Source organism: Neopsephotus bourkii, unplaced genomic scaffold (assembly GCF_033783945.1).
Source record: "Neopsephotus bourkii isolate Nb327-2 ecotype Australia unplaced genomic scaffold, CSIRO-AGI_Nbou_v1 NB_1820, whole genome shotgun sequence".
NCBI lineage: Eukaryota > Metazoa > Chordata > Aves > Psittaciformes > Psittacidae > Neopsephotus > Neopsephotus bourkii.
In genome coordinates this window covers 7,530,356-7,790,721 of record NW_026902293.1, presented here as the reverse complement: position 1 = coordinate 7,790,721, position 260,366 = coordinate 7,530,356, and the positions used below count along the sequence as shown (strand labels likewise).

The window sequence follows — 260,366 nt, the reverse complement described above, 5'->3', positions numbered from 1 at the left end:
TGCAAAACCTCAGATTACATCTACAGGCTGTGTTCAGTTCTGTAAGCAACTACATGGTGCTGTGCCAGATGCTGACTTCTTTGCTTAATCCTTGGGGAAGGGGAAAGTACCCAAAACCTGATCTGTTTCCACCAATTTTTGATGCTTTCAAAACAAAGTTACTGTTAGAGGAGCTTATAAAATTGCTTCCTGAATTGAAATGTCAGCTCTTATCTGCCAGTAAGAGACCCTTATTTTGTGGGAGTGTTTCTTATGGGCATCTCCCTTTAGCTGCTGCAGAGTGAAAACTTGCCCTGCAGTTGTTAAAACAGCTTCTCAGAAGATATAAGTTGAATTTTCCAGCTTATATATTTTGCCTTTAATCATGAGGAAATACCATGTTCCGTTAGGATATGCCCCTTTTTATATAGAAGGAAGTTTTTGGGTGGCACTGGGAAACACTATGGGATACACTAATCTTTGTGGTTGTCCTTGGGGTAATTTTACCCTAATCTGCCCAGAAAATAAAACATTGTGCACTGGCTTTAGCTGTTCCGGGCCCCGATAGGCTTGTTTTTGCTTGTCGGAAAGCGTTGCAGTGCAGGGTGATCTAGCTCTGGAAGAATAATAAGAAATATGGCTCTCCTTCAGGAATGTCCTGGGACTTCGGTGGAGTCTGGGCAAAATTTTCCTGAACATCTGGATTTGGGTAGTCCTGGTAAGAGATGGCGAACTGGCTGAATCATGTTATGAGCTGTGTGTGCCTTGATTCGTAATGCATTAAATTGCCAGTGACAGGTTTGAGTGTCTGGCTGTCCTGAGCACCAGCTCAGTATTGCTGCACTTACCTCTGAGACACGGGGTGTACAAAAAGTCCATTTGTGTGGCTCTACATCTGTGGAAGTGCATTTGAGAACAGGTCTCAAGACTTGGAGTGCTGACACACAGAAGGTACAATGTCGAGCACTCTTGGTCTGGCTATTGCTTTGGAGACAAGACGGCTGCACTCAGACCTGTAGGGATGCCACAGGAGCCAGGAGCTGCGGTTGTGCTGGAAGCAGTTGATTCCCTCAGGACTTGAATATGTACTCCCATTTCCCCACCACCAAAGCCTGCCCTGCTTCAAGAACTGAGGAGATTTGAAATGGAAACCTTTTAATTTATAGCGATAAATGCAGCTCAGCAGCATGGGGGATATTAGGAGCCTCGAACTAAATAAGAGTATGCCCCACCCTGGAGAGAATGATGTAAATCGTTCTAATTCTTGGCAGTGGTATTTAAGTTTTGTTCATAGTGTGCCATAAAAAAAACCCTTTCAGACATTGTAAACTGTCTGTGCTGTCAAGAAAACTCTCAGAAGCTTTCTAGAGGAAAATTTTTAGAAGGTGAAGGAAATGTTGGTGTAGTTTCTAGATGCAGCATGAATGGTGCCATAGTTCTCTTGACCCTCTCCGTTCCTCCTCTCTTTCTCTCTCCCCTCTTCCTGTTCTCTGCCCCACAAGTCAGCAAAGTCATGAGAACGAGCCCAGTGGAGGCTGAGAGAAACCATAGTTAACCCTGGGGGTTCCTCTTACAGAGGAGCCTGTCAGACTTCTCGTCTCCACAGCTCCTCTGCAAGAGCTGCCACCCTGGGCAAACCCAGAAGACCACGAGCTCCAGTGTCCTACCTTCATGGCACTGTACGGAAAGGACGCGCAACGGAGGGAAGTGTCATCCTGTGTCATCCACCCAGTTTCTGGCAGTCATCAGCTAAGGGACTTCTGAAGCATCTGCTTGCATCAAAACTTTTATTGCTTTTTTTATAGCCACCAATAGAAGTATTCTACATGCATTTGTGTAATCCCTCTTGAACCCATTTAAATACTTGGCATCCACAACACTCAATAAGTTACACAATTTAACTATGCCTTGTTTGGGAAAAGTATTTCCTTTGGCTTGTATTTTAAACCTGATGACTTCCTTGTGTGAGTCTCAAGTAGTGAATAATCATTCCCTCTTCATCTCTTTCATACTACACATGATTTTATAGGTTTCTTTGTTTCAAGCCTGGGGGTTCCCAGTCTATTTAGTATTTTCTTGTGCAGAAATTGTGCTGTACATCTGATTAACTGTGCTATCTTTTGTGTGCCTTTTCTACTTCACCTAAATGCTTAGGCTTACATGTTATCTTTAGTTTATTGAGAAGTAGCTCCCATCAGTTCACTGACTTCTAGACCTGACTTTTTTATCTTAAACCACATTTTTCTGATACACATTTTGCATCGTCTTAGCTGATCTTGCTGCATGCTTTTGTGTGTTGATTGAGTTGCATAGCTATATTCCTAGAACAGTGAAATGTCGACATGCTCTTTTTAGGACATTGATTGGTGATGCAGTATTTCTGCATAAGGAAAATAAACAGTAACTTGCCAACAGGGGAGCAAAAGGCTTTATCTAGAACACAGCCTGGTCTTCCTTGGCCATGCTCACTCTCCAGTGGCCTGTTGGGTTGGTTCATAGCGTAGTACCCATGCAGTGGTTCCCTTTTGTTGTTCTTGCTGATGCTATTAAAACATCTTTTAAATGATTCAGGAAAATGCTTTTCAATGGTAGTGTCTGTATGCAGATGCCTAAATGAGCCATAATGCATCAGTTCTGCAATATTTCAATAGCAGACACTGGCTGTTTCAAAGGTCTGGGATCATGAGGTCCTAAAAAAAGGCAGCGTAACAAATTAACCCCTTTTGGCAGGAATGTTGCTGGTCTGCCCTCATTGCTGGGAATAGCTTGGATTTCCTTCACTGGAGATCAGCTAGTTCTTAAAGGGTCATAACTGATCACAAGACATAACTTTTAGGAACAAATATCTCCAAGGTATAGCTATTCCATGAGTTGTTATGCCGTTTTTTTGGGGGTTTTTTTGACCTTTCCCATTTTATTAGTTACTTATCCTTGCTCATGGTAATTTCACAACATATGAAGTTGATCTCTTCCAGTGAGGAACCGTCTTTTGCAGTTCAAAGCAATATGGCTTGATCACCCGACATCAGCCTTCTAATACTTCCAAAGGCAGACTTATATGTGATAGCAAATTCAGTTGCTGCATAGTATGGTTAAGACATTAGCTTGAAAACCACCAGTTAAATTCTGTTTCTGAATCTATATTAGTCTTTTTGTGAACCTTGGACTGATCATTTTAAGCTTTCTACATGTTCCTCTCTAAATAGTGGATCATATTTAGCTCACATTGATACTAGGACACTGACTTAAAAATCCATGACCTAGAAATGTGTTTTATCTGCTGTGCCTTGCAGTTGCTGCTTTGAAGAAAAATGGTAACTCCTTGGGTTCTGTGTGGCCAGGAGGTTCAACTTCATGGGAAAGGTTGTCAGAAATCACCAGTAACTTCAAAAGCAGATTTTCCTGTGCTGAAAACAAGATGCTGTGCTGTAGTACTTTGGATTTTCCATACTTTCAACTCAAGAGTCCTTTGACCTGGATATCTGACTGACACAGAGTTAAAATAGCATGTCTGCTCTAGGATAGCTAACAGCACCAGGACTTGCATTTAAATGTGAGAAAACATGATCCATGTATCAGACAAGGAGAACTGGAGAAGCATTATGTCCTCACCTTACAGCAGAAGTTGATGAGCTGGAACTGAGAGGAACTGGAGCTGATGGTTCAAAAGCTTCTATGGTACTCTGGGGTTGAATTACAGTTCAGCCACTGGATGTGTGCACTGGAAATGTTGCTTTAGATGTGTTTTTAAAATTCACTTGAAGCCAGAAAATATGATGATATTTAAAACCAAAAAAAAGAAACTTAAAAAAAAAAAAAAGGAATGAAGAAGGGTTTGAGAGCTCTACAGACTGTGGAGAGCCAGCATTTAGATAAGCTTGCAAGTGCCTACAACAAAAAGAAGAACTTTGTTTGGGAGTCACATGCCTATGAGGTTGCTGCTGACTTCAACACTGGGGTCTGAGGTACAGTGCAGCCATTTATACTGTGTCCCCAGAGGTTTGAAAACTTCTCAGGGTTTTCCCCCCCCACACTCTGGCACTCAGTCTCTTTTCCATGCCTGCAGCTATGAGCAGCGTTCATATCTGGGCCTGTAATTTGGTGCGGTTTGGGACTTCCAAGTTCTACAGTGCCCCTATGGTTTTTGGCAGCAGCGGAGTCGCTAAGCGGCTGAACCTTCTGATCTGTGTTCAGTCTGCAGATGAACATTTCATCTAACACCTCCGTACCTGTGTTCCTCAGAACAATCAGACTCTTGATTGCCTCCTCCCTCCTTCCTCCCTGCCTCCCTCCCTCCCAACCTGGAGTACAGCGGGGTAGCTCCACAATGGATGACTGTAATTCCAGCAGCTTCTGGAGGACTATAAATAGCCTTAAATAAATGTGCTAAGGATCCAGCATATTGTCTGAATGATCTAAAATTAGATTCCTCTAATGTTTGTGCATCAGTCTTCCTTTGCTGCAGGAAAATGAATTTCTCTCCGAGGTATTTAAGCTTGAATTATGGTTCCTTAATGATGGGGGAGTGTGGGGAGGCTGTTTGAGGGGAAACTCCTGTATGGTTGGGTCTAGCTTTCTTAAAAGACCGAGATCAGCTGCAGCCACTACTGAGGAGAAAAAGCAGCTGCAAGTTCCTGGAAAGCATGGGCATACATAGCTCAGTTTGCTTCTAAAGCACCACCTTCATGCTTTCTTTATTTTTCTCTTTCAAGGACATTTGCACCATGAATGCAACAAACGTTCTGAAAGACATTTGCAGAAGGTGGGGTGGAAAAACCCCAGAAAGCACATTTGCCTTTTTGTATGGGATTAAATGACATTGTGTACCTTCTGTTCAAGGTGTTTTAGTGCTTGGTCTCCAACCATTCTTTGCAACAAATAACAGTAGCTATGTATTTTAGATAAATTTGAATGTTGCCTGATATCAGCTGGAATTACCCGAGTTAGCTGTTACTCTTGTGAATAAGCATATTACTCACACTCTATAATGAAATAATGCTTTCTTGTTCAAATAACTTGCTATTGAGATGAAAGAGAACGCAACTTTCAGTAATTCCATAGTCTTCAGTTCCTATCTTCACACTGCAGTGGTTCTGGGGAGGAATTTATTGTATAATAATATTTCATATAAAAATTCTAATGTACTCAGCTTTTTAAACAAATTGTGATTTGTTAGCAATGAAAGCATAGAAAATAATTCATTGCTCTGTTGATTAAATATCAAAGTGACTAGAAGTGGTAGTATTTTATTTTTGGGGGGACCTGTTTCTTCCAGTTTATTATGGAAGTCTGCTCAAAGAAGGTTCCACTGCATTGAGAGGAACCCTCTGTTTTGCTGTCAAGTTGGGAACCAGGGCAAGGGAAAGAGCTTCAAGCCATTAGAGTGCGTTGGTACAGCTCTATTAAACAGCATTTAATAACCCATATCGTATATTCTTACACATGGTAAGGGACTGTGTCGTTACACTGCATGTTGGACCTAGAATGGCCATTCAGGTGAATTAAAAACTGAGTTGTTGAGGTCTCTGAACCCACTGAAGTCTTGAAATGCTCACAGAAAATCTTGTCGAGGAGTCTGCACACCCTGAGAACAGATTTAAGGGGGTGTTTTAATCCTGTGAAGGAATGGATCGAGTAGTTTCACGTCTTTAATTTCCAAGCTAGTCTGTGAGTGTAACTCTTCATTATCTAGGGGGCAACAGTTCAGGCAGTGTTTGTGTATGAAAACCTTGACCGCTTACAGCCTCTTTTGCATGGAGTTGTAGATTTCTGCTCATCAGATCCCTGGTAAATTTTGTTTGGGGTTCTTTTTTTCTTTTTTTCTTTTTTTTTTCTCTGGTTTTATCATCCTTTTGCTGGAGATAAATTCTTTTTGGTAGCCTTTTAACACATAGATAGTAGGCAAAACTGCGTACCCAATATGAACTCTGTGCATGGTGTATTATTATACTCATACTTTTGCATGTGTGAACATGTATGTGCTTGTGCACAGAGATGCAAATTTAGGAGAATAATCCTTCAACGAATTTTCAAGGAAAAATTCGAGCAATAGTTAGTTTTAGCCACAAGAGGGAGCAATTTTTACCTTCACTGGAAGCACTCGTCACTAGAAAGGCTCAGCACTTATTTCCAAGGTTAAAAGTCTTTATTTTCCATTCTTACCACTGCTCTGTCTTCGTTTTTCAATGTCTCTTGGCAAAGTGCTTGCTAAAGAGAACATTAAGTAGAAAGAGAATGATAAGTAAAAAGGATAAAACACGATATATTTGGTTATGAACATCCAACCGCATCAACTTTCCCCTGTATATTGAAAAGTGGCTTTCAGCAGTGTGTGTCCCCTGTACCCTGGTTAATTAGTGTCAAACTACAGCCTGGATGAGATTTTGCTTATGTCAGAGGATTTCTCTAGCAGGGTTGAAGACTGTAGCTGCATCTCCTCATTCTCCAGAGCTGTGTTTTTCTCTCCAATTCTCTTCTGCTCCCTTGGAGGCAGCAATTGGAAATATAATTCTATTTCATCATTTACTCGGCAGCAAATGAGTTCAGAAAGCAAATGACTGTCTAGTGCTGCTGCAAGCTGCTGGTACATTTTTTCCATGGTTTCTTTTTTACCCCTAAAATATTCTAGTTAACCTATTGAAAAGTTTAAGTCCTGGACACTGGATACAAACACCTGTAGGTGGGAAGCCAACAGGGCAAAGAAAGGGGTCTGGTTATCTCCACCAACCTCAGACTAATGAACATAGACCCAGTTGTGCAATAGCAGTCATAAAGCAAAATGGGAGCAGCAGGTAGAAAGCAGCTGGTTGTTGTGGGGACATTTTTGGTGTTACAAAGCTTGAAAGAGAAAAAGCAGAGCAGTGTGGAAAGGAGGGGTGAGGAGCAAGGAGGGTCCAGCAGCTGGTCAGGGAGCTGCTAGTATGGGAAGAAGTCTGCTGCTGCTCAGCTCAAGGTCCCATAGTGAGAACCTGGCAGGGAGGGCTGGTGTCCTCACCTGCTGCAGAGAAGGAAGTGGCTCTCTGGAAGAGAAGAGGTGTAAGGGCTGATCGTCCTGAGCCTGGGAAGTGGCCTCTAGTGGGTCCTGAAAACCCTCAGATCTTGTAGGTAAGACCAAATGGCTGCTGCATGTATCCACGTGGTGGATAAGGTGTGGGTTAGGTGACCTACTGCCTCCTTATCTAGCCCCTTAATAGAAAAAATCTCAGTCATATGGCAGCAGATAGTGACACACTTTAGCAGAATACTCTCACTGTTATTATGTGCTTACCTCATCTCCACCAATAGGGTTTATGTGTGCTTCCTTGCTTTACTGAATGAATAAAGCTTAAACAAACTTTAAAGGTGGTGTTACAAATGAAAGATACCGTCATTCTTGTGTTTCATTTTCTTTGCATGCCATTTTGCATTTTGCTTTCATGTGATGGCTCTTGCATGTTTTGTTTTGGGCATTTTTACATATCTTCCTGTTGATTGCAGGCTAGAGAGCTGGTCTATAATACTTAGACATTGCTCTCTTAATAGCAGCCTTGTCACTGTCCGTGGGTTGTCCTCTGGCAAAAATGAGAAATGACATGTATTTGCAGCAGCATAGCTGCAGCAGCCCCTGCTAGCCTGGTGCAGCCACTAGGCACCCAGTAGCATCCTCTTCCTCCAGAGGAGTTTGTGTCTTCTTTGGGTGGATAAGGGAAGGGCCACAGGCACCTTGGTCTGGGGGTTGTTTTCTGGGTTCTTACAAATGCACTCAGTAGTGCTCCATGTTCTTGACAAGATTTCACAGGTGCTGTCTGACAAAACCGTGACGGTCTGTTTGTTTAAAACTGAGTATCCAGACAATAAAATAGCATATCTGAATTTGTTGCTTGTGAGCTTGTGTTGTTAAGGCAGTTCTTTTTGTTAAGGCAGTTATTTTCCTGCTATAAGATGAACACAATAACTGAGTTTTACACTTTGGCCATGCCTAGAATATTAAATGATGAGGAACAAATGCACCGTTGGCAATGTTCTTGGGGTAAACAAGGCTGTAGAGGGCCGATTAGGTTAGGGGATTCAGTAGAAATATAAGTATCTGCATATGATAGAACTGGCGGCTGTTGGAGTGTTTTATTGCAGGGTTTCATCTAAGCTATAATAAGAACCTGAGCCTGGAAACAGAAAATGGTCCGTCTGATGAACAAAGCTCTATGTGCGTACTTGACAGCCAACATGACCAAAAATGTTGGAACTTCCCAATGGGTGTATCCTGAAGAAGCTTTTTTTGTAATACAACCAGAAATATGGTTTACATCAGAAGGACTGGGAAGTTTTCATCTGCTTTTCTTGATGTAGTAGAGAAATGGCCTCAGTCAGAAAATCCTTTGTATGAAAGCTATTTTTTGTATCTCTTTTCAGCTGGTTTGCTGATTAAGTACTTTTCCCTCTCTCATTTATCATAGAAGCTTGGTTGCTGAAGAGATCTGTGTTTGTTTCAGTAATAATACATGGTCAGTTCAGTTGCCATTCTCTCTTTTACAAACCATTTGTAGGAAGCTAAATTGTCATGGTAGTTTGTATGCCTCAGAGTTTCTTCTGAAAACACAGATCCCCTCCAGCACCACTGGATCAGGGGAGCTGTGTCCTCAGTCACTTTAGTATTGTTGAAGGCATCATAGGGTGGTTTTCATTCTCATAGCAAAAGCAGTGGTGAGAAGGAGAAAAAGAGAATAGGAGCACATCTGTTACAGTCATGTTTCTTGTATGAATATGCTAGCTTCTAAAAAGATAGAGGCAAGCTAGACCTTTACTGTTTTTCTCTATAAAATACTAGCTTTGATCCACAAACACACCACTAGAAAGTTCATGACAGCATTATGTGAGAATCTGGAAAGGAGCAATGCTGGTTTAGGATTGTTTTTAGTGGTTTAGGAAATGTTATGGAGGGCAAACGCTTTCTAGCAGATTAGTCAAAAGAGACAGGAGAAACCAGTTCTGAGGTACACGTACTAGTGACCAGAAGCTTGAATTTTCTTTGGAAAATAAAACATTATAGGTGCAAGATTTGGTCCCTCTCGAAAACAAACAAATTTCTTACAATTAAAACAAACCAGTGGGTGACAAATGAGAGAATGAGTTTCAGTACTCAAAGGAAATCCTGGTTCACTTGTAGGGATGCTGAAGAAACATTAGCATGATCAGAGCAGTGCTTCCGTGGGGGGAGGAGGGATCTTTCAAGTTCAGCTTTGCCAGTCCCATGACTTCAAGTGCTTCTGTTGTGCTCGCACATCCTCTTTTGTCTCGTTCTAGTGAGGTGACATGATGAAGGAATAAAACCATATTTCATAATATTGCTCAAGCAGTGAAGTGCACAACCTTTTTCCTGTTTGTAGTGAAAGACTTCCAGTAGTGTGTGGTCAGTTGTCACTAATGAGACATCACAAGCATAAAGATAGTAACAAACATTCTCCAAAAGCTTAGCAAAACAAATTCTTTGTGTTTATAATTGCTCAGGGAGTTCTAGTATCAGGAGGGTTATTTCACCAATGACTGAATCACAGCCACTTCTGCTTGAAAGAGCAGTATCAGTCTGACAACTCAGAGCTTTATTGCTCAACAGCTTTGAGCAGGAAGAGGAGCCAATAGTCCTCTCCAAGGAGGCTGAAGACAGCTTCCAAAGCTGGAACCTGGCCAGGAGTCTGAGCTAGGCTGTCTTGCTGAGATGCCTGTGCCAAAGCTTCACCCAAAGTCATCCAGCACTTCACATTTTGGTCTTGTTTTGTAAATCCAGACTGTTTGTTAAGAAGCACTCTTCTTGAAAACCTTCTTAAAGTACCAGTGATCTAAAAATATGACTTGCAATGCAAAAGCGGGGAATTTTTTCTTTCCTCCAGCCACAGTACTTCTGGATATACTTGTTTTAGATATGTTGCTCAAGTGCCAGCTGGATGCGCTGCCCACTTCATTATTTATCTGCTTTAATACTGTGACTGTCCCAGCTGATCTCCAGTTGCTCTTCAGAAGCACACTGAACAGAGGTGACCTCTGCTCTAGTCCTAGGTGAGCAAAAACTTCTAGAAATTGTATGAATGTTAGATAGTTTTGTCTGTTCTTTTCTTGTTCCAATTTTCCATGTTTCCAAATATATAACTTTGGGCATTTACACTAATGGAACAAACAGCTGCTGTTAAGCTTCATAATGTTCTCATCACACCTCTTCCAAACAGAAAGTACCTCAAAATGCAACTTGTCCAGCGAAGATCTGGGAATGTAACAAAAGACCTTTGTTTTATCGCTACATCAAACTTCCTTCTTTCCCTTGTTTTTCCTTTTACCTTTCTTTGCTTCCCTCTTGGGTCCCAATTTGGGTCCTCATAAAAGATTTTAGGTTTGGTGGGATGTATTACATAGGATTCTGAGTGAATCAGCATAGCTATACTGCTTCAAATGGTTTGAGGTTTGGTTTGGGGTTGGGGTGTATTTTCTCTTTGTTTGGGTTTTGGTTTGTTTTGGGGTTTGGTTTTATTAGTATTCCAGTTTTCTAAGGTTTCCCAGGTCTTCTAGTGCTCTAACTGCTGAACAGATGATTCCATACAGGGTAAAAAAAATAGTAGCTAAAAGCCCTTAATGTGAAGCTAGAAGAATGTTTCTAAATTCCTATATGTGTTATGTTGCTCTATGCTTTCCAAGAACCAGATATGACTCTTTAACTCTCCACTGCTTTGCTGCAGCCTTGATCTCTGCAGAGACACCCTACTTAGGTAACTTTCCACTTACAGTGAAACAGCCGATTCCTGTGCAGTGCATCAGCCACACTCAAGAGGTGATGTTAATAAAACATTTTTATAATGGTAAAGCACTATTCTCCATCTCTATTTTATTTCAGAGCTCTTTTAAATTGCGTATCAATTTATGTTGTAGATTATTTTAAGAATATTCATTAAAGTAGACTGATACGACCTTTCAAACTGTAGTAAAACAGAAAAAAATCCCAAGAGTTCAGTTTTGTCACACAAGGAAATTCTGTGCTAAGGGGTGTTTTCACTTTTGGTAGCAGGAGAAAGAGTGCTTTGCATCTGTTGAGGGCCTAGACATAAGCATCAGCTGCACTGCAACTGACTTAAAGAATGACCTAGAGATAAAATCATTTAGCTTCGTGTTCATACACCTGGCAAAGCAGTGGCTGTTATCAGTGATGCCTATTGCTCCCAACTGCAGTTGTATATCTCTGATGCAGAATGATAACATGCCATGTCTTAAAGATGCAGGAAACAGGACTCACAGGCCACAGAGTTCTGGAACTCACTGAGGACTTTCGAATGCTTTCATTTTTTGTCTCTCTTCTTGACACCTTTGGGATGCCTGTCTGTTGCACTAACTGCCAGGCCAACCTCTTAAATGCTCCTTTTAGGATTTCAGCTTTGGTTCATAGAAAAATACACTCAAAACCAGTAATGATTTTTTAAAATGTCTGAATCTTTGGAAAGCATTTGGAGCTCATTAGCAGAAAAGCATTAGAAGCAACTGTGAAAGTATTAGGAAACAATATCTCATAATACAAAGCATTTGGCTAGCACAGAAGCTCTAGCTGTGCCATTCACTTGGTATATGCTGTCAGTCACTTTTCTTTGTTGCCTGATGTACAAAACAGATTTGCCCACCTTCAAGGTGTAAGAATTGTAGTTTATTTCATATTTAAAACCAGTAACAGGATCACCCAAAGGACTTTAGACAACTTGGTTGGACCTCCACATTCTTGACCACAGTCCAGGGGCATCTAAGGCCCCATGTGTTTAAATGGTACATAAACCATGCATGAGTGGATTAGGTTGTCTTTATCATGACAAAGATGAAGATTCACACTGTTCACAGGGAGTATGGTGTCACATTTGTTGCAACTGGACAGATCCATTTAATAACACAGTGCTATTGCAGATCATGGGGGCTTTCCAAATTGGTGCTGAGGCTCTAGAGTCCACCAAGCCCTCTCATTAAGACAGCACCACTTAGCTAAAAAAACTCAATAGCCATGTGAGGGCTATTTCAAAATAGGAATTTTCTATGACCCTTACCTTAGGTTACAGAGAAGAGCCATAGTTCTTCTACAGTCTTTTGTTCTGCTCCATTTGTAAAATGTAAAAGATTTTAGGTTTGGCTTATATATAGAAATATTTAAAAAAAAAGTGCCACATAACAAATGTAAAGCAAAAAAAAAAAACAAAAACAAAAACAAAAACATGACAAAATCATAGAATGATAGAATGGTTTGGGTTGGAAGGGACCTTAGAGATCACTTAGTTCCAATCCCCTTACCTGCTCTCAGGCTGCTCAAAGCCCCATCCAGCCTAGCCTTGAACACTGCCAGGGATGGGGCAGCTGCAGCTTCTCTGGGCAACCTGTGCCAGTGCTTCACCATCCTCCCAGTGAATAATTTCTTTCTTATATCTAATCTAAATCTATCCTCTTTCTGTTTAAATCCCTTTCCCCCATCGTACCCCTATATGTCCTTGCAAAAAGCTCCTCTCCAGATTTCCTATAGTCCCTCTTTAAGTACTGGAAGGCTGATATAAGGTCTCTTCAGAGCATTCTCTTCTTCAAGCTGAACAAGCCCAACCCTCTCAGCCTGTCTCTGTAGAAGAGGTGCTCCAGCTCTCCAATCATCTTCGTGGCCCTCCTCTGAGCTTGCTTGAGCAGGTCCATGTCCCTCTTTCACTGGGGGCCCCAGAGCTGGATGCAGCACTGCAGGTGGTGTCTCACAAGAGTAGAGGGGCAGGATCACCTCCTTCGACCCACTGGTCACTCTTATTTTGATGCAGCCCAGGATACAGTTGGCTTTCCGGGCTGCGAGCGCACACAAACAGGCTCGTGTCCAGTTTCTCATCAGCCAACACCCCCAAGTCTTTCTCTGCAGGGCTGTTCTCAATCCATTCCCCACCCAGCCTGCATTTGTGCTTGGAGAAAACGTAGGACAAAAGCCCATCAAAAGACTCTCTGTGTGTATATATGTGTAGGTATATATGTATATACACATACGCATAACGGCTTTCTGTGCTTAGATGGTTTGTTTCTTTATGGTGCTTTTGCATTGTATATGAATAATGCTGTTTAAAATAGATAGCTGCTATGAATCAGGAAAGAATTTTCTCAGAATACACTGAGAATTTCTTGGAAATCTGTCTCAATTTTGTATGAAGCACTTACTTAGGTTTGGTTTCTTTTTGAAAATCTCCTGTCAGCACAAAAGCAGCAATTTTATGTCAATAATTGTTTATATCAGAGTTTGTGTACTGTAGGCTTACTGTCTTTCTCTTAATAGAAATTTTCTCATAAGCACCAACTATATATATAGATGTTTAGGTACAGATTTAGGTAAAAAAAATATTTCCATTTTGTTTTTCTTTTAACAAAACAGTACCATATTTCATGAGGTTAGGGATCACTGTTGCCAAGGGACTGGTTTTTGACACTTGTAAAAGTTATTACCCTGTTGGCTTTAGTCAAGATGGCCAAGCGCAACACGCAGAACTGCTGTTTTGTGGAAATGTGTTTATTTTTCCAAGAGGTGATTGTGGCTCCCAAAATAGCTGCTGTATGACTGTGTAGTAAATTTTAGATTTGCCAGTCTTGGCACTGTCCATTCAAACAATTTATTTGCTTCTCCGTATTACTTCAATGGTATCTTTAATGAGTATATGTCTCAAGCGGTCACAAAAGCAATTTGAGCCCATCTTGTTTCCTGGTAAACATCCAGTCTTCAGTGAAATAGGCTCTTCTGCATTTTAAGTTGTGTGCAAACTTTCACTTGTATTATTAGCACTTCCTTGGATTGGTCAATGGGTATTACAGCAGCAAGTGAAAAAAATGACACTTATTTTCTCCAGTTCTTGGGGGAGAAAGGTAGCAGGAAATAAAAGCATAACATGTATTTTTACTTCTCTTTTAGTATTAATATTGCTAAAGCAAGTAGTGCAAATCAAGCTTGATTGCTTTTATTCTAATAAGACCATTGAATGTTTGTTGTGGTTTAACCCCAGGCAGCCACTAAGCCCCACACAGCTGCTCACTAACTTCCCCCATGTTCAGATGACAGAGAGAACTGAAGAGTAAAAGTGAGAAAAGTCATGGGTTGAAATAGAGGCAGTTTAATAAGTAAAGCAAAAGCTGCATGCACAAGCAAAGTAGAATAAGGACGTAATTTACCACTTCCCATCACATTCAGCATCCCCAGGAAAGCAGGGCTCCATGATGCATAATAGTTACTTGGGAAGACAAGCGACATCACTCTGAACATCCCTCACTTCCACCTTCTTCCCCCAGTTGTATATGCTGAGCACAACATCATCTGGTATGGAATATCCCTGTGATTAGTTGGGGTCAGCTGTCCCAGCTGTGTCCCTTCCAAATTCTTTGTGTACCCCCTACCCTGCTTTCTGGTAGGATGGTGTGAGGAGCAGAAAAGGCTTTGGCTCTATGTAAGCACTGCTCAGTAAGAGTTGAAATATTCCTGAATTATTAGCAGTTTTCAGCACAAACACAGCCCCACACCAGCTACTATGAAGAAAATTAACTCTACCTCTGCCAAAACCAGCAGAGAGTTTTCATCCAAAAAAACACTGACTGGTATAGAAAATTGGTAGTTTTGTCTAAAAATGAGGGAGAAATCTCAAAGCACCCATCAGTAACTGGGAGAAAAATAATTGTATGACAGGGATGTTGCATGTGAACATTGTGCATCAGAAATGCAGAGGAGGCAGAAGACAGGCTAATGAAACACAGGAAGTTCTACCTGAGGCACACCAGCAATTAGAGGGCTGCTCCTCCTTTCAGTTTGATTAAGATTGTGAATCCTGACTAAGTCACACTTTTTATTAAAGACACATTGTAAAGTATTTTCCCTTCCTGTGGAGAAGTCTCATTAAGCACTTCCCTCTATGGGACTCTTGTGTGAGCTTTCTCATGTCAAGATGCTAATCTTCCACAAGTTACCGCATCCTTTGTGCCTCACAGGACAGAAGCCAAGGTGCCCTCTGAAGAGGATGTATCCCTTGTCCTGCCAGGGGATGGAAAAGGACAGTGGAAAATAGATTAAAACCAGCAGTGACTGCCTTTGGAAGGGCGGCTTGTGGCCTGGGACCTGCTGAGAGCAATGGGAGGTGTCAGCAATCTGGAGAGGGGACATTCCTCAGTGGGGTCCAATCCAGAGCTTTCTTTATCAGGGCTTTGCCAAGGGCAAGTGTTTGGGGCTGAAGGGCAAAGGGCTGCAGAGCAGGAGGAACTTTGTGCACCCAGCACATGTCACCTCTGTATGGAAGATCTGATCTGCTCGCATATAATCGCTCGGGATGGGGCAAGTGTGATTTCAAGCAGCGTCTTCTGCGAGGTCTTGCTTTAGAAACAAACTATCTCACACTCTGTTCCCCTCAGAAATAAAGTAACAGGTTACTTGAGTTAAAATTTTGTTTACTTTTTTCGTTTGATTCTGTTACTAACAGAATAACTGCTATTATTTTCCAAAAATTGCTTCTGGTCCCAAAGGATTGTTTTCTTCATTTTGGGAAAGAGATTTATAGTGAAATACCACAAAAACTGAGTCGCTGCTTTACAGAGAAGTTGCTGTTTACATTTATTTGTGGACTGCCTTCATAACACCACTTAAAGACAGATAGCGAAGTCTTCTAGTCTACATAAACCCAAATGCTTTCCACCTTTCTGTCTTTCTTTTCAGCTTTAGTGCCAGATTTACGGTAATGAGTAAGAGAAATCCTTTCTGAAAAATACTGAAAGCCTGACTTATTTTTATATCAATAAAGCTTCTGTAATGTCTTGGCTGTCTTGTAGCTTCAGAGAAAATCAGAGCAGCAGCAGCAGAGTAAGTGTAGTGTGGGAGGGGTTCAGCTGAAGCATAAATTAGCTGTATTTCATTTCCCCTTAATAAAGAATTTCAGTTTTTCTACAGCTAACTGTATAATCAATTTGCTCCCCTGCTGGCTTGCTAACTTGCTGTTGGCTTTGCTTCAATAATATCAAGCCTGTAATGAGGGAAATGGGAGGCTCTAATCACACAGAGGAGAAATCAGCAGCTGCAATTGAACGTGTAGTTTAGCTGTGCAGAATTTTGCTACAGCTTTTATCTCTGAAGAGCTCAAATACATTTCCCCTCTTGCCCGCCTTGCTTTGGAGACCAAAAAGCAGTGTACTCTTCCAGACTCATTAATCATATTTCACTGATTGGGTGACACTAAATACTTAAATCCCATTCGGTTTTCAGCAGCATTGAGCTTACTCTTTCTCTGTAAAGTTTTAACTGGTGCTCGCATAGCCAGGGTGCATCACAGCTCTGCTTCTCTGTATTAGTAAGGTGACATCATTCCCTTTCATTCTGCTGTGAAATTGTTAGTCAAAGTATACTTTAATTGTAACATTATTGCACCACAGTCTGGGAGAGATTATAAAGAGAAAAAAAACAGCAGTATAGTAACTGCCAAGTTTGTTTTTCCTGCCTTCGCCATGCCTAGAAATTATACCCTGTGTTATGGGTTTGTTCAGTTACTCACTTGTAATTCCACATTTTTTTCCAACACTTTGGATATACAAGACACAAGTTAAACATACAAGATAAACAAAGATTATCTTTAGTCACAGTATCGCCAGACAAAAGGCTCTTCTGAGCTAGCAGTCCCCGCCCCTACATTTCTATTTCTGCTCTTCATTCTAAATGCTCTACTTCTAGTTGCAGATAATCTGCCTGGCAGGACTCTGCAAAAAGAAAAGCCTTTGTGTTGAATTAAACGTACTTTTTGCATGGTTGGTTTTTGTTTGGCTTCAGCGTTGGTGGGGGAATGACTTCTGCTTCATATTTAGTTTTTTTTCTTTTTTTTTTTTTTTTTTTTATACCAGTGCAAGGGGGGGAATAACTGGGGGGGGCGGAGGAGGTGGGGGTAGAGTTCAATTTTAGTTTTCTATATCATTTGGTCTCATTTTGACTTGTGACCGTAGGATCAGGCAGCATTCAGTGCAAGAAGAGGAAGAGTGGGGGGAAGCTGAGCCAGTGTCAGAAAAGCTTAGAAGTAAAGGTCATTAATTTAAAAACTGATTTCATTTACTTTTCTGCCTTTTTTTCTGATTATGAATATGTAATTATAGTTCATAAATAATTTCTTGTTTCTTTCTGTGGTGCTTTGGAATTTCCTATGTTCAGAGTGCTGATGAGAAAAAGCTTTTTCTTAATTGGGCAGCAGCAACAAAACTCAATATTGCTGCAAAGATACATGCCCATTTTCTATGGCATCAGGGAGTCCTTGATGTCATTCCAGAATATGTGCCCTGTTTGTGATTAAAACTTAAAAAACAAAGTAATGTAAATGCAATTAGAAAAAACAATCTTGTTTTGATTTATAAGCACGAAGAAGCTTACCATTGATTCTATCAATGTAGTACATAAAACAGTGCACAGAATGGTCCTCTTTTGAGAGACAAGTGGTCAGAACCCATAACAGCCATCAGTCACTTTTTTTTGTGGCTTTGAAGGCCTACCATACTGTGTGTGCACACATGCAGGTGTGTGACAGTGCAGATGCATGCTCAGGTATCAGAAGTCAGTGAGGGTGGTGAGGCACCAGAATGGGTTGCCCAGGGACGTTGTGAATGCTCCATCCCTGGCAGTGTTCAAGGCTGGGCTGGATGGAGTCTTGGGTGATATGGTTTAGTGTGAGGTGTCCCTGCCCATGGCAGGGGGGTTGGAACTTGATGATCATAAGGTCCTTTCCAACCGAAACCATTCTGTGATTCTGAGATTCTAAGTCAACTGAAGGTGGGATGGCTCACTGCTTTTGTGATCTTTCAGACTCAGAGGACCATGCTGTTACCCATGATGCCAGAGATCTGTTTTTCCTCCTGTACCCATTAGATACAGTCCAAAAACAGAGCACAGAAGAAATCCTGTGGGCTACAACCTGGCAAGATGGAGTCTTGGAGCTGCTACTCAGCAGTGAGCAGTAGCTGGAGGTGCCATGCAGGAGGCAGCCTGGTTTGCAAAGAAGGGATGAGCCAAGTACCTGTACTTATTTCAAATATCACAGGCAACAGCCAGAGGAAGAGGCTTTAAGGAGTGGGGGATCCTGGATATGTGATGATGAACCTTCTGTGGTACTTTTTGTGTGCTGACTCGGTTGAGCATGCCAAATCACACTTTTACTTTGTTTTCTAGTTAAATCCTAAGATTTATGGAGCTTACCAGGTTTTCTGTCTTGGCTCAAGACAGAATTGAATCACTTTTTAATTCTTGTTCTTCATCATTTTCAAATCTGAATGCATAAAATTAAGGATGAGAAGCATGTTATTTTGGTTGCAGCACTTCAGAAAGGAAAAAAAGTCAGTTATTAATGAAGTTTTATATCTCTCCCTCTGTGTAAAACAAGAGTGGTTCATATTGCAATTTGACTCCAAATTTCAGGGAATATCAGCAGCAGTGAGGAAAAAGTGCACACAGACCCCACTGGGGCTACAGTAGTTGCTGTTGTATTTATTAGAAATGAGGCCAGAAATTGTCACAGAGTTGTTGTTAGGAACCATTACTGTAAACACTGGTGGAGAGAAAAGAGCTGGAAAGCCTTGAAATATGGACAGAGACAACACATTGAAAGGGGGCTCTGGTGGGATGAGGAAGTACTGAAGTCTAATGGTACTGGTGCTCTCTGCTAAACAGTGAAGGCTGTGGTTTTCCCCTTCAGATGATTTAGTATGATTTCAGTGTCAGCTTTCAGACTGACACATTTGTAAGACATTGGTCAGAATTCTTGTGAGAAATGCAGATAATAAGCCCCAGGTCCTCACAATGATTATTGAAAGCACGTACTTCTGAAAGGAAGCTGCCTGGCTTCTCCTTTTAGACATTGACTCTTTTGTTGTGACTGATGGAGATACCATTTGGCAAGAGGCCTTGGCAAAATGAAGCCCTTCTCCTCAGACTAGTGGAGCGAACCACAACTCATTTCTAATTTGCTACTACTATTCTGCAAGAGACTTTGAATGGTTTCTGGCTGGAATGAATTGACTTAATCAAAAAATATACCCATTTCCAGCCCCCTCCTTCATTTTCTTCCATCATGTTTTATTTAATGTTTCCAAACTTTCCATAACATTTGTGAAGGGAAAAAAATCAAAACCTCTTAATAGTCTAATGTTTTCCTTGCAACCTCTAAGACCTTTTCTCTCTTTCCACCCTTCGTTTCAGTTCATTCCAATCTATGCCAGCGTGCTGCCTATCTCCTGGGAATGAAAGCTGAACCAGATTTAGCTAGCGAGGGTGGCTTTCTCTGCTCTATTAGAAGAGAAACGCCAACGTAGCAGCCTGAATGTGTTGCTTTTTGTGCTACTACATCATGTGAAATCTCCTCCAAATTGCTGTCTAGTGTCACCTGCAGGGCTGCTCTGGCATGCCTGCTTTCAGCATCTCAGCCTTCCTTCCCTTCATAGACTTTGCCTGTGCTATCCCTGTAATAATTTTCAAAGCTTATTATTGTATTTTCTTACAGTGTTTTCATCTGGCTTTTTTCTTTTTGTATTATCTCTATTCTCACTAATGCCATCAGACCCTCTTATTTTAGCATTTTGTGATGTGATTAGCATGTTGTTTGCAATATGCTCTGCCATTTTATTAATGAAGATGCTAAATGAGATGAAACCAATTTATAACCTCCTTAAACTCATAGAGAGCTAAATAAACTCAGATACTCACTGTTTACCTCTCTGGATTTAAAGATGGCTTTAAATGGCTTTCAAGCCATATAAGCCTTCTTGAACCCAGTCTTTATGGAAGATTAACAAGACACATCACTAACCTTCATTCAAACAGGTGAAACAGGCCCTGATAGTTCATTAGGACAACCTAGTTGGGGACTACAGGTGTTACTTCCATTTTTAAAGCACTTTAAGACTGTATCATCGGTTTTGTTTAAGCAATTGACATCTTTTTCAGATATATTAGGCTCCTTGCTGTACTTTACGTGGAACAAGTGTTTTCTCTTCTGATCTGTTGCCTTGCAATAAAAATCAAAACACTCAAGCATTTCTTTTCTGAGGTTATTTGTGACGAGTATTGAAAAGATACACTGAGGGATGAATGTTCTCCAGAATACACTTCAGTAATTACTGACTTCTAATTTAGAAAGTAGGCATCCATGTGATGACAGGTCCAGACTGCAGGCTGCAGAGTCTGCTTCATACAAGGATGAGGGGAAAAAGGAAGGTTTTAACTACACCCAGATATAGGGCTCTATATATTTTTTTGTCTGATCTTAACTTTCTCCAGTACATGCTCAAATACCTTTGAACAATTGCATCTAACTTTGTCTGGACAACAGTCTTGAAATGCATTAGTATTTTTTGTTGTATCAGCATCCTTAAAATTTCTTATTGCGGATATCCAAACACTCAGCTGTGTTAAAACCTTCTTAAAGGCTTACCTACATTTTTCTGTCTCAAAAATTAAAGAACATTGTAAGAGGAGTCATAAAAATATCATATGTAGCACTTGATAGTTTTATAGTGTTCTGCAGAAGTTAAAGCATCACTGCACCCTGTGCTATTACTATTAATTGCACCACCTTATTGTGGTAATGTGGTAATAGAGAACTTCCTCAGCATCACACAGTGGTGAGGTTAGGTCAGACTGAGAGGTATTGGGCATTCCTGGCTTTTAGTCTGGTACTTTCCCAAAACATTTAATACATCTGATACTGCTTTGCTTGTTAGTGGTTATTCTGTCAGCTGATGCACTGGGGAGGTTCTTTCTTCTCCTTCTCACTGGATTTTTTAGCTTCATAACTTTGCCAGATAGGATGATGCATTTTAGTTTCTCTTCTGAGGATGTGTGACTTCTGTGTTGATACTCACTGTTGAACATTCCACTGTATTCTGGTTTTGCCCAGAATATTTACAGGAGTCAGTGAGAATGTTCATCAGACTTTGCTAGGTTATCTGTCTCCTGAAGGTACTTTCAGGCCACAGTGCTAACAAATTGCTAGTTATTCTGTGTGCCCCAGTTTTTGTGGAAACATCAGAGGGGACCTGATTTTCAGGAAGCATTGAGGACAGGAGAACAGGCCATGTTAAAGTTTCAAGTACCCTGAAATTATCAACTGTTAAAATCTTGACCATTACGGCACTCATTTCCCCAGACTGTACTCTGTACGTTGCATATCATCTAGCAGAAAAGCAAGAAGTATTTTGTCTCACTATATATTTGCTGCAAAAAGCATCTAACTTAAGGAATTTCAATGGATGCATAGTTCCTGTGCCTACTGGATTTCTAATCCCAATTCCAACTGTGCTAAAAATGTGTAAATGCCAATTTTAAATCCCTCCTTCCACTGATTTTATCCTGCTTATTTATGACATAATTGAGTATTTGAGTATTTTTAACTTTTTTTTTTTTTTTTATAGTTTGCTTGGTATTCCCATGGAGAAACTGAAGTTATGACGTTCCCACTATGTTTCCCCTTACATTTACTTGTTCATATTAACTTTGTTTTTCTTAGGAAATCAAAGTAATTTCACAAAAGATACCTTGCTGTCCTGTACTGTGCTTGGCTTTCAGCACAGTGACTCTTTGGGGTTTGGTTTTGTTTGTGGGTGTTTTTTTTCTTTTGAAATTTAATGCAGGTATAATTCTTTCTTTGACTTTTATCCTCATCCTCTAATGAAATTAAACATGCATGTCACAAAACTTGTGCTTAGTAAAAAGCAAACATCTGGTTTGTGTCACAAGTTATATTGTTGTATTTCAGTGAAGGGCTTAGAGAACTGTTCTTCATTTCTTAAGGGAGCTGTAAGCAAACCCATGTTACATAGGGTTTTTTTTGCTGTCCATTATTTTGTTCATTTTGAAAGATGATATCTCAGTTTTCCATGTGAGGTTTCTATGTTCGTTCTCCAGCTAACCTAAGAAAAATATGTTGTTTACTTTAAAAGATTTCAAAGTCTGGGCAAGCTAAGATAGGGAGACACAAACCCCTTTGCACGACAATATTATACTACAGGCCTGTATATTCTTTTCTTCGTCAGAAATGGGATTATGGTGCAAGCATACAGGATTTCTTATCCATATAATTTGATGGCAGGAAATATTAAAATAAACTATAAACTCAATTTGCAGCTTGTCTTAGGGAGGAAATTGGGATATTACTGGGTAAAACACAAATTGTAGACTAGCAGCTAAAAAAATGTGGATTTGCAGAAATAGACCGATTACATAAGGTTATCTGTCATTTTCTTTCAGTAACATTGAATATAATTACCTTACCATTTATCTTAGTAAATGTTAGGTTCCAAAGCAAAGTTACACAAACACAAAGTTTTGTATCCCTTAAAAAAAAAAAAGAAGACTTCAACTAACTATATTTTTGGTGAACCTTCTAGGCCTTAATTCATACAATCAAATTAACTAAGGAATTGAAGCCCAGAGGAAAAGGTTACAACTTTATGAGAAATTCACTTCTACAAACAGAATAAACATTTTCTCTTTCTTCTTTTTTTTTTTTTTTTCCCTCAGAACAACGAGGGCCTAAGATTTAAAGGTGCTGAACCTCTTCTAATTAGTTTGTGTGTGAATTAATTGCTTATGGAAGGTATTCTGTGGAGATATAAGGAAATTACAAAATGGGCTTTGCTGCTACGAGCCCCAGACCTGTGCCTCAGGCCTATCAGCATCAAACTTATTTTCCTTATACTCATTTTGGGCCTATTCTCTTTCTCTATGGAAGATCAAAGCAGGGACATGGTGGTACTGACTCTTGGGGCTGCTCTTCCTAGGCACGCTGCCTGGTACCCGAAGCTGTGTGGCTTCTGATGAGATGCACTGCATATTAGAAGCAAGAGGAGGGTGTTGTTCTTTTGTTACGCTCATGTAGGGGGGTTATTTTATTTTGTATTATTTAATTTTATTTTATGTTATTAATTTTTATTTTCCCCACATCTCTCTGATGCCCAAGTTTCAAGAAAAGAAGTTTCACAGAAAGGAAACATCTCAGGTTTGTTTTTTTTTAAAAAGCAGGAAACAAATAAACCTCAGAATTTTTATTATTTTTGTATTGTTTCTTAACCCAAATATTGCTTCAAACTGCCAGTAGTGCAATGATTTGGGCTTTTTTTCTGGTGCCTGTGAGGGTCTGTTGAGGTCAAGCACTCTCTTTGGACTATGGCTGGGGACCATGTTGCATTTGCCAGCACCCAGCAAGGCACAAGCCCCCAGTCCCAGCCACCTCTGGCAGCACAGCCTTCCCCTCCAAAAGCTCTCATTATTCTCCTGAGAAGTCCAAAGTAGTTGATTTACTTCTAAAGGTCAAATGCTTACATTGCTTTTTTCACAATTAAATCCATGCTGGGATTGCTACTTTATGTAAATTTTGTTGGTTTCCACAGTGGTTTTATTCAGAAGTTTTCCAAGTGCATTCTTCTGCACCTAAAGATTTGCTTGAGCATCTCCCGCATCTGGAACCCCCAAACACACAGGGGTATGTATGTGAGGGTAGGGTTTAATTTCAGATGCATAAAACACATTATGCAATCAATTGTGAAATAGTACAGATATACCATGCTTTTTAATAGAGTTTAAAAAATACTATGTTTAGGAAACTTTAGCCTTCAGTTTGGAGCATATACACAGTGAACTATTTGGTTTCTATTGCCCTCCTTGTAGGAGTGTTTTTGTCTAGAGTATTATTTACACTTAAACCAGGCAATAAGGAGCAGTATCGATAGGAAGAGCTTGCAATGTGGAAAGAGGATTGCTACTACCTGGAGAAAAGCACAAGGTATAGCTAGAGAAAGGTTGCCTGTGCTCTGGTTTTAATGCTGTACAACTAATTTAGCTTTCTGGAAGTGATGTCAGTGCTGCAGTTCCATCTCAATGCATGAGGCAAGGTAAGGGTAACGAGCAGCATTCATATAAAAAAGAGCTGACGCAGGGGTTTGATGCAGATTTCTACCTACCTGTGTGTGAACCAGTTACACGAGAACTACAAAGTGCTCTTTTTTTTTTAACTGGCAGTTGCAGGCACTATGACTTAGGTAGGGCGAGGTTCCTTTCTGCTTGTATTTAGAATAAAATGTGCATTTACAGAACACAGAACAGGGTTGAATCTGCACATTGTCTCTCTTGGCAGCCGTTTTTCAACAAAATCATGCTACATTTCACTGTAGCTCCTATCCTTATTGCAATCTGTACAGTATTTTCTCATGATTTTCCTATCTGGATTATAGGTGGGTAAAGGAACATACGACGTTTGGGATTGCTGCAGGTACAAATGCAGAGATATTTCCATAGCTTGACTATTCAGCAACTTAATTTATTTTTTTTCAATCAACCTTTTCACTTGCTCTGAAGTAGCAAATTCAGTCATGATTTGGTTATGGATTATGGGATATCTAATATGTATGTACATTTCCTTGTTTAAGAAACAACTTGGTTTTCAGTTTCACCCTAATTTGCATTTAATATCCAGAATTTCTTACTCCAGTTACTAAACAGGCATTTTGCATGTAAAGAGGAGAAATTATCTCTTGAAAGTATTCTTGTTTATTGGAACTTTACCTGCCCAGAAATAAGCATAGTTTTACCTTTTCCTCTTTTAGCTTCTATTACTTTGTCTCTTTGCTTTGAATAATTACAGCTGGTGATATTAAAGATGCCATTTTATGTCTATAATGTGTATATAGGCATATTTTGAAATGCAATGCATTATATTACAAATTATAAATAAGCATTTTAAAAGCAACATGTTCCAAATGGTGGTGTTAAGATGAAATTCCAAATGTTTAAATACTCTGCTTCAACAGAACAAATAGCATTAATTAGGAATTACTCTTGCATTACTTCTTCATTCCATTGTTTTGGGTTTGCCAGCTCACTTGATTTTCTTGTTTGAGTCATGTGAATTAGGAAGGCTTACTTGATGTAAGCAAGTCTACAGCTTACTCCTTAATCATGCTCTACCTGGTACCAGTGGTTATAATTTACTGTTTCTAGTTTCTGGCAGAATAGTGGGAAAGTACTTGGGAAATAAGCTCATGCAGTGAGTAAATTGCAATTCATTACTACATAGTTGCATAGGTCATCTGATGGTTAAATAGGAATACAATACATGACTTCTTGAAACAGTATATTTTCTTATTCTACCAAAATTTACAAGTACTCACAAACAATGTGTTAGTGAAGAGGATGCTAAGAAACAGTCACTGAGGAATTTAACACACCTTAAAGTAATGAATCTAGTAGAATTCTTGAATAATATCATTAGCAGTTCCTCCAGAGAAAAGGAATATAATTCACTTAATAGTAACATGTAACATTTATTTGGTTCTTATGGATAGATTAGAAACTGAAATGAATTTTGTCATAAAATTGCATGTCAGTATGGAAAACTGAACCATGTGTTTTGTTATACAGCAAAACAAAATATATGGTATTAATGAATATTGACAAATTCAAAATTATACACAAGTTTTACATGATTATACAATGCTTTTCTCGGATAACACTCATTTTACATGTCACAATCCAGGGTTCCTTCTTTATCATTGTCATTAAAAGAAAATGAAAGATTTTATCAAAGCAGTAGGGGATGAAATTTAAGTAATTGCTAAAAAAGCTTTTTTTTTTTTTTTGCTTTCAAACATGCTTTGCCTCAAAACTATGTTTGATGAATACTGAAGTGTCAGATTGATTTGTTTCTTTCATTGATTTAATTTTAATGGGAAAAAGGAACACATGGGTCTATAATAATGAGTATGAAAAAATACCTTTAAGAGAATGCATATGAAGCAAATAAACTCAACTAAAGGCATGTTTCGAAAGTATGTTCTATTGTGCATGATTCCGTCTTGCAAGAACTAGCTAAAACCAGGCCAGCTTCACACAAACAAACACATTTCAATTTCTGACTTCAAATAGCTTAAATAGCCTCCTGATTAGCAAGGTACTCAGGCATGTAAGTAGTCTCAGTGAGTATCCCCAGCAAAGCTAAATATATTTGCCAAATCACTTACCTAAGGGTGTCTCCCGAATTTTTTGAATTGTTGCATTGTTTACCCTGCTCTAGTTTCTACCAAGTGACTCAACAACAGCTAAGCAACCTCTCGAGTAGGACACCTCTCTATCATACCAAGTCCTGCACTTGGCCAGTTTTTTGTTGCTCCTTTTGACTCCAGTCTCTAGTTGCAGGGTGGGGATGGGGGTTGTAGGTTGGGGTTTGGTTTGCTGGGGTTTGTTTCAATCTGCCCAATCCTTATCTGGTGTTTAGCTTGTAAAGTTTGGCCAGGGAAAACCTTTCTGCAATAAACTTGTACAGTCTTTAGCAAACCAGGATCCTGTTTAACAACTAATCACTGCAACAGCAGAAGTGTAGTCCCCTGTTTGAACCTTTACTTGTGTGAACTATTTCAAAAAATACATAGGTATCATTGGAATACCTGAGCAAATGTGACCATCATAGTTTCATAGGCATAAATAGTAACTTTCTCCACCACTGGAGTTTTTTCTTGCAAATCAGACAGTTTGGCTTAGGAGTATAATGAGATATTGTTACCTTTTCTGTAGTTAAAATGGTGCTTCTCTTATAGTCCTGATCCTGATTTGTAGCAATACAATGAAGTACGGAAAACAACATATGTCACATTATCTTTTAAAAGATCAGGCAGATCTACACACAGTTAGTAGCAGCATTCTTTGTTTATTATGCTTTGATTTAGAGTTTTCATTCTGAAAAAAATACATACAAACATGAATGTTCTAAACACTTCTTGGGTTTCTTTCATTAATATACTTTTTTAAACAATGCCTTCAGTTGAAGTTGTCTAAGTCTTTGCATCAATATAACGTCTGTAATAACATATTAAACTGCATTTCTCAGTTTGAGAGTTAGCAGGGTAGATCTGATCTCTGACCAGTAGTAATCAATGCCGTGTTGTTAGGGGTGTGGGGAAGGAGTAAAGTGGTTATTGAGATATGGAAAAGAAACACAGTTTGTGTGGCAAATGAAGTAATGCTTCCAGCATCACTAAGATCCCAAACTAAGCAGTATGCTCAGTATCAAAAATATATCCTTTTCTCTGCACCGCCTGGAGAAAGTCCATAACAGCCTGAATGAGCAGGGACTGGCATAATGTGCCCTAAAACAAGAGCTGAAAGGAACTGTGGTTGCTCAAGTTAGAAAAAGACTAAGAAGAAACCCTGTAGCAGCTCTGCTTAAGGGTGAGAACTGACAAAAAAGGGGAGGATGGGAGGAATCTCCTTTTCTAAAGTAGATTTAGGAAGATAAAGGCCTAAAATACAGCAAAAGAAACCATGTTTGAGCATTAGAAAAACTAATGGTGAAAACTGTAGAGCAATTGAGTAGCCTGGGAGGCTTCATCACAGGTCATTAAGAACAGGTTAGACCAATGCTTTAGGAGTGAGATAGGTGTTGATCATCCCGCATTAAAGGAGGGGTGGACGCAGATGGCCTCCTGACCTCTTTCAGCCTCATGATCTTGTTTCTTTTTTTCTGAATTCAGGGTACATATTTAGCCAACCCAGCTGTATTTAAACTAAGAGGGAATGTGATAGTTTTCTATATACGAATTAAATTCCTCCTTGTATTTTGGCACTCTTTGAAGTAAAAAATGGACACCTTTGTCTCAGCTCAGTTTACCCTTCATAGGACCTTTTGGGTTTTTTTGTTTGGTAACTGTAAAGCTGAGACTGGATAAAGGAGTATCCAAAGGACAATTGGGTTTGGAAGGCTAGCAGAGTATCTGCAACTACCTCATCACTGAATTGTAAAATGCAGGATCTTTCTTAATTGCGAGAGTCAAAATGGGAGGGGGAAGCTTGGGCTGCAACTTGTCTTCTGAGAGGGACAGCACGTAAAGGACTGCAGAGGTTTTGGGGGAGGGATAGCTTTATACCGCTTGCCTCCAAACGTTAGGACTACAGTGTCTCTTGCAAAACACTTGTTGATTTAAACTGTGCAAGCAGAACTATTGACATAGCCCATTCCCTTAGCTGTCAGGCTGGACTGGTCACACAATGGTAAGGTTGAGTTGGTTAAGTTATGTTTAACTACACACATGGTTACAAATTGTGCTTTTCCAAACCATTCAGTGCATTTGCATCATCTTCCAAGCGCCAATTCAAGTATGTGTTATCTTACTGCAAATATAAGCCCTAAACTCTTAGCCACTTCCTCTTTATAATTTTTTGTTTTTATGAAACAGCTTTCCAGGTTATTTTTCTTTTCAAACATTATGATAATTATTAGGAATGTATTTGAAAACTTAAAAGTGGAATGGCTGGAACAGGATGGCATCAGAAAAAAATACCACCATTTAATACAATTGTAGTCTCTTTCTCTTTCAGTCCTGGCTTTGCTATTTCCTGATGAGCCATTTTTAATGGCTGTGTAACAGGCACATGTAGAAAAATCAAAAGCAAAATCTCTGTCTACAAAAACCAGAGATGTGAGAGTATACTATGGTGGGATCACAACTTCAGAAATGTGAACTACCTTTTGCTGATACAGAGCTGTCTCCGTGCGTATGCAAGGACACTGAAGAGTCATTTTGGTGAGGTGCTAATTCTGATGCCCACTGACTCTTTAAAAGCCAACACCATTACCTTTCCTACCTGATACAAGATAAGAGAAAGAAAACCACAAAGTTTCTTGCTGTATTGTGAGCAATGTGTCATCTTGATCCTTCATATAGTTCATATAGTAATAGTAGCTCCTCCTAAAGTCTAAAAGGGGGTGAAGCTAGTTCATGGAGACTACCTGCAAATCCAAGAAGCGATATGGGGAAGGAAAAGACAAACGTCCGAAACTGATCAGGGGAAGTTCTTCCATTCTCCTCGTTGCTCTGCATTCTCTAGCTCAGTCCTCAAGAATGATGGTTCCCATTCCTGTTCCCTTTGTCTGGTGAGTCAGATGAAGATGACGTTAAGGAGCTTTCAGAAGGCATGCCACTAGGGTGAAATAGGTTTGCCATCTCATACATCCAGAAATGGAAAACTTCTGCCTTGCTGCATAGTCCAAAAAGATCAGGGACAATAAATTTTTCTATAACTTGTTAGATTAAAATAATTCCATACAAATATTTGGTTATTCTAGAGCTTAGGGTTAGAAGTCAAACCAGAAACATGAGCTTAAGAAACTTCATTTTCTTAATGAAAATGCAATTGGTTTAATAGCAAAGCTAAATTAAATTAAAAATATAATTGAAAAATACATATAAAAAGTCAGCAAGCAGCTGAATGTCAGAATTTCCAGAACTTGAACTGAAAACTCTCAATTTTATCCTAAAGTGAAGCCATACTCCTTGTATTTCCTTTTCATATTTCCTGAACTTTATTTACTTCAATCAAGCTTGTGTGTTATTTGTAAATCAAAAAGCTATCTGTGACTTCAAGTTTGGAAAGCCATTTAACTGGTTCTGTGACTAAATCACTGTCATACTTCCATCTTGTTTTCATGTCTTTCATAATGGCATTAAGAACTGCAGCAGAGAGGCAGATCTTAAGTCTGCGGCATGAAATGTTCTACTTGTACAGACATGCTGAGTTTTTGACGGTTAAAAACAATGCTTCACCACCACTCTGATTTTTTATATCTTCTGTGCTCTAATTACATGAGCTAGAAGTACATAACTCTAGATTTGCATAGTAAGTGGCCAATGGAGAACATAGATTGGTCATCCTCAAGGTGTGATTAGCTTAACAGTGAATTTGGGAAGTACATTCAACAATGAAGGGTCACATAGACTGAGGGTTGCACAATTATGATTTAGGAGGACAGCATTCTAATGTGGTCAGTGATAAGAAGTAATTATTAAATATGAATTAATAAAGCTGCCTTATAATAATTTTTCAGAGGACATCCCCAAAAGAGCAGCACAAAGATGTGTCTAGAGGGCCTGTAAAAGTGTACATCTCTGTTTGCTAGTGTTGGGCTGGCTTTCAATTCTGCCCTTCCTCAGCAATGCTTTTTATTATCAAAGTCTTATGAAGGTACAAAGATTTGTGTATTCAAGTGCAGGAAATCAAGGGAAGAAGACAGCGTTACACAATTTTAAACAATGGGTAAGTTAACATATTCAACAGTGTAATTACAAAGGGAAGACAACATTACCCTTTAAACAGCAAAACCATAATGAAACACTTCCAGCTCTATTTCTCATATGTAGCTCATTTATACACCTTAATGCTTGAGAGCTGTTTACATTTTTGGTTAAAGTTGGAGTATAGGGGTGAGCTGGGATTTTTTCATCCTCAGTAGGAGGAATGGCAATTCTTTTAAATAGACTGCATGAATACACAGAATATGTCCTAGGACAGCTATTGTTGACTATGTGCTGCAGGATGAGAGTAAGGAAGAGACTGAGAATAAAAGGTTAGCAAAAAAAAAAAAAAAGAAAAAAAAAGAAAAAAAAGAAGGAAAATAAGGACAAAAGGAAAAAAATAGTTAAAGAGAACTATTGGAGACATTGGAAGAGCAGTGTGAAATAAAGCAGAGCAGCAGAAATCTGTTTTACACAAAAAGTATCACAGAGACACAGAATTTCTGAGGCTGGAAGGGACCTCTGGAGGTAATCTTGTCCAGGCCCCTGCTTGAGCAGGATCATGTCCAGCAGGCTGCCCAGGACTGCCCAGCAGGCACTGCTCCTTTCCTCTTGCTTGGAATTTGGTGCCCCCTGCTCAGCAGGCCCATCACAGTGTGTGAGAAGAACTTTAGGGGCAGATATAGGTATAGATAACTGAAGGAAAGTGGCAGAAGCAAGTGGGCTGGGTAAATGAAGGTGCAGGTCCAGCAAGGTGAAAATGCAAAGGCTTTGGTATGATACTACAATGTAAGAAAAATCTATACCCTTTTGGAACTTGTATAGCAGCTGTGCTTTAGTTCTACAGGTATATTTACCTCACCTGAACATTATTTTACCTTAGCATGAACTGCTACCAAAGTAGCATGAGTAAACCAGATCATTTATTCTAGCAGAAAAATATTTGCACAAATATCGATTAAAATTCTAATTCTTACTCTACACATTTATAACTTTCTTCAAAACATTTTGTAAGGTGAAGTTGACTGTGATCGTGTTCCTGTATTTAAAAAGTGTGGAGCACAGAGGTTATCTGATTCAAAGAAAAATGAATGTGAATCAATTTGCTAAATTAATAAAACATCAACATGCCATGAGATGTTTGATTAGCCAGTTTTTAATTTATCAGTTTGTTATTTGAGGTGTAAAAAGCCCATTTTTTGTGTGTTTAAAGTTTGCCCAGGACAAAAAAAGAAAATAAATCTTTAGTTTTAGTGCATAAGCACAGTACTCCTAGGATATTCTCTTCACTGCAAAATCTTAATGAGGCCAGTGTATCACTGTATCAAATAGCAGTAAATCCAAAGCACCAAAGAAGAAGCTGAGCCAGATATTAGAAGATTTAAAAGAACATAGTGCTACCTAAGTCAATCTGTTATTTTGGGTGAGCAGAATATGGTAAAGGCCTAACGGAAGGAGGATAACCAGCAATAGTTTGGAGATATAATGTGAGGTCAGAGGGGCACAGTAAGTGTAATGATAGGATATGTGCACCATGACAGGTGTGTGTGTGTTGTGGGATGGTGGTGGTGGCTGGAAAAAGATAAACGTTCTGTCCATCTTCAAGAAGGGAGATACAGGGAACTCTAGGCCGGCCAGCCTGACCTCAGTCTGTGGGAGGATTGAGTAGCAAATCCTCCTGGATGCCATGTCTAAGTGTTTGAAAGACAAGAAGGTGACTGGAGACAGGCAATAAAGGTTTACAAAGGGACTGCATGACTGCTTTTCATAAGATAACTGAGTCTGTGGAAAAGGGGAGAGCACTGGATGTACTTTGCCTTGACTTCAACAAAGCTTTTGACAAAATCACCCAGGGACCTCCTTTAACCACACCGGAGAGCTATGAGCTGGGTTAAGTAGAAGGTAAGTTAGGTGGGAAATTGGCTGGACCATTGCACTGAAGGGCTGCAGCCAGCAGTAGCAGGTCTGGCTGGTAGCCAGTGTGCTCCAATGGTGGATACTGGGGCTAATACTGTGTAACACCTTTGTCAGTGACTTCAGTGGTGCGATGAAGGGCAGATGACCCCAGACTGGGAAGGAGTGATCAGTGCATTGCAATGGAGGAACATCAGCAGGCTGGAGAAACAGGCTGGCAGGAATCTCATATGAAGTTCCATAAGTGGTGGTGCAGCACCTCACATCTGGAACAGATCAGCCATCCACTTCGTGGCCTGAGGGATAGGAAAGAGCTTTGCAAAAAAGTATCTGGGAGTCCTGGTGAGCAACAATAAGTCAGCAGTGACCTTGCAACAAAGGTCAATAGCATCCTGGGCCACAATAGCAGAAGAATATCCAGCAGGTAAAGTGGTTACTCCCATCCATGGAATACGTGTGAGATTGCATATGGATTACTGTGTGCAGTTTTGAGCTCCCCAGTACATGAAAGACTTGGACATTAAAAAGCAAATCCAGAGGAAGGTCACCAGAGTGGTGAGGGTGCTGGAGCACACGATGTACAAGAAGATGCTAAGGTCAGGACACTAGTCTTGAGAAGGATGGTGTGAATTTTACTGTTCTTGTTAGCCACCCAATGGGCAGGTATAGAGAAGATGGAGCCTTCTTTGAGGACCAAGTGGTTTTCTCACTGTGAGAGGAAACAGGCACAAGCTAGAACAGACCTGTTAGATATCAGGGGAGAAGGAAAATCCACAAACGTGATCAAACACTGAAATGGGTCATCTACAAAGGCTGTGGACTCCTCATCCTTGGAGGTAGTAAAAAGCTGGATATGACACTAGAAGACCTGGTATAACTTGAAAACTGCCCCTACGTGGAGCTGGGGGTTCAACCAGATGACCTTGACAAGTCCCCCCTATGCCAAAGAGGGTGAAGATGGCACAGTAGATTTAAATAGTTTTAAATTTAATTTTGTTTTCTTTGTGGGTTTGAGTTAGGTGCATACTCTGTCAACAAAAACCTGATTGGTTTCATATTGACCATATTTAAATCCACTTGGAAAGGTTACTGGGTAACTGGGGACTCAATTCTCCATAAAGGTGGTCAGGGTGATTCTACAGGGTAAATGCAACTGCTCATGAAAAAGGCTTTGTGCACCAACAGCTGCATTCCATATAGCCCTGGTGTCAGCAGGTGCACATGAACCCTTCTTCCTTATGCATTAATGCTGCAGATAGAGCTTTATGAGACAGCAACCGTACCTGAGCAGCCCACCGACTTCATAAGCATTCAACAATTTGTTCATAACCTTTCACCTTACGGAAAGATAGCTTTAACTTTTTTGAAAATCAGTTAGAAACACACCTGCAAATGCTAGTTTTACTCACAGTACCCTGTGTAGCATTTTTCAAATGAATATGTTATGTAAGAAAAATTAAGTAAGAAGAAAGAACGTTGACAATATACAGCTATACTGATCACGAAAACATGATTGCATTCATATTTTGATTTTTTTCCTGTTGATTTAGGGGAGAAAAAAAAAGTTATTAGAGGAAATTTAAGCAAACTCCATTGACATTCAAATAATTAAACCCTTCTCTCTTGTGTCAAATTTCATACCAGGAAAGATCTGCAGATCGCAGTGAATAATTAAGTGAATGGATAAAGTGATGCTGTGAGCAAAATAGCTAGCAGGAGTATAAATGAGAGGAGGATGAAAATGAGAGGATGATAGAAAATTTACATTACTCTTGTTTAGAACCAAAGAATCTTCTGTTTAAAACCAAGCCCAGCTCTAGTCAGCATAATGCAGCAATGGTGACACTGGAGAAGGTTCAGAGAAGAGCTGTAATGCTGAATAAAATCTGGCACTGAAGTGTGTTTATCAAATCTATTTCCTATCTGGAAAACGGTGCTTTGCCTTTAAAGAATAGGAGTTAGGAATCACATAATTACTGGTCTTTGCACACAGTGATATTTGTAACCAGGGTTTTGGCCTTAGAGGACAAAATGTGTTGGCTCATGAATCAGAAGTTTGTAACAAATTTCAGTGGATCTGAGTCTAGGTATGTAGCTGAACCCCCTCCCTCACCCGGTCTGAGATGACACTCGGCCACATCAGTCAGGGAGTTTTGTCAGTGCTGAGCCCATGTTACATAGGCTATATTTTATGTTGGTACTGCAGAAGTTAAAAGGTCTTCTTTGCCTTCCCTGGTGTATTTACATGCTAGCTTAATAAAGACTGTTGGTTACTTTAAAGGAATGTGCAGTTGGAAAAAAACCCCAAACTTTCATAAATAAATACTGGAATTAAAATTACCTGTGCAATTCTAAACTGGACTGCTTATGGTAGTAAAATTAAAGACACACACACATATATATATGTAGATCTATCTATCTATCTATCTATCTATCTATCTATCTATCTTTTGCCAGCGGGCCACTGTTTCACTTAGTGTAGGAGAGCAAATGAATCACAGCTGTGAGGTAAATGAGATTATTGCCCATATAACTGTTAGTTTATTTGCTACAGAGTTTTGCACAGATATAACAAGTGAGGCTGGAGGAAAAGCTGTCTCTCCACAACTCTGCCTCAGGTTGTTGTTTGGTTTTTTTTTCTTTACATACAAACTACTCTCATTTGCCATCTGATTTCAAAGTAATTCTCTGTGATTTCTCTGCTTTCCAGACAGAATTAACCTTTAATCTCTTTGCTGCCTTCTGGTGTGCAGGCAGGGTGGAAGAGCTTCATGAAGATTAAGCAATTTCTCTGCTGAGTAGGACTGGTGGGGACAACCTCGGAAAGGTTGTCTTTTCCAGCTGCTGCAGCCCAGTGCTGGAACACGCCCACTTATCTCCTGGAGACGATGCCAAAAGTACTCCCCCTAAACCAGTGGCATTTAATGTAGGTAGGATCTCAGGTTACCTTACCAGCAAAGTACTAATTGAGCATATACAAACTACAATCCCTCCACCCCCATTTCCTAACAGAATTGCATGTAAATAGATTTCTGATGGCCATCCCTCCATACCTGAGATCTTTCTCCAGAAGAGGAAAATATTACAAGTTTTCAGTGACTTGGTTGTAAAGAGTTTCTTTTAATATGGGGGAGGAGAGTGGAAAAGACAGTTTTCCTTTAATTTGTTTGGAGAAACAATTGAACTATTTTTGCCCAGTGAAAGAAAAAAGTTAAAAGAATATTTGAGTCAGACACAAGTATGGAAAATTGTATGCTGCACAGCAGGGCAAAATGCAACCATCTGAGAAACAGCGGTTATGATCAAAAAAGTATTGGACAAGCCTAACTGCGAGCAGTTAGCCATACCACCCATAACAATGTATATAATCTGTGGATAGCTGCAGAAAAACTTGGAGCTGCATAACCCTGTGAGAAAACGTCAAAAATAACTATTGTTAGGGCGTGCGGAGCAGAGCTCGCCATTATCGACACGTGTACAAATGTAAAGCTTTTCCTTTGAGACAGGATTTCTGCAGCGTGGACTGCTTCTTGAACTAAAGGGCAATGTTTAACAATCGCCCTACAGCCCTTAATAATTTTTAACTCACGTATTCACTCCTCTAGCCTAGGAAAAGCCTGCATCTTCATCCCCCCGTTCCTGCGAGGGGCATACGGCTGATGCTGTGTATTTGTGACACGATTTTCATCATGTCTATGTTTATTTATTTATTTATATATATTTTTTTTAGGGGCGAAGAAAGGAAATAAGATTGTGTTTTGTCGTGTCCTGTACCCCCCGCCTCCCTGTTTTTGTGAATACGGGCCACTGGAAACCGTACCAGGGCCGATTGCCCCGGTCCCGCTTCACTAAGAGGTTCCTCCGAGGGCGGACCGCAAAGGGCCACATTTAAAGTCTCGCCCTCCGAGGGCGAAGGACTTTTTTTCCTTTCCCTTCCCTTCTCTCCCCCGTTCGGGCGCCGCGGAGGAGGCACCCGGGGGCGCCGCGCAGGGCTGCGAGCAGCGGGGCGGCTGCCATTGTCCCCGCCGGCGGGGAGGGGAGCGGAGGAAAGGGAAAGGAGCTAAGCACCCCACGCTCCGGCCGCCGGCATCAGCGAGGGACGGCGGAGCCCCGGTCCGCCTGCAGCAGCCCGCCCGGTCCGGCCCGGTCTACCCCAGCCCGGGGCCCGGCCACTGCCGCCGTGCCCGGGGGCAGGGGGGAGTGACTTGTGCCTCCCCCCGCCTCCTCCCCGTCCAGCCCTCCTCTGGGTAGAAGGGGAGGAGGAGGAGGGCGAGTGGTGGGAGGGTCTCCATTGAAATAAACAAGCAGGCAGTTATTAAAACGGGAACATGGCGGCCGCAGCCCCAGCTTCAGCTTCATCTTACAAAGCGAAGGTCAGCGCCGGCGGCAGCCGCGGCAGCAGCGGCGGGAGACGGCACTGACCCCGGTAACGGCTCCCGCACGCCCCCTCGGCCTCGGCGCGGCGGGGGGTGTGCCTGAGCCCCCCGCACCTCCCCGGCCGCCTTGTGTAATGCCGGGGGGACGCCCGGGGCCGCGCCGGTGCGCGGAAGGGCGGCGTTGGCGGGCGGCACCGCGGCCGCAGCAAGGAGGCTTCACTGGGGGGGAGTGGGACAGGGGCTGCGGCCCCTCGGAGGGGAGCCGGGGGCAAGTGACCGCGGGGCCGCCCCTTGCCGGGGCATCGTGCTCGTACCCCCGGGCTTAGAGAAGGGGGTTGGGGGGGTGGGATGTGTGCGCGTTTACTTCCCCGGGACGTCCTCCTTTTCGATGGAGCGGGGTATTGGGGGTGGTGTGGTAGGGCACCCCACCCTGCCTAGCCGAGGGGCCGTTTTCCTGTTCTCAGGCCAGGCGGAGGTCGGGTGCCGCCTCTCCGCGTCCCTGGCTGAGGGCGGCGGGGCGAAAGTGCGTGGAGCCGGGGAGGCGCGGGGAACTGCGGCTGGTCCGAGGGCAGGGGCTGCCCTGCCCGCGCTGGGGGAAAGATGGGGCAGCTGGGGTGCGCGGAGGGCAATTTTCAGTGGATTGTTCAGGACGCTTCCTCCTCATTCCCGAACACACACCAACAGGAAAACTTGAGGGAGGGTCTCCCCCGGTGACTGAAGGGGTTACTTGCGGAGCAGGGCGGTGTTCATCCCCTCCTCTCCCCTGGCTGACAACGACCTGGTGCGCAAGTGTGCGGGCAGCTGCGTTGACCCTCCGCGGGGCCGATCCGGTTGCCCCTTTACCGGCGTCAGGCAGGGGCCGCGGTGCCCGGTGCCCTGTCCCCTTCCTTCCCCCTGCGCCGGTGCGCCCGCAGGAGCCGCGCGGGGAAGGAGGGGGCAAAGCGGGCAACTTCTCTAACTTTCTGCGCGGGGGCTGCGCCTGCGTGTGCGCGCAGCTCCGGGCCGCGCCGTGCTGTGCCGTGGGGAGGGGGCAGGCCGCGGCGGCACAGCTGCGTGCGAGCGCAGCCCGGGGCGCCCGGCTGCCGCCTCCCCACGGCCCGGGGAGGGGTGGGGGCCCGGCCGCCGCAGTGCCGTGTGTCTGCGTGTGTGAGCGGGGCGGGGAGCAGCGGCGGGAGGAGGAGGAGGAGGCGGCGGCGAAGGGGGGATCACAGCCGGCTGCGCGCGGGGTCTTTGGGCGGGTGCCTCTCCGCTCGCTCCCGCTCTCCTGCCGCGGGGCTGCGCGCAAAGGCGGCGGCGGCCGCAATGGGGCAGCTCCGCGGGAGCGGGGGAGGGGTGGGTCTGTGTCCACCGCCTCCTCGAAGGGCGGGTGCTGAGCCCCTCCCGCCTCCGCGGGGGGCGGTGTGTGCTCGCTGCCGTCGCCGCTGCGCTCGTCGGTGGCCCCGGGGCGAGGTGTAACCGGAGCCGCCTCGTCCCCTCTTCCCTCGCTGCCCCTCGCTCCTTCGCCTCCGCTCGGGCCTGAGCTTTTCTTCCCAGGCCGGGAATCACATGCCTCTCCTTCCAGAGAGGGGCATTCAGGCCGCGTAGTTTGGGTGCAGGAAACCTGCCCGAGAACCTGGCAAAAAAGGGCTGGGAAGGAGAGGGGAAAAAAAAGGGGGGTGGTGGTGGAAAGGAATAATAAAATAATAATAAAAATAGAAAAGGCAAGGAGGGTTCTGGTAGTTGCTGGGAAATAACGATATCCGAATCTTAAGTTTGTATTAGCCTGAGTTTGTGTTAGTCTGAAGTGAGCGTATGTGGGTGCCCACTGGCTAAATACACTTGTAATTTTGCCAGGAAAGAGTCTCCTTGTAAAAGGAGAACAGCCTGCTCATGCTGTAATAATCAATTATTTTTGTATTTATCCTCATCTTTTCCTCCACCTCTTTTCTTTCAGCGCAGTAGGAAGCAGGTGAATAGGCTTTAGAACTGAACCAATAATATTTTTATGGCATTTAAGTATAGTTTGAGCTAAGCGTATAGTATCTGGGTATGACAGAGCAGAGCTCTATTGCTGCTGTAAATAAGTAAGTAGTTTAAGACTGTCAGTCTTTTTACTTAAAGTATTTTTTTTTTTTGTTGGTAGTGTTCATAGTTTGCTGCCACTGTGGCTGAATGCAGGCATTTGTTTTTTATCCCTTTGGGTTTTATGTACTGAACTATAAAATCAACTCTAGCCAGTTAATTTCCTGGCTCTTTACAACCAGAGCTGCGTTGGGCCACCTGGTGGGCTCCTCTCTTGCAGGAATCCTTTGGGAGTGACCAAAGGGAAAGAGCTGCTGCTGTTCTTGTTGAACGCTCTTGGAGAAATGACAGTGTTGCACAGTGTTGTTAATGTGACACCGAAACTCTCACTCCCCAAAGTAGGGCTCTTGTTTGCTTACATGAGGCTTAAGGCCGCTGTGAATGGAAACAGGTTGTTTCATCCCATTCAGTGTAGGCACTGTACCTCCTTTGTGTTTTTTAGGACATATCCTTATTCATTTCAGTGGTGGTGGCGGCACACATAGGTTATACCAGGCTTGTGCATATCTGCATATACAGACATGCAGGCATGTATGGACACTGACATTTGTGTCTCTTCCTTTTGCATTTATTATATGGCTACTTGAGGATTGGAACATAGAAGTCAGCTCTGCTGTGCCACATGAGGTAAAGAAAGATGTGAATTTTCCCCAAATGGTTAATCCCTAAATTGATGAGAAGTGCTGTGATAAGCTTGATGTTTGTAGCTAGTCTTCATTATCTACAGTCTTAAAAGAAATACTTTGTTAGGGGCTCAACCTTCAGAAAGATTGAAAGCAGCTTTAAGAACAGCTGATCTTTTTAACATGGTGCAAATATTTGAAGAATCATGCAATTTTCAAGACGTTTGTATCTTGGTCTGGTGAGTGCTGTGGACTAAATGCCTGACAAAGGTGCTCGTAATTTTCTATTTATTTATTTATATATATATATATATATATATATATATATTTTAGCTGTCATGGTCTTTTTATTGCACATGAACCCTGAAGATTTCTCAACTTTTCTTGAGCTTTTGGTCTGAAGGCACTTCTTTACTAAACTCATAAATCTCCTCATGTTCCTTGTTTTGTGTCCTGCTGCTGTCAGTGCTAAATTTGAAACTCGAGGCATTTGGGGAAGGAATCCTTTATTACTATCGAGAATTATACTTTTGGAATAAGTCAGTTGTGTTTACATTTTTAAACTGGAACTGTTATGTGAGAGAGTGAAAATAAAGATTATTTCTGGTGGGAAGATTAGAAAATGCAAGGGATTTACTCACGTGTAGTGTATTGCGCTAAACTGAAGCTCTGAATTAAAATTAATTATTTAAGAATGTTTATGGTTTATAGTCCTTTAGGATGTAATTTGCTCATTCTAAGGCTGAAGGGTTCTGTCAGACCAGCCTGTAGTGTTGACATTCCCAGCTTTTCCCTCTGTCCTCAGAAAAGCCAGTAAGAGCTAGCCCATCTGCAGGGAGCCCAGGTTTTGCAGCAGGAAGAACAAAGTCAGCAAGCAAGCCAGCTGCTGCTCCAATGCCCACTGTCTTCTCCTCCTTGCCTTTGTTGCTGATGTCACTGTCTCACTGGCAAAATCTGGGGTTTTTCACTCAGCTGGAGTTTCTCTAGCACCTGACACCAGGATTGCAGGGGTTTATGATCTCTAAGCCTTGAGGATGCTGTCAGTTCATTGAAAAGAAAAAGCTGAACTAAAGACTGGTACCAAATTCAAGTATAAACATAACTCTCTTTGTCTGCCGTGTGCTAATTTGTGCTGGAGAAAGAACACTGAGCTAAAACTGTTCTTGCCACGTTCATTTTTCTGTGTGTTTGCTTGTCCTGTCTAAACAATACAGCCTGTATGCAAGTAGGTATAAAGTATTTAACAAATTCCACACGTTTCTCATGTATTCTTACAGGCATTAAAATGCTCAGTATTCATTTGTTTCTGTGTTTGGCTTTAGAGGTCAGAGGTTAGGTGTGTTGCTACAGTATACACTGTTGTGTGACACATTTTAAACCAAGAACAGTAACATTGATACTTAGTTTGTAGAAGGCGGTATTACAGTGTCCATTCATCCACCCATTTTCTACTCTTGCTTAACTTAGTTACAGATGGCTACTCTGGCAGGATCCCTTATTTTTATTTTTAAATGAGGTGAAGTTCACTGCACTACTTTATTTTTGTTAGTTGTTAAAACATTCTCGTACTCCTGGCAGCAGATAATGACAAATTCTTCAATGTAATGCTGGGAGCAAGGGAGGCGGAGAGGGAGAAACAGGGAGGAAGAAAAAAAGGGGGGGGGGGGGAGGAATACCCTTCTGAGCATATGGAGACATCCAGAAAAAGATGTGCATCGTCAGCTGTGATTCCATTGTGTGCTTGCAGACAGGATCTGAGCTCTTCTTCTCCTGGGAATTCTAAGCCTTATAGAAGTATTCTTTGGCTTTTACCGATCATGATAATTGAGCTGAGATAATGTATATTTCACATACTTATTATAGATTATATTTTGATAATATTTTAAGGTTTCAGGGAATAAATACAGTTGCCAGGACTCCTGCTCTATGTTGGAATGGCATCTTGCACAGGCATACATACTGGTGAAATGGCAACTTTGAATAGTAAGAATAATTTGTAATATTACATCAGTGGTTACATATCACTGAGGCATCTTACCAGTTCTATGGTTAGTAGTTTGTCAGCAGTATTTACATTATGCAAACACTCCCTATTTTTAATGATTTGATGTCTTAGCCTTTTCAAAACATAACAAGTAGAAATGTCACATGAAAAATGACAGCTTGTATAGTCTAATCAATTTGGATGCAAAATTAAAATAACCCAACCAAACAGACCCCTCCTCCTCCCCCCAGACAGGGATTTTTTAAACCCAGATTTTAAATTAAAGCTATTTTGTCAGTGTTGTGGGTATTCATAAATAGTATTTACATGATGAAAAAACTGAGTGGAAGAAATGAATTTTCTTATATTCATCCTGCATTTACTTATTACCTAGAACAGCATTTCCTCTCCTGAGTGTTTGGAATACTTCTGCTGATTCTCTACAATTACTTTGGGTTGATGAATAGTTTGAAAAATATGTCTTGAATGTGGTGGATTTACTGCACTGCATTTTGTTACTGGTTATGATTTTTCAATCTTGCTCTGTGGAAATTGCAGGTTATTCAAGTTAAATAGTCATGGAAATTTTACTGAAGAGCTTTATGGAAATAAAACAGGCACAATTCCTATGGAAAGTGTACGGTCACTGGGGTGCTTGGTATTTTGAAGTTTGAAATTAGTTCATTAATGTACATGTCTGAAGCCATACAACAACATATAACAATGCACACGTTTTGTTCTTCTGCAGCTGCATCATTCTACCATTATAAGTCTTGCATTTCCTTAAATGGCTTCCATAACAATCTCCCATTAATACAGTTACTGGCACATATTATTCTTGCTTTGCTGTCATTTTAGCAGTTATAACTGATAGTAAATCTCTCTCTTTCTGTGTGCTCCCATTACTTAGATGTTTAGAAGCCTCTTTGTAATGTGCATTTGCTTTTTGCAGCTAAGATGCAAGGCTCTCTGTAAAGCCTAATTACATTTTTTCTGTTTGCCTTTAAGCTTCAAGAAGTTACTTTCTGTTTGGAAAGGGTAACTTGTGTTTTGCTAATATAGTCCACATTGTATGGAAGCCATTAATGTATTAATGAAAGGACAGAAAGTATAGGTGACAAATTAATTAAAATATTGAATGAATGTGTTGACTTAACCGTAAATCTTGGGTAGTATGGATCACGTGAGCTTCTGTGTGTGGGGATACTGGGACATAGTGAGAACATATATCTGATGTACTGATGACTAAGGATTGCTATTTTGATGCTATTCTAGTGAGCTATGTAAGACATATTGTTGCTCTTTTGTAGGATTTATAGTGGGCATATCACAATTGGCTGCTTTATTGGCTGCCTCAGTGGAAAAATCTGGGATTGAAGAATGGGCATGGAAAGTGAAATAACATTTTACTTGTTAGGTCAGAATTATTATGGAATTTCACTCTTACTCTGCCCATGCTGTAATTCATCTGTGTGTGAACAGATTTAGTTTTCCATTGCTGTCAGTATTGATCTTTAATGAGCCTTGCCCCATGGATTTTGAAGAAAATCACTCAAAAACAATGCAGTATGTCATCTATTTGTATCTTGCCGATCATGTAAGAGGTACTAAATTGCATTTAGGAAGAAAACTTTTATGAGAATGAAGGAAAGTCTGTCTATGAATAAATTTAATAGTATATACTGACACTTTCATTCCAGGTATTTTCATGAATTTACAAATTCATCATATGCTTGTGTGATGGAATCAAATTTAAAAAATAAACTAACCCAATACCAAGGTCATAAGTTATAATACTTGGGCAACTTTAGAGTTCAGCTATCATTCAGTCTATAGTGGAGACAACTCTTCTTCGTACTTCCTCCACCATGCTTTGAGTTGACAATGCAGCTCTTGAGTCTTTATTCTTTGCTATTTAAAAGTTAATGTCAGGACCTGCTAACCAACCCCTCATGTTATTCTCAGGAATAAATGTGATTATTGTCAACTAATTTCAGTTGTTACCATAACACAAATTTGTACCTTGGTCTCCAGAGACATGAGCAATGTTGCCCTCCTGTTCTGTCAATTTCCTAAAGTAGATTCTTAGTGGAGGAAGATGAGTGTGTATAGATAAATACATGATTCATTTTGGCAGATTTAAATTATATTCTCAAGGAGAAAAGCTTTTCTTCAAATATGTTTTTTTTTTTCCAAAATAGAAATTTACAACTACAAATACGGTATTTTTTTTTCAATGTGTCCAGAATACTTGCTGATTTATCTTAAAAGTTGACCTGTTGATACCTTACTGGCTATAATATGTAGCTTTAATAACACAGTTTAAAGCTTTTTTTAAAATTTTCTTTTTAAATTGCTTGCCAATTTGTTTTGGCATTTGCAGCGCAAACATACTTCTACTTGGTTAGCTTTTTTTTTTTTTTTTTTTTCCCTTAAGAATCACGGCTTGCTTTGATACAAAGATCCGGAATTTTTAATGAGGCCTCAAACTCCTTTCTTGCTGCAGTTCTGTGTGAAGTTAGTGTTAGCTGCACAACCGTGAGATTATTTGTGGCACCTTTTCTTAGTATAAGGGAACCTGAAGACTTCATATAGATGAAAAAATATGGTCACTAAGCTTGCACACTGTAGATGATAATATCTTCCAAGTATGTCTGAAAGTGGTAGTTGGTCACTCCCTTTTAGGTAAATTGTAGTTTGTAAAGTTGTTACTGTGTTTTGTTCAAAACTCACAGTTTTCGTGGGACAAAGAGATAACACATCTTTGGTACCTGGAATACAGATGTCCCTTTGCACTTGAAAGAAATGACTGTGCATGAATGGAAAATAAAGATGTAAGGTGGTCTGAAGTTAGAAGATGGTTGTTACCCTGAGCTATACAATTTGCTTTTAGTTATTATTTGACATTAAAAAAAAATTCCTTTAGTGTTTATGTGATGAAGCATTGAATGGTGGTGCTGGAAAATAGCAAGTGTGTAGAATGATGGTTTTATGCAAAAGTGGCTTCTTTTTAAGTTTTGAGAGGCATCCCAAGAACCTCCTGATTCTTATGGAAGTGGGTGGGAATTTGCATGGCTACCAGAACTGCCTGCTGCTGTAGAGTTGGCTTTCCTTTATTTCAAGTTTCAGAAAGGGCTTGAGAAGGCAAAGAAATAATAGGTCATTTAATTGTCTGTCACTTCATGTTCATCTCTTTTCTCTGACAGTCTATTTCAGTTGGAGGAATGCATCTGGAATATATCAGGTCGTCCATCTATTTGGGTACATAAGCTTGTAACTAGTTGCTGTATAATCCAAGAGTTTTGTTTGGAAAGAAAGATCTCACTAGTAGTATTCCGAAGGCAGTGCTTCTACTCTGAAAACATATGGTCTTTGTTTTCAGACAGTATTAATATTAAGCCTTATGAATAGAACAAATGAGAATCGGCAAAACTTGTCACTTCAGTCATTGCCCCGTGGCACTCTGTGGGCTGCAGCATAATGGTCAGGAGCCATGTTATTTTGTGTGCAGACCCTTAGAGCCACAGTACTGGAGGCCGTGTAGATCAGGAGCTGGGGCCCCCCAAAACAACAGAAGGAAAATAGTGGTGAGCAGCCACACTAGCTGTCAAGAAACAAAATGGTAGTAGTCATTGTTATTGGCATGCAGCGGGGGAAATGCTTCTTTCTCCACAGGCACTCTTACCACCATTGCTCCTCTTGGAAAAGGTCTCCCTAGTATGGACTGGGGCTTCAGCTCGCATCTGGTCAGGCAGCAGCTTCCCTTTGGTGTGTCTCTGAACTGCAGGTGTCTGACAGACACTGTAAATCTTGCTAAATCATCAGAAGTTCTAGTAGTGGTTTACTTTAAATTTTGTTCTTATATGAGATGATGTTTTCTGTCAAGGAGGACCCTTTTGAAATTCCATGTTTATGATCTGTAGGGCTTGTGTGCTTTTTGGGAATTCCAGAGGAAATAATGTAGTTACGTCTGCTCTGTATTTATGTTATATAGGAGTATTTCTTTGTTAATGGCACCTCTGAGTAGCCTGATACTATACTGGTAACCTGCCTGTGACTGAAAGAACTTAAGTAGAGTTTGTTTGAAGAAGGCTTCTGTGAGATGGCAGAGATGACAGAAAGAATGAAATTGTTTCTAAATTCCACTTCTTTTGAGGCATAATCAATGTACTTTTCTGTTGATGACTTTTGTAGTGTATCTTCCGTTTTCTTTATGATCTGCCTTTTTGCTTGTCAGAATAAGCAAGCAGGAAACTCTTTAGTATATTGTTTGGATACATTTGACATAAAATATTGTTTGACCTGCAAACAAAAATGCAGGTGTAATATTTATGTGGGTAATGGCATGCTCCTCTTTCTGAAGAAATTTGTATTCCTGTGCGAAGTATGTGTTCTGCTCTACTGGACTCTTCAGCTCTATACTAATGAAAAGCTTTCTGTTTATTTGTCCTCTGGTACTTGTCACTTGGGTCAGGAGTGTTGTTAAGTGCAGATTCGGAGAAGAAACATGCTTCTGTATGTACAACTTTTAATAATGGTTGAGAGGCATTTTATAAGAGCACCCATTTCTCCTTTTTAGAGATTTGAAACTGATGTGCTATAAAGTCAACCAGCCAAGCAGTCAGCCAAAAAAAGGAACCAGCTGCTTTCACAGAGAGTTCCCACAGATTCTTTTGTGAAAATACAGGCTGTGTACTGTGTAAGTTAATGTAAACATCTTAGTTGCTATCACTGTGAATTTGCAGCAGGCAGCAGGTAGAGAGGAAGTTGTGTGCCTGGAGTGATTGTGCAACTGGAAGGGGGTTGCAGTTATGTCTGGAAAAGCAGATAATGCTCTGCAGAGTTTGTTTCCCTCCTTGTGTTATGCTTAAAAGTGCCATGTGCTAAGTCTTGTATTTTTATTTTTCTGTGTCTTCCTTAAAAAAATGACTAATATATTTCTTTCAATTTTGTTCCTAGCATGCTTGAGATGTATCTGAGCAGTGAGGCCCCCCACATGCACAGCCCCTAGAATTCATTGCCTGCCTTGCTGAGTCTTGGTGAGTAGTCTGTATCCTATTGCATTTAATTGGTTTGTGTTACAGTTTTGTCTTCTTCACTGGGGAATTTGATGAGAGATGTCTTCAATTGATTGTGTGGGTACAGCAGAACAAGCCTTGGTTTTAAGTAACTATATAGCGAGTCGAAATATCAGCATTTTAGAGATTTTAAAAAATAATGCCCAGACTGGTTATGGAAGCAGGGACCTTGCCTTAGTGCCAAACCCAGGAATGGGACTTTCTGCTGAGAAAGGCTGAAGGGATCAACATGCGATGTTCTTTCACCTTAAGTTTGTTTGCTATTTTATACTGTAACTAAGGAATTGACATTTTTCAAAGGTGCTGATTATGGTCTGTCTTACAGCAAAGGTTGAGCATGAAATAATACAAGCTTTTCCATCCAACTATCTGCGCTAATAAATTACTTAAATTGAGGGTTGAAATCGGTATAATGACACTGATGACTTAAACTGCTTGTTGCTCAAGAATTACTGTCTGATGACTCCATCAGGCAGTGCTGTGCCTGTTTAACTCTGCTCACAAGAAGGGATAATACCACTGAGAATTAGAAAAAGGGACCCCTGCGGATTGTTTAAATGCAGACTAATAATAGTTTGGTAGTGCTGTGAAAGAAAGTAGACTATAAATGCCATGGTCTTATTTTAGGTATGTTTAATATATCATCATACTCACTTGGTATAAAGTTTTTACAAATAGGCATTTGAGGTTTTATGTGAGAACCTTTTCAGGGTTTCATGAATAAATGTTGTCTTTTAACACAGAGTGACTTATTAAGGTCAGAAATATGTATTTTTGAGGCTTGCATGCTAAATATAGAGGTGGGAAATGAGCCTGCTGAAAAGGTTTTTAGTTATTTGGGGTATAACTGTTTACAAAATGCCAACCGCTTATGGGAAAAATGATGTATGTCCACATGAAGTATCATTTCCTATTTTGTTAATTATGTTGAGCAGTTTTTGCAGGCTAACAGCGCTTTTCTTTAAACTTAGTGATTTTTCTAGAATCAGTGAATGAAAACAGATTAGGAAGCTTTCTAGTGCTTTTCTGTTTTTTCTGCCTTTTCCCTTGGCTGTTCTGATAAAACACTTCGTAGTTCATTGCGTTCAATGGAGTTTATAATGCTGGTTAATAGTTTGTTTATGTATTATATTAACTTGAAAATGCTCACCCACATAGACGTTATTACTTATTTACACTTATTACACTTATTACTTATTATTTATTTACACTGCTTATCTGGGCTGCATAATGATCATAATGTACATGTGCAGGTCTTCTCCATAATAAGCTGGTTTTGAGATCACTGAAGCAAATTACTTAAAAAAAAAAAAAAGGAAACAGGAGTAACCTGCTTTTTTCTTTTTTAATTATTCTAGTGAATAGGTCTCAAAATGAGCTAGGTATCTGTAATACAGACAGACGCAAATCTAACTGCCAATATCTTCCAAGGAGAACAGGAAATCTTGTTGACAAGGGGACAGCATGTTTGTTTTCAACTCTCAAGTGTAATTTTTCATTAAAAAAAAGAAATGCATTAGGTAAAGATTGAAAAGGTAAATACTCAAATAAAATGCAATGTGCATATAGTTGCCTTCCCCCCCCCCCCCCAATTAATACATATATCTATGTGGGGGCAAAAAGCTCTTTCTTTTCCTTAGTCTTGCCACATTCTGTACCAAAATTATAAATTTCATTGTAACTGTGCCAAAAAGTAATGTAGTGCGTTTATAGCTACTGTCCAAAAAACACAGTTGCTGGTTTGGTAAGTTCAGAATCTTTAATAAGAACAAATAGGAGATGAATATTTGTATATAAAGTCTTTGGTGATGACAGTAAGGAAGAAACCACTGTAACAAATGGATCCCATGAAAGACAAGGGTGACGTAGAGAGGTAGTTCTCCACTCGAAATACCCTTTTGCTCTGAAGTGGGTAGTTAAACATGTGTTCTTGTGCTAGTTCAGGAAAAGTAGGTTGCATAAGACAAGGAATAGTTTAAAATATTGGATCCTTTGAGTTATTGGAAATTCTTCCATTGGTTTCAGAATGTGCAGTAGAGGATGTCAGTCCTGTTGAGTATAAGGAGATAGTCAGATGTTCATCTCCATCACAAGATCAGATGTGTTATCAGATATTTTGACCAGTTCACCCATCTGAAATGATACTTCTGTCTGAAGGCTATATCAGTTGCGAGTTTTATTTAAGAAATCTGGGTCTTGACTTTTGACTGGAGCTGCTTGTGGAATAATAGATGTTGTGTTTGACTGTGTCTTGTGAGACTGCACCATTACTGTGACTGAAATTGTGCATGTTCAGCCTATTTACAACTGTATGGAGTTCTTTGGAGAGTGAAACCACTCCTAATACTTACTGGATCTATTTTTATATGGTGTAACAGATAAGAGCGTGAATCTTGGACTGTTAAATGTTTTTAGGATATGTGTGTATGAACTGATAAGAAATAATAGAAATGACAGAATTTGTGGCTGCTCCCTTGGAATGTTAGTAGTTGACATGGTGGCAAGTAGCTGCTGTATGCTACCAAAAAGCCATGCAATTAGGATGATGAGAAGTTTAGACTTAAAAAAAAAAACAAAACAAACCCCCAAACAGTTAAAAATACTAATTTTAGTTCCTAGTCTGAAGTTTTCAGTCAGAAAACATTTCCCCACTCCCTTTCTCCTTTTTTCATGAAATGGCTTGCTTTGTAAGGAACACGCTGCAGCAAAAAAAGCAGCATAGATTAGAGAAATCTCAGTTTTCTGTCACTCTCGATCTGGAGAGTCTGTTTCAATCTAACTTTGTAGTGATTTCATTGGCGTTTGTGTTGTAGTTAGTGTCAAGTATGATAGATAGAAAATATTTGTGTGTCTCTTTGTTCTGAGTTATAGTGCTCCTTATTGTTGTTTACAGCAGTAGTAGATAAAGAAAATTCTGACAGATGTCTCTTTTTTGACTGTGTCCTCCTCATACATCTGTGTGTAAAAAGAATGCTGTCAGAAAATAAAGTGCAGTACTGAAAACAGAGTGCCTTACTGAAATGAGTTTTAAGAGCCTTCAGTATTAGCTTAAGGATGCAAGCAAGGGACCTATGATAGGTTCTAAATATCAAACCTGAATAAGAGAGAGCTCACTTCTATCAGCATGCAAAGCCAAACTGGGATGGTGCCTATCTAGATCTCTGGAGAGTCACTTCAGAGCACCTTAATTCCCACAGGAGCTGTGTTTCTGAAATAACTGAAATAAAATGCAGGAATTGATCACAGGTATGGATAATCTTTACTGAATCAGGTCATCTCATTTGCAGAGGCATCTGAGAGAGATATTTAATTTATGTTGAAATGGTTTGTGATAAATAAAGGGAATGCTTTCCCATTCCTAGACCTTGAAACTGGGGAGTTGTTTTGCATGAAATATGATGAGATTTTTCTGTTTTCAGTCACTCCAGTAGCGATGCCAGTTAACAAGAATTGCCTATAAAGATGCCTGTAAAAGTGGATGCTTGATTATAGTGAATTTAATGCAATCAGCGTTAAAATGATACTCTTAATCTGAGAGTGGAGTTTTGTGTGGGTGGTACAATGAGAACAGAAGTATTGAGAAATGAGAAGTATTGAGAAATTAAGATTTATACAATCGCACCCCACAGTTGGTGGTTTGGGGTTTTTTAATTTATTTTTATTTTTTCTTTTTTTCTTTTGTGTGTGTGTGTGTGTGTGTGTCCAAAATTGGAAAAAGGAGCTTATGAAAATCTTTGGTTTATAATTGTGAGAAAAGCTGAAATTTACACAAAGGTAATAAGTTGCACTTACTTTAAAATTGATGAAAATTAAGAATATTGTAAAGGGAAATCTCATCATGCTTGCAGCTAGCAGAACTAGATCTGCTAATAATGAAAACAGTTTTAAAGTACTTTAGTTTTGAGGCCACGATGTTCAATTTCATTATAAATGTGGAGTAAACTGTTCTTAAATATGTAAAGCTCATTAATTACTGTGAATTGATTTAAATTGAGAGCTTTGTCAGTGAACTTTTTTACTAAATTGATAGAACCAAACATCATGTGTATCCAGAACTGGTGAAAACACTGTCATTCAATTGATTGAAGCTTGCCTTTTGTATGTAGCTATATTCTGGAAGATTGTTTTTAACATTTTGGTTTCAGTGAGATAAAAAATATTTAGGAAATGAGATTGCTAACTTGATTTTATTCACTTCTTAAATATTGCTTTTGACTTAGTATGGGCTTTCCTAAGATTTTTTCATTTCTTACCTTGATAGGAACCTTTTTTTATATGATCAAAGGTATAGTATATACACATTTGCAGAGAAATAGCTGTCATTATCATTCACGGAAAATCAATATATATTTTAAATATAGATTGATGACATTGTACCATCAGTATTGGAACCTGGGAATTCTAGAGAGGTCAAGAACAGGACAACTGAGCACTTGCATCATCAAAGAAGATGAGATGCATTTACTTGGGCAGATTTTCCTCTGGGCCTGCCTTTAGCCCCTGAATTGGGAAGAGTGAAATATTTACCCAGCTTGGCTGTTGACAGTAAATAGTATTAATTAAATACAGGGCTTGAAAATGACACTGGTATTTCAAATCAAGGCCAGTAAATTTTGCCTTGGCTTTCTGGAAATCGAATTCCCATAGTCTGTTTATTTGACAGTATTATAGTACAATAATTTGAAGTTCATGGATATTTCTGTACATTAAAGTGAGTGAATTTTTATAATGTCACAATGCTGGGATGTTAGGCTCAGAAGACTTATGTGACAAGAATAGTAAGTGAATTTGCAGCTGATTAGTATAAAGTGTGGCACAGTGTGTTTCCATCTGATTAGTTTACCTTTATATTAACTGGGCTGGGAAGAAACTGCAAGTTTTCTTTTTAAAACAAAATTCGGGTGTTAAAAAATTTGCATGAAAGGTCTTGGATAAGTCATGAAAGTTTTAAAATGATTTAGAAATATTGGTGAGTTTTATAGTATCATTGTGAAGAGCTTTAACTATCCAAAATGTTTTACAAAGTCCTTTCTAGTCATCTCACCACAAGCAAAAAAGGGTTCTGACACTCCTACTACATACACAGTATCTGACAGTGTGTAAGTGTGTTGGTAAAACTATTTACAACTCTGGCCGTGATAAATTAAGAATATGCTCTGTTCTCCTGTTCCAGCATCTCTGGTTTTATGGTCTAGGCTCTTCCCTTTTTTCATTACCAGTACTTTTGTTCCTTCAGCAATCCCAGTTCAATAAACTACAGCATTCTGCATACACAAAACTCTATATTTCAAATGACAACAATAGGCAATCTAGGGATATCTGAAATTATAATTGAGAAAAGAATTAGTCTTATAGTAGGTATTGCAAGTCAGTTTATCCTTGAGGGGAAACACCAGTTGTGTCAGAGGGAGTTAAAATGTTTTTCCATTCATATTTTTTAGCATGTTTTCCTTATATTTGGATATTCTCACCTAAACTTTGAATCATCATCCTTGCAAGTAATGTGGAATTGAAGATCCCTTTTTACGTTAGATTCCTTTGTCCTTCGATCTCTAAGAACCTGTTTTACTGCTATAGAAGTGCGATGTCTCTTACATTTCTTCAGGGTTTAAGCTTGAAATTACTGTGTGATGCCACAGTTCAGTAGTATTTTAGAATGGGATAAAAACATCTACATTTCTCTAAAAGTAGGTGGCCAACACATATGAAATTTCACTTGGGTTAATTTTTATGGCCTTTCAGTTTTCAGTTGTGGTTTTTTGCTTGGCTTCTCTTCACAGTTCCTGGTTAACTGTGTTTTTATTGCTCAGTCCTGCTGAACAGACTCATGTAAAACTTCTTCTGTCTGGAGTTACAGTATGTTAAGTTCCAGAATGTATCCTGCAGTGGAATAAGGTTTATGTACAGCCGATGATACGTGAAGCGTGATGTGTGACTACTGATGTTTAGAATATTTCTTGTCCCTGAGTGATTTTAGTCTTCCCTTCCTTGTGAGCTCACTCCTCTGTCATTGTCCAAGTTCTAAGCTGTTAATCAATGCTGAAATATTTTGGGAAATAATACCTGTGAGTCTGTTGTATAGCACTGTGGTTCCAGACTTAAAACATACTCAAGACAAATGTATAGAAGCAAAAAACCCTCAAATCACCTCAAATTGGGCCATTTTATATGAAATGCTATTCTACCACTATCACACCCTGAACACACTACTACCACTACTGTACAGCACAGGCTTTGTGCCACAACCTAGACAGTGAAATGGATTTGTTCTTTTAATTTTCTGCTTTTGTTGGTTAGTCAAATATATCGTGTGTATAGCACATCTGGTACACAATAGTGTGTATTACTGAATGTTGGCATGGAACCGTGCATATGGTGCTCTGGTCCTGTTTTAGGTACTGTGGGCCCTTCTTCAATGAGAGAGAGGGGGAAAAAACCAAAAAAAGTAACAGGCTGCTGCTGCTGAGCTTGATTCCAGTAACAGTTATCAAAGTTGCCTCCTACTTTGTCTTCCTCTTATTTGCTTCATCACTCAATTTCTGAGCTATTTCCTTCCACCCCCAGCTTCCAGGAGAAGTGTTTTGTGTGTTGTGGTCTTCCGATACAATCTGATAAAGCCTTGGGATAGTCCATTCTCCTCCACCTTTGCCATCAGTCAGCCCCCAGGCAGCATATGTAGGAGGGGGGATGTTCTGGGTCAGGACAGTTTGATCCATGGTTGTGGGACTCTTACGAGTTGGACGTATTTGTGCGTTTTTGTTTTGAGGGGGAATTACATACTGAAAATGTACTTTTGATTAGCTTGAAGCTATAAATGAGTTGAATGGCTTGAATTTCGTAAGGAGCTTTGTTGAGGAAGGGGGGGAAATTCCCTAATTAGAAATGCTGTAATAGCTTGCTTAGGAAATTCTGAAATTAAAAGTTTTGGATTTTGAAGCTAGATTTACAGAAACACTCAACAATCATAGGGAAATGGCCTGGCTATTGGTACTGCTCAGAGAGGGTAGATGCGAGTATGCAAGGTGAGGACTCTCACTGGGCAGTTACTATGGTGTAGAGTGACTCCCAAAGTCTCCTACTTCACCTGGGATGACTACAAGGGCCGGGGAGCCCTTTCCTGTACCTACATGGACACCAGCATATGGAAATGGGTATATGCCCATTGTACAGGAGGGCAGATTGCCACACACTGCTGTGATCGCCCTATCTGTTGTGTGTGCCCTACAGTACGGGACAGTAGTTATTCACTTGCCCATTTTTAAGATATGTTGTGGGGTTTTTTTGTCTGCTACCTATACATAAGTTTGTCTTCTCAGACTGCAAAGAAAGCTAAGGTATACATTCACAGATATATTTAGCAATTAAATCCCCTAGTGGATGCTCTTAATGCTTTGAGATAGCTTACCCTACTTTGACGTGAAGTGAGCTATCTGAAACAAGGGCATTTTTCCTGGTGAATTGAGTATTTGCACAACTTGAAACAGTTTAAAGTGCATATGTTTTTTTTCCTGTTCAGTGGCTGAAATGAAAAATCCATTATAGACACAGCTCTGTTCCTTGTATCAGAGGTATCATTGTCCATAATTAAATGGATACATTTGACTACAGAGATACAATACAGATTAAAGTTTCACATGGTTGCCACTGTATATGCCATCTTTTTTTCCCAAATCCTTTGATAATGTCAGTGTGAAGTATTTTGCCATTTAAAACTGATGAATTCTGAAAACCCTGAGAACATGAAATCGAGGCATATTAGCTCTCAGAGCAAATGAGAAGTAAAAATGTGAACTGTATCTAACGTGGCTGGCAAAGGTAGAAATAAACCTTTAAAAATTTAAACCCACTAGTAGGTATTTTCTGCCAGGGTGGGAAAGGCCGTATGCCATGAATTCTTGCTGTTGACATGATCTGGGGACTGTTCTTACTGTTCTGATTGTGTGGAAATACTGTTGTGTGAGCACAGCAGTAACTTTTTCATAATGAGCTGTGCTCTGTTCTGTTACACTTCTGTAAATCATTTTTACTCAAGTTGTGTTGCAGAAGCTGAGAAAGGAAGACTGTGAGCCTGCCCTTAGTATTTCCTCAGGGGAGGAGGGACTTTTTTAGAGCGACAAGATTCTGAGAAGGGAAATAGGAGGGTTTCTTGATGAAAGGTTGAGCTAACTAGCAATACAAGAAAGATAAAAATGTAAAATTCAATATTGGGTCAATCATTTTTCTGCTAGTTAAAAATATTTCTTGCTGGCATTAGCTGAATGTAAAGGCAACACTGTTTTACTGGTTTTTAACTCATTTTGCTTATCACTAGCAGGGAAGGAAGTCAGTAAAAAGGAACTAGTATTCTTTTACACAGGCAATGTCATGAAGAGCTGAATAAATTAATACAACGTGGTTTTCTGGGGGGGTTGCATACAACATAAATTATGTTGCAACAACATATTTTTTTATTTAATATTTTAGTAGTTTAAAATGTGTAGTTTTTTTTTTTTTCTCTGTGTGTATGTTTATTTTTATGTTGTAGTTTGTACTGGTTGTATTGTCAGTTTTTAGTTCTGTCCCTTTGCTTTGCTAACAGTACTGGGTAATATTAGCCACTCTTATGCCATGCCAGTGATGGGCTCTATGGCACTTATTGTGCCAAGCTTCTGCTGTTCTTAAGTGGAACAGGCAGTTGAAACAATTTATTCAGGCTGGCTGAGGTTCAGCTATGAATATCAAACATATTGGACAACTTTTGTTTAATCAACAGATAATTTAGCTGTGGCAGGAAGCATTTGTAGAATTTGGGGACTGACAGTGTTTGCCCCAGCATGTGATAGGAATTTCCCTATAAAGGCCAGGTTGGATGAGGCCTTAGGTAATATGGTTTAGAGCGAGGTGTCCCTGCCCATGGCAGGGGGGTTGGAACTTGATGATCTTAAGGTCCTTTCCAACCCTAACTATTCTATGATTCTATGATTATACTTGCAGGAATGATTTTACATGGGTAATGACATGGATGGAGCTAGTCCTTCTGCTAGAGCATCAGGATCTTACTCTTCAGTGCCAGGTTTACCAGAGGTGTACTAAATGAGTCATTTGAGCTGTATGTCCCTCACTTTCTTAGCTGTAAAATGGGGTGAACCCACGTTACTTTCTCCATGTGCAGAATTTAGATTCACTGGTGTTTGTGGATTACATAGGGAAAATAAATAATAACATACTTATGTATTTGACTTCATCAAATATAAACAAAATGCCTGCTTTTATCTGAGTTGTGAATTAATACTGAAATTGTAGAAAATGCCAGAGAGAACTCGCCTATTAAACTGTTGGAGAAATGGCCTTTTGCTGTTTGATTAAACAAGAATCAACCTAGATTGTTTTGGGTTAGCGGTATTTTTGTCTGCTTATATTATGGGATAAAACATTGAGTATTGACTTAACTTCACATTTCACAGAGGAAGAATTAAAAATTATCTCCGTGAAGGGTGACTGTGGAGTTACTCTTTGAAATTCTAATTTAACACTTCAGTAATGGGTCAAGCCTGCTCTGAATCCTCTGTGGGATTATTTGATTTGCTGTCTGGTTAACCCCAAGGAAAATGGGATGTCTTTAAATTACTAGAGGTGCTACCTATCACCTTATAATGGAAAATTTGTTGTTTTAAATTAGGATTGTCACCTGATGACTAACAGATTATATGAATGGGTCTTATTTTTAGGATCTGCCTTGAGGTTAAAAGTTGCACGGGTTTTTTTTTTCCATCCTTTTATTTACCATCATCTGTATAATTGGAAATTAATATAATAAAGGGATAAGGGGAAAATGTCTCTTTTACCTGAGGGGGCGGGATGGGGTTAAGGTTTTAGTATCTGTTTTGTCTTCGGTGTTATTTATGCATGGAGAAGTTTCTCTTTTGTGTTTATTTTATTTACATAAATGTTTTGTGCCCCAGCAAGAAGAATCTTTGTTTTTGCCCTGGTTAAACCATGGCAATTTTTTGCATAATAGATTATTGAATGACATTCATGTGACTGTGGAACCAAAGGGAGAAATGCTGCTTTTTGTAAGTAGACAAAACAGCAGCTTGAATATTTTGCAAGTTTATGCACGTCAGGTTTATCCTGCCAGTACCTTTAAAATTAATTTGCCATGTATTGAAGTACAAACACTGAAATGTTTTATGCTGCGTCATACATAAAGAGAGTATTTGGCAGTTACTAATTAACTTGAAGAGGGGGTGGTGGTGTAAAGGCAGGATTTCAGTTAATAATGAATTCACTCCAACATGTTACTTTCACTCTATTTTATGTTGGATATTCTGTGCATATTGCTGTTATGATTTTTTCACCTTTAAAAGCCATATAACATACCCAGGCATATTTTAGCAGATTACATATTTCCCTATCTTACAAATTAAATTGACTTTTTAAATATCTATAGTTTATGATGTCATAGGGTATAAATTAGTGCAATGAAAAGCTTAGTATAATACATCATTTTAATGGCACTTAGTGTCTCTCCAGGAGTACTGAATGAAGACAAGCTGTGCAGTGTGCACTGCATATGCTGAGAAATCTCACAAGACTTTTTGACATCAGTTTTGAAATGAGCCGTGGGCCCAGCTCCAGCACTGCTCTGAGCGTAGCCTGTCCTGCAGAACTTTCCACTGCCAGTGTGTCACGTACCACGTGCATGTATTTCACCCAAGATTTCTGATGTGAATAACTGTGGCTGTACATCGTTTGAATTGCATATTTAACAGAATTGACCTACTGTTGCTTCTGAGAATTTTTTTCATTAAGAACACAAATATGTTGATTCTTTTACAGTTCCATGTGTATCAATTTGTAATCAAATCTTAATTTTTGCATATCACTGCATTGTGTCATGGTTTTGAAACTGGTAATAGCTATGGAAATGCAAGTCTTGACCAGGCCTGAGGGCTTGTGATTTTGGGACAAATACCGGGTAAAACAACATAATCACCAGTTTTGTGCACGTGTGGGGGAGGGAATTTTTTTAGGATATGGAAGTTTTCCTGTGCTTTCTAGGAGCTGACAGAGATGTAAATAACATGGTGCAATAAAGATTATAAAGAGAGAAAATATTCAGATTTATTTTACAAGATTGCCGTCAGAGGTTTGTTTGCAAAGGCAAAAAAGCCCTTCTGCCTACTGCATTAAAGTGCATATAACAAAGTGCTGGTTGCAGCAGAAGGAAGCAGGGCTGGGCTCGCAAACCTCTATCTGAAGAATTGCTAGCATGCATGAGTTAGGCTGCTTTGCCACTTCAAGCTGGATAGCTTTCTGGTGATAGGAGAGGTCCTACAGCTACCCGTTTGCTGGTTACTAAAAATAGTAGTGCTGGAGTAAGGGAGAGTACAGCAACATAGCACCAAACAAACCTCCTCAGTCCTCCAAAGGGTAAGATTTTAACAAGTAAGCACTTAAACTAAACACTAAGATTTTAGCAAGTAAACACTTAAGCACACCGTCTCCCCATGTTGGCAGAGTTGGAGGCCAGCTCATCCCCGAGTCCAACTGGGTAGCTTCTGTAGTGTTCCCTGAAGGTCATTTGTTTGAGCTATTTGGAAAGAGGATGTGGAGGTAAAAAAACTTTCATAGGGAATGCTTGATTGCTTCTCCTCTTTTTTCCTAGAGGGGGAATATAAAAGGAGGTGACTTTTCTGATTCCAGCTGCAGTAGTTGGGGGAGTATGGGGTATGGGAGTTTACACAGACAACTTCCAGAGAGAAACCTTAGAGACATAATGTTACTGTGCAAGAGAAATCTTTATATCATGGCTGCTATCAGGTGTGAAGAAGAGTGATTTTATTATTGGTAGGTGAAGCACATGTTGATTTGTCTTTTCCTTAACCCTGAGGTGACCTTTTGGTAGGTTAAAGGTAGCTCAAACTCTTACTAGCCAGGATCTGGAGATTTCCTGAATATAAACTTACCTGTGTTGCCAAATGAGATGGCCAGAAATCATCAGACTTTTTCTAGAATTTTAACTTGGCCTGCACAAAGCTGGGGTTCAAATAAAATAAGAGTATCACTTAAAAACTTAATTTATGCAGGCTATTTCATGGGGCATATCTTTTTTTTTTTTTTTATAGCTACTGTTTTATATATATATTGTAGTAGATTGTTGGTTTGGGCTGTATTCCAAATATATTTTCTGCATTTATGTCCAAGATATCACTAAGAATAAAGGAAGACATACAGATTCTTTTTGTTTGTTTGTTGTGGGGTGGTTTTTTGCCTTTTTTTTTTGTTTGTTTCTGTTTTTGTTTTTGTGGTGTTTCTTGGTTTTGGTTTTTGTTTTTGGTTTTTGCATGAATAGAGAAGTGATAAATATTTTCAAAGTCCTAATGGAAAACTTCTTCAGTATTGTAGGGAATTTTTTCTGAGTTGTGATTTTGAGGGATCATTTGCCATGAAAGAACTTGGCACTAAGCAAGTCCTTCGTACTTCTTCAGTATTGTAGGGAATTTTTTCTGAGTTGTGATTTTGAGGGATCATTTGCCATGAAAGAACTTGGCACTAAGCAAGTCCTTCGTTAGCAGTTTGGGTAGGTAATTCATAAGACGTCTTTGTGACCATGTCATCTTCCCCAATGGCAGCAACAACTGCTTTCATGGGAAACCAGTAGTAAAAGCATGGATTGCTGTATTTTTAGTTTTCTTTAATTCAGTTAAACATCTGGAAGTAAGCAGAGCCATCATCGTATGAGCAGCCAGCTTTCTACAGAATGTCAGGAAATACTCTTGACCGCTTTTTGCAAATGGCTCCTACAATTATCTGGTGACTATTTTTTGTTCAAGATACTCAATTTAGTGGCCTGTACACATTGTTAGGGTCAGCTTGACATCTGGCCAATATTCCTTCCTGCTTACTATTAAGTACTTATTACTGTGCTTGTTGCTGCGTGTGAAATTAAGATATATTTAGCTTCACAATGGTCTTGAAGCAGAGATTGTACAGGAAGTTTCTTTGCAGAAATTAGGGTAAGAACCTTAGCTGTATGTCTTCTAGATATTAATAAGAAAATCATAGGGTGATTGCTAGCTGCAAAAAAAGTAGTTTCATTTGTAAGCATAGATAATAGCTCAGTCAACTGGGTTTCACTGGTTGAAGCATACTGTATTGCAGACTGAGAAGTTGGTAACCATGCAGTATCTGCAAACAAGCTCTATCCTAGTGAACTTTTTGCCTTCAGACCTGTGCAGTTTGTGTTAGCCGGGTCTTTAAATACAGAATAAATGAACAAGAAAAAATAACTCTTTGGCAACAACTAAGGTGAACACTTCATAAGGTGTTTAAGAAAAACAGTCTTGATTTCCCTCTCTCCCCCCCTACTTCTTTGCCTTCACAGTCTCTGCTTTCTGCTCATGTCCGGCTAAGATAATATAGTAAACGTCTGAGGTCTCACAAGTAAGGCTGTCACATTGATGTTTAACTGACTTTGAAGCAGCGCAGCTGTAAAGGGGAAATGAATTCTGTTCTCTGTCAAAGCCTGTAAAAGAGTGTTTGTTTTAGCAGCTACTGAAGATGGAAGTGTTTATTCCACGACTGAGTTGGTTGTCAAAGCTGGACATATTTTCCTGTATTAATAATATTTGGAATTTTTCATTAGTTATAATTTCCTGTTGGTTTTTGAAAGGAGTATTGAGATGCTGATCACTGTCCCAATCTTTTCAGCTCTTTCTGCATTTGAATGGAAATCTTGGAATTCCATGGGGGAGGGAAGGACATGTGTTATTTTGTATTATATAAAACTTTAAAAGCAGTTGCAAACGTCAGATACTTCTTGATACAAAAAGGCAATAGGTTTTTGTGCAAGAGAGAGAGGCAGATCTTCCAGTTTGTCAGGTGATGGAAGACTGAACCTCATATGCATTAAACAACCGATTAGTCATGTTTTATGTTTTTGTATGACTTCTGCCACAGGCTTTTGCTCCTGATATATGTAATTCTTTCTTGATATGAAAAGACTGACTAGGATCTGGATACTTTCTGTTACTGAAATGTATGTTATTCTGTGTAATTTATTTCAAAAGTAGCTTATCACATGCACTTAACCAAATCTCAGCCATTCAACACAAACAAAATCCTCCTGAAGTGTTTCTCATGCATTGTTGCTATAGTGAAGGGGAAAAAAGGGTGAAGTAATGGGGTTTGGAGTATTTTTGGTTTGTTTGGCTGTTTAAGATAGATCATCTAGAGCTGAAACTTAATTAAGTATAAGGGTTTGAAATTGGAAACAATAACCATGCTAAGTAAGCCTGTCATGATCTTGGCATCATTAGAAGAGAACAAGTGGTGAGGAAAGCTGGCTTTGTGCTGGTGTGCTTACAATGGTATGTAACTTACTAATTACCTTTGCTGTAAAATGGTTGGTAAAAAGCCAAAATATTGCTTCCCTAGTTCCCGAGGATCCTTGTTTTGAGAGGATTATACTTCCTGGTGTTTTTACAAGAATTACATGGGTGCCAAAATGTTTCCTGAGCTTCTTTTTGATGGTTGGTACAGCGAAACAGGGAAGGCTGACCAAAAATTACTGAGAAGAGAGTAGGAGAGATAAAAAGGTGTGAGAATAAATTAATCCTATAGCTGTGTATTTATGCATATTCTCTACCCTCCTTGTTTTCAGTCTGGTTTCCAAAGGAAATGAAACTCGTGATCGTGACAGAGACAAAACATTATGATTCTATGTATATTTGTGGGGTAGTGTGTGTGTTTGCTGTTTCCTTCTACTGCCCCAAAGAAACTGCTCTTCTACAGGTTGCAAGAAAATACATGGTCAAGAAGATGACTTCTTTCACTGTTAGTGAAAGAAGGAACTTACCTGTTGACAACCCTGACTTGGCATTGGAGAATCACTGTGGAAGAGTAAAATTATGGATGACTGAGGGCACAAAGTCGGTCAAGTGCAGAGGTGTTGGCGTGTGTGCCTTACTCTTTCTGCTTGTCAGCTGGAGATTGAAACACTGCTTGATGCAGACAAACTGTGAGGCTTCAGTTTTTTATATTAAGAATCATTAGATACATTGTATCAAGACATATGTTCAAAATGTATTGATAGAAGTAATGTACAATATTAGCATAATCCTGAGATATATGAGTAATTAAAATTTAGAACTCCTTTAAAGTGTGAAAAGCCTTACATAGAGAAATTTAGTTGAATACGCAGATTACAGATTCTTTCATTGTGCTAAAGTTATTACTGATAGTTGTAGTCTTATTTTTTCATATATGGGCTAGCCATAATGCCATATCTTAACATCCATTATTTTTTATAAGTCTCTGTTGATTTTCCAAGGTAGAGGCAGTAAGAAAATCTACAGTGTTCTCTGGCAGTGGGGCACTGCAGGCCTTCATTTATGCTTCCTTATATTTAACATAATGTTTTTGCCTGTCAGTGCTGCAAGTTGTTTGTTTCAGCCTCAGATAATCAATCTGATTAAGTATCTTGGCAGTATTTGATATTATACAGAAAGCATTTGAAATGGCAGTGATTTCACTGAGCTACTGCTCATGTGGAAAGCTCCATTTTAATAGTCTTGGTGATAACAAAAACTCACTGAAAAGAGTGAGGTATATATGTATGTATATATCTTTTGGCACGAGTGATTGTAGACATAAACCACTATGAGAACTCTTTCTTATGTGCTTCAATCCTGTTTGGATGAGTGAAAGCAGTGATATTTATGTAGGTAGTCTATTTTAAGTGTTACTTAATAAAAGGGTTGAAGAAAAAGTTCTCTGAATGGTAACACGGTATAGAGAAATGTCACAAACTCATGTTGTTACTGTCCACCTTTGTGTTCATCAGAGATTTCTGTGAGGTAGAAGGTGCTGTTGAATAGGTCCGATGCCTTTGGTGAGACCAGCTGTACTTCAGGAAAACACAATGTCTTCTTACTTGCCCCAGAAGTTCTTCAGCATGATTGTAAGCCAGCTTTAACCTAGGTTTCTTTAGTTCTAAACTCTGTGAGGGTTGGATGGCTTTGCTTCAGTTTATCTTGCAAAAATGACACCTAACAAATTTTTCATACTGGGGTTTCCCCATAAAAGCCCAGCCAGCTACCACCAGGACTCACCAAGTCCCATGGCTGCTGCAGTGTCTCTGCTAGCCAGGAGTCTTAGTTTCATCCCTGTCATTTCATCCGTCTTCTCCTCTCTTTCTCACTGCAGAGTTAGTATAAGAAAGGCTAAAACTTTTCTTCTTCATAACATCAAGGAAGAAATCAACTTTACAAAGGAAGAAACAAAAGGCAACAAACAAATACCAATTGAATGGGAAATAAACTTTCTTTCCAGTGGAAACTTTCTTCATTCACCTTCCTCAGCTTTAAAAGTAAAATGGCACAGTGTGCTTGGTATGTGAATAAATGGGAGCCTGATTTAGTTTCCTGACTACAGCAGAAAAAAATTCAGGCATGCTTTTTAAGGAATGGTTATTTAGAAGAAATGTGTTTTTGTTGTAGCATGATTATATATTTAACAGGAAACTAGGTTGCAGTCTGTATGACTGTTATTACTACTGCTCCCTTGGTTTCCAGGAGATAATGACTATAATGCTATATAAGATCTTCAGGTACATAGCATCATCTCAGACAATTAGCTTCTTTTTTTTTTTTTGTCCCATGGTATTACTGCTCAGTTATTGCTTGGTAAAGAAATGTATTAAATTCAAAACCTGTATCAATATATTGTTTTAGTTTTCCTTCTAAATCCTTCTTGTTGGTCTGGGTGGATCATAGGAGGCCAATAACAGGACCACATCATGAAGTGCTACGGGTTTTGGTGCTTCATATGTACAAGTCCAAAGTGTATCAGGAACTTGTGTTTTACATAGAGAAAAAACACTGGCTTTTTAAATCAGTAGAACATACCAAAATAATGGACTTACTTTAGATGAAATCAAGCATGAAATTATTGGACAAATTTTTTTTCATCTTATGTATATTTTTAAGACTTTGTTTTATTGACAAGAGTAAGCAAATAATGAATAGCATTTCTTGATGCTATGTAACTTGCTCTATTGGAACAGTATTTAGCTACAATAACTCTATAAAGGGTTGAATGTGCAATTGCTCAGAAATCCAGGTAACTTTTCACTATGTGGGAAAGAAATGATTTGGGACCTGTCCTGCACACAATCCCATTTGAGAGTCAGAAGCATTAAGTGTTACTAGTTTTTCTGAAGACCACCAGCCCTGTTCAGTTACTTTGGTAGCAATGCAGATATTTTCTTATAGCTGCATGTATTTTATGATTGTTCTCTAAAATACCAGAATGTTGCTGTCAGTGTGCCTTTTACCATCATGTATTACCATGATTTGACAGCTGACAAAACAAGCATGCAAAAACTGACATTTGTGCCAGATGTCTTTCATTATATATTTTTATAGGCTTAATTTTTCATGTGTGCATTTTATATTGGCAGCTTTAATATTTTTTGCAGATGAAGCTTAATTGTCTTTCTTTTATGCACATTTATATTTCAGTAGATTAAAATTTTACCACAGAATCTACTTGTCATTTAAATTGCTGTGGAGAAAGTAAAAGCTTACCAAAAAGATAACCTAAAAATGTTCAACCAATCTTTAGGCTTTACAGAAAGGAGATGAAAGCATCTTACTCTAATAGAGAAGCTTTTGACCACCTGAGGAGCTTAATGCTGTATTTTTCTTTCATTGACTTATGATGGCTCTTCAGGAACTCTTGTAATGGTGCTTTAAGGAGCAGACAGAGTCCTGTTATCCATAACAAAGTGTATAATTTAAGTTTTTGCACTGACTCAACTAGTTTCTCATGATATATGTTACTTTATGCCAGTCTCTGAATCCTTGACAAACAAGCTGAAGTACTCCTTGAAGCTTGAGTTGTCTCTTGGGTTTGGCCCTTCAGCCACTTGGTTTCCTAATGCTTCTGGGAAGTGTCTCTGAAGGAGGAACTAAAAAACAGTCCGTTGATGGTCCCGTAGCTCCTGCTGTATACTCACACCAGCTGTCAACCCCTATTCACGGGATTATTTTAGGAAATGGGAGTGAAGGGTAAGAAAGATGGTTTAAGACTTTAACAAGTGTCAGAAGTTAAGCAGGGCTAAGCCAGATTTTTCTTTTCCCTTTCTCACAAATCACAAGACATTTGATATATACTTGTTACATGTGAGGATGAGATTATGGTTTCAGAAGTTTTTCACAGGCTGCTTGGAAGAGATTCTGAAATAACAAATAGCCAGTGTTATGCTTTTTTCCTGTGGTGACAGGGACTCCAGTTGTAAAATTGTCAACTTGTCCAATTCAACTTGGGATTTTAAACATCTGTAGTAAGTACTAGGGAGTGTTCAGTGGGCTGTCTTGGGGTGATACTCTCACCCTCACTCAGATTCATCCTGACTGCTCCTCAACAAGACTCTCTTCAAACTGGAATGTTCTTGCAAAGGAAGTGGTTTTGGTAAGTTAGTGGTTTTTGATGAATGCTGTCTTCTTAGAAAATCAGAGTGCTGCTAGTCTAATATTGAGCAGTCTGCAGCGTCAGCGGTGCCCCCTTCTCACTTCCTTGTGGTAACAAGATGCATGGAAAGGAACAGAAACCAGGTGCCATAGCTTTTGCCCTGTCGAGTTTACAGTCTTCTTCCAAATGAGATTTAATTCTGGAGAAAACAAAATGGTTGGAAAAAGACCTGTGGTTACAGCAATAAAATGATGAGGGAATCCACTAAAGTCTGCTTTAGATGATGAAACAATATGTCATGGGTATTTTTAAAACAATAAATGTAATTGTTAACTCATTTATGTGTTTCCTTTTACATAATGTCCTACACCCCACCCGCACTTGTTTTGTTCCACTATACTTTATAAGACTATGTTTGTAATGTCATTGCTGTAATCCTGTCCTTCCCTCTCCCAATTTCTCCCTTAAGAGCTTTCAAATAATAGCTTGAAATGTTAACACTTCTTTCTCACAAATATTTTTCCTCAGCTTTCAAATGAGCATCACTTTGAATTGTACTTGTGATACTTTTCATTTTTCTGCATTAAAGAAACCAAATGGAGCACTTTCATTCTTTGTTTCCCTTTGGTAACAGAAACCATAAAAATGAATAGGATCTAATTTGTGCCAGCATTACAAAACCAGTAATATTATCTGCATACATTTGAACACCATTCAGAATTTTAGTTTTATGAAAAATTTCTCATCTCCCATTTACCAAATGCAGAACTTATGTGCATTTTAATATAACATAATCATGGGGATAAATGCAAAGAAGCAAGTGGATGGGGAAGGGAAATAAAATGAGATATTTGAACTGCAGAAAGCTTTAAAAACTTAAGATACTTGTTTATTCTACTCAAGTGGCCAGTGTTTTTGGCAAAGAAACTGTTATGGCATGTTAGCTCAGTTGTAAATATATTAATTTGTATATTTGACTACAAATACTATGATGGATATTTTTATAACCATCCTTTAAGAACATGTTTTACGTTAACATATTGCAATCTCAAAGTACGTAAATTTGTGTTGCACTGTTTACATCAGTAATCGCCAGGAAAATCTAAATTAACACATACTCTTTATTTTTCATGTGTGAGTATATCCTGAGGTTTCTGATCCCAAATCTCCTAAGTTGAGAGCAAAAATGGTGATTTCAGTAGTCATGAATGTCTGTGTTTGTTTTAGTATGGACATGTATGGCCTTGTTTCAACATAATTATGTGAATTAAGTGTTTATATACATTCCGTATATCTCAGGATTTAGTCAGTAGAAGAAGTTAAAAGTCCAGCCTCTCGTGGTTCAAATAACCAAGTAAATAAAGTGTCAAACTCTGGCAGAAGTGGAAAGATAGGGCTATTGCATCTAGTGCTCTTCTACAAATTAAATGAGTGTTTATCTGTCTCCCAAGTGTAATACACAAATGGATGTTACTAAAATATGCAGTTATTACCATGCAAAAAATAAGAAAATGAGAAATGAGAAAAACCCTTCAGAGTAACAGTTTTACTTTTTACATAAATGTGTTTAATTCCCCTGCTCTACACATTGTTTTCCTGTCCTTTTTCTATCTTATGGTGTTGCATCACTTGCACACTTGGTTTTTAAAGGCTCTTGTGAAAGTATCACTCTATTACTTCCAGCTGAGTAAGTACTCAGTTGCACCTCATAAGCTTTCCAGGTCACGTCTTGCAACAGTGACAACCCTGTTAGGAAAACAACTGAGTTTTTAAAGCCTCGTTTTTGTTCTCATGTACCATGTGAGCAATGCTTGGGGATGATTGTGGACCTATCGATGAATGATGGTGCAGTAATTTCAGTTATTCCATTCAATGGTGATGTAGATGTTGATCGGTTTTCAGATACTAATCCTGTTCCTTAATATAGCAGTTAAACCACATGTGTGAGCTCGTCCCGTTAAGGAATGGCCTTTGGGTAAAATGAGTCCTGAAACATTTGAGCCTGGCATTTATACATTTTCTAGGAACTGGAAAGTAAAGGAGAAGTGGGTGAACGACTTCAAAAGCAGTGACAGAGTACCACTGGCTTATGCCAATGAAAAGCAAATAAAACACCAGCTTTCTATAAGGCAGAGTACAAGACTTCTTTCCTTGATCACATTTTATGAAATCTGTTTTGTACTTAAACTTCTAAACAAAGTTCTTGGGCCATTCAAGTGCTGTCAGTAGTGAAAAAATGTTGGAAGGGTATGCAGGATGGTTTTTATTCTAGAGCCAGTTCTACTATCCAACCTTAATGTCAACAAGTTTTGTCGCTAGGAATGTAATATAACCAACAGCAGAGTAAAATCTCAGCCCAGCTGTCAGGGATGATTCCTCCACTGTTGTAAATTGGTGGGAATTCTTGTGAAAGTAGCATTCCGCATAGGGAATGCTCTGGAGAGTATCTGCCCAGGCTTCAGCTGCCTTTCATTCACCAACCTTAACTGTATATTATGTCCATCTTTGCTCCTGAAACTTGTGTGTAAATAATTACCCGTCATCCTACAAATAGCTGCGATTGCAAAGCCAGCTTTGAATGGCTGTACACAAAAGGACAAGCAGTTTTTCTGTGCATTTGGTTTCATTCAAAATTACTTTTTGTTGGAATTTTTCATTATGCTGTCGCTCTTCAGCTCTGTAATTTCAGAAGACTGCCATATATAAAGTTCAAATCCTCGTGGTAAACTATTAATATTTGTGAGTCCATTTATTTTCTAACATTTTAACTTTTAAGTTATGGATGTTTGGTTTAGTTATCTTGCTTCAGCCAAACATTTGTGTCTGATACTGCCAATTTCATGATCTGTAGGGAAAATATGTTTAATTTAAAATCCAAGGATGCATGTGAAAGGCTTGTGTGTGTGTGTGTGTGTGTGTGTGTGTGTGTGTGTGTTCAAAGATAGAATTAAGAATAAATCCTCTGGGAATTTTCTTTTGACCTTTTTTAAACTACAAAAATGTGTTTTAATGTGTTCCCTCAGTACCATGGTGTGTGGAAGCTTTGTATGGTTTTTGTTCTACCTTGTTCTTAACCTGCTTTTCATTGCATCTTTCTTTTAGTTTGGCTCATATGGAATATGAGAGTCATATTTCTAATGTACAGCGTGTCGGAACAGGTTTTACTGCATTTCCATTCTTTCCGTTTGTGTGTTTGGGTACATGGAGGTTTGAAAGTTATCTACTTTTGCTTTCTGATTAGAACATTTAATTTGTTTGCAGGGTTGAAAAGAAGACCTACTTCTATAAATCAATACAAATTTACCTGTCTTCAGCTTAAGCTATAGTTGCTACATATATTTTTTTTGTACTTTTGATAGATACGGCCAGCTTATTTTAATTAACTCCTGGGCAGAAGTCAACAGTACTGCGAGGGAAAGACCTCAGCCAAACTGGGTATATATTCCAACTGATGGTGTGGTTAACATTTTGTGCTTACAGTCAGAAGTACTTTGGAACTATTTTAACTTGCTTTCACGTTAAAACTTGGTTTAAGGCTGCAGCCTTGGATAGTTGCTGGTTTATTTTTTTTAACTTCTCCTTTTTATTTAATTACTGTTGGTTTTGTATGTTCCTGTAGAAAACCTTAATGAATGAGTCTTCTAGAGTTGAGAGGTCAGGATGGTACTCAGCTTTGCTGCAGAACTGCCTGTTCTAGCAGTTCAATTCTTTCTAGCAGGGAACTAGATGTGAAGAATATTTTCTTTAATTATAAATTCTGGGTGTGATAGTGTTTGTTTCTGATGCCATTTTGAGCACACCTACTGGTACGAGGTTATACTTGAGGGGCTTTTTTAAAGCATAAGTTAGAATTTTTGTGACACTAAGATATTGTACTATGACTAGAAAACAAAAAAATAAACTTGTCAGGCAATTAAGACTTTTTCAATCCTCTTAAAATTAATGAGGAAATCAGAAGAATTAATGAATTCCAAGGGCACCTCCTGTATATATGCAAGACATTTTTAGGCCAGGTATGAAGTTATCTGTGGGGTGGGTTTTTTTTGTGTTCTGAATGATTGCAAGAAGAAATGTTCTTAAAATTTGTTTGTATAGTTCTTCTCTCATGATGTTTGCACCTGGTGTTTCCTAAAATCTGTCATTAGTTGTTGTAAGATAAGCCAGAAGAAAAGCAATCTGGTAATAGTCTGTAACTTAAATTTTGCTTTGTGGAGTTAGCTTTTTAGGGGACTTCAGTATATGTTTTATATTGTTGCTTTATAGAAGGAAAACAAAATCATGCCATCTTTTAAATATGAATGGTATGTTTGACAGTTGGAGCTGTTGCTCTAGTTGTCCATGTTTCTAATGTCATTTTGTGTGAGCTTTTATTTATTTTGGTGTGTTCATTAATGCATTTTTTTTCTTGGAAGGACGTCCCTTTGGAGATGTGTTCTCTCTGCTGAGCTAATTGAAGCAGTAGAGAAATGCTTTCTTTTTTGAAAGAGATACAGGATCCGATTTTATTTTTTTTTTCTTACTCTGCCAAAATTCCTAAAACTGGAGATAGCAATGGTTTGTTACTTGAGAAACTTCCATGTTTTACTGGGACGTATATATTTCGTCAGAGAACTTTGCAACACTTGTAATTATAACTCTGCATCAGTCCTTTTCATTTAAGAAACCATGATGGTACATGTTTGTTTCTGTACCAGCATTTAACTGAAGAGTTGCTGAATTCCATTTCCATGCTTAGTTTCCTAGGTCATGCTGCTTGTGCAAAGGTATTGATCTTTAGGGTGTTAAGCAATCTTTGCCTGTTTCCCCTGTGTACATTGCAGATTTTGTCAGACATGGGATATGTTGCCCTGGAAGAGGGCTCATTTGTCAGGAGGCTGCTTGTTCTCCCATTTGAGGCTTTTCTGAACGCTATGAAGCATAATTTGAGTTTTGCAGGAACGTTCAGCCGGTACTCTGTCATTTTAAGATATGTTGTATTAACTTTTTAATATAGAAGACAAACCTGAATGTTTCCAGCTATTATTTGAAATCCTACTTAACAAGCCGATTTGTTGCATGTGTGTGCCAAGGAGTAGAAATAAATATGCTACCATATATATTTGTTTACTAATAGGATAAATCAATGGAAGCACAATGTTCATGTAGAATAATACTACTTGGAAGAATATTTTTTGGGGAAAAGATTTTCTTTATAATTTTTTATGAAGACTTTTCAGTACTAAAACTGAGGAACTGTTGACATGCTTCTTCACTGTATCACAGAGCAGAGAAACACTGTTCTCTTTTCCATTAAATTCTGTACAAATCCTGTGATTTCTTGACATCCCAGATTATCTTTTAAACCTTCTTGGCTGCATGGAAGGAATGCATTGACTTAGCACATGCTGTGGTTGTAGGAAACCCAGAAGGTGCTTTGCATGGTAAAGTGGAACCTACTGTGTGTTCTGTTAAGAAAATTTAAAAGCACAGACCTGTGACTCTGCAGTTACAGATGATGTTTGTATGGTGCATGTGTTACCTAGAGAAGTTGTGTTGGCAGTGTCAGAGTACACAGAGCACCATTCCACAGAACTTGTGACTTTGTACCCTGAAAGTGTTTAGCAATCTGTAGAGATGATAACAGCAAACATTTTAACCAACTTTAAAAAAGTTGCCATTAAAGGAAAAAAAATATTTTAACTTTGAATAAATAATTTCTGAAACTTGTTAGGAAAAATACAGCTTTATTCCTATTTTGTGGCTTTGGTTCTGGGTAGACTTATCATGTGTGCAAAGGTTGGTGCTTGGTGATATGCAGCAACTTTTTGTATGTCATAAAACTACATAAAAGCCAATCAATCTATAATCAGCAAAAAATGTTAGGTTACAATATATCTGAGTTAAGAAGTAAAATCAGACTTTTTACAGTACAGTGTAAATCTGACTATTTTATAGAAAATGCAGTCTGGAACATACATACCTCCTTGCTGCCAATCTTATATGTGTGTTTTGGCAAAGTGCGTTGGCTTTTTATCAGGTGGACAGAGTAAAAAGTAAACTTAGTAGGTATCATGAAGATGAGAAGCTCAGTTCTGGAGCAGTATTATTGTTGCCAGGATGTAGTTATTATGAGGCCATAGTAAGTTTAATAACAATAATAATAGTGAAATTCTTAGCAATTTGAAGTCCCTTAATCCCATCTGAAGGTGGGTGAGACTGAACAAACAGCATCCTTTCTTCTCCTTACAGCTCTGTATCTTTGTAACAAGCATGCCTTGAGTTCACTTTAGCTATTGATAGGTTCTGCATGTGAAATACTAGTGGTGCATGTTGTATTTGAGGTATTTTTATTTTGCTGTTTCTGAAGATAGACCCTTTAACATGGGTTTATTTAGCCAGCCATGCATAATATTGTGGTCCAATACACACTGGAGTATATATAGATCCATGCCACTTTCAAAAGAGTGTTACGTCAACCAGAAAGGCTGTTGTGTCAGCTTAGTGCAAAAATACATGTTATGGTACAGATTTTGAGTTGAGGTTTCCACAATTTCTGCAGTGGGCAGAAACTGCTCCTGTGCATGGGCTTAGCTCAAGTGAATGATAACTTCCCACTTAATTCCTGCACTTGTGTGTCATATTTGACTTTAGATAGATGAAAGGTGGTCTGTTTCTCACAAATCTTGGTTTATATGCTCACTTTGGTATAGAGTTTAACTCTACTTAAGGAATAAAATGATGCTTCTGATTTGTTTGCCAAGGATAGTAAATACTGCTGTAAAATTCCAGTAAGTCATTGAAACAATAAATGTAAATATTGAATAGAATGGTATTTCCTTACAGTTATTTAAACAAAACATTGTCTGAGTGATGCTTAAAAAACATCTTTTAATTGGCTTATAAGGCTAATTAATGAGAGGGCCTTCAGGTCTTGAAAAACCTGGAGATTTTATATTTGCTTTTCAGGTGTAAAAAAGGGTTATATAATTGATTAGTGTGAGCAGCCTCTGCATTTCACACTATAAATAAGGAACATGGCTCCAAACACACCAATTTGCCAGAATAACTTGAATATGTTTGAAAACACTATTAAATAATTACTAGTTTTGACTTAAGTACTGTTTCTATAGAACCTCTAATGGGTATTAAATAGGTATGAAAGGAAAGGTTAACTGTTTGACTTAAACATACTTTTTTTTAACCTAAACTGAGCTGGGTTTTTTTTCCAGAATTTTTTAGCAGTGGAAAAGCTTTGCTCTGTCAATATATTCAAGACCACCATGCACTTCTAATAGAGACTTACAGGAAAAATACTCTAAATAAGACCATGTGCCGACCAGGGCCTTTTGGACCACCATTTGGGAAACTGCTGCCTTTTTACATTTCTTTGTAGGCCTATAATGTAATTCTTTTGGCCACAACATGAACATGCATTTTAATAGTGTTAGTAAAAATCTTAACACTGACTGTCGTGATTGTCTTCTTAGATAAATCTTCCACTATTACTGCATTTTTTCCCCAGCTTTTTTCATGTTTGACCTGCTGTATTGAAAAACTTCAGTTTTTACACTTGAGTAAGTGTACGTGTGGAATCATTTGAAAATAACAATAAATAAACTTCCACATACGGGCTTTTTGTGGCCTGATTTTGAGAACAGTGATTAAATATATGCTCTTTTTTTTTTTTTTTTTAAGAAAACATTTACGTAACGTTTAACTGAGTTCCTACGCTTTGTTAAATAGGGCTATCTCCTGAGCTGGAAATTAAGGTTGCTTTTTCTTTTTTTTTTTTTCCCCTTGATTTAGTCTTTAAGGAATCTGAGCAAGCCCAGTTTTTGTAACTGATTATTATGGACATACCAACTGGGATATTATCAAAGTACAGTTGCAGAACTGCAAACAGTAACTGAAAAAAGTTATATGGTTAAATTTATGGAATCATAGAATAGTTTGGGTTGGAATGGACCTTAAAGATTATCTAGTTCTAACCTTTCTGTTGAAAAGGGGTTGAAAGAAGTCAGAGTTGCTTTTATACTGACAGCTCTCAGGTTTTGGTTGATAGTTTCTAACATGTGCTTCATCAAGAAGTCTATAAATAGTCTATAAATACATGAAAACAGCAGCAATGAATTAAAGCTGGGATTTTTCAGTGTAACTGTGGTGCTGTTTCTGTGACATTAGCAGACCTCTTGAATCTAGTGGCTTTTGGCTTTGGTTTTTAAAGGCCGTTTCTTGTTATGTAATTATTTCATTGTGTTCTTGTTGAGTTGAAACCTTGCATGCTGGGTGTGTGCCCGGATTGCCCATGGTAGCTGCACATGCAGAATACCAGATGTGTGCAGCTGCCCAGAGTGTGTGTCCTTTGCCTTTCAACAAAGATAACAGCAGATGAAGCAGCATCAGCTGTCCCTGCCACAGCTGTGCTCTCCTTTTTACCTGAAGGGTGTTAGGAGTTACTTTTGCTAGGGAAGTTCTAGCTAAGCTCTGGTTTTTATCAAGATGTGAGGCATTGGGGTTTGTTTTTGTTTCTTGGTACCATCCGTGTTTGATAGCAATCAGTAGGTGCTTAGCCTGAGAATGCCTATATGTACATTTTGCCCCTTAGACTCCCTGTGTCTAGCAACTGCTGTCTCTTGAGCTTCCCAGGCCGTATGTCTTGCTGTGCAAAGAAGTTGTGTGCTTCTGAGGTGCCTGAGGCTGTGTGTGTGCTGGAGGGTGCTCTCTGACTGCACCTGATTTTTGTATCTCATTATCAGCAGACTGAGCAGGTCCTGTCTTGTTGGTGGCCTTGGGGAAACCCTAACAAAGCAGGGTAGTTGAAAACAAAGCATTTGGTCTTTGAAATGCCTTTTGGTGTATCACAGTCATTCAGGGGGCCTGGTTTCTAGCATTCCACTCCCCCCAACTCCCCTTTTCTAAACTCTCAATGGGGATTTTGTGGGAAGTCTGTGTTACCTATCTAAGATGATTCTTAATGGAGAAGTTCATGAGGAGCTGCTGTGACTTGTAGTTACTGTCTCAGTAGCAGACTCCTGCTTTGAAGTTGGCTCTGTCACAAGTTCTGGTTACAAGAACCAGCTCCAGAAGACAGGAGATCTATTGACTGAAAGAAACTTCATGCCATGAAGAAATGCTCTGACCCACTTCATCCATCTGTCTGGGCTGGTGGTTACTCCTCCCTGAAGCAGGAAAGATCAAAGATTCCCAGGTGTGGCCCAACATTATTTGCTTTCACAGAGCTGGCTAAACAGGGGGATAAGAGATTTCACGAGGGTTTCTCTAAGCAGGCACACCTCTTGTGTTAAAGTTACATCAGTTCTGTGAGGTTAAGGCTGGAGGTTTACGTATCTTGGAGTCAGTACTGAATCCTTCATCTTCAAGTGAGTCAAAGTATGACTGTTCCTGCAGTGTTAGTATTGACATACTGGTACTTCTTGGTGAAGACGTTGTTTTCTTCTACCAGGACTGCTTGATGTCTGATGCAGGGCTTAAATCTTCCACCAAGGTTGTTTTTTCTCCATGTGTCTTAAGTCTCTGTCATAATAGAAAAACACTACTTTTTCATCTTGGTAGATTTCTTCCTTCACTTAGGCATCCCTTGAAGAAATATCCTTGTTTAAGTTACTTTGAGAAGTCCTCCTGGTTTCCTTTTTTATTCTTATAAGAAGTTCTGATGGAGCACAGGACTGAATTGGTCTGCCTTGCAAATAATGTCTTTTTCCTTGTCCTCTTGTCAGTTCCATCTGACGCAAAATCAGTTGTCTTTGAGAGGTCTATGAAGATTCCAGCATCTCGTTTGCTAAGGCTATGTCTCATTACTTTAGCCAGGACTTCCTCAAGCTTTCTGGAAGTTCTTGTTGAGATACCATGGATATCGTGCGGGAAGATCTTCATTTTCTTTGATATTCCACAAATGAGCTACTCAAGTCTTGTTCAGCTATTCTTATTAACGTGCATGCTATGAACCATATCAGGTCTATCTACCTTCTAGAACTGCATAAAAGGACAGATAGCAGTTACCAGTTTTTCTTTTAAAAGTGTAAACACTTTGAATGCTTTAATGAAACCATACAGAGCCACTGAGCTCTAACCTGTAGATAGAGTATATGAATATAAGTAGAGTTGGGAAGAAGTCTTGCTTGAAGAGTCTGGTGACTGTGCTCAGGAAAGACAGTTTCTTTCAAGTGGCTTTGACTAATGTATAATTCTAAAGTTGGATGAATCTTTCGTATTCCAAAGTGCAGCAGGGCAGGAATGCCCAAACATGGTGTTTGAATGGGCTCATCATAAATGAAAAACTACATACAATTTGGTTATTGCCCTGAAAGGATGTGGAGTCTTCATCCCTGGAAATATTCAAGACCCACTTGAACATAGTCTTGTGTAGCCCACTCTAGCTGACCTGCTTTGAGCAGGGGTTAGACATAGATGACCTCCAGAGGTCTTTTCCAACCTCAGTCATTCTGTGATTCTTTGGTAGTATTGCAGTGATTGCAGTGTAAATTTCCTCAGTTTGGGGATAAGGGTTAGACAACAGATATAATTCCATGCAACTGGAAGCAACAGTTGCAGGCTATTTGCCCCTTCGAGATTATCTCTCTGGTTTGGGTAGCAGCTGCAGCTCTGAGATTTCCTGAGGTAGGATCAGTTGAAATCTTCAGCTGTGGATGTGGGCTGTGTCTTTTCTTAATTCAAAGTGTGGTGAAGTAATCTATGTCCTTCCTTTTGAGGCAGAAGAATGTAGTTTGTATCCTGGTGGTACTGTCATTTGTGAGCTCTCTTGTAGCATAAACCTTTGTTCTATGCTTCTCTGTTCTGAAGCAGGAGGCCAGGGGGAAAAGGAATTCAGAGTTCAAGGTTCCCCAGAGCAAAGCTGTTTTTTCTCATTAATACCAAAAAGTGTTTGGCGTCTTGAGGAAAAACAACATATTACCAGGAGAAATCTTCCTATGGTAATGAATTGAAAGTTTTTGAATGAGAGTGTTCTTCATCTGGAAGTTGTTACAATGGGAGTGTCCTGGTCTGCTTGTATTTGCTTGCTGTACTCACTTGCCCTTTTCAGACATTTGTATATTGTTTTTCTACATGGTAAAGATGATAATGAAAGAATGGTATTACATGAGTAAAAAAGCTCAATTGGAATGGGTTTGCATGACACTGTAGAATATCCAAAGCAGCACTGATGATTGTCAAGCTACCATTTCCCATGTTTCAAAGTCTTGACTGTGTAACCTGATAACTTGTGCAGGAACATTCCTGGGCTTAATTTTTGGGAAACAATAAGGTTGTAGTTTTGAAAAGCAGCATTGATGTCTTATTCAACTGAACTACATAATTGTCTGACATCAGTCTTTGGTAGGATGGATGGGCAAGAAAAATTCTGGTCATGACTAGACATTAGGTCCTTTGCCTTGTTCAGGACTTAAGGAAATGTTTCTCTTTGTTACCACCTTGTGGAATATTGGCTGCTGTAGCTATGCACTGTACCTGGGTTTTTAGGATCACTGTGTCATGGTTGGAGGTAAGGGATCTTCTGACCTACATAGTGACTTTTGGAAGGCAAATTGAGAAGATGCAGGAGGAAACAGTTTTCTGCTGACCAGCTAAAATGATTCTGGTAATTCCATTGCTGCTTTGGTGGTGAAGTGAGCCCAGCTTTATAACTGCTGGTTATGACTATGGTGTGCTGCCAAAAAATTTGCAGGAATGCAAGAGAGGAGAGAAATTTAGAGTTTAACAGCTTATACATCATCCAAAAGAGAAAGGAATTTCATAGGACAAAATGAAAACAGTTATATAGCCCACGGGGATTTCCTCTGCTGAATATCAAAGGTATACTGTAAACCACTGAGGTGTAAGCACTTCTGCTTGAAAAGGTTTCAAGATCCTTTATGATGAAAGGAGTTAGGCAGTTGAATATAAGTGTACAAGTCCCATTAGAAAGTACATAGCAGTGTTATATGAAATGTCCCATTGACCTCAATAGGTCTTTGTGTTATGTTGTTTTTTCATTGTTGCTGTTTGACATTGAGACTGTGTTGAAAAGATACTATGATTTGATGTTTTTGGGTATGCCTGTCATTTTCATCTCAATGGCCTGGCTCACACTGGGCCAAATTCAACTTTGGCAAACAAATGTCCTGAAGTTGCTAGAAACTTCAGTCTTTTAAAAGCAAGTCTTGAAATTACAGGGTTCAAATATCACAGTTTCTGAAGCTTTTAGGCATAATGCATTTCTTGGTAGTTAGATGTCTTCGTTCTAGTGTGTGTGTATTATGTACTTAACTGCTGGACAAAGAGTTATGGTGAGGTATACTAGAAGTTTATAGTATTTTCCAAACCTACAGAAATTCTAACCAGATTCTTATTACTCTGCAAACAGCAGTCTTGAGAATAATGGGAAAACCCTTCAGGGTGCCATTAACTTTCCTGGCAAACGCTGCAGGAAAGAGGCTGTCACCTTATGTGTGTGCAGCTCACAGAACAGCAAGGCTTTAATTCTAAACAGGATCTTTGAGAACAATTGAGACATGTATTGAAAGATGGAGTTTTAGGATGTCTGAGTTGCCTGCTCCTGGTTTTCATTTTGCAGGTATCTGGTATGACGTTCTCTCTTTTTCAGCTGTGATGGATATGGGCCAGTTGGGTCAAAATTTGCAACTGGCAGGTATGTTGCAGTGTTGCATGTGTTACTTCCCTGGGTATCCATGTTGAAACCCCAAAAGTTTATTAAAATTGTAAAGGCAAATACATTTGATAACTTTGTAATTAAAGTTAATTTGTTTGGTGTGTGTAGATTTAATCAGAGTATGACTGAAACTGTCTTAATTTCCTCTAGTAGACACCTTCAGTGACAAAGCGTAGTTGCTGTTCAGAGACTGAAGAATCAGTTAAGGGGAAAAAAAAAAGCAAGGTAATGAGAAGAGTGCCACTGGAGGCTGAGGAGCTTTCTAGTTTTCATTTAAAAATGCATAAAAAATAAAAATAATCAGGATTTCTGAAAATAATGTTTAAATTATTTTTCAGGTAATTTTCTTTCTATTTCTGTGAAGTTAAACAAGCAGAGATAAATGTTTGTAATCAATCTTGACTACTTAAACAAACGGTTTTAGAAGGTAATTTCCTGAACGTTGCAGATTTTACTGATGCGGCCATTCATATCAACACTGCTGGTAAACAGAATAGAGAAGGAATTGCAGGTAAAGAAAATCAAGTTCTTTGTCAGCAGTACTACCTTCAGTGCTTTTATTTGGCTGAACTGCACTCAGGGCTTCTCAATCATGCAGTGGAATAGCAAGTGGTTTTACTCCACCAGCCTGGCCAATGTAATCAACGTATATGTGAACAAATTATAGATAACTGCAACAGGATTATCTCTATTATTTAACCTGTGATCTCTAGAAACTCAGTTCACATGTGTTGTAAAGAAATCGATGGCAGTACCACAAGCCAGCCTGGGTACGTATGAGAAGTGTTAGTCGTCTGAGCGGTGTTGGAAGTGGAGGTTATGTTCCAGGCAAGTTAACTGTGGGGTTGCTGAAAGACATTTCTTTAATCCCACCACCTATATTGCATCCAGTCAGGTGAAGCAGGAACAATATTCTTCAGCAGCTGTGTTTTTAATTTTCCTATTTTTCTTTTAATACTGTACAATTTTTGTGTGTTTTACATGAGGAGCTTAAGGGACTTTGTTTATATCAGTGTGTTCCTCATCCATGCATGTTGTTCTAGGTATCTACCTTATGAAAAAGGCGATGTAAGGACAAGCTAAGGTAAAAGTGTAAGCAGAAGTATTGTTTTAATACAACATATTAAGATGGCAGAGGATGGAACAAGAAGAGACATAGTCAGAGGGTCTGTATACAGAGCTCTTGGTTCCCATTGCAGCTAGACTGGCTGTGGCATAGCAGAATTACATACAGGAATGTAAGGAATTAAAGGAGATTAGTAAGAGTTGTAAGACTCAACTGACTCTTAAGTATAGAAGAACATTTTAATGCTTTAGTAAAATCAACAGCTAAACACAACTTGCAGAGCAAGATAAGACATACAGAAGTCAAACCCCAACCCAACAGCACAGATTTGTTTGAGTGGCAGTTTATTAGTAAAATGAATTTTGAATCCATGTCTATGTAAAAATCCAGTGGAAGAGTTGTGTAACAAGGAAAACCTCATTTGAGACTTTAGTTTAGCAGCTAAATCATACAAAATTATACATTACTTGATATATGAATCAAATGAAAATAAAAGGAAGTAGAGAATTAAAATAAGCAGACTAAACTGAAGTCAAGAATCTGAATAAGCAGACTAAACTGAACATTTAATACTCGTATTAACTTGAGTTCAGCAAGGGTTCTGTACATATATGACTGTGCTTACTAGTTGAGCTGTCTTGTTTGAAGCTAATGGTTAATAGCTTAAAAGTTGATTAACTTGTCATACCAGTCTCACCATGCTGTTGTTTTTCTCAAACTAGATGAAAGGTTTCTTTAAGTATGGTTACTGTAGTACTGCATTCCTGATGATGCTGGTAGCTAATGACACTCTTTGTTATAGAAATCAGGAAATGTGGGTTGAGCCTCTGGGATCTGTGTGGCTGAATTATGAAAAGATTATGTCTTAAGTGGCACGGCCTTGCTGGAACAACTTGGTATGTAGCATTGCTAATAATACATGGCTGTAGTTTTTGTTTTTCAGATGAATTTATTTGCTTGCTGTAATGCTAATTCACTCATACCCATGTCAAAATATGATTTCTAAAACTAAACCTATCTTTTTGTAATAAGACCTCTCTGTATTTCCTAGGGTGCTTGGTATGGCTTCTGTCACTAATATGGTCTGATAGCATTTTTATTCAAAATCTGTTGGACACATAGGTTCTGGTTGGGTTAAATGGGCTGACATTTAACATGAATTAATTTCATTACACTAATTAAAACAACCCTTGTGGTATGCAGCCTCGTATTTTGATTTGAATTTTTAATTTGAATACAAAGAAATTATTCATAAATGTTTACACAGTAGAGTGCTTGCCATGAAGTACAGTTGATATATGCCAAACTCAGATGCTCTGACTGTGAGCAAGAAGAGGCTGTGAGGCTTTCTTGCCAATTTGGCTCATTTTCCTAAGTTTTCAGTGATATGTGGGGCAAAATTGGCTTTGGGAAGTCAAGAAAGGTTTCTGGATTTGTGATTAAATGAAATACTGGAGTCCTTGTGTGTCTTAGAAATTTCATCTTGACTGTGTTTACTGAAAAGCAAAGTTATTTACTGCAGTGATGTTGACATATCTTCCTAAATCAAATACCTGTGTAGTATGCTAGATTTTTATGGAAGGCCCTAGGTTTACTCTGTTCTCTGTCCAAAGGAAAAGTCTGTGGAAATACAGGCCTTGTGGAAGGATCTCTTTGGGTTGCTGCTTGGGTTGAGAGCATAATTTAGTCTCCTCCTTAACCTCTGGTCTCTCTACCAAGTATCACATACCTTGGAAACTTTATTATGTACTGACCTGTTTTATCTAGCTTTGTTAAGGACCAGCTCCTCAACCATGATCATAGAGGACAAGATGGATAGTTCAGTTCTGCAGAAATGAATTTCATCTGATCCAAGGACACAATAGTTATTTGTATGATAGACGTTGCAATTTAACTCCTGCCTCCCCATGTTGACTCTTAAGTGGTTGTTGTGCACTTCCATGTTCTAAGCCATGTCCTTTGGTTTAAAAATGTAAACAGAAAGGTCAAAACCTGTAGGGTTTCAAGTGTGCCTGAACAGATTGTTGTTATGGTGTGTGTACAGTCACTTCCATGGGGTGCCTCTTGTGTGTTTTCATTTCTTCACACAAAAAGTTGATCTAGTCATAGCAGGATTAACTTATTGAAAAAGCCTCATGATTTTTAGTTTCTGTGAAGACTGAAATAAAAAGAGAATGTACTAAGGAGGAGCAATAAGCAAGGGCATCCCTTTGTAACATGCCTATCGCCCCTGGCCTTCTTCGACATAGTGAATCATCCTGCAAAGAACTGAGAACAGACCAGAAATGTGTACTTGTCTACTTTAGGCATACATGGCAAAATTTGTTTTCTGCAGGTTTACTAGACAACAGTGAGGTTTGAGGAATTATGTAGTGATATAGCGGTTGTAAAATAACCTTTCAAATAAATGTTTAATATAAGAATGACTTTGGAACTTTCGTATCCCCACCTTCCCTGAATGATGCAAAAATCCTAGGATTCATAGCTCTCCCAGTTACATTTACCTATAGAGGGAGTGATGCCCCCAACATCTGAACTCAGATTTTTTCTTCTATAAACTATGTAACAACACTTTGCATATTAAAGAGTACATTAAATAGTTAAGTAGAGTTATTATTTGGGGACAAGGCTACAAATGTTGAAAGGGTGAATTCCTCACAGATAAAAACTAGAGAAGTGGGTGAGTTAGAATACAACATTTGGATTTTTGGATGTAGATTGGAAAAATTAATATTCCTAATTGTTCTGCAGAATGGCAAAATGCCTATCCTTATAGTCTGTAATTGTTTATTCAGGTTTCAAGTCTTGCAGTTATCTTGGATATGATCTCTAGAAAGTGCTCGCTACCATAATTGTGATTCAGTAGAGTAATGCTTTCTTCATTTTATTGCCTTAAAACAGTTTTTTGGCCTTCTATTGAATGCCATGTTGATTTCCCATCTGCTTGAAACTGTTGACTTGTAAAGGTTGCAAACAAAGTTTGGCCATAAAGATACAGCCAAATTAAAAATACAGTGGAATGCTTTTTTGTTTTCAGTTGACTAAAGCATTTTTTAGCCACAACCACAATTTCTGCATATTGAAGAGGAGGAGAGGCTATAAGGGTTGGATGTTTCAGCTGTAGACAGGGATAGAAAATGGTTACTGGTTTAGGATCTTGTTTTGAGTTTGTTTTTTTTTTTATGTGTGTGTGTGTGTGTGAGAGAGAGAGAAAGAGAGGGTGATGTTTCTGGTTTGTGTTTTACTTTGTAGACCGATATATTAAAAACCAAACCGAAATATCAGATCACCTTGCCACTACCCCAGAATCTGCCAGGCTTCAGATTATAATTTAGAGTTACAAACAGGTAACTCTTGCTAATTGAATGACATATCCATAGTTAGCATATTTTTTTTTCTAAAGTGATATTAAATCTGCAAAGATATAACAAGGTGATGAATACAATACCTTTTAAATGTTATTTTCCACTTTTTATCTGTTTTATTTTGCTTCATGAATAGGAATGGTGAGGTTATAGCCGATGTTAGAAAATCTAGCTATTTTCAAATATTATCAGATCAAATCTAGACATTAATGAGATTGGAGCCAAAGTTTCATGACTTGCCAAGGCAAGAAAGATTCAGTAGGAAGAAAAATTGAGTACATTGTCTTCAGGAAAGCATTCAAATCTCTGATAAGACTGGAATTCTGCTGCTGATTACATCATTTGTGAGGCGTTACATCTGTACAATTGGTATCTTGCCTTAACTCACCTAAGAAATGGACAGTTTGTGGAAATACTCTTAAATTTTTGGCTAGAGCACTGTTATGTCTTTTCTGTTTAATGTGAAGCAGATTAAAAAAAAAATAATTATATATCCAACATTTTAGAGCAATCAGTTTAGAACTATAAGAATGTAATTTTACAGCAGTACATTGAAAAAATCTCCTTCTATAAAACCTATATTTGGACTACTTGTTGGCTAAGGGAAGAAATTAAAAAACTATTAAAGTATGCACTTCTTAAGCTCTGTGAAGAGTGGCTATTGCACTTGGTCCTGGGTTCAGACTCTGAAAGGAGGTAGTACTGGTTGAGAGAAACTGAACTTGGGATTTTGCTTTTATATTTTTAATAGTCTTTATTATTTTGCAAAAGTTAAGGAAAGCTAATTTAATAGTTATTCAGTAATTAGGCTTTCAGCATGATATTTTTCATATATAATCAGCGCTTTGGATTGATTCAAACTCGGAAAAATTTGTCCTTATAAGGGAGATAGATGGAAGATGTGTCTAAAATAGGAGTCTTGGCACATGCTTAACATCTTCAGAGGGCTATGAATGTAAGGACTGTTTCCAGCAAGATAGCTCTAGAAAAACCACAGCATTTTAATTTGTCAGTGTTTTTGCAGCAAGATTTCCCAGTTGTGTGATAACCTCAAAACTGCTCAACTTCTAAAAATTGGAGAACTCCTGGTGCAGAAGGTAATCTGGAGTTCTATATTTTTTAAAAAATAGAAATACTAAATTGATAAATCCCTCTTGTAATAATCTCTGAAGTAGTCTGTGCTCTCAATGCTCTTACAAGGTGCTGTTCTGGGATTTTTTCACCTGAAGCTGTAGTAAAAGGAAAACGCAGGTTTTTGCCTGCATGGTCTGCCCCTCCCCAGAGCTACTCACTCACATGCTACTAAAATGTTCAGGAAGTAATGAGCTGCTCTTTCTTCTCAGTTAGAATCTTTAGAGTCTTGTTTAGTCTGGAGTAAGGGAAATTGTGTTCGTGGAGTGCAAGCAAATTTTCCTCAGGTAAACCTCAGATTTCTGATACTCTTAAGCTGTTAAATGTATTCCCCTTTGCCATTATTTTTGTCAAGTGTACAGAATAGATTATCCCTCAGTAAAAATCTAGCTGATCTTGCAACAAATGCACAGTGCTATGGATGTAATTCCATATACCAGGACTGTGTTTGGAATTATCATTGAGTTCAGAAGCCAAACCCAGTACCAGATAATATACCCTGCTGAAGGTGTCATTTAGAGATATTATAGCTAGAGCTTTATCGTTTATGTAACACTGAAAGATGGTAGCCTATGTCCAATTAAAGGAAAAGTGTATGTTGAGTTTAACTGGTATGTATTCACTTAGCCCAAGGTAAAAGTCATCACTTCTTTTTGTTGCAGTAAACCTTTAATCTGTTTATATTCTTGCACCTTACAGGTGTTGATGCTTACAAGCCTAGTGGGATATTTTTCTAGGCAGTTATGTTAATAAGCATGCTAATAAATCTATCCACTCAATATATATGAGGGTTAGGCCTTGTCTAGTCCAGGCTTTAAAGGTGTGATCCTGACTGATTTACCTAGCTCGATCTAATTAACACCTCTAGTTAATGAGTTAAAGCCTAGGGGAAGCTTAAGCATTAACTTGTGAGGTTTAGCACTTTTGGAAGAACAATTGCTTTGTCTTCACTAGAGTTTTAGGAGTTAATTAGGTCAAAATAGGTAACAGTTCCAACAGTTCACTCTTAATTTCCAGGCAAGGCAGAACCTCAACTGGGTGCTTCCAGAATTTCAGGCTTTCTGTGATTCAGTGCAGTTTCCCTGTTCTCATCAGCTTTTGAGAGTTGCAGGTAGTACAACACAAATGTGATGAAAGTTGCCATGCTTTGCCTATGTACCAAGATACTTTTCTTCTAGGAAGGATCTAATAATGACCATATAAAACTCAAGAGTTCAGTGATTAAAGTTGTTTTTCATTAGAAGGAATGGTTACGATTAGGCTCTCTGCCTGTCTTAGGGCTTCATCACTTGTTAGTTTTGAATTATTAGCCCTTTTAATATATATTGGCAAATATCTCGAAGGGAGGAGGAATAAATGTCTCAAAGACATTTATAAAAACAGAAGGTCAAGTAAAAGGAGAGAGGCTTTATTAGTACTTTAACTGAAAAAGAAAAAGTGTGAGACTCAAAGGAGCTGGCGTAAGAGTGATTTCATAAATGTCTTGAGCATGGGAAGAGCTTTACAAGGTTGGTCAGCCTCATGTCACAGACATGTAGGAAAGTGGGATTTGTTAGTCATAGTGTTTGTTGAATGGCTGTTTAGCAAGCACATACTATTTTACAATTAGATTTACCTTCAGCAATCTGCATTAAATAAGGTGGCTGTTTGAAGTCAGCAATTTGTTGTTTTCATGTTGAATTAACTGATAAATTTAGATATCAAAGTTTCATGACATTGTCACTAGTAAAGTCAAAGCCTAGTCTGAGATGATGGGCTAAAGTTACTTCAGAACAAAAGTTAATTCAGAACAGGCTTGCAAATTCATTTATTTGTTAATGTTACTTTATAGTCTCTTTCCAAGGCGTTCTGTAGGTGTGTCTTATTTGGCTGTAATCCTCCATGTAAATGTTCTTATTTTTTTTGTGCTAATAAGACTTTTCAAGTAGCTTGTGTCCAGGTGTCAGAGCAAAGAGGTTTTCTTTCCATATACAATAGTGGGGAAAGAATATTAGGTGCAATTGCAGGGCAAAGATGCTTCAGCTTTCTGGGAAGCATCGGTCTGCCATCACAGTCAGAGTTGGTATATGAAGCTAGGCTCATCTAAATCTTTCGTATCCCTTTTGTTCTGTAGAGTGACATGATGTCTTGATTTTCTCTATCTGGGAAATTGTGTAAGACTTGAGTCTCGATACTAATTAGATCATTGATTGTGTCTCATCACTCCTCACTGTATATGAAAATCAACATGCATATATGTATATAAGGGTTGCATAACAGCATCAGTAGGCTGGTCACTTTTCCAGTGTATGTAGAAGTGCTTAGCAAAGGACATTTTTTAATGAGGAGTTTGTTTGCTTTTTCCCATAGGACTACTGCTTCGTATTTGTAATGTTATCTGTTTGTTTAGATAATTGGGAAGAAATGGAATTTTCTTTGCCTGCGAATGTGTTGTATTTTCTGTTAACTCAGAAACTTGTTTGTTGCATGAGAGATGAAGCCTCTTTGGCAAATCTTAGAACTGTCTGATATCTGTTTCTAACGTTGTCACTGCCTTGGAAAGATTTTCATTTAAAGCATTCCTTACATCAAATTGCAAATGTGATAATCTGATATTTATTGCTTTTAGTTAAAGTTTTGTTAAATTCTCAAAAAAAATGAAAATGTATAAAATGTCTTACAACTTCTATACATCTAAATATCTTTTTTAAATTAGTCTTTTTCTACTTTGAGAGCATAGCTTCATTGTTTCTCCTGTCTCCTTAATGAAAGGCATCAGCCTGGCTTCTGTTGTTTAGATCCCTGTGGACTGATATTATTCTATTGTCCTGCTTTGCTGTTTTATTCACTTTATTAATAAGGAAAATAAAGTTTAATGGTTTTGTGTGGTTTTTTGTTTTTGTTTTTTACAGATTAGGATGCTAATTTAATAACACCTTTTTTGTTGTTTTCTTTTATGCATGGCAGATCTTTAGTACATGAGTAATAATGGAAACAGGCTGGGGTGGGTAAGATACACTGGAGTTGGTGAGCAGGGCTGCAGGGTGCCAACCATTCCAAGCCAAAGCATTTTTGTTCTTAACTGATGCCATCAGCAAATCAAACCATCCACATTTTTATGGAATTATGACCATGTTCCACAGAAGATGCTGACAACATTTAGGGATTCAATGATTCTTTGAAAACAAAGTAAAATTATTTTGGAGGGCTTTAGCGATGCTTGTCTTCAATTTTGAGCAGTGATGGAGTGAGTCCTCATGCCCTGCGTGTTGGTATGCAGATGGTAATTCTGTAATTGCACTAATTTGAGTGCAGCTGTGATTAACTTGTGCAGCAGAAACCCCCCTGAAGTAGTAGTCCTCAGTTTTGCCATTCTCTGCTTCTCATTTGGAGATGATTTTTTTTCTTTTTCCTTTGTGTTGTGGTTGGAATCTTCCTGTTTCCCTTTGGTTCACTTTCCATTCCAATAAAATGAAGGGTGGTGAAGGAAGTGAACTTTCTTCTCCAAAAGGCAGCTAGATGGAAATGAGCCAAGGATCGAGTTAAGGCGTCTCTTGTGAAATCACTGTGGACTTCTTAGAGTTCTGTTTCCAGTGTGGACATCTGATCCAGGTTATAAATATATAGCAAAGAAGGGAGGGAAAATGAACCAACTATGTATACAATCACGGATTAGGTTTTTTTTCCTGTGCTGAAAAAGTGAACAACTTGTATAACACAAAACAATCCAAAGATCAAAAAACAGTTGATGAGATTTAAAAAAAAAACACTTGATGACTGATAGTATGTCAGGTGGGGAAGCTGTGGGAGTTAGTAAAAAAAAATAACAACCGCCCCCCCCCAAAAAATAATCATCAGAGATTTTTGTCCCATTCTTTTCAGTTCCGTGGTGAAAAGAGACTAAAGATTCATCTCTTGCTGTAAGAGAATTGGAAAGTAATGTGCTAAACAGTACTGCAAATTCAGTGAATATTTGCTGTGAAAAATGTAAGTGAAAGCATAATAATATTTTACCCCAAAATCTACTCTGAGGAACATTTGCTTCCATAAGGTAAGCTTCGAAAAACAGACAAAACAACATAAACCCCCCAGACACCATCACCACCACCACCACCACCAGAAAATCCCTCCACCTCACATGTAGATTTATGATCGGAAACCTGAAACAGACCTAAGTGTATTGAGGACATCTGATGTTGTCAGCAATGGTGTTATTAATTATCTGTGATTTTTTCAGATAACCCTCAGGGAAATGATTTTAAATGTTTATGACAGAGTGTAAGATGAAAGTCACACTACAGACGAGAACGATTGACCATCCAAGAGATGAGCAAGAGGAGAGGAGGATATTGTGGGAGATTTCAAGCTGAGGAGTACATACCACATCTCCCTCTGGTTGCACTGTAACTTTGAGTGTTCTAAACACAGAGATGGCAACTTCCTTACAGGAGACATTTTGCATCCTGCTCTGAATAAAAGGCATTACATCCCACTGTGTGAAATACAGAAAAAGATGAAACGCACAACTGAAAGTGCTGCAAGTTTCAAGGCATGATCAAGTCTAAACCAGTTTGGTACCTTTTATTTTTTTCCTCCTCCCTATCTACACAGATTTATGTTTACCTAGCTTTATATTTATGTATTTTACACTGCAGAAAGTGTGAAATACACAAATGATAAGCCATAAGTTTTGAAAAAGAATGGCTTAAAAAAAGCCCACAACAACAAACCAACACCCCACAGAGGAAAGTGATAGTTTAGAAGTTTTAATATTATGGAAAGAATTAAGCCAGTTTGGAAATGGTGTGTAACAAATCAAAGGTGGGGGGAAAAGACAAATCTATAATTGGAAGCTTGTGTTTGTAAGAAAAGAAACAGCAAAGCAACCCACGGAGAAAGTTAACTTAGCAATTAACAATACAGAAAATGAGGAATGTATTTAGCTGCTTTTTTTTCTTTTTAACCAAACAAAACCCCGAAATACCAACTCACTGTGTTTTGATATCCTGAGCTGAAGCTGAACCACTTGCCTTTCCTGGCTCAGAAGGCCATGAAACAGCAGAGCCATTAGGCATGTGGGGTTAGTTTTCCAACTTCTGTCTAAAACTTCATGGTATTTTCTGCCGACTTCTGTTGATTTTTCTGTTATTCCACCACTACCCCCAAACTTGTCACATGTGGAGAATCCAGATATACTTGGAAGAAGTTTGATATTGTCTTGGGCAGGATGAGCTGCTTATTCTAGACTTAACAGCCTGACTCTAAACTTAGATAAAATCTTGAAAAGGCTGACCAAGGACTTGGTTAACCAGGAATTAAAAACAGTGCAATATAATTAATGCTAGAAAATACAGTTTATTTGACATGATCGTCTCTGATTTTATCTGGAGGAGCAATTAGTAGTTTTCATGTAATATGCTAAGATACAGTATGTTCCAGAACAGAGCTCAGATAAACCTTGGGTGACTAAGTCCAGAGGTTGCTGTCCAGCTCCTCCTCCCCAGAAGTAGATGTGCAAAGACAGAACAATCTTCCCTTATCTTTTTCTAGGGTATTTTTTGGTTTTGTTCTTTTAACCCAGAGCCATGAAAAAAAAAAATCAAACCCAAACAGAAACAGACTTGGGAACAAAGGGTGGTAGGAATTAGGACTTTCTTCTCCTTGAAAGAGCTCTCTAACTGTAGTCTAAATAAAAACACATTTGCTGTCACAATTTGTGCATGTTTCTTCCAGTCATTCTGCACAGTGAAATCCATATGCAGAGAGAGCAAATGATGAGGATTTGAGTACTGTGGTATTGAAGGTGTAATTGGAGCCATGACAGTCATTCATTCTGGAAAAGTTTTTAGATGGTCCCATGGACCAAACAGTTGGGGCTTGTTTCGCACAGAATTTAAAAATACATAACAAGGCAAAGCCGGTGATACATACCTGCTATGTTAACACTGGCTAATTAATGCACTCTAAATGGGGAATTACAGTTTCACATAGAACAGTTACTTATTTGGTCATATGCTCTTTGGTGTTTTGTGATATGAAATTGAACTTTGTATGAAAAAAGTCTGCAAATGATACACAAGTGTTTGAAATTATGAAGAGTGAAGAGAATAAGCAAGTACTACAGAGCCATATGGGTCACTTGACAAGTGGTAGCAAGCTAACAAAACGTGCATTTGAATACAGTCAAATATGAAGCCTTAAATCCAGAAACAAAATTGCAAAGGGTGGCTCTTGAATCCAGGAGTTCCCAAGTACTCCTGGCGAAAAGAACTAATACAAATGTGGTTATATAAACAGGAAGCATAGAGCAGAGGAAAGATGTATTGCAGCAGTCAGGATGTTGTATAATTTCTGTATTAAGCTACAGTAATTATTTAGTTTGGCACCCACAAGTTGGGTTCATAAATTGGAACTACTCCAAGTAGATCTTCTGATTAAAAAAAAAAATCAGAGAATAGCTGAGAAAGCTGGGTGTGCTTCTCTTCAAAAAGACAAGGCCAGAGTTGGAAGACATGACCTTCTTCTGCCTCTGTGCTCCTACACAATGAGCAGTTCTGCAATAGCAGGCCCATAGGTTAAGCAAACAAATCCATAAGCAGATCTGGGGGCGGGAAGGTTAGATAAATTCAATTCAAAACTGAAGGTGCAAATTTCTATAGGAAGTATATCAACAGCAGAGCATTACACTACCAAATACAGGAGTTGATTTCACAGCAAATTTCAATCAAGGTCAGGTGTCTTTCTATGGAGAAAAGCACTACTTCAAAGATTAATTAAAAAAAATCATTTAGTTTTATTGCCTGTAGTAAGATGGTTGAATCACAGTAGATCTGGTTTACTAATCTGTGCTCTGTAATGTGATCAGGTATTTGCTTACTACACATCTTAATAGCATGAAGGGAACCCCAAAAGGGGAGGTGGAAAGCATCATCGTATGAAATCCCCAGTTCATAACATCTGGCTTCTCATTTGAGACCTGAATGAGTGTATTATTTTTAGTTCACAGGCATCTTGAATTGGGGATGTTTAATTACATTCCATTTGTATTGAAGCTTGTGCTAGTAATCCATAAATGAGCAGTTCAGGAAGAAACATGGTGCCAAAGAATCAGAGGTTGCCATTGCAGTATATTTTTAATGTATTTCACATTCAGTTGAGAAGTTTTTCATCAAATGCCCATTTTTCAAAAATGGATGCTTTATTCTTTTCCAAAGCATCCAAAATGGATGCTTCATTTACATAAATTATAAAATATTGTCTTCCCTGTTACCCCTCCCCAAAGTCTGATTTATTAATATTTTAATGAAATTTTGGCAAAAGTCTTTTATATTTTTATATATATAACATAAAAAACTATATATAAGATAGATAAACATGTAGAAACATGTACTTATATATGTATAAAAAAATGAATCTGAACGAATAAAAATTATGTCCTGTAAAGCTGACAACCCACATAAAAGGGGAAAGAATGGGAGAAGGTAATATTTTAAGATGAACTGTTAGGGTAACATTTATAATTTATGCCAGCAGATCTCAATGTGAATATGAAATCTGATTTTCATTCTCTTCCATCTTTACCAGGTTTTTGTGGTAGGTGTCTGGTCCTGCATGCTGTGCTTAAGAGGAGGCAGGGGGGCGTATATTTTCAGAAAATAGTCTTATTTAGGAGTGAAAACAAAGAGACTAATTGTCTTTCAGCCCTTCATAGTATCTGTGAAGTGAACCCATATTAGAAGGTGGCTGTCTTGGTTGGTTTTGCTTGCCTTGTGAGCTCAAGGTGCTGCAGATCTGTTCTGGGCCTGCAAAGTGTTTGCTTGCCCTGTCTTCATCATGCATGCATTCATGATGCCAAGTGATGATTTTTTATTGTTGCTGTTGCTTTTTTCAAATCACAATAAATGACATACCAAAAACTCCTGAAGGAATACTTACAGGTGCAAAAGGTATGGTGCAGAATTTAGAAATGCCAATATTCAGGTTATTTGGGCAAGCGTAGTTTGGTTCCCTGGCTGTGTATGCATCATGCCATGGGCTTCAGCTTTGCCACTGCCTACAGTTTTACTACTGGACCCTTGTTTTAATTAACTCATATGATGGATTCTTCATAGAGGTACTGTTAGATTGCTGTCTTGCTGGTAGGAGAAAATGGGTGGTGAGAATGGAACAGGGCAAGGATCGCAGTCAGAAAATAGTTTCCTGACCAAGGCAGCTATAAAGAGCTGAATTCTGCCCTTGGGCTTTACCACCCACTTCCCATGTGATGCTCGCATGTCACTCAGCTTTTTAGGTGGTCGGCATGAAATATGCGTCTTTCTTTCATGTGCTCAGCTCTGGGCTGATTTACAAAGATGCTGAGCACTCAGTCTTCTCAAGGAGAAGCTGTGCTTTGAGTCAGGAGATTATGTGCTTTGAATATTTAAATAAATTCATTTTCTAAGTACTGTGGAAAATAATGGCCTAAGTTTCCATAATAGCCACCTACATTTATATACTGCCTGTTGCTCATGCTGGAAGTAGGCATAATGCTCATCCTAAATGCAAATGACGCTGTAAGTGAAACAGGTCAACTTACTGATGAGCTTAATAGAAAGTTCTCTTGTGAAAGTAATACTCAATACCGAATACTTCTGACTACAGGAATAAATGGTGTGTGCAGTCACGCACTGGGCAGTGAAAATGAGACAAAACATTGAATAGAGTGAATATTGTGCTGAAGCACAGAGGGTAGCACAGTTGGAAAAAGGTATGTATGTGGTTAAATGCATTATAATTCATTCATGTGAGGACAGTTGATGTGATCAGGCAAGTTAAGCTATGTCCTAACTGAAGAGCTTGGTTTTCTATTCTTGTGTACTTTTTGGGGCTAGTATACTAATATGGAAACAAAGGGAATAATCTGATAATCCTTATTATCACATGAAACCTGTTTTTGATGATGCTAAGGGATTTTGTGAGGGTTTTTTCATGCTTTTTCTTCTTGTGGTTTTATAACTGGACTCTGCTGAAAGGTTTTATAGGGCTGGAAAGGAAGCAGTGTCTCTTTCAAGATACAAAGTTAACAGCAGAAAGCTGTAGCCCTAGGATCGCTGACTTCCACTTGCTGTCTGCAGATGGTTTTAATGGCATTAGTCTCCTGCAGATACTCAGTTACACTCATGGCAAATTAACTATTATCTTGTAACTGGTTATAAATACCAAGGGATAAAAGAACTCTGAAGAAACTCATTTATGGTTGGAACCCCAAGTCCTCAACTGTAAATATGAAATGTTTAATTTCATTCCCCTGTCAGTCTCAGTTCATTGCCGTCAGCCTTTTGTCAGCTCTTTTGGGTGATGGAACCCAAAATACATTTGTTGTCTGAGAAGAAGGGTTCTGGGGCACGATGAGGACCTATCAATAGAACTACGTACAGAACTTGTTGATACTAAAAAATGTGGATATAGAGAGGTTTATTCTATCTCTGTAGCTAAGTGCTCACACACATCTCGTGTGAGTGCTCATGCTGGTTTTTGTTATGTTGGTGGTTGTGAATTTCTACATTTTATTTATTTTATTTTATTTATGTAGTTTGAGAAAAATCTTACAAGCTAAGAAAGAAAATTGCTGCTTTGGAACTTAAATGAACAGTTAAGAATGGCCATAGTAGGAAAGATTTGTGCAACACAGTTTGGTTAGAAGTCTATATACCATGTACCTTTTCCTTCCCCCTCTAATAAACCACCAAAATCTTCATTAGCTGCAGTACTTGTGCACACCCAGAAGGGAGTTATCAGATCATCTCAAGTAGATGGTGTGTATGTAGCAGAAAGGAAACCAGTCTAAGATAGCACACAGTTTTTTTGTTGTGCTCTGCCATGTGAAGGGAAGCTCTGCAGTTCTAGAAATCTAGATGTGCTCATAGTAAATTAAAATGTGTCGAATATCCAAAGATTAAAATTGCTAAGTAAGTAAGTATTAACCAGTATCACTTGGGGTTGGCTCTTTCTGGTGTTTTTCTCCTTGAAAAAAAATTATCAGTTTGTTCTGATGATCTAAAAGTCCAAAGGTAGACAGCCAAGACAAGATGAGGGAGTAAGCAATTACAGTGACCATGAAAGATAATGGGCACACTGGAAGAAGTGCTATGCTTTCAATGGCTAATCCTGTCATATACAGAGACCATATAATGTAATTTTAATATTTAAACTTTGCTGTTCCATTGTAAAATTTTACAGTTCCATTGCCAAAACACTCTATTAAAAAGACAATTTTGTTTAATAAATGAACTAATTTTGCTCAGAACAACTTCAGCAAATGGGTAATTAATCAGCATGATGGAAGAACTGAAAATTTTTGCATGCATTATTGATAGCGACAGCAAAAAAAAACCCCAAGTAAACAGTAAGGGACAGCTGATTTGAGATTAATTGATACACAAATACTTTATATACTGAAAGCATGTTTTCAAGCAGCTGCTTGCTTTGCAATTTTACGTAGTGTTATAGCATTTAATTCTAAATATATTAATTGCTGCAGGAAAAGTACAGTTGTTAGATCAGTATTTCCAAAATGTCCCTTTGGTGTGTTTTCATTCAGAGTCTCAGCCTTGTCTCTTGATAATCCTTGATGCTTGTGACCAGGTGTTCTCCGAGCATCCCACTGCCACTTTTGAGATTATTTACCTATAACTAGATGTGTTTATGTCTATATTTTGAAACAGAAATAGATAGACTTACAAGTGACATTTTGGCATTAGTGCAGATGCTTCTTGCAGCGAAAGCAGTATTGAGACAACTCAAGGTCAAACTCCCTGACCTTATTTGTTAATGTTGCTGCTGTTAACTGAACTCTGTACAGCCACATTCTCTTGTGCGCTTACTACTGTTACCATTCCTACTTGAGCTTTCTCTTCTAGCTCTGGGTGACTTTAACACATCTCTGAATGAGGACTCAAACCCAAATTGCTACTTTTCTACGTGAGAGATTTTGAGCAAATTCTTTTTCTCCCTCTTCTGAACTGTTTTAAAGACTGCTTTAGAAACTCCACACTGCTGCATCTCAGTCAGAATATAACCTTTTCTGGGTCTGGGTCCATTGCCAGCTTTAAAATTAAAATGAAAGTGAACATTTCTAGTCAGTTTAAATGTCTTGTGGGTTTTTTAATGTTATATTTAAACATACATGTAATGACTATTTAGTTTTTCCTCCCCTTTTTTCCTATTCCAAGGGAGCTCATATGGTCAGGTATTTAAAAATAACCCTCTGAGAAAAACTCCTAGAGTCATATTTACTCATGCAAAGACCCAGCTGAGATTAGACTAATGTTAAGCCATGGAAAGCATTGGGCTGCTGCTTCCGCCTCTCCGGGCGAGGCCTGCGATGCTGCATTGATGATGCTCTGTTCTCATGCCTGCCCATCATCCAGCCTCTGGCTCATCACGACACCAGACTGTTCCTGCGACAAGCATGACTGGCTGACTCTTGCCTTGTTTATTACACCACAGCTTTCAAATAACTTGTGTTTCCCAGCTGGGCAATAGCTGTGCAGCAGCCTTTCCTTGAGCCCAATAACCTCTCCTGTAGCTTTCCCTATAGCCTTCCCTGCTGGGACACTGTCTGCTTCTTCCCTAAAGAAATATGAATGTAATCTTCTTAAGACTTTGAACACACATGGACTATGTTTCTGACACATTTATTAATAAGGATACTTGTTACGGCTTTAATGATGATATTAGTATCGTTTGTTTTCTCCAGGGCAGTAGCTACTAAAGTTGCTGCTTGTTGCTCTGGAGCGGGGATGAATGGGAGCCATTTCAGGGACCCTTACAGGACAGTATTCAGAGGTACTCAATCAAGCAGGATTCATTCCTGGGTCTAGTTACGTGGTAGGCTTGTATTTGCATACAGATTTCCTTTGTTTTTCCATGAATCTGTTCTGACTAATCCTTTGGCCTGTATTTCATTAAAAGTGTTGACTGCAGAATGATGGTTTTGGTAACAGATGAAACAAAACTTTTCCTTTTTTCCTTTGCATGTGCATGTACAAAATAAAAAGTACAGGATGACCTTTTTATTTGATAATTGTGTATGTGCTTGACTTTGATAGGAAAGCCATAGCCTAAGAATACGATTCACTGGTCTTTTTGTAAATCAATGCCAGTGTGGTGTATCAGTTCTTACTCCCACTTATCCTCTTATTCTCTCCCCTTCCCATCCCCCACTACTCCCTCCCTATTTTTAGAGGCAACACAAAGCTGTTTTGCTTCAAACAAGTGACAAAGATTAGGAGAGTTTGAATGTTTTGCAGCAAATTTCTGAGAGGCAGATGAGCCAGGTTTGTACGTTGTACTCCTAAAATGGTGCTAAAATATTTCTATGTTGTATTCAGAAATGCTGGCTTTGTTTACTTCTAAAATTTTTAATCCTGGCCCTCAAGCTATCTGCAAATTATGATTGAAGTTTGAATTGTGGCAAATCTGTGTGCGAGGAGTACAGATTTGCTCTCCTCCATACAAGAAACAGTGCTGTGTAATGTTCCCTGTGCTTTTGTGCAAATAAAACTAAGTTCAGAGTCTCTGCGCTCGTGTGATCTGCAGACTGCATGGTGAGGAGAGGAGTATTAAAGAGGACTGTTTATGTGGTGGTGATAAAAATCACACCTACTTTCAGGAGACCTAAAGACCCTGCAGATTTTATTAAACTTTGAAGAAAATCATGTGCATGTTTGCATGTTTATCTGAATTGATAAGTATATGTAACTTGCATGGAAGGATGTTGTTAAGACTGCTGATGTTCATGTGTGCGTCAGATGCATTTTTGCAGCATTGCAAACTTAGTACTGAGTGAGGACACTAGACCTTTAGCTTATGTGAAGTGTACTGAATGTTTCATAAGAATGACTTGTAACTAATTATTTACAGCACTTAGTAATGTGGGAAACATATGTGAGTTAGTTTGCAGTTCTTTTTATCGTAAAGAATGCAATAGCATCCATTGGTAAAAAAATGGGACAATTAAAGCAAGTGCTCTCAGTACAGACAGATACAGGGCCATGAGTTTAGCAGGAGTATTTCAGTTGAACAGAATTATTAATTAGTTCTTCCAATTTTAAAGTCTGAAATTAAGAAGTGTTGTGGGTGCTGTTATTCATAACTTCTGCTCTAGAAGATGTAAGAATGTGATGTTGGGTGTGTTTACTGAAAACTGAAGTTTAGTGTTTTTCCCTGGCTGTAATACAGTGTGCACCTGATTTAATGTGCAAAGTACCTTTTTACCAAGGCAGAACATTTTAATAGTTTCATCAAAGCCATCTAGGAATCCACCTTTGTCGCAGTTAAAAGCAAGTCAATCACTTCACCTTGGTAGTCTTTTTTTCCTTCCTGAAAGCCCTATCCTTCTGGAGGAAAAAAAATCGTTCTTCTATGTCAGGTTGCCATCAGCACCCTTTCAGCTTAAGGCCTTGCTCTGTCTGCCCCACGACAAGCTCTGGCTACCCTGCAGTCACGAGTGAGGTGGTGAAACTGGCACTTTAAGTAGCATGGGTGCACAACAGTGAGGCTTGGAGAAGAGTTATTAAAATTTAAATAGTTATCCAGCTTGTTCATCCACCATTGTAAGAGATCTTGCTTTATATCTTTATGCAAAGCTCATCTGGAGGTGGGAAGGGGGGGGGAAAGATATCTTTGATTTTAAGAAGAATTTAATTTGGCACTGCCACTGCTTGGTTGTTCTTTCCCCTGTATTGAACTGTCAGTTCAGGTTTTTGCTCTCTTTTAAAAAGGGTTGAAGTAACACTTATTGGAAGACACCAAAAGTTCACCTCTTGTGAAGTTGATACTGGTAACAGGTTGTAAAGAATTATGGAATCTACACATGGCTGAATGGATCTGGGCTTTTACAGGGCAGGTTTGACACCCAGCCAGCTTTGTTCTCTGTAGACCTAATAAATGAAAGAGATTTTCCCACTGCCCTGTCACAGAAAACAAAAACGCAGCTTACTGAATTGGATGTTCACTGCCAGTTTAGGGAAAAAATTGTCATTTTCTTGCCCTATATAATAAAAGCAGTACTAATTAGTAGAAAGCTGTAAAGCAATCTCATATGCTTTAAAAGAATTCTTTGTTATTATATATGATTGTGATAAGAACTTCTAAGAACCTTAAAGGTTGTTAAACTTCTGCAATCAAATTGCATATATTCAGGCAGCTTTTAAGCAGACAGGAGTTGTTACCAAAGTCTCTTTCAGAGTTTGCAGACTCATTTCTGACATCTCTTATGAAAGCAAAATAGTCCTTTTCTTCTTTTTAAACTCAAAATAAACCTGTAATTGGTTTATAGGGCCTTGCTCTCAAGTTGATGCCATTTCTGTCCGTCTGGGATGCAGAAGGAAGAATAGGGGAAAGAGGGGAGCCCCTTGCATCTGGTTAGCAGGCCCAGCTCTGTAATAGCTTGGAGATCAAAGAATCATTTGATGGTGGCCGTTAACACCTTCCAGGATAATATCCTCAGCTCCCTCTCTACCATCCTCCTAGAGCAGCTCAAAAAGTTGGCACTCTGAAAGAGCTGCCTCCTGCACAGAAGAAAGATATATTGGAATGAGGATTTGGGGTGCATGGGAAGTGGGATGAAAGAGGATGTAGAAGAAATTTGGTGTGGGAAGCCCTAGTGTTACCAAAGGATGATTTACAAAACTTCTTGCAGACTATTTGTAAGAATGGGAGGTTGATCATCCTGCAAGAGGAGAAAAATAGATAGTTAGGCAGGCCGACTGGCCAGTTATTAAAAAGAAAAACGCGTCTGAAGATTACTGGTTGCATGCTCAGATGCTCTGTGTGTGTGCAGTGGCATCAGCCATGCTAAGGGTACTGCACAGATGTGGTGCAAGGGCTGGAAGCCTGAAGGGCTGTGGCCAGGCATGTGCATCCGCGTTTCCACGCAGCCCTTGGTGGAGTGGCCACTCGGAAAACTGGAAAATTCAGTCATCTCATTTGCAGTTATTAAGGCAGCAGTAAAACTGGCCTGCCTGGTTACAAACCAGTTGGGTAGCAGTCATGTAGAAGGTCTTTAGCTTCCCAAAAAGTGGCTGAAGGGAAGAGGAGTGCTCATGTGACTCAAGGAGCGGATGAGGTGGGTCAAGAGTCTGGGAAATAGAGGAGGATGGAAATGTAGTGTGGGGGTGTTCAGGGTGCTCTGAAGAGGTGCGATGGTTTCTTTGCACCCTACCTTGCATGAGAGCATTACTTTAACTTGGTGAAAGCTGTGGACTGCAGTTGCACTACGCTGTAGATACGACAGCTTTTCCATTTGCTTCCACTTGTGCTTCAGGAGCACTTGAAACAATTAAAATATTCTCTCTCTTGTGAGAGATGCAGTTTATTCCATTTGTGTTCAGCAGAAACAAAAGCAGTTCCCTCATTTCTGGGGGTAGACACAGAAAGATCCTAGCACCAAAGAGGAAAATGAGTCATGAAATGTAGTCATAAAATCAGAGGTGGCTTGATTTTTTGAACAAACCAGTAGCAATTTTGGGGTTTTGTTGTTTTTCTTTTTTCTTTTTTTTTTTTTTTTTAGCCAGAAGTAGAAATTATATATATATATATGTATGTATGCTATCTATTGTATAACAGATGTAAATATATAGCTTATATTTTATAGTTTTATATATACTCATGTGTGCATATCTATATAAATACATATGCATAGTATGGGCTACCTTATATTTTAGTAAATTGAGTAGAATTATTTAATTTTAACCTTGTATTTAGATGCTGTACATTCTTTCTGAGTCAGAAATTCAGGGGATTAATGTATAATAATTCTTTGCTTCTGTGTTGTAACTGCCACTGAAGGTAAGTGCTAAAACCATTTCACGTTTGGAGAGATTATGTGATAAAGAAGCTGTGGCTTCATGAATTACACAGTGAGTTGGTGGTGAGTTGGCGTAAAGGAAGAAAAAAAAGATGCTTGGCAAGAAATCCAAAAATAATAGAAACCAGGTAGCCCAATTTAAACCAAAATACTGAAGTTACTGTTGTTTTTTCCTCTTTGCTGAAAGACTTACAAAAACTTCCATATCTGCTGCACTATCCAGTTTGAAGTGTATTAAGTGGGTGGTGTTCATGGCAACCAGCCTCACTGTCTGAAGATGAGAGCAGTAGCACTGAGGCCATAGATTGAGGATTGCTCTGGCCATCAGCTGTACTGGGGTTTTTCTTCAGTTCATGCACAAGGACACAGGCCAGGCAAGCTTTATCACTAGGTGCATCCATAAGTTTCTGAGGGTGTTCCCTCCCCCCCCCAGTACAAAACTTTCTTGCTGGCTACTGCTATAACCTGGTGAATTTTAGGAATTTACATTTATGGTGTATGATACAGTTCTGCCAGACTAGCTATAGACCACTTACCATGGCTATCAACCATGGATTATGGTTTGGAAACTGCTGTTTGGGGTATTCAGAGATTCTTCACACTCAGTAGGAGGGAAGCAGGAGATGGCAATAGTTATTGGGCAGTAGAGGTATCTGTTTTAGAGGGGCTGTTTAGCTTAGTCAGGTGCACTCACCCCACAGCAAACATGGCTGATTTCTGGTCTTTGAGTTAGCAAGTGTTGATCTATCTATGCAAACTGGAGAAGCGTCAACAGCTGAATGAGGTGGTTTGGTGTTCAGGATAAATGGACTTAATCTGGTAGAGGAAGAAAACTGATTACTTCTGGAAATCAAAGTCTTTTTTTCTTGTTATCTTGTCTGCAGTCTTGGCCAGGTTGTTCCTCCATCTTGCTGGCTGTAAAACTTTTCTCAGCCCTTTATGAACTGGTTTAATTCATTAATCTTAGGAAAAAAGTAAATGGTTTTATGCCAAATTAGTGAACTGAACAGGTTTACTGAAGGATAGGATGGATGCAAGGGAAGGGATTGGAACACAAGAACCTTTTAATAGTTAGCTGTTAGGTTGGCTTAGCACCCTGGCGTAACAGCACACTTCAGATACTTCTGTCCAGAATAACGTGATGGTGTTTGGGGTATTTCCATGAGAGGAAAGATTTGTGGGTTCAAACACAAGATCTCAAAAAGCAGATTATTAAGTTTTACAAATGTAGCCCAGGGAGCTGAGGAGAAATCAGCATATTAGATCAGAGCTGTCAAGCTTTGAAGCACCAAACCCTCATTTGCTCACATAGTATCTGTCAGAAAATATGCTGTACTCCTTCTCATCATGGATTTTGGGCTCAAAACCTACAATTTCTAAAGCTAAGCACACTACTGGAGTAGCAAGATGGTGTAAAAAAAGAGGACATTTTATTCAAAGAGTCTCACAAATGAGGCACGCACTATAATAAAATGTAGTGATCATTGTTATACTAAGGAACCTGTGCATCACACACATTTTGTATGTTTGGGAGCCATAAGATTTGTCAGTTTTAATTTTTATTTTTTTTAATCCTGTGCTCTGTAGAGAACTGTCTTATGTCTTTGGCAAATGTATGAATTTCATCATGTGTTTCTGGGTTTCTGAAAGTTACCTGGATGAAAACTAAAGCATAGTTTAAAACTAGTCATAAAACCCTATAGCAAAAGGGGGGTTAGCTCACAAAAACATATGGACACAGCGTATTCCTGGCCATGATAATAAGAGTGGGATAACTTTAAAAGGTTTGCTTTGGTACAGTACTGCCAAATGTGTGCCAGGAGTCATCTTCGCTCTGACATATGTCCTGAGAGCTAGTTCAGTGGCCAGAAAATACTACAGGTGTATTTGCATTTATTCAAAGGACTTTCTGTTAGCTTTTATGCAATATATCCTTATGTATGCGCTGTTACTCAGTTTTGGTTTTGTAACTCCGTGATTTAATTAAAAGAAACACCAAACAACAAACCCACACATAAGTATATAACTTCAGTTTTTCACAAATCTGAGACTCGAGTGCATTGTTTTGAAAACTTAACAGACTATAACTATATTTATTTTAGTTGATACCATATGGTAACGTACTACTATATAACCTTTACTAGCTTTGTAGCTATTTTTGGCATTGTCATTCATAAACTATGATAAACATTCTCAAAGTTCATGAAGTGGGGTGAGTTTAAATACTGGTCTAAAATGAGTGCTTATGAAATTACCAACTTCAGTTCAGTCAGAACAGTGCTTAAGGTGCTGGAAATTGACCTAAGTAAGTCAGTGGGGCACAAGTACAAGTCAGTACAATCAATGGGGTACAGGTATAAGGTTTTTATTCCATTTCAATCTACTTTTCAGTTGAGGACAAGCTGTGAGCAGCTGTGTTCAGTGTATTGTGGAACAGTAACCTGAGTGTGGGAGTCTGTTTATTTGCATAAGAACCATAATGTTTTATACTGAACTCATTGCATTATATTACCTGAACAGATTGAAATAAAAGAGTAAACTACACTATACATGTTGATCAGTGCCTGAACTAGTTTTTGTGTTGATGCTAATGTAGTAGTAGTTGTACTCTGCAATTCTTTCAGATACTTCTTGAAATCAGAATGAGAAACTAATAGAGGAACCGACAAGGAGAGGTGCCATGCTTGACCTCGTGCTCACCAACAGAGGAGGGCTGGTTGGAAATGTGATGCTCCAGGGCAGCCTTGGTTGCAGAGATCATAAGATGGTTGTGTTTGAGATCCTCAGGACAGTGAGAAGAGTGTGCAGCAAGCTCACTGCTCTGGACTTCAAGAGAGCATAATTTGGCCTCTTCAGGAACCTGCTTAGTAAGGTTCCATGGGATATAGCCCTAGAGGGAAGGGGACCCAAGGCTGTCAGTTGATATTCCAGGATCAACTACTGCAAGCTCAGGAGTGTTGCATCCCAACAAGAAGGAAGTGCAGCAGGAGGGCCAGGAGACCTCCTTGGATGGATAAGGAGCTACTGAGGAAAACTCACGTGAAAAAAGAGTTTTATAGAAAGTGATAGCAAAGATGGGCGGCCTGGGAACAATACAGGGATGTTGCCCAGGAAGCTAGGGACCAGGTTAGGAAAGCTAAGGCCCAGTTAGAATTAAACTTAGCTAGGGATGTTAAGGGTAACAGGAAGGGATTCTGTAGGTACATAATGAATAAAAGACAGACTAGGGACAACGTAGACCCTCTCTGGAAGCTATCACAACTGGCTACCCTGGATTTGAAGAAGGCTGAGGTTCTGAATGACTTCTTTGCCTCGGTCTTCACTGGCAAAGGCTCTGACCGCACCACCAAAGTCATGGAAGGCAGACACAGGGACTGTGACAATGATGACCCTAGGCACACTGTAGGAGAGGATCTGGTTCAAAACCATCTTAAGAACCTGAATGTACACAAGTCCATGGGTCCTGATGGAATCCATCCACGTGTCCTGAAGGAGCTGGCAAATGAAGTTGCTAAGCCACTGTCCCTCATATTTGAAAAATCATGGCAGTCAGGTGAAGTTCCCGATGACTGGAAAAAGGGAAATATAACCCCCATTTTCAAGAAGGCAAAAATGGATGACCCAGGGAATTACAGACCAGTCAGTCTCACCTGTGTGCCTGCCAAAACCTTGGAGCAGATTCTCCTGGAAGGCATGCTAAGGCACATGAAAAACAACAAGGTGCTTGGTGACAGCCAGCATGGCTTCACTAAGGGGAAATCCTGTCTGACCAATTTGGTGGCCTTCTGTGATGGTGCTATGGAATTGATGGACAGGGGCAGAGCAGTTGATGTCATCTACCTGGACTTGTGCAAAGCTTTCGACACTGTCCCACACGACATCCTTGTCTCTAAATTGGAGAGACATCAATTTGATGGATGGAGCACTTGGTGGATAAAGAACTGGCTGGATGGCCACACACAAAGAGCTGTGGTCAATGGCTCAATGTCTGCCTGAAGACCAGTAACGAGTGGTATCCCTCAGGGATTGGTGTTGGGACTGGTCTTGTTCAGCATCTGTGTCAGTGGCATGGACAGTGGGATTGAGTGCGCCCTCAGCAAGTTTGCCGATGACACCAAGCTGTGTGGTTCAGTTGATACGCTGAAGGGAAGGAATGCCATCCAGAGGGACCTTGACATGCTTGTAAGTTGGGCTGATGAAGTTTAATGATGACAGTGATGAAGTTTAACCATGCCAAGTGCAAGGTCGTGCCCCTGGGTGGGAGCAGTCCCAGGCACAGCTACAGGCTGGTCAGAGAAGAGATTCAGAGCAGCCCTGTGGAGAAGGACTTGGGGGTGCTGGTCGATGAGAAGATGAGCATGAGCCGGCTTCAGTGCGCGCTTGCAGGCCAGTAAGCAAACTGTATCCTGGGCTGCATCAAAAGGAGTGTAACTAGCAGGTCGAAGGAGGTGATCCTGCCCCTCTACTCTGCTGTCGTGAGACCTCACTTGGAGTCCTGTGTGCAGTTGTGGTGTCCTCAACATAAAAAGGATATGGGATTGTTGGAACAAGTCCAGAGGAGGGCCCCGAGGATGATCAGGGGACTGGAGCACCTCCCGTATGAAGACAGGCTGAGAAAGTTGGGGCTGTTCAGCCTGGAGAAGAGAAGGCTGCGTGGAGACCTCATAGCAGCCTTCCAGTATCTGAAGGGGGCCTGTAGGGATGCTGGAGAGGGACTCTTCATTACGGACTGTAGTGCTGAGACAAGGGGTAATGGGTTAAAACTTAAACAGGGGAAGTTTAGATTGGATATAAGGAAGAAGTTCTTTACTGTAAGGGTGGTGAGGCACTGGAATGGTTTGCCCAGGGAAGTTGTCAATGCTCCTTCCCTGGCAGTGTTCAAGGCCAGGTTAGCCAGAGCCTTGGGTGTCATGGTTTAGTGAGGTGTGTCTCTGCCTATGGCAGGAGGGTTGGAGCTAAATGATCTTAAGGTCCTTTCCAAGCCTAACTATTCTATGATTTGAAGATTTTTGATGTTTGAAAGTTCTAGTTTTATAGGAAATTATGTTCCTTGTGATGACTTAAAGAACAGCTTCCCTAAGCAAACTTAATAGCAGAATTAATTTTACTATGTAGAGAAGAATCCCTCATCAAATGATGCCAGTACGCTGATTATAGCATATACACTCTTTGGTGTGGCTTTTGTGATAACTGTGTTAGAAATAAAAATCTCCTGAAGGTGTTCAGGGTGTCATTCTTGCTTGAAAAATACAACTTAGGGGAAAAAAAAAAAAAAGGAATCATCTTACAATGAATCAATGAATTAATGGTCTTGGATGAATCTTTGCTGTTGGGTAAGATGTTCAATACATTTCAGCCAGCTGGCTTAATTCCTTGTGAGAATACACTTGTCCCAAGGATGATTAGTCTTTTTGATGATCAGTTCACTGCACTGAGCCTCACCTTTTTCCTGATGTATATAACAGGGTGCTTATATATTCACAAATCTTATATAAATACATGCAGTCCTAGAGCCTTTTCAAGCATTCCCATTATCAGTGTTTTATGATTTGCTTTACATTAAAGCTTTCCTATTTGATGTAGTTTTAGCTCATAAGCATTAATTTTGATGACAAAATAATCAGATTAGGTAATGTGAAACAAACAGCTATAATTTTTGGAGATCTGTTGGATTTCACATGAGTTTTTAGGAACACTATATAGTGGTATTTAGGAACTGAATCTATCACAGTTACTTACAGTCGAAAGACAGCTGCCAGTGTCTGATACTTCTGATCAGTTGGGCAATTCTGGATGAATGAAAATAGTTTCTTTTCCTTTTTCTTCATTGAAAAAAGTCCTTTGCTGACAGCAAATATGTTATACTCTGCCAAGTGAAATAGTGCATGAAATTCTGCTCTCTTTTTTAAGGAAGAAGATTCATGTGGTTTCCATGATTGAACATTAAAGTACTGAAGTTTCATTCAACCTAATTATATTTTTGTCTTTACTGGGACTAGTGATCAGAAAATTGTTCTGACCTTAAAGAAAATAATCTCGCTATTATAGATGCTTGATAGCCAGTCTCTCTACTTAAATTTAATTCAAGGTATGATAAAATTATTTTTTAGTAAATTTCGAAATAGGAAATGTGCTTTTAATGCTTCGTTAGTTTTACACGCTGGATTTGAAGCTTCTCAATTTATTTTTGTAAAAATAAACATGGATGTTCTAGGAGCTAGGATGTGGGTCGCATACATCTTTTGCCGTAGTTAATAACTGCTTTTTGAAAATTAGGTACATCAGATGTCTCTAGACAAAATATGATCTCACAGGAATAGTTAGCCATTCCTTGGAAATAATTATTTCTTTTTGAAAAGTAAACATCATAGTGCATTTAATCCAGTAATAATAATAATTTGAATCCATCCATGAGCATATGATACTGTTTTTCTCTTTTCTTGGTCTCCTCTTCTGGACCATGTCTGTACAGAAGTATTTATAATAGCTGTTGGGAAACTGCTGTTGTTTGCCATTGGATTTTGTTCTAAAAGAATGTGCTTGTTTTGAGAGGTTTTCTTCTGTCTGTATATTACTTGACAGTGTGCTTTTCATGCTGAGGTAAGTAACTAAATGGAGAAAAGGAAAGAAATATTTTCCCAGGGTTTCATACAAGAAGACTTTTTCCTCTCTGGGCTGGGGCAGATGTAACTGATACATGACTGCTCCTCATTTAGTGGAAATGGAAAGTAAAACGGATTTGCTTAAATTAGCTCTGTTAGCTGCGTGTGACCTTCATTGGGAATGAAGCTAACCTATTTTACTTCAGGTTTTCATGACCTAGAAGTGTTTCCTGAGCAGCTGTAGAGTTTCAGGCAAGCATTAGTACCTCTAGGATTAAAATGGTGGCATCTGAAGAAATGCTAGCTGGACTGTGTGCTGTCACCTAATGTTAGAACAAGTCCAGAGGAGGCCGCGAAGATGATCAGAGGGTTTGAGCACCTCTCCTGTGAAGACAGGCTGAGAGAGTTGGGTTTGTTCAGCCTGGAGGAGGCTCCGGGAAACTTTATAACAGTCTTCCAGTACCTAAAGGGGAGCTTTAAGAAATCTGGAGAGAGACTTTTTATAATGGCCTTTCCAGATTAGTGACAAGACAATGGGAAATGGCTTTAAAATGGAGGAGGGTAAGTTAGATATTAGGAAGAAATTCTTTACTGTGAGGGTGGTGAGACACTGGCACAGATTGCCCAGAGAAGCTGTGGATGCCCCATCCCTGGCAGCGTTCAAGGCCAGGTTGGACAGAGCTTTGAGCAAATGGAACAACACAGGGGTTGGAACTAGTTGAACTTTAAGGTTCCTTCCAACCCAAATCATTCTATGATTTTGTGCTGTTGGAACATTGCTTGTCGGCATGCAATAAAACTGGTGGTGAAGACAAAGACAGCTTCCATGGCGTTCACTCTGTCACTGGCCATCTGCAGCCACTGCTCCTCAGTTTGACCACTGGTCTCAGGTGTTAATATTTGCACAGTTCTCATTTCAGTATGCTGAGTGACTTAGGATATTATGGGCTGAAAGACAAGAGCCAGAAATTGCAGTAAGGAAGGATGCCTGATACTTCCCAGTATAGGATGTTGGTTGGAGTTTTTTTAGAACTCTGAAATGCCTCTGGGGTGGGCAGTTGCGTGTAGTTTAATTTGTTTCCCTGCCAAATTATTTAGCTATCTGTAAGAATATGTAGAAAAACTTATTTCTCTTCTTTTAAAGAACCTTTTTTGGAAATGCTCCGTGTCCCTCCCTTTGAAGCAGAGCCTAGGAGTTTGATGGCAGTGTGGGAAGCACTGGAGATAGGCACTGAGGAAGAAGAGTGACTTATGAGTCATGGCTTTGTCTTTGTCAGCGCTGTGAAAATCTCAGATCTAACCAAACTGTAACCTTTTAAAGAAAGCACCGTTGTCACATGCTGTCTTGAGCATGTGAGCGCTGTATGGCCTGGAAGGGGAGGGGAAAGCTGAGCCGAGGGATGAAACTGATGCCTTGTACCCCAGCACCTGAGAGCCAGAAGAAGACTGGTGGGGCACTGGCATGCACAGGTCCCTGGCATGGTCCCAGTCCCAAAATACTGTAGATTGTGAACAGGGGAGATGGACATGGGGTGAGAGTGACACTTAATATGGCGGTGGGTGCACTTGGAAACAAAGGAGAGAAGAAGAAATGAGTCATGGGGAGATGTAGCACTGCCAGCTAAGCCTGCAATTGACAGAACCAGGAGAGATGAAAACCCTTGGGATGGGGGTGAGGAGAGACTTGGCATGGGTGCTGAAGGTAGGAATGAAGAAGTACTAGGGCTTGATTCAGCATGGGCTGGAGGATATGGCTTGAGGAAAATGGGCAGAGGAGTTTCTTCTGGAAGGTCTTTTTCTATAGAGATCTTAGAATATAAATACTCTTTGAGTTCCGTAGAAGATCCTTGAAAACATGTTTTTAACTATCACCTATGGCTAGTCACCATGCAGAAAACTGTTTTGCATTTGCAACTGGTTTACTCCTTTGCCACAAGAGCCGCATGGTATTTCTAAAGATTTCAGTCCCACTGCTGTTACTTGTAGGTGTCTGTGACTGCATCATACAAGGTGTGAGGTGTGAATTTCTTTTTCTAGAAGTGGTGAATGAAAACTATTTGTAGGGTACTAGTGTCCAAGTCACAGAATGTCAACACTGAAATTGTCCTTGCAGAGCAATTTTGTTTGGCCCCTCATGAGGAAGCCTTACAATTTAATGGTATCTACCTCCCACTGACATGCTGGGCTTTTTTTTTTCCCACAGGACCCCTGCCGTGTTCCCTGCACAGGATGGACTTGCTCTGGGAATGAATCTGGTTGATGCAGTGGAGAGAGCTGTTCTCTGTAGCACCCCTGCCTCACTTCCAGCAGAAGTCGGGACACGTGTGGCAGGCGAGGCAGGGGATTGCAGGAGGCAGAAGCCGCTCTGGTGCTCTGTGCAGCTGCATGCTGCCCTGGCAAACAGGACTCTCTTCCTGGCTGTGCTGCAGACTTCCTAGGTGATGCTAGGTAAGTTGCTCAGTCCTGGCTTTTCTCATGTCATTGCTAACTGGATGTGTCTTGCTTTCTTGCGGATGACTTGAGATTTTTGGATCTGATTTGGAAAAGTGCTGAGCACTGATAACTGCGAGTGAGGCAGTGGGGGTTGAGGTTTGAAAGTGCTGTATAAAGCACAGTGCAATGCTAAGTGTTGTTGAAAAAATTAGGTCTGAGTTGCGCTAAACTGGGGACAAAGTTGTCTTCAGAACAGGAGAATCATTTTGACCTTAAAGCTGTCACTGCTTTCCTTAAGAATTCAGGAATAATAGGAATAGTTATTCTAAGGAGTAACACAGTAACAGTAGGACTAACCATTATGTTGATGAAGCACTCAGCTGCACCACTGAATTCACAAAGAAATTACTTGTTCCGTCTTCCAAAGAAAATGTGAGTAGCTTGCAGTAAATAAGGTATTGGACCATATGTCAAATACCAAAAGTAAAACAGATTACTGTTTTGATTAGTGATAATTCTGTATGCTGAATGAAGCAGAGGTGCTGTGGAAATGGTATGACATAACTGCAGGTATACTGTGCCAAAGAAGCAAACAAAGGCAAAGCTTAGGTTTCTCTAAAATGTACTTCTGATATTTCCTCCTGTGAATGCTTGACTCTGCAGATTGATTTTAGTGTAGATGTTTGTACCACATAAGCTGATTTGGGGTGCACGAAGCACAGCGTTTTTTGATGCTGTGAGCTCTGATAATATAGATACATAAAACCAAAATAACATGTGAATTCGTCATTCGTTTCAGGCACATGCCTCTTGTGCCTGGTTACTGTATCAGATACAAAGTAGACAGTGTTTGTAATGCCCACTATCAGAATGGCTTTAGGTCAGAATTTCATCTGCAGTTCTTCAGGCTCAGGATTTGTATTTTCCCAGTGAGATGTCCGTAGCTAGCTACAATGCTGTTGTAATCAGTAGATAACAGAGAATTTTTTGGCCAAGGCACGGTTAAGCTAAATATTGTTTTAACTTAGCTAACCTGAGTGCAAAATATCTCACATTAGATCAGATTTTATGAATTAACCAAGAGCGTGTCTTTGGTGCCTAGAAACATGGTGAGCGTGTTTGCCAAATAAGCTGTTACACTCTATTGCAGGAGAGAGAGACACTAAGAGCTATGAAGCTTTGATAATGGCTAAATATTATGTTAAATACACAGAGTAAGAATGCACGTTCCCCTTCCAGCCTGCTTGTAGGGGATCTACTACATATGGCTCTTTGAAAGGCTGCAGTAATGCTTGAGGAGCCAAGCAGTATTTTTAAGTGCTGCTTTCTAAGAAAACCTGAGTTATTTTTGTTTGACTACTACTGTGCAGTGTGAGTTGTGCTTTAAAACTTTCAACATAAGCAAAAAAGGCAGGAGGGGGCACGGGGGAAACAATCTGCATTTTACAAGCAGAAGTTCAAAATTGAGTTATTTGCTTTACCTAGAGCACTGAAAATTATGCTGCCATTAGACTGATGCAATAGCATGCATTAGGAAAGGATGGCACAATTCGCAGAGCATGCTGGAGAAGAGCACGGGACTGGAACAGCAGGGTGTCGTGGGCCTGCCGGGCAGCGCACTGGCAGAGCTATGCTGAGAATATTATCGGCTAATGTAGAGAGAGGAAAGCCAAGAAAAATACAAACTCTGCCCTTCCTGCGTATCCCATAAAACGGGGGGCCAGGGGGAGGAGGAGGACTTGTTTTATCAATGAGCCTACTTTATTTCGGTAGCACATCTAATGTGGTAAGGAAAATGTTTTCTGTTATGTGAAAGAAGGAAAGAATGGAATTGAAGCTAATTTTGAGCTAATACATTTGGAAAGCTGCTAATAATACTGGAATTTTATTCAGCATGCTCTATTTCTACAATAGAAAAGTAAAATTCCTTTGCATTAACTGAAACATCTGTTGAACAAATTGGTTCAGTTTCATGAGTCTGTTACTAATTCTGGGAAGTAGATGTTGTTTCAAAAAACCAGTAGAGTTGGGGGGTTAGTGCCCATATTTATTTTCTGTTTTTTTACTATTATTAAAGTAGGTCATTTTGAAGTGTTACGTTTTCATGAATACAGTAATACTGTGGTTAATATTTCTGGTATTTCAAGCTTTACTTTCATTTTAATGAGTTTTCTTCACTGCTTTAATCAACATTATTAATATTCTTTAAAGTCGTGGGTTTCCAGCCTTTTACCAAGTTCTTAGTAATGAAGTGACTGAATAATTAAAAAAAAAGCCCCACCTCTTTTGGTGCATTTCTGTGTGTATTTCCATGTTTCTGCATTTTTTTCTGCTCTGTTCTACTTACAAAGTTTCAATGTTAATAGAATTCGAGTTGCCCTTACTGCTCTTTTCTCGTTTGGACTAAATATTCTTTGGCTATAACTTCACAGTTGTAGGAAGAGTATTGTAGGTGACAAATTGGTTTATGGCTTCACATGGTGGAAACTAAGAATGTCATAAGAGTCAACGAGATGATGTCATATGAATTAATAGAAGAAAAAGGGAGAAATTAAAAACAGTTTCTAAGATTCTGTTCCCATGCGTCAGGAATGCCTTAATTTAATCTCATACATATACATGCATCTTAAAGCAGTTCAGGTTTCTCAGGTACATCTCCTATCAATATCATCACTGTAAGGAAATCACAAGTAAGTGTAATGTTAATATGCAAATGAAATTAAGTTCTGTGTGCTTTACTGTTAAACAGGTAAAATCAATGCATGTTCTTCTGTACCGAGCTGTAATACATTTGAAGGGACATTTAAAGGGAAAAGCTGAATGTTTAATTTAGACAGATAATATATATTTTCTTTGTAGTGCATAAATAATGTAGCAAATACAAGACTGGCATTAAAGATGTACATTTAATGTGATTATAAGCTATGGCATTTTCAGCTTTGTGGTCAGTGTGTCTGTTTAGAGTAGCTCAGTGTATGAAAGATGTAAACAGAAGTTGATAATACTTTCTGGTGTTACCTTAACAGATAAATTACTTTTTATTATGGCTCTTTTTGAAGCTTTAAATATATGTTAACTATGTGGTAATTCAGCTGTCTTCTTTTAAGTAGAAGGTAGTGCAAGAGTAAATAAGAGGGACAGCAGTGAGGAATATAGTTGCTTTTGAGGGATTGTTGGGTTGAGGAGAAATGGAGATGTATAGCTGAGTTTTGTGAAGGTGCATATGAATACTGGCAGCACAAGGAGCTTCCCCATTGCTGATAAGATGTTCCAAACTCCCCTTATGTCAGCTTTGTCCTTGGTGTAGCTTGCTGAAGTTTCAGATGACGTTCATGAAATGAAGTGAGGGGGAAGTTTTGTGGCTGAAGTTCTGTGCCAAGTCTTTTTGAAGTCATATGCAGCAGCTGTGCTGTAGCTAAAGAAAGACTTTCTTTGCCTCCATTGTAACATCTGCATGATCTTTAACAGCAGGCTTGTTCCACAATGATGTATCATTTAGCTAATCTGGGTTGCTGTCAAAAAGTCTTTTTTCTGTTTTGTTTTTCCCCCCTTCTTATTAGAAATGCTCACATTCCTTTTAGGAATAACTTTGCAAAGATCTGGACTTGAGTGCTTCTGTGTACAAACAGTAAGACTTCAGTCATAAAAGAAGTCAAAAGATGAGCTGATCTTTACAGCTCAGTGAGGCTCTTGGGGAACTTTAAACTGCATCCCAGGAATTGGATTTTAATGTGTCCTCCCTTGTTTGGAGGGCAGGGGCTGAACATGGGGCCAGTTTTTGTGGGGATGTCACAAATGTGGCATTATTGCAGCTGACTTTGGTCTAATGGCTTGCAGCCTCCCTGGTGAGGTATTGCCCCCTCTCCCTGGTGCCAGTGCCGCTGCAGCCATGACTCTGGGGTGAGTTGGCTCAAGAAGCCAAACCAGTGGTCAGCTAACTGCATTTTTGTTTGGGTTACTTGGCTGGCTTTTTAACTCTTTGAACTTGCTAACTGCAGAATTAGACAAATTTCTGTGCTGAAGATGACCTAGAAAAGGGCCAGCATCTTCTAGTTGCTAATCAGCTTGTCTGCCACTTCAAAACCGTGCCTTGACTTGAGGCAGGAAGAAGGCAACCAAGGGAAGTTTTTTAAGAAGGGCATGACTTAGACTGTATACTGTGTTACTTTGAAAGTTAAGTAAAAGAAATCAAATCACATGTAATTGAATTTGAAGTTTTAGCTTTAGCATTTCTTTTAGTTGGAGGTTTTTGCATAAGGACTTTTAAATTGAATCTATATTTTATGTTCTTCTAATTTGAGACTAAGAGGTTTGTAATTGTTCACTCCCTGATAGCATGGCAAAGCTGGCAAGTTCTTATAGTTAAAGGGTGGGATCTAATGGTCAGAAATAAGAGGTTGTGGTCTTGAAGAGCAAAACAAAGGTAGCAGAAATGCTGTCATTTGTCTGTGGTTTTGGTGATCTTGATTGTAAATATCCTGCATTTATAGGGGGTACTTGACTGGCAAGCAGTGTGTCATGAGCTAAATCTGGAGGAATACATTTTAAATTAAATGTGGTTGGGTTTTTTGCTAAGTAAGAATTATCACATTTTATCATTAGGAATGACTGGATATGCATTTGCTTTTCAGTTGAACAATATGATCAGTCTTCATGCTGTAATCTTTTAGGAAAATGACTGTCAATGGAAAAGCAGAGGGCTGATTTATGTAACTGTACTCATTGCAGAAGTTTGGTGTGCGAGATCCAATTAACATAAGTAGCAAAGTAAGAGAAAAGGCACAGGAAACTTATGCTGCTTATTAGGGTTGTTAAATGGTATTTTCAAAATTATTTCTAGTTAAATAATGTTTTTCTTCGATTTATGCCACGAGGACTGTGTTACTCTCTGTACTCAGTGTCTATAAAATTGAATATATACATGCCACAATGAAGAATTAATACTGTACTGTGCAAAATAACAAACCTGCTATTACAAATTACTTGAAATGCTGCATATTGAGTGGAAAAAGATAGATCTGACGATGTGTGTAATTCCTGCTCGGGGGAATACGATGCGCCTGCCACCCTGTCCAAGTGTGACCGTGACCATGTCACTAGGGACTGAGCATGCCCTGGGTGACAGCTGGGCATTTCAGTCCCACACATGGTAAACATATGTGTTTCCTAACGCCTAAGGAATATGGTTAGGTCCTAGAAATAGAGGTACTTGACAGCAGCAGTCCAATATATGCGGTTTATCTATATGGTTAAAAATAGCAAAATAAGATCTTAAGACTGGTCTTCAAAACTGAGCACATTTAATGCATGCTGGTTCCAGCAATGTTACCACGAAGTAAGGGCAAGCAGCCGAGGACTTGTTTCAAAAACAGGAAGTGCCCACATTTATATAAAATTGCATAGTTTCAGCTGTCATAAATGTGGTTTCAATGCAGTTGCAGGGGTAAAGCCCAAAGTAGTTATAACCAGCTTACTTCCTCTTTCAGTCAAAGTGCAAATAGCCATATAATTAACAATCTGTGGCTCATTTTCTCTAGCTGGGTTAAGTATTCTGTTTCGCATGTTCAGTCGCCGTATAAACAGAGGGAACTTGACTTGCTTTAAGAACATTTTAAAACACACATATTCTGGGTCATAACCAGATCTGCAGATTCACAAAACAGGATCTTTGATTGCCCCTCGAACTTGGCAGCAGCAATGAGACCTGTGAGTGTGGCTGGCGCACTGCCAGGCTTCTTGGAGAAGAGCAAGCCTTGCCAAGTTGGCTTCTTGCCATGGTAAACTGCATGGGGCAGCAAAACCTGCTGCAGAGCTGGTAGACAGTTCTTCTCTTTAGGGACTTCCCTTTTTACATTCCATTGCAAATTGGCTTTTTTCAAAGTCTTTTATCGTTAATTTTTTGAGGACTGATTGTTCAGCTTTTTTGGACAGCTTTTTTTCCAAGTTAATTCACCCATCCTGCCTCTGAATCTCCTCATGCACTTACTATGGCAGAAAAGAATGAGTACAAAGGGTAAGAAGGAGTTCCTCTTCTGCTCCTGTATATTCTCAGGTTGGTTCAAATATGTTTTAGGCTGCTTGGGGCCTTTGAGGAGAGACGTATAAGTTTCATCCACAAAAAGCCTGTCATCACTTCTCTGGCTCTGCTGATAGCAGACACTTGAGCAGCAAATCATAGAATCATAGAATCATAAAGTGGGCTGGGTTGGAAAGCATCTTAACATCATCTTGTTCCAACCACTCCTCCCACTAGACTAGGTTGCTCAAGCCCCTGTCCAGCCTGGCCTTGAATACCTGCTGAATATTCCCCACATACTCTGCTTGCTGCAAAGAGCTGGTGGGGAGCCTTTCCATAAAAAAGGAGATCTCCAGGGGAGTTTCTCCAGGGAAGCTCTGCTTGGTTACTGAAGCTGAAGCACCTGCTGCATATGGTTGTCGATGGTGGGCGTTTTCTTCTTTGTGTCAGATCCTTGGAGAGAGGCCTTTTTTCATGTGCGAGGTAGCACAGCATTTTGCAAAGACCTGTGAGAAACCTTTAGGCAGAGCTCGACAAACATTACTGCATCCTATACATAATATGAAACATTTCCCTTCCCTTTCCTAGCTTTCTGTTTAAACTAACAAATAAATAGTGGAGAATACTTACTTAAGATGTTATGAAATATCATACATTCAGAGTTACTATCTTTTGACTTTATGCAATAAAGTTAATAAACCTTAAAGGAACTGTTTCATCCTGGGTTACCCAAAGTTTTTCTGTCTTCAGGAAAAGCTGGCTAACCTGTTTTGTTGTCACTGGAACAACCAGAACAGCTACACTGATGACCAGAACCTTGACTCATCTTTCTGAGTTTTAAAAGCAAAAGCAGTCTTAACAGCTGCTCTAGAAAACACAAGATACATCTGACAGTGATTATGAAGGGAACAGAAATCAGGACAGAGTTCTGCTTCAAGCTCTGTAGTGCTTTTAGCTGTAATTTAGCAGGGGAGACAAGGGAAGACCAATGAAGTAAGAACTCTGTTGTGTCTTGTAAAAAAAACAGTGGTGCTTCCATATACTGAATAGGTTTACCCTAAATAAAATTTGAAACTTTTGGACACAGCAAGGTTTGTAACGTTTTTAATTGTGTGAAGGATTCTTTCCTATCCATCTTCCAGTGTTTTAAGAGAACATAGAACTTCCACTCTGAAAAGGATGGTTGCACAGCTTCTGCTGCTGCTGCTTCTGCATACTCTGTCTCTGTGTGTGGATAATAATTTATTAAAACATCGATATAACATTGCCATCAGTCATTCAGAAAAGACTTATCTTAGGTTCTTGCCAGAGTTACTCATGTGTTTCTTTGCTTAGCGTGACATGGCCATATTTTCCTTCATGGCTTAGTTCCTAACCCAAGCACAGGTGATGAAATGTGCTCACATTGCAGTGTTTTATCACTGAGTTAAGGGATTGGATGGGGTTGTGTTGTAAAAGAGGACAGTAGGGCCAGTCAGTTCGATGCAATGAATAGGTTGCTCTTATTCATGGAGGAGTATGGTCTAAACGGGGGTCTGTGGGCCAAGACCAGCCTACAGGAAATTTCCATCTGCTCTGCTTTTTATGAAAAGCGGAGAGTAGCTTTTCAGCAGTCAATGCTGCCCAGCAGCTGGACTGTATTGGAGGCTTGCCACAATCCAATTTAGGGGGTTGCCTCCAGTGGAAGAAGGTGGAGTGGAAGGGGCCAGGTAGAAAAGCCTTCCTTGTCTCGTAGTCCAGTCTTACTTCCATGATGACTTTTTGACAGTATTTCTAGAGTAGCTACTTGTGGCATGTGCAGTCTGGTCAGGTTGGAGACTATCCTGAAGACTATGAAGTGAGTCTGTGAGAATTAGCTGGTGGGAGGTTCTGCATCCAACCACACAAATGTAATTGCAAAGCCCTTGTAGTAAGTGACCTCTTTTAACAGAAAACCACATCCTTTAAAATCATTAAAAATGTTCTTACAAATTGCAAGCTACCATGCCATATAAAAAGCATCTTATTTGTATATGAAGTAATACAGATTCAAACTTCTAATTGCCATTTGAGATGTCAAATACTACTTTTTGAGTGGATTTTGATATTATAGTTTTATATTGCCTTTTAGAAGAATTTTGAAATTAGTTTGAGACTGTAACTATTAAACCTAAAAAAAGCATGGAAAGCTGTCTGTGTGTGTGTGTGTGTGTATGTATTTCTCTATCTATATGTAAGTATGTATACCAAAAAAAAGATAACGAAAAAATAAAAATGTGCATGTACTCTTCATTGGCTTGCAGTGATAGTCTATAAGGTTTTTATTATGTGAGTTAATATGCATACTCATTACATGAGAGCACTGAATACCTTTTTATCTATACAGGTCATCCAAAACAAGTGCCTCTAACAATTATCTCCACACTTGTTTATGTATTTTTATCATCATAAAGTTAAATGCTAAATTAAGATGTAAATTTTTGGATGATTTATGAATTTTAGCTTTTGTATTTTTTCAGTTTCACTGTTTTAAGAATTTTCACGCTCAGGAAACTATTAAGCTCTTCTGATAATGAAGACGGTTTGGGTGAAAATGAAATAATAGAAAAATTGTGCATGAAGAGGGTGCTAGCTTTAAGATCTCGATTTGCTGTATTTCTCTTTCAGCTGATGATAGAAAAATCTTATTACTTTTAGGTATGTGCATTTATACAAATAATCTGGATGACTTAATTCAAATACAGTTGAATAGAGGAATATATGCATTGCTGTAAAGAGTTACTGCAATTAGCCTGGCCTCTAGCATGTACAGCAGAATTGTTCTTAAAACTGAATGAAACCAATTTTCTTGCATCACAGTTCCCTCTCTGTGGACCTACATGAGATCAAGGTACTTGCAAATTCCCTTGAGCCTCATTGGATATCCTGTAAGGTTTCTGGCTCTAGCATAAAGGGTCTGTTTGCTAAGGACAGATTGTTTCTCCTTATCAGTAGTGGGGCCCACATGAGTCAGCTGACCAGTTGCAAAGATCAGTGTTGAACTCTCCAAATCACTGCATTAATGTAAAGAATAGTATAAATTCACGATCATTTGTAAACTTTCTAAAATCACTTTTTTTCACTGGGAAAAATGTGAAGAGATCAGAGAATAACAGAGTGGTTTAGGTTGGAAGGGACCTTAAAGACCATCTGGTTCCAACCCCCCTGCTGTTGGCAGGGACACTTTCCACTAGAACAGGTTGCTCAAAGCCCCATCCAACCTGGCTGTCCTGGGTTCAGCAATAGCAGTTATTTTTCTCTTTAGTAGCTGGTGCAGTGCTGTGTTTTCAACTTTAGTCTGGGAACAACGCTGATAACACACCAATGTTTTTAGTTGTTGCTCAGCGGCGCTTAACTCCAATCAAGGACTTTTCTGTCTCCTGCTCTGCCAGTGAGGAGGGGCACAAGAAGCTGGGAGGGAGTAGAGACGGGACACCTGACCCAAACTAGCCAAAGAGGTATTCCATACCACAGCATGTCATGGCCACTATATAAACTGGGGGGAGTTACTCGGAAGGGCAGATCACTGCTCGGGTCAAGCTCAGTATCGGTCGGCGTATGGTGAGCAATTTTATTGTGCATCACTTGTGTTTACTGGTGGCTTTTTTTTTCCCTTTCCATTTAGTTTTATATTCTCTCCCCTTGTTATTTCCATTATTATTAATTATTATTATCATCATTATTATTGGTGGTAGCAGTAGTAGTTTTGTATTGTACCTTAGTTACCAGACTGTTCTTATCTCAACCTGTGGGATTTACATTCTTTTGATTCTCCTCCCCATCTGTCTGGGAGTGGGGGGATGGGGAGGGAAGAACAGGGGGGACTGAGCAAGCGGCTGCATGATTCTGAGTTACCAGCTTAAACCACAACACTGGCCTTGAACACTTCCAGGGATGGGGCTGCCACAACTTCTTGAGGCAACCTCTTCCAGTGTCTTCACCCTCATAGTAAAGAATTTTTCTTTATATCTAATCTAAATCTCCCTTCTTTCAGTTTAAAGCCATTTCTCCTTGTCCTGTTACTACATGCCCTTGTAAGAAGTCCCTTTCCAAATTTCTTTCACAAACTGAGGCAAATTAGCAAATGCCCTTATAACGTTTCCATGCTACTGGATCACCTTGGGGTTTGAGTCAGGTTTCCTGAGTTCTCAGCTTCACTCCTTCAGTCTTACTGTCTCTTGCAGTTGTTTGAGGTCTGCTCCTGATGAAAGTTTTCTGCCAAGGTGAAAAATTTCCCTGTGTTCAGACACGTAGGTACCTTTGTGTACCTTCAGCCTTCCTGTTTGTGTTCTTGAGGGTCAGTTCTGTTGTCTTATTTTCTCTGTTTCTTATTTTACACCAGGCTTTTTCACTGTTCTTCACCCATTTTGTTGCTGATAAGCTGAGTGGAGTGGATAGCAGTTCATAAATGCAATAAACTTTGCTGGTGGATGCCAGAGTATCATACTTGCTTTAGGAGCTGATAAGTAAAATCATATGCTCTTTCTTGTACAAGAGGTGAGATGATATGGACAATTTTGGCCTTTGAATCTATCTTTTGATTTATTTCCTTGGCATAATTTTTATTCCATCTTTTAGTAAATGATTTGACTTTGTAACTGTTTGAATTTTGTATGTGAGCAAATTTTATTACCTATTTATAAAAGCTGTTATTTGATTATTCTCTGGTATATATATTACTTAACTGTTCTCAGTGGCATGAGCTTGCTTTTGTTCTCTGTTACATTTACAGTTTACCATCTAAGAGTCAAACATGAAATGGAGCAACTTTTCATGTGAGTGATGACTTGTGTTTATATTCTTGGAGACAGAACACACTTGTGTAAATGCTAGATTAAAAGAAAATAATATTGCAATTCATTGATTACAGTAAAATATCTGTCTATAGAAAAATATCTCTGTATATCTCCTATTAGAAGATAAATGGGGCCTGTGGGAACTGCAAGCCGTCCTGTTCCCACTATGTGGATAATTGAAGAAGAAGAAAAATAATAACTGTTGATAGTGCACCTGGGTCTTGAGTAAGCCAAGGAGTGTTTGGGTGCAAGGTTGGGCTGGGAAGCAGCCTGGGGAGTGATTGTTTATAGAATGGAATTTACTGTTTTCAGTCACTGGGAATGATGTGTTGCCGTTTGGCTTCATGGCTCGGACCCGTATCTGTATGCTATATATTAAAATGCTCGAGTGAATAAAGTGGCACTAGTTGTGAAAGCAGTGTGTGTGTGCGTCTGTCTGTGTGTGTGTGTTTGTGTGTGTTTAGCCTCTTTCTTTACAGATGCTGCAGGGCCTGTGTGTCTGTTGTCCTTTGAAAACTGTCTAGCAAAATCTATGAGATGGGTTTAAATATTGTGATAATACTTTCAGGTGATCTGTTAGCATAGCCAGCTGGTTACTTTGGTCCATGTAAATTAGCCTTCTGTGATATTATAATAAGGTCAAATAGTCTCCTTTATTGTTAGCCTCATTTCCTATGGAAGTAAGGCTCATGAGGTTGGACCATGCACTTGTGCACACTCACACATGTCCCTTCATCTCCTCTTAGTAGCTTTTGAACATGTTGGTGGTTTTGATCATGTTTTTTGGCACAGTGGAGGTCTCATAATTCAGATCCCACAAGTTTTGTGAAAATAAGTAGCTGAGTACATGAGTTTATGAGTGTATGAGGTGGAAGTACCTAAAGGTGACCTGACAGAGGAAAAGGTTACAGTATAAAATGATCTTACTAGTTGCCTGGGAATCCTAGTGATGGGAAAAGAAATACTTTAAACAAATGTTCCAACTGTGGGAAAAGCTTTGTTCAAAGCTTTCACCTTTCTAAGCACCAAAGTCAACCAACCAGAGGGTATAAATCTGTGGGAGATGAGTCTTAATTAATTCTGTTGTTCATGGGACTACTTGTTCCTTCGATATTTTAATAATCATAATATCAGTAACATAAATGTTTCCATGTTATATATTTTTGCATATTTAATTTTAAAAGTAAATATGTAGGAATATTCTTATGACAATCCTAATTTTCAGAGTCAACTTTTGTTTTCACTATGAACATTAATTTAAATGTTTGCAGAACATCTTCTCTTGCTATCAGGACAAACTGAGCAGTTGCTTCCCCCCTTTTAAAATGACAGGTACAGTGAATGCTTTCCAGACCTGTTTTTGTGGTTCTGGATTGGAACTAGCTAGAAATGCTGGAGCATTTTGTGGCAAGAATTCATGGCACTACAGTTGTGCTCCAAGGGAGTTAACTGGGAAGAACAAGGTCGGTTCAGTATGCTTACTGAATATGGAAATAATAATAATTATAAGCTAACCAACAAGAACAGTATTCTTAATAAAATGTGTGGGTTTTTTTCAATGTAATCATATGACTGTGTAATAGAAAAATTGCTTTGAGAGTGGGTCAAAGATTACATGTAGCAGAGACTTGTGTGATTGCTTATGAACAAGCAAAAATAGGGTAAACTTTTGACCCGACAGCAGCAAATGGAACTGTGTAAAGCACCTACAGATGGCAGGATTTAACATATAGTCGGTCTCTCGCCCTTTCACAGCAATTATGATCATATTACACCAGGCACAGAGGGGAAGGAGCTCCGTAACTGTAATACAGTGTGTCTTTGAAAATTTTGAATATGCAGTTGCCTGTTTCATTTTTGTAGGACCATCAATTAGGTTAGCAAGAAGAATTCCACTTTTGTTGCTCATGTTTGACTTGTTGAGTTCCTGACCAGCGTGCCAAGTCCATTTGGAACAAAAAAAAAAAAAAATTTAAATGGTCTGAATAATTTTCATAATTCCGACTGCAGCGGATTTATTGCTGAGCTTGAAAGATTTGGTGGAAGTTTTATGCTGTTGTGCTGCTGATGTGCAACTGAAGGGATGGGGAGAGTATGGCTTCAGAGAGAGGTCTGGGAAACGATGTTCCCAACAAGCTCCTTACATCCTTGCGTAGATGCACGCATTTTTCTGGTTGAGTTCTGAGTTTGCAAAACTTAGTTTGCAAAATTTAATAGCAAAAATACCAATCAATAAACTATTTATTTGATAATACTGTGGCATTTAGACAATATCAGTTTTGTTTGTACCTGTGAAATACTTGACAAATTAGAAAAAGTGAAAGAGCCTTGTGAATAAAAGATGAATTATTGCTGTTTTCCCGTGAGCTTTGTCAGTTAACAAAATCAGAAGCCCAGTTGCAGTTTTGGCACAGAGTGATAGTTTCAAAGTCATTCAAGCACATTTCATGTAATTCACTGCCTTTTGGGTGTTTGTGTGGCTGTGCATGCATGTGAACTTCTCCCATGTTGAGTTTTATTTATCACACTTTGACATATTGGCATTTGGAGAAAAAAGCCTGAATTATAGAAGGCATGCTTCCTTCTAGTTGTGATCCAGCCACTATCTCCCTTTCCGTCTCTTCGCTTTGCCTTCTGGCCTGTAATCTGATGCGTGGGCCAGATGTGGGGAGGTGGAGCAGAAGCAATCCAAGCTTTTAGACCATTTCATGGAGGAGGTTATTTTATTATATCTGTGGTTCACAAAAATTTTCCTTTGGTTTTCCAGAATGGCTTCTATGGAGAGTAGAAATTGCAAGCATATGGTAATAAGCTAAATAAGATACTGAAAAATGCTTTCTGGAGGCAGAGAGCATTTTCAAATACTGATAAAATAAAGTGTGGTTGGTTGTTTTTTTTTTTTCTCTAAATCATGCTGAAGCTTGCACTGTACATAGTCTGCTGGGTTTAATTCCATTTCTTTTTGGAGACAAATTGTATTCATTTTAGCCATGCCCATACCTGCAGCAAAGAGCTGCTGATGAAAGCTTAAAGGCACTTAAACAGCTCAGTGACTGCTTCCACAGGAGTTTAATCCAGTCACACAAGATTTTGAAACCTTCCTGGATGTTAAAATACAGTGAAATGAAAACTACTCTTCTCAGATGCCAAACAGCACACCCTGTCCTAGAGTAATTTCTTCTACAGTTTTCCAGTCCCCCTCACACAAAATAAGAAAACCTACCAAAAACCCAAACTTCAAGTAATTTTAAAATACAACCCGTGCAGCCCCCTCTTTTTGCTGGTGATCAGCCTGCAGATATCCACGTTTGAGCCACAGTCAAAATTTGCCTGGAACTGTTGAAGCCCCAGCTCTTCAGAGGAGGCTCATGAGTGCTGGTGCTGCTCTGTGCTCCCTGCTGAGGCCGGGCTGCAGGCATTACAGCCAGCTTCTTCCAGAGAGAGTGGGTTGGCAGTTACCTGGCAGATCTTGATAAAACGTAATTGAGTAATCTTAATCTAAAGGTAATAGTGTAGTTCTTTAATGTGAGGTGGTTGTCTGTTGTGTTTATGATTTGTATTGAATTAGGGCTGTTTGCATGACAACTGTTCCACCTGGAAATAGGGGCAGTTATTGCCAGCTTTCTGCTTGATTGTAATCAACTCCATAGAGGTATTCTGGATTTGTTGTAGTTGAGAGATGCAAAAGCAAAAATAACTCTGTAGAGAAAAAATAAAGTTCTTAATAGATGGAGTAGAAAGGAAAAGGAATTAAAGAGATTGGTTTCATACTTTAGAAAGATAGCAGTTTTATCCAGTTATGTTCTTCCAAATTCTTATTGAAGTACAAAAGATATTGAAATGTTATTACTCAAATATTAGTGAAACGTTATTGAAATATTATGGGATTATTCTCATAGTTTCACTGATTAAAATGGAAATCTATTTGTGGGACAAGTACTTTTCACAGCTCTTTTGTAAATAATATACTAACTAGTTTTGTATGCCAGTAACTGAAATGCCTCCAACAATTATAGCTACTCAGTAAATATCCTGTATGCTTCTTTAAAACATAAAGCATTTTAACACATCAACCAAACTGAGAGATATATTAAGACTTTAACCAGTGACACATGCTTTATAGTCCCTGCATATTCTTTTAATTATAATCATTATTTCTTTTCACAGTATAGCAGAGACTGTCATGTTTCCTAATCATTGCTGGAAATAAAATAGTTAAAATGACTGTTCTAGTATCACTCAAAGCTAAGTACGAAGGTTTCCATTATAAGTTGCACAAAAAGTTCTTATCTACCCTCTGGTAAGTAGGTGAAACGCCTGTGTGCAATACGTGTAAGCTTAGTTTCCTTTCAGTGTTATCTAAATACCTAATTAGTTTTCCTATGTATGTGCCCTGAAAGAGTAACTGACAGAAGGTATCATTTCTTAGACTGCATTTCACGTACAGATGTAGGTAAAGCATTGTGTGCTTTTTCTGCTCCCAGAAGACAATTTTCAATGCCTGCTGAAATCTTTCCTTTTTCTATATCAAATCACTGCTCACCTGCGGCAGTACTTATCTGGTCTAATTTGAGTTTGAAATTAGTGTGGCAAGAGTGAACCATCACCTATATACCAGTAATATTCAGCTTGCTACAAGTCAATTATTGTCACAGGAATGTTCTGGATGTTGAGAAGTTCTTCACTTGTCATTAAACCATTGCATAATCATTACAAATAAATTAATACATAGATAAGAGTCACAGTATAACACAGTTATTTGCATGCTGCTCAGCAGGCTGAGTGCTGGCTGTGTAACTGGACAGTAAAGGTAATATTTTTTTCATGCAGATCTAGCTGAAATAATGGTTTTTCCTGATATTTAGGTTGCTACTGGAAGAATAGACAAGGTGCAGATTTACACCACAGAGTACCAAAATTAAGGTTAAATATTTATTACAAGAAAGTGTTGAATCTGGCTTGCTTCATTTGCAAAGGAGTTGGGAACTCTGCGGGAGTTAGGATCTTATGAAGATCACTGTTCCCGAGGTGTGTGATCTTCTGAGAGAGATTTTCTCTTCAAACGTGTACCCAGCTAAGCCATGGAGATCACTGGCTTTGCACAATGTACATGACGTAACAGATACCTTGGGGCAGGTGGGGAGAGGACAGCAACCAGGCACATTCATTTTCTGTAGACACAGGAATTGGATTGATATCTACTTTTAGCTGAAGAGAGGGAGGCAGGAACATGATTTTTGTGCCCCCCGTTGACGCAGGGGAGGTTTTGACCTCCTGACAGTCAATCCCAAAGAGCAGCGGGAGCACTGGTAGGGTGCAGATTAGTGAAAGCTGATTGGCACCAAGCACCAAGCCCTTCCCGTGTTTGTAGACGTGACCACTTACAGCTAATAAGCTTATAATAATTTCTGATTAAGCACAGGTGGTGAAAGTAATAGTAGCAAAAAAACCCAAATAAATAGGTAAGGAGCTTAAATACAGGGAAGGTATGGGGCAAATGGTAGTGAAACATGTGCTGTGTGTTGTAATTTTGATTGTCCAGCTCCTTCTGCAAGGGGGGTTGTGTTCATCCCAGCCCTTGCTGCTGATATTCCTGCTTACACATCAGCTGTAGGGGAATCAGAGACTGAACTCCACCAAGAACCATTACTTATCTCTCCATTACATTAAAATATTTTTGCAGTATGGCATAAAAATCAAGACTTTCGACAGCTTCTTGTAAATCCTGCATGGAATTTTTTGATGACATATGCACATTTCATTTTACTGGCTGAAGGACACCATTTGTGCAGAGGAATAGATTCAATTTGGTCTTCCAAGTGAGTTTTTTATTTTTGAAATCTTAAAAAATTCTCTAAACTAGACTGCTTTACTGTGGTTGACTTGATTGGAAAATAGAACATGCCTCCCTGCCTGCTTTGCGTTTGTTACCTAAATAGTGTAAATTCAGCTTGGAGAGGCTTGGAAGAAGAAAAGGATTTAAAATTATTCCCTTCTAATTAATCCCAGGAAAATTCTGACAAATCTGTCTTCTCAGTGCATTGCTGTTATGTCTTTTAATTCCATTTCCTTCCGATAGCAGAGACAAAAAACTTGTTGTTTGGTGTTGGGTCTTTTGTCCACGGTGATACTTTGGTTTGTCAGTAGCCAGGTTTTGGGTTTATCTCATTTTAGTACATGCACAATAAGGAGTGTGTGTGGTTTCTGAATTTTTTTTTTTTTTTCAACTAAAAGCTTGGCTTTTGTAAAGGAAACATTCCAATGGTGGTGTTAGTTAAATCTAGCTTTGAAGTGCTGACCTTTTATGAACTAGTGTTTTACTACCAATTGTTATAAACCAGTGGTGATAACAGTCGTGATAATTTTTTTCCCTTTTAAAATATAAATCTTTGGTTTGTTCAAGCATCATGTTATTTGAACAGAGTAAGCTCCCTCTGTGGCAGATTATAGTATGCTCTTTCTTTGGAGAAAAGGAAAAAGAAACAAATACGAGCAAAGCAAAGAAGCAACCCAAGGCTTATTCTTTGTTATCTTTCTTGGCTAACACAGAAGGACCTTGGTTCCTACTACTGCTACACTTCACAGGGCAGTTGAACAGATTATTTTATGTGCTGTATGTTTCTAAATTCTCAGCAGTCTGAGACAACATAAAGACTCCATCTGAGAAGTAAAGAACATTCTGATCTTATTCCAAGAAAGCTTTTACATATAATCTTTATAGTTAAGGACATGAATGGAGCCTTGGATTTAACATTAGGTAAGACGGTTCAGAGAACTGCAAGATTAACTCTTTAATCCGAAGCATTATTACTGTGGTGTTGACTAGCAAACTGTCTTCCCACTGTGGTGCATTCTCATAAATACTTTTGCATTTATGTCAGTTTCGGGTTGCAATTAAACAGTTTTCCATACAAAACGTTTTGCACATTTGTGTTTTATTAAAGTATTTTTCAGCCACTTCTTAGCTTGTGGAATTATGAAAGAGTATCTGAGATTGCCTCGAATTTTGATGTGGCTCAGTTCTGGTTCATACTGATTTAGTCTATCTTCTTCTGGTAAAGTTGCTGTAAGTAGAATCACTCTTTCTAAAATAAATAATTTTCTGGTTGAAGTGTCTACAAGGTGCCATAAAATCAATATCAGAAAATAATCTGCTGAAGTACCTCTCTGTGCAATTCATGTAGTAGTATACTACAACTGCTACTACTTTCTTCAGGCTCAGTCTGGTATCTGATATGGTCTCCAGGAAATTCTCAAAGAGGACAGATTTGATCACTGTTTAGCAGATCCTGACAGCTCTGCCCATGGAGCCAGTACCCTTTCCAGGATGTTTGCACAAGTTGATTATGGAGTATTTCTGTACTGTCCTGGTACCACATTCCTAGAGTTAGTGATATTTTTTTTTCTCTTCATGAATATGTTTAGACTTTCTATTTGAAAAAGAGCTAACATCCATTGTGCTTTCTCATATGTCTTGTTGAAGTTCAAGGCAGTATCTGACTGTAAATTGCAACCTGAGTTAAAAAGGTAACATGCCTGGTATTACCCACTTACATACACCTGGCTTACTGAATGACCTTGAATAGGTCATTTTATGTCTCTGTTCATCCTGAGATCTATAAACTGCTGATAATAAAACATATATCCACCTTTGCAAAAGCTCTTTGAAATCCATGAGTAAAAGGTGTCCCATAAGGTCAAAATATGAATTATTTATTGCTACATGACATGCACAGCATGCAGACCGTAGGGTTATAGAAATTCTGTCTGTTCCTTTTCCCCCTGAGAATAGAAGTCATACCTTCAGAGCTCTCCTTAGAGAAGAAGTATTTGTCGTATGAAATCTGATATAACCTTTATGTGTATGAGTGTGTGATAGTATTGAAACTTTGGTATCTCCAAGGAGCTGGTTTCAAGTGTTAATACCTGGCTTCCTCTGACAAGTGCAAATGCAGTTTTCAAAGTAATAAACATTTTTAAAATAAAGAATGAATATGAGAAGGTTAGAAAGAATAATCAGAGGTGGGGGGAATACTGGCTTTTGAATCAGGGAATTAGAATTTCGTAGAATCAAAATTGTTGCAGGGTTACTACAGAGTAACAGATCACTTGACTTCCAGATAATTACTAATGCTCACTATTATCCATTTACTGTTAATTGAAATGCCAGCCATATGCTTTGAAAGAAACTGATTTTTCTTTTACTGTGTTTCCTAGGGTTCATTGTAGGCCCTATTTGTCATCCAAGTATGTAAAGCAAAAAACCCCTATTCTCTGCTTACTATTTCTAGTATTTATTTTACTAATTTAGGTGTGTACCTGCGCATACATATATATATAAACATACATATATGTAGAAACAAAATTATGGAAAACAAGAATAGCCATGATGCAAGACAGTTAGGACTTTATACTTCATTGTGAACATCTTCAACTGTACTTTGAAATCAGTATGCAACCATCACAGATTTTGGAGAGCTGGTATACAAGCTGAGATATGCTACTTCAGTAATTGGGTTTCTCAGTATCAGTTTTGGCCTCTGAAAGAGTTTAAGGGATAGTCTTCAGCAGAGGCATTGAAATCCAAAATCCATGACATTAGCATAAAATTGAAGTGCTTGGCTTTTAATCAAAGCCCAAATATTAGGTTAGAATTATATTCAGCTGAATCAAAAAAGCCTTTAACTATTTGGGATGGGCCCAAACTTTCTAGTACTGACAGTAGAGGCAAGAGGGTTCTTGCACAGATTTTAAAACTCCCTTGGGGGGGTAACAGACTCCTGCATAACTTTGGTTTTCTACTGTACTACTGGATGAAGTGCAGTTTTACAGCTGGTCACGTCTGGTTGGAAAGACTGGGGAGATGTTACTGGAAGGGAAATTGCGGTGGAAAACGGAAGCGGTGCTATGCCCAAGTAAGAGATTTTTGAGAAAATTGATCGAAGAAAAATTACTTCTACATGTCTTAATACAGTTGGAGGATTGTACTTTAAGGTCCTAGTAAATTAGCTGGTTAAAAGGAGCCATCTGCTTGGAAATATTTCCCTTCATGTTGCCTTCCATCTTGGTTCTCTTCCATTATTCTTTAGGCATCATTTTGCTTGTTCTATGTATTTATTTATACTTTCATCTAGCACTTTTCACATCTGTGAAGTCTCAGGACCTTGCTGCTCTGATTTTTCTCATCTGCCCAATGCTCCAATTCTGACAGTGGCTGAGGTACTGCAGACTAAATATTAATAAAGGTAATTCTTCTATATGAATTTATATTATAGCATAGATATTAAGTGAGTGAGACGTATTAAAGACCCTATGTCTTGGAGGGACCCTATGTCATGGAGGCTTCCCAAGTACTTAAAACCGAAATAGGTACTTTATCACTTCCTCTTCTTTCTCCTTATCCTTCTCAGTAATCTCCATTGTAAATACATATATTAGTGTCAGTGTTATGTAGGGGTATAACTGTTTCAGTATTCCCTTTGCTGTTTTTCCCTCTTGTATTATGAAATATTTGAACTCATAAAATAATATTGCCATCACAGAAGTGTTTTTTTTTAAACCCTGGTTTAATAGAGAAGAGCAACACTGCAGCCAGGAGTTGTAATCTCTCTTGTATGGCCTGGTTTTCTAAAGTTGAGGCATTTTAAGTGATCCTGTTACTTAGTCCCCAATGTATCAGTCATTATTTCCACTGGTGGCTCTCCCTTGTTGCTTCTCTCAAAAGGCGTTCTCCCGTATACCCCTTCTCAGTGCCAATTAGTATATGCCTATACATAGTATGGACAGCTAGCATATTCAGAATAGTGTTAAATCCAGAGTCTCCAGGCAGCAGGTAATTTAAGAAATTGCATCTCTCTTTGCTAATAGGGACATAGGTTTGCCATCTTTTATTGGCTTCTTTCCATGCTTTTTTAAATTTCTTTTACTTTAGGTATATCTGCCTACTGATCTGGAAGGGCTTACATTTCTGGATGGTCATCACTGTATGTTGCACCCACTCCCATGTAAGACTAAAGGAATGAAAAACATGGGTTTTTTTTTTTCAAAGGCCTTTCAAGAAAAAAAGCATCCTTCAGCTGCCCCCTAATACCTTAATTTTATTTGAACTAACATCAACAAACACTTGCAGTGGCAAACATGCTTGTAAACTCCAGTTTGAGAACAAAACTCCTTTTAATATTAATGGCTTTTGTTCACTTAAATTTTATTGTATCCTCCCCTGGTAAGATGTTGTCTGGGAAAATAAGTGACTGTCCCTGAACCTTGTCTCTGCTGAGCTAAGTTAAAGGAATTTCCAAAATCTGAGTAGCTATCAGAACGTCTGGGTAGATATTCCAAAACAACAGCATTCCAAACCCACAACTCCCAGCACATGCATTAAAGAGAACATCAGCCTTCAATGTTCAGGGCCATAGACAGCCTTAGCAGTCAGAGTTAACACTGCAGTGTCATATCTAAATCAGCTGATAAAAATGAATATCCTAGAACAAAACCGCAAGATGGTCTTGAAATGTTGCTCAGCAATAAAGGCTGGCTGGATTCCACTTGGACAATGATATTGGCCGTGCACTTGGTCCTGAAGGTGGCCCTGTGGGGCGTCCTGCTTCTCAGAGGGAGGTGCAGTTTGGAGGTACAGAGCCTCCAAACATCAGTTCTCTCCCCGTTGCTTTGGGTGTCTGTTAGCTTGTGGTTGGCTTTCTGATTTTGAAAGCCATGTAAGACTTTATGACCAGATTATTTTACAGATCATCTCTCTCTTCTTTTGCTATACTGCTGTTGAATATTCTCTATGAGGCCTTTTTGTCTTGATGTGTTGCGTGCCCTGCTTATTTTCTCTGTAGTTTTGGGAAAGTAATTGCACAGCAGAAAGGCCAGTTAATTCCAGGACTTGGCTGATCTCTTCTCAGAAGGATACCCTCTTCACTCAAGGTAAATGGCTTATACAATGTTAGTATTATTACGCTATTAACTTGCAGCTTAGAACATGTGGGCTCTTAAGAACCTAGGACAGGCAATTTGCAAAAATCTAAATAACTCATAATTTGCATATTAAGGATGATTTGCTAAGGGTTTTAAGAAATAGTCCTGTGAACTGCAAAGTACTGCAGATCAAGATGAGAGAGTCATGACAACCATGTGTTTGAAAGACGAAGATGGGAGTCTCCTTGCCAAAAGCAAAGCATAGGAATGTGTTCTTCTAAACTTGACTTTTCTCCCCCCATTTAAGTGACCTTGTATTATCTTGTGCTTCAGTACAACACCCTGAAGTCCATATTGTTGATATTTTTGTTAGATTGAGTTAATGTTTTTGAGATTGCTTTTGTGGAAAATTCAAAATGTTTAAATATGGTACAGGCCACTAATTTTATGCTGCGGGAAGATCTTTCAGTTGGTAGCAATTGTAAAGTGTCTGCCATCTATTTACAAAGACTGAGTTGGACTTTAACTTTTCATATTGATGTACAATATAACGTCAATATGTGTGTGTGTAGGAGTTCTCGGGATGGGAGAGGATTTGCTATATGTGCTAAAAATATGGTTTACTGTGAGGTGTCCCTGCCCATGGCAGGGGGGTTGGAACTTGATGATCTTAAGGTCTTTTCCAACCCTAACTATTCTATGAGCTGTATGCTCTTTCTGAGCCTTTCCCTTCAGTTGTACATGTGCACCTACTTTGCAGTTCATTTTAGGGAAAACCTGTAACAAGGAGAAGTTGAAACATAGGTTTCTTTTTTGGAATTTAGTGTGTTGAACTTTTAAGAGTTAGCAGTAGACCCAAGTCCTGATATGTTTCCTCTTTTATCACAGAGTTTAATATTCAGTGCTAACCACGTTGGGGGTTGAGATAGTATAGCATTTCTGCTCAGAATTAGGTTTCTGTTAGAATATTACATATTGTTTCTGCTGCAAATTACCTGTATACCTAAATTTTGCTTTTTCTCTATTTAGATTGAGTATTCATTCTCTTCCATGTTTTAGAACTGTCATTTGTTGGCCCTAGTAGCAAACCTGCACTTCAGTTGGATGAGAACTGGTCAGGTTTATGTTGAGCAAATAACTGTCATTGGTTTAAATATTCCTTAATACCCTATATTTAGTGATTACCATTGTATTAGTACAAGGGTGTTTTTTTTATCTTTTACCCTCACCAAGTGAAATTTTAAGTTCTTTGATTTTCACAGTGCTTCAGTTAAATCTCAGTTTTGTTGCATCAACCTCATTATAAAAAGGAGCACACATCAATTGTCCTGAAGTTGGTTTTTATTTCATATCAGTGTATTTAATTATTTTATTGTAAATCAAATCAATTCCTGCAGTTGCTGCTTCTTCTTTCACTTTTGTTTTACTTGTTCGGCTGCAGTCTCTGCCTCCTCAAATAGTGTTATCTCTTGACAGCTCTTATAGTTTTACGGGAATATTTGTGCTCTGGCTCAGTTAAACAGGGATTTTTTCATGGTTCTGCCTGATACTGACAAAAATTATCACTAGAACACTTTAAAACTCTTAGTAGAAAAACAACTTTCTTTAGTTTCTCTTCTGTACCTCATATTACCCACTGATATTATAGATGTTTAATAATACTAAAATCTGGAGCATGACCCTGCTTTACTGTGTACTAAATTCTGAATGGTTAAAGCAAGAGGTCAGTCCTCTATGTTTACTGTTTATCAGTGTTTACCTTTATCACTGTTTACTGTTCAGAATTTCCACTGACTTACTGCTGTTTGACATGTTAGTGAGATTTGGCTAGAGTGGATGATGCAGCATTAAATTAGCTTATTATTTATTCTCAAATTTGTAAAGAGCAACTGTCCCTGTTTCAGTTTTCACATGTGAAGCTAGTTGCAATGGGTAGCATCTTCCTTCTTCAGTGAGGTCTCTTGGAGGCATGTGAAACCCCAGAATTTCAGGGTCTGCAAGATACAGTCTCTCTTTCCCCATGCGATCTGACTTTCCAAATGCACAGCAATGTCTGCAATCCACAGGCAGTTAAAAGACAGCTACTGAACATAAACGAGACATGAGATTTTTCTGACTTACTGGAAATGTTAACTTTCTCTTCAGAGAGGTCTAGGAGAAGAGACCACATATTTGTCATCGGGTATGGTAATTTGCTGTATCCTAAACTAAAGGTAGAGGTCCTATTTGCATTAAACACAACAGCAACTTTCTGTTTCAAGGAAAACCACAGGCAACTTATCAAATCTTGCTGAGTTCACACAGCATTGCTGTTATGTCTAGATGGAGCGTTACACTGTGCTGCCCTCCCTGGTTACCAGAGACCATGAAATTTCACTAAATGATTTCTTCCTTAGTCCTCTACCTTGATTGAGTCATACGCTGTCATTTAGAAATATATTTGTTTCTAGCTGAGACTACATGAGAGAAAACCTTCCTTATCCTTGAATGAATTAGTATGATTTGGTTTTGCTGTTAATAAACATTTTCTAGTCTGAACTCCTAATTTATATCTCAGCCTTTGAATCTTGCCAGCTGTTGGTCTGCAGATTTTAGGAACCTTTTATTGTCAGAAGCCTTTTCCCATGTAAGTTTTTCTGTGCTGGAATGAGGTGAAATAATGAGTTTGAGCTGATTTAAAAAATATATTCACTGAAAGGCACATTCTGTAGAGCTGAAAGCAATTTCTTATAAAAAAAAAAAACCAAACAAACAAACAAAAAAAACCCCAACAAAACAAAAAGACCAAAACCAAACCAAAACACCAAAACTTGCACTTTTCATAATTTAGCTACATTCTGTTAAAAATGGATGGTAGCACTAGATGTTACTACGTTTATGTATTGTGTTTTGTTAATACAGTGTTTATTTCTATGCTTTAGTATTTCCATTCTGGTTTTCTCTGGTTGCTCAACTTCCTGTGCTGGGTTCCTCTCATGTGCTGTCAGTGCAGATGGAAGCAATGCACTCTCTTGAAGTTATCTTTCTGTGGGCTGAGGCCCATCTCCACCAGAAAGCACCTTTCTGCATATAACCTATAGAGAGCACTACCAAGCACCCCAAGGCAGAGAACTCTGAGCAGCGGATCTGACACTTTTAGTTTGCAAGAGGAAAAATAGTTGAGCTATTTCAATTGAGCTAATGGAGCTGACCGTTTCCAAATTGCACTTTTCTCATATGCCTTTTTCGTTGAAGGTAAGGGAGTGAAGCAGTAGATACTTGAAAAAGAAAGAAAAGAAAGGAATCACAACCAACCATTACTCAAAAATCTCAGTTAACCATAGTCATCAAACCTGTATTAAAAAAAAAAGAAAGAAAAGAGCTCAATTGTCAATGGACATGCCCACACAGAACTTAATTGCTATATATAGCGCAAACCGCAGTATTGAATTCTCCAGTCAGATATTGCAGAAACTTGCACACAGAATACTTCAAGTGGGTGGCTGGGTGCATGCTTATGAAGTTATGAGAGCCTTTTTAAACTGTATTTAAGAAGCGTGGACATTTTCATACTACAAGGAGAAGTCAGCTGTAAAATCTTGAGAGATTGGGAAAGGAGGGGGAACGTTTTCATTGCCCTCAATGGACAGAAATCACAAGGTACTTAGCACTGTAGGTATATGTATTGTTAAGACAGAGACTGATTGTGAGAAATGCCCAGTCCTCCAGATCCCAGTGAAAGTATATTTGATACCGTTCATGTGTCCTTCAAGAGAAGATGCAAAGATCAGAAAACCGAGACTTAACTACTTCTATATACTTACCTATCTATTGTATTTGTTTTTCCTCAGCTGGCGACAGAAAAAGAATAATCTGCTTGGTTTTCAAGTAATGGTCAATTAGGAGTTCCTGAACTGGTGAAAAGTCAACAGGTTTCCAGTTTTGATGTGAAAACCCAAACAGTTTTGTTAGTGTTCAGAGAGAGGAATTTTTTTAAATTGATGTAATATTTGAAAATTGTATGCTTGCTTCTACATTACTGAAATGCAACACATGAAAAATAATTGTGCTGTCTGAGTATTGTCTCAGTGGCAATATCCTTATTGTGCTTCTTGATAGTCAGTACTAGTAGTTTCTGCTTGTTGTTCTCTGTGCCAGTGTGGGGCTTTGCCTTTCCAGTCTTTCTCACAAGCAGTATTTAAGGCTGCCTAGTCAGCTTTCCTAAAAGTCAGTGGCCTCTTGACTTGAATAAAGCCTAGTGAGTCAGCTTTGTAATCTTTCAAATACGTCTTGACGTGTCTTACTTTTCTGCAGTGTAAACAAGGGCCAGCACTATAGCTGGCAATTATGGTACCCCTTTGAATACTCCAAACTGAGAGGACTGAAGGATTATGAAGGTAGAATTTGATCATCATGGATAGGGTATAAAGGGTGAGGGAAGGGGCTAAAAAATCATGCTTTGGTATTAAAATGACTGAAAAGATATGTTGGGATTCCTTTACCAATCCTTGCCACAGGTGCAGGTATGTTAGAAGAGAAATCAACACGATAGAGTGTGTGGTATGTCCTCGCCTCTGCCCAATTCACTCTTTCCTAAGAAAAAATAAAGAAGAATAAAATCCAGGCTCCAGAGAACTGTGAAATGCATGCAGTGAAAGCAGTTTTCTGCTTTATCAATTTCAGTTATTTGATAATGTTAAAATACAGATTGTGAATGTTGTAGTGAAGGTACAGCTTCCCTCTTGCCTACTGCAAAGCCACCTGTGGCTGGGTAAACAATAGGAAGCATCAATAAAATATATTTCTGAGAGAAAACTTGGATGAACCTCTTCTGTTGTGCAAGATGTTTGTAATAGGAAAATATTTGTATTGTCAGATTTAGTTTTAAAGGTCACTTGCTCATCCCCAAATTCTGTGTATAATTCCCATGAAACTCTATTTAGAAGAAAACAACAATTCTGTCATTACCATCGGAAGCCTGTATCCTCTCCCTGGTAAAAGCAAACAGCCTTTCCTCCTTTGCAGTTGCAGATTCCCTTATTCATATTCAGACTAGTGATTTCTACCCGGAATATTTTTTCCACTCATTTCTTCTTTCCATTTTTTTTTTGTGTAGGATCAGTCTGTGCACTGCAGTAGTGTGTTCCCTCTTCTCCATTTGCTTTATCTGTACTCTGTTCTTCACTAAGCAATCAACTTAGCAACATCTGTATACTTTCATTGCTTTCAGTCTTCAGTTCATATTTCAGTTCACATGCAAGGACCCTTTTCTGTTACCTCCTTTTTACTAACACGTAATTCCTTTCTAACACTGTAGTTACTGTATTTGTGCTCACCATACTGTGTTGTCTTTGCATTTCTCATGATTCCTGTAAATATCAGCAGTACAGTTCTAGCTATGGTATCTGACTTGTATGTTCCCATTTTTTATGTTTTCCTTAGATTTGTGCTTCACAAGTGATGTAATTTGTGTGTGTGCGCATGTTCTTGTAAAAGCTCATTTTCCTTCTGGTGTTTGTCTATTAATATATTTTTTGAATATCAAAAATGCTCTCTGTAATCTTCACAGGTTTTCCCACATTTATGTAATTTTCCGATTTAAATACACTTGATGTACCTTCCTTCACCTAAGGAATTAATATGGAAAATGGAATTGACAATGTGTTGTAATAAAAAGATAACAAAGCAGTTCATGTGCTACTGGGCTTAAAGTTATGTGTAGCTCTGAATAACGTTCATTTTGCTCTGTAGCTTTGAAATGGAAGGACATACTCGGGACTGGCAAAAAAAAAGAGTAGTGTTTATGTTTGCATGTTTTATTACTGAATATAGTGTATTACAATGGTGTCTTTATGGAACCATATTACTTCCTCCTGGACTGAGGATCTTTCTCACAGATTCTCTCTAAAGCATGGAAAAGGGAGAAGTGGAAAAGAGGATTCATGATGCTGCAGAAGGAGCCACATTCCTAATCCATTCCAGCTTCCCTGCAGCAGAAAGATTGTGCCTCAGCTTTGACTGTAGCCTTGGAGCAGTGGATCCCCCAAAGCCTTGGACAGGGCCATTTTCCAGAGTAAAGCTGTCCCTAGGGAGAGGAGTAAACAGAGATGGTGATGGGGCAACATTGGCAAAGATGGTGTGTACAGGACAGCCAGTTTCCTCATAATTTCCACTTTATCTTCCTGTAAGTAAATCCACAGTCTCTAACACTAACTTTTTCAGTGTCTGGATAAACTGTGAGTTTATAATCAACATTGTTTTTAAGGAGAATAGCCTGGTGTACTGGGAAAAGATGGAAGTAGAAGAAGAAAAGAAGACAATTATTTTTCTTTCTCAGATTGGAAAAGAGTAGATACAAAGTTGTTTTTGTGGGCTTGAAAATGACTTTAAAATACTTAGTCTGCAGCTTGCTTAAACAGTTTGCAAAGCCCAGGGCTGAAATGTCAGGTAGAAGGCTGCACTGTGTGCCAAGGTAACAGGGAAATGGTGTGCCAGCTCAGAAGGAGAAAGGTTTGTTCTGCTTTCAGTCTGTGGAATACTTCAGTGAAGGAAGGACAGAGCAGAATGTTTGTCTGTATACTTTGCCTTTTAGAAGCAGGGAACCTTCTGAACAGGGCTTGGCAGTCAGGAGGGATAGGAACTCTGAGGCTGAAGCTTAGGTAGGTTTCCCAACTAGGGAGTGTATTTAAAAAATGCTTGAGTTGTTTGTGAGGATACCGAGTTCAAGCAAGATAAATGATGTTATTTCAAAAAGGCAGTCTCACTGGAGGTTGTGGTGCAGGTAATTTGTTATTTGTGTTTTACTGTATTTGCAGGAGAGTTGGGTGCTGGGAGGGGTTGAACTGTAGGATGTTGCTGAGAGGAGTATCTATTGCAGCAGAACTAAAATTACAAGCAAAAATAAAAAAAGAAAGTACTATAGGAGAAAAAGTAATTCTAGCATGCCAGCTATTCTGTATTGAGCATGCTTAATATTCAGTTTAGTCTCATGACATGTTTATGATCAGTGTGTATGCCCAGTGAAGGCACTGCTTAAAAATGTATTCGTTAATTAGTTTTGGTGCAAGAAGTAGTGAGAGCATGTGTATTCCTCTTCTTCACTGGCGGCAGAGTTTGCTTCTCAGCAGAGGAACATACAAAATGATTTCAAGTGTGCCGGATTTGGGTTTCTCCTGGAGTCGTACCCTTAAAATCAGCAGAAGGGAGGGAGGGGAGGTCCTCTGTCTATTATCATCAAGCTCTGCTAATGTAGCCCGGGCACCACGTGACTGCAGAAAAGGCTATTATCTCAATGAAAAGGAAACTGCTTTTTAGAGCAGCAACAGAACAGAAGCAGGAGGAATTTTCGAGTACTCCACCATGCTGGATTGTCAAAGGGGGATCTCTCTGATCAGCAGTTAGGGAAGGATTAACGTGGCCAGTTTGTCAGCTGTCATTAGAAGCAGATGACAGAGATGATAAGCTGCTGGTGCGCACGTCCTCACTCAGCATGTGCTTTGGTTTACATCAAGACATAACACTGGTTTGGGATAATGGAGAGCTGATATTTTTAAGACTGTAAATTTACTGGTAATTATCTCTTTTTTATTTTTTCTTCCTTTTTTAATTTTTTTTTTTAATATTTCCTTCCTCCCCCCCAACACCCCCCCCTCCCTTTAATAAAAAGCCAGTGTGATGGATGGGGAATTTATCTACATCTTGATCTGAAGACACAGAAAAACTAGCGATATCTGCCTTCAACTGCAAAGGCTGGAAGATGACAAGGTGTGTTTCTGAAGTGCCGTGGCTTCATTGTTAGTGCTCTCTTTTTGCGTGTGCTCCTGTGTGTGCATCGTAGGTGTCTGGATGGGGGGGGGGGGGGGGCAGGGAGGGGATGGACAAGGAGGGATTGTTGGTTTGGAGGAGTGGGAGGAAGAGCTGATTTCTTTTGAGCAAGATAGTTTAAAGGTAATCTTTCTAAACAACAAAGAAATAATGTAAATTGAATTATCTGGTTTCTGTAGTTTCCCCCCTTTTTATGGCTACAGGTGTACTTGTGGTTGCCTGTGACAGTTTTATCGGTTTATGAGGCTAAATATATCTGAGCCAGTGCACAGGAAATATTTTTGTAAGCAAGTTTTCTGGCATCCAGAATAACACACAAGCCCATCTATATTTTCCCATTGTCAAGAAGGGGTGGAGCCTGAGAGTGTCTTTCTCGTTGCAGTAATTACTGTTAAATATTCAGTAATTTCTGTGCATACGAAAAAGTACAGAGTAAGTCAACCTGAGACATTTTTGCAATAAAGATTTCTCTTTCTGACCAAGAGTTTAAGTAGGCAAAACACACTGAAACATTTGTAGTCATTATATAACTTTCTCTATCCCCAGTCTTAACAGTTTCCTTTACAGGTATGTGATCCCATAAACAGAATGACATTCAGTTAATCTTCAGACCTTGCATTTATCTCATGGTTATGCATGCAGATGTCATTAAGTATCTTGGCATGTTTACCTTTCTTTTAACCTTGGGAGGGCAGCATTTAATATTGCAGATTAATTAAAAAATAATATCCCCTGGAAAAAGGGTATAGATAGTTACTTTTAGTCAGTGAAGATAGTGTGCTGTCTCCCCTGCTCGGGAAGTTACTGCAGCCTTGTTGGCTTTATTTTCCTGTTGTACACAGCATTAAGCCCAGCATTGCTCTTCACCTCACAGGAATAATTCTAATCCCAGGCCACCAAAATAAAAAGACAAAATGAAGTGTTTGGTTTTGCATAGGAGTGCTCATTGTCACTTTGTTAGAATTTTGCCTCCAAATTTAAGGGCAGGATTGAGAAATGCATAAACCGGATCGTTACTGCAGTGCATTGTCAGTTTGCTTAAAGTATGTTTTCCCGGATTCATATTGAAATAGCAGTGGTGACTATCATGCTTAGAATCCGTTTAATAATTAACTAAATACATACAGGAAATGCCATAGCTTGTTTTATTTAGGACTTTGAAAAACTTGTGCTACTTTGAGATAGGAGGGGGTAAGGAAAATATTATTGTTTTTCAAATTAATGTAGTATGTGTTTGAAGAGACTTTATTTCATACTGTGAGGGCAGAGCCAGAACCGTAAACAAGTTACTGCTATTTATTTGCTTGTTCTCTTTTGTCTAGGTTTGATTATTTTAATTGCAAAATACCTACATTTTGATACAGAGGCCTGGGGCAGGCGGTGCCATTGAGTAGAAGCTTGAGAGCCTGTCACGTTTGCGGCACCAAATGTCGAAGTCACAAGAACAATGAAACTTCCTCTCTGCTTCTTGTGTTTTCTTCCTTTATTTCATTACAGAAGATCTAACAAGATAGTGGAGGCGGAGTAGTGCGTGCTCCAATGCTGGCACCTATGTTTGTAAAAACAGATTTTTGCTGCTTGAAAAGTCATTATGATTTGCCTGATGCCTTTTAGGATGCATAAAGGGGGAAGATTTGAAGTAAATCCCATTTTGTGCAGCCTGTGTTCTTCAGGTGACTCTGTGCTCACAAAACGCAAATTGAGGTGTTTTCTTGCATAAATATTTTCTTACAAAAGTACAGTATATCACAAGTATGTAGTGCTTCAAGCACTATCTTTGACCAGAGTCATATTGTTTGCCCATCTTCAAAATCCTCTATGCTACTGTAGTCAACAGATGACACTGGTAACGTTCAAAAGTTGTGATTTTTTTTTCATATAAATTTTTTGTTATTACTTCAGTAAGGTGACTTTCTCGTGCAAGGAGGGAAGACATGACTGCATTGCAACATACACCATAGTGTAAGAAAAAAAACCCGTCTTGGAAAGTCTGAGCTAGAGAAGTACTTTGAAATATTTCATTTCACTCCAGAGTTCTTAGCATGATATTTAATAACAAATGTCATTAGGAAGTCAACTGGCTGGTTAGATTTTGCATTTCATTTAGTGCCATTTTATTTATTTACTTAGACTAGTAACAGGGAAAAAACTGAGAAAAGGTGTGGAAACAACCTTAATTCTCAGAATCTACTTCATTAATAAATGAAATAAATGCTATAGTATTGCCCCATAATTGTAATAAGAGGGGCTAAGGAGTCGGTGTACAAGCCAAGCTATTTGAGATGACTAAATGAAAAGACTGTAAGTTGATAATCACTGTACTTGAGAGGAAATCCTGGTGGAGCTGTTTTGCCTTCATTCCTCCTTAGCTTAACTTACTTCCTTACGTTCACCTATGGTAGGCCTAGAAGGATGCCTGAATTGGACTAAAAATTCTTTACTTATAATGAGCAGGTAAAACTTTAGTCTCTGAAGGTTTGATTTGAAAACCTGTGTCTTTCAGAAGTAGGCAACTCTCAGTATGCGGGAGTTTGTAGCTATGGGTAATTTCCCTGGTAGCTGGAGTTGAACAGTAATGGATTGGGAACAGCTGGTTGGGATATGAGGATACAGAATGTAAGGAAGATCACAGGAATTTGATGAAGATCCTAAATGAAGAATCAAACCAGAAGTTTATGATAAATGCACTTAATTTGCAGTGTGTGTTGTACCCGAGTCTCCTCTTTGCTTTTTCTTTGTTTCCATTTCCTTTTCTCCCATGCATTTTGTCCCCAAAGAAACTTCATCAGGATACTGTAACACTCTGGTTTTCCATTCCTAATAGCATAGACTGGTGTGATTGAGCAACCATCTAACACAAGATGCTTATGAAGACGCTTCTGTTAGAACTGCATGTTTTTCCAGGTCTTTAGTCCAACTAGTTTAAATGTGTGTTATTTTTTGCATTGGGCAGTGTATTGCAGGTTTCTGGTCAACTTCTATGAATGGAGTGGCTGTTTCATCCCCTCTTTAGCAATTATATTTCAAAATTAAAAATACTTCAAATTTATGCTAATTCCTTCTTAGCACTTTTGAGTCTTCTTTACCATAAATGTTTTTATCATTAACATATTATTTTCAGTTTATTTTTGCAAAGAAAATAAAATGGCTGATAAAGAATATTCAGCTTTAATAGTAGAGTAACTTTGTTTTCATTGGGCTGTAGGATACAAGCATAGGTGTGTCAGGCTCCTGGAATGATTTATGTCCTAGAAAAGAGAGAAGTAACACTTTGACATCTTGTAGTCTAGGAAGAAAAAAAATTGAAGCTTTGCTGAAGTCAGTGACAAAATTGTGATTTATTTCAGTTGAGTCCTGACTTCCCCTTAGAACTCCTCATTTTTTTCCAGAATGTCCTTTCTGCTGTTAAAGGAGCTCTGGTAAAGCTTGTAGTGTGTTGCCTGTAAGCATCGTGGAGGCCAAAGGTATATATGGATTTAAGAAGGAATTAGGCACAACTGAAGATAGGTTCATGGGAAGGAGGAGGGACAGCAACACCACAGCTAAGCTTGAACCACTTATTGTCAGAGATAGAGAAAGGAGATACCAGAGAGAAGGATCATTCTGCATCTGCCTTGTACTTTTTCCTGAGGCATCTGCTATGAGCTTTAATGATAGATTAGTCACTGCCTCTTTCATTTGACTCATATAGCCACTCCTATATATGTTTTATTTGGTAATAGTCTATATTTATATATGTATGTGTGTATATACACATACACTCGTGGATGCAAAGCTTGTGTCCACAAGGTTTTATTCCTTGGCAGTTGTTTTCCTTTAAGATGTGTTAAAAATACAGTTCAACTTCTTACTCCTGATTTCAGCAAATAGAATGAAGACTGACATGAAATCTGAAGTAATTAGTAATAGGTGTTTATGTACACAGATCAGTTTTTAATCTCGTGAATGTATTAAGAATGTATTTGATTAGAGTGTACAGGCTACTATGGACATTTAATATTTATCAAGCTAATGGTACGTCATGAGTGTTTGCAAGACACTTGTGTGGTCTCTGACATAATTTATTCTATTAGTTTTGATTTTTGTGCTTAGTAACAACGTACAGACTTAGTACTCTCAATGGCTTTGTCAAGAGTTTAACATACATCTAACATATACCTGTATTAAATACAAAACTGTAATTCTGCAGGCTGGGACATGATACAATACAGTAGTTTATGCATATAGCGGTGTTCCCTCAAAAAGCATGTTAGACTGATTGTTTTTCAAACTTTAATCAGAAAAAATATATAATTTTTTTTCACTTCCCAACTCTTATGCTGCTGCTCCAGCATAAATGGATGATACTGGCAGGGGTACCAGAATCAGCAGGAAGCACCTGCTGGGGGAAACTAGTTGCTCATGCAAACACAGAATAGGAATAGGAGCCAAACCCTGTCTAGTCTCTCCCACAACAGACGGGACCATGTCCTTCTCACCAGGACACCCTCTAGGAGCAAGGCTGAGGCAAGCCATCTTAGGCTGAGGAGAACATGGAATTTTCTGGGTGAGATGCTCTAAATGCATCTCAGAAGCAGAGTGAATGGGTAAGCCAGGCACTGTGCTGAAGAGGGGGATTTGGCTGTACAGTTTCAAAAGTTGTGCAGGGTTCTGAACCTCATGTAGGCACCAGCCACATCCCTGACTGACAAAGGATGTCAACATGAAGCTGAATTTTTCCTTTACTATGAACGTGACCATTTGTGAAGCTGAGTGCTATCATTTAACTTGTATATAGGTATGTTTGGTCTATTGTTAACTTGCAACCTTTTGCAACAAAGAAGCTCGAATTCTTGATTCTTAAACAGAAACTTTATTGTTAGACACTGTTAAACAAAATGCATGCTTATGAGAGTATCTCAGTATTTTAGAATGAAGTGTGGAGTATGTAAGTGTATCTTGCAGGTATGTGTGGAGTAGGTTTCATTTGCCACAATAACAATGTCAAAATATGTAGAAATGCTTTAGATAATGTTTAGGTACACTTCCTGCAAGTCAGAGTTTTAATTCGATGCTTGGCATTCGAAAGAATGGCCTGAAGTTTCAACATACTTCCTAGTAATAGGTGGTTGGATAGAAGAGAAAAATAAACCCTGTTACTGCTGCAGCTATGTGAAAGTCAGAAACACGGGTTCAGTTTTTAATGAGGCACCAGAGGAGATACACAAAGCCGGGTTTTCTGAACAGCAGCAAAAATTTTGGTAAAATCATGTTTTCAGTAACAGTATCTACTCCAGAACTGAAAGAACTTTATTTCAGTGACCAGGTTAGAGCTATGAAAGGTGGCAGGCAACATAAACATCTCTTGCTGAGGTTCCAGTGGAGGCTTGGTTGCACATCGTATTGCACCTGTGCATGTAGAGATGCTAAGTTGATCTTTGTAACCAGGAAGACAGACACCTCTCAAGGTGTGTGAAATCATTGAAATCAAAATTGATAAGTGATGGAAGGCAATTTAAATACAATAGGTTTGATATCTGCATGCATAGGTTTGATAACTGCGTTACAGAATACAACTGATACAGAAACATGATGCTATTCTTTCTGACTCGCCCTCTGCTTTTTACTTTTTAGCCTTATGGATTGCAGTTTCATGATATTTTTATTAATGGAGTATATTTTAACTAAAGTAACCAGACTGGTATTTGACAGGTAGTTAACTGGTGTTAAACCCTAACGTAGGCATTCCCATGCAACAGAGATGTGTAAATGCCTTTATCTATTGTGACTGGTCATGTTTTTCTCACTGCTAAAATAGACATCTTGAAAATCACACTGAACTAGATGAGATTACTGGTATTCTTGGTAATCTGTGGAATTGTGTCAGTTATGTTTATGAGATTAGAAAATATTCCTGGATTTGAGTTTCTCCATGGTGCCTTACTCTTGCAAGAGCAGTTTTCAGTCTTCCCCTCTCTCTGATCTGGTTTTCCCCATGCTCTTTGGTGGTTTCTAGAGGGGAAAATTGGTGTGGGAATTTTAGTGGACAAATAAGTTTTGAAACTGATATTGGCACAGAGGATTCAGTAGAAATTAAAATACGCTTAACTCACTGTTCCAGAAGTATCATCAACTGGAAATAAAAGCTATTTAAGTACAAATCTTCCTGTAGCATTACCCCTTTCTGTGTTGTTAGATCTGCTTCGTCAGCTATGCTTTTCACAAAGTTTTACTTTAAATCACACTAGATTTGAAATGCTAGGCTTCTAAATCAGTCTCATCAGTAAAGTTGTTAGTAATTGCGAACTGTAGGAAAAATTCTAGATTAAATAAACATGGGGGGGGGGGAGAATTTGGGCTCTTCCTTTTCCAGTGAAAATGTTTGCAGGCTTAATATTTTCGCAGCCATAATCTGATACTTATCAAATGGAGCCTAGAAGGTTAAATGGGTTTAGAATTACTTTTGTTCCTCTGTTTTTATTGTTTTCTAATTTATCTATGCACCACAAACAAAATGACACTATAATGACTGGCATATTTACAGATAATGTTTTGGCATTGTATTTTGGTGTTTTAGTCTGGTGTTTTAAGGGGAGCTTTAGTGGTATTAAGCTGCGATTCTCTAAATAACAAGAGAGAGGTAGAATCCCAAACCTGAAATTATGATACATTCTTGAACAATATTTTTTTGTGGTGGGTACAGCCTGCCTTCTCTTTGACAGTGTTTTGATGAAAACAGACTTTTTCCTCTTTAAGAGTGGGAATTTAGCATACCTGTTATATGTCATGTAAAAAAAAAACAAAGAAAAAACTACATTCTTCCTCTGATATTTTTTCTCTGTTTTCTTCTTAAAGCCTAATCTTGCTATTCCTGGGCATATTAGAAGTGGCTGACGTAGCCTAATCCATAAGTAGCTGAGTGGCTGTGTTAAGAGCCTTTGCCTATGAGAATACAGAAGGTAGGAGCCATCTTACAGTGTTGGATCAGCCTGGAGCGTGTTTTGCAAAGTCTCAAGCAGGACCAGGGGTTTCTCAGACTTGTGGGTTTGAGTAGTTGACAAAAACCTTTTTCTCCTTCAAGATTTAGGTAGATATTAAAGAAAATCCTATTAAATACCACCCTGTAACACTGAACATTAATGTTAGCCATTTATTTGATTGTTACAGCATGTGTTAAAAGAGCTGCTGCTGCCCGTTTGCAGCCTAATGTGCTTATTAGGCGGTCTTCCCGGTGGCATCTTGAAGTGTCTTTCAGGTAAAAAATTCATGAGCATTATTGGCTTTCAGGCTGCAAATGGAATATGTCATCTTCTTACTATCTAATACACCACTCTAAAGCCATTATACAGTAGTAAGGGAAAAAATATTGCTTTGGCTTTGGCTTAAACATTTGTTTATAGTCTGTCATAGCCTTGTAGACTGAGCAAAAATGTGAGTAGTAGATGTTGGAGCCAGTTTTCTTTTATGCATGGGCTCGATGGCATCTGCTGCTAAATTATCTTCTTAGTTCTAGTTTCTGGATTTCAAGAATAAAATAGAATTTAGTAAATATTACCATGAATCTCATTTTAACATTACCTATAATAGCCTCTCAAACAAAATTGTATCTTCTAAGTAACAAGTGTTGTTTTCAGATAGAAAAGGCTACAGGTGCATGTCAGATTTTAGTGTAAGTCCTTTAAAGGGGACTAGTTTTTCAGCTTGCTGCTACTACCTTCCTCATAGAAACTCGGTTTTCTGTTTGCTTTATACTAAATGACTGTTGTAGGGTGGCAGAGATTTGAGGCAGTTTCATCTATAGTGAAAGTGCTTGTGTTGTTTCAGGAAAAAAGCATATCCTTGAAGAAGTTAATTTATATTTGCAATTTGAGGTTACCATCATCAGCCAAGGTATTGAGCATCTTGTTATTTTGGCAGACTGGTAGTTTGTGGTATACTCCAATTCCAGGTGTTCGGTGATGAAGAATGGGTATAGGAAGTCTGTTGTAGAACATGTAGCTTATGTATGCAAAGGATGCAGGAGGATGGTTTACCATATCTTTAACTTTCTTTCCTGACAAACTTTTTAGCAGTGGATTCTTGCTTTGATTTAATTTTACCAGACACTTTTTTTCCTGCTCCTTTCATTTCCCTCACTCTTCACCTCTATTTTATTACTCCTTTCCAAACTTTTATCCATTTTCTCTGGATTTGTTAAAATACCCATGCAAGAGAAAGTTTGCACATGACAAGGCTGAGCTTTTCCAATAACAGTGTGGTGTGTTGGGTGGGTGGGCTCAATTAACTCATTCGGAGTCTGACAGGTCTACAATGAAAAGTGCTGTGAGACCTCCCTCCTGAATTGCTGTGGCTGAACAATGAAAGGTTGGCCCTAGGCTCCAGTGGCTCCAGCCTCTGGTCTAGTATCTTATCTTGCCTCTGACAGCGATTTCCTTCTGAGGCCTGAGAAAGTGGCTAGCAAATATTGCCTTCTTCAAAAGGATTAAAGACTGCAGTGTATATCAATATTAAATATTTTCCAGTTCAGAAGTGGAGCCAGTGAAAAAAAGTGTTCATGAGCAGAAAAAATGTGAAGAATCAGAAGTTGCATGTGACTTCCAACTTTCCTCTGGCTTCAGAGGAAAAATTGTACATCAGTAATTTTGAAACCGAGACTGAAAGCTTCTAGTCATGAGAACTTCACAGGAAAAGACTATGAATTATAATAGCTGCATGTTTAGTGTATAATTAACCAAAGGACTATGAGCTGTTTATATTTTTAAATTGGGTTATTAGAGAAAATTTTTGCCAAATTTTTCATTGACTTACTATATTTTTGGTCAGTAAACAGCTTTTTTACTGTTTGCTACTCCATAAAACAGTGACTTTAATAAATTAGTTCTATATTTATCAGCTGAGGCTACACCAAATGCAGGTATTGGTGTGCTGGAAGGTTGATAGTATAGTATTGCTACCTGATTGCCTGCTATATGGTATTTTACCTTTTGTTTGCTACTTTTCAGGTTGAAATAGCAGCTTTGAAGGTGTAATCCTCATTTATTCTTTAACTGCATTTGTTAGGCTTATAATAAATCTGACAGTTTAACAGGACTTGTTTGGAAGATGGCCTGCCCTGATAAGAGATAAAATGCACATTATCTTCTTCTGCATTGACTCTGGATGATTAGCTGTTTTCACTGGTGCTGAGGATCGGTGCTGGAACGTTTACTCTGCATGCCCGTGTTCCTGTGTGGCATTTGAGGAATGGAGGAGATGTTACAAATTCATGCAATGGATTTGTGCTCGATTTTTTTCTATCTCCTCCTTCATGGGAACTCTGTTTTTCTTTCTTTTCTCCCATGAGTTTTATTTTTGGGTTTGCATTGTTTTATTTTTTTCCCTTTGAAAGACAAATGTTTACTATTGCTTATAATTAGGTTAAGTCTGTGTACTCTAACTCTGAGAGGTTGCTGGTAGAGGATGCAAAGGAGGATGTGCTGTCACAACGAGAGCAGAAACTATTGTTTCATTACTGATAACAAGAAAAAATGAATTTAAGCCTCTTTCAGGCTCGATTGTTTCAGCATCCCAGCATCTGGTAGAAACTGGTTAGGTCTCAATTACTGTAATTGCAATCACATAGCCACGAAGAGTTTATTGATTTAATATTTCAGTGTTTGCGATTTACATTTAATTATTAGAAAAAATAGTGATTTTGTCTACAAGTATTTTGGATAATTAGACCTCTGGTAGCAAAATGGAGAAAGTGGTATAATGCACTTACAGTGTTAAATCTAAATACAAAGAAAGTATTTACTTACCTGAGACTTCCTGTTGGTACAGGTCATCTGTTGGAGCCTAAAATTAGTTCTTTGGGTATTTTTAGTAATAGTAATTCTGCTTCTCTAATTATCTCCTTCCTTATGCGAAAACCCTGTGGTGGGTGTATTTATCTTTCCATTGCTCTATTGCTCCTCATTGATGCCCAGTGGAATTGAAGCTTGAGGGTCATCTGAATCGGCATTAGAAATTTGGCTCTTAGTTATTGTTGTAGGGTTTTTTTTTTGGAGGACAAATGGAACAAAAACTAAATATATATTGAGAAGAAAAATCTGCTACCAGCACTGAAGGCAAAATACTAATCCCACATTGGGATATTACATTTGTATTTTGGAGTGCAGTACAGCTCCCAGACAACTTGCACAGTGAAAAAGGGAGTGCCTGGACTTGCATGAGACTTCATTCTGCAAGACATGCACTCAAATGCAGCTTTGTAAGACATTTTCTTTCAAATAAAAATTGGTTTAGTTCAGCATCTGACATATCATGATGCTATTTTTCACATTAACAAACATATGTCTCTGTTTGTTTCTCCTCAGTGCAGTGATTACTCCTCGTTTTGTTTTTTTTTTACTAATTCCCAATTTGGTTAATCCTTTTCCTATTCTTTACCATACTAATAAGCCTTGCCAGCTTGTTTCAGAAGACATGTGGTAGAGCTGATACTACATTTCCATTTCTTCTAAAACACCAAATGAACCGAACTGTGCAATTTCTTTATCTTTGTTTTTTTTCTGGGAATTCCTGCAGAGATGTATAAAAAGATCAGAGGAGCAGGATGAATGCTGCTTTCTAATCTAAGGTAGTTCCCTATAGGGGACGTTTATTGAAGTAAAACTTTGAGCCTCTGACTTGTCATTCTACTCTTAGTGGCACCAGTTTTGAATTGTCATGTTTCCTGGAAAATTTCACACTTCAGGTTTGGGAGACGTATTTTCTGGTCTGAGAAGCTATCTGTGTGGTTCTGGAACAACTTTAGAAGTCCCTAGATTGTCTTGTTAAATTATTAATTTATTTAATGTTATGGATTTTTTATATTATGAAACTATTAGTAATAATGAATAACCAAGACATTTTGGGGTTGATAAATTAATATCTATGGAAGGACTTAGGGCAGAACCTAAAAGTATGCAGTGTGGCTGCTCCTGACCCACAGATGTTTGTATGTCTACAATTCATCTATCAATTCAATCTAAACTCATGAGGTTTTCCCCTTCTCACTGCAAAGTTTCCTAGGTGCCTGCTCTTAGGTGCTGCACATGCCCAGAGGTACTTTCTTCTGAAAAATGTGGTTTTAATTCCTTGCTTATGCCACATTAAATTTGTGGAGGTACCTAAATCCTCCAGACATCTTCATCTACTGGTATTCATAGATCTTGAATGTGAATTAGCTTATACAAAAAAAAAAAAAAAAAAAAAAAAACAAAACCCAAAAAACCACATTGTTTAAAAAAAAAAAAGGCTGCTTTCTTTTCAAGAGACATGAGGAAGCTGGAGGGTGCTTATCTCTTTGACTCTACTTGTTAGGAGTCAGTGCTGAGAAATGGGAAGTACATGTTTGCTGCCCTTCTCAGCAGAAGCTACCCTTCTCTTAAGACAGCATTTGAAGTACTTACCTGTGAATTTAGTAGTATGGTCTACAAACCTAAAGATTCCTACTGCACTGCAAGAGTTAACCATGCCCTCTTAACTTCATGAACATCCAGGTTTCATAAAAAGATAGCCTACCACCTAGGAGGCTGTCCTTCCTGGTGAAAAATACAGGCTTGAAATCCTTCTGCAAAGAGGGAACTGAATCAATTGCCCAGTTTCTGGCTATGGTATTTGGTACATAGCATTATGGAGGAACAGGGCAGCAGATTATCTATGCCCAGCTTATAAAAGTTGATTTCTCCTCATTTCTTCTAACTCAGGAGAAGATTTTAGTTTCTTAATCCCCAAAGACCAGCAGAACTTAACCTGTCCTAGTCAGCCACATAATCCCTAGGGAGATAGAGTTTGTGGGTACATCCTCTTGATTTTAGTACTGTGTACTAGATACTGCTTAGCGACTTTCATTTCAGCCTCTGAGATTTTTTTTAGATTGTATTAGTATTGTCTGTCTAGCTCCTAACACTGGATTTTATGTCTGCTCTGGAGCACAAGGTCATGGACAGCATAGGAGCTACAGAACCTGTACAGATCTTTGAGGTATAGAATGTAATTTCTAATGAAGACATAGGGGAGAGCAGAAAGCAAACACGGTAGTAGGTGGTAGATTTCCAGAAAAATTTATGATGAGTAAAAAGAAACGGGTAACTCATTCTAAGAAGAAGCTGATAAGGCTGTGGAGAAAAAGACGTAATGGCCTGTAAGTGCAAACAAAATACATAATTTATTTGTCTAGAACCATTTACTATGTTTAATAAAGAGAGAAGGTACTAGTTTCATGATACCACTTTTGTTCCCTTAAATACAAAAGGTTGAAGATGTTTGTGGTGGGAGGATAGTTTTAATATGTCTTCTGAAGGCAGATACTGTAGATCTAGTGGAATTCCTAAGGAATAGCATCAGTGTGAATGAAAAGAATTGATACATGCATTGATGACATATGCTGGAAAGGGACTTCTTACAAGGACATGTAATGATAGGACAAGGGGGAATTGCTTTAAACAGAAGGAGGGTAGGTTTAGATTAGAAAATGTTATTTACTGTGATGGTGGTGAGACACTGGAAAAGGTTGCCTCAAGAAGCTGTGGATGCCCCATCCCTGGAAGTGCTCGAGGCCAGGCTGGATGGGGCTTTGATACATCCTCATCTAGTGGAAAGTGTCCCTGCCTGGGGTAGGGTGGTTGGATGGAACTACATGAGCTTTAAAGTCTCTTCCAACCCAAATCATTCTATGATTCTCTGTTGGAGCTACCCATGAAACTTTGGTTACCTCAAAAAGGCACTTCCCTTTGCAATAACTCTGACAGAGTAGCTGGGAAAGCTGTCAATGACTGTTCCTATTTGCTTTCTTGTGGAGGAATGGGATGTGGAGGGGTTGTTCCCCCTAAATGCTTTTTTCTGTCTTTAATTCTTACTACTCAGGGGAAGAAGATGGAAGTTGAATGTTCGACAGATTTTCATGAATTGTTGTGCTTGCTGTTCTCAAGAAAAATAGTGAATTGGTTTACATTTCTGAGGTATTACTTGGGAAATGTAAGAAATTCAGGGATTCCCCAGCCTTTAGGTCACCTGAACTTTAGGCCACCATCTGAGTGCTTCTCAGAGGTCAGATGATCTCAGGCATGTACAGTTTCTTTATGCTGAATTATTCTCACCCTGGTCAGTAAAAAATTCAGTCATTTAAACAGAGCCCTAAGGACACTTCCAGCTTTCCACTGACAGAGATGTGGAACTGTTGTCTCCTAACAAATTCTCTTAATTACTGACAGTTTTCTTAATAGTATCTTGCTCCTTCTTTGGAGCTCTGCTTGTCATACTTGTGATACTGCATATTTTCATGAAAGTGAAACACATCAGATGGATGTATATTTCTACTTTTGTATTTGAATATACATGTGAATGCCTGCTGGGGCTGGAAATAAGTGAAGATGCTGATTTAAGGAAGAGTCAGTTTCACAGGCAACACTGCAGACTGCAGTAGATGTTTCATGCTCTGCAGTAAGGTCAGCGTTGGTGTGGCACTATGAATGCCCTGACTGCATCACTGGAGAATTGCAGAGTTCTCCAGCAAGTACACAGTGATGGAGTTAGTGATGGCATGTCTTCCCTTTAAAAGCTCAGCTCTGCTTTACTGCAGAATCAGTGTTCCCTTCTTGCAGTGGGTTGTTCTCGAAAGGTTGGCAGTGTGTATATGCATATGGATATACATGGCCAGATTGGATGGGCTTCAAGGAACCTGGTCTAGTGGAAAGTCTCCCTGCCCATGGCAGGGGATTTGGAGCTACAATCTTCAAGTCCCTTTCCAACACAAACCATTCTATGGGTAAACTCAATAGAGAAAAGGTATTTTCAAATAGAATCTGACACCATCCATTCAAAGACCAGCTGGGAGCTGTGTTTCAGGCATGATCCAGTCTTTTGCATGAAATCTGAGCAGTATTTATAAAAAAAAACAACCAAAACCAACAAAACAACAACAGAATTGCCACTTAGTTTAGAAAAAGATTAGCTGGTGTTCAATTCTGAGTCTGAGATGGCTAGGAGTCTTTGTTTGCCTGTTCAAGTTCCAGTAAGTAGCCTTTCTCAGCATCCCTGCAGAACTGCTTGGATCATAGTCTTCAGGCTCTTTCTGCTGATATCTTCATTCAGCCAGTTCATTGGGAAAACTTAGATTTCCAGAATATCCTGTTACCAGCACACCTATTACCTGTGAACATCCACAGCTGCTAGATTTTATAAAGTGTCAAAAAGGAAAAAGCAAAAGAGCACTGCAGTTTTAACCCACAGCAGTTCCCTCATTAAATTCAGTGCATCCTGACTGGGCCAGCAGAGGGAAGAGAACTGGTGGGACAGAAGGGCTTGAAGAAGCTGGTAAACCCCCTTGTTTTGATACCTGATTTCCGTTTTATGCTGATGTGATCGTAGAATTACAGGCTCCAGCTCTCATTTTAGCATGGTATGAATCACTTCCCTATGCCCTTTGTAATAGTGCTTTCTGCCTCCAGAATATTGGCATTTATTGAGGAGTATGTAACCCGGGGCAGGCAAGTTTTGTGTATTCCTATGGTGCACAGGACAACAGACGGCCAGGAGCAGGGCAGGATTTCCATGGGCTGTTTATTGCACAAATTGTAATAAGCTTGTGTTGTTTTAATACATGGTAGCTCGACAAGTTGTTTTCCTTATGAGGTAGATTATACGCACAAAATATTTATCAGTTCCTCAGTGATCTCTAGTGTTGACAGATGTTCTGTTTCTACAGTATTGCACATGTTCTTGTGCAAGTATTATCTTTTGATTTTTAACTAAAGCTGCATGTGCTACCTGTTCATGTAGCTGGGATACACATTTCGTTTAATGTATTTCAATTCCGTTGTGTTTTTCTTGTTGTGTGGCACTATGGCTTTTCTTTCATCTTTCTTCAGTCATCCTTGCAAAATTGCCATGAAAATTCAGCAACCCAGGCACAAAACGTACTTATCTGGTAGCAGTTAGAGATGAGAACACTTTTCTTGCCCACCACAAATTTTCTTCAGGAGTTTTGTGTAGCATTTTGTGGTGTCATAAACACAAAGTTTTTATTGGTAACTTTCAAAAAAACCTCTATTTTAAATGATAGCTTTGCCAAGTAAAAGCTGAGTTGAGCATGGAATGAGAAACTTGAGAACAGAGAGCTCATGATTCTTCCACCATAATCTTTTCTTGCCCTTTCTTCTTTTTAGTTGCTGATATGTGTTCAAGATGAGTGGGATGGGAGAAAATACCTCTGACCCAACCAGAGCAGAGTCAAGAAAGCGCAAGGATCCCGATCAACTTGGACCCAGGTTAGACCATTTATTTCTGAAGACACTGAAAAAGCAACACTTAAATTGTTACACGTGCACACATTTTTCAGGTAGAAAATTACAAACTTACATTCTTGCTAAGAGAAATCAATACCAGACTACTCTGATGCAGTAATTTTGTATTGTTGTGGCTTTGGGGTGGAGGCTTATATCTTTTATTCTTATTTGGTTGGTTGGTTTGAATCCAGTGTAGTGCCAAAATACAAAATTTAAGTGACAATTTAGGAGCTATGTAAAAACCTTTTTTGGGTAATCATTGCAAGGAGTCTTCAGTCCCTCATTCCGGCAGTTCTTGTTCATCATAATCAGGGACTTGAAAAATATTTTCCAGTTTTATGGCAGTTGCATTACCAACACAAATAGATTTTAAAGCATATCCACTCATTTACCATTTCTTTTTGCAACTGTCATAATTTCACAAGGAGGCAGAGAATATGAGTTGTTTGGTTTAACTTCTGAAGCTGTTTTATTTTCTCTTACACTGTCACTATATGATACTCTCTGGATTCTCAACACCATGTGGAGGGATGCTTGTTAAATGTTGAAATCCCATTCCCCCAGTTAATCTTTGGTTTTGAATTTCAAATCTCAAACCTCTTTTAAACAAAAATGTAACTGCTGGGAGTGGAGCAAGGGGCAAGTAGTGTCTTTGAATGCTCCTTTCCTTCTCTGCTTGAGAAACTTGTAAGTTAGACTTTTGAAGTGCGAGGGGACAATTGTCTCTGGTTTTGTTAAACTGCTCTCAAACCATTTGAAATAATCATTGAGCTGGGCAGAAGGCAGGCAAAGTGACATTAAATAAAATCCTTTTCCAGCCCTAAAAGAAGCACTGAGAAACGCAATCGTGAGCAAGAGAATAAATACATAGAAGAACTTGCAGAGCTGATTTTTGCAAATTTTAATGATATTGACAACTTTAACTTTAAACCTGACAAATGTGCAATCTTGAAAGAAACTGTGAAGCAAATTCGTCAGATAAAAGAACAAGGTAAGAAGACTAATTAATTGACTGAATATTTTCTATGTTGATTATTGCTTTATTTTTGGCAAACCTGATGGTCTCTTCAGCTTTTCTTTAGCAAATTCCCAGGTTTTTCATTAATCAGTAATGAAAGGTGCTGTAGTTCATGTGAACAGAGTGTGGTAAGTATCTTACTCACTATTTTAAGAATAAGTCTCACAGAAAATTCAGAACTTGCAGCAAGAGAGAGAAAATCGGTCAGTCCGATGCGTGCATCTAATGGAACTAAAATGACTTGTGCTTTTACAGAAGTTAACTAGCAGATGGCATTGGCAGGAAAGAAAGAATACTTGCATACTCTTACATGGATGATGAATCCATGCAAAATAGGAATGATCCAGGAGAGGGGGGTATGAAAGTGTTCTTCATTCCCCCTTTTGCTTTCTTCGGTTCGTATGAATAGATATTGTGAACTAAATTATCTGTGTCCCTTAAATGATGACATCATATCCTCAACTACAATAGGTTTGAAGCTATTCTAATCTCTAGATAGGGTCTGGTTATAAATGCAAACCAGAGAATGTGACAGTTTTCTTCCTGTTCTTTGTCTAGAAGATTAGTTTTGTATTTCTTTTCTTTACATATATGTCCTATTTAAAGAAAAAAAACGAAATCGTTTAGAAACTTGAAATTTTTGGAAGTGGGTTTTGTGGCACAGGTCTGTCTGTGCAGGCATGAATAGCACTGCAGGTGTTTGGGGCAGATTCAAATTCTTAAACTAGGTGTGTATCATTTTTCTTTTAATGTGAAAGATTTCAATCTCTTTATAGACTGTGTTTAGAGAGATTCCTTTGCTTTTTGGACATGTTAACATTTTTCACTTTTTCAGTATTCTGTGATTTCTATGGAAAATAATACTTCCTTTTCCATACTGTATGTGTGAAATTGCAGAAGTGGAGATTACATGTTGTATAATTTAGATACAGGTTTATTTCTAAACCAAGTAGATCTGCCGTTTCAGGCATCAGCCTATTCAAAGCTAAATGTAAAGTGGACAGTGTCAAATAGTATTAACTGCCTCCAGAGTGGCTCAAATTGATTAATTTTTTGGGAATGTTCATGTTTCTCAGCTTGTTATCTTCTTATTGCTATTCGGTTGCAGTAATTTTTTACATGGATATTCTAGTGAAGTTGTCGTGACCCATATTGGAAGTATACCTCTTAATGCTGCACAGTGCCCATCATCATTTATTGCTGGCTTTTTGAGATTTTATTTTTATTTCCTTATGTTTGGTTCTTCTTCCTTTTTTTTACATTCAGTTTTGCATTTTTGTTTTGCTGTCACCAGGAGACACATTTTCCTTACCATTACCTGAGAAGGAATAAGGGCAAAAAATATATGTTTTCCTGGGAAATGGGTTCACAGAGAAAAGTCTGTTAGTCCATCTGGTAATTCTCTCAGCAGCTCTAGAAAATCCAGTCTGAAAATCTGGCTCTAACTAATGGCAACTTTGGCACATCCAGGGTTTTGTTATTCAGGACCAATATCATAAAAACATTTTTCATATTGTTATAAAATGTTCTCACTCATCAGACCAGGTTACATGTAAATTATTTAAGTCATAATGGGGCCAGAATTGTACCAAAGCTGAATGTGCACTTAATTTTCTAGCCTCAGAAAGTTTTATTGCAAAAACAACCAAAAATGCAATTTTAGACAGACTGAAGTGCTATGAATACTGTTTATTTCAACAAGTAGAAGTAGTTTGCAACCCTTGAGCAATAAAGATGCTAAATCACTGTGATGTTGATTTGTTGCACAAGGTTCTTCAGCTGAGAACAATTAGATTGTCTGACAACTGCTTGGGTCTTTGCATAAAACTCATAGCTGGTACAGACTAGACTTTAAGTCTCTTGAAGGGCTATTGCAAAACACTGAGACCCTCAAGGTGGACATTAATAGCATCTCAGAGAGAAAGATTAGGATACTTGAAATTATTCCTTTAAACTAGTTAAAAGTTTGATACTAATTTCTTCATAGAAGCTATGCCTGTTTTTGTAAGGGCAAATTTAAAAGGTTTTCCTTTTAAAAAAATTCAAATGCAGCATTGGTTTGAAACAAGCATTTCATTAAGAAGTAGTTCTCACATATAGTAAGCATTCAAATTGCACAACCAGTACGGTACACATATACTTCTGTCGAGTGCCACAAAACTCTGACCTAAGCAAGGCAAACAGATTGAAGACCTAGTGTGACCATTGTTGCCTCACGGTTTTTAGGTAGTTATCACCTACACTGGGAATTTTGCACGTATATATTTATATGTGCAGGTTTTTCCAAATCTTTATGATGGCTTTTCCACTGCCAAGTCATGTTAGAAGACCTTTATAATGGTTAAGATAATGGTTGCATTATCTTAACAATATTTTTTCTAAAACAAAATCATTAAAATAATACTATACTTGCATACAGTGCCATGAGACTCAGGTTAAAATTTCATTTTCTTACAGTTGTGTTGTTGATTTTTAGTGTAACACTAGATATCTGTAGAAGAAAACTAAATGAAAGACCTGAAATTCCTGAATGATTCTACATTTACACAGACAAATTAAGATGGCTCAGTTTTTGTGTAGTGGATCTGCTTTGGTTTTCTTCAAAACTGGATTAAATTAGTGAAAGTTGATTTTACAGTTTTGTTATTTATTTTTAGTAAAGAGGCTGGAGTTTTTAAATAAATACTAAAAATTCTTCACAATTTTTCTTTTTCATCTGTAAATAAAATTACACATCAAGGTCTAATTACTTACAGAAGTGCAGTCAGTTATAAATACCTTGTAAAGCCAGTGAAAGCAACAAGTTTTATAGCTGCTACTGAGATTTGACAAGGAGACTTTATTCTAGGTTCTAGGAGTGAAAACAAGGAAGGAAGAAATAGAGATTAATAGTCATTTCCCATGTCAAACTTCCTGGGCTGGTAGCTGGAAAATAGAAAAAGATTTTTTTGTCATATTAATACTATGTAATTTAATATAATGTTCTCCTGATCTATTTCATATGCAAATATATATTTGCAATACTACATCTGTTATCTTTATATCTTTTCTCATTGTATATACTTCAAAGATTCTTTAGTTGTGGTACGTTGGAGATTTGGTTTATTACAATTTGAAAACAAGTTATAACTATATGCATACAACTGAATTAATTAGAAGAATTAAAGATATTTGGAAGATATAAATGTGTAGTTTTAATCTGGGTTTTGAAATGTTTTCAGCACTTGGGAAAAATGAAGACAAGTTTCTTTACAAAAGCTGAATTTTCTATTGAAGACTTTTACCTTATTATCTTACACTGATCAGATAGAGATCTGTGGATGTCCAGAGGAGATGAAAATCCATGATTTTAGCATGAAGATGAAACAGACGTTGTATTCATGTAAATCTTAAGTGGGCATTTCTGCTGGGGATTTGAGACTTGTATTTCGAGCTCTTGGGAAAAAAAATCACTAAATTTTTTTTATAACACAAAAGTGATATGAAATGGTGGTTTTATGGTTGTGTTACATGGTCATGAAAGTGTAAGGTTTCCTATTGTTTGCAGCTATGTGAAATAACTTTGAATGGTTGTTAGTCATACATGTTGCAGATGTGTTCATAATGTACACAGATGTGTACAAGCACAGTAAGTTCTGATTTGCAAGCGTTTAATTAAAAAGAAGCTAGTTTTAGACTAGTGTAAAGACCACTGGGGATAAGTGTTCCTTTATATGCCAGACAGCCAAGAAGCTATAAAGCCATTTGGTTGTATTTAAGAAATGTATTTAGTAAAATAGTGTCCGATTTTAGGATCCTACCTTATTTTTAAGAAAACACTTCAGCACTTAAGACAGATTCATTTCAGTTGTACAAGTACTGATGAAAATGTTTCCTCATCTCTGAAGACGACAAAATTCTGAGAACAAATAAAAGGAGTCTGGAGTCTTTTCTTCCTTTATTTACAGTCAGTTGAACTGTTTCACATCAGTCTCATTTGATTTCATACCTACGGTGGTTATTTGCCTTGAATCTTGTCATATGCCTGACTCCTCATTATGTCAGTGGCTTTGTTTCTTATTACTGGTTTTGGTTGCTGTGTCCCCCTTTAGCTGATATTTTTTATTTCTATGTATTAAGCAGGATATAAAAATTAGACGTTTACCCTTAGTTTAAAGCTCTTTTTATCCATCATGCTAACCTCATGCAGGTAAATAGCTCACATTTTAAAGCAGAGATTATTTATTACATTTCGCTGCTTGACCATCTATTGGTTCAGGCTTCGAAACCTTCTTCATTATTTCATTGTGCTTTTACCCTCTTCTCTGGGTATCAGCAATGTAGTGGATACAGAGGATACTGAAGATCACCTTAAGCTTCTTCAGCATTTTCTCTAGCTAAACAGTCTCCTCTGACCCCTTCAGTATGAATGCTGAAGAATGTGTCCTGACATAAAGTACCAGACTTATTTTTATTTGTCTTTTTTTTTAACCCCTCAAGTCCCCTGAATACCTTTTATTAAACTTCGGGTCTGCATCTCTTTTATTTCTCTCCTCCTACTCTTCATGCCTTTCTGTTTCCTGTAGCCTTTTTTTAGGATGGCATCCACCAGTATTATTTAGATTTACATACTGTGGGATGTAACCTACTGTGCCAAAGAATCCCCAAATAATAGAATATCTCAAGTTGAAAGGGGCCCATAAGAATCACTGGCTTCAACCCCCAGTCCAGGCCACATTCGGTCAAAGTATCCCCAAATAATAGAATATCTCAAGTTGAAAGGGGCCCATAAGAATCACTGGCTTCAACCCCCAGTCCAGGCCACATTCGGTCAATCAAACATGACAATACCATAACTAAACAGGAAGAGAGATACATCTGTCTCTCAAACTCAGCTTCTTTAGGTAGGAGCACTTACTCGTACCATCACTGTTACTTCTTCACAAAAGAAACATTATCAGGGGAGGCAATTGCGTTTTAAAGGACATTTTCCCTTAACTTTAAAAGAGATTTCTGGGGAAGAAGGATAGAAAAACATGATCCACATTCTGCAAATGCCTTGAAATAACTGGATAGTATGCAGTACCTCCTTATGCACTTCTGTCACACGGGAAGCAGGAGGGACTCCTGAAAGCTAAGGACATTCTCTCAACATAAGCTTCAGCTCAGGAGAGTAGAAAAACCATGCTCAGCACTGGTGGAAATTTACCTGAATATCTGCAACCTGCTGAAATCCAGCATCTCCTCTTCATCCACTCTAGGTTCCATTTTCCTGTAGAGTCCAGCTTTCATGTGTCACAAGTTTCTGAAGAAGTTTTGTGTTCTCTAGATCAGTTTTCAGTAGTAGGGGGAAGGGATATCAGGGTGATGATTATCGGTGTAGCTGTTAAGGTACACTTTTGAGTTGTCAGATCTTGTTTTTAGAGCAGCCTTACAAGACAGACTTTGGACAGAACGAATCACCATGTGAAAGCTGAACAGAGGGAGAAGTACTTAGTGAAGAGAGACATGCTGGCTAAAAACCTGCCCCAGGGAGCGTGAGCTACCAGGAGCGCGGTGAACAGAGTGGGCAAACAGAGTGGGTCGAGGCAGTTCATGCGGGCAGGCAAGCGGGATGTTGAGCACTCACCGTATGAGCAGGGCCCGGTCTGGGAGCTCTGCTCTGGCTGCCCCGGCTGTGGCCACCCTAGGCACTCAGACAGAGCCAATGAGAGGGGAGGCTGCAGTGCAGACTTCGGGGTGTAGAGAGTGCCTGCACTGCTCTGGTGAAGGAAAGGTGCACAATGGGCAGAGCTCCACTCATGGAGGATAGAAGGAGGCCGTTAACCCTAGAAGCTGGGAATTGGTGACACAAAAAAAAACAACAACAAAAAAACAACAGAAAAGGAGGAAAAGGACAATTAAAAGCAAGGGACTTCCTCCTAAATCTGTTTTCCCCATGCAGAACTGCTTTGCTGTCCTGCAGGGGGCTCATGAGGAAATGCACTTGTGCCAGAAGCAGCTGGCTGATGCACTGGTAAAGAAGATCTCTACTGGTGCTGCCAGGAAAAAGTGGCGGGTCGTAGTAGTAGGGGATTCTACTTTGAAAGGGACAGAAGCACTCGTCTATCGGCCTGACCCGGTCTCAAGGGAGGTGTGTTGCCTACCAGGGGCACAGATCAGGGATGTGGCAGAGAGGCTGCCTGCTCTAGTAAGCCCCACGGACTATTACCCACTTCTGGTGATACATGTGGGTGCTAGGGATATAGATAGCAGTAGCCTGGGGAACATAAGGAAGGACTACAGAGCCCTGGGAGAGGTGGTTAAGGGCTCTGGAGCTCAGATAGTATTTTTGTCTCTTCTCCAGGATACAGGGGAGGACCTAAAAAAGCTAGGAGGATTAGCAAGGTTAATAAATGGTTAAAAGAGTGGTGTCACAATCAGGGGTTTGGGTGTCTTGAACATGGGACCCAAGTTTGTAGGACAGGTCTAGCGGGGGCTGGTGGAGCTCTGATAAAGATCAGTTTTGGTAGGAGGCTTGACAGACTGGCTAAGGAGGCTTTAAACTAGATGTGTTGGGGGAGGGGGGCATCATTCCATCCCAAGGCTCCCAGTCAGTTGCCAGCACCTATAATAAATGCTTGGACCAATGCAGAGATATTCCGGCTGCTCCAGGCAATGAGCTGGCTTCATTTGGAGCTCGGCTCAGATGCCTCTATACAAATGTGCGTAGCATGGGGAACAAACAAAAGGAATTAGAGATGTGTGCACGTCTACAGGGGTATAATATAGTAGGCATCACAGAAACATGGTGCGATGGCTCCTATGACTGGAGTGTTGGAATGGAAGGTTACAGACTCTTTAGAAAAGAGGCCTGGCAGGTGCAGAGCGGGAGTTGCCCTTTATGTTAGGGATAGGCTGGAGTGTATGGAACTCTGTCTGGGGACAGGTGAGCAGTCGACAGAGAGCTTGTGGGTCAGGGTTAAAGGGAAAACAGCATTGGGAGACATTACTGTGGGGATCTGTTACAGACCGCCTGATCAAAAGGAATCTGTGGATGAAGCACTCTATAGACAGATAGGAAAAGCTTCATGCTCACAGGCCCTCATTCTCATAGGTGATTTCAACCACCCTGACATCTGTTGGAATGATGGTACAGCCCGGCACAAGCAATCTAGGAGGTTCATCAGTTGTGTGGAAGACAACTTCCTTCTGCAAGTTATAGAGGAACCGACAAGGAGAGGCGCCATGCTTGACCTCGTGCTCACCAACAGGGAAGGGCTCGTTGGAAATGTGGCACTGCAGGGCAGCCTTGGATGCAGCTACCATGAGATAGTTGAATTTGAGATCCTTAGGAAAGTGCGAAGAGCGTGCAGTAAGCTCACTGCCCTAGACTTCAAGAGAGCAGACTTTGGCCTCTTCAGGAACCTGCTTAGTAAGGTTCCATGGGATATAGGCCTAGAGGGCAGGGGGGCCCAAGACTCTTGGTTGATATTCAAGGATCACCTGCTACAAGCTCAGCAGTGTTGCATCCCAACCAGAAGGAAGTGCAGCAGGAGGGCTAGGAGACCTCCTTGGATGGACAAGGAGCTACTGAGGAAAACTCAGATGAAAAAGAGTCTTATAGAAAGTGGAAGCAAAGACAGGCAGCCTGGGAAAAATACAGGGATGTTGCCCAGGAAGCTAGGGACCAGGTTAGGAAAACTAAGGCCCAGTTAGAATTAAACTTGGCTAGGGATGTTAAAGATAACAGGAAGGGAATCTACAGGTACATAGCAAATAAAAAACAGACTAGGGAGAGCGTAGGCCCCCTCAGGAAGCTCTCGGGGGAACTAGATACACAGGATTTGGAGAAGGCTGAGGTTCTGAATGACTTCTTTACCTCGGTCTTCAGTGGCAAAGGCTCTGACTGTAGCATGCAAGTCTTGGAAGGCAGATGCAGGGACTGTGACAATGAAGACCTTGGGCCCACTGTAGGAGAGGAACTGGTTCGAGACCATCTTAAAAACCTGAACGTGCACAAGTCCATGGGTCCTGATGAAATCCATCCATGGATCCTGAAAGAGCTGGCAAATGAAGTTGCTAAGCCGCTGTCCATCATATTTGAAAAATTGTGGCAGTCAGGTGAAGTTCCCGATGACTGGAAAAAGGGAAATATAACCCCCATTTTCAAGAAAGGGAAAATGGATGACTCGGGGAATTACAGACCAGTCAGTCTCACCTCTGTGCCTGGCAAAATCTTGGAGCAGATTCTCCTGGAAGGCATGCTAAGGCACATGAAGAACAACAAGGTGCTTGGTGACAGCCAGCATGGCTTCACTAAGGGGAAATCCTGCCTGACCAATTTGGTGGCCTTTTATGATGGTGCTACAGAACTGATGGACAGGGGCAGAGCAGTTGATGTCATCTACCTGGATTTGTGTAAAGCGTTTGACATTGTCCCACACATCATTCTTGTCTCTAAATTGGAGAGACATCAATTCAATGAATGGACCACTTGGTGGATACAGAACTGGCTGGATGGCCGCACACAAAGAGCTGTGGTCAATGGCTCAATGTCCAGCTGGAGACCAGTAACGAGTGGTGTCCCTCACGGACTGGTGTTGGGACTGGTCTTGTTTAACATCTTCGTCGCTGACATGGACAGTGGGATTGAGTGCGCTCTCAGCAAGTTTGCCGATGACACCAAGCTGTGTGGTTCGGTTGATACGCTGGAGGGAAGGAATGCCATCCAGAGGGACCTTGACACGCTTGTGAGGTGGGCTGATGCCAACCTCATGAAGTTTAACCATGCCAAGTGCAAGATCCTACACCTGGGTCGGAGTAATCCCAGGCACAGCTACAGGTTGGGCAGAGAAGAGATTCAGAGCAGCCCTGCAGAGAATGACTTGGGGGTGCTGGTCCATGAGAAAATGAACATGAGCCAGCAGTGTGCACTTGCAGCCCAGAAAGCCAACTGTACCCTGGGCTGCATCAAGAGGAGTGTGACCAGCAAGTCAAAGGAGGTGATCCTGCCCCTTTACCCTGCTCTCGTGAGACTTTACTTGGAGTGTTGTGTGCAGTTCTGGTGACCTCAACATAAAAGGGCATGGAACTGTTGGAACAAGTCCAGAGGAGGGCCACAAGAATGATCAGGGGACTGGAGCACCTCCCGTATGAAGATAGGCTGAGAAAGTTGGGACTGTTCAGCCTGAAGAAGAGAAGGCTGCGTGGAGATCTCATAGCAGCCTTCCAGTATCTGAAGGGGGCCTATAGGGATGCTGGGGATGGATTCTTCATTAGGGACTGTAGTGATAGGACAAGGGGTAACGGGTTAAAACTTAAACAGGGGAAGTTCAGATTGGATATAAGGAGGAAATTCTTTACTGTTAAGGGTGGTGAGGCACTGGAATGGGCTGCCCAGGGAGGTTGTGAATGCTCCATCCCCGGAGGTGTTCAGGGCCAGATTGGACGAGGCCTTGGGTGATATGGTTTAGAGTGAGGTGTCCCTGCCCGTAGCAGGGGGGTTGGAACTTGATGATCTTAAGGTCCTTTCCAACCCTAACTATTCTATGATTCTATGATTTTATGCAAGAGCTATGGAACCTATATGAATTTAAAAAGAAGGCTTGTTGTTAATTATATACATAATCTTTTTCTGGTTTCACATTTCATAGCAAAACCAGTTTTTGCTTCCCTGTAGCAGCACTACTTTGTAATCACATGGTCACTCCAGCAGGTAGTCTGTTGTTGCCTCCAGCACCGGTCTGCAAGTAAAATTGCTTGCTAAAGGAAAACAGCATGGTCTTAAAGCTGTAATGAGGTGTTACTTTGGCTGCTGCTACTTTGAATTTATCAGATCTGAATTTAGATCCATATTTCAGGAAGTATTTAAGCAACTGACTAACTTTCAGCACATGAGTAATCCCTGTTAAATCAGTGGAACAACTTAAAAGTTTAAAGTTATGTGCATACACATCTTAGCAAATCAGGATATTAAGACAGGTGAGCATATGTAGACTTGGGCTTTGTTTGTTGATTTTTGTGTTGCAAATATTCTAGTTGGTCAATTCTACTGTAATTATATTTTTATGATAATCATATTTGAGATGGCAGGAGATTTAAAATTGATGACAATTTTTGAATCTTATTTTTGAAGGAGTTCTGCATGGCCATTATTATTTCTATCTTCTGTACTTTCAGCCTGATAAGATTTTAAGACTGAATTAAGTGTCAGAGGAAATTGTGCTGTGAAGTTGAACAATTTATAGAGAACACTTACCAAAAAAAAAAATCTATTACTGATTTTGCTTTGGTGTCTCCTCTGCCTACAGCTGAATTTGATGCATTTAAAATGGCTTTGATCTTCCTCTGTACATTGTAAAGCATCTTGGCTAAAAATCCAGTTGTGTTGACTTTACTACTTGCATGCCTCCAGAGAACTACTGATTCACTGAACAATTTAAACTGGTTTTAGGTAATGCAGACCATCAGTTTCTTTTTTGGCTCTGATGGAAAAGCGATAATTTGCCAGCAAGACTCATCAAGTGGGGAACTTACCAGGTTTTGCTTATTCTACCAGAGTAGTGTAACATGCAGGGTATGACTTAGGCCTTATCTACATATAAGTTATGGTGTTTTAGCTATACCAATATTTTTTGAAACAATATTATAATCTAATTAATATGATTTATGAGAGGAGTAGCTGAGGATGCCTTTATGACATAAAACTGTGTCCACACTGGTCTCAAACTATTGAGAGAGCCTGGAGAGGAGAAGACTCTGCAGAGACCTTATTTTGCTCTTTCAGGATACAAAAGGGTCTTATATAAGACCAAGAGAGACTTTTTACTGAGGCCTGAGGTGACAGGACAAGGGACAATGGTTTTAAGATGAAAGAGAGTAAATTTTGATTGGACATTAGAAGAAATTTTTTACTGTGAGGGTGGTGAGGCAATCAAACAGGTTTTCCAGAGAAGTTGTGGGTGGCCTCATCATTGGACATTTTCAAGGCCAGGTTGGATGAGGCTTTGAGCAACCTGGTCTAGTGGAAAATATCCCTGCACATGGCAGGGGGAGTGGACTAAACGAATCTTTAAAGGTCCCTTCCAACCCAAGCCATTCTGTGATTCTGTGATTTTCCTGCTTCAAGAAAACAGACAAAAATAATCATCAAACTGGTAATCAAAATTGTGAGACCAGCAGTTAATAGGATTTAATGGATTGTTGTAATTTTTGCTTCCTAATCATGGTTTAAATCCTATCTGCCATTTTAGAATAAATGTAGCCTTGTTTCACAAAGTTAATGAGTCTGTTTACTTACCATCTGATTAAGAGATTTCAGTCAATTTTGTTACTATTTGTTTTGAATAAAAGCAATAAAAGAGTGGTCCTAAAGATCTTGATGTGCAGGCTGCAGACTAACCTGCAGGAAATGAGGCAGCTGTTGAAAATCCCTGATTCAACCATCCCTGCCCTCCTTCTGGACGTGAGTTTCCATTCCCTTCCTTACCCTGACAGGAGCATTTGTGAGTTTGAGTGGTGAGCCCGAGCAGGTTCTTTTATTTGACTGGGAGGAGAAGATCAGTCTCTACAAAGGTCCTTGGGGCCCCTTCCAACATGGGTCCAAGTGTGCCAGCAATGACTGAGCCATGGGCTATTGCCCACAGCTCTCTTGGTATTGTTGAGCATGGCAGAGTTTCAGGCAATGACTGTCACTTAACGTGTCTCTTGTATGTGGACTTCAACTTCGTCAATGAAGATTGACTCTAGTCATGATGGTTGACAGTTCTAATTTGCTTGAAGTTTTAGACCAGAAAGCTAAGCTTTGACTCCAAGTTTTGGTTCAAAGTTGAAAAGAAACTAAGTGTTCACTTCTAACTGTTAAAATAGTGGTCTTTTTCACGCAGAAACAGTAATTATGGGCAGCTGTTAGAGGAAAAGTTGTTTGTTTGTTTTGCATCTTACTTGTATTTTGCTTTTCTTTGATCTTTACTTTGTTTTCTTTCATAACTTCTAAATGATCAAAAGAGAAAATAATGCAAGGGAATGGAGCTTGGTTGTTTATTTTATGTTCTGTTGCTGCAAGGATGGTTGCAATCTAAGATGTCTGTAATACCAATGTTGGGGAAAGCTATAACAGATTGAGCATCTTCTCCTGCATGTAACATAGTTTGGGGGATATATCTCAAGTGTTCCCTCTTTGTTCTTTGCAGAAGTATTTTCATTGAAGTTTTGGTTTTGTTATTTTAAAATTTAGTGATCATAGAATGGTCTGTATACTTGTGTCTGTTATAGGAAAGATGGAGACATCTCTTCTTGCAATTTAGGATTTTGGAGGCTACCTCCTGGCAGATAGCGTTCTGTTCTCAGGTTGCACTTAAAACTGCTATTGCACACTCTAACATTTTTCTCCAGCAGTTTGTCGTGTAATCTCTTATGAACTATAAACATTATAAATGCATTTCGAATTCTAAATTTGGGGAAAAAATAAAATACAGAAATATGGGCTAACATCTAGCCTTCCACAGTACGAACTAAGCTCTCAAGCCTAGTGTTTCTCACCAGCTGCTTTGTCTTCAGAGGTGTCTGGTCAATAACAAACACTGATTTTAGGTGCTAAAGAAGAATTGGGAGCTTCTGATCTGGGTCTTAGTGTTTGTGTTTGTAGTCACTTATTGTTAGAATGTATGCAGTGTAAAAGGTGCTGACTATAGAACACTAGTGCTGCTTGCTGTGCACTTTAGGTTAGTGAATGCGATGTACTAATCTCAACAGTATGTAAAGCAAGTAAATGAGGAAGGAGACTTCATGTTACCTTAACTGTCTCTGTGGAGCTTAATTTATGGAATAGTAGATTAATTTGCTGGGAGTAGTGATGATACTCCAGTCAAAATAACATCATCTATTATAAGAAACCTAGCTTTTGTTACAAAGCTTTTTTCTTTTTAAAGACTGCAGCCTGAAAAGTGATAATATAATATTTACTCATAATAGGGTGCAGTGCTTTTCATACCATGTTTGAATTCTGAAAACCTGTGGATGCACAGCACATTGAAAGAGGTATTGATCAAAGGCTCCTCTGTGTTCAAACTAGAACCAAGATAATTGCATCTGTTCTAAGTCATGCATTTTGTTATTTGTGTCAAAGATTCTGCATATGGACAGTTAGTTAGAAACAGGGGTCCTTGAATGTAAAAAGACTGAGGATATAGAAAAACAATTACTGTTCATGTTTCAGTTTCTTTTATGAAAGCCCACAGTGTACAAATGGGGAAAAAAACATACTGAAGTTTGAAGGGTGATGTGGCAAATGATCAGTTACTTGCTCTGCTTGTACACTGTTGAATGTCCTCAGACAGATGGTTAGAAAGCCAAGACATGTATGCCTTCTGTTCCCTTTCATCATTGGAAGTGTTTGGCACATGTGTATGTATTTTGCAAGACAATGGATACTTCTAGTGTGTGTGCCACACTCTTAAAGACACACATGCTCTCCCTCTTCCCTCTGAAAGCAAGCCATTCTTTAGCTCACGCAAGATCAGAGCAACTGTCAGAAGATAAGTACATAAATTTAAGTTCTGCTAAAGTAGAAAACTTTCAAAGTAGATACTCTGTAACTGGAGGTGCTCCAGGTATTGCCATGTTATTTGAAATAATATCCATGTGCCCCTTTGGAGGAAACAGCAGTGCAGTACCTCTACTCACTGAGGCTCTATTCATCTTGAAGCAGAAAGGCACGTCCCTGCAAACCTTGCTTTGTTTACTGATGCAGAACAAAATGGAGCTACACAGTGTGCCCACCACAGAGGACTCCTTAACACACAAAGGCAGGATGCAGCCTAACAGCTGGAATCTGTGGCCAAAGCCAACTCATATGTAAGGTGTAGATTCTTAGTGGAACGTTAATTGAAATTTGAAGCAACTTAATGAAGATATTGGTAGTTTTTACCAGCCCTCCCAAACAGGTTTGAATGCCCTTCAAAATATATATTGTAACTCAGAGAAGGTTCTTGGCATCATGCAGGAGTCACTTGGTGGAACATTTTGGGCTGCGTTATAGAGATCTGTGTAGACAGTCCTTTGTCATCTTAAGCTTTGTGAGCATGAAAAGCAGTAGCTTTTTACTGGTACTTTTCCTTCTGAGGCATAATTTCCTAGAAAGACTTGGAACAACCTGCAATTCCCATGATCTTTCTGAAGGAGATGTCTTCCAGAGACAAGTTATTCTATGTCAAATTAGGTCTGGGCCTATGATCAACATAGAAGAGGAAGTTTGCTTTAATATAACAATTGATTCACTTGGAAATAAAAAATAAAAAAAAAAAAGAAAGAAGAGGAAGAGATACCAAGGTTGTAAGTTCTAAACATAGATCAGAAAACTCAGAGGATCCTCATTTAGATTTTTTCTTGGTTTGTTTGCTTTGGTTTTTGGTGGAAAAATGTTGAGGTATTTTGTGCCAATAGCATAAAATTCTTCCTGTCTTCCTTCTTTTGTACAAAACCTTTCCCTTCTAGCTAGGAGGAAATAGTTGAATGTTTATTTTTCTATCTTTAGTTATTTCTTAGTATCCCTCTTGACTTTTTTTACTATCTCTAGCTGTCAAAAAAGGTATTTTATGTAGAATGAATTTTCTTTGCTTTCCACTGTTTCTTCCTCTTCTCTTGAAGGTCTTTATTTTCCAGCCGTTCCTGTTTTCTCTCCTTTTTAATAATTGTCCTGCATTTTGTTTTTCAGTTCTTTCTCGGTTATGCTCTTTCATGCCTTCATTGTTCTTTAGCCATAATTTTGGGATCAGCATCACCATACCTGTGACAGTTTATTCAAATTTGCTGTCTTTCTGATATTGTTATTTCTCTTAGTGCTGCAGTAAGAAATCATTAAATAGTTTTAGGGTATGTGACAAAACTTACTAATGAGTTGCTGAGTGTTACACTGATTGATATCAAGGTTTATTGTGATTACTGTTAAGCTTGAAAGTTGAGGCTCCATCTGTGTAGCTGCTAGAGATGCTGATTTTAACTGAACATTATAATACAGCTTGTCAGGCCATTGTACTTAATGTTCAAATTATAATTATGTGTTTGCAATTGGCAATCTAAAATGTAAATATGCTCAGTAAGCTTTTTTGTTTGCTTGCTTTTTTTTGTGGCAGTGATACAGGCAGAGAAGCCAGTCCATAAAACCTTTATTAAATATAACTGAGGGAGGATATTGGTTTTCTCAGGGTCATTGTGAATTATGGTGCAAGAATCCTCTTCCTTTCCCCGAGCTCTGTAATGATCCTGGGAATTGTCATTTGTTCTTAGAAGCTCAGACAAGGGGTATATATCCTTTACGTCAACAGCTCAAACCCTTTCCAAAGGTGGGGGGTAGTTTTTTCTCTTGTGTTTTTTGTTTGCTTGAGGGGTGGAGGGTAGTTGTTCTTGGGTTTGTTTGGGTTTTTTTTTTTGGGGGGGGGGGGGGGGCGTGTTGTTTGGGTTTGTTTGTTTTTTTTTTTTGGGGGGGGGGAAATAAGGACTTTGGCCCAGATTGACAAATGGCATAGAATTTAGATCCTTACCTCAAATCCCTGTATCTTTAAATGTTTAGGCTCAAGTGGACCCATAATCCCATGGAAATAACTGTTATTTAACAGGTCTTATCTGTTAGTGCTTTAATGGATGAAGTGAGAAGCTGGCATCCATGTCCGTTTTTGCAAGCAAATGAGTAAATTGCCGGAGAGGAGAAACTTGAGGAGAAAGTTATGAATTATCACTTTTGATCTGATCTGATGAATGGGCTTGGCTGCAGACCTACATTACCAGCTTTTGTGCCAAGGGGACATGGAGCATCCTTTCCAGTGAGCTGCTTGTCATCCATGGTTAAGGGAACTGTTTTTAGGGCAGGTCAATTTTTCTTCTCAGGAGAACTGAGAAAATAGAGAAAGCAGTACTGTTTGAGTTTAATTATTTTTCTGTTTATGAATTAGACTGACTTGTTTAAGACTAGGTGCTGATCCCAACTTCATGACTCTGAAATAGAGAACAAGAAATGGTAATGCTTAAATAATTATGTTGTAAGTATGGTTCAGTCTATTGAAGGGAGCCTATTTGTACCTATCAGTTCTATTAGTAGGCATTTTAAGATGTGACAGAACAAATTAATGTAATTGAGGTAAGTGACTTTGTCTGGATGTAAATCTTAGCAACAAGATAAGCCAAGCTTTTCTGGGGTAATAAAAAAAGATCTTTTAATTTTAGAGAACATCTTAAATGATAGGTGTTAATAGTCATTACCAGCCTTCCAAGAGCCATGTACCTGAAGTAAGGTAGCCACTGCTGAAATATATGAAATTAATCTGAAACACTGTTTCACAAAGGATTTGGATTAAAACATTCCTTTAAGTAGGAATTATAGAATCATAGAATAGTTAGTGTTGGGAAGTAGTAAACAGGTTCTTTTAGGAAGCTTTTGTTTTTCCTTCGGCTTTCCTTGCAGTAATAGGAACACTTTCAAAATTGACTTAAATATTTGGCTGTAGCCTGTGGTGGTGGGTTAGACAAGCAAGAAGAGGGGCTTCAGCTTCTATTTCTGAACACTGGGTTATTATAGGAAGAAAACTTTACTCAATGATTTAGAGCTTTTTTGTAGAAGATCTGCTATAATCTGGATTATTAGAAGCTGTAGGAGCCCTGTTATACATGTTAACATGGACACATTAAATTAAACTTGTTCTGTTCTTCCTTAGCTGTCTTCAATTATCTGAGCTCCATTTTGGCCTACTCTTTATTATGGAAACTTTCTTTCATAGGCTCATGGGGAGCCCATGATCCATCATATTTCTTGTTGGTATGCCATATTAGGTCTCTTGAAAACTTTTGCAGTCATTGATGGCAACTTATAAAAGCAAAAAGATCTTTGCCTGTTGGTGTGTCAGAAAGATTTATCTTCAGCATCCTAAAATAAATAAGAGATTTTGTAATCACAACGATGTGGCATTCGAAGAAAGGGAGTCATCTGTTTCCTTTTAACAGTTGGTTGAGTATGTAAGAGTAAGGCTTCAAGGAACGGAGTCTGTCTAGATTAATATTCCTTTCCAGCATGTTATTTTGGCCTAAGTTTTGGAAACCTATAAGTTTAATTAGCTTGGCAATTGCATCCGCAGATTCTAGTCTAAAGAGTGTTAACTCTTGTGTCTTTATTTTCAAAATCTTGCCTGTGTTTTTACGCGTCAAAGAACCAACAGGAGAGCTGTTAACTTTCGTGAAAGCAATATATTGTTTCTAAGATAGCGATGGAGCCCTGCTTTGGAAAAACTTATCAGATCCTGCCGTATTTCTTGTCTTTGAACACATTAATAATGTTTTTAGAGATGAATTATCAAAACAAGATGACGTTACTCATTGAGTAAATATCTAACACTTATAAAACTCTAAATGCCAAAAAATACAGCTAAATTTTCTGTCCTAATTCACTACATACCAAAGAAAATAATTACTTTTCTAAACTGAGTGATGCCAAATATTTGTGTCTAATATTTCAGTGCAGATGTCAGTTAGCTTGGCTCTTTTATTAGAAATTCTGCCATACTAATGTACCACATTTTAAGTCAGTGCTGATGGGTGCATGGTGTTTGTTATCAGGTACAGCTGAGTAGTTTACGTGATTGAAGTCATCTAAATACCAACAGAGGTAAAACTGTTTCATGGATATATGTTTGCGTATACAGCTACAGATACATATGTTTGAATCTGCTTATCTGATTTTAGAATAGAATAGTAAGTGACTGATAAAATTGAGGGTATTTTGGGGTAAGGCACCCGTAGGGATGGACAATGTGTTTAATCTGCTATGTGCATTCCTTTGTTGTCTAAGTACTGTATTTTAGGCGTTATAAAATAGTCTAAATTACACTGCAGCCAGTCAGAGATTGGAGATTATATTGGTTACTACACATTCCTAGGAAACATAGGTGCAAAAAAAAAAAAAAAAAAAGAAACTAACAAATCAAACCCCAAACAAACAAAACCAACCCCCCCCCCAGCATTTAATAAAACATTTTAAACCGATAAAAATTACAAATTCTCAGCACCATCCTGGATTTTGGCCTTTTGTTAAGGAAGTCTCCTGGGCAGGTAGCACCTTTGATGATTAATTTATTTATGCTCTTTCTCTAGTCAGTCAGTATAACTGGAAAGATAGTGGTCTTTTTGGAGAGAAGGGAAAGGATATAGCTTAAAAACATCAATATATACACACACATTCAATTTGTCAGCTTGCAGGTTAAGCACATCCTTTCATTTTATATAAGAGTGTATGTTGAATGTACGCAAATATTTTAATAAGTTAAGACCTGTCTATAAATTCTACAGGAGGAAAACTACACCCAGTTACATTCTTTTCCACTTTTTTAAAAAAACTAAGTGGAAAAGGTCAATGTTGCAGCATGTCCAGTGGTTCCTGTTTGTAATGGAAGCTTAATTCTACATTCAAGAGATGAAAAATAACTTTCCACTCACAGTGTGGTAGTTTGACATATCATAGAATCATAGAATAGTTAGGGTTGGAAAGGACCTTAAGATCATCTAGTTCCAACCCACCTGCCATGGGCAGGGACACCTCGCATTAAATCATGCCAACCAAGGCTCTGTCCAACCTGGCCTTGAACACCACCAGGGATGGAGCATTTACAGCTTCCTTGGGCAGCCCATTCCTGTGCCTCACCACCCTCACAGTAAAGAATTTCTTCCTTATATCCAGTCTAAACTTCCCCTGTTTAAGTTTTAACCCATTACTCCTTGTCCTATTACTACAGATCCTAATGAATAGTCCATCCTCAGCATCCCTATAGCCCCCTTTCAGATACTGGAAGGCTGCTATGAGGTCTTCACGCAGCCTTCTCTTCTCCAGGCTGAACAGCCCCAACTTTCTCAGCCTGTCTTCATACGGGATGTGCTCCACTCCCTTGATCATCCTCACAGTTTAAAATGAGGCATGGGGTGAGAAATAGTTTCTGGATTCAGGGCTTCTTTTAGACTCACTTTAGATTCCACTGAAATGGTAGGATGACAGTTGTCCTTTCGTGTCTTTATTTCTAGTATTTTTATTTATCAGTAATCTCAGCAGGAAAATTATTTTACTTGCTGTGTTTTGTGTTCTTAATGTGTGCTGGGGATGGATCACGCCATTGAGGACTTTGGGCCCCAGATAGGACACTTTATTCTTCAGTTAAGTAGCAGCAAGTGTGTTGTAATTCTTCAGTTCCCCAGTCCTTAATTTACCAGAAACTGGTGACCTTCTGAAGTAATTTCAGATGTGAATAATCTTTGCCAGTGTGTTTGACAGACGAATCTGGGAACAGTAAGTACATATTTCTGCAGATAATACTATTTTTGTAAATAATGTTGTCACTTTTAGTTGTCACTGTTAAAATCAAGAGATAGAAATCTCCGGAGAAGATATTTAAGTGCGTTTATGAAGGGTGAGACTCACCCTCAGTGCTCTGAATGGAACTATGTGCCAGGAGTGGGGGACTGAAATCCTCCAGTTCACAGGGCTTAGAGCCAACTGGCTCCTGGGGTGAGGAGAGGAGGGAGGAGGCATTTCCATTGCTGTTGCATGTCCTCTTCCTCACTTCCAAGACACAGACCATTGAGTTCTGTAATAATGAAAGAAAAAAAAAAAAAAAGGATCATACATGTGGTGACAGAAAAGACAGGCAAAATGAGAGCTGGGAAGAGAAGAACCCAAAGAAAAGGTAGTAGCATGCCTATTAAAGTATTTAGCAAAAAGTACATACAGAGATACTAGACTTCTTTCTGTCCAGCAGTTAAATAGTATTCTTGGCGAGTTGAATTTCATTTGTTTTGTCCTTGTTCCAGTTTAGCTGAGCTGGGGGCAATTATTTCTCAGGCAGTACTTCTTATAGAAGTTGCATTGGGTGACAAAAATGCTGACTTGTAGAAAAAGGAATGATGGAGACATGTAAAAATTATTAAGAGAAATGAAACTAGTATTAATTTTATCTATTATTACTTCCGTTTATTGATATTCCTGAATCCATCATGGTTTTCCAGTGCTTGTTTTACTTTCAGCGTCCATGAAGATTTTATACACTGGATACTGTTACTGAAGTTTCTAGGAGCAGATATCTCTCAAAGTTTGAAAAACTCCACTGGAAGTTTGCTGCTTGTATTTGATGGTTTTGAGAGAATGCAATGTGGAGCTCATTTCTTACTGATGCTTCTTTACAGTGGGAAGGTGGGACGAGCAGGTGTGGGACGGGAAAGCAGCTGTGCCAATTAATAGTTGAAAACACCACAAGGAAGGATTCGCAAGGAAGGATTCTCGGTGTTTTAAGTGCTATTACTCCTGAGCGAGTAATTGAGCTTACAGCTTTCCAAGGGCTTTTAGCTTAAGCCCTAGGGTCATTTACCATTTAAGTGTGCTTCCACCAGCAGTAGTAAATGTGAAGCTGAACCATGTGGTTGTGATGAATGGAGGCATGGGTCCCTGCTGGGCTGGGTGGGAGAGCAGGTGGGCGGGCATGGGGTCCTTTCCAGATGAAGGTGATCCAAGTTGTGCTAACAAGAGGGCTGTGTGTTGGGGAGGTGGGCAAAGCCATCCTCTTAGATTGCTCGCATTGAATAAACGTGCTGAGAAAAAGTGCAGCTGTGCTTTTTTAATATGCACTGCAGGAGATTTCAGCAGCCTGATGATATATCGTGCATTAATGTTGAAAAGATAAACACATTTGGAGAGCACAGGAAGGCCTTGTGTTTTTATGTTAGCAGAATGCTTCCTAATGAATAAGAACGTGCTGCTGGCTTCACAGAGCCATATGGCAGCTTTTCTAATTTTAGTTCGGTGCAGATGCATAATTCTCCCTTGTTTTACCTCCTAAAACCTTCCTGAGATGTTGCATAGTTCTTCCTGTAAGACGTGATCTGTAGTTTCTGGGGGAAAAAATGTATTCAGGAGTCTAATAGCTTCTTTGCTCTGGACAGATGCATGCTGTATGATGAAAAAGCAACCTCACTACATAATCACTTCCCTAAAATAGTAGCTAACTTTACTCACAGGGATAGGATAATCTGGTCTTAAAATTGATTGCTGAAATAGTTACTGTTTCTTAGGCACTGGTCTTTTGAAAAATTACTTGTTTTCAGGGAATGAAAACAACTTGCGGTCAAGTCAATGGGAACTAGGTAAGGAACGTGAATGTGGGTATCAAGTTCCATATGAGCCATGGATCATAGTGCTTGGAATTGCGCAGCTCCAAGGCAGAGCTGTTTTCCCTGCCTGTGGTTGACCAGCATCAAAATAGCTTACACGTTCTTCACTGCTTTGCTTCATTATGTGTAGTGATCCAGAGCTACTCATGGGTCCAAACACAAGCTTTTCTTTTTTTGTTTTTTTTGGGGGGGGGGGGAGTTGGAGGGGATTAGGGGTGGTTTTATTCAAGTTCATGCATCTGAAGGTACTTCTTGTATAACCTTACTCATGTTAGAAGCCTCCTGTATGTTACCACAATGGTTTCTATTGGAAGGGACCCTAAACATCATCTAGTTTCAAGCCCTTGCCATGGGCAGGAATACCTTCCACTAGACTAGGTTACTCAAAGCCCTTTCCAACTTGACCTTGAAATATCATGACTTAGCAATATCATTAGTCAATATTATTACTTAGCAATAGTCATACACAAATGTTATTAAATCTAATATATCAAATGCTATTACATCGAACATCTAAAACTGTAATGGCAACTAAAATTTAGCAGTTTGCTAAGTATACTTTCTATTATATATTAACATTAGTTTTTTATACTGTACCCTTATCTTTGGCCAGTTGCATGCTTTTACTGCTTCCTTAGCTGTTTGTTTGGATTTTATTTTTGCATGGCAATTCAGGAGGGATCAAAAGTATCACACAGGGTAAAATTACAAATATGAATGAGGCAAGACAAAATGCATGCAAAGAATCAAGAAGATAAGTTGTTTTCAAGGCAGTTGCAGTGTAAAATTTCATTGCATGTTTAAACATACAGCATTTACAATCACTTTCAAGTGATGTTGCTGTTACTGTTATAAGGATTTTTCTTTATCCATGTGATTTTTCTAGTGTGCAGAGTTGAGTTTTCTGGTATCCCTTATAATAAAACTCATATTTTTACCTATTATTATATAAATGAGGGTATATGATTTGAGAAGGATGTGGCATTTCACTAGCAATTTCAGAAATTTATGAAGAATAAGAATTGTATGTGGCACCTGAGAAAACCTGTTTTAAACAGTATTGGATCATAAATTTCATTCTGCCTGTTACAGTTGGGTTTTTTTGTTCTCTTGACCTCTTTCCTCAGCAATTTTTAGAGCCCTGTCCAGGGTTTTACCAGCATCTCTTTTTTGATCCTCTTTTTCTGTGAAGAACTAAACTAAATGTGTCTTGATGTAAATTTTCTCTTTTAGATTATGCCTCATCTTTCTGCAATCCCAACAGAGGCTACAGTTTTATTCTTTACTTTGAAAATACATTTTGGTTTTACAGAGAGCATAAAGGGGGAAATAGTTCTGTAGCTGGTTCCATTAAGGAAGTTGGAGTAGAGCTTGAATATAAAGAAAGCTTTTGGGGTGGTTCAACTGGTCCTACCTTCCCACCTATAAGAAGGGAGGATTTGAAACACAACCAAGAGAAGGCGATGCCCATCAGTAGCACCTTCTGAGTCTGCTGTCAGAAATCCAGAAAACTGACATAGCTTGAGTTGGGAGGATGGAAAACTGAAAAGGCCTCCTAAGTTAAAACGTAGCAGGAGACTTCAACCTATTGCTTTTGGCTTCTCTTCTCTGACTTACGGATTTCTGTTAAACTAATGTGATTTCACAAAGGTTTGCTTTCAGAATCTGGAATGAGCTGCAAATAGCTTGAGGCTTTCCCACTGATAAATTTGTCAGAAAATATTTTTCCCTTCTTTCTTCTGTATATTAATATAGAAAAGTAAATACAGTTTATGAACACTAGGAAGATGCTCAGTTGAAAATATTAAGAAGTATTTTAGTATATTACTCCTGACACAGTTATAAACATATCCACAGTTTAAATTACATACATCACTAATATGCTACATAATTGGATGTATATATCCTTTGTAGTGTGTCTCTCAGGAGTACTTCTATTCTATTTGAATTTTTTTCTCTCTCTCTGGGCTAAACTCTTAATTGAGCAGAGCTAATAATTATTTCATGTGTGTGAAGTTTGTTCCACTGTAATTTAGATAAAATGCACTTAATCCCTGGTAGCAATATTCATAAGGATGGGACCAGTTTCTAATATAATGCTCCTTCTCCATCAGAGAATTCCCTATGTGGAGGTGAAGCCACGGGAAGCCCCTTTCCACCCTGCTCACTTCCTCTCCTGGCACAAGGCTGTATTTCTTTTTCCATGCTAAACTTCTGCTCTGCTTTAGCCGCTGTGCCTGTAGGATGCCTGGTAACAATTTCCCAGTGCTTTACATTTGAACAGGGGCATCGCTGTTCTAAGAGGCAGCATCACTGAAAGGTGAGATCAGGGAACCAGCTCCCCCTCTCCTGTGAGTGGCTGCATTGGAAAAATCTAGCAGCTGTGGTTAGTCACAGGGTAATACCAGCAATTCCCATGGGGCTGGAAAAAAGGCTTCTGAGAGGCTTTGCAAGATTGGGCCTCTGCAGTTATTTTCCTAACCCCTAGCATTCAAAAATCATTACTCTAGTGTAGAAATAATAAACTCTCTGTGCTTTTGATTTGTTTGTAGGGCCCCCAGTGAACCTAAAAAAGATAGGAGAAGTAAAAAAAGGAAAAGTAAACTTTACGTTTTTGCACCAGTTCTTAACACCAGAAGCTGGAGCTGTTAAGAAAAACAAAAAATACTGACTTGTGAGAAATGTGTGAGTGTTGTCGGCACTAGAAATTCGTGTATCAGTTGTTTCTTTTCCAGTGCTCCTGCAACAAATTTTTGTCCTCAATTAGTCCCACGTGCTGCATTGCTGAAGAAAAGATTTGCATTTCAAGACACTCCTCATGCCTGGCTGTCAGGATGACACTGCTGACAGGGTTTGCACTTACTTTTCCTGTATGTGCTGATAAGAGTCTTCACAAGCAGCTTTCTGGTTCTGTCAAAAATGGATAATTTATTCTGTAGTTGAACATTATCAGTAGGTACAGTTTATAACATCAACAGAAACTACTGATGGTCCTACTCAGAGGTTGTCTGAGGCCATTGGTTTCCTATACAGAGCCACTAAAATAAATGTATAGGGACCTGTGGCCTGAATGTGTAGCCTCTTCTAAGCTCTCCAGACACTTAATTTCTTACACAATTAAGTTACAGATCCCATTATGAAGTCCATCATTTTGAAGCACTAGTGATTTATAAGTATTTCAGAATGCCTAGCCGGACATCATGAGTAGTGTAGTGTACATTGTCACCATCACTGGGAGAGGCGGGTAAAAAACATTTGTGTCTAAATAGTATTTTCATATTTTCTCCATTCATACAACTCTTTTCTTGAGCAAGTACTGTGTTTATTGATCCCAGAAAGGTGTTGGGCCCTCTGTGGAAAGGCACGTCTAAGGGAAAAGAAAATGAAGAGGTTGAATGGTTGTGATAATGGAACAGGAGCCGCTGGGGATCAAAGGGTTGAAACAGAGAAACAGGGAACCATTTCCATGCTGCTGTCAGAGACTGTATGTGAGACTTGAGGCTTGAAAGGTCCTTGGTCTTACTTGCTATTGCAGCTTCTGTGTTGATTGCCATCATAGTAATTGAAAACTTTCTTTTTCTCTCTATAAAACCTCAGATGTGTGCATGAAAGAGAGCAGTTGTTCTGATAGATATGTTATTGGTGGTTTGTATGAACTCCTAATTTTAAGAGTAAAAAAAAATCTTCAGCAAATGTTTTGTGTTAGGTTAAAAATAGTCAGTAAAAGTAGTCTCTGTGAAATGAAGGAACACTGTAATGAATGTGCTTTCACACCATTGCTGGACAATATCTGCTGCCCCTCCATTTCTAGCACATAGAGAATCACGTTCTCTGATACTCAAGATGGTATCAATGGATGAAGCAGTGAGGGGATGAAAGCAGGAAACTGGTATCTGTATCCATTATAATATTTTGCAGTGTGAAACCAGAGATCACTTTCTGCTACCAGGAACAGATGGGAAACAATATCATCACTGATTTTATTAAAAGCTCAACCCTATTTTTGGCATCTTTTAGAATTCTTTCACAATTTTTAGAACATGTTTTCAGAATCGCATCATCATATGGTGCCACTTCTGCTATATTGTAGTATGGGAAGGATTGTTCAGTTTTTCTCTGTTGCACCTAATCTCTGCTTTTTGCCAAAAGAAGAAGAAATAAAAGAGAAAAAAAAATAAAGAAAGAAAAAGAATTAAAAAATTCCCACTGCAGTTGTCAATCAAACCCAGAAATACTGATTTTGTATCCTGGTGAGCTTAAGTGACAGAGGAAAGGTTAATAGTTATTTCTATCAGATTATGCTGATCGAAGTGATTTAAAATCTTTCCATTAGTTGCAGCAGTCCATCTACAGAACAATTTTGTTTTATCATTATTCACAATGGTGTTATAACGTGTATGAACATACCCTAAGAAGACAGGTAAGATTTTAGTGGATCTTTATTTGTGAAAGTGAGAAACGGTAGAAGTCTGGGATGAGACAGCCCAAATGACCAAAGCCTTATTGCCAGCAGGTGAGCACTGATAGAAGAGCACACAGGGGTTCTCAGAAGCAGTTCCTTTATTGTATGTCTAAGCAGAGTATATTCACACTGACCTTATAACCTCTGCCAAGGAAATTGTTCAGAGAAACTTTGGCTGCAGTATTGCAGATCTACAGATAGTGGAAAATACTGTACATTTGGATACATTTCAATTTGTATGACTGATGCTTTTATTTTCACTAAGGGTTATTTTCCAAAGATCCTTTGCTCCATCTGCACATGGTGCTTTTGGTAATTCGTACAGTGAATCTTCTGGTTTATTGTTGTAGAAGGCAGAAATTCCTGTTATCATAATTTCAGTGTGCTTTCATGTTTATTAAAACAATCTAATGCATAATATTAAAAATAAGATATCTGATTATTTCTAATATCCTAGATTGTAATATAACACTAGCTTTTACATAATTGCTTGAAAAAAGACTTTTAAGTATAGAACTAGCAACATTAAGTTACAATGTAGAATATGTATTTTGTGTAGTGATTTGTTATTTTTATTATTTCTCTCTTAAAACCAATATCATACTTGGAATAGAAACATTAATACAGCCCATTACTTTATAGGAACTATAAACTCTTTTGATTTGAAAGTTCCAGTGTGTATGACTATTGGTTACATTTGGAGTGGGGTATGATGTGTTTCTCTGTATATATCATATTGCAGTATGTGGCATTATGTTCCAGAAACCTTAAATCATTATTTTCTTGCCTGTAATTTTCAAATACAGCACTTGAAATTGTATGTAGTTTTAATAACATATTGTAAATAAGGCAGTATGAAAATTATGTGATAGTAAAAATGTGGGTGGAGGCATGGGAATAGAAAGGAGGCTGCTGTTTCTCAGTACTGGAACAGTAGATTGCAGACTTATGTTTTCCCCTCTATATATAGCAGTTGTGGAAAAGTTGTTCAGCTGTGAGCTTTGCATGCTCTTGTAGATCAGCCTTTTAATACACCTTGATCCTGGCTTTTACTCATTACACCTTCATAAGGAGCCCTTGTCTTTGCCCAGCAGTATGTTTTGTAGTTTAGTAAAATCTCTATCATAGAAACAGCAGGAATTATTTGTGTCATAAAACTTCAAAACTAAGAGGCAAATATACTAGTTATGCTTCTGTTGAGTCATTATGGGAGACTATTTAATCTCATTTTCAGAATTGATGCACTGTAACCATTTCATAGCTATTCTCAGTGGTCTGTGGGCTCTTTTGTATCACTTAGCACTTCTCTGTCATTTAACACATAGTTTTCTTTATTGCAGAAAAAGCAGCAGCAGCTAATGAAGATGAAGTGCAAAAAGCAGATGTTTCATCTACGGGTCAGAGTGTCATCGACAAGGATGCACTTGGACCAATGATGCTTGAGGTGAAGAGCACAAAATTCCTATATTTCCACCAGTTCTGCTCCCCCTAGGATGAAGAGCAGTGTAATAAAATGGAAAAGTGCAGTCAGAGGTCGTTGTAAAGAAATGTTGAAGGGAAACAAGCCATCCTGGCTATTTAGGATTATGTCATTTAAGAGCAGGCAGAATATTTCTATTGGATTCAGTGATGCAACTCTCCATAACTTGGGGTAGGGAAAGGCAGAGAAAGAGGTAATTCTGTTTCTGTGTAATGCAGAAGATGTGGGGGGCTTCAGCTGGTTGCAAGTCTTCGGTGTCTGCATGTGCATATTTTATTTGTTCTAAGCCACAGATCTGGAAGACATATTTTACCTAATATACATTACCTACATATACAGTAGTATAGATATGAATGATCCTTCCTCTAAAATTGCATATCATTGCTATACTGTTTTAATGGTTTATCATTTCAGCATTTACAGCATGTCTCTTTTCCTCTAGAGTATGAAAGTAATTTAGGAAATCTTTTCAAGACATGCATTTTAGTTTGTTCAGTTAAGCTTTCTGCCTGATTTTAGCTGTTAGTTTGATATCCCAAAAGGCTGCATGGTTAAAACCTAGCTTCTAAATGTATTGCTGGTAATGTTGGATAGGTATGTTACCTGGGATCCTAATGTCATATGCTACTGTCCTTTGGCACCACTGCTTTATCCGCTTAAGTTCACTTGCAAACTGCTTAGTCCTGTTCTGGCTGGACTTTATCTCTAAGGGAGAACATTACTTTAGACAAAACACAAACTCTGAATTGGGCTGAAGGAACCAACTTTGGCAGAAGCATAATTATTCCATCATTTCTGAATGTTGCAGGAACAAAATGCAGGTTATAGCATTTTTAAGTATTTACATTATTTTTCATGATTTGTTAGATGAAAGCCCTGTTTTCCATACTATGTGCAAAATAAAGGCTCCAAAATTACAGTACTAAGCCGATTAGTAGACAGGTTGAGTGAAAACTTCTTTGAAAAGTAAGGGTAAGAATTTATTTAATATTTATTATACATGCTCACTGAATCAAATGTTGTTGGTTTTGCTATTAAACAAAGTTAAATAGTCATCTCTTACATTGCTATGTTAAAATTTATCTCTAATTTTCTATTAATTTAATTGTAAGGACCTGTTTTAATCAGAGGGAAAATAAGGATAAGGTGGGGTTTTTTCCCTGGCTTATCTTGCATGATTGGCTATTGCAGCAAACATGACATGTAAAATCACCCGTCTGTTCCATTATTCCATTTAATTTAGTTTTCCTTTGCAGTAAAACCATTGCATATTAACAATGAAAGATTGTGGAACTAAATTAATAAACCAGAGTCCTTTTCCACCAAGAAACTTAAAAGGACTGAAAGTTGCTATATGTTTGCTGTGAGAAGAGTACAGATACTTTCTAAAAGATTTAAGTGGCTCAGTGCATTAACTTGCTCAAAAGCCTGTTGCTGCTTACCTACAAGATTATTTTATTAACAGAACAGAAAGAAATGGGAGATTAGCATATAAGGCCCTGTGTTACTCTAGTCTTAGATGACCACTTCTGTGGTCAAACCAAGAAGCATCGTAAGGTAGCAATATAGAGCATCTCCTTGCCAAATATGTTGCCATAGTAGGAAATAGGGAAAACTGAAGGCTATTGTGGGATGCCAGTAACTGTCATAATCTCTTGCTTGCCATCCCTGCCTTTGAAAGTTTTCTCCTTAGGACTGCAATAAACATCTGCTATGGCTTTGGTTTTGCGATCCCTTTGAACCATTGTAAGTGCTGACTGATGCCAAGCAGAGTAGTTCAGCCAAACCCACACCCTTCTGCCAGCTCTAAACACAATGTGGTTTCATGATGGGCCAGGTCAGGGACTGATGTTGACCGCATATTTTTTTTTCATTCCTCTTTTTTTTTCTTGCATTAGTTTTCATCTAACTCAGTTCTCTCTGGTCCAGCTCTTTATATCCTCAGATGGTACAGGGAGCTGTCATGATGTAGAAAGGACTTAACCAAAGAGGTCATGCTTTCATTGGCTTTGAGCAGTGGTGAAATGCAGTCTCAGACACTAATCCATTGCAGAGATGGTGATAGAAAATTGTATTAGAGCCTCAACTAATTAAATCTTCTAAATCATTGCTGTTTAAACTAAATACTAGCCTGCAGGAAAATGTTATGAATATTATGAAGGTATGTGGAAAGGAGGGAGCTCTCCAAAGAAAGTGAATTTAGAGAAGGAACCAAGAATGATCAGAAACAAGAAGGCAATGAAAAAAAAATGAAGTTAGAGATCAGAATTTGTGGCAATTAACAGAGGAAAAAAAGACCTAGTTTATCTGAGAGGCAATCAGGAAAGATATATACTTGCATATTTATTTGTGGGGTTTATTATTCTGTAATTTAAAAATAGAACAAACAAAGCATTTGGCAACCATTGGCTCAGCCACTCTGCTTATTGTGCTTTCACTATCCCTTCCCTTTAGCAAAATCATGAACACAAGCTCCAGGGAAGGGCCTCTGGAGCTTGTATAGTCCTAGCTCCCTCTGAAAGCAGTTCAAACTAGAGCAGGTGGCTCAGGTCCCAGTCCAGCCAAAGTCTGAATATCTATCAAAAATGCTGTATGCCTGTATACACTTGTTATGGCAGCTCCTCCTTGTTAGACTGTTTTGCAGTGAGTTGTGTTCAGGTTTAGTATTGATCCACTCGATTTTAATTAAGCCATAATGGATCATGGGTTTCCTGTTTTTCTGACTTGTTTCTGTCCCTGGAGATGCAATAGCTAACAGTTGTTCTAGGGATTTCTCACCAGTCCGTCAAGAGGTGGATAAATCAAGCAAAGCTGCCAAAGTCTGTATGGGTTAACTGTTAATTGAATGCTTAGACCAAAAGCTTTGGTGCTTCGTGTTTAAATGTATCCTCCTTTATTTGCCTGTATAACATAAAGCTAAGAGGGTTGTATTCTGAAGTAGTTGTGCAATCCACAGTCATGTTTGCATCTTAAGGAAGTTTGCAAGAGAAGTTCTTACTGATACTGAAATTTTTGCTTACCCTCATCAGATAGCAGTACTGTAGTATTTGGCTTAGGCTTCATATGACATACACCAGATATCTTGGCAAGAATGCTGCAGCTGAGTTGTCACTGTCACAAGAGATGGGGGAGGGGGGGTAGGGAACCAGTCAGCAGAACTGATTCATTTAGGCACTTCCTCGCAGAAACTTTAAAGTCCTTTGGAATACCATGGAGCTGAGTTGAAGAGGTAAAAGTCTGGTTCCTGTTCCCTGGATCATGTGTGGACTGAACTAAACTGGTGTCACACAAAAAAATGAAAGCAGTTCTGGGAGTAGACTAAAGTTGCTTCACTGCTCATTGCCTCCTCTCAGCTCCCGTTGCTCTTCTTTTAATCCCTTGTGTTCCTGGCTGCATGGGCATCACTTCTCTGAAGATACACTGCTGGGGTGGGGAAAGAGCCTCTCTCTTTTTTTTCCTCCCAGTTTTTCTTGCCGTGTGCATGTCCATTTTGCAATGTGTTTTCCTGGAATCAGTCTCCTTGTGCTGCATAGAGGAGCAAACAGGCTCTAGGTTTAGCAGAACCAGCTTCTGGACCAGGTCTCTTACTTCATAGGCAGGCAGATAGATAGCAACCTCTTCTTCCATTATTTTTGCTTGCTTGTTTGTTTGGGGTGGGCAATTTGGTTTGTTTTCATGTGCGGGTTTCATGATTTTGCAAGGTGTGCACCTTTCAGTGCTTTTACACTGGTTTGATGTAAGATTAGATGCTCAGTCTGAAATGTGTCTTTCGCTATTACAGACAAGAATATAAGAACTGGGATGGATGCAGAAAGATTCAGCTTGTCATCAGAAGGGAATATTTACTTTCTGTTTATTTTGTTATTAATATGTTATTAACTGTGTTTCTCTCCCTCATTCTCTTTCTCTTCGTGTGTGCCGTCCTATTTTTTCCTTTAGGCCCTAGATGGGTTCTTCTTTGTAGTGAACCCAGAAGGTAACGTTGTGTTTGTATCTGAGAATGTGACACAGTACCTGAGGTACAACCAAGAAGAGCTAATGAACACAAGCATATATAGCATCTTGCATGTAGGGGACCACAATGAATTTGTCAAAATCCTGCTGCCAAAATCTTTAGGTATATATCTTTTCCTCATATCATACCATTATTTATTTAACTTTCTTTTCATAAATCAGTATTTCAGTAACTTAAGTTAATGTCCTTTCACTACTTACAGTTTCATCATATACACTATTTATTTTTAATGTATATATAGGCCGTATAAATGATTAATATTATTCTCAAAAGCATCCTCTGCTCTCTTCAGATTCTTATTTCTTAAAATTACTCTCAGTAACTTATGTTAGCTGATATTTTTAATGGATCTCCAGAGTGAATCACTAAAAGGCGCATTAGCTATGTGAACTCTGATAGTTCTCTGTCTAGGCTGGTTATGCTAAGAATGGACCAAGATAGCGGGAATATAAAAGAAAAATTAGAAAACTCCTTATGCTAGATTTATTAATTTTTTTTTAGTCTAACCAGTATTTGCCTTTGCCTTTCAAAAATGTTTTTGTTAATTGCAACCATTTTTATATTCATATTAGTATTGGTTTTAATGTTACTGGGTTTTGGAAGAGGTAAAAAAAAAAAAAAGAGAAAGTAAATACTGGGTGCCTCAGTTACAGAATTTTAAAAGGTATTATGTATTTCACTTTAGCATTTATGACTTTACTTCTAAACTCTGAAGAATCAAGAATGTAAATGACCAAACCCCATAAATTACTGCCTTTATTGCATTTTATGATTGAAGAGGGCAAGTGAAGAGTATTTTAAATATGACCCTGTATTTCCTTATGTGATGTTACATTAATTCACTCTGATGTCCAGTACCTATATTTGTGCATCTCAGGATTTTGTTTCCTTTTTTACTTGCCTTAAGCACTGTGTCAGGCTTCAGTTCTATCCATCGCTGCACCCAGGTCATTCTGATCCCTTCAGTCTTTCCTGCTGTAGTTGACACTATGTTTTAATATATTCCCGGTTGTATTGCTTCCTGGGTTTGTAAATGCATGTTAGTTTTTCTTTCTATTTCTAATCTGGGCACAGATTTTAAACAATGCTGCCATCTCTTTCGTATTAACCACTTTTAAATTCACTGGGCAGATCCTACGTATCACCTTATTTCTTCCAGGAACACAAACTGTTCATCCAGTAGGCTTTTCACTGTACTGTGTAACATCCACACACACCAATATCTAGACTTTTATCCTGCTTTTCTACTATGTTGTTATAAAGTCACTTGAAAAAAAAAACATGATACATGAACTAATTAACAGTGTTCTTAACATCTGTTAGTTTTATAAATTACCTTGTTATGTGCTGTTCTGGGCTCTAATATTAATAATAGGTTATTGTTGTTGTTAAATGAACTTGTTTCCCAACCAGTCTGCAAAACACCTTGATTAATTTCCTGTGGATAAGCATCAGAAATGCTTGCTACCAGGTTTTATCTCACTATATGATCTCTGCTTTGCTTAGTGAATGGGGGATCTTGGTCTGGTGACACTCCTAGGCGTAATAGCCATACCTTTAATTGTCGGATGCTGGTAAAACCTCTTGCTGATGCTGAAGAAGGCCATGATAACCAGGAAGCACATCAAAAATATGAAACTATGCAGTGCTTTGCTGTTTCTCAACCAAATTCATTCAAGGAGGATGGTGAAGGTAATTCCTGCATTCAATTTGTCTTAGTATTTTCTCTTTCTGTGCCATTGTGGGTCAGCAGTTTTGGTTCAGTTGATAAAGTGAGGTAGAGTTGATAAAGTGGCTTCTAAATCCTGAAAAGTGGAAGAGTTTTCAGGAATTTTCCTTTTTCATTTAACTGTAGAAGTGTACTTTCATCTTGGATTATGAGTGTACACACTTGCATGCACCTATTTGTTAAAAGAATACAACTGAATTTGAGAGAAACTGCATTTACCTTAAAGGAATGTCCTAGTTTTGTACCACTGCAATTGTAAGGAGAATGTAGCTCACTGGGAGGAAAGTTTCAATGGGCAATTTTTTGAATTCTTAGAATTTGAAGACAATTGTGGTTCATCATTTCCTTTACCATTTACTACTTCAGCAGGTAAATTTCCTCAGATTGTATTTAACTATTCAGATAAGTAAAAATGGTTTATTATGAAGCTGATTTCTCAAGGGACAGCAAGCATTTGGGGCATGTTTAAGAAATGTGGCTTAGAAGGTATGAAATGGTGAGTGTTTAAGAAACGTGCTCTCTGTGCATGCAATATATTCTTTTTATTACTTATTTTCTGAGTGCTTGCTGTACAGGTATATGCATAAACATGTGCCAATAATTATGGGCTGTGGTGGAGTTCTTGATAATTTGTCTTCTAAAAAAAAAAACAAATCCACATCTCCTGTGTTGTTTCATTTTGTGTGAAACAACAAAGATGTAAAACCACGGAGTTCTGTCTATCCTTTTATTGGCACAAAATCTATTGTTTTGGTCCAAAAAGATTTTAAGTACCTTTTTTTTTTTAATATTTCTAATTCTTTGTGGAAACAGAATCTTCCTCTTGTGTGCAAATTACTGAAGTGACTTTTTTTTTTTAAGATTTGCAGTCTTGTTTGATATGTGTTGCAAGAAGAGCTCCAATGAAGGAAAGACCACTTCTTCCTTCATCAGAGAGCTTTACTACTCGCCAGGATCTACAAGGTATTGTGAAATAGGAGATCTTCATTGTGGTTTGGGTTTTTTAATCTCAAAGGGGAAATTGCTGTAACTAATGTTTTATCTAATATCAGGCAAAATAACTTCACTGGACACAAGTACCATGCGAGCAGCTATGAAACCTGGCTGGGAGGATTTGGTGAGAAGATGCATTCAGAGGTTCCATTCACAGCATGAGGGAGAGATATCTTTTGCCAAGAGGCATCACCAGGAAGGTTAGGATTCATATTTTTAGCCCTTTCTATATTAGACTGTCATTTGTACCTCTTGGTTGTGTTCTCTTTGTTATGTTTACATGGAACAAATACTTTTTTTCAAGCTAATTTGCCTGACAGGCTGATGGCTCTCTCTAGAGAGGTTTTGTACCTGTCTCCCTGTTTGTTTTAGCCTGCTTCTTATAACTGTGCCATATTGGAGGGTACTTTAAATCTTTAAATTGTTGCAGTAATTTTAGAAAGAAAGACCCTTATATGTTCCTTATCAAAACACTAACTATTCATTATTCTTCACAACCTCAGCGCACACACGGCGGTTCATTGACCTGTATTTCTGTTCTCTACAAAAATGGACTTTTGCTGAACCATTTCCTGTGTGAATCACACTGTTTCTGTGTGTTGCGGTACGCGTACTACGTGATGCAGCACTCATGCTATCTGCAAATGTACATTGTTGTACTGTATGTAGCTGATAAGTATGATAGGATGCACCACAAGCACATCTACCAGTCACAATTATGGAAGGTAAGATGTAGGAGAAAAGTTCCCCATGAGATTTCTGTGGTAGTGACTGTGTGGGATTTTTTCTTCACATAAAAGCCTGATACTGCTAATTCTAGTAACACAGATCAAAATTACTAAAACCAAATAACCCTTTGTAGTCCACAGGAAAGTCCTTTCAAAACCAATTGGGAATAACTGAACATTTCCAATGCAGGAGCATCATACTTTGGGTTCACGTTTGTAGAACAGGGCTTACAGCTCGTCAGGGTCATTAGTCAATGGGTATGCCGGTTTGGAAACTAAATTGTAACTGGAATCTCAAATTATTCCACCAAGTACACGCACATACAAAAAGCTTTAGTCATGCAGCATTAGTTAAATATTCTTTAATATGTTCTGCTTTCATGAAGCCTTCATGTTTCATTTTGGGAATGTGGGGGCACAGAAATTCTGGTAACAGCTTCTGGGTTATGTACAGTGGGAGTGCTGAAAGTTCACAGCCTTATGCTGTGATTTCAGACAGAACTGAAGAAAGTGGAATGAAATTAAAGTTACAGTAGGGGTTTATAGAGCATTTTCAGGTAAGACTTCTCTGTGTCAAAGGTAATTTAGGAGTTTCTCTTATGGCATCCAGCCACTTGTTACTTCAGACCTCTTCAAATGATTCACTGCCAAATTAGCAGCTCCTACATCCAGTGTTGAGGTTTGAGTGGGTCCTCTCTAAGCTATCTGTGAAGTGATAAAAATATACGTGATTTGGAGTTTACACTATATCATTTTGCAGGGGAGGCTTAGGATCATCATGTAAACTGTAGAATTAGTGTAAATGAGGGGGCTCTTCTTGTGGAAGTGAAGAGTGTGAGTGATAAGAGGAGGTGGAAAAACCTCTGGAATTGCTCTGTAGCAAAGGATCCAGCACTAAAGAGGAGTAATGGCTGAAACGTTTCCTTCCCTTGCCCTGCAGCATGGAGAAGAAAAACAAAGCATATCTTGGGTCTTAGCATCTTTGTACTTGACTGAGGAGACCCTTGCATTTTTTAAGTCATTATGTTTGACAATAACAGCAAAGAAAGTAATGGTCTTCTACGTGTAATTCAGAGTTCCAGTATGGAAAAATTACCAAACTGAACCCCAGCATTAGCTTGATAAACAACAAAACCCACAAAGCTTTCAGGTTAACTCTCAGTGTAAAGCACAAAATATATATGGTAAGTTTTTATTGGCCACAGTCAGAAAAACAGCATTTCCTGAAAAGGAATACGGAAACATTCTTGTTTGCTTAAAGAATTAGTTTGGAAAATGATTTGAGATTTCACTTGTATCCTGTTGGCATTGAGTTCTGGAATTTCCTGATGTGGTATATGCTAAAGTTAAGAGCTTCAGACCTTCTAGTGCCCAAAGGTTAAACTGAAACAATGACACACCTAACAGTGAAATTTTGCTTTGTATTGTTTCACAGTTGCAGCTTTTTGTTTTTCTTTACATTTTTACTCTGAGAAACCCCTTCTGGTTGTTTAAATTGTGCTTCCTGTTTTCTCACTGCCTAAATAATACTTTAAAACCTTGCAGAACAATATATAACAGTGGGGGGACACGGAAGGAAAGCAATCCTCACCAGTTCTGCAAGGCTGAAAATCTGGTAGCTCTGTAGAGGAGACTATTTAATAACGCCACACTTGGAAAACCATGTCATTTCATTGCAAGAGGAAATCTTAAAAAACAAGCAATAAAATGCAGATCAGATTATGCTATTAACTGGGAGGGAAGGAAAGAAAACCAAAACCACAGAAAATGTGTATATATGGAAAAACAGGAAATGAAAAAGTATTTGTAGTGCTTCATTCCTATTTTTTTCCCTAAACCATTATATGAAACTTCTGAAGATAAGTATTTCCCTCCTGCCATACCTGCAATCCTAATATGATAGCTTTTGGACTAGGAATTCAAACTGTTCAGACTTGTTTCACTGATGACAAAGACTGAATGGTAGAATAAATGTTCAGAGATTTGCAATTCTGTAACATGATTTTAATTTTTAATTAAAGAAATGTCATAGAGGTCTTCAGAGGTTAGAGAATTGAATTTGTTCAGCTTCAGATTTACACTGAAAACTTAATGGATGCAGAATACATTCAGTGAAGTAAACCCCAAACCTAAAGTGCAGGCATACCAACACTGGGGAAGGATAGCACAGCCCCATTTTTGGTTTAAGTAATTGTATTTATCATTTGCTTGAATTGTATATTGTCGTATTTGTTCTTTAAAAAGTAATGATTTCTTATTCCAGTTCTTCTTATTTCTGATCTTTCCCGTGTAAAAGATTTATGTACTTTTTAAATTAATGAGAGTTACTGTTACAAGAGAATGTCAGCAGGCAGTAAGGAAGGAAAGATACAGGCTAATGGAAACAGATAATGTAGAAACTAAAGGCATTTATATTAATCATTGTGATATAGATGATACAGATGAAAAAAAATGTATGAGGAACAAAAGGAGTTAGACACATGTTTGATTAAAAGTGAAAGGGACATCGAGGACTTCTTGGTCCACTCCTGAATTACTCTGTATTTTGTAGTCTCTGTTGCTGTTGTCACTCCTTATGAGTTGGGTTTTTTTGATCACCCTACGGTATGTGGGATCTTTTATTTTATATGCATTCTATCTATTTATTTATTCTTCTGGGTTGGTTTTGTTTTGCTCTTTAACACGGTGTCTGCGGTACCAGTGCTGATGGATTTAGAACATCAGAGGTTGAGCAGCCAAGCTACCTGTGTAGTTTCTCATTAGTTTAATTCTGTTCTTTCGCTTGCTTGCAGTGCTGAGGCAGGGACTAGCGTTTAGTCCTGTTTACCGGTTTTCCTTGTCTGATGGCACTATCGTTTCTGCCCAAACAAAAAGCAAGCTCATCCGTTCTCAGACGACCAGTGAACCTCAGCTCGTAATCTCCTTGCATATGCTTCACAGGTAATCCTGACCAGCTTATTACATCCACACACTGCAAAGGGACAGGGAAAGTACAAAGCTGCCAAAGGAAATAGATTGTTTAAGGCTGGTAGATGTTCAGTTGTCTTAGAACTGATAGCATAAAAACAAAGTAAGTTTTTGAAATCAATGCTTACAGCAGGAAAAGGCTATAAGGTCATTTCAGGACTTAAAAATGGCATGCTGGATTTTCACATCAAGATCTTCCATTAAACATACAAAATTTCCTTTAATCTCATGTTCTTGAGCATTTTAATTTCCTGTATTTTACATAGTAGACACAAGAAACTTTCCAAGTGGAATTAAATCTAAAAAACTTCGAAGGATTAAATTCCTGTAGTTCACAGTCAGTCATATGTTGGGCCCGGGTCTTCTTTAAAGGATGTTATGATTAGTAAAACTGCAGTTTAGGCAGTTGCATATTTTAACTCCTTGTCTGTCTCCATTCCTTGTCTTTTCTGGTGGCTGGAATACTGGCTTTCATATGTCCAGTCCTGAGAAATGCCACCACTATTAGCCTTTCCTTAAAAGGCACAGACAATAATATGTGTAAAGTCAAGGACAAGTAATCACTGACTTCAGAACTTCAATAAAATTTGAATTAAGTCATTGCATGTCCTGGTATATTTGTAACAGATTTTGTTTCAGGTTTTATTTGCTGATTATACTGAAAATGCTGTTTCCCTGTATCCACAACATCACATTTTTGAAAGGAGCAAAACAGCTGGAAACATAATTAAAACTGAAACCATTTTACAAAGATGGTAGATTTAGAAAATGACTGAGTAAAAGCTGTCTGAAATTTATTTTTGTTGGATTGCGGAATATACTTGATATTTCATGAAGTGCTAGATTTTAATTTTTTTTAAAGCACCACTAAGGTAAAAATGGTATTTGGGTTGTTGTTTTTTCAGCAGAACACTGGTAGTATTGTATTTGTAATAACGTTCTTAAAATCCACCTGTCTCTTTATAGTTAGTGTTGTTCACCTTTGCCTTTACACCTAAGGTAACAAATTTAGAGTAACAAGCTCCACTACCTTGTGTGCTTCAGTTCTTTCACTTTTCATGCCTTACCAAAATGCAGAGGTTTGTCTGAACTTATCCTGTGCGAGTCAGAATGGGTTTTGTCTCATCAAAAGTATATATGAAGAATGTTTATTCTTAGTATTTGTTTTTGGAAGTCCAGAATTTTGATTTTTCTCAAAATCTCATTGTTTTTTCTTCCTAATTTACTTGACCGTCTCTTTTGTAGCTTTTTGCATTTGGGAATATGTCTGACTTTCCTGGTTTAAGTTTTAGCACAGAAGTAAAAAGCATATTTCATCCTCCCATAACCTAATTGAAATCTACCTAGGAAAAGTGACCATCAAGTGTCTTCACAAGCGCTTTTTCTGTGTGTGTCTCCTCTATTTCCTCCGTCTTACAGTCTACATCTCTAAAATACGTGTTTTTTCTCTTTCTTCTCCTCTTTTCCTAAAAGCCTGTGCCGGACTGGATTGCTAACAGACTGTTCCCATTCTGAAGCAATATCCAGTAGTTCTCTTGGCTCACATGCTGTTTTGGAGCAGTATCGAAATACTCTGGCAGTGTAGAAATGCGACTTTTTCAACTTTCTTTTCAGTAAGAACTTGGTGGGCAAATAGCCCACTCCAGCCTTGTGGTGGGGCTAACTCATAGAAATTCAAAACTCCAGCAAACAGCTGTCCACAGCTGTCTTGTAAAACATGGATTTGTTTGGGTCATATGTTTCAGATGAGATTTCTGTCAGTTCTAGAGGTTAGCTCTTGCTGAATTGTAGAGAAGAGATGCACATTAAAGGGAGGGAGTCTGAAATTGTAACCTATCTGCATTTCTAATGACTGTCATTTAAATGAGGTGTAATTTTGTTTTTCCGCTCTTCCACTGATCTGTTAATGAACTACTGAAAAACCATTCTGTTAATGTGCAGCCATGTTGAGCGTTGCATATCACTTTTGTCAAATTGTTGATTTGTTTTTAATTGTAGGCTTGTTGTGCTATTTTAAAGCGAGGTTTGGGGTTTTGCTTCTTTTTCTGTAAGGTAATTGCAAGTTGGCCACTGTCATTTTAGCTAATGGGCTGTTTTTCTTCCCTTTGCCACATAGAGAGCAGAATGTCTGTGGAATGAATCAGGATCTGACTGGACAAGGAATGGGGAAGATATTGAACCCAATTAGCTCCAGCAGCCCTGCCCATCAGGCCATGTGCAGTGGGAACCCAGGTCAGGATATGACCATCAGTAGCAATATAAATTTTGCCATAAATGGCCCAAAGGAACAAATGGGCATGCCAGCAGGCAGGTTTGGTGGTTCAGGGGGAATGAACCATGTGTCGAGCATACAAGCATCCACTCCTCAGGGTAGTAACTATGCACTAAAAATGAATAGCCCCTCACAAAGTAGCCCTGGCATGAACCCAGGGCAGCCAAATTCTATGCTTTCCCCAAGGCATCGTGTGAGCCCTGGAGTGGCAGGAAGTCCTCGCATCCCACCCAGTCAGTTCTCCCCTGCAGGGAGCTTACATTCACCTGTGGGAGTCTGCAGCAGCACAGGAAATAGCCATAACTACACCAACAGTTCCCTGAACGCACTACAGGCCCTCAGCGAGGGCCACGGCGTTTCTCTGGGTTCGTCGTTGGCTTCACCTGACCTAAAAATGGGAAATTTACAAAATTCCCCTGTGAATATGAATCCTCCCCAGCTAAGCAAGATGGGAAGCCTGGACTCTAAAGACTGCTTTGGACTATATGGGGAGCAATCAGAAGGTACAACTGGACAAACAGAGAACAGCTGCCATTCAGCAGAACAGAAAGATAATAACGATAGCAGCATGCCACCAGTTGTCAGTGGCGAGAGACCTGATGGACAGAATAAACTGCACGATGGAAAAAGCCAGACAAAGCTCTTGCAATTGCTGACCACCAAATCAGATCAGATGGAGCCTTCGCCTTTGTCCAGTACCATGGGAGATGTTAGCAAGGACTCCACGGGAGGGTTGCCTGGGTCTAGTTCGGCACATGGAACCTCGCTCAAGGAGAAGCATAAAATTTTGCACAGACTATTGCAGGACAGTAGTTCTCCTGTAGATTTGGCCAAGCTCACAGCAGAGGCCACAGGCAAAGAACTAAGCCAGGAGTCCAGTAGCACAGCTCCTGGTTCAGACCTGACTGTTAAACAGGAGCCAGCGAGTCCTAAGAAGAATAATAATGCACTACTTCGCTACTTGCTAGATAAAGATGATACTAAAGATATTGGTTTACCAGACATACCCCCAAAACTGGAGCGGTTGGACAGTAAGACAGACCCTTCCGGTAGCACAAAGTTAATACCTATGAGAACGGAAAAAGAAGAGATAAGCTTTGAGCCTAACGAACAGGTAAGCAAATCTTTGCATTACGTGTGAGTGAGATGTTCTAAACCTGCATTCCTGCCATCTGACATCCTGTGAGAGTAATTTCTTGACACTCCAGTAGGCTGTTACCTGTCTTTTGAAATCCAGTCTTCACTCAGTTTCCCAGTTGGTGTTACTAAGTTGTGATAATCACTCTGTCTAAAAGAACAGAATCTTCCTGGAAGGAGATGGATTACGCAGGGACTGAACACTGGGGAACCTTTCCCAGATGGCAGTCAGAGAAGGAGAAAATACTTTGATTAATGCTCTCTTACTGACAGCTTTTCCTATAGGCTGTTGTTGAATTGCTGTGGGTTAGATGGGCTCCTGGCCTAGCCTAGCGTAGCAACTACACTTCTCCAGTGGAAGGCAGCTCCATGCTCAAGGACGGGAGTTGTTTCAAAGAATTGATACCAACTTTGTGTTACTGATCTTTGTGCTGTGCTTGATCTGCAAATTAAAATTAAGGCAAATAAACTCCCATGGGTTTTGTGCCAATTAGGGGTTTTGTTGTTATTTTTTTCTTTTTACTTCAAAGCATTTTATGTTCAACCCTAAGTTCCCATGGATGATTAATTGTTAAGCGCAGAGATCATTTCTCCCTGCGCAAGGTTATCTGCATTGAATTTTACGTTCAGAATTTCTTTGTGTTCTGTGTGACTTCTTGTTGCTCTGCTGCCCAGGTTACTAATAAGCTGTATGTTGTCAGGACCTATGCTAAAAAGTGTTCTTTCACTGGCTTTCATGCAGAATTTACTTTCTAAAAGCAGGCTCATGTCCCCCAGAATGCTCCAGTTTTCAGATCTTAGCAAGAAAAAGGGACGCAGCAAAAGCAATTTGCTACTTCAATATTACTGTTTATTTTTTTTATAAAATGGGTAATTACAATATCAATTTTAGTTTAAGACATTTTCTTTTCTAAGGGAGTTTATAACTAGCTGGAGTTAATGATCCTTAGCTTTGTCCTACAGTATCAACACTCCCAGCTGGTCATTAATCCCTAGACAGTGCCTTGTGCATGAAGCCTTAGTTTGTAAATCATAACCAGATCTTACACTGCAAATGTTCATGACTCCCTTAGTCACAGGCATATCCTTCACTTTTAAAATATTGTGTATTTTTAATGTGTGGACTGGGTTTAAACTTGTTTATTTCTGTGAATCTGTTGAATGTCTTTTACTGTGTATGTGTAAATACATCGGGTTTTATATTTTCTATTTTGTATTTTGAGACTGAGGAGGGATGGATAACATTTTCTTAGCCCTAGTCACAGTATTGGATTTTTTTTTTTCCCTTTCAGAAGTCTGTAACCAGCAGACAGTTCTTTCAACAGTGGTTATAACCACAAAACATAGAGGCCAAACATGCCACTACACTGTGGATGCAGCATTGTTAAAATCTCAGTTATCCAGGCATCTCCTAAGGTTACTTCACTACTTCTGTTTCAACAGAATTTGACAGCTATTGCCATTATGTAGGAGCAATTGTGGTTTTCAATTCTTCCCATGCTTTAGGGGAAAACTGAGCCAAATTACACTAATTTCTACAGGGATTTATCCTCAACTGTGGATGTTAGTTTAGTTCTGAATGTAGCTGCTATTTAATAGTGCCTGTAGAGGGAGGACTCATGGTTTGTTAGGCTAGGAAAACACAGCTATCGAGAAATCCACAGCTAAACTGGCAAGAGTAAGCTATTATAAAAATATCTAATAGAGTTCAATTCCTAGTTCAGATCCTACACGCACAGAAAGTCAATACTGGGTTGAAGGCAGGGATCCTTCAGTCTTCAGTTTTGGTAATTTCCGAAACAATTACGTCCATCTAAGTAGACCAAAATTATGGCCTTCAGATGTTTTATTCCGCAAGAATTACATTTCTAAAAGAATTGAAATTTCCTCTGTCATGATCTCTGTGAGGTAGACAGTCACTTAGCTTGTGGACCCATTTACAAAGAGCAGGTTTTGTCCTTCTAGAAGTTAGTTCTCTAGTCCAAGGTAGTCCTAAGAACTCCTTTTATCATTGATGGAAAAATAGAAAAATACTTCAGGGTTGTTGTTTTTTTCTTATCCTCATGTGTGTCTAAAATAGGGAAAGTAAGATGTTCCCATTGACTAGCTGTAGCCTAGGTCCTAGTTTAAACTAGCTGCCCTACTTTTTCATGACTAAAGATAGGCAAGTTGCGTCTCACCCTAGGTGTAAACATGTAACTATAAGACTAATTTTAAAGAAAGAGAATTCAGTGTCTCCAAGCATTGCCAACCTCAAGCATTAAAAAATCAGGCCCCCAGTACTATGAACTTTGTAAAGTGAATAGTCTATTCACTTTTTATTTTTAGGCTTCATGTTTCTGAGGTCAGGGGAGGGATTTGAGTGGGTTGGAGTATGGACTGTGGATGTATTGCCTTTTCTTACAATTTGAAGGCGGAGATTATCTCCCAGGAAAGAGGGAATGAGAGATGCAGGAAGGTCCAGGAGCTGAGGCTGTTCAGAAAACCACAAAGCAGTGTAGGGAGTTATGATGAAGTGGTAAGGGCTGAAGTGCTTAGGCTTCCTCAGCGCTGAGTTAAGGAGAAGACAGCCCCACAGCTGTGATAGAAGGCTTCTGGATAATGACAGAAGCGCTTTTGTTGCTCCTGTCGGTTGTAAATAGTTTTAAAACCTACTTAAAATGCAGTGAAACCTGGAGCTGAGTAAACAGAAGTCCAGCATGGAGTAAGAGAGGAAGTAGTGGGGAATATAAAATAATGTAAGCATTTATCTAGCTGAAGGCCAGGCCTTTAAACAAATAACCACTTTACCTCAATTATAAAATCAGTGAAAATATTTAGCATCAAAAACTCTTCAGCTTTGGAAGATGGTCTCCCACAGGAAGTGCTCATTGCCTAAATTTAGATCAAAGCTGGAACTATTTAGTACGAGACTAGAACACAGATTCTTGTGCTAAATTCTTCCATCCTCCTGCGTCCTTCCCCCCTCCTTCTTCCGTATGTAAAAATTAGCCGTGTGCTTGTTACCTATTTTGCAGGTTTATTTAAAACTTCTTTTCCCTGAGGAATGTTGTATTTTTAAGTAATTAGTCACTGAAGTGTGCAGTTTCTCTGGGAACTGCAGTGGAGTGGCAGTGGGATGGCCTCTGCAAGGGGGACCAGGGTGTTGGGAGGCGGCAGAGCCATTACATTTTGTCCTTTTACTTTTGGTCTGACTTTCTGAGCAGGAAATGCTTTGAAGTGCACCACTGTACTAAAAATAGCCTTCTTCTAGGTAGTGTGTTTAAACATATACTTCTGCAGAGAGCAGCAACTGACAGGAAGCCTTTCTCAAATGGCAGAGAATATTTCCAGTGCCACCGTACCTTTTTCCCTTCCTTGGTGGGACGGTGGTTATCAAGCTTTGTTGGGCTGATTGCTATTCCCATTAAGGCAGCTGTGGGGGAGAGGATGAAAGAGAGACCTGCTCAGGAGGCTCAGCAGAGCTCTTCCTGTAGCACCAACAGGAGTAGGACTGTTGCTGTCAAGCACCACAAGTGCTCATACTATTCTCCACTATTAAAAGGGAGGACAGTGTGAGCACGAGTCCTGATTTGCTGCTGATCTGTTTTGTAAGGTGTTCCCTCAGCAGTAAGCCTTGCCTTCTCCCACTCTCTCTGCCAGCCCACCAGCTACTGCAGGGCTGCGTGGTGGGAATTCATCCTGCACCTTCCTTCCCTGTGCACAGCTGCTTCTGCTGCCCCTCAAAAACCCCCATTGTGCTTCTGGCTGCAGCCACCTTATGGTGATGCTGGTTGGGAGCTGCCCATGTAGTGGTCAGCACATGGCCAAATATGACAAGGACCAGCTAACAGCTCAGGGGAAGGAAAGTGTAGGGGGCTGTCAGAGAAATATCATGCACTGAACAATATCAGATATTACCTTGCTAAAGAAACATTTTGTTTAGTCATTGTTTTGCACTGCAAAACTCTTCTTACGTAAAATTGGGTACGGAATATTATATTCAAATTACAGATGAAGAAACCAAGATGAAGAAATATGAAGTAGATTATTTTCTATGAAAGCACCTGGCATAGTGTGGAATAAAATCCTTCTAAGTGTGCTCTCCTCTTTTTCAACCAGTAGACAGTATAGACAGTCTGTTTGACAGGGGCTTTGCAATGCCAGTCTCCAAGTGCTGCCCCAGAAGTCCTTTTAAGCATGTATCTTTTTGTCCTAAAGGTCAGAAATTGTTTGAGTATTCTTCACACACTTTATCAACTCTGGTGTCCTCTTGCTTTATGTGGAAACCAGTATCTTCCCCATACTAACATACTGTCTTTACACACCACTCATCTTTCAAAAACCTATTTCCTGGTGTTCAAACTCCATTAAATTCATGAAGGCCATTGGCTTCTTCTTGAAATTCTATCAAAACCTTAAAAGGGGGATTCAATTTTCTGAATTTCTTTCCATTAGAATTGTTTCCAATAGTTAATAGTAGATTAGCCTGATAATATTACAGGATTTCTAGCCAATTTCATGTTTATTGCAGTTACCAGGGACAAAAAGACTTTATGAATGTCCCCTCTGATTTGCGTTTTTCTTTTTCGTATAATCCTTTAATTTATTGCCAGTTTGGAGCAGGGATTTGATTATGTTTTATGGTCAAATGCTTGGCCATGCTAGAGAGTAACTAATAAACTTGGGCTTTATATAAGGTATAGGTAGGTATATAAGGCTAGGTATAGTTTCAAGTTGTGCCCCCATCAAAAGACATCCTGTTGTAAGGAATAAGTCCCAGGTGCTGCTGCCACACATGGTTTTAAAGGAAATGTATACACATATGAAGTTTGGAATACAGGGTATTAGTGCAGGCCATGGGCATTCCCTGTGTTGGAAGAGATCTCCAGAGAGTTTAGCATCTTATCCAGTCCTTTACAATCCATGGAAGCTAGACTTTAACATAGCAACTTTTGTAAACCAAACTTCATGTTGAGTAACTGCTTTTCAGTACAGCTGAAAAAACTCTGTAAGCAGTTAACACTTTAATCTGCCTTTCTCTACATGACAAATAAGTACTTTGAAAGTAGGTACTTTTCAAATGCAAAAATATTACTAAGCATAATTTGTCTTACGTTTTCTGGCACTTGGTGTCCAAGTTCAATGGAGATTATTGTAATTGCATTGCTCAGAGATAGTGAAAATATGTGCATGAGAACTTTATTGTGATGACTTGCACTTTATCGGGCATATTTTATTTTTATAATCCATGGCAAATAATTGTTTTACAGGGAAGTTAAGGTGTGCCTTCTGCTTACAAAAAGCTCAATTTAGACCATTAAAAAAATAAATACAGAATATAAAGAAAAGAAATATGCCATTAAAATAACCAAGTAAATATTTTAATGCTAGTTTCTGCATATGGTGCCAGTTTAGGGTGAGTCTGGAAAGACTTAGGCTAACATCATACCTTGGTGTTAATTTTAAATCCGTCTTTGAGCTTTTGCAGCAGTTGAGAACCATCATCAAAAAATAAAGAAGAAATACTTGAGATTGATTATGTTAGGCAAAAAGAAGGAAGGTTATGTACTGTGTTATAATACATCTGTTGTATTTGGCCTTTCTTTGCCACTTCCTGAGGGGAATTAAAAGCATCTTAGGGAGTGCAGTCTTCTGGCACATTTGGATCAATATGTTCTTCTCTGGCTTTATTTTGGGTTTGTGTTTTGGTTGGTTTTGTTTTGTTTTTGTTTTTTTACATGTAATGTTTAAACATAAAATTGCAATAGCCAGAATGTTAAAAAAAAAAAAAAAAGGAAATAAAAGACACAAAGTCCTGCAGAAAACCACACAAAAATAACCCTGCAACATATAATGCTTCTGTCTGCTGTTGTCTCAAATATGTTTAATCATGTCTTAATTCCCCGAAACAGTACAGAATCATCAGTCTGTAATTTTTGGTACTCTACATCAGTCTCTGCTCCTGGCTTCTGCAGTGTTCTTGTACCAGATCTCCCAGTGCTGAAAATGTGGCTCCTATAAAAATTGCTCACTACTGTCTCTCATGAGTGTCTTCTTGAATCTGCTTATCACCTGTCCACACAATGATTTAGGCTTCTTATAATCACATTTGATGGCTCTGCCTTTTCTGTTGGTGTGCTGTGTCCATCCAACTGCATGTAAGTGCCTGAAGGCAGCAAGTCAGCAGGGGGATTTGTCAAGAGCAGGTAATGTTGGACGAACCCATTTTCCTTTTGCAAGAGGGTAGCAGAATTTTTGTAGTAAGAGAGCAGTATATGCTGTGTCTTGTTTTGAATAAGTCTCTTTGGCCCTCTTACACATGGCATTCTTGTAAGCAGGTTAGAAATAAGATGAAACTGTTGTGAGCAGTTAGGAAACTTTGGAAATCCTTATAGTTATTGAAGGATAGTTATTGAAAGATTCACTGTCAGAAAGGAGGTGCTGCAGGACCTTGTGCAGGCTGGATGTAGCTCTGGGCAACCTGATCTAGTTGAAGATATCCCTGCTTATTGCAGGGGGGTTGGACTAGATGGTCTTTGAAGGTCCCTTCCAACCCAAACTATTTGATGATTCTGTGATCTAAAGCTGCTTAGTATTCTAGTTAACCTAAATGACTTGATGGGAGAATAGAACATATGGTCTGTAAAGCTACATATGATACTTGAATGCCTGCAAATGGATAGGGCTTTTTCAGAGCTGTGTCTAGGAATCATAGTGAGCGCAAGGTGAGTGAGAGTAGGTAATGTCATGTAATCAAAAAAAAATCATTATGTACTGTGGTTACGTCATCTGAGTGTACTATGTGTAAATATTCCACTTTACTCAGCAGTTGTAAGGCTTTATTTTAAGTCCTGTTATGGACACAGCACTTCAGCAAAAGTGTGGGTCAACTGAAGACAGTCCACAGGAGCAACAAGAGTAATGAGAGGTTCAGAAAACAGGTTATATGCTGAAGAGATTTCAAGAAGTTTACACTGCTTATTAACTTCAGCTTAAAACCCAAAAAGGCATGTGTTTTAAATACAGAAAAGGTTAGAAAAAGAAAGGGGAACACAATTTGTTCTCCAAATTCAAAATGTAACTCGGAGGAAGGACCTAAACTTCAGTGAGGGAGTTTTTGCATTGACATAAATGAAAAAAAAAACCCACTTGAATAATGGGGATGGCAGAGGGCTGAAACCAATCCCCCAGGGAAGCTGTGGATTTTCTGTGACTGGATGTCTTTAACAAGCAGCTATGTGGCTATATGAACTTCTGTAGGCAATGACATACACTGATTTTTGCCTTGAGGCTTTAAATTTCTTCCAGCCCTCTGATTCTGTGATTTTCTACCATTCTGCCAATAACACCAGCCTCCAGATAGCCCACATGATGCCTTTTAGCATAGTAAACTCCTTCCTCTTTTGCACTGTGCGTTCTGATCTGTAAGACTAGGTGATGTGGAAGGACTAAAGAGTAATACTGTGTTTGTCTGCAGTCAGTCATCCAAGAAAGGGATGTAGAGATGTAACCTTGAGGCATCTTGGCTACCTTTGAATAAAATAGCTGGGCGTCCCCAGGAACAGGTTAGCTGTGGCATCAGTAGTTTAGTACAGACTAATGTGCAGTGCTTCCTAGCAAGGCTGAGAGAGCCTCAGTAGGTAGGTTAAAGCCATCTCAGGTATCTCTATCTTATCCCGTGATCTGCGGTGTAAGCTTGCTCTCAATAAGTAATAAGGACAGAAAAACACAGGAAGAATAGTATTTCAGTTGTGTGCATGTTTGTGGTGTCCTCAGTTTCCCATCCTTTATGGCTGCCTGCTCATTCTCTGCCTCTCTTCCATCATTGCACATTTCTTAATGCAGACATTGATTTTGAGTGTGTTTTTTATTATAAATACTGTCATGAAATGTTTGCTGTGTAACCTGGTGGTAACTAAGACTGGACTCCCTGTTGGTACTTATTACCCAAAAGAGTTTTATCCCATTAAAGATTTAGGATTGGAGAACATATTTGTGGAATTTCCAGATTTCAATCAGAAAAAGATTCTTAGGCTTATAGAAAAACAATCTGACAAAAAAAAAGAAGAGGAGGTGAAAATCAACATTTTTAAGGAAAACATGCAGGTCACTGTTTAGTGTAGGATGAACTTAATTGTTTCCTTATCTTTACTTCACAATAGTTTTCTACTGAATTGAATATAACTAGATTTCTTTCTTTTTTTTTTTTTTTTTTCCTTACCATAGAGAAGTTATTTTCAGTGATTTGGGAAGTCATAAGCAAAATAAATTCCTAAATCTAGTTACTAGTTGACAGGTTGTAATTTATAGAATTTAATTTAAATGTCTATTTCTTGCCAGTTAACTTATATAGAGTTATCCAGTGTTAAGGCTTTAAATACAACAAAGAAAATGTGTATGGAGAATTGTTTTAGCCATGGAGCAACTTTTCCATCATATGCTTTTAATCAAGTCATAAAGAGACTAGAAATACAACGGTGCTGAAAGGAATATTGGCTATACCTACATAAACCCCCATTTCATCACTGTTGGATCTCTGTCCCTACCAAATTAGCCCTGCTGTCTGCACTGATCAGAGAGTGCATAGGATCATCTCCCCTTTGCCCCAAGGATACAGATCATATGGATTTGTATAACAGGATGCTAGGGTGTCAGGAAAGGGGTGCCAGTGCCACACTACACTTCCCTAATGCAAGGCAGATGAGCTCTGGGGAGCCTACACAGTCCCTTTTCAACAGCTTTGTGAGGTGCCTCACCATCAGGCTTCTTGCAGGAAGCCTTCAAAGCCAGTGCAGGTGTAATGGTTGTGGGCTGCCTGGCTCAGCACAAGCAGGATGCCAACAGCAAGCAAGCAACAACATGTACTATGGGTCTGTGTTTTTTTTAATTGCAGCCAGGCAGTGAACTGGATAACTTGGAGGAGATTCTGGATGACCTGCAGAACAGCCAGTTACCACAGCTTTTCCCAGATAGCCGCCCAGGTGCTCCAGCAGGCTCAGTCGACAAGCAAGCCATCATCAATGACCTCATGCAGCTCACCAGTGACAGCAGCCCTAGTGCGGCTGTGGCCACCCAGAAACCAGCAATGAGGATTTCACAGAGGAGTGAGTTCATCTTCCTCGCATGTGTCACCAATCTTGTGAAGCCCCAGAGCAGCGGTCGGAGTGCCCATGGGTTGCCTGGGGAGGAACCGGGCAGCTCCTGGTCCTGGTCTGGTCTTGTGTGATGGCATAGCGCCATCTGCGGTCATCCCATTTCATAACACACGGGGAGGGTATGTGTAATTCACACAGCAGCACCCTGGAAGCCCTCTGGGGAGTTTCAAGGGGTACCCTCAAACTAAATGAAATGTCCCCTGCTGTGGTTATAGGTAGTGCTGCTGTTGCAAGGACATTGGCATGGGGAACATGTGCATTTAGATGCCGGTCTCTCATTTCCAGCAACTCCCAGTAAAAGGGAGAAGAGAGGCTTTTCTAAGTGTGAAGGAGAGTCGTCTTCTAACCCCACAAGATTAATAGAAAGACATATGATTAAGAGGAATGTCCAAGTTTAATTTGAAAATGTGGCTTTTGAGTCACTTCAAACTGACAGTGTTTGTTAACTTTATGAATTAACTTACAAATCAGCATTGAAGTGTTGGTCTACCACCATAGAATAATGGCAAGCAAGCAAAACAGTAGTCTTATTAGCTATGAATGCTGAAGCATAAAAAGCTACTGCTTCATTTTTTTCTCCTGTTGGCTAGGATGGCAGCAGCTATTTACTTTCTTAAATGTACGCTGGTGTTTTTCTAATAAAATATAGGGCATAGATAATATGTTTAGCAATTCTGTTGATATTAAAATAACACCATGCCACTTTCGAATGAACTCAAATTATTACTTAGCAATGTTTAAATAAATATTAGTGTTACTATTAATAACAAATATTAATATTTAAATTCATATTTAAACTACTACAGATATTTAAATTATCGTTTGTTACCAGTGTTTCTGAGAGAGAGATGCTGTGATTTAATGTACTCATTTTTGTGAGTATGAGAGTTCTAACAGCAGCAGCACATAAGTCAAAAGGAAATCTCTGTACATCTGAAATATTTGGCATATTCTTTCTAAAGCAGTATCTGCTGGTTCCTTCCACTGTAGCCTTTTGGCTTTCCAGAGTTAAGCCAGCTTTAAATCTGCTTTCAAAGCTACTGGCAGTACAGTAATAGCATGATCGTAAATGAGAGTTGTCGTGGTATGGTTAGCAGCATCCTGTTTCCCATATAAATTAAAACACTAAAGCTTTTTTTCCCAAAGCTTAGTCTTGCATCTGTGCCTAATTCCCCTTGCGAACTTCTACCTTGTTTTCAGTAGAAGAACATACAGAAAGCAGGTGCACAGAAATCGTGAGTGGCTTTTCACATGCTCACAGAAAAAGAATGTAAAATGTCACATCAGACATAATTCCAAAAGAGGTTTAGGGATTTGTTTTTGTTTTTTTTTCTGAAGAAATAACCAGCTTTCATTTTATAGGTTTTACATAAAAAATGCTTAAAATATTGTCTGTTAATATATAGAAGTATTTTTACATGCCCCATCCTGACCAAGAGAAGACCAACACATCTTATCGACTGTGTTGTTTGTTTTTGTGCTGCATTTCCAGCTTTTCTTTTTGTAGGATCAGTGGGTGCTGGCAAAAGAATACCCATATGGTAATTTACTCATCTATGTGATGTTTTTTGAACTTCTGGGGCAAACTATTCTGAAACTGTCGCTGAAGCTCAGTTTTGGTTCAACCCTTAAACTTTATTATGCCCCTCAGCTTGGGAAAGTAATTTTTTGTCTCTAAGGTGTTTTTTTTTTTTGCTTGTTTCAACAGACATCCAAGACAAAATCTTAATTTCATTGTTAGGTGTATGTAATGTGATATATTTCCTATATATGCATATAAGCAAATTCTCCAGGCAGATAACTTACATTAAAAAAAATAAATAAATAAATACAGTGAGTTCTTGTAGTCTGGTTTTATAAAATAAGAAGAAAAGTCAGAGATGTTTGTAGCAAGATGTTTCTATACTTTTTAACAAGCTTAGTAAACCTCATCGAGGTTACAGATTTTGAAAGTATCAGAACTTTGATCTAAAATAAGAGAATTTCTTTTAACTTCCTTGTAATGTGGTTAATATGAAAAGGATGCTATTACAATCAGACACTCTCCTAGAAGAAGCTATCAGGAAGTATTGCAAATAATCATTTAACAAAAATTCTTAATTTACTTGTAGGTATCTTGTTGGTATGATTTGGAAATTGAATCATAGGTACAAGGTCAGGGTTTGAATCATGTTTGAGAACTAATTGTGCACATGGGGGTGCTTTCATACATTGTAACATTGCCCAAAGACCGCAGAGCGAGATGCTTGCCACTCATGGTCTGAAGCTCACTGTTGTGAGACACTGTGCAGTTTTCTTTGTAGAGGCTGATTTTAAGAGCACAAAACACTTAAAGAGAAGAAAATAGTTACATAAAGGTGACAGTACCAGAATATTATGGTGGCACAGCCCTAATTCCACACCACTTACTTGTGATTGCTGAATCACTAAAGTATTTATTTTTATTTTTAAAAAATGTAAAAACAAAAAAAAAAAAAGAGACGGAGATGTAGAAATAGGGTCACAGGATCCAGTACAGACTCAATCTGTCCTTAAATTTGATAACTTCTTCAGGGGCACAGCTTATGCTGGAAAACTTCAAAATAGAGATATTTCCTAACAATCTGCTGCAGGATGACATCTGCATGCAGTTACAGTCCTACTAGGTATGAGATTAACTGGCACTAGTATGCATATCACATAATGGTATATTTTGCTGTACTGGCTCTTCTGTCAGTTAAATTGCACCCTTTAAAGTTCTAAAAATCTATATTATATCTGTTTTAGTGTCAGGATGTTCCATTTTGAAATTTACATAAAAATGTCAAGGGATGTTTCTCAGACAGATATAGAGTGGGTAAATCATCCAGCATTAAATAGCTCAACCTAAGAGCTTCAAGTATGTTTGGGTTCTTTTTTTCTTTATCAAGTTTCCATTCTTGTAACTTTGCTTTTTTTCTTTGCTCCTCCTGTCTAGCTTTTAATAACCCACAAGCAGGGCAACTGGGCAGGTTATTACCAAACCAGAACTTACCACTTGACATCACACTGCAGAACCCAACAGGTGCAGGAACTTTCCCACCCATAAGAACGAGCAGCCCCTATTCAGTGATACCTCAGCCAGGACTGATGGGCAGGAATGAAGGGATGATAGGGAATCAAGGAACTTTAGGCAACAGCAGCACAGGTAAGATGACTTTCCTTTTTTTTTTTAATATACTTGAGTAACAGAATATAGCATGCTTAACTTAATGTCATATATTGGAGTTACGTAAGGTTATAAATTGGGGTTATTACAAGTGCAGGTTATTCTAAGTACTTTCCAAAAAGTCTGGGGAAAAATCATGGGCTGTTATGTACTGGCATATTATTTTGAATTTCTGTTTCTACATATTTTTGGTTCTGCTCTTTATGCGCTGCTTTCCACCTACCTGAAATCTTCTAGATGAAACAGCATATTGGCAATTATAGTTGGTTCTCATCAATGTTCCAGATTCATCTGAGGCTTACATAACTAAAAATCCAGTCTTTCTGTCTCAGAAAAGCAAATTAAAGAACCACTTGTCTCTAGAGGTAGTTCTTTGAAAACAAAATTATGTGCAATACAGTTGCCCTTATGATGTATATCTCCACAGGCCTTGGTTTTGTCCTGGGTTATCCTTTATTTATAAGCCTTAATTCCTATTTTAAATTAAAGAAATACTAATATTTCCACCATTTTTTGAAACGTAAACTTTTTGGGAACCATCAGATGTTACAGTGGTATTACCACTTGTCATGGAGTACGCCTGATCTGTGGTGCATTGATTTCTTCATGTTACCCTAATATTGTACAAAGGTACCACAGGGAATTTCACAAAAGAAGTCTGGCTGATTGACTTACTTCAACTAGTGCATAGTCTGAGTCTGTCCAAGTGTGCAACAACTGCAAAGAACTGAGTGAATAAATGGGTGTTTTAAGTCCTTTCAGATGTCTGTTCACTGTGAACATTTTATGTTTAGCTTGCATCAGTCTTAAAAAAGATGTGTTGCCAGACACTGAAATACCCTATTTAAGCAGTTTAGAGGTCAACTTGTAGTCTTTCAAGTGCCCTATTACTTTCATGTTTTGTATACATATTGGAGGATGTTATTCATCTATGTATACAAGTTAGAGTATTATCTGTGTTCCTGCCATTTGCTGTAGCACACCACATATTTCATCTGATAGAGTACATACACAAATGGAACAAACCTGAGGATGTAACACTGAAGCAAATTTTGTACAGGAGCTGAAAAAACGACCCTCTTCAGAGAGTTTTTTCTCCTTGATTATTTGTCACCAAATAATTGAACTGATGAGTAATAATTGTTGTGTGGCCTTTAGTATTCATTTAAGGATGTTGCAAAATGCAACTGAGGAGATCAGTAGTCCAATACGAAATCAGTGTTTTATCTGCTGTCTTGACTGTATAAAATTGAAATGTTTAAATGCTATGAATGTAAGTCTTTTTGACTTGCATTCATAGTTTTGGAGGGGGCTGTGTTAGGGTTTGGTTGGGGTTTTTTGGCTACTGTCAGAGTATAGTACTCTATATATTCCAAGTGTAAATAAACTGTATCAGCTGTTTACAGTAGATGTAGGAGGACTTCCCCTAAAATAACGGTAATGAACTTCAGCATCTATCGGAAAGTTCCTGTGAGTAATTTCACTGCACTGTATACTGGTTCGAGATTGTCTGGGTGAGCCTTGAAGCTAAGAAGTCTAGGTCCTGAATGAAAGGACTTACCAAAAGATGTTTGCAGAATGTGAATTTAAATTCAATCCTCCTAATTTGTAAGTGTGTGTAGCGATAACATGTTGTTACTCAATTCTTCATTCTCACTTAGCACTTGGAAACTAAAGCACTGACAGACACATCAGCAAACGTGATTCATTTCCTGAGGAAGGAAGTTAGGCTTATCCACACACCCTCAGCACCTGTTGCAGACTGCATGTGGGAACACTTACTCTGAACAGCGTTTCGGAAACGATAAAAGGATCTTCCTCTTGTAAAATGTATAATAATCTCCAGTCCCTTGACTTAAGCAGCATAAGGCATCATTCTATAGTGTTGCACATCTGGACAGGCAGTGGTGGTACAACTTGCTTTGAGTGAAACTGCTACATTTTTGTTGCTAAAAATGCAGCTCATCAGGCAGTGGTAATGCTACAGTACTATGCTGCAATGTTCTGAACCATGTGCCGGCACCCAAGTTTGTTTGGCTTTTGTGCAGGAATGATCAGTGGCAATGCCCCTCGGCCTGCCATGTCATCTGGAGACTGGGGAAGCCAGGCTTCTGCTGTGAGAGTGACCTGTGCACCCACAGCTGGTGCCATGAACAGGCCAGTGCAAGCAGGCATGATTCGCAACCCCACGGCCAGCATCCCCTTGAGACCCAGCAACCAGCCTGGCCCAAGGCAGATGCTTCCATCTCAGGTCATGAATATGGGTAAGTCAGGGCGCGTGTGGAGTTGGATTTTTTGGCATGCACTGGATTGTCAGAAGCAGAAAATAGAAAAAGGAAAAAAACTAAAATTATTCAGTTATAGATTTGATGAGAACTGTATTCCACAGAGAAAGTTTCCTGTGGAAGTGGGGATGAAGGTATGTAACACTGACTTTTAATACATATATTGGTATGAACAATTTCTGCTACTCTGTAGCTCCACAGTGGTGTGGCCAAAGAAAGAGGAAATCATAAAGCAAGTACACTATGATACTGACTTTATATGCTCTTTTTTTTCATGCTTATCTTACTAATTTTTGCATCTGTGGTGTTGTATCTGCTATTTTACTTCCAGAGCTCTCATGCTATTTTCTCAAATTTTAAGAGTTTTTCACAAAAATTCGTAATACTTTTAATAGTGATGTTACTGATGTCTTGGTGGTTTTGTATGCTTTTACTGTAACATAGATAATTGAATGGAAAGCCTTAACATGAAAGTAGATTCTTGTCACAAAAGTTATGTGGTTATTTTTCCTTGATTAGGGCCATCCGAATTAGAGATGAATATAGGAGGACCTCAGTATAGCCAACAGCAGGCACCTCCAAATCAGACTGCACCATGGCCAGACAGCATCTTGCCTATAGATCAGGCAACTTTTGGTAATCAGAACAGGTGAGTCTTAGTGTCACATCAAAACTTGGAAAGATTTCCCAGGCCTGTAATTTATATACCTTGGGGAAACAAAGTTCTATATACCATTTTAATGCCTGCAGTATTTTATGCTCAGAAAATGTATACATATTCCAGTAATATTTATAAATGCTCTCTTTGCCATGTAATGTGATGGAGGAGTTGGAAGTACTGTATCACACTGAAGTTTGGATATTTTTCAGTAGTAAAGGGGGCGAGCACTGAAAAGAAAATTTAAAGGAAGCAGTTGGAAAAAAGTGAAGAAAGGTTAACTTCTGACTAAATTTGCTTATTTTTCATTATGAAAGGATGTCCAAAACGACTATCTGTAAGTTTGTGTGTCATTTTCTCTGCTACTTTTCATGCTTTTCAAATGTTTCCTGGTGCTAATTCTCCCCTAGTTAGGGTGTCCATATGACAAAAGCCCTTTTTGCATAACTTAATCATCCACTTCAAAAGTGACGCCATAAAATAAAATACAGGGCCACATTTGATCAGCAAATAATAGGCAGAGAATTCTTCTAAATGCATATCTCTGCATTTCTCACTTTGCATTTCTCAGTATTTCCTTGTAGCTGAAGTTGGTGAAAAGAATTCCCATCGTGTTGCATCTGGAAGTAACCATATTTCGATCATTTACACCCAGAGATGACAAATTGCTCAGTGCTGCCATTTCCAGTTTTAGTAATGTCTGGGATTTGTATTTTTGTAATCTGATTATCGTTATGAGTATTAAGTTTGATAAAATTAAATTGTGAGTGAAAATAATTCTTTTAGAGAAATATTAAACATTATAATTGTGGTATATAAAAGAAATAGAGGAAAAAAACCAAAGTAATTGTCATTATGTAACATACAGAAATTTGGCTAATGTTTTAAACTTTTTCTTATTGCATGTACTCGTCCATTTACGATTCAAGGGAGGTTTTTTTGGCTAACCTCATCAATGATTTTTCCAGATCATAGATCCCATCTTATAAGACATCTTTAAAGTTTGACAACAATTTTATTCAAAGGATTTTTTTGTTGTTCTTCCCTTTTACTGATTTACTTTTCTATGATCCTGTGATTTACTGATTTATAAATCCATCTGTGAGATTTATAGAATCTGATAGATACATGAGATTGATTAATAACTTGTGACATTTTAAAGGTGCATCATATATATCCTTATTTTTATCTTTTACAGTCCAGGATGTAATTGAAAAGAATATGTTTTTGTTTTCTTCCCTGCCATCCTTTGCTTTTTTAAGTGTATAGCCTGTCGATGCAGCTTTTTCCTTCTGCTTAGCTTTAGCATAGAGATTAGACTTCCATGGCAACCATATATCTCATTATGGAAACTAAATACACAAACATGTTTCTTTGTTTTTCCAAACAGACTTGTAAAAAGGTTCACATATAGTGCTGTTTCCTCCCTCCATGTATAACAGCTTTTGTTGTCTCTCAGTAATTATCTGGGATGAGATACTTCCATGATATGCATATAGTAGCTGCTCTTGCTTGCAAAATGCTTTGCTCTTTATATTTTCTCTTGTAGTCTTGTGCATGAAGTAGGGCTTGTGTGAACTGCAAAGCAAAAATATGTCATTTGGCTGCAGATTTAGTTTGTTTCAGACTTAGTTTTTTTATCGGTAAGTTTTGTCCTTTAGGTTCAGGATAAACCTCTGTTCTGCCTTTGTAACTGAGAGTGTGCTTTGCATACAAATTCAGGGGTGAGGTAAGCAGGATTTATAGAGCCAACACACTTTGCTTGACAGTATCCAAATTCTTGCTGACACCCTTCTGAGGCACATAACCAAGTGCATAAACTGGTACCCAAGTGTGCAGTTCCATAAGATGGGTTGAGCTGATGCAGTGTTTTGCTGCAAACAAAAAGGGGAATGTCCTTTTCTCCCTGCTCCCTCATGCTTCTGGCTAGCTCTTCCAGATGTTTGGTTTGTGTAAGCTCAGTCCTTGGGACCTTTCTGTGATCTCTTTGCCCTGCTTAGTCTGATAGAAAATCGTTTAAGAAAAGTGTCAGGGGAAATAAATTCTTCTCCTTGTGATATTTAACCTAACATCTGAAATTTAAAGTTACAATTAGTTAAAAATTCTTTAATCTTCTGTGTTCAGTGACTATATACTGACTTTGTTCCTCTGCTGACCCTGCAATATGAAAAAGCCACTTGAGTGTACCTTTGGTGTGCTTGCTTATTTGTTGGCTACACTGTGCTTGTAGGGTCTTGACAGGCATTAACCATGGAATTTAGTTATTTCTTTGGGTAACATAACTTTCATCCAGAACAATTTGCTAAACAAAATTGACAGAGATTAAGACAATTTCTGTCTCCACTTGTTAGTTCAGTTTGAATACTAATCCTCTGGTACTATTTCATGGGTTTCAGCAGCTGTTTACCAATGCTGTGTTCATGTTTTCACAGGCAACCGTTTGGCAGCTCACCAGATGATCTCTTGTGTAATCATCCTTCATCAGAGTCACCAAGTGATGAGGGTGCTCTCCTGGATCAGCTTTACATGGCATTAAGGAATTTTGATGGTTTAGAAGAAATCGACAGGGCTCTAGGAATACCAGAACTAGTCAGCCAGGTATATTGGACATCTCATTGCATGTGTTAGGTTGTTGTGTTTAAACGATACATTGTCAAGACGGAGGTAAAATGCGTGTTGAAGAAGGGGAATAAAAAACTCTTCTTGCAAGCTAGTATAGTTACATATTTTGGTGGGACTCTGTCTAATGGCTTCATGTAACCTGAAAAGCTTCCTTCAGCCCCAGGTTTAGTCTTTGCCCTGCCACCCTCATCTAGCTTTCCTCCTGACTTATACTGAGCCACTAGGCTTCATGCGACTAACCTGACCAAAACCAAAAAACCTAACAGGTTTCTGCTTTTATGGTGGTCAGAGGAACAGCTGTGTGGGGGAAAGGCAAGACTGCAGTCAGCAGCAAGGTATAGGAAAGGTGAAAAACAAGGAATACGAAGACCTAGGAGCAGAGGAGCAAGATCAAGATCTTTGTGCAATGAGGGCAACCAGCTTTTGGATGAGCAAACCTGTAACATGTCATTTCACCCATAGTTTTTTCCCTTAGTTGATTAATATGAGTTAAGGGATGAATTTCACCTGAAGAAGCTTAAGCACTTAAAACTGAATTTCTTTTTAATAACGAACTTGCTTCCTAAACTTCTCAGCATGAAATTGTTCCATTCTTTTTCATCCTTTCTTTTCTCCTCACAGCTATTTTTGTTGGCTTCCAGTCGGTTCTTGTCCATTTCAGTTCTCAATGGTGCAAGAAAAATGTAGTAAAAAAGATTTTAGGGAAAAATTGGTTTTTTTATGTTTCTGGCATCAAAATTTTGTTTCCAAAACCATCTGTATATGTTTCTATAATGATTTAATATTCTCAGAGCCTAGAATACCCATTTCATTTCCTAGCACTCATCAGCACCCTGAGTGTAACTTCTGAACTAGTTCTGCATTTTAGTTATGAAATAGGACCAATGAAGTCCTGCCTTGAATATGAGAGAGCTGTCTCCAAGCCTATTTGGTACAACACAGAACTCAGTGAGGTGTTAAGATGGAGATACAATTCATTGAACTTCAATTGCAGTGTGAAACTTTCATGCAATATTACATAGCTTTTGAAAAATCACCACCAAAAAAAATCTGAGTACTGCTTTATTTCAAACTAAGAGGTAAATATATTTCTATTTATTTAGAATCTCAGTGGAAACAGTTAAAGAATTTTGCAAATAAGAGGACTGTCACATTTTAGAACATGTTTTTTAAAATAGCTATAAAACATTTTGTAGGAGCTTACAGTCTTTCTTTCATAAGAGTGCTGAAATTTAGAGTAACTTGATTTCCAAGGTCAGCATGGAATAAGCTATAAAATTATTCTGTCTAGAACAAATATTAGGGGAGTATCTAGAATGGAGTTTAGAATTGTGTTAGCCTTTTTATGCTAATGGATAATCAGTTTGTGCTAAAGTGCCCTGAAAGAATTAGGCATTCTGTTAACATTTATCTTCTGTAATAGTTTCAGGCATATTTATTTGAATCATTATTTCGTTTAAAGATACTGATAAAAATTTACTTGTTCATTTGTAATGTCTTTGAATTTATCTCGGAATCAGTGACAGAAATATGCTGCTATCATTTCATTTACAGATTTTGATATAGCATTTCTCATTTCAGGTTTTCATTTGTTAGCAGAATGATACAAAGGCTATGTTAAGAACATGACAAAGATTATAGGTCTTTGTTAAAAAACATAAAGGGAAAATAAAAGGAGAGAAGGAATTTGTCCCTATGAATACGTTTTGGTGCTCAAAAATACAGTGCTGTTTATTTGTAAGTTTTATATTTACGTAAAGATAACTTATGTCATTTTCTGCTTCAAAACATTCACATCCTAGAAGGTTGGTTTTGCAGGGTGGCTGTATTAGTCTCGTAAAATCTTATGAAAAGCCTTATCCCACCAACTATTTCTGTTGTTCACGTATTTCTGCAGAGCCAAGCTGTTGACCCCGAGACCTTCTCCAGCCAGGAGTCAAGCATGCTGATGGAGCAGAAGGCTCCGGTGTTCTCCCAGCAGTACGCGGCGCAGGCGCAGATAGCGCAGGGCAGCTATGCGCCCATGCAGGACCCGAGCTTCCACGCCATGGGGCAGCGCCCGGGGTATGCAGCCCTGCGCATGCAGCCCCGGCCCGGCCTGCGGCCCGCCAGCATCGTGCAGAACCAGCCAAACCAGCTGCGGCTCCAGCTGCAGCACAGGCTCCAGGCACAGCAGGTACAGCCTCTTCCATGCCTGGTTCCATGCCAGCACAGGCGCCTCCTCTGAGTGGCACCTACTGTCAGCTTGCCTACAGATAGAGCAGGTCTTAAGTTCTTACCCTGTTTAGTTACAGCCTAATTCCACCTCTGAACACTAGCCATCATGTGTTGTGCTGAGGTGGTACCTTGCACATTCTTTTTTTTTTGCATCTGTTATTTTTTCTATAATACGGTGCAAAAATGTGCCTTAGTAGTTAAGCCTAGTCTCACTAATTCTTTGAGCAAGTCTACAGTGGTGCTTTTTGTTATACAACTCTTTCTGTTTGTTATATCTTGGCTCTTCCAGCAATCTAAATGCTTTTATTGCTGCCCATTACCTACATCCTTTCTTTTTCACTTGGCCTTGATCTACTTTTGAGGATCATTTTAAGTTGTTGTTGTTTCATTTTTATATAAATAGGTTTATAGTGCTGTAAATAAGCTATCAGTGCTTTTCTAGTGGAGGAAGAAAGATCATTTCTACTTTAAAACATCAGGATAAGGTCTAATTCAAAGTAAACCTCAATAGTCCAGTCCAAACTCAAAAAGAACAGGAACTGTAAAAGTAACATGTTTGGTAAACAGCTTAGTGCCCATGTTGTTACTTGTATAGTGTATTGTCTCCTTAAGAAACAGGATTCTATGAATAACAATAGGACTTGAGTAGGAAAACTGCACCCAGCTTAAATATGTAAAACTAAGTACTCAAACCAGCTGATGGAAAAGTAAATGCATATACCTCTGTATATAAAATTTCCCCTTTCTTGTTGTCCTTCTAAAAACTTTTGGGGTTTGGTGTTGGGTTGTTTTCTTCCTTTAGAATCGGCAGCCACTGATAAATCAGATCAGCAGTGTCTCCAATATGAATCTGTCTTTGAGACCTGGAGTGCCAGCACAGGTAAAAGAAATAGCACTTACAAAAAATATTTTGTTTTCTTCTCCCCCCCCCCCCGTTAAATACAGTAATAATGTTATGTACTAAATCCATGACAACCAATTCTAAAGCTTTAATACAAATAATGGAGACTGTATGATAAGAAGTATTTTACTCTTTTATTTCCAAGAATCTTTCCTATATTTGCATGGGGTGGCTAGTTATTTACTAGAGATATAACTGCATTTTTAACCAAACTTCTCATTTCCTAAAGATGTGGGTTTTTTAAATGAGCTATTAAATTTGCAATTACAAATCACTGCAACATTAAACACTGGTATTTTTTCACTTCTTGACTCTTGCACTGTTGGAAGTCTTTCCCAGGAGAAGGATTAATAGGATTATTTTCTCCCATTCTATATTATTGTTACTTGCGTGGTGGGGGTAAAAAGAGCTGGAATCTTCCAGACTGCTCTAGTGGAGATGCCTCCACTGGTCAGCTGGCCTTAGGACGGGTTATTGATGGGTGTTGGTGGTTCTCCCTCCAGGGCCCTATCAACGCACAGATGCTGGCGCAGAGGCAGCGGGAGATCCTGAGCCAGCACTTGCGGCAGCGGCAGATGCAGCAGCAGCAGGTGCAGCAGCAGCGGACGCTGATGATGCGAGGGCAGGGCTTGAGCATGACCCCCAGCATGGTGGCCGCCGGTGGCATACCAGCAACCATGAGCAATCCACGGATCCCGCAAGCAAACACACAGCAGTTTCCTTTTCCTCCAAACTACGGTACTGGTTCCACCCCCCAAGGGCATGTCAGCAGTCCTTGCTCCTCCATGTCCTACCCTGCGCTGGGTCCAAGCTACACTCACACATTCTCTTGCCTGGCTCCCTGAGAATGATGGGAAACATGGAGGGTTGGACTTCTTGGGATGCAGTGTAGTGCCTTTCCACTTTTCCTAGCTCTAGTACCACGTATTCTCCAAGCACCACTTTTTTGAGCAATAGCAGAAGTGTGATGTGTGTGTTTATAGTTATATGCAGATAAAAGTGTGTATGCACACATCAACACACGTGTATGTGTTGGCTTGGAGGACTCTGAATTTAGACTAAATTAAACCAGTTTATATGATAAAAGTGCAAATGAAGATAAAGATACCAATTATTGTTAGCCAGAAGCATAAAGTGACCGGAAGCAAAGCTGTACCTAATCTTTTTAATTTTTATAATGAGATATTGCTTAAATATCAGATTCTTCCCCAAGAAATATAATTCTTCATGTGTACATTATAATGTAAAATTAACAACTATTGAATTTCAATATTAAAAATTCTATTTCAGATAAAGCATTCTTTTTCATGCCCCTATACCTGTGTGTAATACAGTAGTAAATACCATTTTGTTTGTATGTTTTACAAAGCTGCACACCACTTTGTTCTGGGGATGCATGTGGCATTTACCTCCACACAGTTACTGTTATACAGCTTCTTTATTTATAAGTATTGTGTAAGCTATATTACAGTTAAATAATATGTTATGTGCAGGTTCTGCTATTATAGCAAATCATGTCTATCCAGTTCTAAATTTGCTATCTACTCTCACTGTTCTTTTATCCTTTACACCAGTTTCTAAATCATAATAGTGCTTTCCCTCCATGTATTTGTAGTTACTTTATGAAAATGAATTATGTTATCATTTTATGATATAGACAGAGATACAGGGACGTTAACTCACACAGACAGTGAATATAAGGATAGCCTTCATACCACCTGATTCTTACTCCAGCATTGAGTAACTTGTTTCTCTTGAGCATGTTTTTGTGATGAACTTAAAACAGACTAAACTAAAGTTGCCAGTGTTTTTCTTTTGGTCTGTAGAGGGGACAGACCACTTGTGTGATTGATTAGAGCACACAGGTAGACAACATACTTATGCAAAATTATATTTTTAAGGTTATACATACAGTATTAGTTGATTATGTCTTGCTTGTAATCTAGATGCAAGATTAAGACAGGAGGTTGTAGGTTCCAGATGACATAAATAGGACTGTGTAAAGACCTGTCTGCAGTTATGAGCTCTTGGCTTCTTTTACCTTTGAACGTACAGTGGCTAAATTTTTCATTGTATTTTTTCAGGTATTAGTCAGCAGCCTGATCCGGGCTTCACAGGGGCCACCACTCCTCAGAGTCCACTGATGTCCCCAAGACTGGCTCATACTCAAAGCCCCATGATTCAGCAGTCTCAGGCTAATCCTGCCTATCAGTCCTCTACGGAGATGAACGGGTGGGCACAAGGGAATATGGGTGGAAACAGGTAAATCTAGTCCAAATCCTATGTTTTATGCAATTGTTTGCTTGGTTGGTTGGTTGGTTTTAACTGGCTATACTAAAAAAAGATTTCTTTTCAATTTGGCTTGACGAATTGGTTTAAATTCTGTCTTCGTACAAGGCAAAGTGAGTGCATACCTAAAAGACCTCCATCCACACAATGCATTGCTTTGTCTGTGATAACTGGCAAAACACTGTGTCCTTGAGAAGCACCTGTGCTGCACAGTGAACTCCAGTCCCTAACTTTTGTGTGGATACAATTCTTCTGCAAATGAGTTTCATGTTATGCTCCCACACTGCTTTCCACATGGCTGGATCAGCTGAGCCAGAGCCTATACATTCCCTACTGCTCCAGATTTGGGGTAATTAGATTATCACCTCCCACTTTAAGTGCTGGAGTGCAACCAGGTTCAGTCCATTAGTGCTTGCACATACTGGGGGGGTCAGCATATAACTGTCATTCTCTGAGAGCATCATAGCATGACTGACGCATGCAGTCACCTTTTCAGTTGAGGCCCATGCCCCAGTTGGTATAGCTCTAATTATCACACTGTCCACATTAAATGGGTTGGATGTTGAACACTATCAGTAGGCAGCAACAAGGTTACAGATGGCAATGATCTGCACTTTTCAGTGGAAGACAGGAGGAGCTATCAGGTTGGTGTACAGCCTCTATCACTTGACACTGAGGTGCATACAGTTGTCTCTAGCATAGTGCTTTTGTCATCCTGAAGTTCTCAGGCTGCTGTTACTATCCCAGCCTAGCAACAAATATTTTTCCTGCTGGTTGAGAAAGATTTAATAAACCCAAAGTACCAGTGCTTCAGTGATGAGGCTGATCCAAATGAAGTTCCCCTTAAAGCATCTGATTTATCTCTTATCATCATCCTTGTCCATGCCTCTTCCTCATTGTCTTCCTGAAGCACCTGCAGGAGGCATAGCTCCCACTGTCATGGCTTCTGCTGAAGTGGCAGCAGGGGCAGCTTGGTAAGACTAAAGGCTGTCTTGCTGAACTGCAGCTCTACTGTGGAGACATGTCAGATGAGTTTACACAAGCCACTGAGTATTCACAATGATCTATAGTGTACTGTTTCAGCCATCCAGATAACAACTTAAAAATGGGGTTAGGTGGCCTGAAATGACATGGAATTGGAAGGAAGAGAATGGTGGGATTCTCCAATTTTGGTCCTGTGCCCAGAATGCCACTGCACTCCACCAAGTCTCAGTGCACAGCAATAACCTAATGGACTACCCAAGTGCAAGGCTGAGTGTTAACCGTGAAAGATTTCCTGAGCTGTGGAAGAAGTGCTTCACAGGGAAGTAAAAGTCAGACATTGATACAGAGGTGGTTACTGCATGCCATCTGACACACATCCCTTCCACAATATTTCAGTCTAATGCAGATCCTCTAAGCTGATAAATTGTCAGTAATAATTCCTTCACTGACTGTTGAACTATGCTTAAAGAGTAGAAAAAAATGATATATAAACAGTGAAGATTGTTTTAGGAAATGTAACAATCTCTCACGTGGCTTCTGACATAATGAGAAGGAAGATACTATCCAGAAAGCACTTGACTTTGAATAAAACCTGGGATGAGTTCTTCCACAGTTACTCCTCCTTAAGTTGTTCTGAAGTGGCCTTAAAGTAACACAGAAGGTAATTAACTTAGACTTTATGTTGTTTCTTACAGTGTCACATTTTCAAAACTTGATGCTAAGACTTTGTAATTAGATTTCTGCACAATTGCATGTCTCTATTTGTGAGCCCACTTCCCATAATTGTATGTACAAATCTGATATTCGTATGTGCAAACACCTCTTTTGCAAAAAGACAGTTATTAGGCCAAGTCCAATTTCAGCTCAACAGTCCTGTGCTGTGCTGACACTGAGGGGAAAAAAAGGTGGTTCCTTTCTCTCCAAAAATTGCATATTTAGAATATTCCCAAATGTATTTAGAATACATACACAGCCCATTTAGACAGTTAATTGGCTGTTATTGCACATGCATAACAGATTTGTACTCTGCCATAGTTTCACACACAAAGGCATGCATTTTTGTGCACAGACATGGAACCTTAAATTTTGAAAGTCTAGTAGACATTAATGTAGCCAAAGCTGAGTTTTTCCTTTGAAGTTGAAATAAATGACAGTATATATCAATTCTAGCTTAAGATATATTAAAAAGAAAATAATTTCTTAGTGGCTTCAGCATTCTAAGTCTGACACACTGCTTTTTCCATTCCTTGCTGTAGCATGTTTTCACAACAGTCCCCACCACATTTTGGGCAGCAAGCAAGCACCAGCATGTACAACAATAACATGAACATCAGTGTATCCATGGCAACCAACACAAGTGGTATGAACAACATGAACCAGATGACAGGGCAGATCAGCATGACCTCAGCGACCTCTGTGCCTACATCAGGGTTGTCCTCCATGGGTCCTGAGCAGGTGAGAATTTAAGGATGTGAGATGACAGCCAGAGGATTTGCTTTGACTTTGACAGTTTTTCAGGTCTGCTGTGTTGGGCTGTAACTGCTGTAAGCCATTACATTTCTTACACTAGTTTTCTTGAGAAATGATGCTGATAAAAAGGCTTTGGTTTTAGCTCTGCACTCAGATAACCAACATGACCAAGGAGATAGAGAGCACTTTTACATCTAAATCTCCCATTTTGACCTAGCACCACTGTAGATAGCACATGTAGTTGCTCCTGGACTTCCATGGGAAGTGTGTGCTCATCTAGTTCCTGTCCTTAGTAGGTAAGTTTCCATAGCGCAGCTGTAGGTCACCAGTGGCCTTGCTAATTTTCTCAGCAGTAGAGGCTAGGACTGAACGGCAAGCAGCTGTTTCCCAGAGGTAAGAGTGAATGATCCTCCCAGTGTGTGAAAGATGCTTCTATAGCCGCTGTGTGTGTAGTACCAGAAAACAGTCAACTTCAAGAACTATCAAGCTGGCAGGAGGACAAGATCCACACTTATTGTAATGTGGTGCATATAGAATAGGTTGTTGAATCAATAGGTAAGTAACCTGTTCTTTCCTGCTGAGAGGTTTACATACTCTGTTTTGTTTGAGATTGATGCTTAGGGTATCGGAAATAAGGAAGATAGCATTTCAATTTGTTGACCTGCAGTTAAACTCACACAGTGCATTAATGAGCGTATGACAAACAAGTCCTCTTAATCAACAGGTTCATGTTTGTTTCAGAGCTGAATCCCCATTTGTTCAAAACAAGCTTGAAATTATGGGCTTCTCTTAGACATGTTGGTAGGAAAGTACCTCTTGTGTCTTCAGGCAGCCTCTGCTGCTACAGTGGACAATACTGTAAACCTTTTTTCTGAGACCATAACATTCCAGCTTAAAGCTGATTATATTATTAGCTTGTTAATGTGTGTCCTTTTTCTAGCCTAAATTAGATAATAGTATTTACTCTTCCAATACTGTCCTTTAGCTTAAATAGTTCTTTTCTCTTCTTGTATTTTAAAAAGAGCCATTCAATGAAAATGACTTTGTCGTGGTTTGAGATTGTTGGATTGTTTTGTTTTGGGTTTCTTGAAGTTTTTCTTGTAAGTTAAACAAGCCAGTGTTTCAGTCTCTTCCTGTAGGCTTCAAATTCCCTTTCCTTTTCTGCACCTGTTGCAGTCTGAATCAGTATTTCCTAAGTGCAGAGCCATGTGCGTAACACTAGTTCTTCCCCATTTCTCTTGGAATACCCCAGACAGATATAGCCCCAGATCACATTTGTCCTTTACAGCTGCCGCATACTGGTGACCTGAAGTAATTTTGATACTCCCAGATCTGTCACCTTCTCCAATATTCCCAGTTGCTAAGCCCAATTATAGCCGACTTTATTATTATTATTATTATTATTCTCAAGTGCATACTATTGCACACATTTAATGTAGTAAAACAGTAGAAAAAACAAAAAAGAAAAGAGTGGCGATTTGAAGGTAACAACCCAGTCTGACTTCTCAGCATGCTCATACATAATTTTCCCCACGAACCCAAATTGAAAAACATACATTATAGAAAGAGATCTGGTTTTATTTCAAAGTTGTCCATGCAGACTACTGTTTCCACTGGCACAGTTGTCGCACTGCTTTTCCTTCCTGTTAGGTACAAGATCTTGTTTCAAGACAGCATTTATCTAACTTCCAGTAAGTGAGTAGTCTGAGGTTCTTCATCCAACTCAACATGTGTCTTTCAGGCTGTCTGTCCCTTTTGTAGATCTACTTTAAACTCCACTTTGTAACCTCTTCTAGGAGTATGAATAGAGTAACCAGAGACAGTGATTTAACTGTGAGTGCTGTGTACAGTCAAGTTCTGCTTGTAATTTCTATTTCAATATATGGGTTGCCTTGGCTCTGTTGGTGACAAAGTCGCACTGGGGAGCACATACTGAAACCCTTATAATGATCCCTAAATCCTCAGCACATTCGACATAGATGAAACATGCATTCTTTGTTCCCAAATGTATTGCCTTCCTTTTGTCTACATCAAATTGAATTTCTCTAGATTGTGTCTGTTTAACCAAAGCGCTCTGGCTCGTTCTATATCAGTAACCTGTTCTCTTCCTGATTTACCACCACAGCACTGTGTCATCTGCAAACTCTGCAAGCAAATGTTTCATGCTCCCTCTGGGTCAGAGGTGGCCAACTGACAGCTGAGGGGCCATTTCTGGGCCACAAGACAATACTTTTTAGTCCTTAGAATGTTTGCTGTGCTGCTTTACATTCTCCTTTCTGAGAGACCTGAGTAAAAAGAATGTATATTTAAATATTAAATTGATAATATTTTTCTGTTTTCAGGGCACAATTTGGCACATTTACTTAACAATTAACTTAGGCTGTGCCAAACTTTTTCTTGTAAGATGATTTTCAAAATGACTACATTTTCTTTAATTCTGCTGACTGTTGCCATTTCATTCATTCTCTAGGGTTTTTTTTTACACTGTCACCTACACTTTTAGTTACTTATTCAATGCCAATTTTTGTTCCATAATACATAATTTTAACTTCACATGCTTATCTCTTTCTAACCACAGTGAGTAATAGTTGTACACAAAAAATGTGTACTAGCTTTTGAAAACAATTTAGCACTTCACAAGTTATTGGGTGGTTTTGGAAGTCATATGTATTACCTGTTAGTAAAAAGCTTTGCCTAGGTTTATTTACCCAGAAGTAGGTATATTACTTTTAGTACCAAACAGGTTGGTTTGGCTTTGTCTCCTGTCTCTTTGTGGCACTATACTGCATCACACAGACATAACCAAAGTTCAGAAATACTAAGTTTGTTGTTTATCTGCTCATACTTGTGTATCTCCAACATACCTTGTTTACTACATAGGCTCTCAGCATCACCAAGTAAAAAAATTAAGTTTATGCCCAAAATTGACTTGCTATTTATGATGCTAACAGATTCTTTTATGTGCTACAGGGATCAGACCTTGTCTCATTATCATCTTCTTCCCTAACAAAAGTTCTTCAGGCTGCTCTTACTAGTGTGTCTTCTAGGAAGCTGTTACCAGGAACCCTGTCAGGTCTGCAGGTCCCCTCTTTCCAAAACAGCTTCTCCAGGCATTGAGGAAGTTTAAACCTTCCTGGTGTTACACCGTTCACACAACTTACTGTTTCCGTATCCTCATTTTCTTGTTTGCACAAGGGACTGTTGCCATGTTTGTTCCTGTTGTTTATTTTGCATCATGGATCTGTGTTGTTTACTGAACTATCGGAGAAAAAGGTTGAAACCCATGCAAGAGGGGTTCAGTATATGAAATAAACCCCTCTCTAGATGCCCACTCTGAGCAGATGTTTATTACTTTGCACAGAGTAGTACTTCCCAGGCATCTACAAAGAGTCAGTTTGAAACAGTATTTTGATTTTGTTCAGCATGGATGAGAGGAGCCCTGGAGTGGTAGCAAACTTTTCTTCTTAGACACCTTGTATATACTTTTGCTTTATTATGAGGAAAGTGTATTGATGTGTTAATCACACAGGAATTGCAAAACATCTATTGTTTTGTTTTAGTCAGATTTCATATCTGATAACACCACTTGACTTGTCTTCAGAAAATGATAAAACCCCTTCCATTTCTCTGTCTTTTTCCATACTTTTCTAATTGCATTGTTATTGCAGTCAGAACAGTTAATGTGTGAATGTGGGTCTTTTGTTTCAAGGGGTTCTGAGGTAAATGTAATAAAACAGTAATTTTTATTATTTTTTTTTATCTGATACCGTGCCAGTCAGGATTATTGCATTGTTACTGGTAAAGAGATCCTGTGATAGGAACTTCACTGATGCCTTTGTTGCTTTTGTGGCATGCATCCTGGAACCATCTTCTTTACCCATACCTGTCCTAGCTGCCACAATGCAAATCATGCAGTCATCTTTTTGTTCCAAAACTGCTGATGACTCAGTATGCAGTCTTTTTATTTATGCTTTTTATTTTTTATCTTCCTTTGTCTACTGTGCAAATGGAAAAGGTATTTGTGCCTGTGCATTCTGATGAATGCTGAATAATAGCAGAAAACACTTTCCAAACATGGATTCTGTTGCTTTGTCAAATGTGTGTAACAGAGCTGCAAAGCTGTCTGCTTGCTTTCTTTCTGAGCAAATTAGTGTGGTTCTCTTCCTTTCTGATTTGAATTTTCACATTTAGGTTTAAAAATCTGCCCATTTTTAGTAAGAAGCAGAAAGCATCACTCAGAGCCTTGCAGAATTTAATCAATTTTTTCAGAGTTGAAAGTTCCCATGGCAAAAATGTTTGAACTTTTGAACCTTTCCTATTGAACTGCAGTCTTGTCTCTGGCAGTGTTTGAAACCAGCTCTTTAGGTGGTTGCATGTGATTGCATTTCGCCTTATGACGTTTTGCAAAATCTGTGAATATCAACAGAAACAACAGTTAGGAGGACCTGAAAGGAGAAGACTTTGGTGTGGTAAATTCAAGGCTGTCTCCCCACCTTGCTGCAGCAGGTTGTTGTAGCTGAAGCAAGGCAGTGCAGTGGCAGAATCTCCTGTTATTTACAACATAAGTCTCATAAAGGGCAGGTGACACAGAAAACTATCTTTCTTCTTCCAACAAAATCTGGAAGGGCAAATCTTTACTATTAGTATCCATCTAGTCTGAGGGAAGTAACAGAGAGAACCGAGTCAACAAAGACTCCCTAGGAAGAGGTTTCTTTCCCTGTAAAACTGCTAAGGAAAGCCGAATTTTCTAGTATTTCAGAACCTTGCTGAAGGGCTGTGTTTTGTATTTTGTACCAGTTCCTGCATGGTGAGATTAATCCTTTGATTAAGAAAGCAATGCTGTAAATTTGGCAAATCACACTTTCCGCATAACTAAGCATGACAGACCCTTTGGTTGCGCAGAAATACACAGCTTCAATACTTTCCTGTGGCTGCATTCAGAATATTGTTGAGATCATACTTTTAGGAAAGCATGCTGTTGTGTGTTTTCCCATTTAATGCTATCTTTCTCCCATTGCTTACAAGCAGAAAAATAAGTGTCATTAAAACTAAGTCAATAGTTGGTGTAATTCAGCTTGCATGTTATCTCATCAGGGTTTGAAAAGATTGTGTCATGGTTTGCAAGCAGAAAAGCTGTGTGTGTTGAGGTTAGGAAAGTAGTTACGTGTTTCTGCTTTCAGGACTTTCATGTCCTCTTCAGATAATACTGACCTAATTTACGGAGCATGCTTTGTAAAATATGCACAAGGGCCACAGTATCAGGAATGAAATCTTTGTTGTTCTCTGTGAAGCAGAATAATATGAGTCAAACACATGCTGTGTAAGAAGGGTACTCAGCTGTACAGTCACTTCCCTGACTGAACATCATCTCAAAAGTAAATGCTAGTATATGCAAGTAGCAAAGTGGTTTGTAATGCTGCTTTTTCATTCCCAGCCCTCTTCCCAATGTACTTTTTAATTCATTCCCATTTAATATCTTGTTACCAATAGGTTAATGACCCTGCTATGAGGGGAGGCAATCTTTTTCCAAACCAGCTGCCTGGAATGGATATGATAAAGCAGGACGGAGATGCAGCACGGGTAAGAAATTGCACACAGAGGCGTACAGGGACAACAGAACAGCAAATACGCTGGCTGTGATCTGAATGGATACAGTATCTTCTTACTTACAAAGTTACAAGTACCCAAGCTAATAGTAATTAAGTTTGTTGCTATTAATTTTCTTAATTCTGCCTTTGGTGACATCTATATTAAGTTCCTTGTTTAGATCCCACTAGCACTGCTGAAGCGAATAATACAGAATGCATCGCATTACTGAATTAACAGTCACATTCAGCAGACTTATTATAGAACCATAGAATCAACGAGGTTGGAAAAGACCTGTAAGCTCATCAAGTCCAACCATTACCCCAGGAATTCTAAGTCTACCACTAAACCATATCACTGAGGGCCTCTCCTACACGGTTGTTGAACACTTCAGGGAACGTGGTATAGTTTTACTTGCTTTTTACAGAGCAGTTACCGGGAGGGGTGCGTGAGCGGCGCGGTCGAAGCGCCATCTAGCGGCCGCCGCCTCTCTCTCTCCCTCCCGGTCTCATGATGGGAAGGATTCACGCAGCCGGCTTCCTGAGGTCTCTGCGGTAACCAGATCGGGCAGCTGTGCCCCGTTGTGCCTACAGGAGCCCCTATTTTGTAAGCTGCCTGCTGTCCGACCCTTGCACCGCTGTTTCCTGTTAGCTCCTTGTATGCGACGTTGAAGTTGGGAAGATGGAGCTAAACAAATTCTCTTCTTACACGGAATTCCATAGCAAAATTTAAAGTTTTCTACTGTTAGGGAAAAGAAAAATTAATATCAGGGAAAATGAAGAAAATTTTACTGCAAATGTATCAAGATTAATGATACATGTTTCTTGCTTAGTCAAGAAAATGAAGAATGGAGAATTACAGAGGAAAAAGTAACCATACATTTATTTTATTGTACCCCTCTTTTCTTTTGCACACCTGTGTGTATAAAACTTCCTGGAGGCAATTCTTTTTACACTTTCATGGTTCACATTAAAATACAAGTGCTTGTCTCAGTGAGTGGAGAATCTTTTTACAAGGGCAATGTAGTGATAGAAAAAGGGGTAACAGCTTTAAACTGAAAGAAGGCAGGATTAGATATTATGAAGAAATTCTTCACTGTGAGGGTGGTGAGACAGTGGCACAGGTTGCCCAGAAGCTGTGGCTGCCCCATCCCTGGCAGTGTTCAAGGCCAAGCTGGATGAGGCATGGAGCAAGCTGGTCAAGTGGATCACCTGTTCAAGTGGAAGGTGTCCCTGCCCGTGGCAGAGAGGTTGGAACTAAATGGTCTTTTAAGTTTCTTTCCAATCCAAACCATTCTATGATGTGTGTGTCTCTTCTGCAACCCTTACATGGTCACTTTGATGATGAATAAGAAGATGCACTATGTTTGTTCTGCTTTAGCGGAAGCTGTCAAATACCAAGGCTTTATCTTCCTACTTAGTGCATGCCCTAACCAATTAAATTTCATATGCTAAGAGAAGCTGGGCTGTTGGAGAAAAAAATAACAGGTACCACTGAGGAAAGAAAGGACATAAGGCTGTTGAGGGTGAAGGAGACTAGAGAAGAAGAAGGAAGAGGTAGATTTTAAAGAATGGTTGAAGAAAGAAGGAAAAGAGAGTGGATGTGACAGAAGAGGTGTGAGAGAGGGTGGGGAGAAGCTGGGGAACAGGGAGCAGGTGAAAGGCAATTGGACAGGGAATCCGTGAGGTTTGATATTGAAATAGTGGAATCACTGCCATGACAGTGAGACAGACAGTGGCCGTGCATGATAGCCACTGGTGAGTTTTGTCTCACATAAAGTAACTTCTTAAAATCTCTTTGATTATTTTGTAAAAACACACTGCACTGCACTCTGATTTTACTCTTATTCTACTAACATAGCACTGACTCAAGGAAAACGTAGACACTGAGAAGCTCATCTGACATTGCAGCCCAGAAAGCCAATTGTATCCTGGGCTGCATCAAAAGGAGTGTGACCAGCAGGTCAAAGGAGGTGATCCTGCCCCTCTGATCTCATGAGACCTCACTTGGAGTATTGTGTGCAGTTCTGGTGTCCTCAACATAAAAAGGACATGGAACTGTTGGAACAAGTCCAGAGGAGGGCCATGAGGATGATCAGGGGATTGGAGCACCTCCCATATGAAGAGAGGCTGAGAAAGTTGGGGCTGTTCAGCCTGGAGAAGGCTGCGTGGAGACCTCATAGCAGCCTTCCAGTATCTGAAGGGGGCCTATAGGGATTCTGCAGAAGGGACTCTTCATTAGAGACTGTAGTGACAGGACAAGGGGTAATGGGTTCAAACTTAAACATGGGAAGTTTAGATTGGTTATAAGGAGGAAATTCTCTACAGTTAGGGTGGTGAGGCACTGGAATGGGTTACCCAGGGAAGTTGTGAATGCTCCATCCCTGGCAGTATTCAAAGGCAGGTTGGACAGAGCCTTGGGTGACATGGTTTAGTGTGAGGTGTCCCTTTCCATGGCAGGGGGGTTGGAACTTGATGATCTTAAGGTCCTTTCCAACCCTAATGATTCTATGATTCTATGAGAAATTTGAGGGTTTTTTTCAGTGTTTCATAAAGTTGATCTCAACAACTGTATCATTGAAAGGGGTTGGTTCTCTTCAGAGTTGAGTAACCTGGAAATAACATGCTGTTGCTGAAACCAGTACAATTATGGATGTCAGATCTCTACATTTACTGGTTTAGTTTGTTCACTTAGTACTGTTTCACTTTGTTTTAACATGTTAAGGATAAAACTTCTACAGCTTAAGACTTACAAGGATGATATTAATATTTAACAGAGGCTGTTTTAAAAGTAAGCAGAAGACAGAGGATTTTATGTCTCTTTCAAGGCACAGCATGCCCTTCACTTGTAGAGCCAAAAATAATTGCAACTGGAATAGTTTAATATATTATTTTGCCATTGTTTGAACAAATTTATATTAACTAATTTCACATGGCAGAAGACAATTTTGATCCTGCTCCTGTTTTAAAGTAAATATCTGAAGAATACTGTTTGTTAGTTGAGGCTTTTATGCGGCATCCCACTTCATACAGTATAGCAGTAATCTTATAGTCAATGATCTTTGGGCTTTTCAGATTCTTTTTCTGCTCTGAAGGTGCATACATGAGTCATGGAGGTTATTCTGAGCAATTTTTCCTGTGTTTGCTATCAGTCTGAAATAATAATTTGACACACTTCTTTAAAGTCCCATTTACTTTGGTTATATCTGACCAAAAAAGGGTTCAGGTCCTTCATAGAAGCATTTATTTAGCCTCTCCGTAGAGATACTCTTTGCTAATTGTTCACTCTGAAAATAAGGACATCTTTGGACTTTCACTTCTGTTCTACACTTTATGATCAAAAAGCACTAGCAGGGTCCCTGAACTGCTTCTCAGCGTGCTAGGAAGAGGAACCGTATGTCCATATGAGTCAGGGCATGAAGGATGGAAGCATGGTGTCTCTGTGCTGTGATGAAGCAAGAGGGAGTAGGATCAGGATTCACTGGGTTGGCCTCTGGACCATGCTCATGGCTGTCCCCAAAACCTCCACCTGTACCAGCTGGGCTGGGAGCAGCAGATATACAAAATATAAGACCTTGCTTTCCTGAATCATGGCATGGTTCCTGACACTGACTTTATTTGTCAATAGACTTCTGGGCCTTGTGTGGCTGCAGAGGGAAGCGTGATGTAGACAGCTTCCAGAAGGCAGCCAAGTAGCTGGTGGTGTGAAACAGTGAGAAAGCTGCCTACTATTGTGCTGTCCCAGAGCAAATGGGGCCTTCCTCATGCACAGCAGGAGGCTGAGAGCAAAGAGCTGCTCCACTGCTGGAGCCACAGCATACCGGTGAAGAGCAGCCCCAGGGGAGGAGAAAAATGGGGTTTGGCTGAATTGGCTCTCTGACCTGACTGACCACAGCACCCCATGGGAGCAAGACTTTGCAAGGGGAGGAAGGCAAAGAGACACAGATTGCAGTCACTGGAAGGGACAGTCTTAAAACAGCTGTGAAAACCACATCCTGAGGGGTTGTTTTTAAATAAGAAAGTACAAGATAATCAACTTGTCCAAAAATAGTTTGTACTGTCTGTGAAGGCACTGCTAGTACATAGGTAGTAGGGTATGTATACATAGTTAACTATGATGTAAAGAACATCTCTAGGGATCAGGAGCTGCAGCTTTTCTTACTTCTTTATTCCATTTTTTATCATGATTCTTGGAGGTGAAAGTGAACCAAGGTAGTTTTTTCCTGTAAGGGTGACACAGCAGTAACACAGAGCGCTTTTGCATATACTCAAAGATTTAGATTACTCTTAAACCATATTTCTGTGGCTTTAGCTGGAGTCTACAAAGGTAGATGAGCCCAAGGTGTTATCCATGATAATTGGAATGAATTAAGGACCTAAGAATGCAGCAAAATTAACCTCCCACTGATATCCCTGGAGTTCAATTGCAGGTCAGTTGTAACAGTGTACAGAAAGAATAATCTAGCTTTATAAATTTCAATTAAATTTCAGGTTTAAAGTAATACACCAATGTATGGTGGCTGCTGCAATCCAGCATCCAGCTCTTGTTGACCCATCCATCTTCACTACCGCAGAAGGAAAAATTTATTTGTTTTTCTCCAATTTCTCTTTTTTTGCAGAAATATTGCTGACCCTGAGAGTGGTTTGGTTGCTCCTTTCTTCAGCTGACTGGGCTTACGGCCCCAAATCTTTACCGGTTTGAAGAGCTGCGTCTGTTTGTCGTGACCCAACTGAGCTGCCAGCACCAGTGGCAGCTGCCTGCTGCCAACAGGACTCAGCCCTACCTTCCCAAGGGGAGCCAGGGCAGTTGTTGCCGAAGAGCAGCCTCTTTGACAGTCTGAAGCTAGCGTACAGACAGTTGCTCAGTCTGTTCACTGCATTCACCTTAGTGCAACTTAGATCTCTCCTGCGAAGTAAATGTTGACAGGCAATTTTCATAAACCATGTCAGATTGAATGTATTTAAATGTATGTATTTAAGGAAAACCAACCATGCTCTTGTTCTGTTTCTGTTTAGTTCTAGACCTTGGGGTTTTTTTGCTTTGTTTTCCCTGGCTTACTCAGTCTGGTGCAAAGGATTCAGTTCTGTCTGAAAACTGGTGTTTTAGACTAAGGCCTGCATTTTGGGGCGGAGAGGAGGCGTGGAGGAGGGTGTAGAGGCAACGTCTGGTACATACAGAGATCTCCAACGAGCAGGTTCCACTGACAAGTCAGAGAAGATGAACCGATGCAGAAAACTATACAGACCAATTTTGAATGGGGTTAAAGTTGTAAAACAGATGAAAATTACCCTGTGAGAGGGCTGTTTATAAGGGGCGTTTCGGTTGGGTTTTGTGGTAATGTTTATAATGCAAGTCATGAATCCAAAAATACAAGTTGGTTACTTTCTTATTTAATTAAATTCCTAACAGTCAGCAAATCCTGATTTATTTTTATTTTTTTTTTACCTGGCTCTGCTCACCTCTGTCATCTTCCTTTCTTCTTAATAGAGTAAAATAACAGGTTATTCCTTTATTTCCCGAGGTGTGTTTCCAGCAATCTGGACAGCCAGTTACTGGATGCTGAACAGCAAAGTTCAATGGTAATGCATGTACTGATTATGGTAGTGGCAGAATTGGTGCATAATATCAAAGAGCTCAAGATACCTGCTTTAAAGCATGATAATTTCTGGTTCCCATCCCTTAGCTGGGAAAATAACAATTCAGTTCCTCTAATACCTATAGCATATATCACTACAGACTTCACCACTATCGTGTGTTTCTGATTATTTTAAAGCAGTGTGGACTACGAGGATGTTTTGTAAGGTACATAAAATCCAGTTTATATGTAAACAAGCAATAATTTAAGTTGAAAACTTAAGTGTTTTACTTGTATAATTTTTGTGAGATATACATGTTGTGAAGTTGATTCCAAATGAGGTACTTCAGTATTAAATTAGATATCTTCTTAGCCGTGTGTGTCTCCTGGAAGAGTGTTTTGTAAAGGATCACAATGCCTTGATTAGACCTAATTTGTAGGCTTGAGACTTCTCATTTTCTAAACCTTGTGATTCTGCTCATAACGTCATTTAACTAACCTATATTATATGCAGCCACTGTAGGAACCAATTCTTGATTTTTGTATGTTTATATCCTTTCGTAACAAATCTTAGTGAAACTTAACTGTTAACTAAGCAGGCCATTGTTAGGGGGTGGTTTTTTTCTTGCCCACTGTGGCTGGAATAATCTTTTACTAAACCAATATCAGTTTCTGAGGACTTGAAATATTAAGAAATTGATGTTTTTGACATCTGTTTTTTTTCTGCTGACCCCCAATCTACAAACTTTCTAACCTGAATGCAGTTTTTTTGATGTCAGGTAAAATGCAGTGCATTTTATAATATCTCCTCAGCCATGCCTTTGGGGACTGAAAGGTTTGTTCTGTTGCCATTTAACTTGTTGTGGTTTTCAGATGGGAGTTCAAATTAAATAGCAGCTCTCCTCTTATTAAGGCTGAGGAAAACACAATAAAAGTGGTTTGAAATAGGCTGCTTCTGTAGAAGGCTTTTGGTGAAAGCCCAGGAAAAGTACAGTTGGGTTTGTCCCTAAGGAAGGCAGTGCCACCGCTCTGGAGAAACATTTTTCAGCTGCCACCATTCTGCTACCAAACATAGGCAGAATGTTCCATCAGCTGAGCCATCCTCTTACCTGCTGATGGGAACCCAAAATAACTGTCAGTTCTGAGCTCCACAGCCTCATTGCTACAATGACATCTGTGTTCAACTTGCATTATATATCTGACAGAAAAGTACTTATATAAGAAATGTATAATTGACTTTATGCATCACAAAGTGTTAATGAGTTTTAAAATAATTTTGGTTTACTCCATTCTTTTTCAGTTCTTAACTGTAACCTCTGCAGATAGGTTATTCTTTTTCACAGTGGACAAAATAGTTAGAATTTGTCCCATTTCACAACAGACCTGCAAACCCTGATCATCTGTAGTAATTATGATACTTCATCATCCATTGCCATTTTGAAAGAAAGGAGATTGTACCTATCACTTTGGCTCCATTTGGGTTCATCTTGACTTTAGTCGTCTTCTAACTAATGAAAGAGAAAAGTGAGTGAAGGAATCTTCTGATCATATTGATCACTATAGAAACAAAAAAGCCAAATCAATTCCCTTCATTATCAGTATTTTTCATCCTGTATACAGTAAACTTGTCGGAGAAAGTACTTGGATTTTGTTTAACAGAACAATTAATCAGTGTTCTACTTACATTACTAAATGTGAAAGGCGCATAATGTGAAAAATAAGCATATATACACGGTCCTATGACCTGTTTAAGTGTTCATGTAATGTGGTAAGTTTAAAAAGTGAAGTGAGCTGTTTTGCTACAATGAATTCATTTGTACTCAATCTTAAAATATTGTCCCACACCGGTATCCCTTTGGGCCTGTATTAATTAAAAGCAATGTTTTTGCAGTTTATACAATGCATTTTTTAATCTTTGTTTAAAAGCAGAATTCATATGGGCTTAACAGATGAAATGGGTGGCACAGCTCCCACTTGCAGAACCCAAAGATACACAATCAGTTTTGAAATGCAACTTAAGCCATTAATTGTTGGTGTGAATTTAAAAGTTTTCTAGTATTTGTATGGTAGTATGCTGCCTAAGAGCAAAAGCATTCTCTGCACAAAAGAAAATTTACTGTAGTGGCTTTGATTTTAATTAGAATTTTCTCCCTGGTATTTCTTTGTAGACTAAACAAAATCTTTTCAGTTTCTTACTACAGGTAAAAGCTATGTGCAAGAACCTCAAAATGCTAAAATCTAGCATAATGCCTTAGATCTGTTTTTAAGTCTTGTATATTCCTACATAGCTGTCTGATGTATTATATTTGTATAGTGAATTGTGTACAATTTTGGAATAAGTGCATCATCACTTAATCTTTATGTTGTTCAGTAGAGATGATGGACACATTTCTTCAAACATTTACTGTCATTTAATTTTTTTTCCCTTTATGTCATTTGTGGGTTTTATTTGTACAGTTCATCATGAAGTTGCATCTGAGATGTGTGTATATGAAAAGATTATACAAGGGTAAAATTAAGCAATATATAAACTATGGTTCTTCAGGAGAAAGCTTACAGTGTTTCAGGTTGTGATTTATTTTCAAAACGGAGTTGACTCTGAACATCACTTTGTTCACCTGCATTGATGTTTGTATTTCTAGTGTGAGCAGTTTATGCAAAGGTAGATATATTCAGAGAAATTTTAAATACATTTATGCAAGTTAATATTGCTTTGCTGATGCTATTTGCTTATTTGATGTTAAATAATGCTATTGTAAATAAAGAATTCTGTTGTTATTGCATCATTTAATAAATTTTAATGCCTTCGGGTTTTACATGGCTTTAGAGATTTCAACGTGTTTCTGTTGTGTCTTCTTTTATTCCTAGAAGGATCTAACATTTACTATTAAAGCACTAGAGGGTAGATGAATAGGCAGGTTTTAAAAAGCCAGTAGGCTTTCTATAGTGAATGCTTTTATATATTCTAACTATTTGTTACTCTCAAGTCCTTTTACCTTTATAGAGCTATATATATAGTGTTTGTCACATAGGTTAACAGTTTATTAAGATTACTTTTTTTATATTGTAGGATGAAATGGGTGTCTGTCTTGACATTTTCAACAGAGGCAGACCTCAGGTGGTGTGAAGCAGGACTGAGCAGAGTTAAGGGCTGGTTCCCCTTGCTATGACAAATGTTTAATTTAAAATAGTTCAGAATGTTTGATTGGTCAATTTAAAAAAAGAAAACTAAAAGCTGTTACAAGAATGCTTGCTTATTAGAATGATCTTCTGCTCTCTCTCGGAAATGGATGTGGGAGAAAAGCTATTCATATTAAAAATTTTAGAAGATAAGAGTTATTTTGAAGACCTCCAACTCCTGTTAACCTTTCACTATTCACTGTTGCAACCAAAACAAGGCTTAACCATGCCAAGTGCAAGGTCCTACACCTGGGTGGGAGCAATCCCAGACGCAGCTACAGGCTGGGCAGAGAAGAGATTCAGAGCAGCCCTGCAGAGAAGGACTTGGGGGTGCTGATCGATGAGAAAATAAACATGAGCCGGCAGTGTGCGCTTGCAGCCCAGAAAGCCAACTGTATCCTGGGCTGCATCAAGAGGAGTGTGACCAGCAAGTCAAAGGAAGTGATCCTGCCCCTTTACCCTGCTTTCGTAAGACCTTACTTGGAGTATTGTGTGCAGTTCTGGTGTCCTCAACATAAAAGGACATGGAACTGTTGGAACAAGTCCAGAGGAGGGCCATGAGGATGATCAGGGGACTGGAGCACCTCCCGTATGAAGAGAGGCTGAGAAAGTTGGAGCTGTTCAGCCTGGAGAAGAGAAGGCTGCGTGGAGACCTCATAGCAGCCTTCCAGTATCTGAAGGGGGCCTATAGGGATGCTGGGGATGGACTGTGGTGACAGGACAAGGGGTAATGGGTTAAAACTTAAACAGGGTAAGTTTAGGTTGGATATAAGGAGGAAATTCTCTACTGTTAAGGGTGGTGAGGCACTGGAATGGGTTACCCAGGGAAGTTGTGAATGCTCCATCCCTGGTGGTGTTCAAGGCCAGGTTGGACAGAGGCTTGGGTGACATGGTTTAGTGTGAGGTTTCCCATAGGAACTTTACCTTTAGGCACAATTATCCCTTTATAATTTATTCATGTTGAAAATAAATTAAAATTCTTTACAATAGTTTTAGCTAAAAGTCCTGGCATCATTCTAAAGATTATTTAATGATGACCCCCAAGGTAACTGAATGAAAGAAAAGTGCTGCCTTTCCTTTCTGGATCAAGCTTTGTTGACAGAGGCCAGTGCATGTGACACAGACATGTTCTAACCTGACGTCACAACAAAAGAGATAAAAAGTGACAGGTCCTTCTTATGGTAATCCATATGCTCTCCATGAAAAGTCTTGGAGACCAGACTTTTCACAGGGATGTAGCAGGGATGCCTGGAGCCTTTGAATTACTCCCCAGCTTGTTGCTCACTGCTTATCATGGTTCTTCATGTTTTGTGCCCTGTGTGGGAGGAGGGCTGTATGTCACTGCGCTTGGTCTCAGGCTATGTCAAGGGAAGAATGCTGCCAGGGGTATCTGCCCTCTGCCTTGCCTTTTGGGCTGCGAAGTGTAGCTAAGTAGAACCTGAGTAGGCTTCTTGACTGAACTCCCACCCTGTTTCCTGAAACAATAACCACAGTGCAGCCTTCACAAAAAGTAAGGTTTTGCACTGAAGAAAGAAGAACCTAAAGCAGCCCTGAGCATTCCTGTGACCTTGTAGATGTGACAGGTATACAGGTATAGGTGACTTTGCTTCCTTACCTTTTAGAAATTCCTTGCTGGGGCTTCAGCCAAGGGTTTTTTGGCTCCTGCAGTGTGCAGGAGCTGCTAAATCACAGCTTCTGTTACAGATCAGTCCAGAGTCCCACTGAGAATTCCCACTCTAGCCAGCTAAAAGAGGGAAGAATAATCACAGATTGATAAAGTCCCTAGGAGAGTTAAGTCAGGAAAGGTCCAGGTTGGAATTACAGTGCAAATGAATCTGTACGAATGGTGGTCCTTCAGAGCTGGGCATTGAGGTCTGTGCCACTTAAGGACAGACTCTTGGGACATGTCTCAGCTGTGAAAGAAATAACCTCAGCAGTTAAAGACTTGGGTGGTATGGCAGACCCCATTAACCCTTCTCTGTCTTTGGTCCCAGTCTGAGCCTTCTTTGTTACTGCTGCTAATGACCCTGACTTTGGCCAGCATGGTGGGCTCATGCCAGATGTTATGACCAAGAAAGAAAACATGGTTGACTGTATTGAAGGCATTAAGCTTAAGGAATGCCATGGAGTCATCAGTGAGGGTGACGGAACACTGGAACAGGCTGCCCAGGGAGGTTGTGGAGTCTCCTTCTCTGGAGACATTCAAAACCCGCCTGGACACGTTCCTGTGTAACCTTATCTAGGTGTTCCTGCTCCGGCAGGGGGATTGGACTAGATAATCTTTTGAGGTCCCTTCCAATCTCTAACATACTGTGATACTGTGATACTGTGAGTCCAGAGGACCTACGGTGCTCCAATTTTAGTGGGATGCATTTCTTGATTGGTGTGAGGAGGCCATGAAAGAAAAACAGAATCCCAAACCAGAAGTCTGAGAGACTTCCAGGGAGGGGGAACAAATAGATCAAGTAGAGCGTGTGTGAGCCAGAGATTTCTCCTCAAAGTGAATCTGCATTTCTGCTTGCCCCTTTTATCCACAGGCAGGAGAGGTAGGCTGTCCCTGGCCAGGCTGAAAACACATAAGGGCTAGCACCTCTGAGCTGATTTTAATTTTTATAGTGCTGCTCCCCTGTCACACAGAGCAAAACCAACCCCTGGCTTGTTTTGGCAGATGAATTCCCAGTCATTCACAAGAAAAAGCAGGAGCATCCCTGTGGCTGCGGCTGGCCTGTCTGCTGGGGGCAGCTCTGCACAGCTGTCCTTCTGCTCCTCCCACCCCACATCTCTCCCCGAGGATGGGGATTTGTTAGTGCAATAAATGCCTTTAACCTCTTAGGGGATGAAAGCCTCTAAAGATTACTGTAATACAGAGGCAACAGTGCCTGAAGCCCTTCTCTTATCCTGGACTATGTGTTATCAGGCTTCTAAAAAAGAGTGTTTTAATTTTGGGGCATGTCTTCAACTTAACTAATGGGGAGAATTAAAAAAATCTCACCTTGTATTTGTTTGTCTTCATCTCTTCTGAATCTCCAATTAAGACCAAGTCATTAGGCCTTAGTTGACATAACTTTGCTATTTAGCATGAGTATGACTCAGCGTTAAAAACACTACTGCACATGCTTAATAGAAAGCCATCTGCAAGTAAGGCCCTGCCCTCCTGCTAGGGCCTCATATACAATAAATTAGAACTCAGGTACATAGGCAGACTTTCATCTGCTTGCAGCTGCTCATAAGCAGGGACATCCCTAATGGCAAAATATAATAATCTGAAGGAAGAACCAAGCACGTAGCTCACAGGTATTAGCAGTTAATCAATAACACTAAGCTAAAAGGTAAACAGCTGTTAAGAATCCTGATTAATACTAATCTATAGACTATCATTTTAGCCCTAACCAAATGCACAATAGGACAAGGAAACCACAAGTTATGTAACTTACCAAATTGTATGAATGTATGCTTTAGATTATAACAAGATGAAAAGTAGGTATGAAAGAACCCCTAAGATTTACTGGTTTTTGGACACGTGTATGGAGGTTTGAACCCCCATGTGCTCCCAGCACCAATAACGGTCTGTGCTTTACTTTACAGTAGACACTGTGGAGTAATTTCTTTAAATCAAACACGAGCATGTTTCCTTCACAAGCTGCTTTTCCTCATCCTGTGCTGTGACATCTGGACATGGGGTAGCCAAAGGATTCCAGATTACCTGCAAAACTTGATTTCTAAGGGTAATTCAAACTTTGCTGTGCAATCAGAGCTCAAAGGCTTCTTCCTGTAAACCTGATTAATGCTGGTACTACTTTTATGCTAGTGATGCTGCACCACTAAAGCCATACTAAACTGCCTGCCTGAAACTGTTTACTAAAGCAATAGAGCATCAATTCTGCCTTGCAAGTAACAGGTTTGGAACAACACAGAGGAAGTAAAAAATTAAACAGATAACAAAAAAAAAAAAAAAAAATGAAGCCAAGGGACTATCTCAATCAAGTTTCAGAAGGCTGTATTGCTGCCTTCTCCCTGAGCCTTGTGTGTATTGGCTGTCTGTGGTGTAGTCTGTACTTTTGCCTTGGGCTAAGATGGGGAATGAGTTTGTAGGCAGGAGAATTAGACCAGTACATTTCATGCAAAGTACACAAATGTGCAAAGGTTTGGGGACACAGCTGTCCTAGGCTGACTGTAGAAGGGGTCTTTGGAGATAGGAGAGCCTGAATGAATTCTGCGTTCCCCCTCAGTAGTGTTTGTGTGTTTGTGTTGCTGCCTGAGTGTTTATGTCCTGATTAAAAAAAAAGGGGAAGTTCTAAGTCGAAGCTTTTGGTAGGAGGAATTACAATGCTTGAGGTACTGTGCTCTGAACACCCTCATTCCCTGAGGGCAGCCACTGATTCTTAAACTCTGTTTCAGAGCACATCACTCAGGCCAGATAAGAAAGAAGGACTGCGGGAAGGCTTCACCTCTGGTCAAGTGCAGTCTGGAGCCGCAGTCTCTGTCTGAGATTCAAGTGATTCCTAATTCCTGATCAAGTGATTCCTTCAAGTGATTCCCAATACACCCATTCTTTGGGATAAAGGCAACGTCTTACAGAGGATCCTGCGAAGCTATGTGAATAAATTTTTATAGCACACCTGTGCTGCTTTGGCTGAGGTAGAGTTAGGTAACTGGTCTGGGGCTAGGGTTTGCATTTGTGCTGAAAACGCTGTTGATAATTCAGTGCTTGCACAGAGTCGAGGCCTTTTCTGCTCCTTACACCACCCCACCAGTGAGTAGGCTGGGTGTGCGCAAGGAGTTGGGAGGGGACACAGCTGGGGCAGCTGACCCCAACTGGCTACAGGGGTATTCCATACCAGATGATATTGTGCACAGCATGTAAAGCTGAGGGAAGAAGAAAAAGGGGGGGCACGTTTATAAAGCTAGGGGAAGAATAAGAAAGCAGGGAAACATTCAGAGTGATGGGTTTTGTATTCCCAAGTAACCATTACATGTGATAGAGTCCTGCTTTCCTGGAGATTGCTGAACACATGCCTGTGATGGGAAGTGGTGAGTGAATTCCTTGTTTTCTTTGTTTGCACACATTACTTTTGCTTTACCTATTAAGTTGTCTTTATCTCAATCTCACTTTTACTCTTTAATTTTCTCCCTCATCTCAATGCAGGGGCAATGAGTAAGTGGCTGTGTGGGCTCAGCTGCTGCTAAGGTTAAACCATAATCACTCTAACGGCATCTAAACCTCCAGGAGTCGGGTCTGGCTGTGTTCCCCTCTCCAGCTGTGTCTGGTGCAGTTTGTCTTGTGCTGTGCTGTGCCCAAGGAAGTCATACACTGCTTTAGTCCTAGAGGGACCTACGAGTGCAAGTCCCCAAGCTCTCTACAGTGCAGCACAACCCATCCTGGCCCTTTCTCCATGCCTGCATGTTCAGTGTCACCCAGGCAGGGCCTCTGCAGTAACCCACCCTCCATGGGGTTTTGCCCTGGACTCAAGATTTCTCCATCTCCTTGCACCAGCAAGGATGACATCCTCCAATGACAAGGTGCACACCTGGGCCCCTGGAATCCTGCCTTCCCTTCCAGGTCCCCTTGTTATAGCAACTGTAGCATGTAGCCATGTGGGAGGAAGGTGAGATTAGAAGGAGAAACCCCACGAAACCTAGGATGAAACCCTGCAGAAGGGGATCACCCAGCACCTCTGCAGGGGGCAAGGGCCAGATGTCTTCCTCTGGTCCCATTCTGAGCAGGTCCTGGCATAGGCCTGGTCGTGGAGCCAGGGAAACCTCAGCAACAGCCCAGTGTTCTGCCAGGCACCCAACAGGCAGCCAAGGTAAATTAAAATCACCTCAGCAATGCCTGTGAAACCTACAGTGGCTGAGGGTGTGCTGCTGTGTCTTTGGGATTTTGGAGATGAGTTTTGATTCTCTGTATCCAAACCCTATGCCTGGAACCCCCGAGACAGTGCGCGGGAGCCGTGGGTCCGGTTGGGGAGCACGATAGCCCCCGGGCCTGGTGCTCATCCATGGCTGTAGGTGTTTACCCGTAGAGAACATCGTTCCGGCACACGGCCTCCTGCTCTGGGGAGCGGCAGAGCCACCGGCGCTCCGGCCGGGCCCAGCGGTTGGGCTTGGAGAGGCAGGAGGCAGAGCAGGCGGCAGGGGAGGTGGGTCCAGGTCCCCCCTGTCCCTCCGACACCGCCGGCCTCGACGTAGAGAGGAGCGGCCAGGCCGCTCCGGCAAAAGCCGCGACTCCGCCCCTGAGTAAGGGCCTCCGGTCTGGGCAGCCCCCCTCGTCCACTCCAGGGCTGCGCGACCCCGGGGCGGGCCGTCTGCGCCTGCCCCCCCCCCTTATTCTCCCTCCCCTCCCAGGCGCATATAGCCGCGGGGGCCGACCGCTCGCCCCGACGGCGCCGGGCGGCGGGCAGTAACGATCGGCTGCTCCTGCGCCTCTATCCCACCCCGCAGCGGCACCCCCAGACACCCCCGGGTGTCTGCCTCTCCGCTTCCCGACAGCTCGCTCCCTACCTTCTTCCTTTCCCGCCCCACCCCGACATGGCTCTGAACCTGGCCGGCGAGTCTGTCCCCGGAGACTACAGGGACGCGCTCGGGACTGCCTGCTACCCCTCTTTCCACCCTCTCGCCCAGTACTTCGAAAAGGCCCCCGACTTCTTCCAGCCTCTAAAATCCCTGGGCGGGAGGCTCCCCGCCTCCCCGCCTTTGCCCCAGTACAGCTTCACCAGGGCCCCCGCTTTCCTGAGCCAGCGGCTCCCTCTGCCCGCAGAGCCCTTTCCCCGCCTCCCTTTGCCCCACTACGCCAACCCGCAGGACCCCTTCTCTCCCAAGGAAGACTCGCTCGTCGGGGCAGGGGCCCCTCGCTCGCCGCCACCGCTCTACTTGAGCCCCCCGCACAAGGCTGCCCGCAGTCCGGAGGCCGGAGTGCCGGCGGGACAGAGCCACAGGTACCACTTCACCGAGGAGGAGCTCAACGCGGTGCTGTACGGGGCGCTCTGGAGCAGTCAGCTGGCCGGGAGCATCCACGCTATCTCGGGGCCCAGGCTGCCCCCCGCCAGCACGGGTAAGGGGGTCTTCGGCTTGTGCGCAAGGGGCTGCCTGCGCAGGAGTGCCATCGAGGAGCACTAGGGCAGAAGGTCGTTCCTTGCTGCCGGGTGTACGGTGGGGTCTGGGGACAGTCCCCAAAGTGGGGTGCGGGTGGTCCCGCCGGAGCCATGCCCACCGGACATCGCCGAGGGCACGTCGGGCTTCCTTTCCCCGTAGTTTTCTTGCATTACGACCCCACGCCGGGAAAAACCGGGAGTGATTCGGGCTTCGGCCGCCGTCGGGCCCAGCAGGACCCGCTCCCCCTGCCCCGCTGCGCCTGCACTGCCGGCTGAAGAAGGGATCCCTCTTCTGCAGGTGCTGCGGACTCCTTCTCTGCAGGTGCTGCGCAGTTCTCCTACGCCCCGCTGCTCAACAGGGACTCGCTGCAGATGCCGGAAGGTAGGGGCCCGGCGCTGCCTGCGCCCCACTCCGCACCCAGCAGGGGCCAAGCCGAGCTCAGCCAGCCCTGTTCCCCGCAGGGCTCTCAGTGCTGCGGGTGGAGTACGGGGACATGTCTCAGGTCGGAGTCTTCTGCATACACCCCATCCCCAAAGGAGTCCGCTTCGGCCCTTTCCCAGGCAAAGTGGTCAGCGTCAGCGAGATCAAGGTTTACGACGACAACTCGCTGATGTGGGAGGTAGTGGAGGCACCTCTGGGCTCGGCCGCCCCACTCCCTTAGCCTGCGAGAGGGGCTCGGCCCGGTGCGGGGGGTGGATCGGTGCGAGCGGGAGGACATGTGCGGCGGGAAGGAAGGATCGGTCAAACTTGATCGGTTTCTCCTTGCTCTCCAGATCTTTGAATGCGATCGCCTGAGCCACTTCATAGACGGGAGAGGTGCCTTTGGCAACTGGATGTCTCTGGTGAACTGTGCCAGGTACCCGGAGGAGCAGAACTTGGCAGCTATCCAGTGCGACGGGCAAATATTCTACGAGAGCTGCAAGGAAATCTTCCCGAAGCAGGAGCTGCTGGTGTGGTATGGAGATTGCTACGTGCAGTTCCTGGGCATCCCGGTCAGCCTGAAGTACGGGGAGGACAGGAGGAAGCACCCGGAGGACCCCGAAGGTGAGCCTGCCAGCACCTCATGCCCATGGTCCTGCGTTTGGCCGGGGTTAGGTTCGCACGAAGGGAGGTAAAGAAACTCATGCACCACCTTTTTCCATCTATGTTTTACTTCGAATGCTCCCCAGTCCTTGCGGTGAGCCAGTGGCAGGCTGCCCGGCCCTGTCTGCCCCTTCTCTTCCCTGCAACCCCAGTATCCCAGAGCAGCAGCTTCCCCTCGGCACTGGGGACCGCACCGAGGGCTTCTGCCTGCTCGGTGCAAAATTCTCCTCGTTCGCGTTTCCGCGGGGAGCTGAAATTGTTCCCCCGACGGCTGTAAAACATCTGCTGGTGCGGGCCTGGCCTCCCCTCTGTTCTGCATAAGGGAAGGGGGCACGCGTTTTGAGACGAGAGGGACTTTTGAGCGGCATTCCGGTTTTGGTCCTGCTTTTATCTTATGATCGCACATGTCTGCTTTTATTATATTTTTCGTGCAATTAACACTCAGTAAACGTGGCAGACAGAAGTCGTTGAAATCCAATAATGCCGGTATGGCTCGCAGATCAAATGTCAAACACGCTTATTCCCGGAATAACTGTTTATAATGCGCAGAAAATAAATGCCCTTCTTATAAGCAAAGCTTATGTACAGGGAAAACGGGTGTATGCCAGCGCAGGGCAGGCTGGAGCGGGAGAGGTGCCACAGTGAGGGAGAGAACTAGACTGGCACGGGAATTTGGCAATGTTGTCTTCAGGTGCCTGGTTTAGGTAAATCGTTAGTTTGATTTTAAGGCTTAAGCCAAAGTTGCTTTTGTTAACAGCAGAAAAGGATGCGTAAGCGTTTGAAAAATATCCTGTCACTGTTGTTCCAAATTCAGTGGTTGAGAGCAGTGTTAGATACAAAAGAAAACCAAATAAATGTGGTTTTGTCCAACAGCATGTTTAAAACTATCTAGAAAAACCGTGCAAGTTTATTTTTCTTTTGGGGCCAGGACCAAAAATTTACGGACAGTGTTAGTATGAGGTACCTGTCAGTGTTTCTGTGTGGGGAGATACTTTTGCATGCGACTTTGAGGTGTTTTTTCACATTCTCTCCCTGTTTAGGGAGAATCAAGGATAAGCCCGTCCTTGCTGTAGTCGGTAGCTAAACCCAGTGATTTTACCAGGCTATGGGCTGCAGTTTACCCCCCCCTTAGAAAGGTAATAGGCAAGTGAAGCAGTGAGAACCGATGGGTATTTTGTTAATGGTTTTGCCAGAATCCATTTACCTTTAACGTCCTCCCAATAAGTTGGGAATTTTAAGTTGGGACTTATAATTCCCAACTCGATACCAGCTCTGGGAATGCAGCAGGTTTGAAAGGAGCCCCTGGTACTGCGATGTAACGGAGACGTGGCCCTTTCCCTTCTCCTGTACAGAAGCCGGGGAAAGCTTTAAGTGCGACCGCTGCGGCAAGGTTTTTGCCTACGAGTACTACCGGGACAAGCACCTCAAGTACACCCGCTGTGTGGACCAGGGGGACCGCAAATTTCCTTGTAACCTCTGCAACCGATCCTTTGAAAAAAGAGACAGGCTGAGAATCCATGTTCTACATGTTCATGAAAGACACCGACCTCACAAGGTGAGCCTGCCCCAGGGTCACTCCATAGGTACTGGCTCTTCTGGGGGGACTAATTAGGGAGTCTTTTGGCTGAGGGTAGGATGCTGATGGTGTTCTCCCTCCTCCAGTTGCCCTGGCAGCTCTCTGGAAGGACCGCTTTGCCTGTACAGGAGGAGTTTGTCTTGTGCAGCAGAACTTAGTTAAAGAAATGTAATGGATTTACATTGGAAAAATAAACCCCACAGTCTCAGCGAGACCTTGAAAAGAAACTATTTCTCCTTGAAAAGAAACTATTTCTTCTGAGCTCTTTGGATGTTTGCGTCTTGAGTTTTGCTACTTTTCTGACATGGTGTGTTGTTAACTCCTGTTTGAAGGTACTCCACTTGTCCTGGATCTGAGGAGATGATGTCTCTTACCCATATTCTCTCTGTTCAGCCTGAGAACCAACAGACATCTGTGTCTGTTAAACAAAACAGGAGCTAAAAGGTTTACAGTCAATGGAGAGCAGATTTCAATTTATGGAAAAAAATAATTGCTGAGATACTTTCCTCACCAAACACCTCTCTATGGCATCAGTTTTCTCTATGATCACTGGGAGTGGAAAACCAGACTTCCTGAAGGCTTGGGAACATTAAGTTCCAGTGCTTGAAACGGCACAGTTATATTGGGCCTGAAAAAATCCTCAAAATACCTATTTTATAGATGATCTTGCAATAGTGTAAATTTTTCAGGGGAAATCTTTTTCAACTAAATCAACAATATTACAATGTTGGAACATCAGATTAATTTAGTTACAGGTGAAAAATATTCTATTAAATATGAGGCATTGAATACCATCTAATTCTTATTAATTTCATTTCCTAGGGCATTTGTTTTGAAATGCGTATGTAATAAATACTTTAGAATGGCAGTAAGATAAAACTTACTCTGAATATATCACATTCATATGAGAATGATCTACTCAAAAAGCAAAGATGGAAAATGTGTCAGTAAAAAATAAACACCTTCTTTCAAGATCAGTCATAGCTTAGTTTACTTTAAACTTCTGAAAGATAATTTCTTTCCAGTTATTGTAGGGAGAAATTGGTTTGGGGCTCTTATAAATTGCACTGAATCAGTTCAAGTCTCTCAAGTGACTCTTGGGAATTGGTTTTGTCCTGCTGGCTGCCGGGCAGCATCTCGAGGATGCTACTTGTTTCACTCCTGCCAAGAGGCACTTCTGACATGTCAAGCTGTAGGCTTAAGTGTGACCAACTCCCCATTTCTGAAAAATGAATGGTATTGTTTTAAGATTTATTTTTTGTTTTAAGATTTATTATAAGATTACTTTAATATTTTCAGTTTAAAATTAAAATTAACAGCTGGAGCTTGATTTACATTCTGAAGAAAGTGATTTTACAGAAATGTTTGATTTTGTTTACTGAAGGTCAGTATTGCCTGTGTTCTGAAGCACGATTTTAAATGAAACCATTTTAATAACACAAAAAAGCTTTGACATTTTGCATGATTTTTCTTTCTTTTTTTTTTTTAAGTTCTTAGAACCAGATAAAAATTCTGACTGTATTTGAAATTGTTACTGCTTAAATATTACGTGTGTGTGTATATACACAAATACATGGCTATATCTATATAGATAAATATATATAAAAATATATAGGAAAATACATGCGCATACTCTGCATAGCTATTTTTTCTTTTGAACTATGCTGTTTTGTGTTTCCTTTTAACATTATCCATTTTTTCTTTCCCAGTGCTCAGTGTGTGGAAAGAACTTTTCTCAGTCCTCCAGCCTGAGCAAACACCTGAGGGTTCACTCTGGGGAACGCCCCTACAAATGTGTGTACTGCAACAAGGTAAGGCAAAGCCCCGTCTGTGCTCTGCTTCATCCCTCTGTCCTCTGCCATGCTTAGCAACACACTGGACCTGCAGGGAGGTGACTCTTTCCATGGTCAAGTTAATTTTTTACAGGATTTTTCTGCTTATTTTCTGTTTTCTTTCAAGAAAATGTCTTCTATTTAAGTTGATAACCAGATAAGTTGACTATATTCTGGGCACAGTTGTGAGTTCAACTGACAGGGCTGGCTCAGAATGAAGAAACATGTTTTGGTCTCCTTCTGTTGTAGAATTTGTGTTTCATTCTAGCTGAGAGAATTGCTGTGGGAAAGGATCTAGGAAAGCTTGAGAGCATTTCAATTGCCATCCAAGGCATACAGATAGATGCAATATTCCCCTTTTTCATCAGATAGGTAGGTTTTGTTATTACTGGCATTGTTTCTGGAGTGCAGTGAATAGATTTGCCTCATAAGCTGAACCTGTGTAATACAACTCTGTGTATGCTTGAAGTAACAGGGCCATTGATGTGCAACTGTACAGGGAGGTTTCATTAAGAAAGAACATGTGTAAAGTCATACAGCACTGATCAAAAATGTACCTATCTGTGATGCTAACAGTAGGGATGATTCAGATGAGCTGTTCCAGTGAGAGCAGTGACAGCTTTCCCAGCAGACAGAAGGTGGATGAACATACATGCTGCTTCTGGGTGAAAATAGATAGGGCTCCAGGTGCTATGGGAGTGTCTATGCAATGCAGAAGCATTGTTGTCATGTAGCAAGGTCCTCCTGATCTCGGAGAAAGAGAAGTTTTGTTAATGACTGTCTGGACTAACACAGAGCATCCTGGGACATAGCCATCATTTCTGTGACTGGAAAGCAAGGCGCTATTTTAAAGCATCCTCATCTGTGCCTCCTATTGCAGTCATGATTCCTCTTTGCCTCTTTTACCTCTAATGATGGCTGTACTCCAGCACTGCTTTGCTTTCCTGGACTCATTATCTGGGTGACATTGTGATTAAAGCAAAAGTCTGAAGCAAATATCACCATTCTGGCCCTTAAGCACATTTTGGCCCTCTCAATATACACCTTCATGGATTTTTATATAGGAATCACAGATCTGTTTGAGTTCTAAGGTTCTTAGTGAAACGGTATCTGATATGTATTGCTCTACGCTGTGAAAACTTGTGATGGTTCAGCAACATAATGGTACTAAAGAGAATTTATTTTGTGTGGTCTGCAAATAGTGAGGGGCCTGAAAGTGTCTCTCTTTGGGGAAAAAAGGGGGGAAACATTCAAAACTTTGCAGCATTCCTGCTCCAGTCTTCGCGACAGGGTTTTCTCCCCAGATAGAGAATGAGCCTTTACAAGGGGAACAGAGTGTGGTTGTGCACACTTTGCTCCTCAGGTGTGTGTGGGGAGCCAGGCTGGAGTATGACGGAGTGGGGAAAATGAAACCTCAAAAGATGGATGCTGAATTGCTTGAATGAATTCTGGCACCTGAATCCCCAGGTGCCAGAGTATGTAAATACGAATCTGACTTTCAAAATAAAAACTGGAAGGAAAAGCTGCATTATGTTTCCGAAACATAAAGGAGCTGCAGAGCTAATTAGGACAGTATTGACTTCTTACCCCTTGACATGTAGAAGATACTTATTGGTGCGTCTGGTCAGAAATCTTTCTCTGAGATTCATCTAATTCCATGGACTCAGCGACATTTATATAGCAATACCTGTTGGCTTCTGGTTCCTTGTTGCTGTGAGGTTTAGTTTTTTCCCTTAAGTTATCTGAGAATATTATTTGAGGACTTAATTTTAGAGTACAGTGCTTCTGATGGGCCTGTATTAGCTGAGTGTGGGAAATATGTATGTGAAAATGGATTACTTTCAACTCCTTACCTTTTCAGGCTTTCACAGCATCCAGCATCCTGCGCACTCACATCCGCCAGCACTCAGGAGAGAAGCCCTTCAAGTGCAAGTACTGCGGCAAAGTCTTTGCCTCACACGCAGCCCACGACAGCCATGTGAAGCGCATGCACAGGAAGGAGAGCACTTGCTCTGTGTGTGGAGAGCACTTCCTGGAGCAGGAGGATTACAAAGTCCACCTGAAGATGCATGATGCTTATTAATCAAGAACCCTGTGGACATGTCTTGGTCCAGCTTATGTGTGTATCTGTCTATGTGTTTGTTCATAGTTTTGTGCACATCGCAGGAGGTGACATATACCCTCACAGTGACTCTTTGGGTACGTCCAGTCCTCTGGACCCTGGGCATAGTTTCTCACCTGGGTACATTGATGCCACCCTGGACTGGGGTAAAGTCCAAGATGTGCTACCCTACCTTCCCCTTCTCTCCTCCCATACACTAATTTTCTCAACAGGGAAACACAGATAGGAGGAATTTCACCTCTCATGAACCTTTTGTGCACAAATACCACTGTGAAGAGTGTTTCCACGTCTCTAATGTACCGCATCTGTGGACTGCCTGGTGCAGTGCATACCAAAACTTGTGTGAGGGATGATTTTAACAAGTGCATTTCCCAAAGCCAATTTAACCTCTGTTTTGTTAGGATGCATGACCAAGTATGGGGTCTACTTCACCTTAACCTGCAAGTCTTTTAATGTTGCTCTATTTAAATGTGAACTGCTTCAAAGATACTGACTACTGCACCAACATTAGGGGTATTCAATTCCTTCATTCACCTGCCTGGACACTGGGGGCTCCAGGGCACTGAGACCCTCTTCCAGAGGATGCCGATTGGCCATGAGGGAGAAGAGCAGGGTGTGCATAGTAGCTGCCAGTTAGCAGAGACAGTGCAGGTTGGCTTTGCCTTCTCACAGCTGAGAGGACCAAATGTGAAGATAGTCCCAACCACCAATGAGTGCTCAGGTGGGTCATAAGCAGTTGAGTGGCCTCATAGAAGTATTGCATTCTGGGCCCATGTGGGCCTTTGTTAAAAATCTTTAGCAAAATAGCATTCCCTGGCGATGTGAAATATCAGCTTCATGGAGGCTTAGCAAAAACCTGGAAGCATCACTGAGTATAGAGTGCTGTAATTAGTGCAGAAGTCTGAGTGGCCAGCATAATTCATAGGGGGCTGTACATTCAAAAGGGGCTCCCAGTGTCAGTGGGACTTTGTGTGTCATCCAGGAGGGATAATGGAAACCTTTGCTGGAGTTGATTAACACAGGTAGTTTGATGTTACTGAGATGAGATTCCCTTTTAATATCCTAGATCTGCTAGGATTAACAAGGACTTTGCACATAAGAGAGAAAAATTATTTTGTGCCAACCTTAACAACCTCTTTGAATACAGCATAGAACTAGGAAAAAAGTTACCTGCACGTTTAATTGTACTGTGTAGATAATGTATCTATAAACATATTGATTTGCACTCTTATGCAGTTTTTATTGTAACTTTTCTGTCCTCATTGTTTTCATGGTAAAAAAATATTAAGATATTTACAGAACCACTTACTTGTAAGTAAAATATTGAAGACAAGGAATGGCTTCAAGGTACTATGAATTGCAGTGTTAGCTTCCCAAGGAGGTAATTTCCTTGTTTCTTGTGAATGAGGGTTATTTAAGTGGTGTATCTTCTGTAGTGCATTTACTTCTGCTTGAAGAACTCCAAATATCTTGTACTAGAATATTAGTACCCTTCTTCCGTATTTGATGAGTTGCCTGTAAAAAAGAGTGTGTGGTTTCGCTTGTACATGGGATTGAAGGTACTGGTTATCTTGCACATTAAACCTGTATACATAAATTTTGATGCTAAGTAAGATTATTACAATTACCTTTATGCAAAAGTTGAACATACATTATTGGAAGCTATAGCACATGTCGGGGGGGGGGGGGGGGGGGCATAGGTTGTTTCCTGCCAGATGTATTGGAGTTGTGTATTTGAGATAGTAGCAAATGGATGAAGGGTGTTTCATGCAGTCATTTGTAAGTCATTACAGAGTCAAACTGTCTCTTAGCGGGAATTCTAGCCCTTGTCCCGCTGTGTAGCAGCTGACTGCATTAGAAGTCAAAGACACCCAGTGTCTTGATGGATTGGGCCTTAAGTGTTCCAATAGTTCATGGAAGCTGAAGCTTTTCAGCTCTGGATTGAGTTCACTCCCACTTGCAAGCAAGATGATGGATCCGGATTGAGCACTAAAAAAGGCATTCAACTACCCTGTAGCATTTAACTACCCTATTGCACCGTCCTCTCCCTTCTGAATAGGAAGTCCCAGCTGTGCTGAGGGGCCCTGGGGGTGGTACTTGGCCAGCAGCACACTTCACAGCAGGGTGGGGAGAAATTTAGCAGCAGGAAGCAGGAGGGAGGGCAGGCTGAGCTTCCCTGCCAGCCTGCAGCAGATTTTAGTCTCCTGCGAGGAAAACGCAGTGATTGTCAGGGTTTGCTGGGCAGGGTTTAGGAGAGTTCAGATTTAGATTGAGGAATGCTCCTGTGGTGTGCATGAACCCTGAGTGTGCCCATAAACGGAGGTTTTCCTCCGGGGATTTGTACATTTGCTTGCACTTCTATGGCACTGCTGGCAGCAGCCTCATGAATGAGCAGCTCAGCCAGGAGCAGGGTTTCAGTTATTTACTCACAAACAGAAAATAGAGGAGAAGGAGGGGGTGTGTGCATACTGCGTTTTCCCATCAGTCATGTTACCAGGACGACTGCACAGCACAGGAGGCCATGTGCATTAAGGAGCCTGCACTGCAAGTTCCACTAAAGGGAGAGTATTTGTGACCAAGTCAACTGCAAGGGCTCAGTCCTTTCGCTAGGAAAACCCAGCTGTAGGTTCCTCCTGAGCAGACACCATGATACTCAGTAATGGTCCTGCTGGTCATTTCTGAGTGAGGATGCAGAAAGCAGGCTATCCCTGCAGCTTTCTGCAGGCTGTACTAGATCCACCTCTTGCATTTCTTAGTATCATCAACTATGGGCCATTTATTTTCCATGATAGTGACTGTAGTAACACACTAAGTGCAATAGGTACCCATATTACTCAGTTTGGCTTAAACTGGCTGTAGCTTGGCTTCCCTGGCTGAGGGCTCAATTATCACTGCATTTCCCAAGGCAAAGGATTATAGAAACTACCTGGCTGTGCACCCTGGCTCTTCTTTCCCCTGACTAGGATGAAAAATGGTGCTGCCAAGGGGAGCAGCAAGTCAAGTCTGTTGGGACAAACCAGTCCTGTAAGACACTAGCTGACTTTTGAATTCTTTGCATTAACTGTGTCAGGGTTTTTTAAATGTGGAGAGTGGTCTAAACAAAAACCAGAGGGTGAGGGCAGTCGCTGTTTGATTTCGGTGCTGGGGAGAGAGATGACCCTCTGTGAGGCTAACTCCTGAAAAGCCCCTCCTTGGTGAATTACAATGGCAAGACAAAAACAAAAGTGTGGTCCCAGAGCTCAGCCTGGGGAGTTGGAGGGAACAAAAGGCCTGACCACTGACATCTGCTGCCTCCAGCATCTCCGTGCATCTCCTGCATCTCCCAGCTCTTCAAACACCTGGTCCCATCCCACTGCTACCCCAACCCCTGTCCCTGATGCACTCCCGGGGATTCGAGGAAGAGGGAGGTGGTTAACCACTGAGGGGAGGGGAAAGCAAGGAGCTTAGTGAGTCGAAGATAATGCCACAAACACATCTATTGATTAGTGCCCAACTGTCCATTAAACAAGAGAGATCATTCACCAGGGAAGCCCTGACTGGCTGTCCCTTCCTTCAGAAAGCCATTTCTCAGGGTCCCCAGTCTCCTACATGCCTCTGCAGCAAACTCTGTTGTTTGTTTCATCTCTATGGACACATTCACTTTAATTTGCCTTTCTTTCCTCACGCATGCATATCCCATTGTATCTTCTCCCTTCTGGCTTTCCCTAATGCACATAGTGTAAGGGCCTTGGGCATATGAAGGGTATCAGGAGATGTGGGATTTGCTCTCTGCTTTCCTTCTTTTCTTACCTCATGTAAAATACATCACGATCTTCAGTGGGACCAGCAGCTGGCTCTGTTTTTATGGTGTTTAACTCAAGTTTTAAGAAGGCTTAATGTCCACCAGTGAATGCCACTTTTTCTGAAAAGCCAAGTCCCACCAAGGGGCAGGGTGTTGGCAGCTGAAGGTTATGTGGGGCAGAAGAGAGTATCACGGCATCTCTGCCTCTCCTACAGCAGAACCCAAGCAGCTCTGCTCCATCTCCATCCCCAGCGGGTCATTCTGCAGCAACTCTTGCTGTAGGGATTGTTCTGGAAAACACTGCTTAGCTGCATTGCAGCAATGACAAACAAGGCTTCAATTCACAGGACTGACTTCTGGTTAGCCCAGAAATTTAGTAGAGAGCACTGTTGTATGCCTTAGTGTGAGAATGCCAGTAGGAGACGCCTTGGCCATTAATAGAAATGTAGTAGCAGAGACAATGTCCTTTATCTATCAAGGAAGGGGAAAAGGATGAATTCTTGGGTTCTACTGGCAAAAATGCAATTCCCAGGTAATCCCTGAACTGAAATCAATCTGTGGAGCCCCTTCTTCTTAGGGAGAAATGGTCAAGTCCATCCTTTTATTAATCCAGGAGAAGTCGGTGGAATTCCCTCTTGCCCTTGCGTGGTCTGGGGGCACCGACCCAGCAAAGTGGTGGTGGGGATGTGGTGGCAGGCTGCTCTCCAGAGTTTTGCTTTCTCACAGGTGAGCCCATGGCAGTAGCCAGGGTAGCCCCACAGCTGGAGGGTGCTGACAGTCAGCCAAGAGATTACCTGTATCGATTCTCTAATAGCTGTCAAGGTGGAGAGAAACACTACTCTGCCACAAGTGGAGCTCTTAGCTGAGTGGGAGCATAAACACCCCATTAAAGGTTTCATTCAATAGCAATCTTTGCTCAAGTAAATGGACAACAGCTCCCCCACCCCCAGTCCCTAAGAGCCATTGCAGAGCAGGAAGGCAGCACACAGGAATATGTATTTCTGTAGTATCAGTTTCACCATCAGACTGAAATGACTCTTTTAATGAAAAGTGGATTTTTTTTTCTTTCTTTTTTTTACAGGGATGTGAAAACCCCAAGGAAATAACCAAAGAGGAATCCATTCACTTTCTTGAACCAACCCCTACCTGATATGTGTCAGTTTCCCACTGATGTACCCATCAGGAAATGGGAATGCAGGCTGGCAGCATCATGTTCTTGATACTACTGGAGATGGGTAAAACAGGAACAGGGGGTGCTGGAGATAGCAGTGCTGGAGATAGCAGTGCTGAAGGACACTGATGGGCTTGGGGGCTTTCCCCTCCATAAGCCATGTGCAGTGCTGAAAGAGAGACAGTTCTGCCCTGGAAGGCAACAGTGCTTGGATCTTCATTTCCTGGTGTGTGTAGAATTGCCCTCTCTAAGGCTTCCTTTCTTCCCCATGCTGGCAGTAAAAGAAGCCTTCATACATTGGCTGTGAAGGCAGGGGAGCTGAGACAGGCCTCTGCTGGGTGTCTTTCCTTCAGTGTATCAAGGCTGATCCAAACCTTTGCTAGTCAAAATTAGTTTTTCTTCTGACATTGTTGAATCTTTGGTCAAGAGCAGTGTGAAACTTTGTATGGATATTACTACTCTTTCTATCACAATAGGCTTCTATTTAACACATGCCTCTTCTAAGACTTAGTTTCAGAGCTAGAGAGATTCCATATACAGTTATTCTAGTGCACGTAAAACAAAATCCACCATAAACAAGCATGTCAACAAAAGGGAAAATTCCTGAAAAAGAGAGACACCTGGGGGTTTTCCCAAGCATCTGGGTTCTTTACCTGTCCTTTTCCCCCAACTCCTTCCCAAGGGTGCACTCAGCCTAACATTTTGGAGGGTTGAGAAAGGAGGGATGGTGGGGAGGCCTTTCAGATAGTTTACTTCTTGGGTTTCTTTCCGTCCAGGAGAGAGTTCAGGTGCCAGGCCTGCAGACAAGGAGGCAGCCTCAGAGAAAAACACTCTGAGCTTAACTCTGTGTGGGGAAGGTGCCTGGATTTAGGGCTTTTAAACTACTTCTGTGTTTCCATCCCATTATGACACTGTTATCACCATGTTAACATAGCTTGTTTCTATATGTTGGGGTGTTTTTAAATTGTATAATATTCAAATTTTAAAAGTATGTTGATTTTGGTTAGAGTAACTGGCCAGATCCAGTCAGATAGATGGTCTGTCTAACTTCGTTTAGTTTGCTCTTGGTTTTGTAACAGTAAGACATGAGCAGTAGGGCCTTGCATGACAAAAATGTTCTTCTTTTATGGCTTTGATTCTGTCTTGTGGGAGCTGTTTTGGCCAGCATGTTATGATAAAAGGTTCATGGTAGGGCTAAGGGAGAGTTGTTCTTCCAAATTAGAGAATATAATTTAACGGGGGGCAAATTCAGAAGATAAGAAAACCATTTGGTTACCAAGACCATTTAAAACATTCCCCAGAATCCAAAGATCAAAGGTCCATGACACTTTTCTTTGATTCTATTTGTCTGGTAGATAGATCACTTATTTTTTCTAGCAGCAATAAGGAAATCAAAATTATTAGAAAATCCTTTAAATTTTATCTTCACTTTTCTTTCTTTTTTCCCCCAAACTATGTCTTTGGAACTCATCCTCCTTGCAGCAGAATTTCACTAGGTTGGAACAAATGGCAGTTCTATATAATATAGAGTGATGGCTAAAGATGATGTATATTGTGTTTATACAGGTTTGTGCTTTTAATCATTGTCATATGAAAAATCCCCAACTATTTCCATAATGCATATGACACAAGGTATCAAACTTCCTTACTGATACTTAGGTGGGTTAAAATAAAAATTAAGTTTTCTGGATTATAAGATTCCTATTTGCTTCTGGTTTATATAACTATATGGTTGTACTGATAACCCCCTTCTCTACACTGTGTAGGTATTTTCCAAGAGTATTCTCCATTCTTAACAGAATCTCACTGACTCTTTGTTTTGTGTTTGTGTGTATGTATATGCACTTATACATTCTTTGTGTACATGTAGATGCACTCATGCATATTGTGTAACATCTATTAAAAATGTCCTTTTGAAAAACCAAGCAATACTAAATATTCCAGTAAACTGAATATAGAACCAATAACTATTCACTCACTCTCAGTTTCATAATTCATTAATATGGATGGTGTTAATGTTGCAAAAGATAATGAATCTGCTAAAGCTTCTTTTCCAGAAGTCATAACTTTCAAACTAGGTACTCAATGCCACCATTTTATTTCCCAGCCCCATCTGAATGAAGGATGAGCAGAAGACTTTACAGCAATGGCAGATGGCAGCCACTCTTCTTGTCCTACTACTGATGACAGCCATGGTTCCCTTGGGCCCCAGTGGTATAGTGGTTTATGCCATTTCCTGTATTTATGGTGCACTGTTGTGTGGCATCACTTGCATTTATGGGGTTTTTTTTTTTACATTCCCTAGACCCTTCTGTAATATGGAAGAGTTGACAGTGCTCAGCTGAAAGGGTAAGTCCTCTGAAGCAGTTTTGCTGGTAATACATTTTAGCACCTACTTTTGTGGAAGCTGCTCTGCTTTGTAGTGTTACTCTATTGGTATTGATTTGTGCTGTGTAGTCCATAGTTGTCAAGCTCTCAAAGGCATATTATCAAAGATTTCTATATGAGAGAGTAATTAAAGGTCAACCTCATAAACAGTTATAACACCTAAGGCCAAATTTACAATCATTAGAAACTTGTCAGGAGTTTAACCTGTTGGAATCTAATCTGAGGTGCCACAGTTACAGCCTGGTAGAGTCCCACCGTGGCTGGGTGGCCCCATGGTGGGGTCAGCATGGCCACTGATGAGATTAAGCCAATAACTGCCTCTCCTCAACCCTACTGCATGCACAGTCCCACATGATGCAGTTGTCCATTTCTCCTGTTTTTTGGGCTTTCCTCAGCAGCTCCTCAGTGGGATTCAGTGACATTATGTGCTGCTGCATGCATACCAGTCCCTGGAGGCCTGTAAGAAAGAGCTTTTACCCTGCTATTGTAACTATTCTGATGCGAGGCTGGTGGCCAGCAGCCGCCTGCCCACCTTCACACCTGCCAGGGGACAGCATTAAACTTCAATGTCAGCCTCTTCCCTCCTCTCTTTTTGACATCACGTGCAGAGTGTGGAACGAAAGAAAACTAAAGAATTACACAGTTCAGTGGATTAATGTATGGCTGAAAAAAAAGGGCAAAGACTTTTAAAATTCAATCCATCTTTCCCTTCCTAAACATGACATTTAAAGCTGTCAAAGCTTGAAGCAGTGAGCTCAGTTAACTGTCTTCAGAGGGGTAAAGACTTCTTTAATACTATTCATCACGTTAAAGACCATGCTTTTCACACTCAATTTCATGAGTTTGGATTATTTTACTTAATCCTGCATCTAATTAGAGATATTTTTTTTCTAAACAGCTACAAGACTATTGAGAGCATCCACCTGTTTCTATTCACTTGGATAGCAATATATCAAGAAGCTAACTGTTTTTTATACCCAGCCATGATGCAAGTGGGTTCTTTGCTATCACAGGTTTTTAGTATGGGTCTTGAATAAGGATTCAGATAATTTGTAAGTCTTTTAATGTTCTTGTCCTTTGGGATACTTTTGACCACCGAGATGTTCCTTTTGCTATATATTGGCTCAGAGATTCTATCAAGATCAAATATTTCCTTTCTCAAAAAGAATAGGTGGCAGAGGGCAAATTCTATTTATTACTTCTTTTTGTAGTTTATGCAGTTGCTGGAAAAGTATTTAATTAACTTAAAGCTGCAAATGACAACCTGTCTTCTGTGACCATCCATCTAGAGCAGGACAAAAATATTGTGGAATTTGATTCCCAGTGGGGCTTGACTTGTTGAGGTGAGGAATGAACACGGGTTTTCTAACATGCCTTTTATATCAGTAAAGTACACAGACTGTTCTGAACACTGTTTTCAAATCTCTAACGTGCATTTGCAATGGAAGCTTCTCCAGGTAAAGGATTTTTCTATTATTTAGGCATCCTGTTCCTTGGAATCATCATGTGGGGAAGGAGTAACATTCTTTCACAGGACTCCACATGATTCGTAGTTTATTGTGAAGGTGCTGGCTTCCTGAAATGCAGCTTCAGAGCAGGAAGACAGATATCACAGACCCATCCAGGACAAACAACAGAAGGCGGTTGTGCCTTTTGGGCACACAGTTTTCATGCAGGACAGGATTAATGCTCAGCTTCCCTTGTGTTTGTGCCTGGCAGATCAGTGTGTGTGGCAATAAAAACCAGACAAACTCTGGTAAGAGACTTGCCTGACTGACTGATGGGAAAGGGTGTAAAGTCTAATTTACAATTAAATGTCAGAATTAACAAAGCTGATGTAACAGCAGGAATGTTAATTTGTCTATGGACGAGTTTCCTCCTCTCCTTCTGGGGGCCTGCACTAATAGGGTCTTAGGTCTTATCCTGATAGATGACTGAATGTGAGGCAGCAGATTTTAAGATAATAATGACAATGACTCTGATAATGGCCGGCTCTGTAGCCTAAAGCTGGCAATGGGGGGTGTGAAAGTATCTTGGCCCAGGCAAGCACAGCACTTTCCTCCCTTCCTGCTGTGAGATTATCTCCACCCTCAGGAGTTTAACCTGCTATGAGGGTCAACCCTCTTTGACCTGCTCTGTTCTAACACCAGAATTGACATGTAAAGGTATTTTTAAACGTCCCTATTGATTTCAGTACAGTGGCTTCTTTGCAACACAATGACCCCAGTCCTGGAATTTCTGATGAGACTGGGCCAGTCTTGGCAGCACCTCTGGCTCCCAGCTGTGCAGGGCAGGCTCTTGTGTAGGTTGGAGTCTTCCAGACCTCTTCCTTATTGACTTCTGACTGCCACCTACTCCAAGGCCCTGTTACAGCAGCAGGGCAAGGCAAAACCTGCAACAGAGGGAGGTGTTGGTGCTATGTTGGTAATCTGTTGCTCAGTCATTCCTGTGCTGAAAGATGTCCATCTCAAGGCACCAAAAGAAGGAGCAGGACTGATGGACACCATCAGAAACCTGGAAGAGCTACAACAGGTATATTTTAATGTACCAATGTGATAACAATTCACACTTTTTGTCCTTAGAGGCTTTTGTAAAGACAGACGAATATAGCAATACTTATTTTTCGAAAAGGGAAAAAAAAGAGCCATAGATCAGCTCAATTACTTTCCTTGCACTGCAGAGACTGATGCCAAAAGTATAGCTCAAATGAATGTTAATGGACCTAAAAAAAAGTACTGCACAGAAGTGGGATACAAACATGTACTTTCCACAGACAGCTATTTCTCTTCCAACTATGGCACATTCTCCAAGGGAAGGAGTCTCAGCACATGGGTTGGAAGGGAGCTGCAGCACATGTTGTTTCTATAGGCTGCTTGGGGCCCTCTTTTGCTTTATGTGCTCTACAATACATAGCTCCTTGTAGCACATGGCAGGGGGTGGGGTGGGGGAGGAGAGCAATAAAGGAACAAGACAGCTATTCTAAATCTCAGTGTTGTAAGCAGCAGATCAACACATTTGTAACCACTGTTTAGCGTTTCTTCATTGGCTCAGTCCAAAGTAAGGAAAATTTCCATCTTGAGAGTTTTGGTGTGCTAGTGTATATTAAAGGATGCTCAGAGAGTATCACAGTGGATGTGCTGTAAGAATCCAAAGAGATTAAACTAACCAATTCTAATTCCAATGAACCATCAAGGTTTTATCCTTGTTTTATGTATGATAGCTAGGGGGCTCAACGGGAGACAACAACCCTGTCAGTACTCCTCTGCTACCTGAGAGCAGTGGTGTAAGGTACATAGATAGCATTCCTTGAAAGAGGAACACTTCATTATCTCATTGTTTTATTCCTGCATTAAATACCTGTCACACTAGCAGCTAAGCTCTAAAACATTCTTCTTTGCTCCTGACCATTTTGATTCTTAATTCTCTTGTGTGTAAATATGTATGTGTGTATTTAGAAAGGCATGTTGCGGCAGAGACAGTAAAAAAGTATAAACTACAGCAGGAATGTTATATATTTCCAGATTTACAGTTCACCAGAGCTGAAAAAAAATACCTTTTTTTTTTTTTTTTAACCTGTTTTAAAAGCCTGAACTTGCAAAATCAGCATAACAAACCATATGACTGAAGTCTGAAGTGAAACCTGTGGCAAAATGAACATCACGCTTCATATTTTGCAGTACACAGAATTTTATTCATTAAATAGGCACATCAATAGTTTTTAATAAATATTTTGATACATGTTAATTAACTAAAGATAATGTCAACACGTTAATTTTCAGCAATTTTATATTTCTACTGAAGTAGAAAATAAAGGGAGTCTAATAGAACTGCCTTTGCAAGCTGTTGTGACATCATTATAGAGAGCCCCCAAGACTGGAGGGGTGGTGTGTGTGACTGTATACACATACAGTTTCAATCATTTTTTTGGCACTGTTTTGCTAGTGTTGGAGTTCAAAGTCCATTATGCTCTAGCCTGTAGCCAGAGGTCCGGCTGCCATTCTGACCTCTCTTAATCCTCATCATTTTAACTGATCATTTCAGTTTCTGATTTTTTTTCTATCAGTGAGTCAAGAAAACTCTGTGTCCATCACTGATTGGACTGTGTAGGGTTTTTTTGGAGAAAAACAGAACTAGGAAGGGTAAATCCTAGAACTGGCCCTCCAGACTGGACTTAGCTAATGTCTGTGAAGTTTGTCTTGGGAATTTCATGGATCAGCGCTGAAATGAGAGACCATAATCTCCATCTCTGAAAATATTTTACTCTTCTTATGAAAACGTATAGTGCTCCAGGTACAGCACTTGAACTTTGCTTCCTCCACTCATGGCATGTTTTACTTTAAGGAATAGGCTGAATTCTTCTGCATCCCAGGGCATGAGAAACCCCAGGTTTCTTACTGATACAGAAAGTCCCAGCAGAAAATAAGGGGCAACTTTTTGAAGAATTCCCATGGGAGATCCCAGGAGGGCTAAACTCGAGCTTTTTGTGGTCTTTTTTAGAATTCACTTCATGGTTCTGAGGTTGATTTTTATTTTCTTTGGTGGTGGGTTTTCAAGACCACAGATGTCCTTGGCTTTTTCTCATCAATAAACTGTTAGAAAGCTCCTTCTGTACTTCACCACAATGTCTCCAAGTAAAAAAAAAAAAAAAAAAAGAAAGAAATAAAAGGGACCCAAAGAGCTGGAAAGAACATTTGCTCTTCCTTATATGAAAGCTTCTTACCAGAAATTGATTTCTTGATTTTTTTTAATGCGTTTTAACATAGATATGCTCTCATTACACTTCAGGTTTCAAAAAGTGAGAATGTATATGAT

At 39.6% G+C, this 260,366-nt stretch overlaps 2 protein-coding genes across 12 annotated transcripts; both read left to right on the top strand.

The window, feature by feature from the left end:
- Nucleotides 1–36,080: 36,080 nt before the first annotated feature.
- Nucleotides 36,081–234,165, top strand: NCOA2 (nuclear receptor coactivator 2). 11 transcript variants are annotated; one of them, XM_061342854.1, is made up of 25 exons: nucleotides 36,081–36,376; nucleotides 45,954–46,033; nucleotides 107,392–107,636; nucleotides 137,021–137,114; nucleotides 152,345–152,446; nucleotides 153,283–153,455; nucleotides 180,438–180,541; nucleotides 184,517–184,694; nucleotides 186,099–186,284; nucleotides 187,183–187,284; nucleotides 187,374–187,514; nucleotides 190,835–190,982; nucleotides 193,126–194,395; nucleotides 203,294–203,504; nucleotides 206,512–206,721; nucleotides 208,791–209,006; nucleotides 209,547–209,676; nucleotides 212,118–212,283; nucleotides 214,205–214,483; nucleotides 215,327–215,404; nucleotides 215,929–216,163; nucleotides 217,510–217,687; nucleotides 219,955–220,153; nucleotides 225,659–225,748; nucleotides 230,373–234,165. In XM_061342854.1, exons 5-25 carry the CDS (start codon nucleotides 152,364–152,366, stop codon nucleotides 230,382–230,384), a joined length of 4,389 nt encoding a protein of 1,462 aa, XP_061198838.1. In that variant the 5' UTR covers nucleotides 36,081–36,376; nucleotides 45,954–46,033; nucleotides 107,392–107,636; nucleotides 137,021–137,114; nucleotides 152,345–152,363; the 3' UTR covers nucleotides 230,385–234,165. The 11 variants fall into 11 exon arrangements, with proteins under 11 accessions (XP_061198838.1, XP_061198837.1, XP_061198844.1 ...); XM_061342853.1 differs by having other exon boundaries at nucleotides 137,017–137,114; XM_061342860.1 differs by lacking the exon at nucleotides 107,392–107,636 and having other exon boundaries at nucleotides 36,081–36,323; nucleotides 137,017–137,114.
- Nucleotides 234,166–241,037: 6,872 nt separating this feature from the next.
- Nucleotides 241,038–248,387, top strand: PRDM14 (PR/SET domain 14). Its single transcript, XM_061342889.1, has 7 exons — nucleotides 241,038–241,583; nucleotides 241,761–241,982; nucleotides 242,026–242,220; nucleotides 242,375–242,645; nucleotides 244,037–244,239; nucleotides 245,970–246,071; nucleotides 247,954–248,387. Exons 1-7 carry the CDS (start codon nucleotides 241,038–241,040, stop codon nucleotides 248,173–248,175), a joined length of 1,761 nt encoding a protein of 586 aa, XP_061198873.1. The 3' UTR covers nucleotides 248,176–248,387.
- The last annotated feature ends 11,979 nt before the right edge of the window (nucleotides 248,388–260,366 follow it).

Bases quoted from the DNA above. Each gene is read 5' to 3' on its own strand.
- NCOA2 (XM_061342862.1), top strand. From the start codon at position 152,364: ATGAGTGGGATGGGAGAAAATACCTCTGACCCAACCAGAGCAGAGTCA. The intron at 203,505-206,511 runs GTGAGTTCATCT...CCTCCTGTCTAG, and splicing joins AATGAGGATTTCACAGAGGA to CTTTTAATAACCCACAAGCA. The intron at 216,164-217,509 runs GTACTGGTTCCA...GTATTTTTTCAG, and splicing joins TCCTTTTCCTCCAAACTACG to GTATTAGTCAGCAGCCTGAT.
- PRDM14 (XM_061342889.1), top strand. From the start codon at position 241,038: ATGGCTCTGAACCTGGCCGGCGAGTCTGTCCCCGGAGACTACAGGGAC. The intron at 242,646-244,036 runs GTGAGCCTGCCA...TCTCCTGTACAG, and splicing joins GCACCCGGAGGACCCCGAAG to AAGCCGGGGAAAGCTTTAAG. The intron at 244,240-245,969 runs GTGAGCCTGCCC...TTTCTTTCCCAG, and splicing joins AAAGACACCGACCTCACAAG to TGCTCAGTGTGTGGAAAGAA.